General features: G+C 39.9%; 1 protein-coding gene across 2 annotated transcripts; it reads left to right on the top strand.

The window, feature by feature from the left end:
- Window positions 1-31,826: 31,826 nt before the first annotated feature.
- Window positions 31,827-230,091, top strand: ddx10 (DEAD (Asp-Glu-Ala-Asp) box polypeptide 10). 2 transcript variants are annotated; one of them, XM_072577456.1, is made up of 18 exons: window positions 31,827-32,021; window positions 41,312-41,372; window positions 43,790-43,920; window positions 45,763-45,921; window positions 53,054-53,174; window positions 57,061-57,250; window positions 60,630-60,756; window positions 61,780-61,942; window positions 65,060-65,144; window positions 76,218-76,319; window positions 78,103-78,190; window positions 78,868-78,956; window positions 82,835-83,264; window positions 141,251-141,382; window positions 144,952-145,110; window positions 164,115-164,165; window positions 208,139-208,281; window positions 228,030-230,091. In XM_072577456.1, the coding sequence occupies exons 1-18, from the start codon at window positions 31,827-31,829 to the stop codon at window positions 228,226-228,228; spliced, it is 2,625 nt and encodes an 874-aa protein (XP_072433557.1). In that variant the 3' UTR covers window positions 228,229-230,091. The 2 variants fall into 2 exon arrangements, with proteins under 2 accessions (XP_072433557.1, XP_072433558.1); XM_072577457.1 differs by lacking the exon at window positions 76,218-76,319.
- Window positions 230,092-272,110: the final 42,019 nt, after the last annotated feature.

Here is a 272,110-nt window from a genome sequence, read left to right as displayed (position 1 = left end):
AGGAAAAAATCCCAAGAAATTCTTCCTATAACATATCAGTTGCCTGATTTTCCACTGGCTTTTTAACTACAATAGATACTGCTCCCACCTGTTATCCAACTATATTATACCTGAGGATAAACTGTGTCTCTGGAACAGAGTATTTCTCTGTTATTCCTGGCACCATTGCACTCCTTTTCACTGGACTCTCCAACCTTAATTTATATAGTGGAAGTCTACTCTTCTCATGACGAATTCCACATATTACCATCTTTTCTGTTGATGCTCCTTCCAAAGTACACATCTCCTCATCTCTCACCATTAAGGATTGACTTGCTTCTGTATCTCTTAAAACTTTAATTTCTTTATCTACTTCACTTGGTACACACAAGTAAACCTTACCCACGCAGATAAAAACTTGACAGACTCTCCTATTAACCAATCCCTGACTAGGCTAGACTTTCTTTTTCAGTTTTGTTTTAGATTGCACTGTGATCTCCTTTACCACTTTAATAAGCTCCACTGGCTTATCTTGTTTTACCACATTCATTTCCCTGTGCTTTTTTTAAACTACCAACACTGCTATTTCAAGTGTCCTACTTTATTGCAGTGAAAACACCTGAGAGTTTTTACTTCTATTCCCCACCTCCCCCCCCCCCATGGGTTACTTATTAAACGTGGGATAAACTATCTTTGCAATCTTCAGTTAGATCTCCTTTCCCTTTACGATCTGAGGATTTCAATTTCTATCTCTCACAGATTGAAATTAATGTTGGAAACCAAACTTTAACTTATGAGGTAATCATAATCATCTGCCCTTTCTTTTGCTAATCTTGCAATTCTAAATCTTCCACATGAGTTCACACTACTCCAGGAAGTGAATTTTTAAACTCCTCCAAAATAACAGTCTCTCTAAGAGTTTCATATGTCAGATCTATTTTCAATGCCCTTATCCACCTATCAAAATTGTTTTACAGTCATAGAGATGTATAGCACAGAAACAGACCCTTCAGTCCAACTCACCCATGCCGACCAGATATCCCAACCTAATCTAGACCCACTTGCCAATACCCAGCCCATATCCCTCCAAACCCTTGATATTCATATACCAATCCAAATGCCTCTTAAATGTTGCAATTGTACCAGCCTCCACCACTTCCTCTGGCACCTCATTCCATAAACATATCACCCTCTGAGTGAAAAAGGTGCCCCTTAGGTCTCTTTTATACCTTCCCCCTCTCACCCTAAATCATTGTCCTCTAGTTCTGGACTCCCCCACCCCAGGGAAAAGACTTTGTCTATTTATCCTATCCATGCCCCTCATGATTTTATAAACTTCTATAAGGTCACCCCTCAGCCTCCGACGCTCCAGGGAAAACAGCCTTAGCCGATTCAACCTCTCCCTATAGCTCAAATCCTTCAACCCAGTAACATCCTTGTAAATCTTTTCTGAACCGTTTCAAGTTCTATAACATCCTTCTGATAGGAGGGAGACCAGAATTGCATGCAATATTCCAATGACCTTAAATTTACCTGGACCATTCTGACACCTCGCTCCCCTTCCTGGACCTCTCCATCTCCATTAGTGACGACCGACTTGACACTGACATTTTTTACAAACCCACCGACTCCCACAGCTACCTGGATTACACCTCTTCCCACCCTACCTCCTGCAAAAATGCCATCCCGTATTCCCAATTTCTCCGCCTCCGCCGTATCTGCTCCCAGGAGGACCAGTTCCACCATAGAACACACCAGATGGCCTCCTTCTTTAGAGACCGCAATTTCCCTTCCCACGTGGTTAAAGATGCCCTCCAACGCATCTCGTCCACATCCCGCACCTCTGCCCTCAGACCCCACCCCTCCAACCGTAACAAGGACAGAACGCCCCCTGGTGCTCACCTTCCATCCTACAAACCTTCGCATAAACCAAATCATCTGCCGACATTTCCGCCACCTCCAAAAAGACCCCACAACCGTGGATATATTTCCCTCCCCACCCCTTTCTGCCTTTAGCAAAGACCGCTCCCTCCGTGACTACCTGGTAAGGTCCACACCCCTCTACGACCCACCCTCCCATTCTGGCACTTTCCCCTGCCACCGCAGGAACTGTAAAACCTGTGCCTATACCTCCTCCCTCACCTCTATCCAAGGCCCTACATCCATCAAAGTTTCACCTGCACATCCACTAATATCAATTATTGTATCCGTTGCTCCCGATGTGGTCTCCTCTACATTGGGGAGACTGGGCGCCTCCTAGCAGAGCGCTTTAGGGAACATCTCAGAGACACTCGCACCAATCAACCAAACTGCCCCGTGGCCCAACATTTCAACTCCCCCTCCCACTCTACCGAGGACATGGAGGTCCTGGGCCTCCTTCACCGCCGCTCCCTCACCACCAGACGCCTGGAGGAAGAACACCTCATCTTCCGCCTCGGAACACTTCAACCCCAGGGCATCAATGTGGACTTCAACAGCTCCCTCATTTTCCCTTCCCCCACCTCATCCTAGTTTCAAACTTCCAGTTCAGCACTGTCTCCTTGACTTGTCCGAACTTGTCGACCTGCCTATCTCCTTTTCCACCTATTCACTCCACCCACTCCTCCTTGACCTATCACCTTCATCTCCTCCCCCACTCACCCATTGTACTCTATGCTACTCTCTCCCCACCCCCACCCTCCTCTAGCTCATCTCTCCACGCTTCAGGCTCACTGCCTTTATTCCTGATGAAGGGCTTTTGCCCGAAACGTCGATTTCGTTGCTCGTTGGATGCTGCCTGAACTGCTGTGCTCTTCCAGCACCACTAATCCAGTATTTGCTTTCCAGCATCTGCAGTCATTGTTTCTACCTACCTAACCAATGTCCCGTACAGCTGAAATATGACCTCCCAACTCCTGTACTCAAAACTCGGACCAAAAAAAGGAAAGCATACCAAACACCTTCTTTCGTACTCTATCCACCTGAGACTCTACCTTTAAGGAGCTATGAACCCGCACTTCAACTTTTGTTTGATCTTTTCAAATTCTATGTATGTTTGACCAGGTTCACTCCTTAGGTTCCTAAAATGTTGACTGTAGGCTTCTGGCACCAGTTCATATGCACTTAAGATGGCTTTTTACACCTCATTATACTCCCCAGATACCTCCTCTGCCTATCAACTTTGTTTGAATCTACAAAACCCACAAGGTGGATTAGTGGTGCTGGAAGAGCACAGCAGTTCAGGCAGCATCCAACGAGCAGCGAAATCAACGTTTCGGGCAAAAGCCCTTCATCAGGAATAAAGGCAGTGAGCCTGAAGCATGGAGAGATAAAACCCACAAGGTCACTAGCCATTTTATTTGTTTAGCCACTTTCTCAAATAAGATTAAAAAGGCTTCTCTGTCCTTCTCATCAAATGTTGGCAGCATTTGGACATATTTAAACAGATTCCCACCAGACCTTTGGCCTCGATGGGTTTACTCTTCATTACTGTCCCCATCACTGCTCCTACTTTTGACTTTCATCATTTTAAGTTGACCTTCCTTTCTCATTTCCAACTTCTGAAGGTCAAAATCTCTCTCTCTCCCTTTTTTTCTGCTAGGCCCCTTTCTTTTTTCTTTTTCAAAGCTTTTAATTGTTATTCAGGCTGTTTCATTTCCTTTTCATTTTCAAGTTGCTTCATTTGCAATTGAATTTTAGTATTTCCAATGATTCTGATGGCATTCTTGGCATTTGTAAATACAGAATTGTTGCTGCATGTATCTACCCTTTCTTCACAGAGACGGCAACACCAACTTCTACTTGGTTGCCAATTCTGAAAGTTTTGCCTTGCTCACTTTCTATAAAATTCTCTAGGTGACTCCTTCCACCACAAGGAATTCTTAGTGACTGGAAGAGCCACTACTACAGAAAGCACACTCTGTTTAAAACAACTGAATGCAGTTCCTGAGATTTTGATCCCAAAAACCCCCAATTCGTTACAGACCAGACCAAATCTCCTTCAAATATATCAAGGAAATAGCCTATACCCTAACCTTTTCTTATGTAAAGACAAGTGTAAGATGTGTTCCAGATGTAATTTGATTGGTTGCACTACATGGCTTTAAGCAAAGCACACTTTACCCTTACTCTATAGTTAAAATGTAACCAAAAGAAAGAAGAATTGATATAACTTTTTCGATTGGAAAACTTAACAGAATAATAGATTATTTAATCACTAAACTGTTTTAATATAGTAACATCCTATAAACACACCCTTAGCAAAGGCAAAGTGATTAAAATATATTGTCTCACATTTAAGAGTCTCCAGTCCAGGAGGAAAAAATATCCAGAGAAAATTCTGGCAGAGAGAGAGAAAACTCAAGCGTTTCACTGCAAGAGAGAGGGAGAGAGAGAGAGAGACAGAGAGACGCAGCTGCCTTAGCCAATTTCAAAAACCATCAGTAACTGCTGTTTCAATTGTTCCAACTTTAAAAAAAACTTAAGGCCTCACAAGCTGTTTACTTTATTTGCTTGGTAAAGGCCACTCATCACCTCTGTCTCAACCTCTCTTCATAAATAAAGGATAAAGTACACCTCTTAAAGCCATAGTATCATCATAGTTTCAACAAGGAGTGTAGAAGACTGTGCTCTGAACAGCACCAATTCAATCTAAAAACAGCTCATGATTTTGAGCTATGTTCATGCTGAACAACAAATAGAATAAGTAACAGACAACCCTACAATCAATAGATTAAGTCAAAGCTTTGCAATCTTGACACCTCCAGTTGTGAATGGTGGTAAACATTTGAGTAACATACGGTAGCCCAAATTGTAAGTAATAAAAAACAAGGTGAACCATTTTCAGCTGAAAATGCTGAGTGGATGTTGCTTCTTTAATTCACCCTGGACTCTCCACATTTATGCAGCTTTCAGCCAATGTAATTCACTATAAGTGATATTTCTTCCTGTCATGCGTTGAGGGCATCACTGGCAAGGCCAACGTTTATTGACCATTCCTGATTGCTCTTGAGAAGGTGATGGTGAGCCACAATCTTGAAGCATTACAAATTATGTGGTGTCGGCAGAGCCATAGTGCTGTTAGGAGAGGAGGGCCAGGATTTTGACCCAGAAACAGTGAAAGAATGATGAAGTAGTTCCAAGTCATGGTGTAACGACAAAATTGTAGGTGGTGGTATTCCCAGGCAACTGTTGCCCCCCCACTTCAAGGTGGTATAGCTCACATATTTATAGTGTTATCAAAGGATTTTAACAAGTTGCTGCATGTGCATAATTATGTATATCTCACACTGCTGACATTGTGCATCTATAAAGGAGGGAGAGAATGTTTTAGATGGTGGATGTGGTGCCAACCAAATGGGCTGCTTTGTTTTAATTTGTAGCAAGCTTCTAGAGTGTAGTTGAACTTGCACCCATCCAGACAAGTGAAGAGTATTCCATCATACACCTGACTTGTGTCTTGTAAATGACGGACAGGCATGTGAGGTGGAGGGAACAGGAAGTATGTTTTTCACTTGTTCAGTTAGTTTCTGGACAATGATAACCCCAGTGATGTTGATGATGGTTATTAGGTGATTCTAATGCTACTTGGCATAATCATTATTGGGTCTTTGTGTGATGTAAATGTTACTTATCAGCCCATACCTGGTTGTTCTCTAGGTCTTGCAGATTTTGAATGTATATTGCTGTAATATCTGAGGAGTTGTGAATGGTAGTGAACACTATGTAATCATTAGCAAACATCCCCATTTCTGACCTTATGATGGAGAAAAGGTCATTGATAAAGCTGTTGAAGATGACTGGACCCAGGTCACAATCTTGAGGAATTTCTGCAGAGATGTCATATTTTCTTGTGGCCAATGCTGGATCACTTCTTTACATTTAAGAAATTTACATTTTCTTCAAGCTAGTAAGTTGTGAACTATGTCTATCTTTCTGGATGGCAGCTTGAATGATTTAAAAAACTACATAGAATTAGAAAGGAAAGAAAATAACTTGTGTACGTATATGCATTTCCTTTCATCTCATTAGGACCATTTCAAAGTAAATCATACTGAAAACATTATTTTTGAAATATGGTCACAATTGACATAGAACATAATCGAGTGTGTTACTGGAAAAGCACAACAGGCCAGGCAGCATCTGAGAAGCAGGAAAATGGACGTTTCGGGCCAGAGCCCTTTATCAGGGATGAGGCTGGGAGCCTCGGGGGTGGAGAGATAAATGGGGAGAAGGTAGCTGAGAGTGCAAAAGGTGGATGGAGGTGGGGGTAAAGGTGATAGGTTGGATAGGTGGGAAGGAAGATTGACAGCTGGGTCAGATCATGAGGACAGCGCTGAGCTGCAAGTTTGGAACTGGAATAAGATGGGGGAGGGGAAATGAGGAAACTGGTAAAGTCCACACTGATGCCCTGGGGTTGAAGGGTCCCGAGGTGGAAGATAAAGCGTTCTTTCTCCAGGTGTCGGTTGGTGAGGTGGCAATGGACAAGGCCCTAGATCTGCATGTCCTCGGCAAAGTGGGGGTGGGGGGGAGTTAAAATGTTTGGACAAGGGGCGGTGGGGTTGGTTGGTACAGGTATCCTGGAGATGTTCTCTAAAGCAGTCCTCAAGAAGGCGTCAAGCCTCCCCAGTGTAGAGGATACCGCATTGGGAGCAACAGATACAATATAACAGAACAGTGTGAGATAAAGCACATGGGAGGGCTAACATAGCAAGTATTACACTATGAATGAAAAGACCCTGGAAAGTACTGAAGATCATCTTGGTGTGCATATCTACAGATCCCTGAAGGTAGATGGGCAGGTACAGGAGGATGTTAAGAATACACATAGGATACTTATCTTTATTAGCTGAGGTATAGAATACAAGAGCAAGGAGATTATGCTGGAACTGTGCAAAATGCTGGTAAATCCACAATTGGAATACTACACAAAGTTCTAATCACCAACGTACAGCAAGGAGGCACTACAGCAGGTGCAAAGGAGATTTGTAAGGTCTGACCTCTCAGGAAAGATTAATAGACTGGGCTTGTTTTCCTTGGTGCAACAAAGATTGAGAGGGGATCTGACAGAAGTGCATAAGATTATGAGGAGCATAAATAGGCTGCATAGGATTGCACCTTTTCCATTTGTAGAAAGGTCAATAACCAGAGCCATACATTTAAAATAGATAAAGAAGTCCAGGAGGAGAGATGAAGAAAACTTTTTCACTCAGGGTGTGGTGAGAGTCCAGAATGTACTGCCTGAAATGGTGGTTATGACAGAAACACTCACAGCATTTTTGTAATATTTAGATATTCACTTGCATTGCCTTAGCTTCCAGGGCTATGCCCAAATATAATGACTGTCATCATTTTTCAAAGCATAATTATTGACTGGCATGGACTTGATATGTTGAATGAACTCTTTCTGCACTAAATGTCTATGAATCCATGTAATAATGGGTAATTTGCACACAGAATGATCCTATAAACAACATTGGGACAACAAACTAGTTAATCCACTTTTTATTGTATTGCTTGAGGGTTAAACATAGGCAAGTAGACTGTAAAAATGCTTACTTTGCAATGAAATACTTTGTGTCCACTTGAACAGGCAGATGAAGATTTAGTTCATTTGAAAGGCTGAAACATAATAATTCCACAGTATTTAGATGTGTTAGAATTTCCATAATTGTGTTAGAAATAGTGATGTCCTGAATTTGAGGGGAAAAAAAACACATTTTTGGAACTTGGCAGCCTTTAGTCTATAGCAATGTAATAACATGGAATGCAAAATAGCAACATTTGGCTAGCCTCCAATAGATCAATATACCTCTTGTAAAACTCTGGTTACAGATCCTGGTTGTAAATTCGCATCTAAAATTTTAGTTGGTGAGCAATTTTACAACAGAATCAGTTATAAGTTGGTTCACTATGTTACCTTTCTCTGTGTTGTATGCAGAATGAAGTAATAGGTCTCTTGAAAGTAAATTTAAAATACTGTAAACAGAGCTTTCTGAAATTGAGGAGATAATCCTTTTAAAATCTCATTTAATTGAATTATTCCATAAATCAGAGAGTAGGAATTTAACATAAATTTGATAATCACTTTAAACTGCCTAGATTGTATGGAACCCTGGCAGCTTAATGACAGTGAGGTGACATTGAAGCGATTTTCTAGCTCTTTATTGAAGTTAATACCATTGTGTAGTATCAGGGAAAGAGATGTTGTTAAATGAGTGCCTATTTTGAAGTACATTTTATGTAACCAATGTCATTAAAACTTTGCAATTGACACTTCATAAAAAAGAATGTAGCTAGCATTTAACTCACTCACATTACAATTGTTTATTAATTTGAATACTAGATTTTTAAAACAGTTGATTTATGTTCCCAGATCACAAATGTTACATCAATTCCTCTTTGTGTTTTTCCTCCAGAAATTCATCTCAGACTGGAACAATCGAACATAGAAGAGTACAGCACAGGACAGGCCCTTTGGCCCACCTTGACTGTGCCGACCATGATGCTATTTGAAACTAATCCTTTCTGGCTGCATATGGTCTGTATCTTAAGAAGCATGCAGATAGACACATGAACAGGCAGAGAATAGACATTCTGTGCCTGTTCATGTGTCTGTCTAAATGCTTCTTAAGCATTGCAATTGTATCTGTTCTCTACCAACTCCATTGACAAAATATTCCAGGTGCCTACCACCCCCTGAGTAAAATACATGCCTCATACATCTCCTTTAAACTTTCCCATCTCACCTTAAACACATGTGACATTTCCACCCTGGAAAAAAGACTGATTATCCACCCTGTCCAGGTCTCTTACAATTTTACATACTTCTGTCAGGTCCCCCTCGGCCTCCGATTCTCTAGCAAAAACAATCCAAGTTTGTCTAACCTCTGCTTGTAGCTAATACAGTCCAATACAGGCAACATCCTGGTAAACCTCTTTGCACCTTCTCCAAAGACTTCATAGTATGGTGACCAGAGCTGCACACAATGCTCCAAATGTGGCCTAAATAAAGTTTTATATAGCTGCAACAACGTTTATACTCAGTACCTTGGCCAATGAAGGCAAGCATGCTGTACACTTTCTTTACCCCCTCACCCACTTATGTTGCCATTTTCAGGGAGCTGTGGACTCGCACCCCAAGATTCCTCTGCATGTCAATGCTCTTAAGGGTCCCTCTATTTACTATATACTTTCCTCTTGCATTTGACCTCCCTAAATGCTTCATCTCACTTGTCTAGATTAAACTCAATCTGCCATTTCTCCCAATAGCTTTCCAACTCCTCTATTTTCTGCTGACAAACGTCCTCATTATCCACAGCTCCAAGAATTTTCATGTCATCAGAACTTACTAATCAGACACCTACATTTTCATCCAAACAACAGCCTGGTCATCCCAGCACTGATCATTGAGGAACACCATTGTCCACATATCTCCAGTCAGAAAAACACCCCTTCACTACTACATTGTCTTCTATGACCAAACCAATTTTGTTTCCAACTGACCAATTCACTGTGGACCTCATGTTACTTATTCCTCTGGCCCAGGCTACCATGACAGACCTTTTCAACTGCTTTAGTCCACAAGGATAACATCTACTGCCATACCCTCATCAAACATCTTCATCACTTTCTCAATGACTCTATAAATTTGTGAGTCTAGGCCTCCCCTGCACAAATCCATGCTGACTAACCCTAATAAGTCCATTCTTTTCCAAATACGAGTAAATCGCATCCCTAAAAATCTTCTCCGGTAATTTCTTTACCACTAATGTAAGGTTCACCAACCTATAATTTCCTAGATTACTCTGACTGCCTATCATAAACAAAGGAACAACATTGGCTGTTCTCCAATCTTCTGGGACCTCACCTGTGGCTAAAGAGGATACAAAGATCTCTGTCCGTGTCCTAGCACTTTTCTGCCTTGCCTACTTGAGTATCATGGGATAGATCTCATCAGATCCTGAGGACATATCTCCCTTAACATTTTTCAAGACACCAAATGCCGCATCCTCCTTATGCCCCATGATTTCGACCCTTCCTTAATCCATCCATCATCTGTGTCATTCCACTTGGTGAATACCAATGTGAACTCATTAAGGACCTCACCTACCTCCTCTGGCTCTATGCATAAATTTCTTCTTTTATGCTTGAATGGACCTACCATTTCCCTAGCTACCCTAGACGGTAAAAAACAGAAGGGTTAAAACAGAAACCGAGAAATGGAAAGGGAGAAACAGATGGGAAAACAGAGATTGAGAATCATAGTCGGAGAAACAAAGACTGAGAAATAGAGGAGGTGAAACAGAGAGGAAGAAAGCAACACTGGGAAATAAAAGGGGGAGAATCAGAGGGAGCAGGAAATAGGTTGAGAAACAGAGGGGGAGAAACAGACACTGAGAAAAAGAGGTTGAGAAATAGAACCTGAGACTCAGCAGGGGAGGAAAAAAGCACTGACACACAAAGTCATAGTCAGAGTGATACAGTGCAGAAAAAACCCTTCAGCTCATTGAATCTGTATTGACATTAACTCCCACTAAAGGCACGCTGATCACAATTTCCCGCACTTGTTCTATCCCCTTCAATGTTAGGGTATTTAAAGTGCTCATTCAGCCTCCATTATCTTTCCAGGCAATGCATTCCACACTCCCACCTCCCTCTGAGTGAAAATGTTTTTTCTCAAATCCCCATTTAATCTTCTGTCCTTTCCTGTAAAACTATGTGCTCTCATGATTGGCCTCTCAACCAAGTTGATAGCTGCTCTCTACTTACCCTGCCATACCCTTCATAATTTTATACACATCAATTATATCTCCCCTCAGCCTTCTCTGCTCTAAAGAAAACAAACCAAACCTATTTAGTCTTTCCTTACAGTTCAATTTCTCCATTCCAAGCAACGTCCTAGTATACCCTCTCTGTACTCCCTCTAGTGCCATCATATCCTTCTTGGAGAGATACAACTAGGACTGCACACAATATTCCAGCAGTGGCCTAACCAAAGCTTTGTACAACTTCAATATTATCTCCTTGCTCTCATACTCAATGCCATGATTGATAAAAGCAGGTATCCATATGCTTTCTTAACTATCCTATTCATGTGCTCTGCCGACTTCAGAGATCTGTGAATAATTACCCCAAGATCCTCTGTTCCTCAGTGTCCTACCATTCATTAAATACCCCATTACCTTGTTTCTTCTTCCAAAGTGCATATTTTGCACTTAGGAGGCTTAAACAGCATCTGCCACTGCTTTGTCCATCTATAACTTTCTGTATCCTACAACCATCTTCTTTACTACTAACCACCCTACCAGCCTTGGTGTCATCTGCAAACTTGCTTAACATTCTCCTCGCATTTTCATTTATGCATTTTAAATATATATATATTACGTACTGACCCTTGCATCACTGGAAACTGGCCTCTGGTCACTTGAACAGCCTTCTACAACTATCCCTTGAGGCTCATTACCAAGCCAGTTTCTCATCCGTCTTGCTGAGGTTCCCTGAATTCTATGTGCTTTAACCTTCTCAATCAGTCTCCCATGTGGTATCTTGTCAAAACCTTTGCTAAAATCTATATAAACTACATCAACTGGAGTCCCTCATCCACACACAAAGTTCTAATAAATTTGTTAGGCATGACCTCCCACTGAAAAGGCTATGCTGACTATCCCTAATTAACCTATACTTTTCTAAGCAGATATTAATTCTCTCCTTCAGATGGTTCTCCAATAGTTTCCCTACCATTGATGTGAGACTTGTAGATCTGTAATTTCCTGGTTCATCCCTACCATCATGCTTGAAAAGTGGAGTCACATTAACTGTCCTCCAGTCCTCTGTCACAGGAAGAATTAAAAATTTGCATCAGGTCTCCTGCAATTTCCCGCCTCACCTCCCCAATCAGTGTGAGATGCAATTCATCTGGTGATGGGCAAGGTCAAGAATGTGAGATTTACGTGGTGCCCTCAACTAGTATGAGAATTGAATCTGTGCTGTTGATGTCATTCTGTATTCCAAACAAGACATTTAGCCCATTGAACTAACTGCCCCCCCAGAGGAATATAGCCAACTTAAGAAAATGGGCAAAAATATGGCAGATGAAGTATAATGTGGGGAAATGTGAGGCAATGCACTTTGGCAGCAAGATCAGAGGACATAAATATTATTTAAATGGAGAAGAACTGCAGAAAACTACAGGAGTATTTGGGAGTCATCGCCAATGAATCACAAAAAGCTACCATATGTGCTCAGAAGTAAATAGGACAGGCAAATTTAATGTTGCCCTTTATTTGCCACTACCCCTAAAGAAAGACCTATGGCCACCCTACCTCTGGCCTCAACAACTTGCTCACTGCCACCACTCACCTTCTCTATGTTGCTCCAATCACAAGCTGTATCTTTCCTGTGTTTGCTGATGACAGGTTTACTATTTTTAATAAATCCCCTTCCTGGTTTCTGCATTGGCTGACACTGTTCATAGTTCTCTCCCTTCTAGAGATAGAGGTACTGTACCTCTCTTTCAAATCTGCCATTATTATCCCATGCCTCAGCAAACCAACCCGTGACACCCATGATCCTAACAAATAACTGTCTCATCGCCAATCTGTCTTTTCACTCCTTCAATATGTCACCTTCCAAATCTGTGCCCATTTCTTCCTTGAAATCTCTTTGAAACTTTCAAATCAGTCTTTCGCCTCCCCACAATAAAAAATGGCTCTAAATCAAAGTCACAAAGACATCCTGTATGGCTGTGATAAAGACAAACTATCCTTCTTTGTTGTTATCAACCTAGTGCAGCCTTAGACATTTTAGACTAGATTCTCTACAATGTGGAAACAGGCCCTTCAGCCCAACAAGTCCACACCGCCCCTCCGAAGAGAAACCCACCCAAACCCATTCCCCTACCACTTTATTGACCTCCCCATCTCTGCCAACATTCAATTGCGAGTGTCAGTAGAACAGAGAGACGTAGAGGTTCAGGTACATAATTCTATGAAATTTGTGTCACAGATAGACAGGGCAATTAAGAAGGCATTTAGCATGTTTGCCTTCATTGCTGAGACCTTTGATTCTCCGAGGTGGGATGTTGCAATGTTGAAATTGTACAGGACATTGGTGAGGCTCCTTCTGGAATACTATGTGCAGTTCTGATCACTTTGTTAGAGGAAAGATAGGATTAAATTGGAGAGAGTTCAGAAAAGATTTACCAGGATATTGCCATAAATGGAAGGTTTGAGAAATAAAAATAAACTGGAAAGGCTGGGACATTTTCCACTGGCGCGTAGGAGGTGGAGGAGTGACCTTATTGAGTCATAGAGATGTACAGCACGGAAACAGACCCTTCGGTCCAACTCATCCATGTTAACCAGATATCCCAACCCAATTTCGTCCCATTTGCCAGTACTTCGCCCATTTCCCTTTAAACTCTTCCTATTTATATACCCATCCAGATGCATTTTAAATGTTGCAATTGTACCAGCCTCCAACACTTCCTCTGACAGCTCATTCCATACACGTACCATCCTCTGTGGGAAAATTTGCCCATTAAGTCCCTTTTATATCTTTCCCTTCCCATCCTAAACCTATGTCCTCTAGTTCTGGACTCCCCCACCCCAGGGAAAAGGCTTTATCTATTTATTGTAAAATCATGATAAGGTGAATAAGGGACATAGGTAAGTTGAATAGCAAGAGTCTTTTATCCAGGGTGGGGGAATTCAAACCAAGGGGGCATATTTTTAAGGTGAGAGGAGAAAGATTTGAAAAGAACATGATGGGCGACGATTTTGCACAGATAATGGCTCATGCATGGAATGAACTGTCAGAGAAAGTGGTGGATGCGGGTTCAGTTACAATGTTTAAAAAACATTTGCATAAATTCATGGATGGGAAAGGTTCGGAGGGAAATGGGTCAAGCACAGTCAGGTGGGACTAGTTCAGTTTGGGAACATAGTCGGCGTGGACTGAAGGGTCATGTTTCCAAGCTATCCGACTCGCTACCTGTTCCCATTCTCCTCTGTCTGATTGCAGTCAGGGAGTAATCTGCAATATCTTCTGTCCATAAATTCTGATGAATAAATCAGGTTGCTATGACAAGTTCCAGATAGCCCTTTGCTGCTGGTTGGAGCTGATGCTGCATGTCAGGTCACTGACGAGTTAAGAGCTACAATAAAGTATGCTGGGAATTTTGGTTAAGTTAGTTTAAACTCTGAAATTGGTTAAAACTGCATCCAGGATACTTTGTAACCTGTGACTTGCAGTTTCCTGTGTTGACCAAATGTCATGGTGGTTGGCTAGACAGACTGGCACCATATTACCTTGTATGGAGCATGGAATGTGGCTGTTTAATATTTGGGAGTAAAACTCCATTGGCTGGGATTAAACAGTGTGATGAGGGTCTGGTCAATTGGCTGAGTGCCAAAGGAGTTTCTGAGTAGTGAATCAGACTTTTTAGAGAAAGTTAGTAGAACAAAGGACTTAGCAGGAGAAGTTCACAAGACCAGCATTTGCAAAGCACATACGTGAAAGTTGGAATGCTATCGTGTTATTCCAGCCATTCGGTTTGTCTCCAGCACCACCTTATTTGTAATGTTTTATAATTATTTCTCTGCCCCAATTTATCGGATTATAGGTCTTCCCTTCACTTACTATTCAGCTGTTGACACTTTACTCACACCATCTGACACTTTTGATCACCTGCAGAGACTTATTATTCAATCTATCCTGTCTGCTTTTCTTCACTTCAACTGATGAAGGGACAACACTCTGAAAGCTTGTGATCTCAAATAAACCTGTTAGACTATAATCTGGTGTTGTGTGACTTCTGAACATTCGAGAAGACAAAGATCCATGAGGCAAGATCTACACTGAGATCAATGTCGGCCACATCACTTGAATTGGGGTAATACTTGTTTCAAACCAAACTTACAAAGTTAGAGTTAAATTTAAGTGAATTAAGTTGAAATAAAGTGAAATTAAATAAAGCGAGTTGAAGTTGGATGAAGTAAGTAATAAGTTGCAACAAATATGTGGTTTAAATTGAGTATGATAGGGTTTGCTTTGAGTATTAGTACCTAAAGTGTTAATAAAAGAAAGGTTTGCTGAATTAAATTTGGAGTCAGTTCCCTGCCTTTTGTCTGTCACACTAAGGAAGAGTACTTGGGTAAAAGGTCTGAGTACATCTTTTGGGCAACACAGGAAACTGCAAGTCAAGTCTTACGGAACAGGTCACAACATGTCCTAGCTGCAATTTTAACCAGAGTTTGAAGTAGCTTGACCAAAATTCCAAGCATACTCGATTGTAGCTCTTAACCAGCCCGTAGCCACCTCTGCTGCTAGCCACCTGACCACAATTTCCTGTGATTTTTGTGGAAGAAGTTGACAGCACTGGCTGTATACAGGCTGAGCATGGAGACTGTCCTGTCAGCTTACGTCAGTGATGTGCTCCTCAGAGTCATGAAATTTATTCTCCCACAGAGACCAGTTCGATATCACAGCAACCTATGCCAGGATCAACTGGGCAAAGTTGTCTGTTCTCCTAGTGGATCAGCCTTGGCTGGTTTCCCTGCCAGAGGAGCTCAGGTCTTTTTACTAGAGCATCACCATTACCTGGGAATCCATTTTAGGTCTGCCAAAGACACCTGGTCAATGTACTGGCAACCAAGGTTACCATTTAAGCCATGGTCCTGGACAAGACTGCTGACTGCTGTCTTTTAGAGGTCAAGGGCAAAAACCAACTGGCAACTGCTTGTGGAACCACTTGGTCAATTTCTTCACCATCAAACTACAGAAGGGGCTCATCGATTTCTTCTGAAATGAATGGATTCTCTTCGAAAGGCAGTCAATGTTTTCACACCAGGCAGTGACTTTCTGCTTTTGAGCCCTGTAAGGATACCTGTAAACTGAGCGTCCTCCTAAACAATGTTCTCTCTAAGCCCCACATGGACATGCAGCCTCTGGAAAGCTGTAAATGTGCTGATTTCGGTTTCAGAAGCTGTTGCCATTTATGTATATCAGACATTCATGCACTGGCAGGAATAAGGAGAGGAATATTGCTCCTAAATGGGGTGCATTGGTGAGGTAGTTCCTTCACCAACTGTACAACCTTTATTATGTCAAGAGGCTCCTGTTTATAAAATGGGGACTCCCAAGCCTTCTTGTGGCAGTGGCCACCTTTTAACAGGAACTGATCAGGGTTTGGAACATTGCCAAACCTCAGCTGCAAGTCTTCCCACTGGGAGTGGTGGCTATCCTCATGAGTTTGTATGGCTGAGGTGAGGACATAAACTGTCAAGATGACCAGAGTTGGGACCATGTTGGAAAACGGAGGCCTGAGTTGGATGTCTCTGGAGGAACAGACGCAATGTGCATCACTTCATTGTTTACGCCCAGAACAGCTGAGAATTGTAAAAACATAGAGTTTGTTCTTGACTACACTCATGGAGTTGGTTCAGGTGTGCAGAACTCTACCATTTAAATTTATGCCCATTCTGATGGAATTTCTCATTAGTGCCTGAATCCCTTCCTAATAATCTGAGATGTCTTTCAGAGATCACCTCTGTGCCATTCAGTTTACTGAGGAATCCTTCTATGGAGACTGTCCACTTACTGGTTTTGTGCACAACCCTGGCAAGCTGTGGTGTTCCATCATGCCATCTGGAAAAGGAGGGTTCCCTGCATGGACGCTGATGATGTGGGAGTCCTTCCTTTGTTATCAAGAATGTTGCAACGGCTGTTCTGTGCAACAGATTGTTTACCTAATTCATGGAATTCTAGCTTGCATGTAATTTGAGTAATCTGGTGGAGTTTGTCCTGTATCGCAAGTTGTGTGAGGCTGCAGTCCCTTTTTTATAATCTGAGGAAGTTGCTCCTCAATTTCTGGCTATCTTCTTTCCCACATTCCTAATCTTTGACCAGCTGGTGGGGAAGGCAGTGGGCAGATAGTGAGAACTTCCTGTGGGCAAACCTAAGGGGCAACTTTTTCATGCAGAGGGTGGTACGTATATGGAATGAGCTGCCAGAGGAAGTGGTGGAGGCTGGTACAATTGCAACATTTAAGAGGCATTTGGATGGGTATATGAATAGGGAGGGTTTGGAGGGATATGGGCTGGGTGCTGGCAGGTGGGACTAGATTGAGTTGGGATATCTGGTCGGCACGGATGGGTTGGACCAAAGGGTCTGTTTCGATGCTGTACATCTCTATGACTACTATATAGCTTGACTAATGAGGCCATTAAAAGCTTCAGGCAGTGTGTGGTCACATAGGGTCATAGAAATGTACAGCACGGAAATACACCCTTCGGACCAACTCATTAATGCAGATCAGATATCCTAACCTAAACTAATTCAATTTGCCAACACTTGGCCCATATCCCTCCAAACCTTTCCTATTCTTACACCCAACCAGCTGCCCTTTAAATGTTGTACCAGCCTCCACCACTTCCTCTGGCAGCTCATTCCATACACGCACCACCCTCTGTATGAAAAAGCTGCCCCTTAGGTCCCTTTTAAATTTTTCCCCTCTCACCCTAAACCTATGCCCTCTAGTTCTGGACTCCCGCACCCCAGGGAAAATACTTTGTCTACTTACCCTATCCATGCCCTTCATGATTTTATAAACCTCAATAAAGTCACCCCTCAGCCGGGAAAACAGCTCCAACCTATTCAGCCTTTCCCTGTAGCTCAAGTCCTCCAACCCTGGCAATATCCTTGTAAACCTTTTCTGAACTCTTTCAAGTTTCACAACATCGTTCTGATAGAAGGAGGACCAGAATTGCACACAATATTCCAACAGTGGCCTAACCAATGTCCTGTACAGCCACAACTTGACCTCCCAACTTCTGTACTCAATGCACTGACCAATAAAGGCAAGCATACCAAACGTCTTCTTCGCTACCTTATCTACCTGTGACTCCACTTTCAAGGAACCATGAACCTGCACTCCAAGGTCTCTTCGTTCAGCAGCACTCCCTGGGATCTTACCATTAAGTGTATAAGTCCTGGGGGAAATGTAGGGGAGGTTTCTCAGTCTCGTGTATTTACAGCTATTTCAAATGAAGGAGATTTGTGGCACATAAGCAGTTTCTCTACCTCGAAACCAGAAAGTCTTGACTCAAGTTCCAACTGGTGTAGGCATGTGTTGTAACATACCTGAACAGATCAACTAAATAAATAAAAACTGTAAAATTTATGAGGAGAGGAGCAAACATGAGTCTTTTCAAGGAGTATAGAGGAGAGCAGAACTATGCTGTTAAGAGATTTAGCCATGATCATATGGAATGGTGGAATAGGCTGTATGGGCTGAATGGTCTACTTTTGCTCCCATTTTCTGAGTATTCTGCCATTTGTTGACACCACTGAAGAGGGAGCATGCAATGTGTTTCGGAACATATAAGGCCTGCCTTGACACTTTAGGACATTACCTCATCGGTACTAGCACCTGAATTTGATGAGTTAAGCTTCCTATTAAAGATTCTTGTAACACTGTATTTGTAATGCCCCATTTTAATGAGTAATTAATTTTTTAATTGGCAACTTTTTAAAATTCTAATCTAAGAATAGCTGCATTTTGCAATGCATTGCCATTAGTTGTACAGAAAATGTGATTGTAACTGTGCAATCCAATCCTTTTATTATTTTATTCTTTAACAGTAGGTTTAATTTTAAGAATTGCCCATAACTACACCATGAAATATGATTTCTTGTTTTAATTGTCCAAGAGGAACTGGAGAAATCTGAGTTCATCCCTTGTGGTTGGAGGGTTCCCAGGCGGAAGATGAGGCGCTCTTCCTCCAACTGTCGTGTTGCCATGGTCTGGCGATGGAGGAGTCCAAGGACCTGCATGGACACACTTTCCTCATTCCTGAAGAAGGGCTGATGCCCGAAACGTCGATTCTTCTGTTCCTTGGATGCTGCCTGACCTGCTGCGCTTTTCCAGCAACACATTTTCAGATTGAGGTGAATAGTCAGGTTGGATTGGTGCTCAGTTGATTGTGAGGTATGGATTGGACTGGGGTGTTTGTCACATGGTCAGGGATGATTGAGTGGTCAGGGTAATAAGGTTTTCTGCCCAAAATGTTGATTTTCCTGCTCCTCCAATGCTACCTGACCTGCTTTGCTTTTCCAGCACCACTCTAATCTTGAATCTAATCTCAGCATCTGCAGTACCCACTTCTGCCAGGGTAATTAGGTCAAGCTGGGAATTGTTTTGGATGGTAAGGGGTGATTCATTTGGATTGGGGGTATCAAATAAGTGGTCAGGACTAGTCATAGAATTATTACAATACATGGGAAGGCCATTTGGGCCATTATGCCCATACTGGCCTTCCTGAGGAACAATTCATGTACAACCTCCTTCTTCAGATAATTGGAATGTTTAGAAGATTTAAATTAGGAATAAATATAAAATATGCAAAAAATTGGCTTTCACCAACTTACTCTATTTTCCATTTCCATAAAGATCATGTTGGAAGCAAATTATATTAAATATTACATTTGAACACTGTAAGAAATAGTTCCTTAAAATTGAATGATTCCATAGTTTGGAATGGTTTAAGCATAATACTTAGACCATACACTAGGGGTAATGTTCTGAATTAGTGTTGTTGGCAAGGAAACACTAAATTTTTGATGTGATGTGCTGACAAGCAGGATTCCAAACCAAACATATGAATATTGTCTCTCGGGACTATAGAGTTAAACCAAGTTACTTTTACACTGAAAGAAAAATACTTCAATAAAAATGAAAGGGGCAAATTTAAGCCCGATTTTGAAATGACAGCTAAGGATCTAGCCCTTTCTGAAGTGTATGAGCACAAGAAGAAAGGTTCACTTCTCTGAATTTTGAAAAATTAATTATTCCTCTTAATTTTATAGATTTCTTGCACATGGTCAGTAGCATATTTGTCTGAGAGATAGGAAACCCAAACAGGGATGTTTGCAGAATGCTTTCATTCATGATTAAGGGAAAGAGAAATGGGAAGGAATCATCCTTTTTAATAATTATTTTATAGAATTAGGTTTATAGAAGAGTCCCAGGGATGGGCTGCCAATTTATTATTTGTTCAAGGAACGTACCATTTTATCATCAAATTCCATATGACCTGGAAACAATAAGGGAGTGATAAATGAACAGAAACAAGCTTTTACTTGCATTATTTTACTTTTGCAACTCCCATTCCCATGGTAAAAATCAAAACTCTGACCAACAGCACCTCCTGAAGGAAAAATATGGAGTTAATTGTTTGCCTTTTCGCTCCAATTTATTTTATTGCAGGAAAACTTCTAATTGTCCAATTCATATGCCAGATTGGAGCCTGTCTACATATAGTAGACCCAATTCCCTGAAAGACTATGCATCATCCAATTCAATAATCTACTCTTCCCCCACCAAATGATTTTGCATTTGTCTTCCCTTCTGATTTATTTCCATCTGGTATTAATGCTTTCACCATGCTAATTTAATTTGGTGCATGCTCAGTGAAACCTCCATCACAACTTGCTTAGTTGAAGGTCAGAAATCACATGACACGAAGTCATAGTCCAAAAGATTTAGTTGAAATCACAATATTTTGGTGAGCTGCCCCTTTGTCAGGTAAAGTGAAGAGAAGCACTCAGGCACAGGATTTATAATCAGAGAGATCAAAGATCATACATATTTTGTGAGTGGAATGCTGACAGGCTGAATAATAAATCTTTGCAGGTGATCAAGACTGTCTGATGGTGGGAGTGAAGTGTCAACAGCTGAATAACAGGTGAAGGGACCACCTATAATTCGATTAATTGAGGCAGAGGGCTAATTATAAAAATTAAAAATAAGGTGGTGCTAGAGCCAAACCAAATGGCTGGAATAATATGGTAGGTATAGGAGTCACATTCTGAGGGTTTAACCAAAGTAACAGGTAATCCAGAACTGTACAAACTAATTAAGGTGGAAAGATCATAAGTTGTCAAAGTACAAGGTAGATTATGCAGGCAAGGATGCCCCAAAGCATGGTATATTGGTGAGACCATGCAGATACTCTGACATTAGATGAATGGACATCACGGAACAATCACCAGACAGGAGTGTTCACTCCCACTCGGGGTACACTTCAGCACCCAAGGACTTTCAGCCTTTGAGCTTCGGTAAGCTTCCTCCAAGGCAGCCTTTGAGATACACAACAATGCAGAATCACTGAGCAGAAACTGATGGCCAAGTCCTATATCCATGAAGACAGCCTCAACTGTGATCTTGGGTTCCTGCTGTGCTACATGTGACCCCACCACACTGTTCTATATCTGTAAAGTCTTCCTTTCCATCCTATTTTTTTAATAGATATTTTTATTGAAAATTTAACATGTCTTTACAAGTTTACAAAAGAAAACTAAAAAAAAACCAACTATAAACATTGATATACAGTTAAATCTTAAATAAATGATAACTAAAATCTATCAAACAAGAAAAATGAAATACAAAGAGAAAAAAAAGACAAAACTCAACTAATGACTCATCTATCCATCCTGTTTTGACACCATCACCTTGATTAATTGTTATGATCTCTCTACCTTAATTATTTTGTACAGTTTTAGATTACTTATTACTTTGGTTAGATCATGTTATTCGGTTTGTCTCCAGCACCACCTAATTTTTAACATTTTGTAATTGTCTCCCTGCCTCAATTAATCAGATAGGTTATCCTTTCACCTGCTGTTCAGCTATTGATACTTTACTCACACCGTCTGACACTCTTGATCATCTGAAGAGACTGATTATTTGGCCTGTCGACACTCCATTCACAAAATTTGTATGATCTTTTGCTCTCTCTCATTATAAATTCTGTGTCTGAGTGCTTCTCTTCACTTTACCTGACAAAGGGGCAGCACTCTGAAAGCTTGTGATTTTAAGTAAACTTTTTAGACTATAACCTGGTGTCGTGTGACTTCTGACCTTGTCCATTCCAGTCGAACACCAGCACCTCCACATCCTCAGTTCAAAGTGACACTCTGCCTTTACTTAATATTGACACTCACTTTAGCCATTCTCGTCAGATAACGTTAATGGTCTGACATTTCTGTCCTTGGCCTATTGCAATGTTCTAATGAAATATGTACACATCAACACACAAATCAAGAGCAGGAGTAGGTCACTTGAACCTTTAAGCATACTCTGCCATTCAAATAAGATCATGGCTGCTTTGATTTTAGAATCAACTCCCGATTCCTGCCTGCCCAGATAACCTTTCATCCCCATCAATTGACTTCTGTCTTCAAAGTTTTGCTCCACTGGTTTTGGAGGAAGAGCATTCCAAAGATGCATGACCATCTGAGAGAAAAAACAACTTTCATTTATCTTTGTCTTAAATGGGCACCCACCCCTAATTTTTAAAAAGTTCCTCAGTTCTAGATTCTGACAGTAGAGGAAGAATACTTTCCGCATGGACCCTGTCAAATCCCCTCAGGTTCTTGTTAGTTTAAAACAATTCACCTCTTACTCTTCTAAACTCTCATAAATACAAGCCCAATCCACCTATTAGTCTAGTAAACCTTCTTACAACTAAGCGTAGCACAAGCTTGAGCTTGTACTTCAGCTTCCAATGAGATGCATTACAGACTTTTGGTCTCAACAAGAAGTTCAATAATTTCAGATCATGAATTTTATCCACTATTTTGATTTTTTTTAATCAAGTGCCATTTGTATCTTTCATAATTTTTTCTTTAATTCAGAACTATTCATTATTCTGCCATCCATGTGTAGTCTGGACCAATGCTTTGGAATACAACAATCATCAGCCCCTTTGGAACCCTCTCCCATCTACTTCTGTCGTGTTTTTACTACCCTTTCCAACCTTTTGCTTTCTGATGCTGAATGTTCTGTACTCAGCAAAAGTCTTAATTTTATCCCCCTAGTGACCCCACGTCAATGAATTTCGGACATGACATGACGTTGAACTCTTCTTCTATCACCTTCGCTCCTTGCCTATTTCTTTGGACAAGGGTCCTCTCCCCTTCCCACATAAGCCTTCACATGCCTCCAAAACTCTCTCTCCACCTGGACCCCTCCCAATGGCCTTTTACCTGCACTCCACCTCTTCATCAGTACTGTCAACACGACATTGGTTGGAGATAATTCTCTGCGCCCCATTACCCATTCCAACCTATCTCCATCTGAACTGATGGCACTCAGATCCAACCCTGACTTTGTTATTAAGCCTGCTGACAAGGGTGGTTCTGTTGTTGTCTGGCGGATTGACCGCTACATTGCAGAGGCTGAGCTCCAGCTCTCAGATATCTCCTCCTATCTCCCCTCTGGATCATGACCCCACCATGGAACATCAAGCCAGTGTCCATAGTGGTCACTAACCTCATTTAATCTGGTGATCTGCTCCAATAAGAATAATAGGGTAGTTATGGTAGGGGATTTTAACTTTCCAAACATCGGTTGGGACTGCCATAGTGTTAAAGTTTTAGATGGAGAGGAATTTCTTAAGTGTGTACAAGACAATTTTCTGATTCAGTATGTGGATGTACCTACTAGAGAAGGTGCAAAACTTGACCTACTCTTGGGAAATCAGGCAGGGCAGGTGACTGAGGTGTCAGTGGGAGAGCACTTTGGGGCCAGCGACCATAATTCTATTCGTTTTAAAATAGTGATGGAAAAGGATAGACCAAATCTAAAAGTTGAAGTTCTAAATTGGAGAAAGGTCAATTTTGACGGTATTAGGCAAGAACTTTCGAAAGCTGATTGGAGGCAGATGTTCACAGGTAAAGGGACGGCTGGAAAATGGGAAGCCTTCAGAAATGAGATAACAAGAATCCAGAGAAAGTATATTCCTGTCAGGGTGAAAGGGAAGGCTGGTAGGTATAGGGAATGCTGGATGACTAAAGAAATTGGGGGTATGGTTAAGAAAAAGAAGGAAGCATATGTCAGGTATAGACAGGATAGATCGAGTGAATCCTTAAAAGAGTATAAAGAAAGTAGGAGTATATTAAAGAGGGAAATCAGGAGGGCAAAATGGGGACATGAGATAGCTTTAGCAAATAGAATTAAGGAGAATCCAAAGGGTTTTTACAAATATGTTAAGGACAAAAGGAACTAGGGAGAGAATATGGCCCCTCAAAGATCAGCAAGGCGGCCTTTGTGTGGAGCCACAGAAAATGGGGGAGATACTAAATGAATATATTGCATCAGTATTTAATGTGGAAAAGGATATGGAAGATATAGACTGTAGGGAAATAGATGGTGACATCTTGCAACATGTCCAGATTACAGAGGAGGAAGTGCTGGATGTCTTGAAATGGTTAAAGGTGGATAAATCCCCAGGACCTGATCAGGTGGACCTGAGAATTCTGTGGGAAGCTAGAGAAGTGATTGCTGGGCCTTTTGCTGAGATATTTGTATCATCGATAGCCACAGGTGAGGTGCCGGAAGACTGGAGGTTGGCAAACGTGGTGCCACTGTTTAAGAAGAGTGGTAAAGACAAGCCAGGGAACTATAGACCGGTGAGCCTGACCTCAGTGTTGGGCAAGTTGTTGGAGGGAATCCTGAGGGACAGGATGTACATGTATTTGGAAAGGCAGGGACTGATTCGGGATAGTCAACATGGCTTTGTGCGTGGGAAATCATGTCTCACAAACTTGATTGAGTTTTTTGAAGAAGTAACAAAGAAGATTGATGAGGGCAGAGCAGTGGATGTGATCTATATGGACTTCAGTAAGGCGTTTGACAAGGTTCCGCATGGGAGACTGATTAGCAAGGTTAGATCTCATGGAATACAGGGAGAACTAGCCATTTGGATACAGAACTGGCTCATAGTTAGAAGACAGAGGGTGGTGGTGAAGGGTTGTTTTTCAGACTGGAGGCCTGTGACCAGTGGAGTGCCACAAGGATCGGTGCTGGGCCTCTACGTTTTGTCATTTATAGAAATGATTTGGATGCAAGCAAAAGAGGTATAGTTAGTAAGTTTGCAGATGACACCAAAATTGGAGGTGTAGAGGACAGCGAAGAGGGTTACCTTAGATTACAACAGGATCTGGATCAGATGGACCAATGGGCTGAGAAGTGGCAGATGGAGTTTAATTCAGATAAATGTGAGGTGCTGCATTTTGGGAAAGCAAATCTTAGCAGGACTTATACACTTAATGGTAAGGTCCTAGGGAGTGTTGCTAAACAAAGTGACCTTGGAGTGCAGGTTCATAGCTCCTTGAAAGTGGAGTCACAGGTAGATAGGATAGTGAGGCGGCATTTGGTATGCTTTCCTTTATTGGGCAGAGTATTGAATACAGGAGTTGGGAGGTCACGTTGCGGCTGTACAGGACATTGGTTAGGCCACTGTTGAAATATTGCGTGCAATTCTGTCTCCTTATCAGAAAGATGTTGTGAAACGTGAAAGGGTTCAGAAAAGATTTACAAGGATGTTGCCTGGGTTGGAGGATCTGAGCTACAGGGAGAGACTGAACAGGCTAGGGCTATTTTCCCTGGAGTTTCGGAGGCTGAGGGGTGACCTTATAGAGGTTTACAAAATTATGAGGGGCATGGATAGGATAAATAGACAAAGTCTTTTCCCTGGGGTCGGGGAGTCCAGAACTAGAGGGCATTGGTTTAGGGTGAGAGGGGAAAGATATAAAAGAGACCTAAGGGGCAACTTTATCACGCAGAGGGTGGTACATGTATGGAATGAGCTGCCAGAGGAAGTGGTGGAGGCTGGTACAATTGCAACATTTAAGAGGCATTTGGATGGGTATATGAATAGGAAGGGTTTGGAGGGATATGGGCTGGGTGCTGGCAGGTGGGACTAGATTGGGTTGTGATATCTGGTTGGCATGGATGGGTTGGACCGAAGGGTCTGTTTCCATGCTGTACATCTCTATGACTCTATGACTCTAAATGCAACAAGCTCATAGTCTCCCAACACCACACAAACTTCTTCTACCACTTCCTAAAATCCACAAACAGGATTGCCAGTTTGTGGGCTCCAGTTACCTCCTTTCTCCCATGAGCATGCAATCCCTTTACACGTCCATCCCCTATCAGGATGATCTCAGGGGTCTCTATTTCTTCTTGAAGAAAAGGCCTTAACCATCCCTTCCACCACCACCTTGCTCTGCCTGGCCGAACTTATCCTTACTTTGAACAAGTCCTCTCACATTATTCAGGTTAAAAGGGGCAGCCATTGGTACCTGTATGGGCTTCGGGTATACATGTGGGGTACATGGAATATTCCTTATTCCAGTCCTTTTCCAGCTCCCAATCACAACTCTTTCTCTGGTAATTCAATGACATCATCAGTGCTGCTTCCCTCTCACATCCAGAATTGGCAAGGTTTACCTTCACCTGCTCTTACTTTCACCTGGTCTCTTTCTGACTCCTGACTCCCCTTCCTCAACATTTAGTTTCCATTTCTGAGGATAGACTGGCCACCAATGTCCACTACAAACCCAATGACTCCCAGTTACATGGACTATAAATCCTCACATCCTGCTTCCTGTAAAGAGTATATTGTATTTTCCCAGTTTCTCTTTCATCTGTCGCATCTGTTTAAATTATGCCAACTTTGACAAGGGAACCTCTAAAATGGCCACCTTTTTCCCCCAACCAAGGATTCCCCACCACCATGGTTGACAGGGCCCTCAGCAAGGTCAGACCCATCTCCTGCATTTCAGCCCTAAACCCATCCCTTCCCCCCCCCACAACAGTGGTCAGGTTCCCCTGCTCTTCACTTACCATCCCATCAGCATCCACATCCAAAGGATGATTAGCTGCCATTTCCACCACCTCCAATAGGATGCCACCACCAGACACATATTCCCTTCCAGTCTCTTGTCAGCCTTCTGTAGGGACGGTTCCCTCCAGGACACCTTGGTCCACTCCTCGTCTACCTCCACCATCTCCCCATGGCACATTCCAACACAATCCCAGAAGGTACAACTGCTGTCCTTTTATTTCGTCCCTCTTCAGTATCCAAGGTCCAAAACACACCTTCCAAGTGAAGCAGCAATTTATCTGTACTTCATCTAGTCTACTGCATTTACAGCTCACAATTTGGTCTGCTGCACAGAGACAAAATACAGACTGGACAACCACTGTCCAGAACCACTGTTCACCTACCTTGTCTATAAAAATGATCTTGAGCTTCTAGTTGCCTGCCACTTCAACACCCCACTGTATTCCCTGGCCAAAATCCCTGCTGCAGTGCTCCAGTGCAAGCTGGAAGAACAGTATCTCATTTTCTGTTTGGGGACCCGCCAGCCTTCAGGACTCTATTCAGTTCAATAATTTTAGGGCCTGAACACTTTCTTCCATGTCCTTACTTCAACCCCCACACACCAGGCCTTGTCATTACATAGGCTGCTAGCGCATAGAACACATTGTCAGCCACAAATGGTCCCCATTAGTAGCAATCGATTCTCCCAAGCTGACCTTTAATCTTTCCTTTGGCTGCCCGACCCTTGTCCCTACCTCTTTGGGCTCCACCTTTACCTACCATTTACTCCTTGCCCTGCATCCACTCAACCTTTGGCATCGATACCAACCTTTACCTAGCTACAATCAGATCCAAAGAAGGGTCACTAGATCCGAAATATTAACTTTGCTTTCCCTCCACAGATGCTGCCAGACCTGCTGAGTTTTTTTCCAATCAATTTGTTTTTGCTTCCAATACTTCGCTCCTTTACTCCAAACATTAATTCCCTTATCTTTTTCTAATGATATTTTATTTTTAATTTCCCCAGACCTCTGACCTATTCCAGACAATACTTATTTTTCCTTTCTCAACCATACCTTTCTACACATTAAACCTATTATGTTGCTCTCTCCCTTCAATCTAAAGAAGTCATGTCGGATTTGAAATCTTAATTCTTTCTTTCTCCACAGATTAGATTCCCTACAGTATGGAAACAGGCCATTTGGCCCAATAAATCCGACCTTCTGAAGAGTAAGTCACCCACACCCATTCCCCTGCCCTATAGTTATCCTTGACTAATGCACTTAACACTATGGGCAATTTAGCATGGCCAATTCACCTGACCTGCACATCTTTGGATTGTGGGAGGAAACCTACATAGACAAGGGGAGAATGTGCAAACTCACCTGAGGCTGGATTCGAAGCCAGGTCCATGGTGCTGTGAGGCAGCAGTGTTAACCACTGAGCCACCAATGCTGCCAGACTTTCCAGTAACTTCTACCTTTATACTTTCCTTCATGCTGGTATTTTGCTTTTACAATAAAGCTGACATGTACCTTCCTTTCCTATCCCAAGGTTCCACTCTAAACCTTTAACACTTTCCCATTTCCTCTAATCCATTTCTCTATTTTTGACATTATTACCTATTTCTTATTGCCCTTCATTGTCATTCATGTCTTGTTCTTTTAGTTAGACTCTGTAGCATTAATAATTTACTCTGGTATCTGTACAATGTTGAAGGACATTTCTGTTTTTGCAAGATATTTATAATATGTAGCGTAGTAATTTATTGTTACATGTATTTATGAAAAAAACCAGTAAAATGTATGTAAGTTGCCATAATTTGTGCCATTTTAATTACATAAATTATAAAAGGAAATAAATCATACCAAGTTAGGGCAAATTTCACTTTTAAAAATTCCATCCACGGTTTCTTGATTTCCTAAATGGCTACGGGACGCTGCCAAAGCTGCCCCTGAGGCTGCAACACCAAGGAGGAAGCACACTGAAGCAGTCCCCGCTGCTTCTGACTGGACCCAGAATGTCGTCTCTGACAAAGCTGCCTTATTGCTGCCACTATTCCAGCTGGCATCTTAGCTAGGAGACTGTCCCAATTCTCGAGGAGTGGGGCCCATCTCAACCTCCAAGAACAGACCGATCATCCAAATCAGCTCCTAAGAAGCAAGAGATCATTCACTCTGCCACCGTTGCAGTTGCCATGGTCACAAGAAACGGACTGGATCCACCACCCAGCAGCTCCCACAACCTCTCTTCACCACCGCAGCCACAGAATGAAGTTAGGCTACATTTGTTTTGTAAATATATTTATTAGCAAATTTTTTTAACTTTACAAACATATAAAATTATTGAAAAATACAATCAATAACAAATAACGGTATAATAAACACAAATTACAATACAACTGCTGTCTACGAACTACTAACATATCCTATAATACAAAACAAACCCTAACACTGTGCAAAGCAACACCAATAAATAAGTAAATAAAAAGATCAAAAAAAGAAAAAAAAAGTCAAAGAAAACAAAAAAAAGCACAAAATACAAAATAGCTATGCTGGGCATAAAACTCCCAAACAAAAGAACGGGAGCATTGTATACATACCCATATTAACTCAAGAGCTTCCCCCCCCCCCCTCCCTCCCTCCCTCCCCCTCCCTCCCCCTCCCCCTCCCAAGGCCTCGACAAACCTAACCATCCCGGTTAAACAAATACCGTAGTTAAGACAGCTGACAAATCTATATCCAAATAACTCAAGTAGGACTGCCATGCCTTATAAAAATGGTCTGTTGTGTGGTGCACCATGTTTGTAAAACAATCCAAGGGAATATGCTCCATAATTAATTTCTGCCATCCCAGCAAGCCTGGCGGGTTTTCAGACACCCAGTTCATCAGAATATTCTTCCGTGCACAGTATGCAAGAACATTAAATAGTTTCTTCCCATGCCTGTCTAAAGATGGTAAATTTGATAGACCTAAGAAGAGATATTGGGTCTACTTTAACTTCAAGACTTAATTTCATCAAAACTTTATGAATTCTCTAATTTAAATGGAGACTTTCAGAGGGTTCCACGCATAAGGAATTGTCCAGCGGAATCTCCACTTTTCCAGGCAGGTCCTTCAGTGTCTGCTACAATGAGGATTCCACGGTGCCCTGATGCCTAACCACCATCTACCCTAGAATAATGATGTCTGGCCATCGGAAAATCTGGGTCATTGTTTTCGCGATGATACAGCAGCAGAAGCACTGCTGTGAGCCACTCCCATTTCGAGCTCCTCTGGACCTGACTAACTGACTCTTACAAGATACACTTGAACAAGTTAGCATTGAGAGAGAGAGGAGGATTAGCAGACTTAGTAGATAAAATTCCAGGCCCAGTTGAGATGTATCCCAGATTGCTGTGGAAGGCAAGGCAGGAGAGTGCAGGGGCTCTAATATTAATTTTCAAATCCTCTCTGGCCACAGGAGGGATGCCAGAGGACTGAAGTTTAGCTAAAGAGGTACCTTTTTTTTTAAAAAGGGTGATAAGTATAAACCAGGAAAATTCAGGTCAGTGAGTCTATCATAAATGGTAGGGAAACTATTGGGAAAATGTTTGAGGGATATAATTAGTCAACTTAGAGGGGCAAGAATTAATTAATCAAGAAATTTGGTATGGCTTTGTAAGGGAGAGAACATGTCAAATAAGTTTGATTGAATCTTTCAAGGAGGTGGCTAGATGTGTAGATGGTAGTGGCAGTTGGTGTAGTCTACATGTATTTCAGTAAGGCTTTTTACAAGGCCTTGTATGGCAGACTGGTAAAGAAACTAAGAGCTGATGGGACCAATAGCAATTTTGGAAAATTGGATTGAAAACTGGCTTATCGGCAGCACGTAGACAGTAATGGTTGAATTTTTTTTTTGTGTGTCCAGTGGAATACCACAGGGTTCAGTGCTGAGTCCCTTGCTGTTTGTTGTGTACATTCAGCACCTGTAAACGAAAATAGGTCATGATCAGTAAGTTTACAGGTCTCATAAAAATTGGTGGGGTAATTTGTGAGGATGAGAATGCTACAGACAGGTTGGTCACTGGCAAATAGAATTTAATCCTAAAATGTCAGGTGATGTATTTTGGAAGGACTAACAATGAAGTATGCAAGGTAATAAGTGTTTAATGGGAGGACCGAAGAAGTACAGAGGATCAAAGAGACTTTAGTTTGCGTGTCTACAGACTGTTGAAGGTAACACGACAGATTGATAAGGTGGTTAAGAAGGCATATAGAATACTTGCTTTTATCTGTGACGGCAATGAATTCAAGACCAAGGAGGGTATGATGAAGCTGAATATAATGTTAGTTAGGTCACAGTTGGAGTACTGTATGCAGTTCTGGATGCCACACTTTCTAAAGAATGAGAGGTACCGAGGAGATTCATCAACATGTTCCCTGTACTGGACAAATTCATCTAGGTTGGGTTGTTTTCCTTGAGGGGAAGGTGGGGTGGGGAAGGCGGGGCGGGGGAGAAGAGATGTAACTGCAGTGTAGGAAATTCTGAGACAGAAACTTTTCCCCCTAGGAGAGGGGCCAATAATCACAGGACTCTGTTTTAAAGTAAGGAACACAAGTTAAGGAGAATTTTGAGGAATTTGCATTTCACCTAAAGGGTTGTGGATATCTGGAATTCACGATCTAAAAGGGTCATAGAAAAAGGAACTCTCAAAACATTTAAGTATTTAGATTAACATTAGAAATGCCATAGCACACAAAGTTGTGGCCTATTGCTGGAAAATGGGATTAGAAGGGATTTGATGATTAGCGGTAGACACAATGCACCAAAGGGCCTCTTTGTGTGCTATAAAATATGTGACTGTACAACATACCTTGGACAGTTATCTGAGTTATATTAATTCAACACTATCTGTAATTCTAAATCAATATTTTCCTATTCACATTTCCATAATCTTAAAAGCTATGTTTAGTTTTTTAATTTTCTCTCGACTTTCTCGACAGGTTAACGTTTTCAATGGTGTCAATCTAGTAATTTGTTATTGATTGTCACTGTCTCATTAACACAGCTATATTAAACACATTATTAATTATTCTTCATCTACTGGCTCACCTCCTGTGCCCTTGTCCTGGCCTTCTCCACAACGTCATCAGGACGCGCCCGCCGCGTGATGTCATTGCCGTGCGCCGGGCGTCTTCGTGCTGGCTCCCGGCATGGTGTTTACGGGAAAAGCGGGTGAGATGTCCGCCGCCTCCTCCGAAAGGAGCGAATTAATTAAAAACTATGAGAAGTGGAAACAGAAATATCAACGGAAGAAGACGAGGCTAAAGAAGGAGAGGAAGCTGCGGAAACCCGAATGGCAGGTGGAGAGGGAGGTGATCGCCAGGCTGGTGCAGCGCTATCCCGAGGTAGGAGCGGAGCCCCGGGGAGTCGGAAATGGGGGGAGGGGGTTGGATTGTAGTGGAACAGTGGGCTGTCGGTGTGAGGTGGAGTCGTAGCTAGGGATGGGAGAGAGTTATAAAGTGGGCGGGGGTGATATGGTGGGGAAGTCAGGGACGGCCAGACCCAGAGAGTCGAGATTCGATGCGCACACATGGTTAAGTAGATCATATAAATCTGGTGCTCATGGAAACTGGACTGCATAGCTTGTCAAAACCACCAGATCAATGATAGAAATAAAGTTGATAACATTGAGTGAATAAGATCATAAGATGTAGGAGCAGAGGTAGGCCATTCTGTCCGTTGAGTCTGTGCTATCATTCAACAAACTAATGGTGAGAGACTTAAACTGATCACAAGGGCATGTGCCTTTTGTAATAAGGCCTAAATGACATAATGGGCTACAAAATGAAGCAGAACAGAATAGTGGACAAAAATACATCCCTCCTGATGTGGTCAATGCATTTTACACACTGTTCAAACAGAAGTTTAGTGAAATGGTGTCACCTGCCCTGACAGCTTCAGTCGTACCTGTTTCGTCAGTCACTGCTGCATATGTCAGATTGACCTTCTTAAAAATGAACCCATGGAAAGTGACTGGCCCAGATGGAATCCCTGGCCGTGCAATCAGATTTTGTGCGGGCTAGTTGGCGGGAGTATTTGTTGACATCTTTCACTTCTTCTTGCTACGATCGAAACTCTCCACCTGCTTCAAGAAGTCTACCATCATCCTGATACCAAAGAAAACACATGCAATGTTCCCCAATGACTACTGCCCGATGGCTCCGATCTGCATAATCACGAAGTGTTTCGAGCGGTTAGTTGTGGCTCATATCAACTCCAGCCTCCCAGCCTGCCTTGATCCCTTGTGGTTTGTCTACTGGCACAACAGATCTATGACTGATGCCAACTTCCTAGCCCTGCACTCACCCTGGAACATCTGGATAATAAGGATACCTATGTCAGACTTCTAATTATTGATGACAGCGCCATCATCAGCATCGTAATTCCAACCAAAATAATCTCCAGACTCCTAGGTTGCTACTCTGCCCTCTGTAACTGGATCCTCAACTTTCTGACCCACAAATCACAATCACTGAAGATAGGTAACAGCATCTCTTCCATAACAATCCTCAACACCAGCGCCCTACAGTACTCCATGTACACTCATAACTGTGTGGCCAAATTTCATCCGAACTCCATCTACAAGTTCGCAGGTGACACCATAAAGTGCTTGGTGATGTGGTGCAACAATAACAATCTCTCCCTCAATGCCAACAAAACTAAAAAGCTGATTTTCGACGTCAGGAAGCAAGGAAGAGGGCACACCCCTAACTATATCATTGGAGTTAAGGTGGAGATGGTCGAGAGTTCCTCAGGAATGGTTTTGTATGTGGAAGTCTGTGTCCAAGTGGATCTTTGGGACAGGTGCTAGTTGAACTCAGGTCTCCTGGATCAAAGGTAGGGATTCGCTGCTTTGCCCGAAGTGCCTTCCCTGTTCACCATGTTTATTTAATGAAGGTGTAGGGCATAGCAAAACTATTCGTCTTTATAAAGTATATCCTGATAAAATCATTGTTGGTTGTTTATTGTGCAAATTTGTGGCTGGGCCAAAGACTGACATCTTTCATCCTCGAATGTACACAGCGTGGTCCAGATTACTCTGGAAGGTTTCTCAAACATAAGCTGTCGCATGCTGCTAGTTTTGCCTGTGCTCAGCCCACCTGTGTTTTTTCAAAATTCAGATCAAAATGTCCAACATTAAATGTGATTCTGCTGTTAGATAGAGTTAACAATTACTCCAGAAAACAGTTTACAACTATCAGTTAGGCTTGTAATTTGATTTTTGTTTGTGCAAGAAACTACATTTATTTTCTCGCGCAGCTCTATTCTGTGTAGGCAAAAAGCATAGTGTACTATTTTCACTGAGGAAAGGGCTATGAAGACCATTCACCCCTGCTGTTCCCCTGCAGAACCCTGAAGAACCAGAGCTGACTTGTCTGATTTGAACTCCGTCTTTTAGTTAAGACACTTTACAGTTACTACTTCACACCAATCATTGTTCAACAAATCAGTACTGTGTTCTCATACTGTGTAAATTTATTTCATTTCTAAGTTGATTTTCTTGCTCTTGAGACCTCATGAGCGTTAAATGAAAAGATTGACTTCCTGTCTCTTTTTAGCAATGTTTAAGTTCTTTATTGCCAAGAAATTATTAGTAAAACCTTATTTAATAATCAAAGTCATTAATAAATATTGTGAAAATCTGGCATTTGTGCAAACATTTGTGGTATATAGTATCTTGCCACCCGAGTAATTATTCTTTGTCCCAACTTTTGTCTCCTTTTGCAGAGCAGTTTCACCTTCCAGTTCCAGCCCTTTTGTTGCTTATAGCCCCTTGTGTCCAAGCTATGAATTGCGTTTGAAACTGTATGCAAATGTCATCCTTCACCTATGTAACAGTTAATTTAGGGGGCAATTTTTTTACCTGCCGATATCCTGACACTCCAGAAGTAATTAGTTAAGTGAAATATTTTAGGGGAGGTGGTGGAGCCATAATACTTTCACTGGACGAGCAATCTTGAACTCCAGGCTGTCACTGTGCGTTCGAATCCTACCATGCCAGATGGTGAAATTGGAATAAGATAAAAATCTGGAATTAAAAGCTGGCCCAATTATGACAGTAATGTTGATTGATATAAAAACCCATTTGTAATAATATTGCATAGGGAAGCAAATCTGCCATCTCTACCTGGCAAGCCTACAAGTGACAGTTGACCTATAGCAATATGCTCAACTTTTAGCTGACCTCTGACATACAAAACATTGTTAAGGATGGGACTGATTTCTTTTCCAAAAGGATAGTAACCAATTGGGTTTTTGTGACAAGCAAAGATTGCATGGCCTGCTCCTGCTTTTTGTGTTTCTATGTTAAAAGAAACAGAGGCAAAAACATTAGTATAATAGGAACCAGTATGGGAAATATTAAACTTTGACAATGGTATGTAACTGATAGGATTAGGTTGCTCTTTTCTTTTTGCCTCGATGTGGCCCAAGAGTAGTTTTGTGGTCGTTTTTTTTCACCAGTGGGAATTGAGATTATTGAATTCGCATTCTCAAGATTATCAGTCCATGTCACTGGATTAGTTGTTTTAACAAGTAAACTCTCAAAACAGCTGAATTGCAGCATATTAATGTTATTTAACATGAGCTGTGGTCAAGAAGTGCACAGATTTAAAAAACTGAATTGTGATTGGCAAGTCTCCTTTCGTTCTTGGTGTTTGGGATATAGTAGGAAGCAATTTAATTTTAAGTGAAGTAGAAGGGGAGACATTCGGAATTGGACCACATGGAATTAGGTTGCTCTCTCTTTACCTCTGAGTTATATAACATTGTCAAAGTTTGACATTTCCCATCCAGTTCCTGGTTATACTAATGTTTTTGCCTCTGTTTCCTTTAACATAGAAACACAAAAAGCAGGAAAAGGCTACACAACCTTTGCTTGTTCTACTATTCAATATGATCATTGGCTGATCATCTGACTCAGTCCGCTATTCCTGCTTTTTCTTCATATCCTTTTGATTCCTTTAGCGCTAAGAACTATATGTAACATCTCCTTGAAAACGTTCAATATTTTGGCTTGAGAATTCAACAGGCTCACCCCTCTGTGAAGAAATTCCTCATTGCTGACCAGGAACATCCTGCATTTACCACGTCTGGTCCTGTTACAATTTGGTAGGTTTCTGAGGTTGAGACACTCCTCCCCATCATTGTTATAATATCCAATGAATATAATTGATAATATATTCAGAATCTCTTCAATTTTTAATCCTGCCATCCTGGGAAACAGACTGTAAACCTATGTTGCACTCCCTCTACTTGCCAGACTTCCTTCCTCCGATAAGGAGACTAAAACTGCACACACTGCTCCAGGTATGATTTCACCAAGGTCCTGTATAATTGCAGCAAGACATTTACTGCTCCTGTACGCAAATCCTCTTCTTACGAAGGACAACACATCATTTGCCGTTATTGCTGCCTGCTACACCAGCATGTTTTCTTTCAGCAACCTGTGTGCAAGATTGATACATTTAGGTCTTATCTATGTTATGCTTCATCTGACATGCATTTTTCCAGTCATTAAATTTGTCCAAATCACTTGTCCAAATGAAGCAATTTTGCATTCTCCTCTCAGCTCACCCTCCAACCCAGCATTGTGTTGTTTTCAAACTGGAGATATTAATGTTTAGTTCCCTCATCTAAATCATTTAATATATATTGTGAATAGATGGATTCAAAGCCCTGATCCCTAAGGTAGGCCACTCTGTACCTGTTTATTCCTACTCTTTGTTTCCCATCTGCCAACGAGTTCTTTTTTCCATGTCAGTACTCTACTCCCATGCAAGTCTCTTAGAAGTTCTTATCAAAAGCCTTCTGAAAGTCCAAATAAATCACATTCACTTGCTCTTCAATATCAACTTTACTAGTGACATCCTGGAAAATAAACTTCAATAGATTCTTCAAGCATGATTTCCCGTTTGTAAATTCATGCTGGCTCTGATCCTGTTGCTGTTTTCCAGATGCTCTGCTGTTAAATCTTTTCTAATGGACTGTAGCATTTTCTCCATTAACAATGTCAGGCTAACTGGTCTATTATTTGCTGTATTCTCTCTACCCATTTAAAATAGTGTGACTACATAAGGTTCCCTCCAATCCGTAAGAACTGCTCCGGAGTCTCAAAGAATCTTGAAAAATGTCTACCAATTGTTATGAAGTGGAAGTCAAACCCCTCTGGTAATTAAAAACCAAACCTCCAGAAAAGCTTACCTCATCTCGTAATCTGTTAAACTGTGCGTGACTGAAAGAGAACTCTTAATTTCCTCTTAAAGAAAAATAATTTATTTTTCTAAATCTAATAATGAACACTAAACAAGACTATTAACAAACTGAACACTTTGTCTTAACTAATTACTATCTGACCCTAACCCTATAAAAATGCTGTGCCAATAAAAACGATTAAACATTACATTAACTTTAATCTCAAGTACACTCTGTCTTCTCCACTATCTTCAGTCTCCCATCTGCTGATCTCTCTGGTTCATTGTCTTCAGTGTTACTGTGAGTATTTTTACAGGAAAAGGTACCTTTTTGATGGAGAGTGCCTTCTTATGGCTTTGCGAATCAGATATTAGATGAGCAGTTAGCTCTACAGCAGTTGCTGTGATGAAATTTTCAAAATGTCCTGGTTTTATACCCCCCAACATTGTACCCTCTCATTGGTCTGATGTTGTCAGTATAGTGAATTCAAACTCAGTTGAGTTTTAGTATCCTGGGCAAAATTGAAATTAATTGGTTAAATTTGAATTGTTTTCAAAATAGCAACGAGAGTTCAGATTTCCATTTAATAGCCAATTGTTACATGTATCTATTTTGGAGCAGCCCGAGTCGTAGCTGTCCTGTGCGGCAGCTGTGGCTGTACCTGAAATTTACTTTTAAAAATTCAGAAAACACTTTCTATCTTAAAGTGAACATGCAACCTTTCGACATCATAACACAAATGCATTCACTATTTCTAGGATATTCCTTAGAGAAAATTGGATGTAGCTGTCAGGCCTTGAGGATTTATCAGCTTTTATCCCATTAATTCCCACACCACTATTTCCTTAGTAAACATTGATTTACTTCCCCCTCTTTCCCATACACCCTGTTTTCATTAGACCCGGTATATCTTTGGGATGTTGTATGTGCCCTCCTTTGTGAAAACAGAACCAAAGTATGTATTTAATTGGTCTGACATCTCTCTGACCCTCTTTATACTTCTCCTGTTTCTGACTGTAAAAGACCTAATTTTAGCTTCACTACTAGTTCTGTTCAGATACCTTTGGAATGTTTATAGTCAGTTTGTAAGTTCCCTGTAAGCTTACTCTTTTATTCTGTTTGCTGCTCTGAATCAATTCTTTTCCACCTTTGCTTGAAACTGAACTTCCGGTCTTAATGTCTGCTGCTTTTAGATCAATTTGTGTGCCCCTTCCTTGCATCTAATACTATCCCTAATTTCCCATGATAGCCATGGTCCTGATCCTTTCCTGTTTTACTTTGATCAGGAATGAAAAGATATTGATCAGTAACTGCTGAAGGTCAAGTGGATTACAGGGTTTGAACTAGATTTTATTCAGGTCAGTCAAAGGGATATTAAAGTTTTAAGGTAGAAATTGAACCTTGTGTCTAATTTACACCCCAAGAATGCTTTCAAATTCATGTAGCCGAATGTTGAATCGACCTGTTTTTCAGGTGTTTGGACTGTCTAATATAGTTGTGAGCACATATTATATCCCCTGAAGAATTTCAATTACCATGAGCAGAGCAGGAATCAGTTCTGTGCTCCATTCCTTTAAGGAAATTTTACACACATTTCCTGTAGCTAAATGGTGTGCTCTTCCTGACTTCTAGGCATGCTGGACATGTAGCACCCTCTTAACTGCAGCCCTTTGCCTTCCTCATTCAGAAATGATGCAGTGAAATAGGCTGGAGAAAAATGACTTGCTGAGGTGGTTTGAGAGGCAATGTTGGGACTATTTAGTATGCAATATGTATCCAAAATGAAACAAGTTGAAGAGCACTAATCTACCTTCTGGTTTCACTGACTCATAATACAAACTCTTCTGTGCATAATGTGAAATAAAGCACCCAGGAAAAGGAATATTAGTGCATTCTGTTGTTATCAAAATGTTCATGATACTCTGAAAAAACAATTTATATTCATGAATAGTTCACAGTTCATGAATTAAGCATTTGTGCATGTAGAATAAGCAAGGAGGAATTTCTCATTTTGATTAGATTATATTACATTAGATTTCATTACAGTGTGGAAACAGGCCCTTCGGCCCAACAAGTCCACACCGACCCGCCGAAGTGCAACCCACCATACCCCTACATTTACCCCTTACCTAACACTGCGGGCAATTTAGCATGGCCAATTCACCTGACCTGCACATCTTTGGACTGTGGGAGGAAACTGGAGCACCCGGAGGAAACCCACGCAGACACAGGGAGAACGTGCAAACTCCACACAGTCAGTCGCCTGAGGCGGGAATTGAACCCGAGTCTCAGGCACTGTGAGGCAGCAGTGCTAACCACTGTGCCACCATGCCGCTCAGCAGTAGCGTTAAATGAATGTCTAATGCATTGTTAAATTTTATTTAATTGTTGGCAATTCAGTTTGACATAGAGATTCTTTAAATGTGTGAATGAACCAGGATTATCTTTGGACATGCTGGTTTGATTGCACTTTGTTTTCATTGATTCCATAAGCCAGATACTTCTGCGTGAATCCTGCTCTTGGTGATGCAGACCTTCTTTCTGATATGGGTCTCTGTGAAAGTGGACTTGTTTATGACGCTGTAGTGGGAGACTTCTGTAGTTTTGCCGGAATCAGAATTCCGGCATTTCATACCTGTCCTTATGATGGGAAAAGAGATTCCTTTATGAATTTCCTGTTTTTGCCCTGATTTGGAGGAGCCTATTCATAAAATTTTTTGCTGACTAAAGAAATGCCATCTGAATGCAACTCATTGAGTTTTGTACCTTGTCAAGTACTGACAGTCGGTCTGTCCAGCATGATCTCCTTACTCATTTTGAGCCCTTCCAGTGGCTGAGTCACCATAGTCTGGATACTGTCCCCCTCTTTTGTAAATATAGATGGAAAATATTTAATAATTAATTCCTCAGCAGTGTCCTAAATACCCTTTTTTTTTGTCCCTTATTGGCCGATTCAGGCAGCGTATTTTTATAGTTATTTTTGTTTTAATTTTGGATGAGAATTGTCTGCCTTCCTTTGTTGAGAAGCCCAGTTCATATTAGTCTCAAGCCCCATAAATTGAAGGGTGTGAAACACCCATGTTGCATGAAATGTCTGTTAATGGCTTTGTCCTCGTTCCCTCTTTTAGTGGCACTGATGTGTACGTTCGTCACATATACAGGAAATCTAGTCTTTTTTAATTATTTCCTATTTTCTCCGATGAATTACATAAACTACATTGTCTTGTAATCTTTTGATTAATGAAGTTTTTCCTAATGTTAATATTTTTGTACAAGTTTTAAGATTTTTAAGTGTTCACATTTTCCAGATTGTTTGGCTCAACAATTTTTCTAGATTGTAGAATCTAGTTACTGAATTGTAACTTCGTTTGGTCCATTAGGCTGGAAAAATTATTAAATATATTTAACACAGCAACCTTATTTCTGTTTGATATATGTACACTCTTACTGCTTATTATAAAATGTATGGCTTTTAAGAGGTATGGTTAGTGAGTTAACCTCCTCTATAAAGTGTTATGCACTTTTTATTTAATGAAGTCCTTCTGTGCTACGGAATTTTAACTTGTGTCTCATTAAAACATATGTTCATGTGAGGAGGTGCAGTAGCTTGGAGAAAAATCACTGAAGTGTGTATTGTATGTGAATTTAAACCATCTGATGGTTAGCTTGTATTGTAGAAATGAAAGCTTGTTGCACAGTTAGATCTTTGTCATACTTGTCAGCACTCACTTTAAGCAAATATGTTGAGGGAAAAGAAACTTTCTAAATTAACCAAGCAACGCTGAACAGTTGAATGAACAATGATTTATTTGCATCAAAAACCATCTCGAGCCAATAAATGTTGGCAGTTTAGCGACTTTTTTTTATTAACACTAATGTGACAAATATTTTGACATTTCCATATTCTTAATTGGGCTTGGAAATAGACCATATTCTTCATCGACCTGTTGTTGCATTGCTTGATGGCAATCGTTTATATCTGGAAGGTGACAAGATGGGGCGGAATCCTTGATATATTCCTAAGCCTTGACTATATTTTGAATGAAAATCTCCTTTTCTGTTATATTCCTTGCCTTATTTGATTTTGTTTTTGTAAAACAGAAACCAAAGAAAAAAATAAACAACTCGTGACTATTTAAAAGTATCTTTTTTTTAGATTAGATTACTTACACTACATAATTTTCTCTCTTTGGTGTTCTGATTTATGGCATGTCTTCTATATTCAACAATTGAGTTTAGAAAACCCAGATAATCTTTTTATGACCAGGTTTGACGATGGAAGAGAATGTTTCCACTTCTGGGTCTGTTCAAAGTAAAGGCCCATAAATTTAAGATAGTTACTAATAAATCCTGTAAGGAATTCAGGTGGTTATTAGCCAGCAGAAAGAATGGTGAAGCAGTGTGAATCAGTTGTGTTTAAAATCTGTGTTTTGACTTTCAGATAAATGCCAACGAGGTAGTCAAATTTTCAGATCTTCCATTATCCAAAAAAACCGTTAAAGGTAAGTGGTATTCTACTTTTTCTCTATGCTTTCTTCATTTGGTCTGTCTATTTTTCTTCCTTTTTATATCCTTTTTTTTTGTACAAGACTTTTAAAACAAAACACTTTTTTTAACCATGTGGCCATAACAGTTCCCCAGGCACAAGTTGAAGAAATTCAGGGGCGTTGTCCAGGTGTTCAGGCCAATAATTATCTTTTAGTTAACATCACAAAAACCAATCATTTCATTACTATCACATTGCTCTTTTTTTGGAGTTGTCTGAGCTTAAATTGGCTGCCACATTACATCAATGATCCCATTTCCTAAGTACTTTGGATATAAAGTGTTTTGTTGATTGTCAAAGTAATGCCATTAAGTAATGCAGTGATTGCTGACACCAACAACTGTGGGCAACTATACATGTGTGCCCATTGAGGAATACACTGAGTTCCAGGCACTGACATCATTATGTGCACCTTTTGTGTGATGTCATGATTAGATGCATTATTATGCACGTGCAGGAAAATGCATGTGAATTTGACGTGGTCCTTTAGTGGTGGAGAACTCCTGAGAACCCATGATCACGAGGCACTGTCCTATTCTCACTCACTTCTGTGCTCCCCCAACTCCAAAAGACTACGTAACCAAGAATGTAACATTTACACAGTGTAAGAGTTATTGGCTTAATGAAGACCTGAAATATCATCATCCAACTTTCAGGAACATAATTCTGCATCCATTTACGTCTCTGGTGATGTAGTTAACAGAAGGAAGAGGAGAAAGAAATTGTGTTACAAATACAGCAAGCAATTGAGAAGGAAAATGGCATGTTGGTCTTCATTGCAAAAGGGTTGGGAGTGCAAGAATAAGGAATTCTTGCTATAATTATGCAGGGCTTTGGTGAGACCTGATCTGAAATACTGAATGAAATTTTGGTCTATGTATTTCAGGAAAGGTGTTCTTGTATTCGAGGTGGTACCTTGATGGTGCACTGGATTAATTGCATAAGGTTGTACAATGATGAGAGTCTGAATAAATTTTATATGTATTGCTGGAGTTTAGAAAAATGAGGCAGCAGCTCATTGAAACATTTCAAGATTTTGAAGAATCGTGAATAGGTTAGACGCTGAGGGATTGCTCTCCTACCAGAAGAATGCGGACATGGTCTTAGGATAATATCATTTACTTGGGAAACATTTTATTCACTTGTTGTAATGGACCATGGTTCTCTGAAATCTCTACCCAAAAGCCTGTGGATGCTGTATCATTGATCACATTTAAGGCAGAATGGATAGGGTTTTTTGTGCCTTAGACTTGAGGGATGTGGGGATTAAGCTGCAAAATGGAGCTCCGGCTAAATGTTCAGCAATGATGGAGTACAGTCTTCCCTCCTACTAGAACTGTGGGTTGCAGTGGTTCAAGAAGGCAGCTCACCAACATTTTTTCAGGGCAGTTAGAAATGAGAGGTAAATGCTGGCCTTGCCAGCAATGCCCGCATCTCAGATACATTTCGAAAAGATGTAGTAGAGCTGGCTTGAGAAGCTGTATGATCTACTCCTGCTACAAAATATCTATACGTTAAGTTCTTATGTATGCTAGTAACAGGCAATCTATCGAATTTTAAAGTCGTTCAGTTGGCATCCACTATAATATTAGTAGGGTCACGTTTATCACATGTCTTAGGTTTGTCGGATCAGTCTTCAAATGACTATATATTTCCTGAAAGCATTGTTAATATTCTGTATAGGCAGCTCATCAGTACATGTGTATTATGTGAGTAATTTACTTTGGAAACCTGTGATTACTAATGCATTCATGCATTCAGAGGAATTGGTAGATGCAGGTACAGGTACAACATTTAAAAGACATTTGGATAGGTACATGAATAGAAAAGGTTTAGAGGATATGGTCGAAATGAAAGTACATGGGATGAGTTTAGTTTAAACTCGGTTGTCATGGTTGAGTTGTACCGAAGGGTCTGTTTCTGTGCTGTATGACGATATGACTCTGAGCTGGTGACTTTCCCTCCAAGCCAAAGCAGCACCACCTCAGCTTTCAAGGCAGTGCAGTCATGCTAATACTGTGTTAGTATTTTCCATATGGTGTTTTGTGCATATACTCAAATGAGCATTGTTTTGGGTGAAGAATGTATTGCAGTGTTAACTTCTTTTCGGCCTACAGGATCATTTCAGCATGCATCTCATCTTGTGTGGAATATAGCTGTAGCGAAATACTAAAATATAAATATCCAAAAGTTGCTTGATACTCCATATTGCAAGATTTATGTTTTGTTAGCCTTTTACTTCTGTTCATTTCTGATTGAGTAGAATTATGGAGAGAAATAAAGCACCTGACAGTATAATCTGTGCTTAAATTAAACCAGCAGATTTGGCTTAATCTGTTCTGGAAATTTGTAAAAGTTGTATTTTATTTGTAGGTTTGTTGCAGGCTCAATATCGTATGCCCACAGAAATACAGAAGCAAACAATTGGACTAGCCTTACAAGGCAAAGATATTCTCGGTGCTGCAAAGACTGGATCTGGGAAGACGTTAGCATTTATTATTCCTGTAAGTGACTGGGATTAATGGGGCATAGTTTCTAATAATGAAAAACTGATTTGGCAGACTAAGCCAATATGAATGGCGTATGAAGTAACATGCAAGTTTGTTTGGCTCGAAGGGCAGAATGGCCTAATCCTGCACCTATTGTCTATTGTAATCAGAGTTTTTTAATTTTCTGTTCGTGCATTTTTGATGAGCAGTTGTAATGCAATTTAACAAGCTTGAATAAGCAGTTTCAGTTACAATTGTGGAAATGTACATTTTGTAGAAATATAAATGACTGTGCTTACATTCAATATGGGTGGAATGTTCTGTTTGAACATCTTTCTAATTTCCCTCTGCCCTCCAACCCATGTCACCTGAAGACAATGCTGTGCCTTGACTCCCTGTTGTGCTTTCTCACAGAGTATTGATTTTATAATTGGCTCTGAGTTAACATAGTGTCATAGAGATGTTAATGATAATAAGGACAGTGAAACTGTCAGAATTCACACCATTATTCCATTCAATTTGACATTTCTGACATCCATGCAACTGCAGAATAAGGGAGAATTGCAGCAGTTGTTATCAGTAATTCTGTGTTTTTCCAAAGGGTGTATTGTTCAGATCCCCCCAGAATGCAATTAGTGGAGGACCAATTGAATTGTCAAGAGTTCCACTCTTGGACCATTTCGCTGCTTTTTAAAAACAACTCTTGAAAATTACATCTTGTAGAATAAAATGTAAATAGTGCTTTTTTATTGTCATACTAACTTCATAATTATCAGTAAACACCTGAGCCTGAGATACTAATTTTACATTGATGGAATGTCAAATTTCTCCAAAATTTTGAAACATAAATCCACATTTAAAGTATTTATTTCAACACTTGTTTATTTTTCAATTAACACACAAGTTAAAATAATGTCTTTCATTGTCTGAAATTTAAAGTAAAATGATATCTGTTAAGAGCTCTTAGTTTCCTGATTTTCTCTATGAACATTTCCATGTGATTGACTGACTTGTTAAATGCTTGCTGATTTCATTGCTGCTATACAGGGAAAGATTCCCTCAGCCTGTCACCAAATTTAAACTGCCACTGGGAAAAGCGTAAAGTTAGTAAATAACAATAGAAATTGGTAGTTTTTTCTGGGGCTTTTCTTAAAGGTGAGCATCGTTGCTTTACTACTGACTATAAAATTTGGGTACTTGGTTTGTGTGAAAAATAAAACATTTTTTATTTCTTTACCCAGCCGTATATCTAGAAATCTGAGTTAAGGACAGCCACGTTGTCTATTCCCATTTTATGAATATATCTTTATTGATGATGTGTGATTGGGAACAGCCTGACACAGTATCATGTTCTTGTGAATTTGTACCCTTGTTACTGTAATGCAAGTTGGTAACCAAATGTAAGAGTTGGACATCCCTGAGTAATGAATAGCTGAGGCTTATGTTGAATACCAGTCTATTTATTCAATAATTGGATGGACCTGTGACAGGATTCTTGATTATTGGACTGTTATTGAGTCTGCTGTTCAGATACACTTTTTTTTCAGTGTTACATTTCTTTGGTTTATGGTACATTATATTTTATGGCATGTAAATCTGCTTATTTAATCTATACCATAGTTATGATGTGCATTACTTGTACAATAACTTGATATCCAGTTTTGTTTTGCTGGTTACGAAGAAATTATATATATATGGTGATTTCAGATGCCCAGCATTTGAGTTTAATATTTGGGTAATTTGCTTCAAAGGAAAGTTGCTTGTAAAAGATTAGCAATCTAAAAGGTTTGTACAGCTCATTAGACACGCTGATTTTGTTGACCTTAAGCTAATAGCAGTTTGTCTGCCACTCTATAGATATTGGAATGTCTTTATCGTCAACAATGGACATCAGAAGATGGATTGGGCATTCTTGTTATATCCCCTACAAGAGAACTCGCATATCAGACCTTTGAGGTCCTACGCAAAGTGGGGAAAAATCATGAATTTTCAGCTGGGCTAGTAATAGGAGGAAAGGTAGGCAATAAGAATGTACTTCTAGAACTATTTTGCTTGGAGTTAAAGTATAAGGCTACACAAAGGGTAAAATATTAAAATTACGTTGGTTGTGTGTATAGTTTAGTTATTTCCTCAATGTTCAGCTCTTGACTTGTCAAATAATCACCAATGTTGTCAGGGAACTGTATAATGTTCAGATTATTCCACAATGTTGTCATAAGTATTAAATATTACCTCATTTAGAATTTGCCTGATTATATGCAGAATTTGCATTTTTTTATCAGGCTATAGATTTTTCAAGTCTATTTAGAAACATCGAAAGGATTTCTTTTGCTATTAACAAATTCTATGTTTACAAATACTTTAAATTGTCATCTAATTAGATGTGTTAGTGCAGAATTGTTGTCAAAGCAATGAGAGTATAATGACAATGCCGTTACTTATGCGTAAATAGTACAACGACGACAGGCTATTGTGTGTTTGAATGGTAATACCTGAAATGCTGTGTCTTTTTTTTTGGGGGAAAATGGTACTTCATTTCTCATAGTTAATCTGAATGCATTGAGCGATGAGCAAGATAGAGTGCTTTAGGGCTAAACTAAATTTGTTTCCATTTATATTACCTTAAAATTCTTATGTTTGAATTGTACCTGTCATTTTTCTTACAAAGAAAGATGTCAGAATTTAAAAAACTTTCTATGGCTGAAGCCATAATTTGCTTTTGTTTTCTTCCTGTCAAAGTGGGTGGGTGACCTGTCATTTTCCCATCTTGTCTTCCATCTGCCAAATTTTTGCCCACTCACTTAACCTGTCCATGTCCATTTGTGGACCATTGTGTCTTCCTCACACTTGCTTGTCAATCTTTTTTTTATTGTTAGCAAATTTGGCTACAATAAACCTTGTCTCCTCTTCTAAGTCATCAACATAGATTGTAAACAGTTGAGACTCTGACTCTGTGTGACCTGCATTGAAGTTGCCAAATTTTTACTGAAGCATGTAATTGGTCAGCTATGTCTGTAATGATGTAAGAGATCACATAATGAAGAACCTCTAATGCCACGTGGTAGACAGACTCAGCAGACAGTGGAATTTGTTCACAGAATGTTGAATAAAGAGTAATCTTTAAAAGGCAATAGACTCCAATAACCTCTCTTCAGTAATGTAGAGAACTCAATGACTCTGTAACAAGATAACATATGAAATTGAGTGAAGGACCCAGCAACTGGACAGGGCAGTGGGAGGACTACAATCCAGCAGGAAGAACAGAGCACTGCAAAAATCAAGAGCAGCCCGGTGACTGAGAAGCAGATCTCAGCACAATAATTGTCAACAAAGCAAATGAAAAGTCATCTCCATTGAGAGGACTCTATGGAACAGTCTCTCAGCTATCAGAACCTTTCGACCATTAGCAAAGAAGGTAGTAAAAGAAGAAATCACCATTTACGATGAGATCATCAACGCTTTACATACCTATTTAGAGGCTACAACAAAATATGATTGCATAGGGAGAAAAATGTAATTATTGGAATCAAAAACCTGGAGAGAACATAGATTCATTTATCAATCACCTATATTTTTTCATAGGTAACTGAATATGGGACCTTTTAAAAGATGACTTGATTAGAGATTGAACTGTGGTCAAAGTTTTGTAAGAAACTCTAGCAAATGTCTTGCAGCTCAGGGAACATTTGATTTTAGAAAAAGTAGTGCAATTAGCAGGAAAATCTGAATTTTATTTTTATTTGAGGCAATGGAGAGGCTTCATAGAGAAAAGACATTCAAGGGAGTACATTGTGTTGGGCACAAGAGTGAAAATGCACCAAAGCTGAGGCCAGGAAAGTGTGTGTGGCTAAAGCCATTAGGCTGTTTTGTAGCTGTGTCTCGAAGACTATTAGAATGGAGATAGACCTGCAGAAAATATGGTGTACCCTTCTGACAAACTGACCATTTTAAAACAGTTTGTTGTAATAAATCTACTTTGATCCCAAAACAGAAGGAAAATCCCATAAGAATAAGTGATATTCAAAAAAGTGAAGTGTCAGACAGCAATGAAATAGCGCATATTCCGGAGACAGAAAAGAGAGGTGTTGAAGTGCTGGCATAAAGGCACATTGTCACAAAACAGATTTTAAACTTGACACTGGAGCAGGTTGTCAGTTCTCTTTGATGCAGTAGAATGGCTGAATCAAAAAAAGGAGTCCAGCCATCCACCATTCAATTCCCAGAAGTGGCAGGAATCCAATTAAAAGTAAAAGGACTGTTGTCTAGAAGACTACAGTATCAAAAGTGAGCAGTCAATAAGACTTTACAAGTGGTTCAAAATCACAATGTATCTAGGGCTGAATTCCCAAAGTTGTCCATTAACCTGGAGAAGTTAACTGCAACTCACAAAAAGCACTGGAAACAGAGACCAGGCTAATCTGCCTTTTTTCATCTAGAAAAGTGCTGTATCCACTTTTTTGAAAATTAAGGCAATGTTTTAGCAAGGAGCGATTTCACCAGTGGCCAAACAAACAAATTGGCATGGTATCAGATTAAAACTCACTAAGAATTTGTGTGGATCTTGGGCAATAAAATAAAGCGTAGAGAGAGATATGCACCCAATGGAATTAATTGGATACAAAGCTAGTGAAGGACACCATTTTCAGCAAACCTGAAGATAACAGTGGTTTCTGACAGCTTCCATGGCACCCAGAAACCTTCCTGCTTATGATATCCCTCTCACTATTTGGAAGATGTCAGTTTAATAGTTTGTCTTCCAGCTTTACTTCTACACCTGAGCTTATAAAGGACAATAATAGACATCTTGGAGGGATTCAATAAGGCTTTCTGCTATTCTAATGCATGTCTCAAGTATAACTGAACAACATGACAAAAAGCTAAGAAATGTACTGTAAACTTTTTTTTTGCCCCATTAATTTGAATGAAAACTGTGAATTCTCAGCCGTATTGGGACATGGTTGTAAGTTTGCTTACTGAACTGGAAGGTTTGTTTTCAGAAGTTTTGTCACCATGCTAGGTAACATCAGTGAGCTTCCAGTGAAGTGCTAGTGTTATGTCCTGCTTTCTATTTATGTTTCTTGGTCTCTTAAGATGGGTGACATCATTTCTGTTGCTTTTTCTCAGAGATTGACAAACTGGGTCCAAATCCATGTGTTTATTGATTTGAGTTCTAGTTTGAATGCCAGGCCTCTAGGAATTCCTTTGTGTATCTCTGTTTAGTCTGTCCAATGATGGATGTGTTGCCCAGTCAAAGTGGTGTCTGTCCTCGTCTATATGTAAGAATATTAGTGTTAGTGGGTTGCCTTTTGGTGTTCGTGTATCCTGGTGGCTAGTGTTCTGCCTGTCTGTCTGATGTGTTAGTTACAGTCCTTGCAGGTTATTTTGTAATTGACGTTTGTTTTGCTGGTTGTTGGTATAGGGTTCTTTTAGGTCCATCAGTAGCTGTTTCAGTGCATTGGTAGGTTTATGGGCTGTCATGATGTCAAAGGATCGGAGTAGTCTAGTAGTCATTTCAGATGTCTTTTGATGTATGGTACAGTGGCTAGAGTTTCTGGGCACGTTGTCTACTTGATTTGGATTTGTTATTTAGGAATTGGTGGACTGTGTTTATTGGTTATCCGTTCTTTTTGCAGTGTAGGTATGTTTCTTCTCTTGCTTGTAGTTCCTGGGTGCTGCTGTGTGTTGTGGTCCTTTTTAAATAATATCCTAATGCAGCTCCGTTTGTGGGTGTTGGGATGATTGCTTCTATAGTTAAGTGTGTGTGTGTGTGTGTGTGTGTGTGTGTGTGTGTGTGTGTGTGTGTGTTGGTTTCCTGTGGACACTGATCTGCAGTTCTGCATTAACTGTTGGTTCCACTGTGACAGCTAGGAAAGAGAATCTATTCTCTTTTGGGAATTTTTATGCCAGTAAGAATATTGTTGATGTTGTAGGTTTCCTCTAATTTGTTCCATTTTGCGGTGACAAAGATGTCACGCACATAGCAGACCCGAAGTTTGGGTTAGAATGTGGGGAAGGCTGTTCGTTCGAGTCTCTGCATTACTGGTTCTGCTAAGAAGCTGAATATTGGTGATCCCATCGGTGTTCTGTTAATTTTGTTTGTATGTCTTCTGGTACGTGAAGCTAGTAGTGAGGCACAGGTCTACTAGCTTGAGGATGTTGTCCTTGCTATTGAAGTTGGTGCTGTCTGGTGTTTGTCTAGTAGTGCGGTCAGTGTTGTTTTTGGCCAGGCTGATGTTAATTGATATGAATAGAGCTGTTGCGTCAAAGGAGACCATTATTTCATCCTCCTCTTCTATTTTGGTGTTCAGGAATTCATGGGTAGAGTGGATGGAGTGGCATGAATCTTCAAGGTATTTCAGTTTTCAGTGGAGTTCCTTTGCTAGTCTGAATGTCCAGTGTTCCAGGTAGTGAGGTTATGAGTCTGAGGGGGACCGCTGGTTTATGTACTTCAGGTAGTTTGTAGAATTGGGATGTATTGGACCATCAGGTTTTGTTTTTTTTTTTGGAGATCTGTCTTGTTAACTTGTTCTGATTTATGAAGATTTTTCAGTGTGGCTATGACACAGTTTTGTACTTGTGGAGTCAGGTCTATTGCCACCTGAACTGTATCTGTGAGTTTGTCTTTTCAATGTACTGTGTTCTGTTTAGGATGATGGTCATGCATCCTTTGTCTGCAAGTAGACAATAGAAAAGATAGAAACATTGTGAGTCCTTCTAGGGCTTTACTTTTCTGTGTGTTGAGGGTGTTCCCTTCTTTCTTCCTGCTTAGTGTTGGTGCACCTGTCTGTCCGATGGTCTGCTGGGTTTCTTCTGTGAATCTGTTGTCTTTCAGAGTTGATTCTAATGCTGCTAGTAAGTCCTTTTTTGTCCACATCTCTCTCTAATGATAGTTCATCCCTCTTACTACGTTGGCCTTTTCCATGTCTGTTAGTGGTTAGTCTGATAGGTTTTTAATCAAAGCCTCTGAGTTATCTGTGTTATTCTTTAGTGTGAGCTTGTCCAGTTTTTCCTGTCAGGATAGTTTTTTCATTTTTTTTACTGTTGTTTAGAGTCATAGAGATGTACAGCATCGAAACAACAGACTTTTTGGTCCAACCCGTCCATGCCGACCAAGTACCCCAATCCAATCTAGTCTCACCTGCCAGCACTCAGCCCATATCCCTCCAAACCCTTCCTATTCATGTACCCATCCAAATGCCTCTTAAATGTTGCAATTGTACCAGCCTCCACCACATCCTCTGGCAGCTCATTCCATACACGTACCACCCTCTGCGTGAAAAAGTTGCCCCTTTGGTCTCTTTTATATCTTTCCCCTCTCACCCTAAACCTATGCCCTCTAGTTCTGGCCTCCCCGACCCCAGGGAAAAGACTTTGCCTATTTATCCTATCCATGCCCCTCATAATTTTGTAAACCTCGAAACGGTCACCCCTCAGCGTATGTCTGTACATTCATGGTCTGTCGAGTTGGTGTATGAAGTTTTTTTGGCATGAAATCTCCTGATTGTATTTGTAGAGTCAGTCGTGGGCGTTGTTAATTGTTTCTTGCAACTTTCTGTAGCTGTTCTGTTCTGCTATTCTTTTGGCTTGTGGGGTGTAGAGCAGTGGTTTGTACTTGAGACATTTTGGTAGTACTGGTTTCCTGAGGCATTCATACAGGAAGTGGCACTCAGTGAGATGGCATTGGTTTCCCATCTTCAGGCTAATTTTTAACGTGTTTTGTCCATAGGTGTTTGCGATTTTTGAGAAGATTTTGTAGCTCAGGTTGAGGTTCAGCTTCAACCTGAGCTACAAATCTTCTCAAAATCGCATATTAGGACATGTTGTTCATGTAACAGACATTGTAGCAGATTTGCAAAAGACCAAGCCATCACCTAGAGACATCATGGAACTGTAGGCTTTCAAATGCGGTGTCAACAATGTGGTCAAATTTTGATTAAATCTTGTAACAATTGCTCAGATAGGATCAAGCATGGTGTTGAACAATCATCAGTGAAGGTCCTTTTGAAGAAGTAAAAGAAATGCTTATCTTGTCAGCTATTCCAGCTCCTTACAAGCCAGCTCTAGCGACAGTAGTAGCAGCAGATGCATCATCAGTTAGAATCCAAATCCAGAAAGAATGAAAACTGAAACCAGTCTGCTATGTCATTGTCAATATTGTAGCAAAGGTACACTCTGATTGATTTGATTGTGAGAGAAGTGCAGCTGGCTACAATAACTTATGGTCACTTCCAAAGGGCCTGTGAAGAAGATTGAAGAGATTTGTGAAATAGCCATAATGTTTATCTCTGAGGCAGAGATTTTGGGGGAAGATGTAATGTGATGCAGGTATTGTGTAAAGACAGTGACTAGGCTAGGTCAGGAGATGTAGACTAATGGGTTAATAGACAAATATGAAGGTTTATAGTGATGCCAGTAGCGATGTAGATCACATCACACAATGTAAAGCTACTACAGTCTAGGCCTTGTGTTAAGTTTCAATGGCAGAAATAGTTCATAGAACGTCAAATAAAAAATATTAAAACAAAACTAACTCACTCCTAGGTTTCATTCATGGGCTTCCTAATGTCCGCTGAAAATATAAGGAAGCTAATGGCTGACAGATCCTCTGGTTCGATGACCTGAATCTTGGGGTGTTTAAATATTGGCTGTAACAATATTGGATGCATCAGCTGCAATTTTCCAAAGTTTCCCTGATTCTGAAAAGTTCCAGGGGATTTGAACCACGAACTATTATACCATCTCTGGCATCTTCCTTTGCCCTCATTCTTTTTCACTTTGTGTTTATGGGAGAACTTAACATATTTCAGAACTGTTATTTGTCACATCTTTGTACTTCAGCATCAGTGTTTAGCCCTCATTACTTCTGTTGTTCCACATTTTTCCTTTGTTACCAGTCTTTCTCATTGGTAAGTACATTTTTCCTATCTGGTTTGAATTTTCAAAAACATCTTTTTAAACGTTAGCTTAGACTATGTGTATGATGTTGGATCTAGTGAACATGCAGAATCCTACTGCCGATTTTGAAAGGGCCTTTGTTAACAATTAGGGCATATTGTAGTCTTCTATTTTCTCATCTGTTTCTGTTGCCTAATACAATTTTTATTTTAAAATTTGAGATGTTAAATGCATACTCTTTTACTTACAATAGGATCTGAAAACAGAGGCAGAGAGGATCCATCGTACCAATATTGTCATCTGCACTCCTGGTCGTCTTCTGCAGCACATGGATGAAACTATGTACTTTCATGCTTCTGATCTACAAATGCTTGGTATGTGCGATTTGGAGATGCCGGTGTTGGACTGGGGTGTACAAAGTTAAAAATCACACAACACCAGGTTATAGTCCAACAGGTTTAATTGGAAGCACTAGCTTTTGGAGCGACGCTCCTTCATCAGGTGGTAGTGAAGGGCTCAATCCTAACACAGAATTTATAGCAAAAATTTAAAGTGTGATGTAACTGAAATTATACATTGCAAAATTGATTGTCTGTTAAGCCTTTCATCTATTAGAATACCATGATAGTTTCACTTCTTTCATGTGTAAATCACAAAATCTTTTTTTAAAAGTTGCATTCTCAGATTAGCTGTTAACAATGGTGATAGCTTGACAATATGTTGAAGGTGTTAGTCCCCTGTGTTCTCTGTGTATGCCATGATGTTTAGATTGATTCTAATCTAAAAAGTTAGATTATGGAGTTTTACATGAATGCATGCAGTTTTTGAGCAAAGTACAATGTAACCCTGAAAGTACAAATTCACCCCACAAAATATATTTGTGCGTGTGTGTGTGTCTGTCTGTCTGTGCAGAGTGTCTTAAGTCTGTGAGGGGATGCGTGTGTGTTTGTGTGTATGTATAGTGCAATGGTGGTCACCTGTAATGTGACAGTTGATGGTCACCCAAAAGTCTGACCTCGGACCTTTGGGTGACCATCCTCCAAGGCGGACTTCGGGACAGGCAGCAGAGGAAAGTGGCCGAGCAGAGGCTGATAGCTAAGTTCGGTACCCATAGGGAGGGCCTCAACCAGGACCTTGGGTTCATGTCACATTACAGGTGACCACCATTGCACTACACAGACACTCCTACACACACACACTCTCTCACACACACAGGCACTCCTATACACACGGACACACATATACACAGACGCACACGCAGACACCCACACACACCCTTAGAGACACCCACACTCTCACATGCACCCCCTCACAGACTTAAGACACTGCACTCACATATACGCTTTCTCACACTCTCAACCTCCAACCCAGATACACACACACCAACATGTGCACACATATTTTGTGGGCTGAATTTGTACTTGCAGGGTTACATTGTACTTTGCTCAAAAACTGCATGAATTCATGTAAAACTCCGTTATCTCATGTTTTGGATTCGAATCAATCTAAGCATCATGGCATAGACAGAGAACACAGGGGGCTAACACCTTCAACATATTGTCAAGCTATCACCATTGTTAACAGCTAACCGGAGAATGCAATATTTTAAAAAAAGGTTTTGTGATTTACACATGAAAGAAGTGAAACTATCACGGTATTCTAACAGATGAAAGGCTTAACAGACAATTAATTTTTCAATGTATAATTTCAGTTACATCACACTGTAAATTTTTGCTATAAATTCTGTGTTAGGATTGAGCCCTCCACTACCACCTGATGAAGGATTGACTCTCTGAAAGCTAGTGTGCTTCCAATTAAACCTGTTGGACTATAACCTGGTGATGTGAGTTCTAACTTTGGTATGTGCATTTGCTTTAAGGGAATTATATCAAGGGCAGTAATGTGTATTGAAAACTTTAATTGGCATTGTGTAAAAATGTTGATCTTAATACTAGTTTTTGTTTGGTAGCACACAACCTGAGTATTGCTGAACAAAATAAACATTTTGTTGAAGCTTTTCTTGCGCTCATCAGGATAATTCGCAAGAAAACTAATGTAAAGGGGAACAACATTTTTTTTACTGTTTAGGAAAACTATGTTGATTGGTTGACAAGTGGACTCTGAATTGATAGAGCATTGCAGTAAAGAATATACTAGTTTGATGGTTGACGGTTAACTGTTAAGCTTTATTTAGATTTAAACAAAGCAGTTTGATTCTTGTTGAGGTACCGCCCTGAAGAATAAACCATTAATAGCCAACAATGGTTTTCATTGAAGCAGGCAAGTGTGTGTGCATGTTCTTTTTTCCTGTGAAGAACAGAGCCTGTATATTCATATATGTAACTTTTAATAAATGTGCCACCCTGCAAACCCAAGTGACAAATTTAAATTGTTGTCAGTGTAATTCTTGACATACTTGGAATTATTTAGCAAATATTATCCAATTATCAAATGACCACTCTGGTGTAACTGAATCAGTCAAATACCACTTCAGGCCAGCTAACAACTTTTACCACCAAATTTCAATGGTGTTAGTAAATAGTAATCAGCTATAAATACTCAAGTTTTCTTCTGCTTGAAGTAAAAATTTTTTTCTTGGCCTGTTGCTTTCTGGGTTTTGTCTTTGTTGTATTTTAAATTGCCTTTTATTTGACTTCTAAAAAAATGTGTAAAATTGACTGGGTGATTTATTTTCTTCGACATTCTGCATTTGTGGCAAAATCCTTAGCTTTCTCTGTGTTTCCCACAATGCGCTTGATATTAAGAATTCATCATGTGGTAATTGAAGCCATTGAATGGCATCTCCACATTATTAGGCTGTAAATAATGATGCCCAGAAACATGGAGGTTAACATGATTTGGAATGAAGTTCTCTGACTTGTTCAAGAGTACACCAGAAACTGCAAACCTCAGAGGATGGTGCGGTTCTCTGCAGAGGGTGTGACGGTTATTGCCACTAGACTATTAATCCATTGACCTAGATAATAATCTGGGGAGCTAGGTTGGAATTCCACCATGGCACATGGAATTTGAATTCAATAAAATCTGTAATTAAGAGTCTAATGATGACCAGAAAATTGTTGCCAATTGTTGGAGAAAAACTCTTCTGGTTTATTAATAGCTTTATCCGGCCTGGCCTTTATGTAACTCCAGACCCACAGCAATGTAGTTGACTTTTAATCGCTGCCGGGCAATTAGGTATAAGCAGTGAATGCTGGCCTAGTCAATATCATCACATTCTGTGAATAATGTTTTTGAGAAAAAAGGTAAGCAAGGACCTCTACTGAAAAAAGGAAGACTCAATGAAAGGATTTCACAGGAGTATTCTTGTGTGAAGGAAAATAAGTTAAACAACAGATTTCATAATTGGTGTGAAGAAAAAGGTTCAAAGATGTTTTGAGTTTCTGTACCTGAAATGTTTAATACCTGCTGAAGACTCTGAAGGTGCTGAAGAAAAGTTGTTATAGCCTGAAGTATCTTGCCTGACCAGGGAAGTTGCTCAGATGAAGGACCTTCTCTACGAATTGTGACATGGAGTGTGCACAAAGTTAATACCATTTGACATTTCTGTACAGTATTGAAAACTGGTTCTTGTGTGAAGTGTGGAAATTGAGCTTTTTGATTTCACAGTGTGACGTGTTGGGGATTTTATCTGAAAGCATCAAGTGACCCAACACTGAATTAAAGTAAATTAGGTATCTGCATAACGCGCACATTGCTGTGGGATGATTGTACCAAAAACCTGTAGCCTGAGTAGGGTTTTGGAATAGCTTCAGTAGGGAGGCTAGAAGTGACACACCCAGAACCACAGTCTAATGATTGGAATAGCTGGTGAGGGAGATTGTGTATTTGCTAACGTTTGTAATGTATGTGGCCAATCTAGCCTTGACCTTTATTGTTATTGCTGTGTGTATATATAAAGTGTTGATGAACCCATTTACTCTGGCCTTATTACTCTCTGGAAGAAAGACACTTTGTTTTTTTTAATTTTCTGAGTCAATGCCACTGCAACTGTTAAAGGGAAAGTTGAACTTCATAAGTGGGGTCAATTGTATACAGGTTCCATTGTATAAATTGCTAGAAACCTTGTCTGTATTTGAATATGTTTGCTTGTATCTGTCAGTTGCTAGAGTACAATAGAATTTGTCATGATTGATGTAGTAATGTGTCAAGGTTTAGAGGTAAAAATGCACTGATTGGAGTAGTGTACTTAATTATTTGTCTTCATTGGAACATGGTTTTTGTTTTTTTTTGTTGCAGTCTTGGATGAAGCTGATAGAATTTTGGACATGGGGTTTTCCGAAACGATGAATGCCATTGTGGAAAACCTCCCGAAGAAACGTCAGACTTTGCTTTTTTCGGCAACTCAAACTAAATCTGTTAAGGACTTGGCACGACTGAGTCTGAAAGACCCAGAGTATGTATGGGTTCATGAAAATGCTAAATTCAGGTAGGTTCTTAATATTTTGCTTAATAATAACGCTGCAAACTTGTAACAGATCCTCCAGACATTTTTTTTTCCCATAAGAAATTTTGTCTTGTGCATGTTTATGTGGAGTGTCCTGTAAATATTCACAACTTGCCTCCTGCTTCAGGCATATGTTTTAATGCTGTATTGTTTGTTTGTGTTTTTTAAGTACGATGTAATTCCAATTTTAATGTAATTGAAGGTCATTTTATAGAAAAAAAATCCAGTACACTTATGTATCATCCCCTATCCTGTTTCTTAGGCTTTTATTTCTGCTCTTTGTCTTTTCCCCTTCTGTCTCATTTTGATTTTGTTCTTTCCCTTTCCCTTCGTATCTTTCTTGCTGTCTCTTTATGCAGATTTGGTGCTGTGTGTCACTGTGCGTATTGGTTTATTTTGTTTGCTGTTGAGTGAGTAGTGTTGAATCCAGTTGTGCTGGGGCAACAGAGTAGGTCAAATACATTTCTGAAATGGTGAAAGTCAATGTTGAATTCAACGAAATGTAGATTGCAGAAAACCATCAATTTCAATTACATTGAATTTGTTGTTACCTTTCTCGAGGTTAAAACTTGTTACAGGTACATTAATTATTCTGTAATTAGTTCATTCCTATTCAAAACAGCCTGTTTATTGCACACCCGCTCACCAACTGCTGAATCATAAAAGCATGCCATGAATGTGACACTCGGATCTCTGAATATGTCTGGTTGTTGTACAATATTTGCACATCAGTCATATTCTTCAGCTGGCCATTTCATTGTAGATGGAGTTAATACTATTTGAATGCCATATTCACTACTAACAAAAAAAGTCTTTTAGCCTTTCTGGCTTTGGCAATCATTTGTGAATTATTTTGGGGATTATTGAAGAGTAGTTGCTGAAGAGATCATTTTCTGTAAAAGCTAATGGTATCTCAAAGGATTGCTTTGCAATGTAAAGAATGTGAACCTTAATTGGGTTTATTTACCTTTTGCATGCTTGTTACATATTTCCTAAAGCAGTAAGTTCATGATTGTGTTGAGATTGCCACCTTTTCTCCCAAATGCTTTTAGTTTGGCCATGCCATGTTTAATTGTCTCACTCATGGTGGGGCTGTGTCACATGAGGCTCTGATCTATTAAACAGTTTGTCTAATGACAGCCTCATGATTTTTCCAGTTATTGATTTTAAGTGATAAACAAATGGCAGAGATTAACCTCTTCCCTCAGTAATCAGTTTCTGTTACCTTGCCCTCCATAACAAAATTCTGAAGTTGTATCTCAGTTTTATGATGACCCCTAATATAAAGGGAACAATGTTTTAATGGGTTGCTTTTTAAATTTGCAGACCTTCTTATGTTTTAATAGTTTGTTCTGCAAATATTTATTCAGGTTTATGATATGTGAAACTTAAGTATTAATCTTGGCTTAAAAGATATGAATTTCAAAACATACCTTTCTTTTGTATACCTGAATGGATGGTTGAGTGTGAAAACACATGAAAGTAAGTAAAAATGTGTTCTCATGCTGTGCAAGGTTGATGCTTAACATGATGAACAGACTTTTTTTATTCTTGCAATGGTTGTGAGCTAGCTGACAAGGCTAACATCTGTTGTTCATCTCTTAAGTGCCCTGGAGGAGGTGGTGGTGAGTTGTTGCCTTGAACTGCAGCAGTTCATCACGTAGATAAACCTACAATCTTTTGTCAAGACTGTTCTGCTAAGTGAGCTCAGACTAAAGATTAAGCAAACAAGGAGAATAGAGTTAAATTAGGTTCAAATAACAAATGTATATTGGGATTTTATTTAATAAAACAAAATACATCAAATGACTGATGCAAAGCAGATGATTATTTAGATAAATGATTTTGCAATGAAACTTGTGTGTCATAGATGTCATGTCATGTGTGCACCTTTTGCAAAATTATTAATTTCCTTTTAAGTGAGTCATCTGCTGGGCAAGATTATTGTTTAAATGCATGTAATGTTTTAAGCCAGATTGTTCGCTTACTCAATAATTGAATAATACACAGTTATAGATTTAGTCACAGAGTCATACAGAATGGAAACAGACCTTTTGGTCCAACTCATCTACACTGAATAGACATCCCAATCTAGTCCCATTTGCTAGCATTTGGCATGTATCTGTCTCAACCCTTATTCATATACCCATCCAGATGCTTTTTAAATGTTGTAATAATACTCACCACCACACTCTCTCTCTGGCAACTTGTTCCAGAAATGCACCACCATCTGCATGAAGAAGTTACCCCTCAGGTCCTTTTTAAAATTTCCACTCTCATCTTAAACCTATGTCCTCTGGTTTTGTACTCCCTCACCCAAGGAGAAAGACCTTGGCTATTCACCCTATCCATGCCCCTCATGATTTTATAAATCTCTATGAAGTCAGCCCTCAGTCTCTGCTCCAGGGAAAATAGCCCAGCTTAATCAGTCTTTTCTGCACCTTCTCAAGTTTAACAACATCCTTTCTATAGAAGGGTGACCAGAATTGAATGCAGTAATTCAAAAGTGGCCTCACCAATGTCTTGTACAGCGATAACATGAGCTCCCAATTCCTATACTTGTGATATAAGAAGGCAAGCATACCAAAAGCCGCCTTTACTACTCTGTCTACCTGTGACTCCACTTTTTCGGAACCACACACCTGCACCCCTGGCCTCTTTGTTCAGCAGCACTTCCCAGGGCTGTACCATTGACTGGATTAGTCCTTGCGGATTTGCTTTACCAAAATGCAACATTTTACATCTATCTAAATTAAACTCAATCTACCACTCCTCGGCCCATTGGTCCATCTGATCAAGATCAGGTTGTATTCTGACATAATCTTGACTGCCCCCAACACACCAATTTTGGTGTCATCTGCAAATTTACTAACTATACCTCCCTATATTCTCATCCAAATCATTTATATAAATGACAAAAAGCAGTGAACCCAGCACTGATCTTTGTGGCATGCCGCTGGTCACAGGCCTCTGGTTCAAAAAAAACCTCCACAGGCAACCTCTGTCTCCTACCTTCAAGCCAATTTTGGATCCAATTGGCTAGCTTCCCCTGAAACCCATGTGATTGAACCTTGCTAAACATTCTACCAATTGTGATGCTTTGCATCCATTTACAGTATCAGTAGACACAATGGAGTAAAAGATCGGAAATGAGCAAATTGTGACTTGGAATTGTATCTTGATTGAAAAAAAAATCTCAAACTGGGCAAAAGAGGGCATGTAGACTAAAAAGGAATAAAGGATGCCTTTTTTGCTCTGCTCTGACAGTCAATTTTTTTAATATAAAAGCTATTGACTGTTGAGTTCCTGCTTCATACTTTATTTTCTCTACAAAGCCTTTAAAAAGTATTTTCCTTTGCAGCACCCCTGGAACACTGGAACAGAATTATGTGGTCTGTGAGTTGCACCAGAAAATTAGCATGCTGTTCTCCTTTGTGAAGAGTCACCTGAATAAGAAGATAATTGTCTTTTTTTCAAGTTGTAAAGAGGTGGGTGCTGATATCAAAATACCAAATTATTTCTGAGTACCCATTTTCTGACTTCCCCATTACCCACAGTCACAGTGCAACAACGTAACTGAGAGATACTTTAGTATGGCAACCTCTTTGCAAGCAGTCCCTGATCCCTGAGCACACACTGGCAACAAATATCCTCTGCCAGTTTTTCAACATATCTACAATCTCCTATTTGCTGTTTGTGGAAAGACTGAAAGCCTGTATGGAGCTGTTGCACATGAGCTGAACTGGCTGGCAGCCTTGGCCAGAAAAAAAGTTGACCACAGGGAAAATGCAAGTAGTCTTGGTGTAGGTTTTCTAGGCCTCTGCGTGAACAATTGAAAAAGCTAGCTGACTGCTTCACAAATCACTGCATATCTGTGACTAGAGGACTTAGTTTTCACAGAAACCGAAACCAACTGAGGAATATAATTCCAAAATGCTGGTTTAAAATTCTGAAATTCCATGTAATTAAAAGAAATTTAATCTGTTATAAAATGTCTTCTAGAGGAAGTTGCCTTTGTCATGGACATTTAGTCAGGGTTCTTTTTACTTTTGTTTTTGACATTTTCTGTTTAAAGAGATTTTTGTAGTTCTGAATTTAAATGGGGTAAGAATTAGAGTTGGTTTCTTGTTTGAATAATGTGAAACTTGAAGCTGCATGTTTGCATAGTTTGACTTTTTAATTAAAATAGAGCACCAAACATTCATGTGTTAGAATTGTTAAAGATTGTGCAGTTTACTGCATTGAGTGATTGGTTTGAAGAAATGCCACACATTGCAAGCATGGATATAGTCATGTTTGGGGGTGAAGGATATATTTATTTAACTGTTGGCCTGAGTTATTTAAATGTTGTTTGATAGGAGCCCGCCTGCTATCCTTACATTGAAATTTTAAAAAATTTGTATTTTTCAGCTTTCAGTTCACAAAATGCAAATCAGAATTAACATTTTCTAACAGTAGTGCTTTGGGATTTGATAATTTATTGAGTCATCCACTTTTTTTCTATATATTAGGTCCAGTATCTATTCCATGTATTTTGTCGTCTACGTCCTGGTATTCCAATTCTTGCTCTTTACGGCAAGCAACAGCAGATGAAACGAGTTGAGGTCTACAATGACTTTTGCAGAAAAAAGGCTGCTATATTATTTGCAACAGATATTGCTGCTCGAGGACTGGGTATGAATAAAAGCATAAGACAATTTCAGTCTTTCATTGAAGTTTCTTTCTTAGCTGTTGGGCTTTTGAAAGGCTAGTTTTTATAATTCCCAATATTCTATTCTCAACACTGTTCACTCAAATTATTTTCTCCCTTGTGTTTGTTCATGCATGTATTCAATTTCTCTTCTACTTTAACCCCTCCAATAATCTCCTCCTTCCCAGTCCTCCTGTTCAGACCATGATAACCAAAATGGAACAGCTTTCATGCTTCTGCTTGTTATCTGTAAAACACTGATGTTTTCATCTGAGATTATTTTACCCCTAGTTGGCTAGATTATAGTGAATTTCCTATTATTGACATGTTTTGGTAATGCACTAAACTTTGTGACCCTGCTTTGAGTGTTGATTTAATTTATTTGATTACATAGGCAAGTACAGAACTGGAAAAGTTCACAGCAGAGTAAAAGTGTTTGAGAAACTTGATGGCCTAAATCTGACAAACCATCAGGTTTGATCCTAGAGATCTGATCCGTGAGTTCTAAAAGAAACAGCTGCAGAGACGGAGTTTCCTGGTCATGATTCCTCAATGACAGAGACTGCTGGGGTCTCAAGTATTTACCATCTACGTTAACAACTTGGACAATGAGACGGCAGTGCTCTTAAGGTTGTGAATAATATAGAGCTAGGTGAGAATGTAAGCTGAGAGGTCCACAAATAGACAGAAATAGATTAAATGAGTAGACCTGAAGGTGGTAGATGGATTATTTTCGAAGTACAGCTTAGGAATTCTTTATTCAAAAACTTTATGATGGACATTTAGAGGTAAAGGATATTTTTGTATTTTGAAATCACTTACCTTACCCTCTAAGACCTTTTTATTAATGACCTCTCAACCAAAAACAAAGTATTCATTTAACTCTTGAGTTTGTTGTACCCTCGTCGGTTTGAGACTGGATTCACATTATCTTTTTTGATTCCATCAGGTTTTTCATAAACATTTTTTTTCATTTTCTCTGCATTTACTATTCTTTGTGCAAGTTGTTACTACACTTATCACGTAGGTCTGTTCGGGTTTATTCGTGCCTTTTGGAAAAATACTTTGGCCGCAACAGGCCTAAAAGTGAAGTTTTCTTTACACATAACCCAAATGAACCTGAATAGACCTGTAGACATACTGAGTTCAGGCTTCTGGGGTTAAACTGCAAGCTTTTCGGGTCCACTTAGGCCTGGATGTAGGTTTGCTCGCTGAGCTGGAAGGTTCATTTCCAGATGTTTCGTCACCCAATTAGGTAACATCTTCAGTGGGCCTCCAGGTGAAGCACTGTACATGATTCCTGCTTTGTATTTATATGTTTGGGTTTATTTGGGTTGGTGATGTCATTTCCTGTGGTGATGTCATTTCCTGTTCTTTTTCTCAGGGGGGTGGTAGATGCAGTCTAAGTCTGTGTTTTTTTGATAGAGTTCCGGTTGGATTCTATCAACAAACACATCGAGTTAGACTGCATCTAACACCCTCCTGAGAAAAGAGAACAGGAACTGACATCACCACAATAAATGACATCAGCAACCCAAAGAAACCCAAACATATACAGTGGAAACTCGATTATCCGAATGTAATGGGCGGGCACTTTTTTGTTCGGATAATTGATTATTCGGAAAACCGATGAAATGTCTTTCCTTTTGGGGCTCGGAGTTCTAAAGACTGCTCCCTATTCAGGAGACTTCAGCAGCACAGCGCGCAAGGCCCCACCCAATATCCCCAACCTGGTCCAACCCTGCTTTTCACTCCCCCCCCCCCCCCCCCCCCCCCCACCACCAAGCTCGGTCCAACTCTGTGCCCCCCCCCCCCCCAACCACCATCCTGGTCCAACCCCAATCGCCGCCACCACCCCCGGCCCCTTTCCGGACCATCCGGATTTGACACCAACAACAAGGCTGCTGCTGCTGCTGCCTTTTGTGAGGTATGCCTCCAAATATTGCACAGACACAGCCACAGCCACGCACAACTTTTTACTGCAAATTCTTGCCTGGTTCCATGTTTGCCCTGCACAGGACAGTGTTGGAGAGATTATTCCTGGGAAGCAGGGAGGGGGGTGGTTAGGGTACACCCTTCTGTAGAACTCCAGGGAAAGTGTGGGGAGAGAGGGCAGGAGGTTAGTCATTTGGAGACTGTGTCTGTTTAATCACTGTAAACAAAAGACGCAATCACTGTTGAAAACACGTCTGATGTAATGTTTCTATCGGGACCTCTAGATCTCCTTCGGATAATCTGATTTTCGGATAATTGGTACTCGGATAATCGAGGTTCCCCTGTAAATAGAAAGCAAGAATTGTGTATAGTGCTTCGCCTGGAGGCCCACTGAAGAGGTTACATAGTAGGGTGACAAAACGTTTGGAAATGGACCTTCTAGCTCAGCGAGCAAACCCACATAGAGAACCTCAACTTGAGCTACAAATCTTCTCCAAACTCGCTAAGTCCACTTAGGCCTGTTCAGGTCCAAAATCAGCATGTCTACAGGTCTGCTCAGGTCCATTTCTGAAAAAACCTTCAGCTTTTCGGTTTTCAAAAATTTTCAGGTGCATGCATAAAGGATTCCTGACCTATGTATTGTCTCATATTCAGAATTTAATTTGTAAAAGTTTTTTGCAGATTTCCCAGCAGAAGCTTTTTGTTTTTTTTTTAGTTTCATTGTCTTTTTATCTCTGTCAATTCCTGCTTTCTTTATTTTTTTTTTCCCTTTTTTGCTTCTAATTTATATTTCTTCGTTTAGACTTGTATTTCTCTGTGAGGACGCTCAGCCTAAGTGTCCCACTCGCCCCACTCGCCCCACTCGCAAGTGTCCTGCAGAGGGTGCACTGCTGGATTAGATGCCTGATGACAGGAAGTCTATGCTTAAACGTCTGTGTAAATTCTCTGGATTGCTGACAGTTGAATGAAAAGCAAATGCAGTTCCTTCACTTGTGACTCAAAACTCTGGAACTGTATGCTTGTGATAAGAATGTAAAGAATGTTTTAAGTTTTCTAATAGTGGCTTCACTTTGCATAACTGTCTGGGTGGATTATTTGCAGTGATTGCATATATGTCTGGGTGGATTATTTATGAAGCTGTTTGAGTTGACTATTTTTCTTTCCAGATTTCCCTGCTGTGAATTGGGTTCTTCAGTTGGATTGTCCAGAGGATGCTAATACTTACATTCATAGAGTAGGGAGGACAGCCAGGTATTGTGATAATGTGCAACTATGCATATCAAAATATCTTATCATTCTCCGGTCAATTCTTATTGTATGGGTTGCTTGAGTGGACGTGATGAATGTTAACTGGAAAATTATGGATCAAAATGTCCAATTTATTTTTAAAGGATCCTACATTTTCTCTTTTCTAACTAGAAAAATTAATTTCTTTAGATGTAATGAATGTTTATTTACATTGCAAATTTGAATGGTTTTCGTATTTCCAGCTTTATGTATTACTATCTGGAAGTAGCAAAAGGAACCAAAATAGTGTGAATGAACAGAATACTTCCTGGTTATGAACTATGCAATGAAAGTAAGCCTGCTGAAAATTACCTTGTATTAATTAGAATGAGGATTTTAATATTTAAGGTTTTAGTATTTAGTTTAGACATTATTTCCAAAACTTAATTTAGTGTTTTAAAATTTATTGAACAGGTAAACTTTACTTAATTCCTTGATTACAATTTTATAATTTCAAACTTGAGACCAAATTGCATCTGCTCAGCCTGGTTCAATTAATTTCCATTCTATAACCCAATGAGGAGTTTTTATAGACTCTGAGGTCTTGTAATACAGAAGGAGGCCATTCAACCAATTGTTTCTGTGCTAGCGCTCTGCAAGGACAGTTCACCTCGTGTCACTCCCCTACATTTTCCATGCCTTACAGGTTTGATTAATTAAGGAAAGGCTGACCTGTTTCTTCTTCACTTAATTTAGCACATTAACTCTAACTCTAAAACATACATAAAATGTTTGATTCTATGGTAGACATAATGCGCACTAAAGTTGACAATGTAAGCGTTAAATTTGCATTGCTGAAGAAAATTGAAAATTGTAAGGTGTAACAGCCACATTTAATCTGAAAAATTGGACATGGTACAGGGAATTCCAAACACACTCATTTGATCCCTCTTGAATTGTCTTTTTAATGTGCATTTTCATTCAGACATTTCTTTTAAAAGTTCTTTTCATTTTAAATAGCTACCAAGTCAAACTGCACAGCATTCACAGTAACATCCGACACAGATAAGTAAATTTATTTGGCTGCAACTGATTTCTCTTCTTTGGAAACTGCTGGAGTAAATTCATTCAGTACTTTCTGAATTGAAAGATTAAAGGAGTCGACTGCCATCTCCACTAAACACTCAAATGTTGTTGAAAATACAGTTTAGTTTTGTTCTTTTAAGTTTCTAAGTTTCAGAACTTGGAAGTGAACCCAAAATCCTGTGATGAAAAGAAATGAGAGAATGTACTACTGCAAACACATTTTAATTAAGTGATCTAAAGAGTCAGTTAAAATCAAAGATCACACAATAGGAAAAGTTAAGTGCTTCGTGTGATCCTTGTTATTTTCTAAACTCTTTTCAGCTACCATAAGTACCTTTTTTTTAAAAAAACTGAAATGATGAACTGCCAGAACAGTGGTACTTAAAAATCCTGATTGGAACGAAAAGACAGTAACTGAGAAGCAAGAGCAGAAAGCTCATTCCTTTTTATTAAATAGCCAGCTCCATTCATATGCTTCAGCTCTTAAACTTGTCAAAACACTAAATAAATATTGCCAGAGCCACCAGGTTTAATGCAGCTAATCATTTGCTGTTTTATTTGCTGGCCTCAGGGAAATTTCCATAATTGTATCAAAGTGCTTGAAGATTAAATTTATTGCAAAAAGAAACCTGAATTTGATGTTAAATACTTAGAGGATTATGGAGGTTGGGTACGAGTAATAAGGTTATAATTTAATCATGCATTTGAGAGAATGTCAAGTATGACAGTAAAGCTTGAATTAAATAGTCACAGTACTTTAAAGCTGCACAAACCATTGTATCAAAGTGAAAACAATTACATGATGAATCATGAAATGACCACTTCAAACCACGGAAGAAGATCATTGTGATTCATCAGCGAGTAGTGGCTTAGTAATTTTATATCTTAAAAGCAAAATTGTTACTTTTAAGAATATAAAGAACTAAAGAAATAGAAAGAGTAGGCCACGTGGCTTGTTCAGCCTGTTCTGTCATTTATTACCATTGTGATTCTTGAGAGTCATAGATTCTTGAAATGTAGTTTAAATCATTAAACATATTTTTGAACCATTTTCAAGATGTTATACTTTGAATATACGTTAGAGAAAATAAAGTGAATTTTGATCACACTTAATTCACAAATTCCACTGTACACTTGTGTAATTTTGAAGACAAGCAGCAGACCTGCCATTTTAAATACAGTTTGAGTATCCAGCATGTAATAGTTCACAAATGTTTTGAACCCTGGGAGAATGTCATAATGGGAGTTGCAGAAGTTATTGTAGAGTCGTAGATCCATTGTCATTTGGAAGCCGTGTCACTGTTTATAAAGAGGTCCAGTTTACCTCATTTGTCAACTCCACCCCACTTTGGCCTGCAGGTTTATTTCTTTCAAGTGTAATCGTAATTTTGTTTTGAAATCATTGATCATTTTTTTGTCACCTCCACCATTTTAGTGATTTTTGGGTCATTTACCAATTACTGTATCAATATAGTCTTTGTCCCATTCCCCTGTTCTCTTGCCTTTAAAAGTGTGTTTCCATTCATTGCACAGTCAGCTTTCTCTGTGTACTGTGTGTGTCAAATGCTGAATACAAAATCCAGGCCCCCCATATTTGTGGGTGATACATTCAAAGGTCCACTGAGGATGCCCGAAACTGTAGATAGTAGTGAACCCTATCATTTAAATGGGAAAGTTACCTCCCTGACAGTCCTTGGAATTATTTTTGGAACATTCCACATAATGTTTTCCGGCTGCGGTAAACCGCAGGTAACTGAAACTGCAGAAACTGAATTTGCTGATACGGGAGGGGGGTTCTACTGTAATGAACAAATTACTGATTTGCATAAGTCATTGTCTATTCACCCAACTTGCTGTGTATGAAATAGCATACTTCTGCATGGTGAATAAGCACAAGTTTTATTTTAGTGATGCATGTCACTAAACTTTGATATTTCAGGATAGGAAGAGTACAGGTCCTTCTGCCATAACGTGTGTTTCATCAGCACGCATTGGCTGTAACATGCTTGACAAATTGTGGATATTGTTTGGATAAAGCAAATCTCCTACAAAACAGATATAGTGTTATTTTTATTTGCAATCTTCTACAGCGCGATTTTCTATAGCGTGAGATTGCAGAGGAACATGACTGTGCTGCTTTATAGCAGAGCGAACTGTAGCTGAAATCCTAACAAATCAACAGAGTAAGACATATCTCCATAGTATTTCAAGTTGTAATTTTTGAATGTGTTTGGTAACTAATCTGGGAGGAATTTCTTCCTTTATTGGAATACTGTTTTGACACTAGGCATAAAAATATTAGTTAGGTACAATATTGCAAAAATAAGAGTGTTGTACCTGAAAAAAAGATGTATCAGAAAGGAATGGTGTAGAAAAGTTTGCAAGAAGACCATTGTATCTAATAGTTGAAAATTTTCATGTAAAACTTGAATAGAATGCAAAACCGATCTAATTTTTTAACGTGAAAATGTGTGCTTCAAAGTTTAATTTCACAGATAAATATTTTCTAAATAAATTGTAGCAGATGATGGAATTTGAATTCAATAAAAACTTGGAATTAAAAGTTGAATGAAACCATTGTCGATTTTCAAGAAAACCTATCTGGTTCACTGATGCCCTTTTATGGAAGGAAACTCCTGTTCTTACCTGGTTTGGCCTACATGTGACTCCAGACCCACAGCAATGTGGTTGACTCTCTGAGCAACTTAGAGATGGGCAATGAATGTTGTCTTAGCCAGTGATGTCCACATCCTGCAAGTGAATTTTAATAAAAAAAATGTATTATTATTCCTTCATGGAAAGTGAGAGTAATTGACCAGCATTTGCTGCTGACTTCTAATTGCTATTGAACTGAATGGCGTCCTAGATCTTTTCAGTGAGCAGTTACCACATGGGTATTTTTTTCCATTTGTGGGATGTGGTCATTGCTGGATGGGCTAACATTTATTACCTGTCCTTCCTTACCCTTGAGAAGGTGATGGTGAACTGCCTTCTTGAATCACTGCAATCTATTTGGTGTCAGTGCAGTCAGGGAGGGAGTTCCAAGATTTTGACCCAATGACATTGAAGGAACAGCAAAATATTTCTAAGACAGGCTGATGAGTGGCTTGGCAGGAACCTGTAGGCGATTGTGTTCCCATGTACCTGCTGTTCTCGTCCTTCTAGATGTTAGTGGTCATGGATTTGGAAGATGCTGTCTCAGGTGCTTTGGTGAATGGCTGCAGTGCATCTTCAGTTGGTAAGCACTGCTGCTACAGTATGTCAGAGTTGGTGGGTATGATATTTGTCAATATGGTGCAAGTCAAGGAGGTCTCTTTCTCTGAGACAGGGCTACGTTGCTTGAGTATTGTCAGAGCTGCACTCACTCAGGCAAGTGAGGAGTGTTCTGTTATACTCCTGATTTGTGTCTGGTAGATGGTAGGCTGTCTTTGGGAAGTAAGGATATGAGTTACTCGCTGCAGGATTCCAAGTTTCTGACTTGCTGTTCTGGTCACAATATTTATATGGCTAATCCAAATATGTTTCTGATCAATGGTAATTCCCAAGATGTTGTTTGTATATAACAATGCATTTGAATGTCAACAGTTGATGGTTAAATTCTTCCTTGTTGAATGGAGATGGTCATTGCTTGGTGCTTGTTACTTGCTGTTGTCAGCCCAAGTCTGAATATAATTCAAATCCTGCTGCTTTTGGACGTGAACATTCCACAGTCAACACTAAGCATTCTCATTTCTTACCTTATGGCAGAGTTGCATGTAGGCCAGATCAGGTAAGGATAAAAGATTTCCTTCCCTGGAGGACATTAATGAGCTAGATGGGTGTTTTTGTATAATTTTGGTGCACCACTGTACAAACTATTTTATTTTCTTGTGATTATAAATGAACTAGTTGTAATTCACCTTAATTAACTACTTAATTTTAAAATTGACATGCTTCTAGTCTAATTTCCCCTGTTCTCCAAAATAATCTGTAACCTCCTCCACTCCTACCAGCATCTGAGATTTCTGACCACAACATTCTGGCTTCTTGTGCACTCCAATCTTTATTTCTCCACCATAAATTTTAAACCCTATCTCTTTGATAAGCTTTCAGTCACCTTTTCCAGTATTGCATGTGGCTTATCTAAATTTTGTTTGATCACCAGACTACAAAATGCCTTGCCAATATTTTACTGTATTGAAAGGAGTATATAAATGCATATTGTCATTGATCAGTGCTAAAGTGGAACTAGATAAATCTTATAAGTTTTGGGTTAAACAGCAATGAAAACATTTTGTAAAAAAGATGTTTTGTCCACTATCGAGCTAGATGAAGGAAATGGGGAAGCACAAGAGCTTCCTGATAATCTTGTATCAGATTATATTATATTAGATTATTCTAATCTAATACAATTCAAAATGATATAATTTTGGTTCAGCCTGTTTTCTTTCCCCCAAAATTTATTGAATGGAAGTGGTGCAGTGCTTGTCTTGATTGTGGGATAATCTAGGTGCTTTGTCCTAGAAACTGATCTCATCAATCCTTTGTCGCATATTTGATCTGCAGACAAGATGCATTAGCATATAGAATCATAGAATCCCTACAGTATGGAGACAGGCCCTTTGGCCTTGCAAGTCCACACCGACCCTCTGAAGAGTGTCCCACCCAGACCTATTCCCCTATTACTCTACATTTACCCCTGACTAATGCACCTTACCTGAGATGAATGTGAATATTAATTTATATAGCAAGTGAGAATAAATGCTTGACAATGAAGGCTGGAAATGGGAAGCCTTCAGAAATGAAATAACGAGAGTCCAGAAACAGTATATTCCTGTTAGAGTGAAACGGAAGGCTGGTTGGCACAGGGAGCGCTGGATGACTAAAGAAATTGAGGGTTTGGTTAAGACAGGTGCAGACAAGATAGGTTGAGTGAATCCTTAGAGTATAATGGCTGTAGGAGTATACTTATGAGGAAAATCAGGAGAGCAAAAAAGGGACATGAGATAGCTTTGGCAAATCGAATTAAGGAAAATCCAAAGGGTTTTTACAAATACATTAAGGACAAAGGGGTAACTAGGGAGAGAATAGGGCCCCTCAAAGATCAGCAAGGTGGTCTTTGTGTGGAGCCGCAGAAAATGGGGGAGATACTAAACGAGTATTTGTATCAGCATTCACTGTGGAGAAGGACATGGAAGATATAGACTGTAGGGAAATAGTTGGTGCAATCTTGAAAAACATCCATATTACAGAGGAGGAAATGCTGGGTGTCTTGAAACACATAAAGGTGGGAAAATCCCCAGGACCTGATCAGGTGTCGCCTAGAACTCTGTGGGAGGTTAGGGAAGTGATTGCTAGGCCTCTTAGTGAAATATTTGTATAATCAATAGTCTCAGATGAGGTGCTGGAAGACTGGAGGTTGGCTAACGTGGTGCCACTGTTTAAGAAAGGTGGTAAGGACAAGCCAGGGAACTTTGGTTAGTGAGCCTAATGTCATTGGTGGGCAAGTAGTTGGAGGGAATCCTGAGGAACAGGATATACATGTATTTGGAAAGGCAAGGACTGATTAGAGATAGTCAACATGCCTTTGTGCATGGGAAATCATGTCCCAAAAACTTGATTGAGTCTTTTGAATAAGTAACAGAAAGGATTGATGAGGGCAGAATGGTAGATGTGATTTATATGGACTTCAGTTAGGTGTTCAATAAGGTTCCCCATGGGAGACTGGTTAGCAAGGTTCAATCTCACAGAATGCAGGGAGAACTAGCCATTTGGATATAGAACTGGCTCAAAGGTCGAAGACAGAGGGTGGTGGTGGAGGGTTGTTTTTCAGACTGGAGGCCTGTGACCAGTGGAGTGCAACAAGGATTGGTGCTGAGTCCACTTCTTTTTGTCATTTACATAAATGATTTGAATATGAGCATAAGAGGTATAGTTAGTAAGTTTGCAGATGATACCAAAATTGGAGGTGTAGTGGACAGCGAAGAATGTTACCTCAGATTACAACAGGATCTTGATCAGATGGGCCATTGGGCTGAGAAGTGGCAGATGGAGTTTAAAGCAGATAAATGTAAGGTGCTGCATTTTGGGAAAGCAAATCTTAGCAGGACTTAATGGTAAGGTCTTAGGGAGTGTTGCTGAACAAAGAGACCTTGGAGTGCAGGTTCATAGCTCCTTGAAGTGGAGTTGCAGGTAGATAGGATAGTGAAGAAGGTGTTTGGTATGCTTTCCTTTATTGGAAAGAGTATTGAGTATAGGAGTTGGGAGGTCAAGTTGTGGCTGTACAGGACATTGGCTAGGCCACTTTTGGAATATTGTATGCAATTCTGGTCTCCTTCTTATTGGAAAGATGTTGTGAAACTTGAAAGGGTTCAGAAAAGATTTACAAGAATGTTGCCAGGGTTGGAGGATTTGAGCTATAGGGAGAGGCTGAACAGGCTAGGGCTGTTTTCCCTGGAGCATCGACAGCTGAGAGGTGACCTTATAGAGGTTTATAAAATCATGAGGGGCATGGATTGGATAAAAAGATAGTCTTTTCCCTGGGGTGGGGAAGTCCAGAACTCGAGGGCATAGGTTTAGGGTGAGAGGGGAGAGAGATGAGATTTGAGGGGCAACAGAGGGTGGTACGTGTATGGAATGAGCTGCCAGAGGAAGTGGTGGAGGCTAGTACAATTGCAACATTTTAAAAGGAATTTGGATGGGTATATGAGTAGGAAGGGTTTGAAGGGATATGGGCCAGGTGCTGGCAGGTGGGAGTAGATTTGGTTGGGATATCTGGTCAGCATGGACGAGTTGGGCCAAAAGGTCTGTTTCCTTGCTGTACATCTCTATGACAGTCCACAATTATCGATTACAATGTCTCTGAAGATGATTATTTGACTCATGAACTTTGCATTAGCTTTTTTTTTGAAGAACAATCCTGTTTGTCCTGATCTCCTTTTGAGTATTAAATATTTATTCAGTTTGCTTTTAAAGTTGATATTGAATCTATTTTCCACACTAGAAACAGGCAGTGTATTTTAAATTCTAACCACATATTTTGTAAACTAGTTCCTCCTTACGTTCACAAAAGAAAGTAGCTTCTTATGTTTGATCTGGTTCTTTTGCCCCTTCCTTCTATCTGTGATCCCTGGTGGTTGAGCTTTCAGCCATTGGAAACAGTTTCTCTTTATCCATTCTGGGGGGATCAGGTTAGCTCAGTTGATTGAACTTGTATCACAACCAGTAACTTTTGGCTGTGGTAGTTCATAGTTTGCTCTTTGGTTCATGTGGAGTGATGCTGTCAACAAAGGGAGAGATGACTTCTTGACTCCATATAGTGTGGAAACGGGCCCTTCAGCCCAACAAGTCCACACTGACCCTCTGAAGAGTACCCATTCCCCATTACTCTAATTTACCCCTGACTAATACACTTAATCTACACATCCCTGAACACTATGGGAAATTTAGCATGGCCAGTTCACTGAATCTGCACATCTTTAGATTGTGGGAAGAAACCAGAGCACCCAGAGGAAACCCACGCAGACACTGGGAGAATGTGTCAACTCTACACAGTCGCCCGAGACTGGAATTGAACCTGGGTCCGTGGTACTGTGAGGCAGCAGTGCTATCCACTGAGCCACTGTGCCAACTATAGCTAAATAAGTTGTCCTATTTTTTTTCCACAGACTCTGTTGCAACTTTAAACTCCTCTGTCTAGTTTCCTTTTAGTCGTCTTTGCCATGCAAAGACAAAAAGGGCTGTTTATGCAGTCTGTCTTGATAAATTTAATCCTTAAGCCCCAGAATCATTCCAGTAGATTTCTTCTCCAAAACCTTCAAGTCCGACTGTAGTGTGATGCCCAGAATTGGACACAATGCTCTAACTGGGACCTGCTAGTGTGTTAATAAAGATATATTATAATTTCATGGTTTCTGTACTCTTTGTCTTCATCATTATCGTCTTCTGTCTGCCTGATGGCTGATCCATGGCTTGTCTACCAATGCCTCATCTAGAACCCTTTTGTTGGTCATGATTTTTCTGCAGTGCTGATTTACCATGCTATTCTACACTGTCTCTATTTATAAAATCTCAGATCTGTATCTGTACTAATAGGTTTTTTAATCTGTACCACCACCTTCAAAGATCTGTACATAAATCTCCAATTCCAATATGTTGTTGCATCCCCTTTAATAATTTATTGCAAGCTTCAATTGATTCTTCCCATTCTTCTTTCTAAAGCTTATTACCCTCTGTTGTTTGCACTGACTTAAATTTGCCATGTGTTGGTGTGTACCACAACCTGTTCTCAATGTTTTAAATAAATTCCCGTGTCTTTGCTTTTCACCACATTCCTAAGTTTTGTTGTCTGGCAATCTTTTATTTCCGTATACGTATACTTGCTCCTTCCTTATTTTGTAGTAAAGTATTTTCATTCTAGATTGGTCTGTGTCCTTCATAACTAAATATTTTGATGCTATGGGCACTATTCCAAGAGAGCTCTGCTGTGACGACCTCATCATTTCATGTTTCCAAATGATTATTTGCCCTTATAGCTCATCATTTTCACAAATGCACTTCAAACTTGATTTGACAGATACTTTATTTACTGTTTCCACCTAATTGCATGCTGTTTCTTAGCATAAATCAGACAGCAATTCTATTTTATTCAGCATGTTTTTAGCCTCCTGCTGCATGAGCTTGGTTGACCTGCTTGCCAACATGTTTTGCGTTTTTCTTCGCACCAGTATAATTAATTAATGCAAATATAGCCTTTGTCAAAAGTCAGGAATTTTACTGGTCCAGCAAAGTATTGGACACAGTTTGGATCAATCATACATTTTGCATCAGGTTTAGTGAATGAAAGCTAAATTTGTAACATGAATGTACTGCAGGAGATCGATCTTGAATCCGGTATTTTCATTTTATTGTGTTAAATAATTTGTGGATACTTTCCTCAGTTAGGGGAAAAAAGAGAATTATTTCAAGATTTAAGTTTGTAACTTATTTTGAAAAGAAGTTGAGGAATAATTAAGGTAGCTACCAGGTATTTAGAACCTCTAGCAGTAAAGCTTCACTTAAGTTCTCTCGCCAACATTTGAAGAAATTTTGTCAGTTTTTATTTCCGCTAACAGGTATGGTTAATAACGTCAATGTTTTCTTTTTTGCAAATAAAGAGGATTCTTTGAACTGCTTTTCACAGATAAAATTGAGTTTTATTTTCCTGTTCTGTGATGGATATTGCTGTGATCATAGATGTGATTTGTTTTTGCATACTTATTTCATTATCAGTCACAATTTTATTCTGTGAAAATGTCTGCCTTTCTTTGAATATACTTTGTGACTTTTGTAATTGTCTGTTTGTGTACCTGAAAGTGTTGGTGTTTAAGATCATTTGACAAAACTGAGTGCCTGCAATGTTTCTCTTTGTAGTCTGAGACATTCTAGCATTTACCTGTTATCCTTCACTGAACCTCTAATATAGTGGCATTGTATAATAAATAGTTTACCTTTTACATGAACTCATGATCCTAAAGACAGATCATTCAGTCAGTCTTAAAGCTTTGATTCAGTGAGGAATAATTGAATTATATTAAACTGCAATATTATCTCCCAGACCACTGAAATGACTAAACTGTGGGCACTTCTGTTAGTTTAAAACTGTGGAATGCCCAAATAGCCATTATTCTATGAAACTTGGCATGAGCAGAGTTGATCCAACCCATTGGAAATATTTGCAGTTTTGTAGTAAGACTAATGTCAAAAATAATTTATGCCATTTAGCTGTGTTCTTTGCCTTTGGTTTTAATTATTTAATGGGCTGCTGATTAAATTGAAGAGCAGATAATAGTAGAAATGTTATTTTTGTAAAGTTCTTTGAGTGTCTTGGACCTGATAAGGTGCATTATAAATAAACACATTTTTTAACTTGTAAGAAGGGAGATGGAGAGGATAAACTTTTTTTAATTGTTGCTGTTTTGGTTTATGATATTCAGTTGATGTGAGTCTAAGTATAGATTATTATTTGAACACAATGTCTGCTTAATATTTTAGGTACAAGGAAGGTGGTGAAGCATTGTTAGTATTACTTCCATCTGAAGAGAAAGCCATGGTGAAACAGCTGGAGGAGAAAAAAATCCCCGTCAATAAAATAAAGTAATTTTTTTTAGTTTATTAAGGTCAAGAACTAAACTGTGGCTGTGATTCTACTTGGCTATTATAAGATGATATATAAATATTTGCACCACCTAAAATGGTGTTAAATTGATCTTTCTTTGAAATGTTTCAAAAATGGATGTTTGCTGACGTAGTTTTGATAATTCTGGTTTTGGGATTTATTTTTAAATTTTAGAGATTGATGTTTGCACATGGCGAGGAAGCAATTTGTTTTGTAAGAAAAAGGCTCGAGATGTTGATAAGTATGCTATTGTGAATATAGCATCTTCCAAGTGGGGTCACAAAAGCTGCATTATCATTCAAACGGAAATCTGAAATAAGTTTGGAATTCATCATCCTCATTGTTATGGATTCACACATGGAATGCTAAATAAAATATGCAGTTTAAAATTACCTCCAAGTTTAAATTCATGTAGTCTTGGTAGTACTCATTTGTTTCTTTCCAAATCTGAAGCATTACTTAGGTTTTCTGTAGTTGTTTCACCACGCTGAAGCAGATTTCATGAGATGGTGCTGAGCTGAGAGGTTCCTTGAGTCTGATTGTTTCAGTTTGATTGATACAAAAGATTTTAGCAGGTGGAGAGTGCAGAGAGATATTCCTAAAATAAGGCAGTACAGTCTAGTTGCACACCATTTGAGATGTTTGTCAAATTTCCTATTGTTTCCTTTGGCAGGAGCCCTCTTAGATTAGAGATTTTCCAAACTTTTTAGGTATAAAATCTGCTGGAGCGATAGCTTATAAATATTTGGTCTTGATCAATTGATGTGATGAGATCACTTTGAGTTATACAATATTATTTGTTTATTTTGCTATTAAATTTGCTGATTATGTAATTTATGCAGATGTGTGATTGATCCAAACTGAGCCCCTCCCATTTTACACCGAACTGAAAATCAAACACATTATCTCCTCTTTCATAAAGGTCAGCTACTTCTCCTTGTATGCATCTCTGCCCCGGTTGGGTTTTGTGCTTCAGTTATCTTTCTGTTCCAAATTTTCCAGTGTTCTTCCATAAGCTAAAATTTATCCAATGCTTTGTTACCCATTATGTAACAGTTGCCAAGTCTTGTTGCCCCAGCATCCCTTTGTTCATTGGCTTTTGATCCAACAGTGGATTCTCAATCCTTGTGTTTAAAAGAACTCCATAACCTTATTCCTCTTTGCCCTTGCTCAACAAACGTCTGAGATCTCTGTTCTTTAATTCTGGCCACTTACAACTTTGTACCTCTGGCTGTCCATACCTTGAGTTGTGAAATTCCCTCCCTAAAACATTGCCATTCCATTAATCTCTCAAATTGCATTCCTTAATCTTTAGCTCTTTACCCTGTGCTGACATCATAGATCATACATTTATTATCATGTGCTTGTGGATAATTGAACAATGAAAATAGATGTATGTTATCCAGGGTGAAGGATCAGGATAACCTTGAAAGAAAATGGTCTTTCTTCTCCTCTCTAAATCTATTCTCCTTTTGTGTTTCATCTCAACATGCTGAAAATTGAGATTTTTCATTTTCAGTGAAGCAGCACATACTTAGTGCTAAAACTGACCAAAATATATATTTTGTGCCCAGATCTTCTAAATTGCTGCTGTTATTGTCAGTCCTTATACTAATTGCAAAATTCAAAATTTAATTGGAATCTTCTCTTTGACTCTATTGATTTTGCATCTGCTAAGTTTATAGGCATCTAATATTTTTGTTGAAGATTTAGTGGGTTGTTAGCAAATTAAAAAATAATTTATTTAATCATTTTCAACAGAATAAATCCACGAAAATTAATAAATGTTCAGGCGAAGCTGGAAGCTTTTTTAGCCCAAGAGCTAGAGCTGAAAGAACGAGCACAACGAGTGAGTCTTTTGATTTCTGATCATTTCAACTATAAGTATACTGTTAACACTTTTCATTCGTCTGTGTAAACACATTAAGGGATACAGTCAATTGCCAGTTTTTTTTTCTCTTTTTCACTCACTTTCTCTCTTTCACGCTCTCTCTCGTGTCATTGGAATTATACTAATAATTAGCTTACTCTTTGATAATCGGATTTGTTGTGTCCTTGAACAACACACAAAGTTGCTTCATTAGCTTAAAACTGTGTCATTTTGTCATCAGCCTAATTTTCGTAAGCTTATGATCAAGGGGGGACAAAAACTATCCAGAAGACATCGAGCCTTAGTGTTTGTGGCCACTGCAGCATGCTCATACCATATCTCATACCATATCTTTGACAAAAGTATGCTTGAAAGGTGGGTTGATGGATGTTGTGGGCCTTGTTGTAGTGTTGTCATGATGATGTTCTGAGCCCAGAACTTTCCATCCTTTTCACACCTGGTCTTTAACGTAGGAGGGAAGGAATGAGAAGCTTTGTATTAAGGGGTTTTCCCATAATTCTGTTTGTCAAAGGGACTTCGGTTTTTATTTTTAATTCCTAAATCATCCTTTTAAGTCTATTGAAGTCTTAGTTGTTCTAATTATGTTGTTATTTTGTAATTTGTTTATAAAGTCTGAAATATTTGCTTTATTGCAGTGCTATGTGTCCTATATCCGTTCAGTTTACCTTATGAAGAACAAAGATGTCTTTGATGTTTTCTCAATGCCACTGAAGGAATATGCATTGTAAGTGATACTTTGAGTTTGTCTTGTGTTGCAGATAGGCAAAAAGTGGCCTGTATCATTATCTGGAACAAAATGTGACCAAATTCAGCTACAAATGACAACACCACATATTGAATGTCACCTAGAGGTGAACACAGTTAGGGTTAAGTGTTTCTTCTGCAGAAATTTAAATTTCACTTGCAGATTGATCTTGTACAGCTTAATGTTTTTTTTTTGTACAAGATTGAGGTTGAATCTTTATTAGTTAGTATGATTTGTGCTTCCATTTTAGTGTAGCAGTATTTTGAAACTATTTTTACCTATTTTCCTCCTTCATCTTCCTCTATGGCCTGCTACTTTTGTAATAAATCTGAAGCTTTCTGTTGGTTAAAAATAAGTTATGTTTTTAACAGACATCTATCATTCCAGTGAATGAATTAGGTGTACACTATAGAGGAATGGTTTATGTTGTGGGAACCAGTTGTCATGATTTTGGTGAGTGGGTAGGATGAGAGGTAAGGCCTTGCAGTTTATGATTGTGCTTTTTGTGTCAGAAAGTTTAGAAAGAGGTTGTAGTAATAGGAATGGTCATGGAAAAATATATTTTGATCCTAGCAATCACAATCTCCCAACCCTCCCTGTGATGTTAATCTTCAGTCTGTGTCCCCATTACCAATTTACCAACCAGCAGAAATAATATTTTATTTAAATTTACAAACTTTTTCACAATCTTGAAACCTTCTTACTTAACCCACTTTAATCATAAAGTGACTTTCTGTATAATTTCTTTTTCCTTTATAAATTGTAGTGAATCTCCATTATCATTTCCACAGCACTGACATCCTTCCCTATTTGAATGTCTAGGACATTTGTGGCTGAATCGATGTCTTGTAGAAATTTAACAAGACAGCTTTGCTTATATGCTAAATACACTGATGCATGAAATTCCAGAACTACATTTTCTTTTTATGTGTCCTTTTCCACCTAGGTCTTTCTGTTCCATTACTGCAATTGTAATATTATGTTGGGTATATTTTCTTTTGTTGTCTCCTGTTTCACTCCACTTACACATTCATGCATCTGTGTATTTTATACATTCTTAGAACATAAAACATTACAGCGCAGGACAGGCCCTTCGGCCCTCCATGTTGCACTGACCAGTGAAACCAATCTGAAGCCCATCTAACCTACACTATTCCACTATTGTCAGTATTGTTTGTAAATGCCCATAAAGTTGGCGAGTCTACTTCAGTTGCAGGCTGAGTGTTCCACATCCTTACTACTCTCTGAGCAAAGAACCTACGTCTGACATCTATCCTGTATCTATCACCCTTCAATTTAAAGCTATGTGTCCTCATGCTATCCATCCCCTTCTGAGGAAAAAGGCTCTCACTGTCCACACTATCTAATCCTCTGATCATCTTGTATGCTTTTATTAAGTCACTCCTCAATCTTTTCCCTCTCTCTAATGAAAACAGCCTCAAGTCTCTCAGCCTTCTTACATAAGACCTTCCCTCCATACCAGACAACATCCTGGTAAATCTCCTCTGCACCCTTTACAATGCTTCTTCATCCTTCCTATAATGCGCTGACCCAAACTGTACAGAATACTCCAAGTGCGGCTGCACTATAGTTTTGTACAGCTGCAACATGACCTCCATGGCCCTGAAACTCAATGCCTCTACCAATAAAAGCTGACACACCAAGCACCTTAAAAACCCTATCAACCTGGGTGGCAACTTGCAATGATCTACACACATGGACACTGAGATCTGTCTGCTCATCCACACTACCAAGAATCTTACCAACTGCCCAATTCTTTGTTGTTTGCTAGGATTCCATATTTGGTATCATCAGAAAGCTATTATTCTTTTGTTTGATCTGTAACTCATATAACTGATTGTTATATCTGCACTTGGTACACCAGTATGTGACTTAGGCCATTTTGAAAAACAGAAATTAGTTATTCCTCTTTCCCGTTTTACCAGCAGAAAAAATTGAAGTAGCAGTATGCTTACATGACACTATCAATGTAGAATGCATGAATAGTATTTACAACATTTTCTTTCGGTTTACTTTGCTGAGAGAATGTATTTATTTATCCATGTAGTTATTTATTGTTGAATTTGCTTCCCTGCCATTTTAGGTTCTGATGTTTGTGAGGAGAATTGAATGGTAGAAGATTGGTAAATTGATAGCATTCATTTTTGCTGGCATAGCCATAATTATCTTATGTATCTCTCAATAGCGAGACTTTAGCTGCAAGTTCAAACCTAGGAAAATTGGGCACCAGGCAATGTAAATGATTTGAGGTTATGAAGACATCAGCTAGGTGATAGTTCATATAGTAAAGCAAATTGGTAGTGGAAAGTTAAAGAATTGATGTTGCTATAAAACATTTTGTATACTTAAAATTCAGTACTTTTGATAAAATGTGTAACGTTTACAAATCCTGTGAGAATATGCTACAGGGAATAAGTAATCCATTTGTTCAGATTGATACATTGATTATAGTGTATTAAGCCGACTGTAAATTCTATTGTTCTTCCTTGTTTATGATATCCTCGGAAATGTTATAGTTATTGTTTAGTTCTGAGTGGATAAATGTTAGCTAAACATTTACCTGACCTACATTTTGGGAAAAATGGAAAGAAGTTGCAACCTCAACATTCTGAACAGCGGAGTATTTGAAGTCTAATTTCAAAGTAAATTGAAGGAACAAAGATTGTGAATATATTTGACCAGTCAGGTAGCATTTCTAGGTCTCTTACAAGTAAATGAGACAGGTCTTGGTTGAATGTCTCATCTGAAAACAGCTCCCACGTGTGTCTTCAATACTGTACTGGAGCGTCGGACGAGAATTTTATGCTGAGGAACTGAAAGGCTAGAAGCGGGTATTTGCAAAGATGTAGAGTTGATGGATGTGATGGATATTTTTATTTTATACAACTCTAAGTTTTGTTGAATTACTTATACATTTGATATTTTGTTCACATGCTTTAAGTACTGTGCAGTTCTGATTTCCATTGGGAAAGGGGTATAGAAACATAGAAGAAGTTGCAAAAAAGATTAGCTGGAATGCGACTACATAATAAGTTTATACCGATCCAGGAAAGGACAAATAGTCAGGTGCACTGTTTGACAGAAACAAGAAGGCTGAGAGAAAACCTGATCAAGGTCTTCAAAATTGAGAAACAGACAAAAATAAACAACAGACAGAAAGTGTATTTTTTGGTTTGGGAGGACAAATATCATCATAAAGGCTGTGGATGTAGGATAGCCTCCAAGAAACCAAATGGAAAGTTAGGATGAAATGCCTTTACCCAAAGAAAGTTGAGAATGTTGAAGTTGTCGCTGAAGAATGTGGCTGAAGTAAATAATATAAATTCATTTAAAAGGTGGTTGGATAAGTCCATGAGAAAGAAAGAATAGAGTATTATCCTGATACATTTTAATGAAGGAAGAAGCTAGAGTGGAGTATAAATGCCGGTATGGATGGATTTGTCTGGGTGCATTGTATATAGGTTAGATTCCCTACAGTGTGGAAACAGGCCCTTTTGGCCCAACAAGTCCACACCGATCCTCTGAAGAGTAACCCACCCAGACCTATTCCCCTACATTTACCCCTGACTAATGCATCTAACACTATGGGCAACTTAGCATGGCCAGTTCACCTGACACGCACATCTTTGGATTCTGGGAGGAAACCCGTGCAAACATGGGGAGAATGTGCAAACTCCACACAGACAGTCGCCCGAGGTTGGAATCAAACCCAGGTCCCTGGCGCCATGAGGCAGTAATGCTAACCACTGAACCACCGTGCCACCCCTGTATGTGCTATATATTTTATGTATTTCTATGTAAATTGTTTAAAAACGTAAAATCTATTTTCATTGCAGCTCCCTAGGCCTTGCGTTAGCTCCTCGAATTAGATTTCTTCAAAAAGCACTAAAAGGGAACCAGGTACCTTGCGCAGGAGTTGTAGCACAAAGTACCGATAATGTGGCTGGAAGTTTGCTGGAAGATGCTTCAGATACTGATGAGGAATTGGAAGATTTTAAGACTCGGTTTGGGGAGCACAAACCCTCTTCCCAAATGGAGACCAGTGAGAAAACTGAAGATGAAAAAGCTGTTGAGGGAAGTGTGTATGATAAAAACCAAGAAGCTAGTGAAGATGGAGATCCAAGAGACCAAAATGCTGGAGTTGAGAAGGATGAAGGAACAGTCACGCTTCAGTTTTTTGATGATGATGATGATGACAATGATGAACTTGACTTGCTTACAGTGAAACAGTGGAATGTTTTTGGCTTCGACACTGAAGAAATGACGGTAAGTACAATAAGGTTTTCCTTCATATTAAGGTAAAGGAATAAAATTAGATGTTTGTCTAACACATTTAGCATTTCCTGATTCCTGTTTTTTAACTGTACTTGAGTCATGTTTATGCTAGTATAACTTTTATGCAGATTTCTTGTAGTTGGTTAGTTGCTAGTTAATTTTACTAAGCAGCAGAGGAAGGGCTTTTGCCTGAAACGTCGATTACGAAGCTACTTGGATGCTGCCTGAACTGCTGTGCTCTTCCAGCACCGCTAATCCAGAATCTGGTTTCCAGCATCTGCAGTCATTGTTTTTACCTCTTTAGCAACATAAGTAAGTTAAGATTATAGCTACTATTCAAATAGCATTAAGAAACATTGTGAGAAAAATGACCACTTACACATTTTTAAGCATTTGTGAAAACAGAAAGTTTAAAAAAAAGGATTTTTCAGAATATCCCAAAACATGCTCTCCAACTGTCTTTGTTTCCTTCCTGACTGTTTATATTTTTGAAGGACTTAAAAAATATCAAATTTTAAAATAGTCACATTCCTCAACGACTTAGTTAAACTTGCGTGTCTTTTTTCTGTTTGAGGCATTCCCCTTTTTAAGAAGGCTGTGAACTAGCATTTGAGGTCGCATGTTTGTAGTATTTTTATCAAACCACTTGTGGACGTGAATGAATGCAATGTCACTATTTTATTCTGGGGTCAGATTTTTGCTTTATTTTTAACAGTTTCTGGGAGAGGTGTTGTTTCCTCTACATTGTATTATTTGTGTGAACTGATCTTCCAAGTAAGCCCATCTCTGTGACTTATTGCAATTTTTCTGTCTTAAGTTAATTTGGTGTTGACTTGTTTACAAAAACTTTAGGTGGGCTGGAAGTAATGTGTATGGTACTGGTCACTACTGGCAGAAGGCTGTTATTGAGTTGGAAGCAGTTCAGGCATTTACTAGACTAATACTTGTACTGAGCAAGTTGCCTTAATAACAATTATTACAGTGAAGGGGGCCACCATTTGGCACATTGTGTTGGCACTTTGTATATTACCTGCCTTTCTTCATACCCCTACTACTATCTAAAAGAAAATCCAATGCCCTCTTGAATTCCTCTGTTGAACCTGCCTCCACCACATTTCCAGGAATTCCATACCCTAACAACTCACTGTGAGACTAAATTTTTCTCCTTTTCTTTGTTTGCACACCACTTTAAATCCATGCTGGCTTATTCTTGTTTTTCTATTTTTGTTTTAGATTTCCAGCATTAGCTGTTCTTTCTTTTATTGCAGAGAATGTTTGAACATTTCTAAGACCGAGATGGATAGATACTTCAGTAAAACAAAAGAACTGCAGATGCCCAGAAATCTGAAACAAACAAAAACCGAAATTGCTAGGGAAACTTAGCAGGTTTGGCTGCATCTATGGAGAGAAAGCAGAGTTTATGTTTCCGGTTAAGTGACCTTTCTTTAGAACTGAAAGCTTGCAAAAGGTGGTTATTATTCTGATGATAGGAAGTGGGAATAGGGCAAAAGGATAAGTGGAGATGAAGCAAGTGAAAGAGGGAGGCATACAAAGGGATTATTGATGGTAACCCAGGAAAGAAGCAAAGATAAGATAGGTGATAGTGGGCATCTTGAGTAGTTGAAAATAGCTTAGCTGTGCTGAAAGCAAACCATTTTATGACAGGGCATCAGGTTGTGGGGTGTTGGTAATAGATGTGAGAAGGAGGTGTTCCTGCTCTGAAATGGTTAAATTTGATGTTGAGTGTGGAAGGCTGTGAGGTACATCATGCAAGCTGGAGGAGCAGCACTTTGTCTTCTGCTTAGGTACCTTAGCTTCAGGACTCAAGATCAAGCTTCTCTACAAATTTCTGGTTTGTTTGTTATGGATGGATACTTGTTAAGCAAGGGCATGAAACATCATTGGGGTGGACAGGACTGACGATTTGAGGTTACAGCCTGATCAGCTATGATTTTACGAATTGTGAAACCGGCATGAAAGGCTGAATGCCCTACTTCTGTGCCTTAATTGTATCTTTCTGTATATTCTAAATTGAGGAGGCAGCCTTGTGTGATATGATTGAGTCATAAAGTTAAACAGCACAGAAACGGACCCTTTCGTCTAAATTGTCCACACCAGCTAGATATCCTAAACTGATCTCGTCCCATTTACCTGCATTTGGCCCACATCCATCCAAATTCTTCCTGTTCATGTATCCATCTGGATGTATTTTAAATCTTGTCATTGTACCAGCCTCCACTTCTTCTGCAGCTCGTTGCATATATGCAGCACCTTCTGCATGAAAAGGTTACACTTCAGATTCCTTTCAAATCTTTCGTCTCTTACCTTATCCCTCATGATTTTTTTAAAGCCCCTATAAGGTCACCCCTCAGCCTCTGACCCTTCAGGGGAAAATATCCTAGCCTATTCAGTCTCTCTCTATAGCTCAAATCCTCTATCCCACAAACATCCTAGTAAGCCTTTTTTGAACCCGTTCAAATTTAACAACATATTCCAATAGCAGTGAATCAGAATTGAAAGTAGTATTCTAAAAGTGGCCTCACCAATGTCCTGTACAGCTGCAACATGTCATCTCAACTCTTTTATACTCACTGCACGGACCAATGAAGGCAAACATGCCAAAAGTCACCCTGTTGATCTGTGACTCTGTTTTTAAGGAACTGTGAGCCTGCACCCCTGGTTCTCTTTGTTTGACAAGATTTGAAAGGGATCTGAGGTGCAACTTTTTCATGCAGAAGGTGGTGCATGTATGGAATGAGCAACCAGATGAAATGGAAGCTGGTACAATTACAAGATTTAAAATGCATCTGGATGGATACATTAACAGGAAGGGTTTGGAGGGATATGGGCCAAATGCAGGCAAATGGGACTATCCCTGGAGCGTTGGAGGCTGAGGGGTGACCTTATAGAGGTTTACAAAATCATGAGGGGCATGGATAGGGTAAATAGACAAAGTCTTTTCCCTCGGGCGGGACTAGAGGGCATAGGTTTTCGGTGAGAGGGGAAAGATGTAAAAGAGACCTAAGGGACAACTTTTTCACACAGAGGGTATATGGAATGAGCTGCCAGAGGGAGTGGTGGGGGGGGGGGGGGGGGGATAATCCAATTGCAACATTTAAAAGGCATCTAGATGGATCTATAGGGATGTGGGCCAGGTGCTGGCTGGTGGGACTAGATTAGGTTGAGATATCATCTGGTTGGCATGGACGGGTTGGACCGAAGGGTCTGTTTCTGTGTTGTATATCTCTATGACACTATAACTTTAGATCAGTTTAGGATATCTAGTTGGTGCAGATGATTTGGACCCTTCGAAACAGAAGACTCCCACCATTAAGTGTATGGGTCCTGCCCTGGCTTTCCTTACCAAGGTGCAACATCTCTCATTTAAGCTGCTGAATTGGTAAGTGAAATCCAGTATTTCCACGGTGTTTGCAAATACTGCACTATATCCACTAATATCACAAACTGTAAGCATCAAGATGGAAGCTTTCGTGTCCTATTTCCATTACCAGTAATTGGAAGAGGAGAGGAAGCACTCAAATGCAGAGCTTGAAATCACAATTAATGCAGCCAAACGAGAAGTCTTGAAATTAATGCTTGTAATTTTACATAGAGAGAAGTAGTAGTTTAATAAGCGTGACCATATAATCTTCTCAAAGTTTCTTTCTCATTGTTGGGGGAAATTACTAGTCATAGTTCGGAGTCTTAATATTGAAAACTGGAAATCAAATTTAAAATGAATTTGTCAAGCAACTTATTTTTATTCCTGTTTTTACCCATATATTGGCAGTCACTCCAAAGCAAATCAATTTTGGTGAAGTGTTTTGTCATAATTGAGAGATATTAGCAGGCAGTATTTAAGAGGTGTGAGCAGACACTACATAAATTTCTATTCAAATCTGTAATCTTATGGCTTGTATTTCAAAGCTGAGCTACTACATTAAGCTGAATGCAAGCACAGGCATACTAGAAACATATATGGTGGAAATGGTATTAATTGCTGTAAATGTAAACAGAATGCAACACTATTTTGATAAGGAAATCACTACCAATGAAGCAGTTTTTTATTAGAGGGAACTATGTCAAAATGACTGAAATCTAATCCTAATTATATCAATCTGAAGCAAAAAAAATGTATATCATCCTGTTTCCCAAACAAAACTTCTGCCAACTTGTTCATAGTTTATCTTTTTTTTTCCCCAAATGTTTAAATTTAAGGTTAGTTGGATATAAAACGTATTCCATTCTTAATTTGCAAAGCTTATGTCAACAGTCCAAAGGGTTCCAGTCCAATATTTCCAGTGATCGTTTGGTCAATACTGTATTGTAACCAATAGCATCGCAAACCTTAAGCAGCAAGAATGAATTGGTTTGTGTTAGCTTTTTTCATTACTGACTACTATTCACTTTCTGATTTTAATGTAGTGCAGTTCTTTTCTTTATTCTTTTATAGGATGTGGACATTGCCAACATGGCCTGCATCTGTTCTCCATCTCCTGAATGAAATTACCCTTGAATTGATTGGCATGCTAGGTATTCTTAGAAGGCAGTTAAATGTCAGTAATATCGCAGTGAGACTGGAATTACATGAAGGCCAAACCAGGTTAGAGTCGTGGCTTTCCTTCCGTAAAGGATGGCAGTGAACCAGGAGGACTTCTGTGCATGCATTCAAGACCACCCCCTTCTTGAAGGGAATTCTCCCTCATCCCCCTGAATAGAAAAAAACTACAAGAAAATTACCATCAATGATGGTTGACATCAACGCCATCACTGAGTTTTAGATTTATATTCCAGATTTATTAACTGAATTTGGATTTCATCAGCTGCCATGATGGGAGTAGAACTGATGTCCCCAGAGCATTATCCTGGAATTCTGGATTACTCTACCATTATCACTAAGAACTGCAATAACATGTGATCAGCACCATATTGTCCTCCAAGTTGCATACCATTTTGAATTGAGAGTTACCTCCATTCCTTCATCACTGGATTAAATTGTGATATGATCCCAGCTGCTGGTACTACTGGCTAAGTCAGATCCTGGAATGAAACTTAGTTTAATTTTTTGCAGTTGGATAACATGGTGGTTCATCACTGAAGCACATTCACACACGAGGCTGCGGATATTCTTTCACAACAGGCTGTAAGTTTTACAAAATAGGTGAGGAAAAAAAAATGCTGTGTAGAAGACAGCTAAAAAGGTAAAAATATAATTTGAAACAAAAATCAAGTTTCTACCTGTTCCCCAATGCTACTCATTACAGGGGTTCAATTCCAGAGAAATATCACCTCTGTCTCAGCTTTTTAAATCTTTGCATAACTGACGTTTCCCAAATTCTTTTTCTTGGAGCATTGTCTTGTTTTTTTTTAAAAAAAGATCCTTTTCAGAGTTTGCTGGCAGGAACATCTCTCAATTCTGATGGCATATAATTTTTGACAGCGTAAAGTTCTGAAAACTTAACCTATGTTTAACTAAATGCTCTGGCTTGGAAGTTCCGCAGGCTAGAAGCCACTTCTGATGAGGCGACCAGTTTTGCTGAACTGACTTGAGAAACTGTTCTACCTTCTGAACAGAACTTAGCATCTTCTAAACTAAAGTTTTGAGACTTTGGTTCTCAACTCAAAATTACACTAATTACTTTTGAGTATACTCTTTGTCATAAACCAAACAGTACTGGTGTTTTATTTGCCTCAAGTTCTCCTGGACACTTCTTGCAGTCACGTGCTTTCTTTGGAATTAGTGTATTTAGGAGATTGTTCTGAATTGACTTTCTGATATTTTAAAACTAAACCTTCACTGAACTGACCCATAACCACCTGCCTCTATTTTTGAAATCCAATTCCAAAATATAGTGTGTACTGTACACATTTTTTGCAATTGACATCAACAATATTTAGACTAATATTTAATATATGCATCCTTGTCCTTGACTTGCCACTCAGCAGAAAAGATTTCTTTTTCGATACTGTGTATTGCTACGCACCCTCCAACATCTCTTTATACTTAAGGATGTTGTCCAAAGGTGCTCTCAGTACTCTCGTTGTGGCTTAGCTAGGATTTCGTATAGCTGAAGTAGAACTTGTATTTCCTTGTTCTTTAACCCTTTAGATATAAAGGCCAGAACTCCCATTATTCTTATTAATAATTTCTGCAATTGTTTATGACAATTTGAATATGTGAACTTCTGTCCCGTTATTTAAGAGTTATGGTGAATAGTTGGCCCTACACATACCCTTGCACTTATCTCTATTTCTGTCTTCTGCTCGGCCAGTTTCCCAATTGGGTCATTGCTTTCAGTTTTAACTAACTGTTTTTTATGGCAATGTGAAGAGATCAGCATTCTCCTATCTACTGCTTTAATCGCCATTTCAATAAATGCAATCAGATTTGTTATGTCTGACCTGCCTTTCTCAAATCCATGTTAGCAGACACTAATCAACTGAGAATTCTCATGGAGTTCACTTGCCCAATTTTTAATTATAAACTGGAGCAAATTGGCAACCAGAAATGTGAAATTAACTGCTCTATAATTCCCTGATTTCCATTTTTCATCTTTTAGTTGTTTTGGTAATACAGAACTTAATGGCTGAAAAAGACAAACATTTGAAAAATTTATTGGCTTGCATTTGTAAGGATGGTACGCAAAAATCTGAATTTAAAGGGATAACTAACATTTGTATAGTACAAGAGGAGAGTAATGATTGGTTGGCAAGTAGATTTTGGTAGTGACCACTATCATGAAAGTTGCACCAGTTATTGATTGACAGTTTACTACTAAGCTTTGTTTCAGTTTTAATCTGGCATTACCCTGAGAAGACTGGAGGTTAGCTAATGTGGTGCCACTATTTAAGAAAGGTGGTAAGGACAAGCCAGGGAACTATAGACCAGTGAGCCTGACTCCGGTGGTGGGCAAGTTGTTGGAGGGAATCCTAAGGGACAGGATGTACATGTATTTGGAAAGGCAAGGACTGATTAGGGATAGCCAGCGTGGCTTTGTGCATGGGAAATCATGTCTTAAAGGCTTGATTGAGTTTTTTGAGGAAGTAACAAAGAGGATTGATGAGGGCAGAGCAGTAGATGTGATCTATGTGGACTTCAGTAAGGTGTTTGACAAGGTTCCCCATGGGAGCCTGATTAGCAAAGTTAGGTCTCATTGAATACAGGGAGAACTAGCCATTTGGATACAGAACTGGCTCAAAGGTAGAAGACAGAGGGTGGGTGGAGGGTTGTTTTTCAGACTGGAGGCCTGTGACCAGTGGAGTGCCACAAGGATCGGTGCTGGTTCCTCTACTTTTTGTCATTTACATAAATGATTTGGATGTGAGCAGTTAGTAAGTTTGCAGATGACATCAAAATTGGAGGTGTAGTAGACAGCGAAGAGGGTTACCTCAGATTACAACAGGATCTTGACCAGATGGGCCAATGGGCTGAGAAGTGGCAGATGGAGTTTAATTCAGATAAATGTGAGGTACTGCATTTTGGGAAAGCAAGTCTTAGCAGGACTTATACACTTAATGGTAAGGTTCTAGACAGTGTTGCTGAACAAAGAGACCTTGGAGTGCAGGTTCATAGCTCCTTGAAAGTGGAGTTGCAGGTAGATAGGATAGTGAAGAAGGCATTTGGTATGCTTTCGTTTATTGGTCAGAGTATTGAGTACAAGAGTTGGGAGGTCATGTTGTAGCTGTACAGGACTTTGGTTTGGCCACTGTTAGAATATTGCGTGCAGTTCTGGTCTCCATCCTATCAGAAAGATGTTGTGAAACTTGAAAGGGTTCAGAAAAGATTTACAAGGATGTTGCCAAGAGTTGTAGAATCTAAGCTACAGGGAGAGGCTGAACAGGCTGGGGCTGTTTTCCCTGGAGCGTTGGAGGCTGAGGGGTGACCTTATAGAGGTTTACAAAATGATGAGGGGCATGGATAGGATAAATAGACAAAGTCTTTTCCCTGGGGTGGGGGAGTCCAGAAATAGAGGGCATAAGTTTAGGGTGGGACGGGGAAGATGTAAGAGAAACCCAAGAGGCAACATTTTCACGCAGAGGGTGGTATGTGTATGGAATGAGCTGCCAGAGGAAGTGGTGGAGGCTGGTACAATTGCAACATTTAAGAGGCATTTCAATGGGTATATGAATAGGAAGGGTTTGGAGGGATATGGGCCAGGTGCTGGCAGGTGGGAATAGATTGGTTTGGGATATCTGGTCGGCATGGACAGGTCGGACCGAAGGGTCTGTTTTCATGTTGTACAACTCTATGACTCTGTGAAGTGCATAAAGAGCAACTTCTGATTTGTTATTCTTGTAAGATTTTGGAGTGCCCTTTACCTTAATTGTAGAGCCCAAGTTAATTACAATTAGAGATTGGCTCTTTCAAACGCAGTCTTAAATTCTACTAGTCTTGTTTAGTTTTATGCTCATTCTAAGTACAAACACCTTTCCACAAGTTTTAGAAAAAATATTACATTTATCAGAACAAATACTAAAGAAATAAAATTTATTGGAATCAATGGTTTTTAGTCTATCCACTTGAGAATGTCAGTTTGCGACGCTGATTGGTTTGGACACAGATCTGCTCTTTCATTTTGCTGACTGAAGCTCACCTCATGTTCTCTGTCTTCCTTATTATGAATCAACTTATTAAAAACGAATCCTTATTATGCTCTGCTAGTTGCTGCTGCATGCATAGTTAGAGACATTTTCTGCTCTAATTGGCTTATTTGAACGTGAATAGTTTATGCTAAATCTTGGATTGTCTAAGCAAAAGGCACCATTTCTGCTTTTTGTTTTAAAAGTAATGTTCATATTAGTGATACCACTTTTTTTTTGATTCATTCTTTAAAATGACACTTTGTAAAATCAGCTCTTTTATGACAACTTAGCTTGTCAATTTCATAAATCTTTACCAAGATACGTGGCCCCTTTGGTTTTGGGTTATGTGTCAGTTTAGAATATACAATGTAAGCATTAACAGGCGATTAACAGTCACATCTAATATCTCAGCTGATACATCCTAAGAAGGCCAAAGCAAGTATAACTGAAACTCACGACAGAACTTCGTTTCAAAGTAATTGATATATTCGTATACACATATATCCATCGGCCTGTTTAGATATTTTGTTACAAATATCCATTTTAAAACATAGCCATACCTTTTTTAAAAAAAAATCAGTGTTTTACCCTGAAACAATTCTCACATGTAGCTAAAATTTACATTAGCTTGAGCCATGAAACAGTGATAAAGCCATAAACCTTCCTTGAGACCTGAGCTATATGGTTTTCTTCCATTCTGAAACTAACCACAATGGAATATAATTGGATTCCTCACTTGCTTACTCAACTTAAACTTATTAATTATTTTAAAATATCTCAATACTGCATGCTACATTGTTTCCTTTCATTTTCTGGCTATTTATACTAAGTTTTCCAACTGAGTCCTTCTCTTCATCCCTGCACTTATCAGTTGAAAGTTTATGATTGCATGTTTATCCTTTCCAGGCTGATCTTATTGAATGCAGCGCAGGCTTATGGGTTCAGTGACCAACGCCACCTAATTTGTATGTTTGTATTTGAGAACCTCAATCCCAGACTGGTTAAAGTAGAGCCTGTTACAATGGTCTTAGTATTAGTGCCGATGTCCCATGAAATGGAAGCTCTCTTTCCCCTACCAGTTATGTTTTCATCTTCCTGAAGAAGGGCTCATGCCCGAAACGTCGATTCTCATGCTCCTTGGATGCTGCTTGACCTGCTGCGCTTTTCCAGCAACACATTTTCAGCCATGTTTTCATCTTCCCAATTTTCTTATTCTATGCACACCTCTTTGAGCTGAAGATAATTTCCAGCAAGTATAACAAGATGATCAGAGCAGAAATTAGGCCATTCAGCCCATCGAGTCTGCTCTGCATTTGATCACGTCTGCTAGGTTTTTCAACCCCATTTTCTCCCTGTCACCTTTGATCCCCTTAAATATATTCAATGACTTGGCCTCCAGAGCCTGCTGTGGCAATGAATTCCACAGATTCACCACTCTCTGGCTAAAGAAGTTTCTCCTCATCTCCGTTCTAAAGGGCTCTATCTCCTCAACTCTTGGGCTGTGTTTCTTGAGGGCGGACGTTTCTGAAAATATCTGCATATTTGCCTTAAATATTGCAGAGTATAGGATTTAGTTTAATGTAGAGCTACGCAACTGACTGGGAATCATTTTTAGGCAGTTGAGCCAGTTCATAAAATATCTATGCCGCAATTAAATGTAGATAGAGTCGGGACACGCATAGTTGCCAAATAATGTGGTTTTACTGACTGTTCATTCACTTGCTGCATTTGTTTGAAGGATGGAGAGATTGTTCAGTATCAAGTCAGTAGCACAGTTTTTCAGGTTGTGTTTTGGGTAGTCATTTGTAGTTTAAATTTGAAAATTGATTGTAGAAGGAGCCCCTGAAGTTGTGCAGTTCCAGCTGAAGCTCAGCTGCAATATTAGGAAGTGGGCTGCTCTGGACTTCATGGCTTCTGACAGAATCTCAGTTGTTCATTTGCAAAATTGTATCCTTTATTGAAGTAGTTTTATGTTTGTGCTCAGTGTAGATCAATGAAAAATCTAAAAGTTTGATTCTTATTTGCTTTCTTCCACTGAAGGAGGTCATGTAGAAAACTCATGATAATATTTTATTCAAAAAACACTTCAAAGCCAAATGCCAGGGTATAGCATAATTTACAGCAAAAAAGACTTAACAGTCCAGATGGAAACATGAAAATATGTTCACAACCAGTAAGTAATGAAAGTAGACAAATAACTCAGCAGGTAACAAGGAAGTAGTGGATATGACTTTAAAAGGATAAAATGAAATTTAAAATATATTAAAATTACAATGTAATAAACCGTACCTACTTAAAGTGCACTTTCATATTTAAGTACCTCATTGAAAACTGAAACCATATTAAAAAATGAGGCAAAATTGGCACCTTTATGCCCTATATCACACAGGTGAATTTAGTCAAACTGTTAGCTATAACAGAGATCATAAGATACAAGAACAGAAATTAGACCATTTGGCCCATTGAGTCTGCTATGCCATTCAGTCTTGGTTGACAGGTTTCTCAACCCCATTCTCTTGCCTACTCCCTGCACCTTTGATTGCCTTAACAATCAAGAACCTATCTATCTCAGTCGTAAATATACTCAACAACCTGGTCTCTACAGCCTTCAGTGGCAATGAATTCCAAAGATTCACCAAAGTTTCAGTTAGATCCCCCCTCACCCTACTAAACTCCATTAAGTATAGATACATAGTCCTCATGTGTTCCTCATATGGTAATCTAGGGATCATTCTCCTCTGAATACGCTCCAGGCCAATGCATCCTTCCTGAGATATGGGGTCCAAAATTACACACACTGTTCTAAATATAGTCTGACCAGAGCCTTCTAAAGCCTCAGAAGTACACCCCTGCTTTTGCATTCTAGTCTCCATGAAATAAATGCCAGCGTTGTATTTGCATTCCTAACTACCTGCAAGTTCTGAATTTTCTCCCATTTTAGAAAATAGGCTCTGCCTCTATTCTTCCTAACAAAGTATATGATCTCCCACTTTCCTAGTTGTATTCCATCTGTCTCTTCTTTGTCCACTCTCTAAACGTGTTTAAATCCTCCTGCAGCTTCCCCACCTCCTCAGTACTACCTGTCCCACTGCCTATCTTTGTATCATCTGCAAACATAGCTAGTATGCCCTCAGTTCAATCATCTAGATTATTAATGCATAAAGTGAAAAGTTGTGGTCCCAACACTGAGCCTTGTGGAACATCACTGGTCATCAGCTTCCCTCCTGAGAAGAACGCTTTTGTCCCCACCGTCTGCTTTCTGCCAGACAGCCAAGCTTCAATCCATGTTAGTACCTTGCCCCTAACACTCTTATCTTACTCAGCAGGCCCCTGTGTGGCACCTTGTCAAAGGCCTTCTGGAAGTCCAAGTCAATAACATCCATTGCCTCTCCTTTGTCTGGGAAGAAGTCTGGGACATTTGTCAGGCATGACTCCCTCTTGATGAAACCGTGTTGACTTTGCCCTAGTTTACTATGCAGTTCAAAGTATTCAGAAATCTCATCCTTCACAATGGACTCCAAAATCTTACCAACGACTGAGGTCAGGCTTATCAGCCTGTACGTCCAGTCTTTTGCCTTACTCCCTTCTTAAATGGGGGGTTATATTTAATGATTTTCCAGTCCTCTGGGACCCTCGCTGACTTCAGTGAAACCTGAAAGATCATCACTAACACCTCCATGATCTCTTCAGCCAAGTCCTTCAGAACTCCGAGGTGTAATCAGTTTGGTTCAGGTGACTTATCCACCTTTTCATACCTTTCAGTTTTTCTAGCACCTTCTCCTTGGTGATGGCCACTATACTCACCTCTGCAGAGAGAGCTGTGCATCCAGCCTCACGACTCCAGCAACAGCAGAAAGCTCAAACTAAAAATCCTGGTTCTGTCGGAGCTTGACCCCACCCATTCAGGCTGTTTGTATTGTTCCAACTTTTAAAAAAATAACCCAGGGCCTCCCAACCTGTTAACTGTATTAGTTTTGAGCCTGCAATTTGGCACCGTTATATCAATCTTTCATCACTTTTTTAAAAAAAAAAGGACAAAGTACACCTCCTAAAGCCATAGTATTGTGGCAAAGGCTTCTGAAAGGTATTGTAGGTTTTGTTAAGGAGAAAAATGAAAATTTCATCTTCACAGTAAAATATACTTAACAAGAAAACTTAATAGTATAACAGTGAAATGTACTGTACTAATTAGGTAATGGTGTACGTAATGAACTCTTCATGCACTTGGAAAAATCTATCACAGGAGAATACTTGGCTCATTTTAGAAAGAAAAGCCACGTAATGGAAGGAAAGGCTCGGAAATGGATTAGGGAATGAGATGGGTAATGAAGCCCATCGTAGTCAATGGCAGTTTCTGATTAATCCGGATTAGTGACTGAGATCATGCTCCTTAATTTTTAATTACAAACTAGCTCTGGATGAGAAGTTGAAAGAAAAATAATTTTTGGCTTTTGCTGTTCTGTTCATATAAGCAGGCTTTATGAGAAATGTATAAATTAGTTTTCCCTAATTTTGCACTAAACTGTTTTAAATGTTTCAGCATTAAAGATATCGTGCAAATGCCATGGCCTACGTGCCCAACCATGCTGAGTGCAGCATGCTGATTCACATCTTCTCTGAGCACTGTTAAGTTTCTGTGTACTGGAAGTTTGTTCTGTCATCCTTATCTGCAAGTTGCTAAGATGCCTTACCCTCCCTCCTTTACTATTTCTCTATTTGTTTGCTTGGAATATCTTTTAAGCACCCTGCTCGCATACTATTCCATTAGCTTGGACTGGTTTTTTTGCACTCTTTACATAACAGCTCTACTTTATTCTCAATTTCCCTATTGTCAGAAGCCTTTTCTTTGACCATGCTTTTTTCCCTCCTGATCCTCTCCTGTTTCCTCAGCACAGCTCTTTCCACTTAAATCCCATTACAAAAATAAAAACCTGCGAATGTATATTTTAATGAGTGCAATCAAAATATAGATTACCATCATAAAATATTTGAATAGAACACATCTGAGTCTTTGACTGACTGTATTCTGTCTTGCTGCATGTTGTCCCCTTTGAAACTATTCAGTTCTGTTTTGCATGGGGGCTAAATTAGTGAAAAAACAATGTGTTGCTTCTGAACTGGAGCAGCTTGGAAAGCTTTTACATGGAATTGCTAAAATACCCACTGCAGCTGGGCTAGGGTTGATATTGCCATTTGTAATGACAAAGGTAAATTTTGTTTGTGATCATATCTCGGTGCTGGTTATACTTCGTAACAGTCTGGAGATTTTGGAAGGTTCAGATGAAATTAAGTCAGATAGTTACTGAGGAAATGTTGGGCTATTAAGTTCAGAGTCTTGCCTGCTGAGCAATTAGTAAACTGTCCCCCAACTACACCAACCCCACACCACTTTACACCAAGCCCCCAGTCCCTGATCCCTCCTCTGGAATGGACTGGAGATGACAAGGTTCTAGATTAGAGTGGTGCTGGAAAAGCACAGCAGTTCAGGCAGCATCCGAAAAGCAGGAAAATCGACGTTTTGGGCAAAAGCCCTTCATCAGGAATACATGCAGTGTGCCTGCAGGGTGGAGAGATAAATGAGAGGAGGGTGGGGGTCGGGAGAAAGTAGCATAGAGTACAATAGATGAATGGGGTTGGGGATGGAGGTGATAGGTCAGGGAGGAGGGTGGAGTGGATAGGTGGAAAGGACGATAGGCAGGTAGGACAGGTCATGGCGACAGTGCTGAGCTGGAAGTTTGGAACTGGGGTGAGGTGGGGGATGGGGAAACTGGTGAAGTCCACATTGATGCCCTGGGGTTGAAGACCCCATCCCTTTGCTGGTTTCCTCTTGACTGCTCCATCCTCCAGTGTACAGGAAATTACCCCATGTCTCCTGCTTGGACTACCAGTCCCGACCCAGTTCATCCCCCCCCCCATTCCCCACTCTAACCTATCCTAAGCACTTCTTTACTTACCTTTCTGCTTGGCATCCTAACACTTATTAGCCTACCCTTTCTTTATCTGATAATTTACCCCCAGCACCCTACATCTTACCTAGCTGGAACTACACTTAACTGCCCCCATCCCAGCTGACACCCAACTTATCTAGCACCGTATCCCCCTACCCAAAAGAAAATCCCCCTACCAACCTGCTGCACTACCATCCCAGCACCCTAACATCATACTTGCCTGTCCAAGAGGCTGTCAGAACCTTGAAATTTCAGATTATGACCACTGACTGCTGTGAAAAGAAGCATGAATGGTCTTCCCCCAAGAGTTCTGCGCAATCAACTAACTGTCAGAATGGAAGTATGGTTCCGCTTTTCTGAGGGAAATCAGAATTTCTTCTCAGAAATGTAAAGTTCCCTTATTTTGTTGAAAACCAAAGGACTGCAGTGTCGGTCTATATGAGAAATAGAAATTGCTGGAAAAGCTGAGCGGGCCTGGTAGCATCTGTGAAAATAAATCAGAGTTAACGTTTGGATCTGGTGACCTTTCCTCAGAACTGATGATAGCTAGGAAATGTCAGTTTTTGTGCAGAAGATAGACTTGGGGTGGGTGGTTGGGAGTAAGGAGTAAACAATAGGTGGGGATAGAGTCCAAAGAGAGAGAAGAAGTTGGACAGACAATGGAGTGGATAATGATCTCTCCAGGGGGGTGAATAGCTATTAATGGAGACCGTAAGTGGCTGACAATGGGTTGTGTGTAATAGCAGGCTATGTGATAACAAGGTGTATGGGGATTCGAGCTAGGACATTGGAGAGTTCAAGCCCTAAAGTTATTGACGTCGATAATGGGACCAGAAGGTTTCAGGGCCCCCAAGTGGAAAATGAGATGCTGTTCTTCCAGCATGCGCTGAGCTTCACTGGAGCATTGCAGCCAACCAGTGATAGATGTTGGCCAGGGAACAGGGTTGGGTGTTGAAGTGGCAGGCAACTGGGAGCTCTGGGTCATTTTTGGGGGCAAACCGCAAGTGTTCTGTGAAGCCGTCACTCAGTCTGTGCTTCATTTCCCCAATGTAGAGGAGACTACATTGTGAGCTGCAAATGCAGTAGACTAAATTGTGTGAAGTGCAGGTGAAGCACTGCATCACCTAGGAAGTATGTTTGGGCCCTTGGGTACTGAGGAGGGAGGAGGTAAATGGGCAAGTGTTATACTTTCGGCGATTACAGGGGAAGATGCTGTGCGGCTGTGGGGGATTTTGGGAGTGAAGGAAGAGTGGACCAGGGTGTCCTGGAGGGAACGGTCCCTGCGGAAGGCAGACAAGAGAGGAGAGGGGAGGGGAGGGGATGGGATGGGAATATGAGTTGGGTGGTGGCATCTCACTGGAAGTGGAGGAAATAGCAGCTAATGATTTTTTGGATGTGGTTGCTGGTAGAATGGTTGGTACGGGCAAGGGGAACCCTATTACTTTTGTAGGAAGGATGAGAGAGGGTGCGGACTGAAGTGTGGGAAATAGGTCGGACCCGGTCGAGGACCTGTCAACAATGGTGCTGGGGAATCCTTGGTTGAAGAAGAAGGTGGACATTTTGGAGGCCCCCGGTTGAAGTTGATCTCGTTGGAACATATGCAACAGAGACGGAGGAGCTTGGAGAATGGAATAGAATCTTTACAGGAAGAAGGGTGTGAAGATGTATAGGCCAGGTAGCTGTGGGAGTTGGTGGGTTTATAGTGGATGCGAGTAGCCAGTCTATCCCAAGAAATAAAACGGATGTCAAGGAAGGGAGGGGAGGAGTTAGAGATGGGCCAGATGAAAGTGGGGTTGGAAGGAAACGAGACAAAATTGATTTAAACCTTTCCAATTCCAGACAAGAGAGGGAAGCAGCACCAATGATACCATCAATATATCTGAGAGAGGGTTGTGGGTGGGGGCCGGAATACGACTGGAACAAGGAATGTTCCACACATCCCACAAAAGAGACAGGGATAACTGGGACCCAAGCGGTTACCCATGGCTGTTGATGTACTATCCAGAAAGCATTTGACAAGATGCCACTTAAAGGTTTATTGCTTAAATGGAAGAATGTGGTGTAGGTTTAGGGGCCAACATAAAAGCATGGATACAAAATTAGCTGGTAGTAAACTAAATATGAACTGGTGGTTTTTTTGATTCACGAGTGTGGCCTGCAGGGGTCTGTGCTGGGGCTTCAACCTTTTACAATGTTTATCAATGATTTTGAATGGAGTGAATATGTGGTAGCTAAATTTAGAGATGCCACAAAGACAGGTAAGAAATTATGACCTGAACAGAATTTAAGGAGGTTGAGTGGGTAAGAATTTCAGGAATGTGATGTGGAAAAATGTGCAATTATTTCTTTGGCAGGAAGAATTTTTTAAAAAGTTACCGAAGCAAAATTCTGAAGAGCAGAGACTTCTTGTCCATGATTCACAAAACGTTAACTTGCGACACCTGCAAACAATTAACAAGGCTTATGGAATACTGTTCTTTACCATGAGAGAAATTGAACATTAAAAGTAAGAACGTTGTAGTAAGGAGGAAGGAGGGAAGATGTGATGGGTAGGCTAAAGAATATTAAGGTGGACAAGTCCCCATGACCGGATGGGATCTATCCCAGGTTGCTGAGGGAGGCGAGAGAGGAAATAGCTGGGGCCCTGACCGATATCTTTGTAGCATCGTTAAACACAGGTGGGGTGCCGGAGGACTGGAGGGGTGCTCATGTTGTCCCCTGAATGAGAAGGGTACTAGGGATATTCTGGGTAACTATAGACGCGTGAGCCTGACATCAGTAATGTGAAAGTTGCTGGAGAAGATACTGAGGGACAAAATCTATGTTTGGAAAAGAATGGGCTTATCAGTGATAGGCAACATGGTTTTGTGCGGGGGAGATCGTGCCTTACCAACATAATAGTGTTCTTTGAGGAAGTGACCAAGTTGTTAGATGAAGGAATGGCTGTAGATGTCATATACATGGACTTTAGTAAGGTGTTTGATAAGGTTCCCCATGATGAACTAATGGAGAAAGTGAAGTCACATGGTGTGCAGGGTGTTCTAGCTGGGTGGATAAAGAACTGGTTGAGCAACAGGAGACAGCAAGTGGTAGTTGAAGGGAGTTTCTCGAAATGGAGAAAGGTGACCAGTGGTGTTCCACAGGGATCAGTGCTGGAGCCACTGTTGTTTGTGATATACATAAATGATCTAGAAGAGGGCACTGTTGGTCTGATCAGTAAGTTTGCAGATGACACGAAGATTGGTAAAGTAGCAGAAAGCATAGAGGACTGTCAAAGAATACGGGAGAACATAGACTGGAGAGTTGGGCTGAGAAGTGGCAGATTGAGTTCAGTCCAGGCAAATGTGAGGTGATGCATTTTGATAAGTCGAATCTAGAGTGAACGATACTGTAAATAGAAGAGCCTTGGGAAAAAGTTGATGAGCAGAGAGATCTGGGAGTTCAGGTCCATTGTATCCTGAAGGTGGCTGCACAGGTGGATAGAGTGGTCAAAAAGGCATATTGTATGCTTGCCTTCATCGGACGGGGTATTAAGTATAAGAGCTAGCAGGCCATGTTAAAATTGTTAAATTTGATTCGGCCACATTTAGAATATGGTGTACGGTTCTGATTGCCACATTACCAAAAGGATGTGGACGCTTTGAAGACAGTACAGAGAAGGTTTACGAGGATGTTGCCTGGTATGGAAGGTGTCAGCTATGAAGAGAGGTTGAGTAGGTTAAGCTCGTTTTCACTTGAAAAAAGGAGATTGCAGGGGGGGTTCTGATTGAAGTCTACAAAATCATGAAGGGTATAGACAGGGTGGATAGAGATAAGCTTTTTTCCAGGTGAGAGGTGAAAGGTTTAAGGGGATAAACGCGAAAAGTACTTCACACAGAGGGTAGTAGAAATGTGTTGACAGTAGAGGCAGGCATGGTAGATTCATTTAAGGTGTGTTTGGAAAGATGCATGAGTAGGTGGGTAGCAGAGGGATACAAATGCTTAGGAATTGGGCGATAGGTTCAGACAGTAGATTTGGATCAGCTCAGACTTGGAGGGTTGAAGGACCTGTTCCTGGGCTGTAAGTTTTCTTTGTTCTTTGTTATGCTTCAGTTGTACAGGTCATTGAATATTTTTGAAATGGATGTAACTGGATTCTTGCTGGGCAGGAGAATCAAAGGTTTTGGGGAGTAAATGGGAATGTGAAATTTGTATTACAAACAGATCAGCCGTGATCTCATTGAGTGGTGTAGCTGGTTCAAGAGGTTGAATAGCCTACCCTCTATTTCTCAATCATATGTCTGCCTGATCAAAATTTTTAAATATTGCTGTTTTTTTTGATGGTTCCTTAAAACTGTGTAAACCTTGAATGGTTTTGCTATTCCACATAGTTCAGAAAGCAGCAAGGTGTTCTTACATAATCCTTAGATTTTGTAATCTTTGTGGTCTAAAGCTGTTGTAGTGGCTCCAGTTGCTTCTGCTATTGGAGTGTTCATGTTTCATGTCTGTTGACGATTAGGAAGACATGTCTATTGCTCACCGCCTGTAACTTTTTGTATTCATTGCAAAGCTTTAATCAACGTTCTAACATGTTTCAGGGTGGTCAGTGAGCCAAGGTGATCGGCTGATTTCGGTATTTGAGATTTGCCTTGTTGTGTTGATGTTGGTTGGTTCAGTCTGTTTTCAGGCTAAATGTCAGTTTTTCCATGTGAAGAAACCTGTCAACCTGAATATTTTCAAACCTGTTATTGAAACATTTACCTTGGAGTAGCTGGAGTGCACAATGTATTTATTGTTTGTTGGCATTGGTGGTTTCACCAAAGGTTTCTTTGCTTGTGGCAAAGCATGATTTTTTTTTTAGACGTTTCCCCTTGATACAGGTATCGCCAGCTGATCAAGATGTCACATTACTTATTTTAAAAATTAAATAGTATGGTGCCGGTGTTGTTTTCACAAGATGCATTACTTTTAGGGTGAATGCTTTTCTCTCATTACACACTCCTGTGAATCTATTATTGAAAAATGGCATTGCAAGAGTCACAATATGGCCTCAAAGTTGGATAACTTGCTTTTTCTCAAGGTTTTTAAAATTAGACTTGTTAATGTCCTTTCAAGATTAATGTTTTTGGTCAATTGATTTAAAAGCTTTATTTCTTTTGCCATATTGACTACACTTACGAACCGTTTCATAGGACAGCTGGGTGTTCTGAATAATGAATTTGGTAACATGAAAAAGATACTAGAAATCGAGTAGTTTACTTGTGACCTTGAAGCCTTCCCTTGAAATGAGCAATAATTATTGATGCCCTTGCTTGTAATTATGTAGTGTTTACAGAAAGCACTTCTTGTATAATGAAAATGTAGATATTCAGAAAGGAGGCTTAACAATGGACAAACCATTGTCGATTGTCAAAACAAAACCCATTACGGCCACTAATGTCCTCGGAAGGAAACCTGCCATCCTCCATTGGCTTCAGGTTAAACTTGGAGAAGGCAATCTTCTTCTGATTAGCACATACCTCTTCCCTTGGCTGATGAATCAGTACTCATCCATGTTGAACAGCACTTGGAGGAAGTACTGAGGATGACAATGGCGCAAAATGTACTCTGGGTGGGGATTTCACTGTCCACTATCAAGCGTGGCTGGGAACAGCTTTTACTGAGAGAGCTGGTCGGGTCCTAAAGGAAATAGCTGCTAGACTGGGTCTGCGGCAGTTGGTGTGGGAGCCAGCAAAAGGGAAAATTTACTTGACCTCATCCTTACCAATGCACCCCTGATAGTATCGGGACAAGTGACCACCGCAACGTCCTCTGGAGATGAAGTCCCGTCTTCACATTAAGAATATGATCTATTATGTTTTGTGGCATTATCACTGTGCCTGGATGGAACAGACTTCGAACAGGTATGGGAATTTGACTGGGTGTCCATGGGGGACTGTAGGCCACCAAGAGCACAATCTGCAGCCTTCTGGGCTAGCATATGCCCCACTTGACCATTACCTTCAAGCTAGGGGATCAACACTGGTTGAATGGAGAGTGCAGGGGAGCCTGCCAGGAGCAGTACCAAGCATACCTAAAAATGAGGAATTAGCTTAGTGAAGCTACCAAAAAGGACTACTTATAACAGCTAAGTGATCCCATGACCAATGCATTAGATCTTAGCTTGGCAGTCCTTCTCCTTCCTTTCATGAATGATGGACAAATAAACAACTCACTGGTGCTAGAAGCTCTGCAAACATCCCTATCCTCAATGATGGAAGAGTCTGACACATCAGTGCAAAAGTTAAGACTAAAGTATTCGCAGCAATCTTCAGCTAGAAGTGCTGAGTGGATCATCCATCTCAGCCTCCTACAGTGGTTCCCAGCATCACAAACACCAGTCTTCAGCCAATTTGATTCACTCCACATGATATGAAGAAATGGTTGGAGTTGCTGCATGACCTATGATTGTGCTTTTAACTCTCTTTATTTAGCAGAAATTTATTTAACTCTATATGCATTCCAAAGGCTATGGCCCTGATAACATTCTGGCAACAGTACTGAAGACTTGTGCTCTGGAATTTGCTGCTCCCCTAGCCAAGCTCTTCTAGTGCAGTTACAACACTGGCACTTTCCTGACAATATGGAAAATTGCACAATTATGTCCTGTACACACACAGCAGGACAAGTCCAGCCCGCTCCACCAGTCTACACTTGATCATCAGCAATGTGAAGGAAATGTAATCAACAGTGCTATCAGTCTGCACCAGCTCAGCAATAATTCATTCGGTGATGCCCAGTTTGGTTACAGCCTTGGTTCAAACATGGACAAAAGAGCTGAATTTCAGGTGAGCTGACATTGATAGCCCTTGATATCAATACTACATCCAACCAGGTCTGGCATCAAGGAGCTCGAGCAAAACTGGAATCAATGAGTATCAGGGCAAACTCTCTGCTGATTAGCATCATTCTGGTACATGGGAAGATTATTGTGATTGTTGGAAGTCAGTCATCTCAGTTCCAGGATATCACTAAAGGAGTTCCTCAGTATAGTGTCCTTGGCTCAACCATCTTTAGCTCCTTCATCAATGGTCTTCCCTCCATTATAAGGTCAGATGTTTATGCAATCATCAACTATATCCAGCACTTTTCATGACTCCTCCAATACTGAAGCAGTCAACTGCAACAAGATCTGGACAATATCCAGGCTTGGGCCAACAAATGGCAAGTAATTTGTGCCAAGCAATGACCATCTCCTAATAAGAGATAATCTAACCACTGCCCCTTGACATTCCATGGTGTTACCATCACTGAATCCCCCACTATCAACGTACTTGGGGTTACTCTTGCCCTGAAACTCAGTTGGACTCACCACAAACACAATGGCTACAACAGCAGGTAAGAGATTAAGAGTAATGTGGTGGGTAACTCACCTCCTGACTCCCTGAAGCCTGTTCACCATCTACAAGGCACAAGTCAGGAGTGTGATGGAATACTCCGTACTTGCCTGGATGCATACAGTTCCAACAACACTTAAAAGGCTTGGTACCGTTCAGGACAAAGCCATCTGCTTGATTGGCCCCATATCCACTCCCTTCACTACTGACGCTCAATAATAACAGTGAATACCATCTACAAATTGCACTGCAGAAATTCACCAAAGATCCTTAGACAGCACCTTCCAAACTCATCACTACTTCCATCGAGAAGAACAAGGGCAACAGATACTGGGGAACACCACCACCTGCAAGTTCCCCTCCAAGCCACTCATCAACCTGACTTGGAAAATTTTTCATCATTCTTCACTATCACCGGGTCAAAATTCTGGAATTCCCTCCCTTATGGTATTGTAGGTTAACCTACAGAACATGGACTGCAACGGTTCATGAAGGCAGCTCACCACCATCTTCTCAAGGGCAACTAGGGATGGGCAATAAATACTGGCCATCATGTGATACTCACATCCCATGAGTGAGGGAGAAAAAGCAAACATCTCAAAAGATTAAAGGACATGCATTTGATTCTTGAGATCATACACCCTATAATTATGCTTACAACTGATTATTGAGCAGAAATTCATTTAACTGTATCTGCATTCCAAATTAGCTACAGGGAGCTGTACACTGCTATCTTGAATCAGATCTACATGGATCTACATTTTTGTTAATACAAAAGCAAAATGCTGCAATTGTGAGAACTCTGAAATGAAAAAAACCTGAAAATGCTGAAAATACTAAGGCTGTCTGGGCAGCTTTGTTGGTGAAATGTTAACTCAGAGAGGGGTTCAGGGCAATACCTATAGAAGAGGATTGTTAACAAAATAAGTTAAAATGGGACCCAGGATGTGACATTGACTGGTCAGCAATTTGTGGCAATAGACTTGAGGGATCAGGTGTTGTTCATAGACAATTTGAACATGCTGAGAAAGGGAGAGAATTTAGAGAAATAAGTAAGTTCATGGCTGTGGGTGGGTGTAGATTAAAAAAAGTTTTGATCCAATGAGAAATGTCCATTTTTCTCCTCATTCTTGTTTGAAGCGAGTGGAGGAGACAAGATAATGGGATTTCAGAAGATTGTTTACAGTAGGGAAATAAGCTAGGGATAAATTTTGAATTCCAGAATGATCCTGGAGCATTGAGCAGTTTTGGCAGATTAACAGCAGGATCTGATACTGGTTTATGCAGTCAAGCCAGATTTGGCAGTGAATGACTTAAATTAATTGTCTTGAATCTATTTGTTTGTGTGCTTTGTATTTAAGAAACCAGAGATGAAGGCCATATCAGTAGCCCAATAGGGTTTGACCAAACTAGGGGAAGTATTTATTGCATTTAAGGCCAACAGTGCCACCAGGTGGGGTAATTTGTGCACCTGCACAGAGCAGGTCTCTGTCATAACCAGGTGACAGCAGCAGCAGCTTCACAAATGAAATCCTTTTATAAAGTAGCATCGGTACTTTGTGATGTTTTTGAAGCATAATGTATGTAAGTTTTTCAAAATATTCAGAAATTAGAATTCTATTTACTCTCCTTTCCTGCACAGAACTTGGCAAACATTTTACAAATTCAGTATCTCTATTCCATGAAGGGGACTGAGTACTGGAGTAAGTATTCTTGTGTAGGTCACATTCCTCCTTGCCACGCCTATGAGCTTATTGTTCATGTGAAGACATTCACAAGCACTGCTGTGGGTAGATGCAGCATTCCAGTCTGCTACTGCTGACTTTTGAGTGGGGTAGTAGCAGCTGGGGGTTAGGGCGAAGGAGCCTATGTTACGCTGTAAAATTCAGAAACACTTTAAAAATGTTGTATGTTGCTGCTTTCACTCTCCAAGGCATCAGTGAATATTCCCTGAGTAGGTCGGTCTCACCCTGTTTAGTTCCACTCACCATCCTGACTTGGAAATGTATCATTGTTTCTTCACTATCACTGGTCAAAATTCTGGAATTCCCTCCCCAAGGGCATTGTGGGTCTACCTACAGCGTGTGGACTGCAGCGGTTCAAGAAGGCACCTCACCACCACCACCACCACCTCCGGGACAAGTCGGGATGGGCAATAAATGCTGGCCCAGCCAGCAACTCCCGATGACGGAATTAAATGAAAGTCACCCAGTTAGTTAGGCTTTCAATTTGAGGCAGGTGCACACTAGTGATGTTAGCATTGCCAGTTTCCTGTACTACTACTACTGTAGTAACAGAAAACCCCATTTTCAGGGAGAATTTTCTGTGATATTTAAAATCTCAGTGACTGCAATTACAAGAGAATGCACTTCCTAAATAACACATTGTGCGCATCACAGGCTATGGTGAGAATCTTCTTGTTTGTTGTTGAAATATCTGTCACAACATTGCTTATAGGGGTACCAGGTATTATACCAGTTTACATGGAGATTCTCAGAAATTGAATTAATATCTAGAGGAATTAGTTGCCTAATATAATAATAGTCTCAACATAATTAAAAGGCCATTTGTCCTGTATTTATTTTAGTGTTTCTTGTGGATTTGCAGTCTGTCTTTCTCCATCCACGCTCTTGCCAGTAGCATAATTTCATTTTAGGTTGATTTGTACTGTGGCGTTCCTGACTGAGAGGTTTGAACGGTAGCTCTTATTGTTCTGTAGCTTTTAAAAACGTCAGCATCAGTAAAGGTCAGAATGTCAAAATGCTGCATTGTGTACAATTGCAGCACAGGGTCATTTGAATGTTTCCTCCCTCTCTTCACTTAATTATTTATGCCATGTATGATTTGCTAATTTGTGGCTGTGGTGACTATGCAGTTTCTGATGCTTTTTTCACTATCTGCAATGGAAGAGTTGCCACTGCAGATAGTGAAATGTAGATAGCGAGTGTGCAGAAATGTTTTTGAGACGTATTTTCCTATTTTGGATTGAAGAACTGCTCATTTTATTTGATACTTCTGTAAAGTGAATGTTTTCTGACCCACTTGGCGAGTCACAACTCGTGTCTTTCTGATTGCTTGACAGCTGATGGATGTTGTTTGCCCTGAAGCAACTCCATTGATATGATAGTAACATTATCAGCATTGCTCAAAAGCTGCTGGGAAATCATCATCTAACACTTAATTCATTGCTAACTGGGTAGTTAATCACCTAGTGGACAGTAACATTGTTTTTTTTCTTGTCATCCTTAATGAAGTACAAAGGCACCATCTGACCTTTCACTGTTCTTTTGCAACATGTGACAACCATATACTGTACATGCCCTTTATCTTCTGTCACTGTGCAGAGAACATTCTGCCTTTCAAATTATGCCAGGGATCACTTATTCCACCTGGAATGGAAATCTTGGTTGTTGAAAACATTTTGATGACCTATTGCAGTTGCTAACTAGAAGGTAGCCAGATTTAACATGGTCTTGCATTTACTGAAGCAGTTAAAAGAAAATGTCCTTGCAGAATGTTGTACATCTTTGTCGGGTGCATTCCATTCCTCGACCTCTTGCAGCACTTAAGCTAATTGATCATTTTTGAAGAATGAGCATTGTTTTGCAGACAAATGTGGCTGTCACTCCTTTTATAAATTCAAATGCAGGCAGTTAATTTTTTTATTTGGTATTTTATCAAATTATTTTCATCTAATAATAAAGTTGATAATAGAGGTATTTCCATTATTGCTCTGGGATAAGACAAAAATATTAGAACTCTGATTTAGTGTTTACATTGTTCAAATCATGTAATTGAGCAATGTTTCATATCACAACTTGCTGTCTGCCTTCTGCATTTTGATCTCTTCTAAAATACTTGTTGTTGACTGATCACATCTAATTTGTGAATTGTTCTGATGTACTGAACATTTGTGAACTTTCTGAAAGTTTGCAGTTTGTGGTAATTATGGGAGGGAGCAGGTGTAGTTAAACATGTCTAAACAGATGCACAAAAAGGATGGACACCTATTGAAATTCTCAGTTAACCTGCATTGTGAAATAAAACTGCTCATCCTTAAACCATGGGCATTTACAAATTTGAGTTGCATACTACCTTCAAGACAATGTAAAGCAGGTACACAAAACACAATATAGTCCCACCTGCCAGCACTTGGCTCATATCTTTCTAAACACTTCCAACTCATATATTGCGGCATGGTGGCTCAGGGGTTAGCATTGCTGTCTCACAGCACCAGGGGCCCAGGTTCGATTCCAGCCTCTGGTGACTGTCTATGTGGAGTGCACATTCTCACCTTGTCTGCGTGGGTTTCCTTCGGGTGCTCCGGTTTCTTCCCACAGTCACAAAGATGTGCTGGTGAGAAGAATTGGCTATCCTAAATTGTCCATAGTGTTAGGTGTATTGGTCAGAGGGAAATTGGTCTGGGTGGGTTGCTCTTCGGAGGGTCCGTGTGGACTGGTTGGGTCGAAGACCTGTTTGCACACTGTAGGGAATCTAATCTAATCCTATCCATCCAAATGCCTTTTAAATGATGCAAACTGTACTAGCCTCCATTGGCAGCTCATTCCATACACATACCACCATCTGCATGAAAAAGTTGACCCATAGGTCTCTTTTATATCTTTCCCCTCTCACCCTAAACCTATGCCCTCTAGTTCTGGATTCCCCGACCTCAGGGAAAAGACTTTGCCTATTTATCCTATCCATGCCCCTCATAATTTTATAAACCTTTATAAGGTCACCCCCTCAGCCTCCGACGCTCAGGGAAAACAGCCCCAGCCTGTTCAGCTTCTCCCTATAGCTCAAATCCCCCCAACCCTGGCAATATCCTTGTAAATCTTTTCTGAACCCTTTCAAATTTCACAACATCTTTCCGACAGGAGACCAGAATTGTACGCAATATTCCAAAAGTGGTCTAAATGATTTCTTGGACAGCCACAACATGACCTCCCAACTCCTGTACTCAATACTCTGACCATTAAAGGAAAGCATACCAAATGCCTTCACTATCCTATCTACCTATGATTCTACTTTCAAGGAGCTATGAACCTGCACTCCAAGGTCTCTTTTTGTTCAGCAACACTCGCTAGGATCTTACCATTACGTGTATAAGTCCTGCTAACATTTGCTTTCCCAAAATGCATTTATCTAAATTAAACTCCATCTACCACTTCTCAGCCCATTGGCCCATCTGATCAAGATCCTGTTGTAATCTGAGGTAACCTTCTTGGCTGTCCACTACACCTCCAATTTTGGTGTCATCTGCAAACTTACTAACTATGCCTCTTATGCTCCCATCCAAATCATTTATATAAATCACGAAAAGTAGTGGACTCAGCACTGAACCTTATGGCACTCACTGGTCACAGGCCTCCTCCACCACCACCCTCTGTCTTCTATCTTTGAGCCGGTTCTATATCCAAATGGCTAGTTCTCCCTGTATTCCGTGTGATCTAACCTTGCTAATCAGTCTCCCATGGGGAGCCTTGTTAAACGCCTTACTGAAGTCTATATAGATCACATCTACCATTCAGCTCTCATCAATCCTCTTTGTTCCTCCTTCCAAAATCTTAATCAAGTTTGTGAGACATGATTTCCCATGCACCCACGATATTTGAGTGGCCCTATTCTCTCCCTCATTACCCTTTTGTCTGTAATGTATGTGTAAAAACCTTTGGATTCTCCTTAACTCTATTTGCCAATGCTATCTCATGTACCCTTTTTGCCCTCCTGATTTCCCTCTTAAGTGTACTCCTATTGCCTTTATACTCTAAGGATTCTCTCAATCTCTCCTGTGTGTACCTGACATATCCTTCCTTCTTTTTCTTAACCAAACCCTCAATTTCTTTAGTCATCCAGCATTCCCTATACCTACCAGCCTTTCCTTTCTCCCTAACAGGAATATACTGTCTCTTGTCTCTCGTTATCTCCTTTCTGACAGCTTCCTATTTTCTAGCCGTCCCTTTACCTGTGAACAGGTGCCCCCAGTCAGCTTTTGAAAGTTCTTGCCTAACACTGTCTAAATTAGCCTTCCTCCAATTTAGAACTTCAACTTTTGGATCTGGTCTATCCTTTTCCATCATTATTTTAAAATGAATAGAATTATGGTCACTATCTGCAAAGTGCTTTCCCACTGACACCTCAGTCACCTGCCCTGCCTTATTTCCCAAGAGTAGCTCAAGTTTTTCACCTTCTCTACCATAACCACCCTATTGTTCTTATAGATAACTGAGATCTCCTTACAGATTTGTTTCTCAATTTCCGTCTGACTATTAGGGAGTCGATAATACAATCCCAATAAGGTGATCATCCTTTTCTTATTTCTCAGTTCCACCCAAATAACTCCTCTGGATGTCTTTCTGGGAATATCCTCTCTCAGTACAGCTGTGATGCTATCCCTTGTCAAAAACACCACTCCCCCCTCCTCTTTTGCCTCCCTTTCTATCCTTCCTGTAGTATTTGTATCCTGGAATATTAAGCTGCCAATCCTGTCCATCCCGGAGTGGCGTTTCTGTAATTGCTCTGGTATCCCAGTCCCATGTTCCTAACCATACCCTGTATTCATCTGCCTTCCCCGTTAGGCATCTTGCATTGAAATAAATGCAGTTTAATTTGTCAGTACTATCTTGTTCTTTGCTTTGTCTCTGCCTGCCCTTACTGTTTGACTCACTTCTTTTCTCAACTGTACCAGTATCAGCTTGATCTCATTCCTCACTATCTCCCTGGCTCCTACCACCTCCTCTCTCCCCTCCCCTAAATCAATTGATCTCTTGGAATCTGACATACCCCTCAATGCATTAGAGCCAGTCTCTATACCAGAAACTTGGTTATTCATGCTACATTCCCCTGAGAATCCATTACCCCCTACATTTTCCAAATCAGCATACTTCTTTGGAAATGGGGATAGCTACAGAAGACTCCTGCACTACCTGCCTACCTCTCTTACCTTTCCTGGAGTTAACCCATCTATGTGACTGTATCTGCAACTTTTCTCTGTCCCTATAATTGCCATCCATTACATCCCCTTGCTCTTATTAGATTAGATTAGATTAGATTACTTTACAGTGTGGAAACAGGCCCTTCGGCCCAACAAGTCCACACCGACCCGCCGAAGCGCAACCCACCCATAACCCTACATTTACCCCTTACCTAACACTACGGACAATTTAAAATATAAGCCATAAGTAAGTCTGGAGCAGTGTTTCTGGGCCTGTAGATTGAAACAAGCAAAAATGGCCTTTAATAGAGTGATATGCTCTTCTTGTTGGATGTGGGAGGTTAGGGAGAGTTTACGTGCTACTGAGGATTATATCTGCAATAAGTGCCGTTAGATGCGAATCCTATCAGATTGAATGGATCTGTTGGAGAGACAGTTAGAGGAAATGAGGGCGGCACGGTGGCACAGTGGTTAGCACTGCTGCCTCACAGCGCCAGAGACCCGGGTTCATTTCCCGCCTCAGGTGACTGACTGTGTGGAGTTTGCACATTCTCCCCGTGTCTGCGTGGGTTTCCTCCGGGTGCTCCGGTTTCCTCCCACAGTCCAAAGATGTGCAGGTCAGGTGAATTGGCCATGCTAAATTGCCCGTAGTGTTAGGTAAGGGGTAGATGTAGGGGTATGGGTGGGTTGCGCTTCGGCGGGGCGGTGTGGACTTGTTGGGCCGAAGGGCCTGTTTCCACACTGTAAGTAATCTAATCTAATCTAATCTAATCTAAGGGACATTGGATAGGAAAGAAATCTAGTCCTAAAGGCTAGGCAATGCCATGAACAAGGTGTAGGTGACTAATAAGACAGTACAACACCACACTAGCAGCAAACAAAGTATGGAAAATGTGTTCAAATGCAAACACCAGTTCAGAGTCAGCCAAACAAATGGCTAATTTCAGGAGATGACCAAGCATTCAATATTGTTAACCTCCCTCACCATTACAGAAGGTGATTAGAAGATTTATAACCATATGTCCTGGAAAGACCAGAAGATACACACGTTAAAAGCTGCAGTTTACATGGGAGCTAGTACCTATGTAATGCCACAATGCTTCTTGCTTGAGTGCCACCAACTGAGCCATGGCTTACCTTGATCATACCCATGAACATAGATTGTAGAGGATTAAGTTTGTTTTTTGCTCCTGCCTAGAGGCACAGCCACATCTGGCTTCCTTTAAATCATCCACACACACATCCTGAAATCTGTCTTTAACAGTAACATTGCAACAGTAAGTTTCCCAACAATCTGAAATCAGACAAAGTGAGCACAATTCAGATTTCTCAATCTAAGTAGGAATATACTTGCATTAGAAGCATTTTAGAGTGATTTTTTTAGGTTGATTCCTGAGATGAAAGCGTGAGAGTTATAGAAACGTACAGCACAGAAACAGGCCCTTTGGTCCAACTCGTACTGACTAGAAATCCTAACCTAATCTAGTTCCATTTGCAGCACTTGCCCCATATTCTTCCAAACCTTTCCTATTCATGTACCCATCCAGATGCCTTTTAAATGCTGCTGTTGTACCAGTCTCCTCCACTTCCTCTGGTAACCCATTCCATACACGCACCACCCTCTGTGTGAAAACACTGCCCCTTAGGTCTCTTTTATATTTTTCCCCTCTCATCCTAAATCTATGTCCTCTATTTAGCCTTTCCATGTTAACCCATGATTTTATTAACCTCTATAACGTCACCCATCAGCCTTGCCTCAGGGAAAACCAGCCCCAGCCTATTAAACCTCTCCCTATAGCTCAAATCCTCCAAACCTGGCAGCATCCTTGTAAATCTTTTCTCAACCCTTTCAAGTTTCACAACATCTTTCCGATAGGAAGGAGACCAGAATTATACGCAGTATTCCAAAAGTGGCCAAACTAATGTCCTGTACAGCCGCAACATGACCTCCCAACTCCTGTACTCCATAGTCTCACCAACAAAGGAAAGCTTACCAAACGCCGCCTTCACTATCCTATCTACCTGCGACTCTACTTTCAAGAAGCTATGAACCTGCACTCCAAGGTCTCTTTATTCAGCAACACTCCCTAGGACCTTACCATTAAGTGTATCAGTCATGCTAAGATTTGCCTTTCCAAAATGCAGCACTTCGCATTTATCTGAATTGAACATCATCTGCCACTTCTCAGCCCATTGGCTCATCTGATCAAGATCCCGTTGTAATCTGAGGTAACCTTCTTTGCTGTCCACTACACCTCCAATTTTAGTGTCATCTGCAAACTTACTTACTATACCTCTATCTTCAATGTCCTCCTTCACAGGAAACACTGATGCAAAATACTCGTTTAGTATCTCCCCATCTCCTGAGGCTCCACACGTAGGGCCTCTCAAAGATCTGCAAGATTCCCTATATTCCCCCTAGTTACCCTTTTGTCCTTAATGTATTTATAAAAAACCTTTCGGTTCTCCTTAACCTATTTGCCAAAGCTATCTCATGTTCCCTTTTTGCCCTCCTGGTTTCCCTCTTAAGTATACTCCTGCTGCTTTTATACTCTCAGGATTCTCTCGACCTCTCAAGACCTGACACATGCTTACTTCTTTTTCTTGATCAAAACCTCAATTTCTCCAATCATCCAGCATCCCCTACACCTACTTGCCTTTCCTTTCACCCTTACAGACATACACTGTCTCCTGAGCAGCTCGAGCAAATCTCCCTGCCAGTATATTAGTCCACTTGCAAATCAGGTGCAATCTGTCCTCCTTGTACAGGTCACTTCTAACCCAAAAAAAGTTCCAAAGATTCAAACATGTGTATCCCTCTCCCATACACCAGCTCCTCAGCCATGTACTCATCTGCTCTATCCTCCTATTCCTACCCTCAGTAGCTCTCAGCACCAGGAGTAATCCAGATATTACTACCCTCAAGGACTTCCTTTTTAAATTCCTGCCTAACTGTCTATATTCTCCCTGCAGAATCTCATCCTTTTCCCTTCCTATGTCATTGGCTCCAATGTGTATAATGTCCTCCTGCTGGTCTCTCTCTCCTTTGGGAACATTCTGCACCCTTTCGGAGACCTCCTGGATCCTGGCACCAGGGAGGCAACACATCATTTTGATTTTTCACTGCTGGTTGCAAAAACGTCTGTGCCTCTAACTAGAGAGTCACCTATGACAGTCGGTTACTTGGAACCCGATGTAGCCCTCATTACATTTGAGCCTGTCTTGATACCTGAACCGTGGCTGTTTGTGCTACATTCCCCTAAGAGTTCATCACCTCCTACATTTTCCAAGTCAGCCTATTTGTTTGAAATGGGGATAGCCAAAGAAGACTCCTGCACTACCTGCCTACGTCTCTACTTTTCCTGGAGTTAACCCATTTATCTGACTGTGTATCTGGGGCTTTTCTCCCTTCCTACAACTGCCATCCATCAAATCCCCCTTCCTCTTGTAAATTCCTTTGTGCCTTTAAGTGTCGTTCGATCTGATAGGAATTGAAACCAAAGACATTTCCTGCATATATAATCCTCAGTAACATGTAAACTATCCATAAACTCTCCCTTCCTTCCTTTTTTTTCTTTCTCTTCCTTTTTTCTTCTTCCTTTTTTCCTCTTTTTCACCATCTGAGAAAGAAATGACTCCTCCTCAATCTTGAATGATAGAACTCTTGAATTTTAGCTAAGGTGAATAAGGATTTCTTCTCACAGTTGTGTCTTTGAAGTATTTTGCAGAGAGAGCACTAGAGGCTGGGTCATTGAATAAATTCAAGGCTGAGTTAAACAAACATTTGATCGTAAAACAATTTAGGGTAACGGAACAAGCAGGGAGCTGTTGTTAAGACCTCAATCAGATCAGCCATGATCTTGATGAATAGAACACACCAACTGTCCTACTTCTGATAACTTTAAGGCATCAGCTCTCATTTCAAGTTTTCTATGAACAATAAAATTAATTTTTCCTTTGCTTTTCAAAGTGTTGGGGAGAATACAATCAGTCATTAACAGCATCAATTAATATATCCATCATAGTCCCTCCTAGAGTTTGCTATCAATCCATTTAAGAGATGAACAATTGAAATTTTTCATAACATTAACCTGTTCTTGATTGAATTAAATTGATCATCTGCCTAAGTTTCTTACTTTCCTGAATGTAAAAGTGCCATAGATGAATTTTGGGCCAACCTTCTAGTGGAACACAACTTATTTCAGCAGCTCGCAGTTGCAACAAAGGAGTCCCCTTTGAACTGAACGTTTCACTTATTACAAATGGAGGGAATTGACCTTTTTTGATTTTGATCTGTGGATTCTAACTTGATAGTACAACTTGATTGTTTTCTTGCCTTGAACTGTTTTTGAACACAATGAATTTATGGATAAAGCAGAGAATGAGCTGTCTGACAGTGAGTTACCTCCATATTGAGCAATTATAACATTTTCTCATTAATTGTTCATGAGTACTTGGTGCTGTAGAATCATAGAGTATAGAGCAAGGAAACAGGCCTTTGGCTGAACTTGTCCATCCTGACCAGGTTTCCTAAACTGAACCCATCCCATATGCTTACATTTGGCCTGTATCCCTTTAAACTCTTCCTGTCCATATACCAAGTCCAAATATGTTTTAAATGTTGTAATTGTATCCATCTCTATCACTTCATTTGGAGCATGCCAGAGTGTTACCACTAACTATGTAAGTCTTGCCCAAGTTTCTCTTACCAAAAATGTGACACCTCACATTTATGTGTGTCAAATGCCATTCCCCTTAGCCCATTCCAAGTTGATCAACATCCTGTTGATCTCTTAAATGATCATCTTCACTACCCATTATACCACCACTTTTGGGATCATCTGTAAACTTAATCATACCTCTTTTATTCTCATCCAAATTGTTTATATAAATGACGAGTAGTAGTAGGCCCAGCACTGATCCTGGTGTCACATCATTGGTCACAAGCCTCCATTCTGAAAAATAACCCTCTACTTGCCACCCTCTGCCTCGGTCCAAGCCAATTTTTTATCCAATTGGCTGGCTGTGCCTGGAATCCATGGGATCTAACCTTGCTAATCAGTCTACTATTGTACCATTTTGCAGGCCTTGCTAAATTAACATAATTACCAATGCAAAAGCCCTTTCTTCTTTTAATGGATACGCAGCAAGTTTTCTATTAGGCATAATGGAACTTTGTGCTCTAAACGTTGGCAGAATAACAATTGTTGACACATCTGTCTTTCCAAAGTTGCACATTGTTTTCACCTCAGTTACAAAACCTTGTGGTAGTAGTCATGAAGACCAATTAATCTCTTCATGGAACACAGGCTGTTGGGATGCTGTGTGTTGACACTATATGGGAGCAGCCATATTAATTGATTACTTGTCATACTACTATCCGTCACCTTACAAATGATCAAGGAGTTTGTCAACTTACAAACAACAAAAATATAGTATGACCCCACAAAAGGAATTTCCACACAAATATACCAGTGCTGCCCATCTCCACGATGAAACCGATAATGATATATAAGAATAACCTCTACACATTCACCCCTGTACAAGAGCATTTGTTACTCTGTTAATTCATGGCGCCTGTACAATATTCTAACCTGAGCAAATGGGCTGTTTGAAGAAAGTGCAACAAAGATGATTGTGATTTCCCCCACTCCAAACACATCTGAGAATGAGCCTTGGACAGGGCACTGCCCAAAAATGCTTTTGAGGAGCAACATGAGTTGCCAATCCTGCTTTATGGATCTGCTTTAAATGTGGGATCGGCCCTTGTTTTAAAGAATTCTATTTTCTTCTTTCAATTCATTAACGGGATGTGAGCATTGCAAGCTGGCCAGCATTAATTGCCTGTTCCTTGTTAGTCTTGAAGGTGGTGGTGAGCTGATTCTCATACTGCTGCAATCTATATGGTGAAGGGACATTCATAATGCCATGAAGCAGATTTCGGTGATAGTCAAGTGGTACTGAAATAGTATGTAAAGAGTTAATATAAACAGAAAATACTGAAAATAAACAGCGGGTATGCTGCATCTATGGAGAAGAGTAAATGGTGTTAAGGTTCTAATTTAATGATCTTTCATCAGAACTGAAAATGTTCTGACATGTAGTAGAGGTAGAGATAAGTGGGGAGTGTGGAGATGGAGAAAGAAAGCACAAAAGGGGTAAGTCTGCACTATGGAAGGCAGAAGCAATTAAATGAAAAAAAAATGATGGTACAAGGAAAAAGAGAGTGGTAATACGTAAATAGTGAAAGAAGAAACCAATCTAGGAGAGGTGTGAATGGCAACAGACAAATTATTATCAATACCAGCTCTCTTTGGATAACAAATGGAGCAGTGGCTATTGTCTGAAATCGTTGAACATGATGTTGAGTCAGGATGATTGTAAAGTGCTTAACTTTAAGAGGTGTTGCTTCAGCTCTAGTTGAACTTTATTGAGTCTGTAGGAGATTGAAAGCAGACAGGTCAGAGGGTAATTGAGACTGAGAATTAAAATGGCAAGCAACCAGCAGCTCAGACTCATGCTGGCAGAATGAATGGAGACATTCAGCAAAGTGCATTAATGAAGTTGATTTTTTTTTTCTTATCCAAAGATGTTTTCTCAATATCAAATTAACTTATTTCAATATTGTAATGAAACCAGGGACACATCTGTGTTGCTGTCATTATGTAAATTTAAAAAAATTCTTTGATTAAGACTCTAGAGACTTCCAAATTGTGTAACAAATGAAAGCAGAATAAAACTAATCACTATTATTGGAGTCTGGTGAATAACTAAATGCATATTTTGCAAATTCCAGGAGATAATTATGCATCTATTGGGTGTTGTATTGTCCTAAGAAGTTACTGCTGTCAGCGATTATCTTGCTAATAAACTTAAACTGGGAAAGACTGTATCTGCTTTCATGTTATGCTGACCTATTACTGGAATAGAGATACATTTTAGTGCTTGAATGATTTTGGGTAGGATTGATTAGCGTGCATTTTTATTTTTGCTGAGACCAAAAAAAAATCTTCAGGCTGTTTAAATGCATCTCCTTAATTAAGTAGAATGTAGACTTGAACCCATTGCATTTCACTTATCTTTTGTCTCATGTTACTCAATATCTACGTATCAGTGGATATATGAATCCATCTCCACCTGGTCCCTCCAAACTGCTAATGCAAGGACTCTGTGGCAGTGGTCCAGGAAATTTGAGCTTTTGATAGAAAGGAATATCCTGGTCCAAGTGCTGGTTGTCTATTAAACTGACACCTAATCACTTGGAGTCATGCAGCATTGAAACTGATCCTTTGGTCCAACTAGTCCATGCAGACCATGTTCCCAAACTAGGCTAGTCCTATTTGCCTACATTTGGCCCATATCCCTCCAACCTTTCCTATTCATATACTTATCGAAATATCTTTTAAATGTTGTAACTATACCTGCGTACTTCCTCAGGCACTTCATTCCACACATGAGCCCTTCTGTGTAAAAAAAAATAGTTGCCCCTTGTGTCCTTTTTAAATCTTTCTCCTGTCATCTTAAAAATATGCTCCCTAGTTTTGAACTCCTCCATCTTAGGGAAAAGACGTTTGCTATTCACCTTATCTATGCCTGTCATGATTTTCAAAACCTCTAAGGGCATCCCACAATCTTCAGTGCTCTAGTTAAAAAAGTCCCAGCCTATCCAGATCATTTTTATAACTCAAACTCTCCATTCCCAGCAACATTCCGGTCAATCTTTTCTGAACCTTCTCCAATTTAATAATATCCTTCCTACGTGGGTATGTTGACCGAGCTGCAGACTTTTTGTCCCCTGTCTAGCTGACATCGTCAGTGCTTTGGAGCATCTGCGAGTACCAACTAGCCACAAAATGCCATGACTAGCTGTCCCTAGTAACCATGCACAGATGACAAGGACCACAAATTTGACTGGACCAACACAAGCCAACATAAGACAAGCCAAACAGAGGACAGCCAGAGAATTTGTAGAAGCATTGCATTCATCCAAGAACTCCATCAACAAGCACGTAGACCCAGACCCAATATACTGGCCACTACAAGGAACAACCGGAACTGGCAACCAGAAGCAGCAGGAGCAGAACCAAATAAATTCCAGAAGAGACAGTACAGCAGCGCTACACAGAATGCTCCAAAGCACTGAAAATGTCACCTAAACAGGGGAGGAAAAGTCTGCAAATCAACTTCCCAGCTAGGCGAACATACTTGCAACTACTACAACCGGCATCCAAGCTACAAATCTTTATGCAAACCTTGATTCTTCCTATAGCAGGGTGACCAGAACTGTACACGGTACTGCAGAACAGTCCTCCGGCACCTCATTCGTGGTTAGATGATTCAATTATCTCTGCTAGTGGCTGTGCAATTTCTTACCTAACTTCCCAGAATGTCCTGGGATCAGGTCCTGGAGATTTATCCACCTTTATGTTTTCTAAGATACTTCCTCTTCTGTAATGTGAACTGTTTTTAAAAATCAATATTTATGTCCTCGAGTTCTGTACCTTCCATTTCTTTCTCTACAGTAAAAACTGACGTGAAATATTTGTTTAGTATCTACCCACTTCCTGAGGTTCAACACATGGACAACCTTGTTGATCTTTAAGGGACCCTATTCTTCTTTCTTTTTTTTGCTATTTTGCTCTTAATGTACTTTGTCGAATCTTTTTGGATTAGCCTTAACCTTATCTGCCAAGGCTATCTTGTGATTTGCTGTCCTGAATTTCCTCTTTAGAAAGCCCCTACAATCTTTTTGTACTTTTGAAAAGATTCATTTGATTCAGGTTGTCTTTATCTAATATATGATTCATGCTTCTTCTTGACTAGAACCTCAATATTTTTATTCGTTAATTGTACCTTACTCTTACCAGCCTTGTGCTTCTCTGTAACAGAAAAATACTACCTCTGAACTGTTGTTAACATGCTTTTGAAAGTCTCCCACTTGTCAGTCATCTCTTTACCTGTGAACAGTCTATTCCAGTCAACTTTAAAAGTTCTTGTCTCATACCATTTAAAATTTGCCTTACTCCAATTAAGAATATTAACTTTTATAAAAGGCCTATCCTTTTCCATAATAATTTTAAAACTAACAGAGTTATGATCGCTGGTGCCAAGTGTTCCCCTACTAACACTTAAACTACTTGCTATGCCTTCATTTCTCGAGAGAATGTCAAGTTTGTCTCTTTCTGTAGTAAGTACAGCTACATATTGATCAAGAAAATTTTCTTGAACACGTTTAACAAATTCTTTGCTACCCAAGCCTTTAACACTCTGGCCGTCCCCATCAATGTTTGGAAAATTAAAATCCCTTACTACTCACCTCTATTATTCTTTCTTGTGTCTGAGAACTTGCTAAATATTTGAGATCTCTACATATTTGCTTCTCCGTTTTCCTCTTATTATTGGAGGGACTGTGGAATAATCACATCAATGTGATCATTTTTTTCTTATTTCTAATTTCTACCTGGATGATGCTCAGAAATATCCTAATCACAGTAGTTATGTTTTCCTTAATCAAAAATGTATTCCTCCTTTTTCTCTTGCCTCCCTTTGTGTCCTTCCTAAAGCATCTAAAACCCAAAACATTGACTGCCAGACCTATCCTTCCTTTAGCCAAGCTACTGTAATAACTATGACATCCCAGGCCCATGTTCCCACACATGCCCTGAGTTCATCAGCCTAACCTGTAAGACCTCTTGCATTGAAATAAATGCAGTTTAATTCTTCAGTTACTTTGTTCTGAGTTGCTCTTGTCTGCCTTTTTTAATTAACTTGCTCTTTTCTGATTCGGAATCTTCCTCATCTGTCTTTCAATTTTTTTTGCTACTTACGATGCCCTCCCTACTAGTTTAAAGGCTCCTGAATTAAAACCAGCAAATCTCCCTTCACTGAATTGCTTTAGAAAGATTTCCATGAAATGCCATTAATGTTTTTGATAAACACAATAATAAATATGTTTAGAACATTTATGAGAAAATCAGTGACTTACAAACTTTTTATTATGCATGTTTTGGTTCTACATTCTTGCTGCTGTGTTATGAAAAGGCTAGATTTTGTCATCTCTTAGTCTTTTACCTGTCTATTTTAAAGCTGGCAGGAAAAAGCATGATCATGTTCCCATTCCTTTCATTCACAACTGTAGCTCTGTTAGTAGAAAGCACCTCCAATTCAGAAGATTGTGGGTTGAAGTACCACTGCAAAGGCTTGAGCACAGAAATCTGGTACAATATCAAAAAAGTGTTTCTTTTTCTGTAAAGCTCTTTTGGAGTATCTCGAGATTGTGAAAGATGTCCTTTTAATTGCAGTTTTTTGTTTCTTTCTTGTTGGAATGTTCTCTTCAATGGTAGCACAGTTATGATAAGAATAATTCATGTTGATGCTTCAATGTGGTGTTTCAATTTTGCAAATTTAATTAAAAATAACCATGGTACTGATCTTCCATTATTATGACCTATTAGGAAACTTTTTATAGCTTTGATCGGAAAGTCTCTTACCAACTTTTCAGTTTTCTGCTTCCTTCCCCAGTCCTGTTTAGGTTTAAAAACACAAAGATATTTGTTTGCTTTTCAGAAATTGTGTCTTTTATTTTAGAAAATTCAGCCAGTGGGGTTATTTTTGTAGATACAGGCAGTTGTTTAAGTTTTTTAATCTCCTACCATTACTCATGTCTTATGCTTTGAATACTTTAGCCAACTTGCATTTATTTAGGTGGACTTTTTATTTCTAATGTATCAAAAGCTAATATTTTAAAACTATTTACAGGAATATTTTAAATGGAAAGTTTGTTTTGGTTGCTAACTGCATGATGAAACATAGGTTTTGTCTTTAAGCCCCACTATGGTGGGGAAAGGAGGAGGAGAAATCATTGCATCAAGTATTTTATGAATATGACATTAATGTTGTTTGATTTCTTGATTTGAGTAAACATAGGAAAGTTGGGTCAATTCATGGTTGTTAGTGGTTTAAACTTGAGATCTGCTGTGCTACTTAGGATTGTGACTTGGTAGATTTGATTGTAAATCTGAGGGGTTTTTTTCTGGTTAACTGAACAGAATGTTTTCTTTAAATGAGTTAGTCAGCATGGTGACCAAGATAAAGTTCTTCATGACTGGAGTCACTCCTATCCATCGATCTGAGAGACATGTTCCATTGCTGTTTATGAGCTAGAGCTTAGAGCATAAGTACTCCATTTTTCACTAAGTGGATTGTAATTTTGTTTTACGAGTAGTGTGAATTCATTTCAGTTATACTTGAAACAAATTGGAATATTGACTTTTCTTTGTGAGATATGTCAACTATAAACTAGTTCAGTTAAATGTATTGTACTATCTTCTGCGTGCAGAATTTAAATTATCAACGCTAGCAAGTATTAGAGCATAAATTAATAGATTAGATTAGATTACTTACAGTGTGGAAACAGGCCCTTCGGCCCAACAAGTCCACACCGCCCCACCGAAGCGCAACCCACCCATACCCCTACATCTACCCCAACCTAACACTATGGGCAATTTAGTATGGCCAATTCACCTGACCTGCACATCTTTGGACTGTGGGAGGAAACCAGAGCACCCGGAGGAAACCCACGCAAACACGGGGAGAACATGCAAACTCCACACAGTCAGTCGCCTGAGGCGGGAATTGAACCCGGGTCTCTGGCGCTGTGAGGCAGCAGTGCTAACCACTGTGCCACCGTGCCGCCGTGAAGATAGCACTTCAATGATTTTGATATTTTGGATTAGTGTCTAAAGTACGTGAAATAAAATATAAGTTGGGACTGTTGCATCTTGTCCAGATGTATTCCCTTCGAATTTCTATACATTAAAAACTCTCAGGTTGTTGTACTGATCTGATCAGCAGTTAACTAAGTAGTTTAAGGATTTTTTTTTCCAGAATCTCAGAATCCCTACAGTATGGAAGCAGGCCATTTGTCCCATCAAATCCACACTCACCCTCCAAAGAGCAGCCCACATATCCCTATGCTATCCTAGTAACCTTGCATTTCCCATGACTAATCCACCTAGTCTGTAAATCTTTGGAATGTGGGAGGAAACTGGAGCATCTGGAGGAAACCCATACCGACACTGGGAGAATGTACATACTCCACACAACTGCCTGAGGGTGAAATTGAACCTGGGTCTCTGGCGCTGTGAGGCAGCAGTGCTAACTACCAAGCCACTGTGCCACCCCAGATTGGTAATGTAGTTGATGAAAAGCTGGAGTCACAATGGCTAACTGCCATGCCTGAAATTAACTAGAAGCATCACAAAGTCAAAAGTGACAGCATGCAACGATAGGATTGTTATATAGACCTTTTAATATTACAGATTTGTTAAGATTTTACATGAGAGAAAACAAAATGGAGTAATAATAAAGAGAAAAGGGCTGAGTCTTTGAATGAGGAGACTGGGAGAGATAACAACAACCAGAACAGTTGATGGCTCTGTAGGTGGATCTTAGTCTTTCTTGGTCAGTGATTCCACTGTTATTGATAGCCTAGAGAAAAAGATCAGTTTTGAAGGATTTAAAAAAATTAGAGCCTGTGCTCACAACTCCCCCACCCCCCTCACCTCCATCCAAGGCCCTAAAGGATTATTTCAAATCCAATTTTCTTGCACATCCAACCACCTCATTTACTGCATCCATTGCTCTCAATGTGGTCTCCTCTACGTTGGGGAGACCGAGCACCAACTCAGAGCGGTTCAGGGAACAGCTGTGTTCTGCATGCACCAACCAACCCCACCGCCCTGTGGCTAACCACTTTAACTCCGCCTCCCATTTCCTCAAGGACATGCAAATCCTGGGCTGCCTCCATTGCCAAATCAAAGCCACCTGATAACTGGAGGAAGAACACCACCTCATCTTCCATGATCAACATTGACTTCACCAGTTTCTAAATCCTGTCTCTTTCCCCCACCCCCCCATCCCAGATCCAACCCTCCAACTCTGCACCAACCTCTTGACCTGTCTTACCTGTCCATCTTCCTTTCCACCTATCTGCTCCACCCTCCCCACTGACCTATCACAATCACCTCTGACTTGCACCTATCACTATCACACCAATTTCCCCCCAACCCACCCCCATTCCCCTATTTATCTCTCAGTCCCTTTTCCCCCTTCACGTTCCTGTTGAAGGGCATATACCTGAAATGTTGACTCTCTCCCTGTACTTTTTTCCAGCACCATACTTTTCGACTCTGATTCTGCAGCATCTGCAGTCCTCAGAGGCATGGTAAGGCAGCTGAAGGCTGTTGTGTATTTATGGGCAGTATGTGAAATAGAGATATACAGAGATAAGTTTAGGCCTTAGGAAATGTGTTTTGCAGTGTGTGGACCAATATAAACCAAAGAGGATGTAAGCTGATGAACGAGCAGTCCTTAATGGGGGATATAGACTCAACAGCTGTGTTTCCAGTAATTTGAATTTCGTAAGAGGATGGGAAGACATTAAAGACTTTGGAAAAACTCATTTCACGATCTCTGATAATAAGTTTGGAACTGAGCCACGAAATAGGTCTCCAGTTTTGGAAGTCAGTGTTCTAAACCAGCATCTGAGTCAGCAGTTGGTGTTACTTTTCCCACTGTAAATACAACTTGATTTGTGATACTTATTCAAGAATTAGCAATGAATCACTTCGGACTTAACATGGCTTGCATTGAACCTTTTTTCAACAAAATAAACACCAACTTTCCTGGGATCTAATTAAGAAGTATCTGTGTTTTCTAAACTATTCTTCTCTTTAGCTTGTATATTTGAAACTTGATTACTGAACAATGTTGAATTAAAACAATGTGTTAAAAGAGCCATTGTTCTCCCCATGCAATGCAGAATATTAGGCTGATGATTAATATTCTAGGAAGCTAAAACTTAGAACGGCAATAAATCCAAATGTTGCTGAACTACATAATAGATATACAGTTGTGAGTAAGTAGCACAATGTTATATAGTAATAAGCAATGAAGTAGTGAATCTGGACTTTTATACCGTGCTGTAAGTTATTTGATTTTAATTCTCACTAAAGTGTGCATGATAATATTAGCTACTTGGTGATTTTCTACTAATTGAAAATCTCTGAGACTCTGAACAATTTTTAGGGAAGTTCTTTGTAGTTCTCGGAGCTTTCAGATTTTTTTTTAGGTGATCACCGGTGCTTCATTTCAAGAATCTGAAATAGAATCCCCCTGGAAAGGATGCTCAACTCGTGCGAACATTCTTCTTGTATCCAAGCTTCTAATCATAAGAATTTTGTAAGTTTTGATGAGACCATCTCTCATTTTTCTGAACCCCAGAGAGTACAGCACACGCTCTCCTCATGTAGTCCAGCGATTAGTCATTTATGAATAGATTTGGTAAATCTAATCTGTACTAATGAGGTGGAGGAAAAATTCCTGTAATGTGTTAGAGATAGCTTCCTACAGTGCTATGCTCTGATTTTGTTTACTAATCTATTGTGTGGAACTTTATCAAAAGACCTCTGAAAATCTAAATGAATCACATGCACCAATACCCCCTTTTATTTAGTCTGCAAGTAACATCCTGAAAAAACATGATTTCTCTTTCATAAACCATGTGAATTTTTGGCAATCCGACCTTTATACTCTAAGTGTCCTGTTATTGCACCCCTTCAATAGATTCTAGTTTTCCCCAGACACACATACTAGGCTTCAAGCCTAGAGTTTCTAATTTCCTCTGTTGCTGCTGTCATAAATAGTGGGGTAGCATTTGCAGCCATTCAATCTGCAGGCACCATTCAAGACTCTAGAATTTTGAAAAATGATCACCGTTATTTCTACTATCTCTGCACCCACAGCATACAGCACTCTGGAGTATAGGTCATTGGCTCCCAAGAATTCATCAATATGGTGTCAACTCCATTAATTTTTGCAATACTATTGTTTTACTAATACTGTTACCTTTCAGTTCCTCAATCTTAATAATCCATTGAGCTTCTGTTATATCTCCAGAATTTCTTGTCATAAAAAGGTCTCAGTAACTATTTTGCTTTATTTTTGCAATTTACTACTTTTCATCACAAATTTTCCTGTCTCAGCCACAGTTCACCTTAGCCACCTCGACCATCATACATTCATAGTTTCATTTGTTTAGATTTTAAGACCTTTTTTTCAAATTGAAGCACATCATTTAAAACATGATCGTAATTTTTAATACTCATGTTCACTTGCTCCTAAATGTTCTTTTGCAACAAAATTATTAATTAGCCCTTTTTCATTGCATCATACAAAATTTAAAATAACCTGTTTACCAAGTCTCAGCATGGTACTGTAGGTGGCAAAAGTGAGGACTGCAGATGCTGGAAACCAGAGTTTTGATCAGAGTGGTGCTGGAAAAGCACAGCAGGTCAGGCAGCATCCAAGAAGCAGGAAAACCCTTTATGGTATTATAGGAAGCCATCTCTAACACATTCCATAAATTTGTCCTCCATAGCCTTGGTGCTCATTAGATTTGCCAAATCTATTTGTAAATTGCAGTCACCCATAATTATTGGATTATCCTTATTGCAACCACTTCTAATTCCCTAATTTATACCATGACCTTGACCTATGTTCCCACTTTTGTATGGAGGCCTTTAAACAGCAACTGGGGTGGCACAGTGGCTCAGAGGTTAGCATTGCTGCCTCACAGCGCCAGGGACCCGGGTTCGATTCCTGCCTCAGGCGACTGTCTGTCTGTGTGGAGTTTGCACATTCTCCCTTTGTCTGTGTGGGTTTCCTCCTGGGGCTCCGGTTTCCTCCCACAGTCTCAAGATGTGCCGGTCAGATGAATTGGCCATGCTAAATTGCCCATAGTGTCGGGTGCATTAGTTTGGGGTGAATAGAGGGTGGGGGAATGGTTCAGGGTGGGTTACTGATCGGAGGGTCAATGTGAACTTGTTGCGCTGAAGGGCCTGTTTCAATACTGTAGGGAATCTAATCAACTGCCAATGCTTATGGTCCCTTATTGTTTCTTTGCTGCACCCAAACTGATTCTACGTCTTGATCTTCTGATCCAAGTTTCCCTCCCACCAGTGTACTGAACTTGCACATTGTTGTCAATGATACTGCACCACATCCTTTTGTACCTCCCCTTCCTAACTGTCAAATACCCTTGAATGTTTAGTTCCCAGTTCGGTCATCCTGCAACCACGCCTTTGTTGCAACAATTATATTTTGTGTGGTTGCTTCCATTTGTGGCTCCCATCATTGTGTGTGTCTTGAACATGTAAAAAGTTTCATGAGCATTTAACTGCTATTTGAGTTTATAAGTAGGGATGGCTTATTGTGGTTATATGGGACCTTGGTAAGAGCATGCTTGGAGTATTGTGTAAAGGCCTCCCTACCTAAGAGAGGAAATAGTTGCCATAGAGGGAATGTAGGAAAAGTTCACGAGGCTATTATGAGGGATGGCAGGTGTGTTCTCTGTGGAGAGATCAGTACAATTGGGTCTGTATTCACTAGAGTTTAGAAGAATGAGAGGGGATTTGATGGAAACCTATAAAATTCTGGGGTCTTGACAGATGTTTGTCTTAATTGGGATGTCTCTGGATAAGAGGTAGACCAATAAGATGAAGAAACATTTCTTCACTCAAGATAGAGTTTGCTAAAACAGAATGTTGTGAAGGCTAGGTCACTGAGTATATTCAAGAAAGAGATTGATAATTTTTTAGATATTTGAGGGAGCAAAGGATATGGGGAGAAAGTGGGGAAAATCACATTGAGATAAGAGAACCAGCACATTGAATGTTGGCTGACCAAATGGCTTGTTGCTGCTCCTGGATTCTATGTTTCTATCCCACAGTTTTTACAGAAGTTTGATGAGACAGGCATAAGGATGATGAGCAAACAGATGATCAGCTGAAATCCAATTATCTGTCTTAAAAAACACTCAGTAAAAATATGTTGTCATCATTGATTTGACAGAAAATATCTGTGAAAACTCGTGCAGCTCTTGTAATGAAATAGGTGTGTTAACATCCAAAACAGATTACAAGTTAAAATGAAAGAAGTGAAGGACTCCACATAAATATTGGTAATATCCTGAAGAGCTGAGGCTACATATTTAAAAAATAGTGCTTCCCAAAGCATACAGAATTTGATCTGAGTGAAGAATGGTGCTTTTGTATACACAACTAAAATATCATTTTTAGGATGAGCGTTGCTAGCAAAGCTAACTTTTGTTGCCCACGTCCAATTGTCCTTAAGGTAGTGAGGTATCTTGGTGAATTGCTGTGATTCTTGTCAGTGTGTACTTACTCTCCTAATGTTGTTCAGCCTAAATGTTGAAGTTTCATACCTAATATCTTTGAAGGAAATGTGAGGTATGCCATGGCAAAGTTACAGCACAGAAAGAGGCCAATAAGTGACTTCATATCAATGCCAGCTGAATAAACTAGGTGCCTTTTCTAATCCCACTTACTTGCATCTGTTCTGTAGCCTTGCAACTTTCAGCACCTGAGGTGTAGATCCAGGTTCCTTTTACATGAGTTGAGGTATCCACCTCAGTGCCAATGTAGTGCAGTGCTTGGGCCCTAATCCTCAAATTGAAGGATGTGTTTTTTGTCATGTTGTACAAACATACTGATGACTGCTTTGCTGTGTTAACTACCAACAGTATCATTTCTGCCTGTGGCCTGTGCTCGAGAATGTTCTACCTGTGCCATCTGAAGAAAACTACCACAGACTATATTCTGCTTGAGGCACAGTGTAAATTATGCATTTAGTATAGCGTCATGGGTGTGGTTTCTTCGTGCAAGATAGAGATGGGTGAAATATAATGAATAAGCATTTTTTTTATTTTACAAAAGGGATGACATTTTAACAGACAGGAGCCAACATTTTTGGCAAGTACTTGGCTATGATTTGCCAGTTAAAAGTTGTGGGGTACTGCCTGACACTTCATCCATCAATGGAGTTAAATAAAACTGTGTACTTGCATTTACTATTTGAGCTATTCTTCTCTGCCACAACCTCTGAGGAGTATTTATACACCAAGACAGGTGGAAAGCTGTTGAACTGAAAAAAGATTACAAGCAAAGTTTACAACTAAATAAGCTATTGCTGTGAATGTTCAGCCTGTGACTGTTCATTTCTTTGTCCATTTATTATGCCCGGCTATCAGCAACTGCTCTGTGTCTGTAGCTCAGAATTACGACCCATCAATCAGTCTGAAGAAAATTGAAATTATGTTCCAGGTGGCACTTCATTTACACACCACTATTTCAGTTCATTGAACAGAAATGAATCCAGAGCAGTAATTTACTTACCTGGCAGCAACCCACCCATCTTAGTTATGTATGAGATTCATCAATTTAGGAATGCCTGCTTTGGTTTTACAGAAAACTATGTATTGATAAATATAAATGAGAACTTGAGACTAATTGTAAATTGAATGTTGCATTGTTCTTGTTTCTTCTATTTTTTGGGAATTGGACACTATATACCCACAAAACAACATGCAAATCTCAAATTCTACAGCCTTCATACCATGAGATGCCCCATAAGATTTCAAACACTCAGCTCCTAGTTTTGCCATGTTTTCAGGGAGTAAGATCAAAGATCAGTTAAGCTGGCTTGAATTTGACATGCCTCTACTCAATTGGAAACTGAAAGAAGGGAAGCATTCATAAAGGTTTAACATGGAATCCTGGGAAGTGCTCATTTCAAACAATAAGTTGACCGAATACCATTCACCAACGCCAACATCTGGCAAAATGTGGAAACTTCTTAGGCTGAACAAAGACCAGTTGACAAATAGAATCCTTGAATTTCTCTGCATTAAATTTTATTTCCAACTGGTAGGTCTTACTTGAGGTGATAGATATTAATCCCATCTTCAAGTCCATGGCCATGTCATGCCAGACAGTTAATTGCCATATTCTTTTCTGTTTGTAAGAAGCTTTGTACGTTTTAAAAAAAAAGGTTTCTTCCAGATAGCATGTGCTTTAGTGATCTCCAGCAGGTGAAAAAAAGATTTTATTTGAAACCTGAGCATTACGTATGTAGTTGAAGAATGTGGTGCTGGAAAAACACAGCAGGCCGGGCAGCATCTGAGGAGCAGGAGAATCGATGTTTCGGGCATAAGCCCTTCTTTCAGGAATTATGTATGTATGCAACATATCAATGTAATACATGTTATTATTTAGATTTAGAGGAGTCTGAACACCTTGCAGAAATGTCTGAATATTGCAAACATTATGGATTGAATTTATTAGTTATGTTTGGCACTGCCCTTCAGTGTAAAATACGAAGTTCACGACATGTTAAAATTATAAAAACAATGTTCTTTGCAAGACCATAATTGTCTCTCCCCTCTGTTTACTAATTAGCTAGGAATGCTATGGATTTCAGCTTTAGATGCTGAATCTTTATGATCTGCAAGTTATAAATATGTCCTTGGGTGACTTACATATCACTTGCTGGTTTATGATAATGAGGAAGGATGTTTTATCTGAAAGACTGTCTATTAATGAATAAAGTAACTTCTGACTTGCATTCAAGATTTCGAATAATAGATTTTCCAATGCAATTTATTTCGATCATTTAAAGCAATGACTCTTCTCTTGAATTTAAAACAACAATATGCATTACCTGGCATGTATCTATTTTAAATCCCAAAGAAGAGTATCTTTAGATTGAAATAGCAATCTTTAATGAGAGTTAAGTCGAGCTGAAACTGTTCATGCTCGGGCAAAATGTTTTAGTGTGAAGGCAAGGTGTGATTTTTAGTTCATTAGAACTCTTGAGTGATTTTGAATTTATTCGACTAAAGTGTCGAAGTTTTGTTTCTCTCCCAATAATTTGGGCTTTCCATCTGCCATTTGATGTCTTAAAAAGCAGGTAGACAAGTTATTGGACATCAGAACCTCTATATACTGTAATTTAGCAGAGAGTGGTATGTTGCCTTTTCTTGGCACGTTTTTATATGGTTTGAATATTGTGTTGTTGCAATTGCATTGAGTACTTTGTGAGTTTTTTGCTGATTACCAGTTTAGACTTGATAACCTTGTCAATGGAAAAATGGAAAGAATATTGTAATGTTAACATTCTGTCTTTTCAACTTGTGCTTCCTGTGAGTCCTATTTAACTTGCAATGTGTGGCACTTCTAGATATTTTTCAATCAATTCTGTTCATATGTTATGACATCTCTCTGACCTAGGTAGGACTTGAGCCCAGCCCTTCTGGTCCAGAGGTAGGAACTCCACCACTCTGCCTCAAGAGCCCTTTTCAAAAACTCTTGTCAGTGTTTTGAATCAACCTACTCAGACATGACATGACATATCTCCAACGCAGATGGATTCTAATCTACACCTTCCAGCCTTGAGGTGGGGACACTGCCAGTGTACCACAGAACACTTGGTAGATACTTTTAATCCACCTGTTGAGAGATACTATTGGAAAAGATGGGGCTTCCTGTCTCAGTGTTAGGGACACTACCACTGTGCCACAAGAGGCCCCCTCAAGTTCTCTGTATACCTTGTTTGTAAGTGAAGTACAGAGTTAAATAATGTCACATATGAATGTCATGCAGACCCCAAGTTCTGAACATTGTATTGAGTGGTGAAAGAATCACAGATATTCTGAAAATTTCTTCAAATCTGGTTGACAAGTACTCACAAAATTTGAAGTAATATAACAGTGACCCACATTTTTGTGTTTTAAATTACTAACCCAACAAACTGTTTATAAAGTAAGTACAAAGAAAAGGCTATTTTAACCTACATAAATAGTCAAAAGAAGCAAGCTCTACTTTTGCATCGCTCAGCACTAACATATTTCATGTTTATCATAGCTTCACTGCACAGATCACAACTAATTTTAAAGTTAGCTTTGTCTCAGTGAAATTAACAAAAAAGAATCAGTAAAAATAACTGTTGAACAAGTGGCATTTTGAAAATGATCAACATTATTTTTAAAATGCAAAAATAAAACTTGAGTACAAAGCAAAGCAATTTCATTAGAAATGACCAGGGGATTAGATTTACCATATTCGTTATGTCAAGAGGTTTGGTACTTCATGCTGTGAAACAAAGACCTTATGGTTTTAAATTCAAATTTGTAACAATGAATCTGCTTGATATATATCATCAGAAAGTGGTTTCTTTTACCAGATTCGTAAGCATTTGTATCCATAGGACAGTCATGGTTGAATAAATTTTACTCTAAGGCGCTAGTATTAAAGTAAATTAGTTAGCATGAGTAACCCACAAATTTTAAATGATTAGTTTTACTATGACACACAATTTATGAAGCATTCCACTTTTAAGTGAAGTGTTCACCTTGCATGAATACTTCTAAATACAACCACCCTTATTCATGTGTCCTTGGCCAGCTTGTAATGACAGTGCAGACTGAACACAGGGAAGCACTTACAGTACAAACAGGAGCTTAGCTGAAAGAGGTGATAAATTATCAAGGGCATCATGTGTCAAAACTGTTTTATAATGGATTGCGAAATCAACTGTGATACCATCCTTGAAGTAAACTTGGGTGCTCACAAAAAATTGCAGAGGAAAATAATAACGTACTGTACTGCTGTTTTAAATGAAACATCAAAACTCTTGTAGCACAAAACCCATGTGATGGTAACAGTTATTGATGATGTATTCTGAACAAAATTCAGAATTCAAGCCGATAATCTCAGCTCCAGATCACCACGTAAATTCTTCCAGATAGTACCTAATATACAACCATCTTCAGCTGCTTCATCACTTCTCTTTCCTCCATCTTAAGGTCAGAAATAGGGGTGTTCATTGATATTCGTTGGTGATAGCACACTGCTCAACATCATTTGCCCTTCAGCAAACGATGATTCCCCATCTTGCTGAAACAGTTGTGTCCATATGTAGCTAGATCTGGGCCATATTCAAGTTTGGGTAGCAAGTAATATTTGTGTCACTCAAGTATCAGAGAATAACTACCTTGTGCAAGGGTGAATCTAACTGTCACTCCCTTCACATTCAGTGGCATTACTGTCAGTCAGTCTCCTGCTATTAAAATTGTAAACCATAGACTTGTTCGCTCCACTGCCCAGAAACAAACTGAACAAGCTGAATCTTAACAACATCCAAGACAAAACAGTCTGCTTGATTGACATCCCATCCACCACCTTTAACATTCAGTTCCTTCACCAATGATAGGCATGGTAACAGTATTTACCAACAGCAAAACATACAGTAGCAACTCTCAAAGCTTCCATTGACAGAATCTTCCACACCTCCAAATTCTACCACCTAGAAGAACAAGGTCAGCAGATCTATAGAGACACCACCAACTGCAAATTCCACTTCAAGCCAGGTACCATCTTGACTGAGAAATATATCAATTGTTTCTTCACTGTCACTGAGTCAGAATCCTGCAGCTACCTGCCTAAGAGCACTGAGAGTGTACCTATGTCACATGGACTGCACCAGTTCAAGAGACAGTTCTCCACTATATTCTCCAGGGCAGCTAGAGTTGGATGACAACTGCTGGACAAGCCAGAATTGTTGTTCCCCCAGGAAAGAATAAAAAGCATATCATTCGAAGCATTGAGTAAATTAATTTGTTGTTACAAATCTAATTTTACTTCTCAGTTTTAAGGTTTCTAACATTTGAGGAGCTACTTATTTGGATATTAAAATGTGACCCCTAGATTTCTCAAAAATGGGAGATGCTGGAGAATCCTAATCTACTGCTAAGGTCTGATGGTCCTGTGATATTCTTGTAAAACAGTTATATATTTACCTGCTTAATTATTGCACTGAATATTTCATGAAACAAATCACAGACATGAGCTGTATAAAATATAATTTCAGTCTACACCGCTGAAGCCAGATGCCAACGTGAAGATACCTCCTCCTACCGCCCCCTTGACCATGACCCCACCCCCCCATCACCAAGCCATCATCTCCCAGACCATACAGAACCTACTCTCCTCAGGAGATCTCCCATCCACTGCCCGATTCTACATCCTTCCCAAGATCCACAAGCCTGACCGCCCCATTCGACCCATTGTCTCAGCTTGCTCCTGCCCCACCGACCTCATCTCTACCTACTTTGATACTGTCCTATCAGCGTTCCGGAAAGACCACTCCCTCCGAGACTCCCTCATCAGGTCCACACCTCCCATCAACCCAACCTCCACTCCCGGCACCTTCCCCTGCAACCGCAAGAAATGCAAAACTTGCACCCACACGTCCCCCCCTCACTTCCCTCCAAGGCCCCAAGGGATCCTTCCATATCCATCACAAATTCACCTGCACCTCCACGCACATCATTTACTGCATCCGCTGCACCCAATGTGGCCTCCTCTACATTGGGGAGACAGGCTGCCTACTTGTGGAATGTTTCAGAGAACACCTCTGGGACACCTACACCAACCAACCCAACTGCCCCCTGGCTGAACACTTTAACTCCCCCCCTCCCACTCTGCCAAGGACATGCAGGTCCTTGGCCTCCTCCATCGCCAGACCATGGCAACATGACACCTGGAGGAAGAGTGCCTCATCTTCCGCCTAGGAACCCTCCAACCTCAAGGGATGAATGCAGATTTTATCCAGCTTTCTCATTTCCCCTCTCCCCACCTTATCTCAGTCCCAACCCTCAGACTCAGCACCGCCTTTTTGACCTGCAATCTTCTTCTGGACCTCTCCGCCCCCACCCCCTCTCAGGCCTATCACCCTCACCTTAACCTCCTTCCACCTATCGCATTCCCAACACCCTTCCCTCAAGTCCCTCCTCCCTACCTTTTCTCTTCGCCTGCTTGGCACATCCTCCTCATTCCTGAAGAAGGGCTTATGCCTGAAACATCGATTCTTCTGCTCCTTGGATGTTGCCTGACCTGCTGCGCTTTTCCAGCAACACAATTTTCAGCTCTGATCTCCAGCATCTGCAGTCCTCACTTTCTCCTATTTCCTCCCCCCCCCCCAAGTCCAGGAACTCACCACGTATGTTCAAGACACAACCCATGCCCTCTACCTCCTCCAAGACTTCCGTTTCCCCAGCCCCCAGCACCTCATCTTCACCATGGACATCCAATCCCTCTACACCTCTATCTGCAGTCACCAGGGCCTCCAAGCCCTCCGTTTCTTCCTCTCCCAACGTTCCGAACAGTAACCTTCCACTGACGCTCTCATTCGGTTGGCTGAACAGGTCCTCCCCCTTAACAATTTCTCCTTCAAATCCTCCCACTCCCTCCAGACCAACAGGGTAGCCATTGGCCCCAATGATGCCTGTCTCTTTGTAGGCTACATAAAACAGTCCATCTTCCGTAGTTATACCGGCACCACTGCCCACCTCTTCCTCCGCTACATTGATGACTGCATCGGCGCCACCTCGTGCTCCCACAAGGAGGTTGAGCAGTTCATCAACTTCACCAACACATTCCACCCCGACCTTAAATTCACCTGGACCATCTCTGACACCTCCTTCCCCTTCCTGGACCTCTCCATCTCCATTAATGATGACCGACTTGACACTGACATTTTTACAAACCCACCGACTCCCACAGCTACCTGGATTACGCTTTCTTCCCACCCTACTTCCTGCAAAAATGCCATCCCGTTTTCCCAATTCCTCCGCCTCCGCCATACCTGTCCCAGAGGGACCTGTGCCACCACCAAACACATCAGATGGCCTCCTTCTTTAGAGACCGCAATTTCCCTTCCCACGTGGTTAAAGATGCCCTCCAACGCATCTCATCCACATCCCGCACCTCCGCACTCAAACCCCACCCTTCAAACTGTAACAAGGACAGAATCCCCCTTGTCATTTTCCACCCTACCAACCTTCGCATCAACCACATCATCTGCCGACATTTCCACCACCTCCAAACTGACCTCACTACCAGGGAAATATTTCCCTCCCCACCACTTTCCACAAAGACTGTTCCCTACGTGACTACCTGGTCAGGTCCACACCCCCCAACAACCCACCCTCCCCTCTTGGCACCTTTCCCTGCCACCGCAGAAATTGCAAAACCTGCACCCTCGCCACCATCCAAGGCCCCAAAGGAGCCTTCCACATCCATCAACGTTTCACCAGAACATCCACCAATGTCATTTATTGATGCAGTCTCCTCTACATTGGGGAGACTGGACGCCTCCTCACAGAGCACTTTAGGGAACATCCCCGCGACACCCGCACCAATCAACCCCACGGCCCCGTGGCCCAACGTTTCAATGCCCCCTTTCACTCTGCTGAGGACATGCTGACCCTGGGCCTCCTCAACTATCACTTCCTCACCACACGACACCTGGAGGAAGAACGCCTCATCTTCCGTCTCGGAACACTTCAACCCCAGGGCATTAATGTGGACTTCACTAGTTTCCTCATTTCCCCTCCCCTGACCTTAACCCAGTTTCATCCTTCCAGCTCAGCGCTGTCCTCATGACCTGTCCTAGCTGCCAATCTTTCTTCCCACCTATCCACTCCACCCTCCTCTCTGACCTATCACCTCCATTCCCACCCCCATTCACCTCTTGTACTCTTTGCTACCTTCACCCCAGCACCCCCCCCCGCCCCCAACTTATCTCTCTACCCTGGAGGCTCCCTGCCTGCATTCCTTTTTTGCCCAAAACATTGATTCCTTGGATGCTGCCTGACCTGCTGTGCTTTTCCAGCACCACTCTAATCTGAATTCTGGTTTCCAGCATCTGCACTAACAGGGTAGTGTTATGAGGAACTTTAACTTTTCAAATATTAACTGAAAATGCTATAGTTTGAATACTTTAGATGGGTCCTCACTTTTGCCTTATATTTTATGTAATCTGTTCTATGCAGATTGCATAACCATTATATTTCAGATATAGATTTTCTATTTTTTATTTTCTATTATTCCGTCTTCGCTTTAACTTTGAATTTTACTTTAAAAATAAAAGTGATGCTCTCAGGACTCTCAGTTGTTATGGTGGAAATAAGGAGGCACAGTTGCAGCCAAAACTGGATTTTGAGAAGCAGCTGCCCAATCCACCCCCCTACCCCCTCATTTTTCTAAATTGGCCAGGAGAAACCAGTAAAACACACAAGATTTTATGTTTTGTTGATTATTCCTAAGTTATCTTCAAATATGTTTTGACCGTGATCAACTTTGTCTCACCACCACCCTTCTGAACTTCAATGCTGTTAGTAAATTGTCAAATTGGTTGGTTGTCTGATGTCCACTGCTGGTGAATGCCTGAAAGCCCACAGGTTTTCTGCAGGTTATTGGAAGTGCATTGAACAGTGAACACAGTGCCTTTGCTGTTCAAAATCTGGGTGAATGCATTTCATATTTGCTTTAATGGAATCCTCTTGTTGAAGCTGTTTCTATAAGGTAATTGTAGAAGTTCGTAAAGAATCCTTCCTTATTTGAGGAAGGGGCGGGGAAGATTGGAAAATTTAAATGTATTCTTCCACTAAGTTATATGTGTTGTAATATTTTTACAGATGTGTTGCTTTCAAGCCTTTCTTTATGTCCACAATTTTATTTCAAGTTAGAAATTAAGTTTTATGAAGTTGTATACTGTTAAACTAATGATTTATAGAGTATCAGTCTTGGCTATTGCATCTTGCTGTTTGTTTTTACGAGAATCGGAGACAAGGGAAATATAGCTGTATCTCTCTCCAGCCAAGTATCATCTCTTGTATTCCTGCTTGATGATGTAACTGTAACCTGGATGTTTGACAGTTTTGTTTTCCTGCTCTTAAAGATTTTCCATCCATTTGTTTTGTTCTCTGAGATGGTTCAGAAGTTAAGAGCAGGTTTAAGCAACCTCTTATCCTTGTGACATTTTTGGCTCCATTTTTGGCCTTGTATTTCAGGCAATCCTGTAGCAAGTTTGATTATTTAAGATTTTAAGCCCTAGTTTTATTACCTTGGTAAACTACATCTCTGTCAAAGTAGTACGTCTGTGTCAACAACTGAAAATCCTTGACAATTGGTTATTTCCGGCCAATCTCCAGTCATAATCATGGTCATGTAGCATGGAAACAGACCCTTTTGGTCCTCCAATCCATGCCAAACATAATGCCAAACTAAACTAGTCCCACCTGCCTGCTGCTGACCCTTATCCTTCCAAACTTTTCCTATTCATCTATCTCTCCAAATGTCTTTTAAATATTATAATTGTACCCACATTCACCCAGTTTCTCAGGATGTTCATTCCACATGCGAACCAGCCTCCGTAAAAGATTCTGCTCATGTCTTTATAAAATCTCTTTTTTTTTCTCACCTTAAAAATGTAGCCCTTAGTTTTGAATCCCCCATCTTAGGGGGAAAAAAACTACCATTAATTCTTTCTATACCACTCATTATTTTATAAACTTCTACAATAAAATCAGATCTTGATTTTGTTGAGTTAATATATTTGGTTAATATTTTAGAGTGACTAACAAGAGATTTAACATGCATAATGCATAGGTAGCTGTTCTAACATACTTCCTCGCAGGAGAGAATGTTTGCTTGCAAACCAAGGTGTCTCCCTTGTGTTTCTGAATCATTGACTTGCTCAACAGTGGAATCCCCTTCCATAGTGATGGCTTGTGTTTTGCTTTGTGCCACAATTTTCTATTTGCTGTATCAACTTCACTTTGCCTCCAATTGACAGCACTTCCGACTTACTTATAGGTTTAGACATACTATCAGGGCATCAAGATCCTTTCATTGAGAGCTGTCAATGTTGAATGATGGCTTTTCCATGATTTTGCTCTCTATGTGGCCGAATCTCTGGTTGGCACAGTCATATGACAAGTATGCACGAGTTCTGCTATTCCAGCTTTAACAGTCTGGAACGTCAGCTTATCACTAGCATGGTCCTCTTACGTTTCCTGTTCTGCCAATAAGACTGCCAGGTCATTTGGATGAGAGTCTCAATTGTCCTCTTGTGAATGTAAAAGATCCAATAACACTAACTGAGCAGGAGCTGTTCTCAGTGTCCAGTCTGACATTTATTTCTCAATATCAATAAAGCAGATGATCTTATCATGTGTCGCATTTGTGGGACTTACTAAGTAGCCACCACATTTTTCTGTGTCACAAAAGTAGTCTGTTCTGATTTGATTAGATTGATTTATTATTGTCACATGTACTGAGAAACAGTGAAAAATATTGTTTTGTGTTCTAGCCAAACAAATCAGACATTACGTAAATATGTTAGGATGATAGAACAAAATGTAGAATATAGAGTCATACAGCATGGAAACCGACCCTTTGGTCCAACCCGTCCATGCCGACCAGATATCCCAAGCCAATCTAGTCCCACCTGTCAGCACCCAGCCCATATCCCTCCAAACCCTTCCTATTCATATACCCATCCAAATGCCTCTTAAATGTTGCAATTGTACCAGCTTCCACCACTTCCTCTGGCAGCTCATTCCATACACGTAAAGTTTGTGAAAGATGCTATATGACTGAAAATGGTAGATGAATGTCTTTTGGTAGATTTTGGTAGATTAATGTCTTTTTTTAAAAACCTGTTTTCTTTTTCACCTTTTCTGTTAACGTTGCTAACGTTTTGCTGGTAGGTGTTTTATAGAATTTTATCAAAATAGCTCTTGACACGGGGGCCTGAATAGTAACTGCAGGTTATCTTACATGAAGGGCACCACAACTGAGTCCAGCTCTGCACTTTATGATTCAAGTAACTGAATTAAAATTAGAACAGGCAAAATCATTTATTCTCTCTGCTTATGTACTCCCAGGCCTCTTGTAGACTACTTTTAACAATTTTTGCTTAGAGCTTATATTTCATCCAAAGATTTTCTGAATTGTTTAACTCCTTCCTCATAATGAAATGCTTTTAGTTGTATGTTATTTCAATACTAACTTGAAAACAGTAACAAAAAAAATGAGTGTTCTGACACCTCTACTGCTGGTTTTCCTAGGAATTGCTAACTTGAAAATAGTGAAAAAAATTGTACGTTTATGACTTGGTGAATGTTTTGCTTTTGTTTGCCTTGCACTTCTTTCTTTTCCTTCCACCGTCCCTCCCTCCCTTCCATTGTGTGCTGTTTTTGAGTAGGACAAACACAAGTGGTAATGAATTTTAAGAGAAGCATTTACAGATGTATCAGAGCTATAACATTCGTTGTAAATATTATAGATTTGTAAGCAAATATTCATTTGTCAAAATGTATGTGATTGCTGCAAGTTGTAGTGGTCCATTCAGAATTTTGTTTGTGGAGCCAATTTTTTTTTAATTTTGTAGAAACCTGAAGAAAAAGAACAAGACCAAATAAAGAAAACAGCAACAAAGAAGACAAAAGTCAAAGAGGCAAAGAAAGTCCTGAAGAAAAAATTTAAAGTGAATACAAAAATCACTTTCAATGAAGAGGGAGAGGTGAGTTTCAGGTAGAAACACAAAAAGTAGGTTATTTCTGTGACTTATTTTATTACACTAATTAAACTTACGTTCTACATAATATGTCAGACTAATTTTCACACCTTAAATAAGTTCTTAAAACATAAGTTCTTAAAAGTTTTTATTTCAGATTTCCAGCATTTATTGTATCTCACTTTTACTTTTAAAAAAGTGAAGTGCTTGTTAAACAAGATGAGAGACAGCAACTAGTCACAAATAAATGTTTTGAATCATGTGATACACATCAAGCAGTATGAATCTTTTCAGAAAGTCTTTGAATTTCCCTGTAGGCAATCTTTTCTCTGAAGCTGTTAGAAATCTTATCCAATTCTATGTCTTAACTCAACCCTCAACTGCCACTGGTCAATGATATGCCCTTTAATAATGTGCTTATGTTTTTAAAATTGTGAAGCACAGCCTGGCTACTTGTTAATATTCATGATCTTTATAGTTATCTTAAAATCATGGAAATTATGTCAACAGTTAGATTATAAGAAAAGGATTTCTTTCTTAAATCTACATTTAAAGCAATTGCATCATGGAGTATTTGTGAAAAATCTAAATGTTTGTCATTGTAATGAAATTATTTGTTCCAAAATATTTGTCATGCTTAACTAACTTGGGTCAATTTCATTTTAATATTGTATTGAATCATAACCATTCCATCGATAAATATTTGAATATGGTTAGTGAAACAGTCACAAAAATATAATTATATTATTTTAGGTGTGGTTAGCTGGTATAGTTACTATTAGTTTATTCATACCATGATTGAATCACATTACAGAACATGTTATTTTGGAAATGATGTTTTTTCTTTCGAGTTTTTATCTTGTCATCCAAGCTCCACATTTCTTTTTATATCTAAAAATGATATCGATTCTGGCCAGTTTTCCAATAATGCTGCAAATGTTGCTCTGTATCAACAATTGAGCCATGCCTTTTTTTTTTGGAGAATGATGTACGTCATTTCCTGCTTCCTGCAGCGTTCCCAATTCAATAATGTAACAATGAGCTGATAAATTTAGGAGGTGTTGTCTATCCTAAGCATAAAGCACTTCAACTTGTTGCTACTTAATTAATAGTTTAAATTGAAAGCCTAAGGTAGGATGCTACCAAGAGTTGGAAGGAGAGGTGAAAGACTCAAGGAAATCTTTGGGCAAGCTGCATCGAATGGAAGAGTTATTAAGTAAGATAATGAAGAGAGGAGTCCTGGCAGCTACCCTGGAAGTTTGCTGGCAAATCATTTGGTGGAAAGTTGTTTAGAAGTGCTTGTGGCCAAACTCTGAAAGTGGCTTTCAAGATGCATGAGGTAATAAAAGATTATTCACCGAGGTTCTTGAAAGAAAGAGAAAATAGGATTGCAGATGCTGGGGAGTCAGAGTCAAAAAGTGTGGTGCTGGAAAAGCACAGCAAGTCAGGCAGCATCGATGGAGTAGGAGAGTTAACATTTTGGGTATAAGCCCTTCATCAGAAATGTGAAGGGGAAGGGGACTGACAGATAAATTGGGGGATGGGATGGGGAAGGTAGGTAGGAAGGTGATTGATTGGATGTCAGTGGAGGGGAGATGGAGCGGATAAGTGGTAAGGAAGATGGACATGTAGGACAGATCAAGAGGGTGGAGCTGAGTGGGAGGGTTGGATCTGGGATGAGGTGGGGACAGGAGAGGTTTGGAAACTGGTGAGGCCAGTGTTGATGATGTGTGGCTGGTGGGTCCCATGCCACACGTCATCAGCATTGACTTCACCAGTTTCCAAATCTCCCCTTCCCCCACCTCATCCCAAAGCCAAACCACTGACTCAGCACCACCCTCTTGTCTTACCTGTCCATTTTCCTTCCTACCTTCCTGCTCCAACCTCCCCACCGACCTATTGCAGTTACTTCCCACCTGCATCCACTTATTGCCTTCTAACTTATCACCCACTCTCTCCCACCAATTTATCTCTCAGCCCCCTTCCTCCTCCACATTCCTAGTGAAGGGCTTCTGCCCGAATCTTCGACTCTTCTGCTTCTTGGATGCCGCCTGACCCGCTGTGTTTTTTCAGCCTACACTTGAAAGCAGAGTTTCAATATGCATAATAAAAGGAAAGTTAACACTAAGTGGCCATTTCAAAGACATTGCTCAACACTGTAAAGTGCACAAAGACTCTGAAGATGATGGCTAATCTGATAGTTAACAGTAGCTTTTAAGAAGTTTTAAAAAAAACTATCTGAATAGGTTTCTAGTAAAGCCAATAGGAATATCATCATCTTAGCAAAAGGAAGCTGCACTGACTAAAAGTTTGGGGGAAAAAAAATAGAAGTGGTGCCAAAAGGCACAGTAAGTTTAAGAGAAATGTATTCCAAGGATTGGGAAAGCCAGAGGTATGTTTGGACTCCAGCTACGAGAAGATCCAACAGCTCTGAATGGGAGTGAGAGGAGAAAAGTGAATCAAAATGTTGTCTTGCTCTTTAGGAGGTCTAAAAGGTTCAGGGTGGGTGGAAATTGGAATAGAGAATTTAAACATTCTGTGAAATACTATCTTTGGAAAGGAGCAGGGAATTAGAAGTACTTCTGTTGAAGAGGCAAGCAGACAGCAGTTAATATCTTTTATGATGTGGAGGTGCCAGTGTTGGGCTGGAGTGAATAACGTTGCAAGTCACACAGTGCCATGTTGTAGTCAAACAGGTTTATTTGAAATCACAAGCTTTTGGAGCGCTGCCCCTTTGTCACATGAAGTTATCTTCACTTCACCTGATGAAGGAGCAGCGCTCCGAAAGCTTGTGATTTCAAATAAAACTGTTGGACTATAAGCTGGTGTCGTGTGACTTGTGACAATATTTTTCACTGTAACTGTTTAGCATTTCACAGTGAATCAAAAGAATTTACAAGCAGATTGAGCTTTGGATATTCAAGGTGGGTTAAAATATCCGATTCAACATGAGACTGTAAAACAATAAGATGGTTCTCCAAATAAAAGAATCATTCCATTTTGTCATTTTACGCGATAGCCAATCTTTTATGACTGTGAATGTCTGTTGGAATTGGTTATTCAGGTTTTTTTTATTTTTAGGAAATTTTTTGAGTGCTGACGTGGGTTTGGAGGTTTGAACCTTGATCTTTTCTCCAGCATTAATGCTAAATGATAAATAAAAAGGCTATACCTGTCAGTGACAGTTATTTCTTAAACACTGAACATTGCTTCCATTTTGGTTTGTTGTTTCACAGGACTCTATTGTGTCCGATATCATGTCAAGTTCCTGCCACCCAAACACCGATTTTTAAAAAAGAAAATTCTGCATGTTCTGTTGAGCTCATTGTAGAAAGTATTTCATTTAAAGTTTGGACTAGAATTTGAATCTAGACCATGAATACTGTTCCAAAGATGAATTTAAGGTGTTGATGAGTCAGTATTTTTGTAGTGGAAGTTGCATGAAGAAAGTGCGTTCATTTTTGTGTTCAGGACAATAACTTTTATCAGCAAGTGGTCTGACAATTTGTTCGTTAAGAGTACAGTTGGATTAATACTAATTACCAATAACACCTCACACAATTTCTAATCTGAAGGTGATTCAACAATGGCCACTGATACAAAAGACCAAAGTAGATAATGACCAGGATGATGACAAGGGAGGAATAAATGTGGAGAAAGCAAAAGAAAGGCTACGAGAAGAGGATTTGTATGACAAAGAAGCATACAGAGTGAAGATCAAAGAAAAACATCGGGTAAGTGTCATCTGGTATTTTAAAAATGGGACTATAACAGGAATATTTAAAATTATTCATTTGAGAAAAGACCAGCTTTGAAGTTTATGTTGAAAGTAGAATGAATAATGGACTGAACTGGACTGCATTTCATCTCAGACGATTGAGAAATAAATTATCTGCTTTTCTGATTAATTACGTTTTCTAAATTTAACAAAAATTGTGCACGTAACTTTCAGTTTACCTAAGGGCAGCATCATTTTTTTATATTTTCCTGTTGTTATTTTTATCCCATCTAGCCGGCATTGCTTGGAAATCTGTATTTTATAGTTGCCTTTGAATCCTCACAGCTCCCTATATTCATGTGCAAAGCTGGCTAGGCTGTATTCTGAAGTGCAGTCTGCCAGAAATTTGAGAGAAACTGGTGTCTCAATAGATGCTCTGCATCTCCTTTCCCACTCTGCATGCCAGTTCCATTGTTCTCAACTTGCCCACTCCCAAACCTCCAGATTTGTAGTAGAATTTTCCCTTTTCTCACACAACAAACCTAACTTTAGATCAATACAGATTCCTTTATGCATTTTGTAAAGAAAAGGGTAGGATTTTTTTTCCATCTCTGAGCAGATAAAAGATTAAAGGATGAGGACTGTGAGCAATAATGAACACTTTTAGCTTTCTAGGCTTTAGCTTTGGAAAATGTACTCTCAAACTTTTGTTTTTTTTTTGCATTAGTTTCTTGTTTGCTGGCAAAGATTAGGGTTGATTAAATATCTCCTTGACTCCCTGTTGCTACAAGTCAGAAAGTATTCCTCTTCTGAGTGAAGAAAGGTTTTCAGTTACCAAGCTGCTGAGGTAATTCTCAGGCGAAGCTGAATCTAGGATCTGATTGAACTGTTACTTAAGTCTTAAAACATTGAATTGAAAGTTTGAAAATGACATTAAAAAAAATCCAAGAAATGCTCAGGTCTGGCAGCATCTGTAGAGGGAAATTCAGCATTTGTGTTGCAGACCTGTGGCCTTTTGTTAGAACAGTTTGTTATGAAGATGTGGGTGTACTGTACTTTTTAAGAGAATTAAAAGCTCACAGAACTACGTCACAGCACCAAGTGTTCTGAATAAGATACAATGTAATGTGTGGTCCAGCAGCTAGGGTAGCTGGTTGCCTGGAGACAAAAACAGATTTGAGTTAGGCCAATTAGTTTAAATTATACCCCCAAAAAAAGCAAACTCCAATCAAGTTTGAATTTAGTATATTGACAATATTAAAAGCCAATGACACAATCCGATGCTTTGAGGTATATAAGACTAGGAAAAATTGAACTGTTGAAGGAGAACTCCCAAAAGACCAACAGATGTAAGCTGCTAGTCAGAACTATCAGAGAAGGAGCTTGCACAGAGAAAAACATCAACACAGACTGAGAGAGCAAATCCACCAAGGAAAACATAAAGAGAAGATTCAACCGCTGGCTGGTTTTAAAATTTGAATTTTCCAGTAAATGTTGTTCGGGGGTTTTGCCAGGCTAGTAATATACAAGGGAAAGTAAAAGATAGGTTAGAGGAAGGAGTTGTAAATAGTTGTTAGTTAATTATTCTCTGTTATACTTGTAAAAATGAGCAACTTTATTTCTTATTTAAACTGTTAGCCTCTCAGAATTTCACTGATTACTGTATGGGATAAATCTTTTCTCTGCTGGTTTAAATTAAGCAGGAGGGTTTACCCAGTGACGTAACAAGTTCTCACGAAAAGTCTGGACCTGAAAGGAATCTCTGCCTCTCTTTCCATAGATTCTGTCAGATCTGAGTATTCCTAGTATTTTCTGTTTTCAGCATTGCCATATTTTGCATTGGTCCAGAAATCCAGAGTCTGCATGAATTCTTTTACAACTAAGTTACATTTACATTTCCTTCAAACACCTGATAAGCATTTCTTTGCCTCACGTACACCACAGACTCCCAAGTCACATTGAGAGGAAACTAATGGCAGCTCAGCAGCAATTTCTCCCCTTCCACAGGTCAAGGAAAATCCATTCATTGGACTTCTCCATTCTAATTAACGATAAAGCACAAAATATTGTTATTGTCAGAGGTTGTCTGCTGTTGAAAACTAGAGTATGATGCTGGAAAAGCACCGTAGGTCAGGCAGCATTCGAGGACCAGGAGAATTGACATTTCAGGAATGAGGCTTGTGGGCTCAGGGGGCTGAGAAAGAAATGGGAGTGGGGTGGGGGGGTAGCTGGGAATGCAATAGGTAGATGAAGGTGGGGGAGAGGTGATTTTGATCAAAGAGGAGGGTGGACCAAATAGATGGGAAAGACGATGAACAGGTCAGGAGGCTGGTGCCAAGTTGGAGAATTGGAACTGGGGTAAGGTGGGCGGGGAGGGGAAATGAGGAAACTGGTGAAATCATTATTAATCCCGTGTGGTTGCAAGGTCCCTAGGCGGAAAATGAGGTGTTCTTCCTGCAGGTGTTGGGTGCTTGGGGTTGGGGATGGAGGAGGCCCAGGACCTGCATGTCTTCGGTGGATGGGGACGGGGAGGGGGAGCGGAAGTGTTCAGCCATGGGGCGGGGGGTTGGTTGGTGTGGGTGTCCTAGAGATGTTCTCTAAAACAATCTTCAAGTTGGCGTCCTGTCTCTCCGATGTAAAGGAGACCACATCAGGTGAAGCGTGTATATTAGATGACATTTGTGGAAGTACAGGTAAATTTCTGTCAGATTTGGAAGGTTCCTTTGGGGCCTTCGACTGAGGTGTGGGCACAGATATTGCACTTTTGCGGTGGCAGGGGAAGGTGCCAGGAGTGGGGTGAGGGCTGGGGGGAGGCATGGATCTGACAAGGGAGTCGCGGAAGGAATGTCCTCTCCAGAACGCTGATCGGGATGGGGAGGGAAATATATCCCTAGTGGTGGTGTTTGTTTGTAGGTGGCGGAAAATGATGTGATGTTTGCAGAGGTTGGTAGGGTGGAAGGTGAGGACCGGGGGTTTCTGTCATTGTTGCATTGGGAGGGTTGGGTTTCAAGGGCAGGCGTGCGAGAAGTGGTGGAGATGTGCTGGAGGGCATTGTCAAACACGTGGGAGGGAAATTGCGGTCTTTGAAGAAGGAGGCCATCTGGGATTTTCTGTGGTGGAATTGTCACCCTGGGAACAGATGCGGCAGAGGCAGAGTTATTGGGAATAGGGGATGGCGTTCTTACAGGAGACAGGGTGGGAGGAGATGTCCTCCAGGTAGCTGTGAGAGTTGGTGGGTTTGTAGTAGATATCCGTGGTTAGTTGGAGCCCGGGGATGGAGATGGAGAGGTCCAGGAAGGGGAGGGATGTGTCAGAGATGATCCAGGTGAATTTGAGGTCGGGGTGAAAAGTGAAGTTGATGAACTGTTCAACCACCTCGTGGGAGCACGATGCACTGCCAATACAGTCAGTGATGTAGCAGAGGAAAAGGTGTGGTTGGTGCTGGTGTGGCTGCAGAAAATGGACTGTTCCACATGCCTGGCAAAGAGGCAGACATAGCTGGGGCCCATGTGGATGCCCATAGCTGCCCCTTGGACCATCACCTGGACCATCTCGCACACCTCCCTCCCCCTCCTGGACCTCTCCATCTTCATCTCTGGCAACTGACTGACCATAGACATTTACAAACCGATGGAATCCCAAAACTACCTGGACCATACCTCCCACCCTGCCTTCTATAAAAACGCCATCCCTTATTCCCAATTCCTCCGCAACTGTTCCCAGGATGACTGATACCACCATAGAAAATCCCAGATGGCAGCCTCCTTCAATGACCACAATTTTCCCTCTGATGTGGTTGATGATGCCCTCCAGCACATTTCCTCCACTTCCCGCACCTCCACCCTTGAACCCCACCCATCCCAATGCAACGAGGACAGAAACTCCCGATTCCATCATTCCTGATGAAGACTTTTGCCCGAAACATCGATTCTCCTGCTCCTCTGATGCTGCCTGATTCTCTGTGCTTTTCCAGCACCACCATCTCAACTCTGATCTCCAGCATCTACAGTCCTCACTTTCACCTGCTCTTGAAAACTGTTCAAATCCTAAGAAAGGTAAAGAGACAGAAAGTTGACGATATTTTAATTTGAACTGGCTATCTTAGCTTTCTTAATTTCCTTTTTATATGTGGTTTTTAATTCAATTTTTATACACCTTTAAGAAGCACTCTGTGGTATTGAGCCTTCAATAAGCTATTTTTTCTTAATCTTACCCATTAAGACTCTTGTCATTCAAGGGTTCTTTAACCTTGCTCCCACCTTTTTGCTTCAGAGGAACATACTTGCCTTGCACTACTTCTATTTTATCTTTGAATGTTTCCCACACATCTAACAGCTTTATCTACAAGTGGCTTTTCACCACACTGTATTTATTTAAATAGCCGTAGGTTTAGGAATCTGACTTTTTTTGTTCTGGGAGTACATTTGTTCTGAATCCCTTCTTTTATCTTCTTGAGTATTCTGCACTACTCTGACATTCGTTTACCTTCAGAAAGTTGTGCTCATTTCATTTTTGACAAATCACAATGGTCTTGCCTCAATTCAGTACCTTTAGTCTTAGTCTCATTTTGTCCTTTTCTAGCCTTACTAAAGCCAGTTGAATTATGATCACTGCTGCCATATTGTGATCACTACCCCTTCCACCTTTCTAGCTTGATTTCCTAAAGCTAAATCCAGCATTACCACTTCTTGTTTTGTGTGTGCTAAATATTGGCTGAACACAAACATTTTCCTTAATGTATTTGAAGATAATTGTATCCCAACAACCCCCAGTGAATCAAATTCTCCTAGTATTATTGCTAAATTGTTTCAACGCTGTCAGCCATTTACCTTTGTGTTTGCCATTCTCCTTGGATTAGCAATCTAAAGTATGTTCTTGGGTTTCAGCTAAGCGCCATTGTAGTACAACTTGGATAATATCTGTTCCAAATGTAGGCCGTGTTTACTGGAATCACTGATCATCTCCTATTCCTACGTATTCATCCCAAATCAGTCAACCCCATCTGAATGTATTGTAGCTGTCACAGTCACTTGTATACTTGCGGTTGTGCACCATCCATCTAATAAAAAAATTCTGTTAACAGCCCTGAGCGAATTATCTCCAGATCCGAGACAGAGTTCCCCAAGTTACCATGGTTCCAAGTGGCTCCCCCATATCATAAAGCTCCTGGGTGAAATGAATGTACGAGCTCTCCATTTTTATTCGCCTGCCCATTTGGGTCACAGCAAGGTTAATTTAAAATGGTTCCTTCCCTTATGGGTAGTTTTCTCCCAGACCAAATGAATTTATCTTTTCAAACAATAAGAAATGAGTACAAAAGAGAAGTTTAAAGATATACCAGTCAGTCTTTTTGGGTGGTTCATGAAGATTAGATAATGGAATATCGGTATTTGAATCGCTGATTTTGAGGCAGTCCCTCATTGTGTTTTTCTGTTGCACCTCTCTCTCTCTCTCTCTCTCTCTCTCTCTCTCTCTCTCTCTATTGGAAGATTCCCTGATGTTCTACAAGTTTAACCTTCTGTGGCTCCCAAACAGGCCTTTGCCAGACAGCAAATTTCTTTTGGCCTGTAGAAGTCTCCTTTTTTTTTCTTTTTAAAAAAAAATCACTGGAATTAAATGTTGAAAAATCTGAACGATACTTTGCTTCTGAAGCTTTGTCATGACAAGGATGACAGATAATAAAGCAAGTGACCAAACATGGCTTTTCTTCTGCAGAGGTACTTTTTCTAACTCCTCAGTGTTGCAGATAGCTAGCTAGTGAACTGATTTTAAATTTAGATGCAATGTACTTCTGTTGTATTTTAGCCCCTGGAGTCATCACTATATATTCTACAAGGTATATTTTACTTAATTTGTCTCTCTCTTTGTCCCAGCATGCATTTCAATCAGTTAATTTTCTGATTCTCAAAGGAATTTGCTAGTCATAGGTGGTTCTTCGTTGTGCTGATGATGGCACGTGAGGCATCCATTTTCTGGTGCAATCAGTTTCTGTTTCACAACAAAATATCAAGTTCCTGTTTAGTAACCTCTGCAGCTTCACTCACAATAGTCTGAATCTTCTAAAAACTGCTCTTAGTAATGTCTCTGAAACAGAGATCCAAGTCAGAATATATCAGTCTTCAAACCTGCTATAGAACTTGCTGAGCAATGAATGAAGTTAAGTGACAAGACATTATCAGGTTGGCAGGTGGAGTGACAAGTCTTAGGTTGAAAACAAAATTAGTCCGAGGCCTGGCAAAAGCAGGGATATGTGAAAAAAAATTGAGCTTCTAAATTTCCATGAAAGAATGCAAAATATAGGACAACCTCGATTATCCAAACGAGACGGGTGGGCAGTGTTTTGTTCAGATTACTGATTTGATCGTAAACAAAGGAGACATTTACGGGACCTTGCGATCTTATTCGGATAATCCGAAATTCAGATGATTGATCAGATAACCGAACACGCACATGCATGTAGAGCGCTTTATTTCAGTAAATGCGTGGGCTTCCTAATGTGCAAGTAGCTGAGATTTCATTGTTAATGAAAATAGAAAAGCTCATAAAGTCAGTGTCCCAGGAAATTCTATTTACTCTCCCCTTTGATATATGACAATCAAATTGTAATGTTTACAGAAGGAACAATGGATTGGGAGGAAAAAGGCAACAAATTTCATGATAAAACGTAAATAATTTAGCTGGAAATTATTTCCATAGATTATGAAGAGATCACTTGCAGAAACATAACAGGCCCTATAAAGTATCATAGATCAAGTAAATTGAGAAACTTAGAATTTGGACTGCACATGAACACCAGAAAAAATGGCAATCAGAAGATGTGGGTGACATGGTGGCTCAGTGGTTAGCACTGCTGCCTCACAGCATCAGGGGCCCGGCTTCAATTCCAGCCTCTGGTGACTGTGTGGAATTTGCACATTCTCCCCATGTTGCGTGGGTTTCCTCCCACAGTCCAAAGATGTGCAGGTCAGGTGAATTGGCCATGCTAAATTGAATCATAGTGTTAGGTGCATTAGTCAGAGGGAAATGGGTCTGGGTAGGTTACTCTTCAGAGAATTGGTGTGGAATATTTGGGCCACATGACCTATTTACACACTGTAGGGGATCTCATATAATCTATAATCTAATCTCGACTAGTGAAGATTAAAGTGGACGCAGTCAATTTGCCTGTAAAGCATGTAAGACACCACTTTTCGCTGTACCTTGGTACATTTGACAGTAATAAATCAAATCAAATCAAATCACACTGGAAGAAGTAGATGAATTTGACTACTTGGGACAAATGAAAACAGCAAAACGTAGATGCAGTGTCATAGTTAGAAGAGGTTTATAGATAACCATAAATAATTTTGTGAAAGAGAATGATATGTTGACAGCAGGAAAAGCGCCTACAAGATGATTCCTTCTACCAACTTTTCCATATGCCTGAGATAGCTGGACAAAAAAAATCTGAAGAAAAAGAATGAAGATCTTTGAAAAGTTGACACAAAGACAGATGCTTTACATTCTACATACAGGCCATAAAGCAAGTGAAGTGACACTTGAAATTGCAAGAACAAAAGTTTTTAAAAATGGCATCCAGGAAAGAAATCAATATTTTGACCAATTAATTAGAGCTGAAAAGGTTTTTAAAATTCTTTATGGGATGCAGATCCCTCTATCACAGTCAGCCAATGTTGCCCATTTCAAATTGCCCTTGAACTGAGTGTTTGCTATTTCAGATGGTCATTGGGAGTCACCAATGTTGTTACTGATCTAGAATCGCACATAGACCAGATAGGGCAAGAAGGGCAGATTTCCTTTCCTAAAAGACATTTAAAAACAGTTGGGTTTTTGAGAAAATAATTCATGGTCATCTGGATTGATACTATTTTTACATTCCAGATGTAATCAATTGAATTTTAATTCCACCAGTTGCTGGGCTGGGATTTGAACCCATTTTCCCAAAATATTTACCTGGCCCTCTGGGTTACTGGTTCGGAGATGTTACCCCAGTCCCACGATCTTTCTAGCCAGAGCCTGAATATACCAGATAACTAATGCCACATGTGCCATCATCAGCACAATGAAGCACACCTATGACTAGTAAATTCCCTACAGAAACTTAACATTTCTAAATGCATGCCAAGAGAAAAATAAAGACAAACCCAAGAAGAAATGCACCTTTAGAATTTATATTGATTGACTCTAGGGGAAAAATGCAAAATGATTGACAGCTGTGATATATTTAGAGGAGTTTGATTCATTTGCCAGGAATATATGTAGGGCTAAGGGTGGGCCACTGAGTAGCTTAAACCTTCCCTACCATTGAATGAGATTTTGTCTGATTTGTACTACAGTGACACTTGGCTGAAACCCAAGAATGTACTAGACCAGCCAGTCAGACAGAAGTAAAAGAGCAAACGTGGATAAATTGCTGAGAAATGCTGAAACAAAATGGGAATAATGATAAATGGCCCACCCAAAACAAGAATGCGTACTCATCGATTTAGCGTTAGGAATTGAAGATGGGCGTTTGAAGGCAGTGATTGTGACATGATTGTAATGTTTGTAATTCGATTAGATTTTGATCTGGAAAAGGACAAACCTAGATCAAAGAGTGAAGTTTTGAATTTGGAGAAAGCTAATTTTAATAAGCTGAGATGTGATTTGTTTACGAATTAACTGAAATCAGTTCTGAAATTAACTCCATATCAGAGCAGTGAAAGGTATTCAAGAAGCTGATAGAAAGTTTTCAGAACTCATGTACACCCAGAGGAAAGAAAAAATGGGCTTCCAAGTCTACAGCTGCCTAGATGTCAATGACCACTCAGTGGGGCAAGACAAAATGGGGAGCTTATGTCAGATATCAAAAGCTCAATATTACAGAAATCCTAGAGGTATCTAGAAAATGCAAACGTGAAATTAAAAGGAAATTAGGAAAGCTGAGGGTGGGTCTGAACAATCATTGCTCAGAAAAATCAAGAAAACCCCAAAACTATTTTATAAACATATAAAGCAAGTGGCTATTGAAAGAAAGAATGGGGCGAATAAGCGATGAAAACTGTTACAAATATATGGAAACAGGAGGCATTGCCATGGGTTCTTAACAAATACTTTGTCTGTTTTCACAATATGGAGGCATGATGCAGACATTGTAGTTGAGCAGGAGGAGGAGTGAGAGGTATTGGATGTAAGAGAGGAAGTATTGAGGGCGATAGCATCCTCCAAAAGCGGATAAGTGACCAGACGTGGATGATACCTATTGCAGGCTGCTCGAAGAAACAAGGGAGGAAGTAGCTGAGGTGCTGCCCATCATTTCTAAACATCTCCTGCTATACCCACAGCAGTTGGAAGACTGTAAGACTGCTATCGTTGTTCTGTCATTGTCAGCTTCATATTGTGCTGGCAAAGTATTGGAAAAAAGTTCTGAGGGACAGCAGAATTATATAGAGAAGTGCATATTAATCAAGCATAGTCAGTTTGAGTTTATGGTGCTATGATCATGAGTGTTAGGAGCAGGTTTTTGGACCATTTGGTTCCTTAAGCCTGATTGTTTGATAATATGACCAGGAGAGTTGGTGAGATGAGTAGTGCATTTGATGTAACCTCTGTGGATTTTAGCAAGGCTTTCATAAGGCCTTGTGAAAGTTGGATCCAAAATTCACTCTGCCGCACGAAACAGGGAAATGTTCAAGTATCTTTGTGTCCAGAAGGCTATTTCTAGTGGATTCCAGAGGGATCAGTACTGCTGTTGCTGAAATATCCTAATTATTTAGATTTAAATGTAGGGAATGTGATTAACATGATACAAAGAATGGTCAGTTGTGCAGAAAAAGTAACAAATGGAATTTAAATAATTTGTTCATAGGGTGTGGCATCTCTTGGGTTCGCTAGCTACCTATCACGAGTTGCCCTTGAGAAAGTGATGGTCAGCTGCCTTTTTGAATTGCCACAGTCTGTTAGGATTTTAGCCCAGTGATACTGTAGGATGGGTGATATATTTCCAAATCAGGATGATGAATAGCTTGGAGGGGAACTTGCAGGTGGTCCCATGTATCTGCTGCCCTTTTCTTTCTAGATCGTCGAAGTTGTGGGTTTGGAAGGTACTGTCTGAGCAGCCTTGGTGCCTGGCAGATGGAATTCAATGTAGACAACCGAGAGATGAAGAATTTAGGGAGAGCAACCAAGACAAAGGGCATATGCAACGAATGGTGGCATTCTGAGAAGTGTTGTCAATTCAAGGGATATTGGTTTGCATGTACAGAAACCAGGATGCTTGGATAAGGTGGTTAAAAAGACATACAAGAGACATTCCTTTATTAGCTAAGGTAAAGAATAAAAAGAGCATGGAGATACAAGATTCTAGCTACCAGATACTAGTCAGGCTACATATTGCACTTGGTTCCAGTCAGTGTGTTGTAGGACAGATGTGATTACACTTGAGGGTCTGGAGACGATTTATGAGGAGTTGCCAGAATTTTAACTTTGAGGAAAAATAGGTTATTTTCTGTAGAACAATGAAGGCTGAGGGTGAATTTAATTAAGGGTTAAACTGAGTCCAGATAGTATGCTTAAGAATGAAAGCGTCGATAACTAAGGGTCCACATTAAAATAATTTGCAGAATGTTTAGACATGTCATGAAAAATTGTTTTACCCTGAGGTCAGAGGAGATCTGGTACTCTTCCTGAAAAGGCAGCATTTAAAAATAGGAGACAGTAAGGACTGCAGATGCTCGAAGTCAGATGTGAAGCTGGAAGAGCGCAATAAGTCGGACAGTATCTGAGGAGCAGGAAAGTCAACATTTTGGGATGAAACCCTTCGTCATGACTGGGGGCGGGGGGTGATGGAAACCCAGAAGTAAACAGGTGAGGGGCTGGGGCTGGGGGAAGGGTAGGGGTGGGATGGTGATTGGGAAGGGTGGAACGTATAGGTGACTAGGAAGAGGGACAGGTTAGAATAGATCAGCGAGGCAGGGAGAAAGGGTTAGTCTAGACATGGGATAAGGCTGGAGCAGGAGGGACTTTGAAGGTGGTGAAGTCGATGTTGAGGTCATTGGGCTGGAAGCTATCCAGGCGATATATAAGGTGGTGTTCCTCCAGTTTCCATTTGGCCTCTGACAGTGGAAGGGGCCAAGGATGGTCATGTTGCCAGGGGAGTGGGAGCGGGAATTAAAGTTAGTGGCAACTGGAAAGTCAGGTTGGTTGGTGTGTGCAGAGCGCAGGTGTTCCACGAACTGGTCCCTGAGATGTATTTTGTCTCCCCAATACAGAGGAGACCACATTGGGAGCAATGGATGCAATAGATGAGGTTAGATGGTGTGCAGATGAATCTGTCAGATCTGGAAGGATTGTTTATGGCCTTGGACGGCGGTGTGGGAACAGGTGTTGCACCTCTTGTGGTTGCAGGGAAAGTGTCAGATAATTTAGCCCTATTAATCAGAGATCACAAACACAGATCTGACTGAGAACAGACAAGGATTTACTTAACAAACAGTGATATTGTGGAAGAGACTTGACTCCACTGAAACAGTCACTGACAGGCTGCTCAGAAGGAACCACAGCTTCTTCCTCGAACGGAGAATTCAGTGGAGTTTTATATCCTGACAACAATGAAGTGTGAGTTATGACAGAATGATGCGAGTTGTGCAACAAAGAGAAATAAAGTTCATTCATTGAAGAGATTATCCATGCACATGGATAGCAGTGAGCTGAGGGGTGCCTAGGTTAAGTTACGATATTTTACATTAGGATTAAATCTTGGCATAACATTCTGGGCCAAAGGGCCTGTTCTGTGCTGTACTTTTCTATGTTCTATTAAAGTTTCTGGTGTCTAACTGTTGAGTTTCTTAATTTATTCTGATCCTTGGCTGGAGTAGGTGTTAGTGGATTGCATCCGGGTATCAATGTGTTCATATTGTTGAGGGGCTAAACGAAATATCTTTGGTGCTTCCTTGTCTGGGTACTCTTTGTGAAAGCTTAACTCCTAGTGGGAGCCGCTGTGCCCTAAGGACATCAGAGGTGATGGGTTATTGTGAAGTGGGAGGAGCATTATCAGTTAATCTGAAGAAGTATATTCTCTTGGTCTGGGGCTGGATGAGTCATGTCCTGAGATTTGTGTGATGTCTGGGGTAGCTTGTTGACCAATGTGAGGCATTGTGGGTAGGCTTAGTGGCTAAGTGCAGACATTTTGTGTTGTCTGTTTTATGCCATGTCATGGAGAGGCCAGGACTCATATTTTCTCTCATAGAAAGGTACCAGGTGTGATGGAGAAGTTGCTGGGGAGTAGAATCAACCAGTAATGATTGAAAAATTATAGCAAGCAGGCAGTAAAGTGGATTTTGAGGTCAAGATGATATCAACCATGATCATATCAAATGGCGGAGCAGGCTCCTGGGACTGAATTGCCTAGTCCTATTCCTAATTCTAATATTCTCCTACTTGTGTACAAATAGACCACAATTTTTTAATAATGAATTATTATATTGCTTAAAAGTGTTCACGCTTGACCTGTTTCTCTATCGAATTGGCTAGAATAATTGATAGTCACGTTGCAAGCTTCATGGTTTAATCCATACACCATATTGTAAATCTGAAGTACTTAGAGAATGTATCATGTAGATTGCATGGCCTCCAGGTTTCAGATGAGTTCATCAAGGACTTATCCCTGAAATAAAGTCCGTATATGGAAATTTTGAATTAACATGGCCAGCAGTGCCATTTGATTAAAAATTCTGTAGTTGATTGTTGAACCTAACAGCTGAGCAGATTATTGAATGACATGTCCAACACTGAAAGTCGTCATATTTGTGTCCTGCTTTAATGTGTGAGAGCTGTATTGATTCCACTTTGCTGTAGGAATAGAAAGCTTAACGTGTGATTCATATCGCTGTCACATGGAATACACAAATCATATCTGACGTGACCAAAAAAATTGTAGGTTTTAAGAATGATTATTTATGGCCCTTTTAACTCTGGTCTCCTTATAAACCTTAGCTGTGACATTCAGTTACCAGTCTACAATTGATATTCATACAGATTACCTTTTTAAATTAGTCAGTTGAACCTTTATGCACATATCTACCATTGAACTTATATATGTATGCACCTCTCATATACAATACTTTGGTAATCCTAAAACATTACAATTTGAGTGGTAACTGCAAAACCAATTTTTTTTTACTACTTAACCTGTTCAGTCTTGGAAACATGAACTCATCTACTTTAGCACTGACCTCCCACTGAGCTCCTTGTGTCTGCACAAAGTCCATTAACATTTTATACATACAGTTTTAAGTGACAAGAAAAATTGTTCTAGAAAGAAACAACAAGATAATATGTAAGTAGCATTTTTCGCTACCTCAGGATGTCCCACTTACAAGAAGAATCTTTGAATTTTAGAGAAGCACAGTATTATTCTCTTTCACCATGTCGCCCCACGCGTCTCCCTCATTCCAGTGGGAATATCTACTCTTTCCGGTTTGGCAGTCAGACTCACCATTGTTCTGCTATTCCCGCATTCTGATCACTTAATATGCACTATCAGACCCTTTCTCCAAACCCCTCCACCCCCAGCTGTTGCATAAATGCTGCTTCCTCCTTACTTCACGTCAGCTCTGATGAAGGGCTTATGCTCAAACCGTTGATTCTCCTCCTCGGATGCTGCCTGACAAGCTGTACTTTTCCAGCACCACGCACTTCGGCTCTGATGGAGAATCATCTGCACTTGACATGTCAGTTTACTGTCTCTCCATTGGATGCTGCCTGATCTGTGATTTCCAGCATTTTTCAACGCAGATTTCAGCCTCTGCAGCAATATGTTCCCACAAACAACCATGTGTTAATGATCAGATAATGTGTTTTAGTGTTGCTGTTGAGGGGTAATGGCTAGTTCAGGGTGTGGAATTACCTTACTTTTTTTTTAAACAATGCTCTAAGATCTTCAAATTGCATAGGTAAGGTAGACTTGCCCAAATGACATTTTTCCTAGTGTTGCAATCTCTCAGTATGGCATAAAAGTCTTGGCCTAGGTTGCCCGCTCAAATATTTGAAGTGGGTCTTGAATATGCATTACGTTCTTTCACCAAGGCAGCAACATGTTCCTCTACATTATCAATTTAAAACACTTGAAAATTGCATTGTTAACACTTGGAATTGCAATGGATCTGTGCACCATTCAGAAAATCATTTGGGTAAATAGCATTGGCTATATAGCTCAGTTATACACATTTCCCATTTAGTGCTTCAACCTGTAGCTGAGTTACAAGATAAACATTCATGGGCAATTGCCAAAATCTTATGTATAGGTTGATGCTCAATAGTTTGCAGATTTTTTTATCATTTATTTTTAAATAAGAGATGTTTTAAGGCACAACCTTGCAGTTATACTTTCAAATTTACCTTAATGTCAACCTACAGTGATTCTAGGTAAATTTGGTTATTGATTCAAAGTATTTGTAAAACATCTGGAGCAGTAGACGTTTCTAATGAAGGGATTAGTTGGTTCAAAATTGCATTAATTTAATGAGGGCTATGATTTGCTGTGAAATTAGTTTAGAGGAGGATAAAGTGTTTGTAAAAATGCTAGAGATAAATATTGAAAGAATAGCAAATTTCTTTGAGCTTATGGCAGTTGAGCTGGAAACCAGATAATTCATTACAAGGGGTCTCAGGTGATTAACCAAGTTTAAGGACTTTGAGATGGCACAGTACACTGGCTAACCACTTTTTGAAACATATCAAGATTTTTACTACCAATTATGCTCAATAAGCTGATGAAATAATATTGTCATATTTCCCAAAATAAAATAAAATCAGAGGAGATAGCAGGAACAGCCTAAGTAAGAGAGAGTATGTTAAATAAAGCTAAACATAGATTTTTAAAGATAGTTGTCAACATTAATAAAAATTGCATCTTTCTGATTGCTATGTCTTCATTAAATAGCAAATGGTTCATATGAAGATGATTGCAAATAAAAGTTGTTTTTCATTATTTGGTCAACCTTTGCAAAAAAATGAACACTCCCTTCATCTAAAGGAGAAAATATCTGGGATTTATTCCCTTTCATGAATTGCATAATTCTGAAATTATCCATCAACTCCATTAACGTTACCAACTTGCTTTTGTATAGCACCTTCACATAGCAATGCTTTACCAGAGTTTACCAAGCAGACTTTACCATTACACCTTAGGAGGAAGTGTTGTTGCAGGCAACAATAGCTTTGTCAAAGAGGTGATTTTTAAAGATCAATTTAAAAGACAAGAGAAGTCGTGAGAAACAGAAGTTTAGGCAAAGAATTTCAAAACTCAGGGCTGAAGGTACAGCCATCAACTATGAAGAGATTAGAAGTGTTATTGTACGAAATGCTATAATTTTGAGAAGTGCAGAAATGTTGAAGTCATGTAGGGCTGGCGAAGGTTACAGGGGGGAGAGAGAGAGATGAGGCTTTGGCTGCGTTAAGCAAGGGTGAGAATTTTTAAAATAGAGGTGTTGTCTCACAAGAAGCCAATGTAGGTCAACCAGGTCTGGAATAATGTATACAGTTCTGGTCACCGCATTATAGGAAGAATGTGGAAGCTTTGAAAAGGGTGCAGAGCAGATTTATTAAGATGTTGCCTGGTATGAAGGGAAGGTCTTGCAAAGAAAGGCTGAGGGACTTGAGGCAATTTTCATTAGAAAGAAGATCATGGAGAGGTGACTTAATTGAGACATATAAAATAATCAGAGGGTTAGATAGGGTTTTTTTTCCTCTGGCGATGGCTAGCACGAGGGGACGTAGGTTTAAATTGAGGGGTGATAGATTTAGGACAGATGTCAGAGGTAGTTTCTTTACTCAAAGAGTAGTAGAGGCATGGTACTCACTGCTTGCAACAGTAGTACACTCGCCAACTTTAAGAACATATAAATGGTCATTGGATAGGCATATGGACAAAAATGGAATAGTATAGATTAGATGGGCTTCAGATTGGTTTCACAGATTCAACAGCAACATTGAGGGCTGAAGGGCCTGTACTGCAGTGTAATGTTTTTAAATAAGAGTTCGGTGCTGAAGGGTATTCAATAGAGTTAGGACACAGCAGCAATATTTTGAACTTCAGTTTGCAGTGGATGTAGATGAGTCAGCCAGGAGACCAGTAGACTAGTCAAGTACAAAGGTAACGTAAGCTTTGATAGTTTAATGATTCATCAGTAGATGAGCTGAGGCAGGTGGAAAACAATGCATTGATATATGGGACTCATTTTAGATCAAATTTTCACTTGTTGTTAGTAGCTGTCCATTCTCAGTGTGCACAGCAAGAAAACCTTCATTCCTTATTCATAATAATCATTTCTGTGACAAAATGCTTTCAGTTTACAATGCTACTCTTGGTTTATAGCTGCATTCCATTCTATTGCCAGTGTCTTTGAAATGGTTTCTTTCTTTTGTATATGCACTATTGGGCTACCCAAATCCACTGCCTCAGCTTTTATCATCAAAGTAGTTAGTTTCGGGCCCTTTATACATCTAGTTGATCACCTTAGGCAGTGAAACTTCTTGAAGAGACACACTTTTGTTCCTATTCCGAAACATAGATTGCAGGTGAAGTCAAGAAAAGTGTCATTAGCCTGTATGTCTGACACAGATATCTAAGGGCATAGTTAAGCCTTTCAATTCCAGTGCAAACAAATTGTGATCTTGGTTTGTTTGATTCCCTGCAAGCTGTAATCCATATTCTGTTTCATGTACATATCTATCGCACCCAAATATGTGCTTATATTTCCCATGATGACATGTTTGAACCATTCCAGTTTGAACTTCCCACAGTGCTGAACTGGCCAATATTCAGAATCGTCAGTGGAATCCTATCATAGTAAACTTGCTCCTCATTCTTCTGATTGTCTGTGGCTTTTTACATGGTTGGCCACTTCACTGTCCTCTATCATCCAGCAGGATGGCACTGATTTCTGTCCTTAGGAGTCAGTGTAACCACAGAATCATTTGTATTGGTTTCTCTTCTTTCTGTGCTGTTGTCATGTGTCCTTCAAGGATTCTACATTGGCTGCCTCCAATTTCTCAGCTCCATGATGCGTCATTCAAAAACACGCCAAGATACGCATGTATCCTGACGACACTCAGCTCTGCCTCACCACTGCCACCTTTTCTGATTTATCATACTGCTTGTCTGGCAACCAATCATGAAGGAGCAGCAATTTCTTCCAAATACTGCAAAAACCATGGCGTTGTCTCCAGTCCCTAGCCACAGACTCCATCCCTATTCTTGGTCACTGCCTGAGGCTGAACCAGACCATTTATAGCCTAAATTGATTCATATTCTGGGAATGACTCGATTGTTTTCAAATCCGTCTGTGGTCTTGTCCTTCCTATTTGTCTAATTTCCCTCAGCCCCACAATGTGCTGAGATCTCTGAGCTTCTCCTTTTCTTGTACAAACCTGATTTTAAATCACTTCACCATAGGCAGCTGTGATTTCAGAAATTGGCTGTATGACAGGAGGCAGAGAACAAAGATATTGTACCAGCGATTCTAGTTGGCAGGGTATGATTAGCAGTGTCTCACAGGATCTGTGATGGGCTCACAACGGTTCACACTAACTGTTAGTGACAGGATAGATAGTTACACATTCACATTTGCAGATGATACAACAATGGATGACATTGTCTGCAAAAGATGGAAACATAAAGTTAGAGAACAGTATTAATAGATTAGTAGGGCAAAATGTGGCAAATGGGTTTATTTAAATCCTGTTCAATATGATCCTACAAATGATTCAACAATAGATCAAATTTGGACCTTGAAAAGGTAGATTAGACTCCTGTCTGAATGGCATAAAACTAGTAACAGTGGAGGATCACAGAGTCTTGGTTGCCTGGTGGGATACGCTTGGAGAGTCAGTCTGGACTTTGGCCTGGTTCCACACTGTAAGAATTCTATGATACATGCGCACAGGTCATTAAAATGTTATGAATAATGCACAGAAAATCTCAGAAAGCTAACAAAGTGTTGACCCTTGTATCTAGAGGTCTAGAATACAAGAATTAAAGCCAATATGCAACTATGAAAAGCCCTGATTAGATCAGTAGTGGACTGTTATTTTTAATTCTGGCCATCTGTTTGGAGAGAGTTATTGTCTTTGTCTTTGGAGGCAACCTAGTTGTATTAGAATAATACTGAACTCCATGGGTTAAATTATGGGAGCAGATGCCATAAACTAGGATTGCAGTACCTGGAATTTAGAAGATACGGGAGTAATTTGCTCAAGGTTTTCAAGATACTAAGGAAAGCGGCACAGGAATCTCTGGTTTAGTAGCTCAAGAATTAAGCTAGAAAACAGTCTGTGCATAAATGTCCATCGAAGTTTGAAACTGTATTCTAGAATGCCAGTCGGTGTTGGATCAATTGTTTTCAAGTTTGAGTTTGATGGATTTCTCTTCACCAGAGTTATTAAAGAATGTAGAACAAAAGTAGGTAAATGGAGTTTGGACACCAATCAGCCTGGTTGCATTGAACAGGGTCGGAAAGCACGTGAGTGGCTAATGGCTTCTCTTGTTCATTTGTTCTTAAAAATTTGAAATAATTTGGGGAAAAATGGTCTTTAAATTAAGTCTGATCCCAGAGAACCATACTCTTTCGTAAGTATGGGACAAACGTTTATCTGCTTTCCTGGTTGTGTTACTGTAAATTGTATTTTGACTTCACTTTTTTTGCATTGTCCCCAAGCCCAGTAGAAACTGGGCTGAGACATCCAAGACTAATTTTACTTTGGAACTTTCAGCCATCAGACAAAAGGCACTTGTATTCTGTTAGTATGGGCTGAATTACCAGAGGTCTCAATGCTCGGTATCATTCAAATCTCAAGGAAACTTGTAAAATTGCAAAAAGCAAAACATAATAATGAACTGGCAGTTGCTACCTAGGGCAAAAAGGGAAGACCTTTTTTTTTGCTAAAAAATAAATTGAACATGAAGGATTGATTCACTATGCGTTTTGTGATTCTTGCTGTTCAAAACTTCTAATTGAATTCATTTTTTCCTTCTGTTTTTAGCTAAAAAGGCTTAAAAAGAAAGCAGAAAGGAAGGCAACCAGACCAAAAGATGTAAGTGTTTTACTTTTATAAAAAATTTGTATTCCTGTCAGGTAAAAGGATATTCTTCACATACGCTATACCGTAACAACACTAAAGTACCATTAAAAACACGCCTACTGATATCCAATACATATGGTTGAGCTCTACAAAATTGACATTCCAACTAGAAATGTCATGAAACTGAATTATCAACACTTTCTGCTGCCGTAGATGTGACTCCAGGCTGTTTGAAACATGGGATAATGATATTAACATTATCGTGACATGGTTGAGGGAGGGGCAAGACTGGCAGCTCCATATTCTGGGCTATAAAATCTTCAGACAGTGTAACAGAGGATGGTGTTGTGATATTGAATCAGTAGTCAATCATTGCAATAGGGAAGAATGTGATGTCTTAGAAGGCACCTCAAATGAGGCCAACGGTAGATCTTAGAAACAAAAAAGGGCAGTCGCATCATTGTGAGTTTACTATATCCCCAAATGTATGGGAGATATACAGGAATGGATTTGTAGGCACATATCAGTGAAGTGTAAAAATAAGAAGGTATTAATATTTGGGGATTTCGGCTTCTCCGCTATTAACTAGGATAGACAAAATGTGAAAGGCTTGGAGAAGGTGGAATCTTAAAATGTATACAGGAGAGGCTTTTAAGCTAGTCCATAGAACATCCTACAAGAGGTGAGGCAGTACTCAACCTAATTTTATGGAATGAAGCAAGACAAGTGGTAGAAGTGTCTGTGGATTTTGAGAGACATGGTGAGAGCAACCATTACTCAGCAATCTTTAAGTTAATCATGGAAAGGATAAAGCTTTTGAATTGGGGGAAGGCAAGTTTTAATATAAGACAGGACCTGGGCAAAGTGAACTGAGGACAGCTACTTGTAGGAAACTTTACATCAGAGCAACGGAGGCCAACATATTCCAATAAAGATGAAGAGTGGTACTTAAAATTCCAGAGACCCTTGGATGTTGAGGTCCAAGATAAAAAGCCCCATCCTATTCAGCCCCTCCCTTTAACTCAAACCCTCTGTCCCAACAACATCCTTGTAAATCTTTTCTGCACCCACTCAAGTTTAACAACATCTATGCTAGAGCAGGGAGACTAGAATTATGCAAAGTATTCTAAAAGTGGCCTCACCAATGTCCTGTAGAGCCACAACATGACATCTTAACTCCAGTACTCCATGTTCTGACCCATGAAGGTAAGTGTGCCAAACACCACCTTCACCACCCTGTCTGCCTGGACTCCACCTTCAAGGAACAGTGCACCTGCACCCCTAGGTCTCTATTCGGAAAGACTCCCTAAACCCCTACCATTAACTTATAAGACCTGCCCTGACTTACCTTACCTAAACTCAATACTTCACATTTATCGAAATTAAACTCCCATCTCCTATTTCTCAGCCCCTTGGCCTATCTGATCAAGGTCCCTTTTTACTCTGAAATTATCTGCTACACAGCCTGTTTTGGTGTCATCTGCAAACTTACTAGCTGTACCTCCTATATTCACATCCAAATCATTTATATAAGTGATGAAAAACAGTGGAACCAGCACTGATCCTTGTAGATACTGGGGGCTCGAGAAATCCTCGAGGTGTTTATGAAAGTGCAGGTGATTACTTAAAAAGTAAATTAGGAAAGCAAAGATGGGATGTGAAAAAACACACTGGTGGATAAAATAAAGGAAAATCCCAAGGTGTTTTTATGTGTGTGAGAGGAGCAGGAGGATAACTGGGAAAGAATGGAGCCTATTGGAAATCTAATTAGCAAACTGTGGATGGAGCTGAAAAATGTAAGTGAGGTTTTAAATGATAGGGAAAAATTATGTAGGTATAGAAATCGAAAAGAAGACTATTATACCTGAGGAAATTGCAATTAAGAGGCAGGAGGTATTTGTGGTTTTAGCTGGCTTAAATATGGAAGAATGTGACTGCACTAATGAGGATGCAGAGTAGATTTGCCAAACTGTTGCCTGAACTGGAGCGATGCAGCTATGAAGAAAAATTAGATAGGCTCAGGCTGTTTTCCTTTGAGCAGAGAAGGCAGAAGGGGGACCTGATTGCGGGGTACAAAATTATGACGACCGCAGGTTGGGTGTACAGGGAGAAATGTTCCTTTAGTGGACATATTAATAACTGGAGGAAACACATCTACGTTAAAGCATAGGAGATTAAGAGGATTTAAGGAAGAATTTTTTCACCTTGAATATTGTGGGTGCCTGGAACTTGCTGCCTGAAAGAGCCATGGGAAATATCACAATGTTTTGGTGTTTGACCATTTGAAGTATGCAAGCTATTAGCTGAGTTCTGGAAATTGGGATGAGATTGGATAGACACTTTATGACCAGGGTGAATATGATGGGCCAAAGAGCGTTTTTACCTATGCTGTAATTCTGTGACTCTATTGACTTACTGCTCGATTATAAGTATGTACAGTGGGCTGTTTTTAAAAAGAAATCCAACCTTAATTTTTTTTTTAATTTTGTAAGTGATGTCTCAAAAACAATTGACAGCTTTGACTTTCAGGTGTTGAAATTGTGAACCTCAGGCTTCCAGTGGTAACTTCAGCCATAAGAGCATGTTAGAGCTTTCGCTACCTTTATTAATGACAACCGCGTTAGAAAACAGCATATCGGGAATTTTTAATACGATTACAGCTTAGAATTAATTTAGTGTTTATCTCTGAACTATTCTGGCAGGTATTTTACTCTATGAATATATGTTGTTTTGCTTTTTTTCAACCCCTTGTTGAAATGAGGTTTGGTGCAAACAAGTAGTTGAGATGTGCATAGTTTACTTTTAGTGAGAATTGTAACTACCACATAGGAGTTGTTGGCAAACAACAAAATATTTTATGTGATTGAGAACAGTATTTGCATTCTCAAAGCTTTTTTCATTTTTACTGAATATGTGATGAAATGCTTGTGTATAGAAAGTAGCAGTGTTGAGGTCACAATATCAGCAAGTTTCCTTTCCCCTCACTTCACTGCAAAATGCTTTGGAGTGCTCCAACTTTCAAAGGTTTCTGAATCAGTTTAGGGTGGGTGGGAGGGGAGATGCCCAAGGGTGCACTATATTGGCAATGTGTGCTCACATCACATGACTTAGTGCTTGAGAGTTGAAATCTGAAGCTGTGTTTAGTACCTTCACTTACCTTGAATAGTTGAATAGATGTACCTTTGGCAGTTTGATAAGTTGGAGCAAGTTCATGTTGGTTACTTCTTCATGTTAGTCCCTTCTGCATTTGATGCCAGCCTGATAGTGTCCTTCAGGACTTGGCCAGCTTAATATTAATGCCAGACCACTCTTGGTGGATACTGCGTTGCTGACTCCACTCCAGCCTCTTTTCCCCATGCCGTGGGAATACTAATTTATGCTTTGGTGCAAGAGGCCAATTAGCATTTTGAGCCTGTCTGTCATTGAATGAAATTGTAGTATTTTTGTGTTTTGAATTCCACATTTTCCATCTACCCCTGATGACCTTTGATTCCCTAGCTTAAAAAGAATCCATCTACCTCTGCTGTAAAAAAATCTTCAATGGCCCTGTGTTTTGGGACTGAATTTCCACTTCTTAGAACACTGAGAGAAAAAAAATCTTTTCACCTCTTTCCTAAAAAGGCAATCCCAAATTTTAGAATCTCCCATTTCAGGAAAAATCCTCTACTCATCTTCATTAAACGACCAAAACTATTTTCAGTACTCTTGATGTGAGCTCACCAGTGCCATGAATAACTGGAATATAAAACCGCTATTTTTGTATTCAACTCCCCTCATGATGGATGATAACATTCAACTAGCTTTCCTATTTACTTGCTGCACTTGCATAGCAAGCTTCTGTGCATGGGATCACCCAGATCCCTATATTGCCCTTGTACCCACCATAAGGTTCATGGATTATCTTTAAGCAGTGCACATATATTTTCATGAGCACAGTCATCAGGGCAAGTAAAACATCAAATATATATTTGGCTGTACTTGAACGCAGAAATTGAAGTCTCAGTAGGATATAACATAAATATTTGAATTAATTTGTTTCTACTGTGTGCACTTAATGATTAGTGCAATCATAAAATGAAAAAAAATTATCAGACTAAAACAAAAATTAAAAATGACACATTGTACACTGGAGAATGAAAATCAAGCTTTGTATATTGTGTTGGAATATTGAAATGGGATAAATATGATGAACTTAAAAGAAGTGTACAAAAAGTGTAAAACTGCATGTGCTTTAGGAAGATTTGCAGCATATCAAGCAGGCTGTATGAAGAGAAAATATGAAGTAATAGTTAAGGTACAAACCCTTCAGAATTATAAATACATTTAATTGAGAAGCATCAAATAAATTCTATCTTCTGATCGTATCATAAATAATTTTCATATTGTTTGATACAATATGAACTTAATTTGAATAATTGAGGTGATTTAACCTTGGACTTTATTTAACCTCACAATAAGTACAAATTTTTTGAGGATTAATAAAGACCTAGCCAATTATCTTTTTTTTTGCCTCTATGGGAGATATTTGATGCTATTAGCTTTATTTCAGTAATTGATGACTGCATAATAAATGAATATGAAATTCATCAATGTACTCTTACAATCATGTGTTGACTTAAACTTTATCTAAAAATTGTATATCATTGATATCGACAAAGATATATATATATAATATGTATGAGCTGAAAAATGTGTTGCTGGAAAAGCGCAGCAGGTCAGGCAGCATCCAAAGAGCAGGAGAATCAGGGCTTATGCCCAAAACATCTCTTCTCCTGCTCCTTGGATGCTGCCTGACCTGCTGTGCTTTTCCAGCAACACATTTTTCAGCTCTGATCTCCAGCATCTGCAGTCCTCACTTTCTCCTCTATATATGATCTCCCCATTTATACACTGTGAATAGATCTCTTCTTTCTCCTTCCACCCTGACCTTTACCCCTATATATTTCAGCCCATTGCCAAAAATACCGTAATTAAGACCCTGTAATTTTCAAAGAAAATAATTTCTTATTGCTTAAATATATTTATCAAAGTATGGCATAATGCACACAAAGTATTCTATTTCACAGTAAAGTCAGCCATGGGCACAGAAAGAGATAATAGACAGCATAAATCTAAAAGAAGGGGCTTACAAAAATGCCAAAAAAAGCTGCCAAATTGGGAAGTACAAAGACCAGCAAAGGGACATAAAGGAGCTTATAAGAGCTACTAAGTGGGATTATGAAAAGAAACTTACGAGGGATACCAAAATCAATGAGACGTTTTATAGTTACGTAAAGGGAAAGTGGGTGATCAGGAACAATGTTGGCCCACTAAAGATTGAAGATGGGGATATTGTCAGTGACTGTGGGGATTTGGCAGGCATGTTGAATAATTACATTGCCTGAGGATTTACAGTAGAAAAACAGGATAGCTTGCTAGAAGCTCAGTGGAAATTAATAATGAATTGAGAACAAAGACTGAATAAAATTAATGTAAAACATCAGTAATGAGTAAATTAATGGAATTAAAGAGTGACAAATCCCCAGGACCTGGTGATTTCTATCTGAAGGTGTTAAATGAAGTGAGGGAGTGTATTGGAGATGCACTAACTATAATCTTTCAAAGTTCCCTCGATACAGGAATTGTCCCTCTGGATTGGAAAATTGCACATGTCACTTTTTGAAAAGGGTGATAGAGGAAAACCAGGGAATTACAGACATCTAACATCAGTGGGGAAAGTATTGGAATCTATAATCAAGGATAGGGTAACTGAACATGTTGAAAACTTTTAGTTAATCAGCTTCCAGACAGGCTCTGTGTCTCTCGCACTCTGACATTGTTTACTAATGACCTTATAGAGGTTTATGTATTATAACGTACATAGATAAGGTGAAGAACAAAGGTCTTTTCCTTAGAGTTGAGGAGTTCAAAACTAAAGGGCATAATTTTAAGATGAGAAGAGAACAATTTAAAAGGGACCTGAGGGGCAACATTTTCACAGAAAGGACGGTGCATATATGGAATGGAACTGCCAGATTAAGTGGTACATACAGGTAAAGTTACAACATTTTGGACAGCTACATGAATAGGAAAGGTTTAACAAAATATGGGCCAAATGCAGGCAAGTGGGACTTGTTTAGTTTGGGAAACTTTGTCGGTATAGATAAGTTGGTCGGAAGGGTCTGTTTCTGTGCTCTATAACTCTATGATACTGCAGTTTTGAAAAATGTTGATACTCTTTCTATCTATGATTCATACTTAAGACAGAAATGCACAAATTGGATTGTGCTTTCTCCAGAAAGACTTCTAAAAAGGGATCCAAATATGGAGTGCCAGTCTATCTTTAGCAAAGTGATTTTTCCCTTGGGCATTCAATTTACTGGTTAAGAACATTAAAGCCTGTTCTTTTATCATTCACTGGTAGTGATTCTTGTCTGGTAATACCACATTGAATTCCTCTTTGTTTTTATTACTTAGGAATGCAGGCTTTGCTGTTATTGATAGTCATTTTAGTTGCTGAGTAAATATCAACGTATCTGTACTGTAAATTTAAATCCAGGTGTTGTAGGTAAGAGGTTATCCAAACCTAAGCAAACATGCTCTTGTCGCACAGGGATGTAAGTTGAAACTATCCAAGCCAGGCAATGAAGCCTTTTCTCTCAAAACATTTATGTTACTATTTAAATTATCTTTGATATGGTGTCAACGCTGAAAAATCTGGGATGACAGTGCTATGAGTTTAAGTCATAATTCATGGCTGTGTAAATTTCTTAATTCAATTTCAGAAGTGTGCAGTATTTCTGGAAAGATTGTATGATATATTGTAACTTGAATATACAAACTAGCATTGTAAAGTTAACAAAAATATATTCTGGTTCTAAAATTATACAAGTAATTCCCTTGCAGTGTTGGACGTGACCAAATTGGAGAGAGCACCAAATACTGCAACCATTCTTTCTTGGAGGGGCTTCAAAGATTTAAGTAGTTTCTGCATCATATCACTTGAGCTTTTCCCACCAACTAACTTCCATTTCATCTTGTGCCCTTTTGGCTTCACATTTCCCCTCTAGTACTACTCCTCTCACTTACACTGTTACTCCTACATTTCCTCACAACCCCAACCTTCCTCCCTCTGAATTATGCACTCAATCCTGGATCCTCATCCTCCCTACATTTTGCCTATGACTTTGACCTTAACACCCATTCTCCCACCTTTCTAACCTGATGTTGAAGACCTTTCACTCTTAATGATTTTTGCCATGTGTTTCTGCTCAATCATCTCTTCAGCTTTTGAAATTTAATCAATTTTTAAAATAAACTGTAATCTGTTTAGGATGATGAAAGTGGCTAGAGTACAAGAGCAAGGATGTGATGCTGAGGCTGTATAAAGCTCTTGTCAGACTGCATTATAATGTGAGCAGTTTTGCGCCCTATTTCTAAGGAAGGATGTGCTGGCCTCCAGAGGAGATTTACAAAAATGATCCTGGGGATGAAGGGCTTGCCATGTGAAGAATGGTTGAGGACTCTGGGTCTGTATCTGCAGTTTAGAATGATGAGAGGGTTCTCATTAAAACTTCCACAATTTTACTGACAGGTTTGGATAGAACGTGGAGACGACAAATGATTTGGATGCGAGTATAAGAGGTACAGTTAGTAAGTTTGCAGATGACACCAAAATTGGAGGTGTAGTGGACAGCGAAGAGGTTTACCTCAGATTACAACAGGATCTGGACCAGATGGGCCAATGGACTGAAGTGGCAGATGGAGTTTAATTCAGATAAATGCGAGGTGCTGCATTTTGGGAAAGCAAATCTTAGCAGGACTTATACACTTAATGGTAAGGTCCTAGGGAGTGTTGCTGAACAAAGAGACCTTGGAGTGCAGGTTCGTAGCTGTTTGAAAGTGGAGTCGCAGGTAGATAGGATAGTGAAGAAGGCGTTTGGTATGCTTTCCTTTATTGGTCAGAGTATTGAGTACAGGACATTAGTTAGGCCACTGTTAGAATATTGCGTGCAATTCTGGTCTCCTTCCTATCGGAAAGATGTTGTGAAACTTGAAAGGGTTCAGAAAAGATTTACAAGGATGTTGCCAGAGTTGGAGGATCTGAGCTACGGGGAGAGGCTGAACAGTCTGGGGCTGTTTTTTTTTCCTGGAGCGTCGGAGGCTGAGGGGTGACCTTACAGAGGTTTGGATGGGTATATGAAAAGGAACGGTTTGGAGGATATGGGCTGGGTGCTGGCAGGTGGGACTAGATTGGTTTGGGATATCTGGTCGGCATGGACGGGTTGGACTGAAGGGTCTGTTTCCATGCTGTACATCTCTATGACTAGCAGGAGAGAGTAGGACCTGGGGACACATCCTCAGAATGAAAGGATAACCCTTCATAACTAAGATGAGGAGGACTTCGTTCAGCCAGAAGCTGGTGAATCTGTGGGACTCATTGCTGCAGAAGGCTATGGAGCCAAGTCATTCAGTGTCTTAAAGACAGAGATTCAGTAGATAGTTTCTTAATTAGTAAGAAGATTGACTGTCACAGGGAGAAGGCAGGAGAATGGGGTTGAGAAAAATGTCACTTATGATTGAATAGCAGAGCAGACTCTGGCTGATTGGCCTAATTCTGTTCCCATATCATGTGTTCTCGTAAGTTACCAAAGCTTATCACACCATTAGAGTTTTTGAAGGTTCTTTTATCATGAGGCAAAGAAAGGGCTTTTCGTCTCTGCTCTTCAAACTTATTTACAATGAGGGTTTCCAATGTTTTGCTCAGTTGGTGGTAACATCTTTAGCCTTATTATCTCCTTGTCTGGAATCTTCTGATACCTTTTAATTTGATACATTTCAAAGTTTCCTATAATCTGTCTGTTCTACCCCATCTGACACTACCTCACAAAACACACAGGAACAGAAATAGGCCATTGGCCCTTTGACCTGCTGCATTAGACGGGCTATATGGTTTTTCCTACATCTTAATTTTTGAAAAATAGATTTGAAGAAATTACTAAACTTGGCCATGTGAGGGAGCTAAATTAATATCAAGAGAAACCTACTTTTTCTAATCAACCTGTTCAGGGATTTGATCTCACACCTCTGGAAAGGGACTTGCACGCAGGCCTCCCAGTGCAGGGTACCTACTCTACACCTCAAGGGGACCCCTTAATATCAGTAGAAATAGCCATCAGTCTAATGTGCTATGGAAGTCTTGGTATTTTGTGCATATGTTAATGAGGTACCAGTTTCATCAACAAGCATTTAATCAGTAATTTATTACTTAACTAGGGAGAAGTTCCAGTAGTTGTAGTTCCTGTTTGTGTGACTTTTTTTTAAATGGATGGTGCAATGTGTGCTTCAGTTTGATTCACTTTTGCATGTGAAATTACTATTTTAATGAAGTATATGCCCTTGAATTGACTCCTTCATAGATTATTAGCAAAATTGGTAGTTAAAGGTCATTAGCAATCCCCAAGATATAAACAAAAAAGTAAGTTGTTTTAATCACTTGATTTTGAAAGAAAGACTCTTAACAAAACTCCCTGTCAAATTTTCTGCTGTTTTCATAAAATGTGGTGTTCTCTAATGGATATGTGGTGTTCTCTAATGGACATTTGTGTCGTTTTTGCAATGAGCATGGAGTCTGGAATATAAAAGCTTTGATTGTGGCATTGTTTTATTAATATTAACTCTACAACTGTGTTAAAACTGCTAAGATCAGGCATGCTACAATTTAGAGTCTATTGTCTTTGAAGACAAGAACCTGAAGTTATATAACACCTTTTAAAATCAGATATTCCACAATGCTTTACAGGAATGTAATCAGACAAAAACTGATGCTAGTCAAAAAATGGGAGGTTGTAAGGAACATTTTCAAATGAGACTGAGTTGGAGAAGTGCAGAAATTAAAAGAGAGGGTTTCAAAAATAAACACAAGATCACTATGGTGGGACAAACAAAATTAATGATGTACCAAAGATCACAATTAGGCAAATGCAGAGTTATTGGAGCATTCTCATATAAATACTGTTTGAAATATTTGAATACAATTTTTTACAGTGTAGAATAACAAAGACTAAGTATTTCATGTAAATAAATGTGGCGGCACGGTGGCACAGTGGTTAGCACTGCTGCCTCACAGTGCCAGAGACCCAGGTTCAATTCCCGCCTCAGGCAATTCCCACAGTCCAAAGATGTGCAGGTCAGGTGAATTGGCTATGCTAAATTGCCCGTAGTGTTAGGCAAGGGGTAGATGTAGGGGTATGGGTGGGTTGCGCTTCGGCGGGGCGGTGTGGACTTGTTGGGCCGAAGGGCCTGTTTCCACACTGTAAGTAATCTAATCTAATCATATTTTGTTGCACTTTTAGGATGAGGATGATTTTAATGTTGAATTAAGTTCTTTTATGTATAATTGATGGTGTTTTACTTTTGGAACCTGTCACTCTCTTTCAAGATCACATCTTTCCTGGCCACTGAATTTGTTCACTAGCATTTGATAGTGTATTTGGATGGAAATACTATCAAGCTGACATTTAGTGGAATCCACATCAAGCAAGGCTATGACCTGTCTTCCAGTTTGCAGTGTGTTTGGCTGTACAAGCAGAGCTCAATGGCTAGGTTAGAAAATCATTACAGTTTGTAATAACATATAATAGACTGAAATGAAAGGAAATGAAGATTATTTTATTAAAAATTGTCTGCGGACTACTCAGCAAGATGGTGGCGATTCTGTAGAACTGCGCTGCCTAACAGCCAAGGCATACTGGTGTTTTTTGCCATCCCTGGCCAACTTATTTGGTGGAATTATTAGTTTAAAACCTTACACAATACATATTTATTAATATTTGGGAGTGGGAAGGATGCCAAAGGGAAAAGGATTGAGCAAACAGCAGCAGGGAGGACACTCCCCTGCAGCACCAGGTATACCAGAAACAGCAGCCACAGCAGCCTCTCCTGAACCCCCCGGGGACCTGACTGACTCACAGGAATTGGCTGCGGCGATGGAGAGACTTACCTTGAAAGTTGGAGCTGCGATTGAGGAGATCCGTGGGGAGGTTCATGCCCAGGTCCAACCTACCGCATCCATACTGCAGAAGCATGAGCAGGAGATCCAGGGCCTCAGGTAGCAGCTGGAGGAGGTGGAGGGTCGAACTAAGGCCTCGGAAGCTGCGATGGAGGCCTCATACAGTCCGATCCAGGTGCTGGAGCGAGAGGTGCAGGCCTTGTGAGACCATATCGACGGCCTCGAAAATCGAGGTCGGAGGATAAATCTCCGAATTGTCGGGCTCCCTGAAGGTGAGCAGCCAGTCAGCTTCTTTGAAAGCTAAAAATCATACAACACCAGGTTAAAGTCCAACAGGTTTAATTGGAAGCACAGTAGCTTTCGGAGCGTCGCTCCTTCATTAGGCGGGGCGACGCTCCGATATCTATTGTGCTTCCAATTAAACCTGTTGGACTATAACCTGGAGTCGTGTGATTTTTAACTTTGTACACCCCAGTCCAACACTGGCATCTCCAAATCTTTGAAAGCCGGCTGCCGAAGTCTTTGGGCCTCCAGCAGGCTGCAGATTGAAAGGGCTTATCGGGTTACAGTGCACAGGTCAGGGCCGGTGCAGCACCCCTGCTTGGTCCTAGTGACCTTCCACAAGCAAAAAGTGATAGAAGCTTCTAGATTACTGGGAAATGATCCCCAGGCACTGCTGTACAAGGGGTCAAAAATCATGTTTTTCCAGGGTTTCTCTGTAGCTTTAATTCGAAAGAGGAAGTCCTTTGATGAAGTGAAAATGTGGCTGAGGAATCTGGGCATCCAGAACTCCATAAGATACCCCACAGTGCTCCATTTTAGCCATGAGGACTCGGTTTATACATTTGACTCAGTGCATAAAGTTAAAAACTTTGTAGACACTTTAAAATAGACAGATTGGTCTGAAGAAATTGGTTAATGTTTGTTCTCTTTTCCTTCTTTCCCCATGTTTTCCCTTTTTTTAAATTCCTTTGTTTCTCCCTAATAATTTCTATTTTGAAAAGGAGATAAAAAGCCTTGAAATCAGTTGTTCCTATTGTTTTTTAATAACTGGATTTTCTGATTGGAAATTTTGTGGATGTCCTTTGTTGTCTCCCCCTTTTATTTTCGTTTATTCTTTTTCTCTTTTAGTCAAAAGTAGGGGTGACGTGAAGCCAGGGATGGGTGGAGTGCTTATCCTGACTTTGTCTTTTTTCTGTTGACTTAAGGATCATCTCCTTGTTTTTTTTTCTGGCCTAAGGCTGGGGCACAGTCCGGGTTTGAAGGAGCTGTGAAGGAGGAGGTGGCTAGGGTGAGTGCCTCCTAAGAGCAGGGGGAAGAATCTTCCATTCAAAGTTTTATAGTTGGTTTTCTTTGTAGTTTTTTGGTAGTAATACTTGTTTATAGTTATGATAGAGTAGTTTTTGTATATATAGTTCTTTGACTCTTTGAGTCTTTATTTACTTGTGCTCGGCACTTTGTAAGCAGAGTTATTCCTCCGAGGGGTTCAAGGGTCTCTGAAAGGGGATATGCCTAAGCATCTTATTAAATGGTGCACCTGGTACGTTAAGGGAAGTCATTCGCCTGTTAAAAGGAAAAAAGTGCTTTCTAGAGGGAAAGGGTTGATATTGCTTTGTTGCAGGAAACCCATCTTTAATGATGGGGAACACTTGAAATTACAACTGGGGGGAGGGAGGGGTTGTGACCAGGTATTCTTTTCATCCTTTACTACTAAAAATAGGGGAGTGACGGTACTTATTCAGAAAGATCTTCCGTTCACATTATTAGAGCAGGTGAAAGATGAGCAGGGACAGTTTGTGATACTTAAAGCCCTGATACATGGGGAGGAATATAGCATTTTAAATGTCTACTGTTCTCTGGCGCATCCCCTCAAATTTTTGATTCGTGCTTTCTCTAAGTTGAGTGCTTTTGAAACACAGAACATTATGTGGGAGGGTTGGGGGGGGGGGGGGGGGGGGGTGTTAATTGTCTTTTGGATCCAACAGTGGACAGGATGCCTTGTGGGCCCCCAACAATTTCTTCATAGGCCAAGCAGGTGGTTGACTTACGCGAGGAATTGGGGCTGATGGATATTTGGAGATGTCTTTACCCTACCGGCGGGGACTTCACCTTTTATTTTTTCAAACCCACATAAATGTCACACGAGGATTGACCTCTTTCTGGATGTGATTATGGGTTGTAAAATTGAGAATATAGCTATCTCTGATCACGAGGTGTGATATTTGGAGGTTAAGGCCAAGAGTGAAGGGCTAGGTTTGCGGCACTGGCGTTTGGACCCTTTTCTCCTTAAGGATTCCAAATTTGTGGAGTGTTTTTTGAAGGAGTTTCAGGAATTCTTGACTATCGATTCAGGCACGGCTAGTAGTCCGTCTATGCTATGGTAGACTGCTAGCCGGAAACGACAGGAGGAGGTACAGCAGTGTCTACTTGAGACGTGGTTGAAAGCCGCCGAGGCAACACATTTTGTGCAGCCTTCAATGACTAAGCTACAGCGGATCACAGCCTTCTGGGCTGCCTTGAATTCAATACTGACGCAAAACGCAAAGAAAGAACTTGCTTTTGCTAGACAAAGGCTGTTCGAATATGGGGTAAGCCAGGGAAGTAATTAGCATACCTGACTCGGGAAAAGCGTGCTCCCCAATCCATTACTGCAATCAGAGACAGCACCGGGGTCTTTGCATATGATGCTAAAAAAGATTAACGAGGCTTTTCGGAGCTTTTGCTCTGAATTATATTTGTCTGAAGGTTGAGAGGACAGGAGGGCTAAAATGGAGACCTTTTTTAAGAACCTGGACCTCCCAGGGGTAACCTTGGAACAGGCCTGTCTTTCTTAATGCCCCCTTGACAGTTCAGGAAATATAGGAGGCAGCTAGGCAACATCAGAGTGAGAAAATGCCTGGCCTCGATGGTCTCCCGGGTGAGGTTTATAAGGAGTTTATAGGGATTCTGTCCGGGCCGATGTTGGAGATATACAATCACTCCTATATGCGTGAATTCCTACCACCATCTTTGAAAGGAGCTAATATTTCCTTAATTCTTATGAAGGGGAAGGTTCCTGAGGAATGTGCCTCATACAGGCCCATCTCTATTAAATTCAGATTTTAAGATTCTGACCAAGATCCTGGCACTGAGATTGGAAAAGGTATTGCCCCAAATTGTTAAAGGGGACCAGACAGGCTTTATAAGGGGCCATAGGTCCTCTAATAATATAAGAAGGTTGCTGAATATGGTCCAAATTTGTCAACAACGATCGATTCAGGGGTTGATGATTTCCTTAGAAAGCATTTGACTGGGTGGAATGACCATATCTTTTTTATATTTTAGAACAGTTTGGGTTTGGTGGAGGTTTTATATCACCACCCTCTGACCGTGGTCATCACCAACAAGGTGAAGTCTGGAAATGTTAGGATTGGTAGGGGTAGTCGGCAAGGCTGCCCCCTCTCACCGTTGTTGTTTATGTTGGTGATTAGAGCCGCTGGCAGAGGCCATTCGTCAGAGCATCCACAAAACTGCTCCAGAAGTGGGATCGAGGACACACAAGACTACACTGTATACGGATGATGTTCTCCTGTTTTTATTGAACCCAATGACCTCTGTACCCCATTTGATAAAATGTATCAGTTCATTTGGGGCTATTTCAGGATATAAGATTAACTTTGCAAAATCGGAGGCTATGCCTTTGGGGAACCTTAAGGATGTGCCAAAGGTTGAAGGTGGCCCTAAGTTCCCTTTTAAGAGGTCACAGGCAGGGTTCTGATACCTAGGCATTTTTATTACCTCCAAGTTTGATCTGTTATTTCGGACTAACTTTGCTCACTTGCTCGACAATATTAGGCGAGATCTCCAGAGATGGGAGGCTCTTCCAATTTCATGGCTGGGCCAAATATCTTTCATTTAAGATGAATGTTCTTTCTCATTTGCTTTATCCCATGTGTACCCTCCCTATAATGTTTCCCAGGTCAACGCTGCAGAAGCGTTATGGGGTGGATTGGTTCCTTTGTCTGGCATCATGGGCAGCCCCTCATCAAACTTACTAAATTGCAGTTGCCTCAAGGAGGGGGAGGAGTTGATCCAAGACTTCACCACTTACAGCTGTAGTTGGCATGCCAGGGTTCCAACCAGAGATGATGGACTCAGGGTTCAAACTATGGGCAGCGAAAGGAGTTTCTAGTTTAGGAGACTTATTTGAGGGGGAGGTTATGATGTCTTTTGAGCAACTGAGCTGCAAATACGGGTTGCCCAGAAGAGATCTTTTCCATTTTTTCAGGTTAGGGATTTCGTCCAGAATAAGACCACACTTCTCATTAAGGCCTATAAGCCCGATATAGAGAGGCTGTCGCTGCGTTCCACAAGCACCCTTTTGGTTGGTACCCTCTATTGCCTGCTGGGTGGCAGGGCCTGGCAGGATATTAACCAGTTATGTGAGGTCGGGGAGCAATAGCTAGCTGGTACAATTGCAACATTTTAAGAAGCATTTGGATAGGAATATGAATAGGAAGGGTTTGGAGGGATATGGGCCGGGTGCTGGCAGGTGGGACTAGATTGGGTTGGGATATCTGGTTGGCATGGATGGGTTGGACCGAAGGGTCTGTTTCCATGCTGTACATCTCTATGACTCTATATGGGAGAATGCTCAAAAGATCTCAATCTGTAATAGGACATGCACTACGCAGTTAAAAGTTCTGCACAGGGCTTATTTGGAACCAGACTGTCTGGCAAAGTTAAAAAAGGGGCATCTTCATTGTGCCCCAAATGTAAAATAAGTGAAGGTACTCTTACCCTTTGCTTTTGGACATGCCATAGGCTCCGTGGCGGAAGAGTAAGGGAGGGTATTGAGGACTGAAGTCAAAGTAGACCCGATATCTCTCCTCTTAGGTCTCCCAAATTTACCATCTTTAGACGGGCATGGGAAGAAACTATTTAATATTCTTGCATACTATGCACGGAAGAATATTCTGATGAATTGGATGTCTGAGCTGCCAGGCTTGCTGGGATGGCCGAAATTAGTTATGGAGCACATTCCCTTGGATTTTTTATTTACAAACATGGTGCACCACACAACGGACCATTTTTATAAGACATGGCAGCCCTACTTGAGTTATTTGGATATAGACTTGTCAGTTGTCTTAACTAGGGCGTTTGTTTAACCAGGATGGTTAGTTTGTCAAGTCCTGGGCCCTGGAGGGGGGGGGTCTCCTGAGTTAACACGGGTATGTATACAATGCTCCCATTCCTTTGTTTGGGAGATTTGCAACGAGCATAGCTGTTCTGTATGTTGTGTTTTTTTTTGCTTTTCTTTATTTTGATCTATTAGTTATTTACTTATTTATTGGTGTTGCTTTGCACAGTGTTAGGGTTTGTTTTTGTATTCTATGGTAGGTTAGTAGTTAATAGACAGTAGTTGTATTGTAATTTGTGTTTTTTTTCTTTTTATTATACTGACGTTTGTTATTGTATTTTTAAATAACTTTATATGTTTGTAAAGTTAAAAACATTTGCTAATGTTTTTTATAAAAAAGAAGTTGTCTGCACCATGGATGGTCTAACATTACAATAGATAATGAGGTCTAGGGATTTAAGCAGGATCTGTTTTTGTTGGAATATAGATTTGAGGTACAGCAGTTTAAACAGGATGGATTTGAGTTTTATCTGAAGGAAAAATGAAGACAAGCTGATTCACTCAGACACTATATAAATTGGCCTATAAACCTTTATTCAGAATTGCTGTTTCTATGTTCTCTGCTGTTTCCATTCTTGTGTTTTCTTTCTGTTCTGGTGACAGTAGGTTTTATCATAAATGATCTCCGTTTATCTTAAGTGCCATCATAGAATCCCTACAGTGTGGAAACAGGCATTTGGCCCAACAAGTCAACACCGACCCTCTGAAGAGTATCCCACCTAGACCCATTGCCCTAATACTGTACATTTCCCCAACTAATGCACTATATGTTTGTGTATAGACAGCAACATTGACTGAAAATGAAATAACCACAATCCATTGTAAACCACCACAAGATTGCATCAGCTAGTTGTTCACTGGAGTCTAGATGATGAAGGGTGATCCAATTGAGAGTTTGAAATGATTGATAGGATAGATAACAATGAACAATTTCCTCGAGTGCAGAACTAAGGGGCATAATCTGAAAATAAAGACCCAACCATGCAAGGATGATGTCAGGGAGCTCTTCTTCATGAAAAGGGTGTTGCAGGGTTTTGATTGATGCTGTGTGGATACAAGCTCCAATTATGTTATCTTCTGTTGTAACATCACCAAACAAGTGTTCAAACTACTTTGACATATTTCCTAACTGTGAACCTCTAAATGAGCACATTCAGATTTCAGCATCGCTGTTTTTACGAAACCAATTAACCATATTGAAATGTGCAACAAATAAACTTAACTGAGTTGAAGTCAATTTTTCAAGTTTAGCAAAGCTGTACTTTCATTAAATGACATTTCTCTGATCTGAATTAAAAATGTTGTTCAGCATATACAATGCTGTCTGCTCAGCCTGTATTTGTTGAATTACGCTAATCCAATGAAAGCCAAGTTAACTGAAATATTATTAATTACTATTTACTAATGATTCTTTTTGTTGATTATGGGCTAACACTTTTTCTAAAATTAGAATTAAGTAGGCCTTAGTAACCAATGTCTTCTGCAGCTAATCATAATTTGAAACTGCAATAATCCTTCCGATGTGGCACCGTTCTTCAGATGAAATGGAAAATAAGTCTCCCAAATAGAAGTAACAGATCTCATTGTGCTGCTTGAACATTAATGTGGAGGTGCTTCAGTAAGATTGTAGTTAATCAGATTGTGGATTTAACTCCACATTCCTGTTTACTCACCATGACAAACTATGACCCTTGATTCCCTATGCTTTTCCTGAGCCAGCCATCACTAAACAGGTTATCCAGGCATTCATCTTTTTAATCATTCATAAGATGCTGGACCAGTATTTACCACTTGCCCCTAGTTGCCCTTGTGAAGGTGATGATGAGCTGGTGTCTTGAATTGCTGCAATCCATGCGCTTTTTTTTTTACAATTTATTGAATGCAATGACCACATGAATGTGCAACTCCTTTGGGATTTCACAACAGTAATGAAATCTATGTTGAATTTACATGAACTAGCCAAAATTTTATGTACCAGTGCTCAGTGTTTTGTCATCTTTTGGATGATCAGATCTTTTTAAATCTGATTCACTATATAGACTTAATTTTATATCCAGCTGCGTTTGACCAGTTTGTATTCTGAGCAGCTTTTGTAATTTTTGTGACGTACCTGCCTGTTGAAATACCGTTGAGTTTCACCTCTCCTGAATATTGATTTCTAACATGTTAGTTTATATGCTAACATTTCATACCATTATCATAATTCCTTAGGACAACAGTGAATTTTAAAAAAATATAATTTAGATTAAAGCAGAATGTGCTGCAAAGTTTACATTTTAGATCAGTGCCTGTTGATCAGAACTGAAGATCTGAGGGAACAACAGCCTTTAAGCAAACAGAACCATGCAAAAGCGACCAGAAAAGAATAATTTAGGAAGATTTCTGGTATATTAACGGACAAGAGTGATTTCAGTGACAAAACTACAAGATGGATCTGAGGCAGTATAAATAGCCAGAGCAGAATAGGAGGAGAGAAAGATGGAAAATCTGATAAATTGGACAAAACTTCTGTGTCCAGAAATTTCACAGATGATTGGGTGGGTTAACCCAGAGGTATAAGCACTAGCCTGCTCCTATTTCAAATGGCACTTAGCCAGCATCCGCTGTCTGAGGAGTTGTTGAGGAGTTGTTGAAATGTACTGGAAGATTAAATATCAGTCTTTGAGCTTCTTTATAACAGTGTAGGAGGTCAAGTTAGAGTGGGATAGAGAACTAAAGAAACGAGCGATCAGAGGTTGTAGGGTCATGCTGTTTTAGATTAGATTACTTACAGTGTGGAAACAGGCCCTTTGGCCCAACAAGTCCACACTGACCCTCCGAAGAGCAACCCACCCAGACGCGTTCCCCTACATCTAACATTACAGGCAATTTAGCATGGCCAATTCACCTAACCTGCACATCTTTGGATGGTGGGAGGAAACCGGAGCACCTGGAGGAAACCCACGCAGACACGGGGAGAATGTGCAAACTCCACACAGACAGTTGCCTGAGGCAGGAATTGAACCCGGTCTCTGGCACTGTGAGGCAGCAGCGCTAACCACTGTTCCACCATGCTGCCCACTGTTTGCAAAAGAATTGGAGATACAAGCATAACTGACACAAACTGTTTGGAGTAATCATCTTATTTACAGTAAACAAGATATTGAAAGAACTGATGAGGTTATAAGAACTGAATTTCTACAAGAATATCTGTGTTGAAAGTCAGTTCATAAATTGTGTATCAAAAATTGTCTTAAGCTCTAGTTGCTTCACTTCTAGTCTTCCTGATCTTCATACAAAGTGTGCAATTTCATCCATCACTGTCAAATCTTTAAAAAACATAGATTGCTAATCATGATATGTTTATACAACTAAATGATGAAATCACCTAGTGAGTCAAGCCAGCTCTCAATAGCTCAATTTCTGGACAGTCATATACTTCTGTTCAGTTTACTGAAGAAAGCACAGATCAAATAGGTCAATCAGGTCGTCAGACAAAAAACAACAAATGAATGTTTCAAATTTATTATAAGGAATAAGTTTCCAAACTTCTAATATGCTTAAATGGTATTAACTGTATTATTATAACACTGATATTTGCAGTGATGGTTTGGGTTATTATTCTTCACGTTGGTTTTCTGCAGCTCGGTGATAAGGACTTTCATTTATGTTTCCTCTCATATCACCGTTTTTATCTCGTCAAAGAGTACTATTTTTACAGTTCTGAATTTCACAGATAAATTTTTCTTTGTCATTCAATTCCATTGTTTTCATTGTTAAGTTCTAAATAGTGTTGAGAGCCCAGTATAACTGAACATATCACACCTCAGAAAAGCTGCAGTAGCGATGCTCAATTGCTTATTTTGTCTGTGTCCTTAAAGATTAATAGCTGCTGGCAATAAATAGTTGCTTGTGACTTGAAAAAGATATCTGTCTGAAATTTGGTTGTAGAAAATTGTATATTATTGTTTGATGACAAATGGAATAATAATTTACCATTTCCCAGACAACATACTGTCAGTAGCTTTAAGTATTTTGGGAGTTCTTTTTCATGGAATGTTGGGAAATTACAATGTCACGTTGTTTACTGTCTTTACCAAAAAAAATCAGGACTTTTAGTTGTCATGCCATGCAAGAATTCAAAGCTGTAATACATTACAGATGTTTGGCCTTTCTGGAATTACAGAATGCTGTCTAACTTATAAATTATTGGACATTTTATAACAAACAGTGGCACTAGAAATAGAGCATTCATGACTAACTGGTACTATAAATACCAAAGAAAACTGCTAACCTGCAGTAAAGAAAGTTATGTTACTCCAAATATTCCAATCCGCCATGAGCTATTTCCAAAAACATCCCTTATGCCTCTTTGTCTGGAGTATACCTTTTCCAACTGATTTCTAGATTGCAAGATCCAGGGATCACTGCAAAGCATCCTCAGATTTAAAGCATCAGATGGAATGTGCTACATGCCACCACATGATTATCCTTTTTGAACAGCACATTAAACTTAAACACTGTCAGACAGTAAAACAGTCTCCAAACAACAGATGGCTTCTTTAATTAAAGCAAGCAAGTGAACAGTGTTATGTCTAAAATAGTGAGTCATACACTTCAGCATTCAGCTTTGATACATCAGTTTTAAAAAAAGCCTCACAAAGTTTCTATATTTAGATTTTAAACCAGAAGCTCACTCTTTGCATAGGGAAATGTGCTGCAGTATTAAATTGAACTGGCTTTTTTGTTGCTGCATCCTTAAACCCAGAACTTTGTTGCTTGCTACAAAGCTGTGTCGTCCCTAACTCCTATGACTAAGAGACTGTCCCTTAAGTATTCAGATTGCCAAAACAATGCAATTCATGAGACTTTGAAGTTGAAAGAAAAATAAATTCAAATTCAGAAGGTTATTTTTTCATTATCAATATTAAATGTATGATCAAATTTTGACAGCAGCATATGGCGCTTGCCATGCAATGTGAAATATGCAGTTCTTTATCTTGGCATTTTAGACTTCCTATTATGTTTTTCCTAACACTGACAATTAATTAGTTTTCTATGTAACAAAATAGCAAATAATTTACTGGGAGAAAATTATATAAAAATATTTAGTCATGGATTATGTCCTGGTGTTGTAGGCCATAGAGTCCCATCAGTTGGGAAAAGTTTAGAATTATTGTACTATATCAAATGCAGTCTCTGTCTAGAAAAATTATGCATTTCTACAAGAGGAAACCTCCGTAGAATAAAAATGTTGTCATATGTGATTAACTTGCAGCACCCTTGTGATCTTGACCCCATTTTAAAAATTTTAAAAATCTGATTTTTGGCTTTTCAGATAAAATTCATTTTCTAATCCTTTTTTAAATTAATGTTCCCATCCTTCCTTCCTCCCAATGAAGCTGTTGCACCCAACTGCTGTTTCTATCTTTCCTCCTCCCTTTGCAGTTCCAATACTGTGGGTGGCCCTAATCACAAGCTCCAGGAAATAAAAGGTTTAAAATGACAGATCTTCTACAGGCCAAACGTACTGTAAAAGATTGACTGTCTATACCATTCCAAAGACTACTTTATTAATAGCCAGGATACCCACGAATGTACTGTGAAATTGAACAAGGGTGCAGAAGTGCAACTAATATGGAGTTCTTTTACTTATCAACTTCCAGGGTATTGTTTCTTCTAGTTGCAAGCAGTCTCTACCTCACTAGGTTAAGTGTCTCTTGACAGGAATAGTAAAGACACTGGTGCAAATGGAATACCTGGTAACTGAGAGAAATTTCGGTTAAATTGTTGTCAAGATTCAACCTTCCAAAATGTATGATTTAGTATCCGATGCAGTACAATTCGTTTTGCTCTAGACAATTGGAATGCACCACTATCTAAGCAGGATTCAAGATATTGACACTGTATTGCTCCGAACATGGCAGTAATGATGAATGCCAAATTCTTATACGATATGAGATCTTTTATCTGATGCACATTTTCCTTTATTCTTCAAGTTGTCTTTGCCCCAGGTGCTATCTGAGAGCCTCAGTGGTTTTTGGGATTTGCATTTTCTGATTGAAACATCTAAATCTTCTCTCACCATTGCCTAAGGACACTACCCTGCTGTGCAGGGGCTCCCTTCCTGTGTCCTTCCTCACAAACTGACACTTGTGCAGATACACTTCAAAAATGATTTGACAAGTTAATGGATTTCATACCCATTTCTAGAAAACACACAAAATTGACCCAGGTTATATTTTTTTAAAAAACCCCTTGGTGCCTTATTTGACCAGAAACTAAGTTCAAATTTTACATCCTATCCATTACCGAGGTTAGTTACTTACTCTGCTACCTCATCCATCTCTGCTATCATGTCCTCTTCCTTTCATCCCTCTTCTTTTCTATTGCTGTTTCTGACTTCTCCTTCTGTCTGTCTTGCTGTTACTAGTGGATGAGGCGTGTATAAATCAGTTAATCTCCCTTTCTTTTACTGATATGTCTAATTTTATATGTGGTTGTTGTTGACTCACAGGCAAGTGCAGATCATTTCTTGTTCCTCTTCAGACCTCTTAATTAACATTCAAAATGTTAATCATATCTTAATCACCTGATTGTTAGCAGAGGATGGTTTTAATATAGTCAGTGTTGAGCCCACGCTGCGAAAAGAAAAGGTCCATCAGTCTTGTTGAACAGGGACAAAGTGGGCATTTGCACATGAAAGCAGAGGAGGTGGTGGAGATATTACAAGATGATGATACCCAGGCCATGACAAATGAAGAAGTAATTGAGATAGGCGTTTGAAATTGATGAGGTTATTAGAATAGATTGTTGATGTTTCAACTGGATAAGCCACCAGGACTGGGTGATGTACATCCAAGGATGCTATAGGAAGTGAGAGTGAAAATTGCAGAGGCACTGGCCATAACTTTTCAGCTTCGTTTGACTCAGATGTTGTGTTGTAGGACTGCAGAATTTCAAATATTACATCTTTGTTCAAAACAGGGTAAAGATAAGACCACTAATCCAGAATCTGGTTTCCAGCATCTGCAGTCATTGTTTTTACCAAGTTGATTTTAACCCTACTGCGAATCCTCTTGCAAGGATGCCTGCCTTGAAGAAGTTTTCCTCCTCTCTCTACAAGAATCTCAGGGAGTCCTCTCCCATTGCAACTCCCAGGTCATTTCCTCTGCCCTGAAGCTCTTCAACCATGTCGTGAAACTTCCAGCTCAGTAACTGTCCCCATGACTTGTCTGGACTTGTCCTACCTGCCTATCTTCTTTTCCACCTATCCACTCCACCCTCTCCTCCTTGACCTATCACCTTCATATTCTCCCCCACTCACCCATTATACACTATGCTACTTTCTCCCCACCCCCACCCTCCTCTAGCTTATCTCTCCACGCATCAGGCTCACTGCCTTTATTCCTGATGAAGGGCTTTTGCCCAAAACGTCGATTTCAAAGCTACTTGGATGCTGCCTGACCTGCTGTGCTCTTCCAGCACCACTAATCCAGAATCTGGTTTCCAGCACCTGCAGTCGTTGTTTTTACCGTAAAGATAAGACCAGCATATACAGGACAGTCAGTTTAACTTCTGTGGTTAGGAAGCTTCTGAACATGATAATTTTAGATGAAATTAATATTAATTTGGGCAAATGTGGATTAATTTAGAAAGTCAACATGGATTTCTTAATTGTGCTAGAAAAGAGTTGTATTGGACTCAGCGTTATTTCTGTTTCTCCCCCCATAGATGCAGTCAGGTTTAATTGTCTTTTTGCTGCGTGAATTTCTGAGGCTTCCAGAACTGGAACCCATTGATCACTATGGTTGGAATGACCGACCTGCTAAGGTTCTCCAACACTTCCTGTTTTTATTTAAGATTTCCCGCATCTTCAGTATTTCACTTTTCTTCACACCCACAAGCTGTTGAGATACCTCGAGCAAATCACACTATTGTTGGCAGGCAGAAGCCTTTGTCATTTACAGCAAATCACCATTCTCCAGACCAGTCAGCTACTTATTACTGGCCAAATCTCCATCTGTACACACTCCTTGGCTCCAGCTCATCTGTAGGAACTACTTGAAGAAACCGCAGTGCAAATCGTACTTACAATGAATGTCAGGTAACTTGTTTTTAAAAATTACAGTAACCCTTTTGACCATCCTTAGTTTTTAAAGCACTCATTTTTCCATTTTGCTCCACAATTAAAAATACATAAAAATATTAAGATATCATCTTTACAGGTAAAAGAAACAAAAGTGACATGAGTGAAACCTCGTGAGCAAGTGTTAAACTATTTTGTGAAATGGCCAGTTATTTTAATTGAAGCAGCTAGACTGTTAGTGTGGCGAGTAATTCAATCCATGTGACATAGACTGAAAAACAAAGCTAGCTTGGAATAGATGTTTGTAATGACATATCTTTGAGGAAGTCCATGGTCAGTGACAAGCTTGATCGACAGCTTTGTGGTTGTACTTTCCTGGTACGGACTCATTAAGGAACATCATTGCCCAGGTCAATAGTCAGTCTGAAGCTGGCAGTCAGACTGTTATATCAATAATTTGTTATTAAGCATTCATCATGAAAGAAGTGAGAAGGATCTGGGTGATGTATTTAGAGATAGCTAAAGAGAAAGTACAAAACTAAAAGAACTCTGGATGCTGCAATCAAAAACAAAAAGAGAAATTGCTGGAAGAGCTCATACTGGTTAAAATGAGACAGTGCACTCATGTGGGAGATCTTTTGCCAAATCCAAAAACATAAAGCTTATCTAAGCAGTTACCCTTCATAGTCTAGCTTTCTTAAGGAGGGGACTTTATTTGGCAGAATGCTCCATTAATAAGTGAAAACCTGGCCTAAAGAGTAAATGGTTCCAGGGAAGGAAATCTGATCTACACTAATCTGTTGCTCAGTACCACAGAGGAAGGTGTAGCTTTGCTGTAAAACATCGTATTGTCAAAAATAATTTGCAGGATTACTTGTGTTAAGTAATTGGCAGGAAAATAAGTCTGGTAAATGTACTTCACTTGGATATTTAGAATGTCAGGATTATTGGCCCATTACAAAGGCTGTGTCGGTCATTTGCTCATGGGTTACGCGCCACAGGTCATAACAAATGTGGCAGCCATTGTGTTTCCTTCTCATTTTACATTGGTCAAAATTAGAATGACCAGTGAAGTGGTACTGAGCAAGCTGATGTAACTGTAGGCTCACAGATCTCTGGGTCCTGATGGGCTGCTTCATTAAGAAATGCTCGGAAGATAGTTGACATATTGGTTATAATTTTACAAAATTTCCTAGATTTAGGGAAGGTTCTATTAGATTGGAAGATAGTGAATGTAACTCCTTTATTCAAAAAGGGAGACAGAAAGTAGGAAACTGCAGGTCAGTTAGCTTAGCACAGGGAAAATGTTAGAATCTATGATTAAAGATGTTACAGCAAGGCACTTAAGAAATTCAAAGTAATCAGAGTCAAGGTGGTTTGTGAAAGGAAGATCATGTTTAACCTATTGGACTTCTTTGAGGAAGTACTATATGTTATAGATAAAGGGTAACCAGTGATGTAGTTTTCTTAGATTTCCATAAGGTATTTGATAAGTTGCCATTAACAGTAATTATTATGGAAAGTACAGTTCATGGTACAATGGATCATATTGACATGTTCAAAAAATTGGTTGGCTTATAAGCAACCGAGATTATGCATATATAAGTCATCTTTCAGTTAGCAAAATGGTGTGCTACAGGGATCATTGATGGAAACTTTTTTTCTTTTAAAGGTTTGAGTAGTTGTTTGGTTGGGCAGACTTTGAGCATTGCTGAAGAAAGATGTATTTTGTTTTTTGCTCCAGTTAGTACTGGCTGACAGTTAACTTCTTGACTCAGATTGATCAAGACAATGACCTGAGAAGTGAACTTGTCTCCCATTTTGTCATATTAAAGTAGATGCAATGTGTACAATTATATAAATTACTTGGATGAAGGTGCCAAAGGCATGGTTGGTAAATTTGCTGATAACACAAAGAAAGGTAGGAAAGTTAGTTGTGAAGAACGCGTTAAGGAGGCTGAAAAGGAATATAGATAAGTGAAGCGAGTGAGCAAAGACCTGGCAAATGAAATATAATGTTGGTAAATGTGAAATTGACCATTTTGGCAGGAAGAATATAAAGCAGATTTGCTAAGATCTGAAATACAGAGGGATTTGGCTGTCTTAATACTGCACAAATTTCAAAAGGTTAGTATGCAGGTACAGCAAGTTAGATTAGAAAAGCTAAGAGAATGTTATTTTTTGCAAGGGAAATTGAATATAAAGTATTTATATAAAGTATAAAGCTTTGCTCCAGTTATAAAAGGCAGTAGTGTGACCACATATGTAATTGCTTTTTATTCATTCAGCGTTTACTCCATGTCTGTAGTTGCCCTTGAAAGGTGTTAGTGAGCTGAGTTTGAGTCATTGAAGTCCATTTAGTGTAATACAACTGTTAGGGAGCATTGGAGGGAGTGGAATTGGTTAGTGCTAGAGAAAGTTCCAGGATTTTGACCCAGTGACACTGAAGTGATATTTTCTATGTCACAATGGTGAGTGGCTTGGAGGGAAACTTGCAGATAATGGTGTTCCTATTAATCTGCAGACCTTGTGTTGCCAGATAGTAGTGGTTCCATATTTGGAAAGTGCTTTCTTGGGAATCTTGGTGAGTTTCTGTAGTGCTTCTTGTAGATATTGCATACTGCTGCTAATGAGTCAGAGTGGAAGGAGTGATTGTTTGTGGATGTGGTGTCAATCAAGTGGATTACTTCCTACTGGATGGTATCAATTTTCTTGGATGTTTTTGGAGCTGCACTCACACAAAATTTGTCTCTTTATTTAAGGAGGAAGTCAATGCATTGGAGGTTGAAAAGAATGTATGTGGAGAAGGTATTTCCTCTTATGTGAGAATCAGTTGCCCATTTAAGACAGATCTAGATGAACTTTCTGAGGGTTGCAAGTATTTGCAACACTTTTCAAAAGATGGTGGAAGCAGATTCTTTGAAAATGTTTAAGGCAAAAGTGGATGTATTTTTAGTAAGCAGTTAGATGAAAGGTTATCGGGATGGTGGGAATGTGGACTTGCGGTTACAATCAGGTCAGCAGTCTCAAGGGGCCAAATGGGCTACCTCTGTTCCTGATTTGTACGTTCTTGTAGAAAATGCTGTCCAGAGTTTTGTGATTAGCATGATTGTGGCAAGGAAATCAAGAGGTTGTGTATAAAACTTTGCACTTCCTGTAGAGCCACAACTTAGTGGTATGTATTTCTATGTCATGGTTAGGAGCTTGTCCAAATATCATGTCATATTTTAATGGTGACTTATATTGCTTACACAGACTACCGTCTGCTTGATTGTTGTTCAGAGTTTCTTTAATTATCATCTAGTGATACCTGCTTTGGATTCAGAGGGGGAGGGAAGAGAGGGTCTCTTTTAGAGTAAAGTTGACTCCAAAACGACATGTTTAAAGATGGAAGATTGGCTGTTACTTCGCTCTCCTGGCACTCTTGGTGATTATGTACCTGAATCTGACACATCTTTAATGTTCCATGCGGCTTGGCTCTTTAGGATCTGGAGATGTAGACCTGTCATAGAATGCTGGATGTGTTCTTTTTGAACTTTCTGTAGAAAAGCACTGCAAATCAGGCTGCTGCTCCAAGTTTCCATTTTCTGGGTTAGGTGTCTGCCCTGTTGTACCACACTTGGTACAGCATACCACCATACCAGAAGTCATAGCAGGAGTACAGAAGTTCAGCCCTGCCTGAGTTTCAATGACTTGAAGAAATCACTGGATTTTTTACTCTAAATGTTTTTTCTACTAATAGTGTTGCCTTTCAGTTGTTTTTAGTATTCAGTAGAGATATGTGCTGTGGAAATTTTCCAAGGCCAGACAGATCTTTGGCCACTCCCTGGATGGTGTAAACGTTGCAGTCAGCTGAAATGAAAGGATTGGCTCTGGTACACAGTTTATTGGATAATCAGTTTATTGGATTGGCTTTGGAACGACTGAGATTAAAATGACAGGTCTTATTTCAATTTTTTTTTCATACTGCTGTATATCTATTTCTTTCTTATAGTTTAATTGAGAATTTTGAACAGGAAATACTTCACATATCTTGGTTTTTTTTATTAAATAGGAACCCCATTGGATAAATCTTCTATGAACTTTCTTTTAAACAAAAATACCTGTCATTAGTTCTTTTTCATTACATTGTGTTACATAGGGGAGTATTTTGAGTAAACATAATTGCAAAAATGGTTTTTGTCAGGATGACGCCCTTGCTCAGTGTAGAAAAGTTATCATGAAGAGTTATGATTTATAAAACTGTGAATTAATAAAGCTGAGGAAATGCAGATTCTTTTTTGTCATGTACTAAAAGCTGTGATTCAGCACATGTGGTGTAATGCTCCTGAAGTGAATTTGCTCCACATAAAATTTTCACTTACATTGCTTGCTTAACACATTATTGGAGTACTTTCAAGATTAACTATCTTGATAGTATGGCCAATCATGTCAGGAGCTTTAATACTGCTCCAGGTTATTCCCCTGTTGAAATGTGAACCTTTAATTAATCAGCAGCTTTCCATTAGTGGATTGTCAAGGCAAAGTAAAATCATATTTCACTAGTGCTTGGTATTTGTCTTAAAATGCCTATATTGTCGCCAGTATAACACTGTGAACCGCAATAGATGTGAGGTATGTACCACATTTATAAATGAGATAATGAGGCTCTCAACTGAAATGCTTATTCATTGCATTTCATGGGAAAAAAAAAGCAAATTCCAGGCCCTTAATTTGGAGGAGTGAAGGACTGTTGCAGCTATTCAGAATTTGCAATGTCAGTGAATCTTGATAGCAGTGATTTACTACTAGTTAGTAATTGCCCATCTGGACATTAATCTTTCAGAATGCAAGAGATGTTTAGTCAGTAAAATGATAAATATTAATTTGGAATCCTGGTAAAAAATAAAAGCCAATATTATTGCATAGCTGCTTTCTACAAATGACATAAAACAAACACAATGGTATTGCACCACTCAATATAACCAGTTTTAAATTAACCATTTTTCACTTCAATTGATTGTAATGTAAAATTTCCCACTTAAAAGTAAAAAAAAATTACAATGGCACATTTTCCCTCTGAAATGTGAACTGTCACAACTGAGAGGTCTTGCTGCCAGGAATATGTTTTGATATGATGGGGCATGTGGTGAACTGAGATGTTAATGGTTGGAGCTGTTGCTATAGTCACAAAACATTTTCACTGTCTGAGATTTTGGAAGAAAAGGCAGAGCTGGTTATTAACAGCTCGAGGTGCAAGTTATTTTTAAATGTGTTTTGGATATGAATAGTAAGTCAGATTTGAAAGGTTAGAGTTTAAGTATTTAGAACTAAATTAAACAATGAACTTATTAGAGTCTTTGCTGCTTTTTCATTATTTTTATTGTATTCTTTTTATCAATTTTGGTTTGGAACTGGGAATTGGTAGCTAAAGATGACTTTTGGTCTGTGTGACAGCTTGTGTTAAAAGGAAAATGGACCAAAGAGGCTTTTGTGTATTCACAAAGCCAGGACTGGAAATTATTTGCAGTTCTTTCCTAATCAACAAGTAATGGAATGGATACAAAGATGCATAACTGCTTTAGTTCCTATCGTTATATGGTTGTAGTGGATCTTCTGGGTAAAAGGCAGAGGATAATCGGGCTGGATAGATTATACACCCATAACAGTCCATTCTATTTTCATGAAATAACTTGGTCACTGTGGGAGAACGTTATGTTTAAATGGATTGCAGAAGTTGGCTATTAATGAAGTCAGTACCTGAAAATTGGTTCCAGCAAGTCTGGAAAATACCCTATGCTCAAGCAGATTGCATATGTTGAATAGTAACTAGGACCCCTGCAGAGGAGGCAGTCGGCCTGTCTGGGAGTGGCCAGAGTTTGAATTGGGTTTGGATGTGTTTCCTGTGAGGTGGAATCTGGCTGTTGATGTGACAGCATGGAGGGTTTGAAAGCTCCTTATCTAACCTCCTTTATCAGGTGTGGGAAGCTCAGAGAATAGAAAACTGAGTTATAAGTATTGCTGCCTTTATCTGAATGAGCTGTAAAGTGACCCTTTTTCTACTTCAGAGGTAGAAACGTTGATTATAAATTTCCTATTTACAGAGGAACCTCAATTATCCAAAGGACACTGGCAGGGAGAATTTTGTTCAGTTAATCGAATGCTGATAACATAGTTAGCCAAGCATCAGGACCTTGCGATCTTGTTCGGATAATCCGAAATTTGGTTAATCAAATGCCAGATAATCGAGGTTCCTCTGTATTAGGTTTGAGAACCTAGCTGTCGTTGCACAACTAATTTTATTCCTGAATATTATGAAATAGAAAAATGCCAAATTTGTTACTCTCTGCATCAAGCTACAGGTAAACCTTGTGTGAGTAATGGTTAAAACTACACTTGCTTCGTTGTTTACTGCATATTATCAAGATGCTAAAATGTCAAGACTTACTGTCCAAGTAAATTACCTTGAAATCTAACTAGCACAGGCACGATCTGCCACCAGTTAAGTGAACACTGTGTTGCTCTTCACTAATCCACATTAATTCAGAGAGATGTCTCACAATGTGCTGATCTTCAGAACAGCAATTACTTTAAACAGCTATCTGAAGGATGATTTAAGACAGTTATGTGGCGCTATTCATGTACATTTACTAAAGGTAGGTGCCAGTAATTTCTAAGACAATTTATCTGTTCTTTCACCCTTTTTCAAAAAAGGTTACAAGGATAAGTCCAACAATTACAGACCAGTCAGTTTAACTTGAGTGGTGGGGACAGCTTTGAGAAACAATTATTCAAAATAAAGTTACCAGTCACATGGAAAATGTTGGGTTGATTAGGAAGAGCCAGCATGGCTTTCTAAAGAGAACATTATGTTTAATTAACATGCTGGAATATTTTGAAGAGATAAAAGTCGATGAGGGTAATGCTGTTAATGCAGAGTGCAAAGACTTCTAAAATGCTTTTGATGTAATGCCACATGACATACTTGAGAGTTATGTCTCATGGAATGAATAGAACAGTCACACCATGGCGACAACTTTGGTTGAATGATAGGAAATTAGTAGTAGCTAATAGATATTTTTACCAATGGAGGCAGGTTTGGAATGGATTTCCTTAGCAATTGGTTTTGGGACCCTTGCTTCTCCTGATTTTTATTAATCTTGGTGTGCAAAGGAAGTTTCCAAGTTTGTGCATGGTATAGAACTTGGGAGCATTGTAAACTTTGGGGAAGATAACATAGAAAAATTAATGACTTTGACAAGTTGTTGGAGTGGGCAGACAGGTGGGAAATGAAAATCACTGGGAAGAAGTGTGAGGCAATTCATTTTGGAAGAAGGAGCATGGTGATACAGTATAGAGAGTTACTGTTAAGGGTATGCACGAACAGAGAAACCTGGATACATGGGAGAGGCAGTGGTCCAGTGGGAATACCACAAGGTTAATAACCACGAGCTCCAGATAAATGCTGCAGGAACATGAGTTTAAATCCCACCATGGTAAATGGTAAAAATTAAATTCAATATAAGAACCCAGAACAAAACGCTAGACTAAAGGTGACCACTATTGATTGTTTTAAAATACCCATCTGGTTCATTAATGTCCTTCAGGGAAGAACATGTGACATCATTACCTATTGTGGTCTGCATATGACTCCAGACTTGCAACAATGTGGTTGACTCTAGACAAATAGGGATGAGCAATAGATGGTGGCTTGGTTAGATGCCCACATCTTATGAATGAAAAGAAAAAATATGCGTAAGTCAGTGAAGGTAGCAAGATGGGTGGAGTGAGAAATTAATAGTGCATACAGTATCCTAGGCTTCATGAATAGTGCCAAAAAGTACAGGGAGAAAGTGAGGACTGCAGATGCTGGAGATCAGAGTCAAAACATGTATCGCTGGAAAAGCACAGTAGTCTGGCAGCATCAGAGGAGCTGGAGAATCAACATTTCATAATAAGCCCTACATCATGGGGAAGGGGAGCTGAGAGATAAATAGGATGGTGGTGTGGGGGTGGGGTACCTGGGAAGGTGATAGGTAGATGCAGGTGGGGGTTGATGGTGATAGGTCCCGGGGAGGAGAGGGTGGAATGGATAGGTGGGAAGGAAGGTGGGCAGTTCAAGAGGGCTATGCGGAATTGGACGTTGGATCTGGGATGAGGTGTGGGAGGGGAGATGAGGACATTGGTGAAGTCAATGTTGATGCCGTGTGATTAGAGAGTCCCAAGGCTGAAGATGAGGCTTTCTTCCTCCAGATGTCTGGTGGCTTGGATTTGATGATGGGGGAGGCCCAGGACTTGCATGTCCTTGGCAGACCAGGAGGGCAAACTGAAGTGGTTCGCCACAGGCCCATGGGGCTGCTTGGTGCGTGTGTCCCAGAGATGTTCCCTGAAACGCTTTGCGAGTTGGAGTCTGTCTCCCCGATGTAGAGGAGACCACATCGAGAGCAACGAACGCAGTAGATGAGGCATTTGGATGTGCAGGAAAACCTCTGTCTGCTATGGAAGGATCCTTTGAGGCTTGGGACGGAAGTGAGGAGGGAGGTGTAGGTGCAGGTTTTTGCATCTCTTGTGGCGGCAAGGGAAGGTGCTGGGAGTAGAGGGTGGGTCGGTGGGTGCGTGGATCTAATGAGGGAGTCCTGCAGGCATGAGGGAGTCTTTGCAGAATGCCGGTAAAAGTGGTGAGGGAAATATATCTCTGGTGGTGGGGTCTAATTGTAAGTAGCGGAAATGGCGGAGGGTGATGCGTTGTATAAAAGTATAGGAGCATGCAGGTAATGATGAACTGCTATACTTTTCTGGATACTGAAGAAGGATACAAACCCATTGGAGAGCATACAGAAAGGGTTTGTGAGGGGTGAGAAACTCCACTTTTGAAGATCGATTTGATAAGTAGGGACTGTTTCCAATGGAGAATAAGGAGAAGATCTGATAGTAGTGTTCAAAAGCATTTGGGATCTGGGCAGGCGGGGAGAGGCTGCTGCTTTCATAAATAGGATTGAGGACGAGGGAGCATAGATATAGGGCAATTTCTGGAAGAAATAAATGTGAAATAAGAAAACAACAGTTTCTGAGCAAGGAATTATGGCCTAGAATGTACTGCCTGGAAGTGTGGTGGAGGAAAGTTTAATTGACGCATTCAAAAGTGCATTAAATAATTATTTAAATATAATGAGTTTTCAGAGCTATAGGTCAAAGGCTGGAAAATGTCACTAAGTCATAATGTTCATCTGAAGAACTGATGCAATCATGATCCAAATGGCTTCCTTCTGTATCATAATTTTTGCTCACCAAGGTTCTCCTATGTTCTCCCTTCTATTGTGCATCGAACCCTTACTACTCACTAGCTCCTGTGCATGATCAAACACATCCCAGACTCTAATGGGCTTATTAATGTATGAACAATTCATGTTCAATATTGGCTTGATGCGATATTCTGTCCAATTCCTGATTGGTTCCACTAAAAGTAATGGTCGTCTTAAACACACCACTCCCTATTGTCTTCTCATTCATTCTTTCTTACACATGTCAATTACTTTTTAAAACCATCCCTTTTAAGACAATTCATAGATCCTTATCAAGATTATAAGACACCAGTAAGGCCATTAATATATCTAAGAAGCCTCTAATTCTACAATTATCCTTTTTCTACAAGAATTGTGTATGACACTGCAATAAATGTTGGTATCTAAAGCAAAATAAATCATACAAACCACACATGAAAGCCTGGTCAAAATTAAGTTATCATTTTAAGACTTAGCTTTGAGTAAATGCTGTGTCCACCTCAAATCATTCTCACATATTTAGTCTAAATGTACATTAGTTTGAGCCAAAACGAGGCAACAAGACCATAACCTTACTTTTGACCTAATCATATCGATTTCCTACCTATAGAAATAGTTTAATGACTAGCCGCAGTTAAATAAAATAACATTTAATTCCTCCTTTTACTTCAAATTGATTAATTAATGAAAAATAACTCAATCCTACCACTCCTCTTTTCCCTTTCTTAACAACAATGACCCCTCAATACCATTAGATAAGCCAACAAAAAATGTTTTTCCTTACTCATACTATGCAAATCCTATATACTTTTTAAAACTACTTTTTTTAAAAAAAGAACTGTTCTTAACCTTGTTTGTCTCAGTGAAAGTAATTTCAATTAGACTTCAAAAGTACTTTCTTTCCCTTCTGTTGTCCTAGTGAACCTACACTGTCATTGCAGTTATTCCTCAGTTCGAGGATGTTGTCTATTCAAGGTTGAGTGTTGTTGCTGATGCCCCTCATGACTGAGCAGGCCAGTGTTTGACTTGCTGGTCTTTGGTCGCATGGGACATCCAATCTGGGAAAGGAAGTGCTATTCCCAGTAAAGTACCATTGAAGTTACACAATATTAAATATTTTCAAGATTATTAACATCTATTTTCAAAACTACTGCTTCAGCACAAGTTATCTGAAGTCAGGGAATTGTGAATGAAACCCTTGCAAGAATTTAAATGTATAACATGGTGTTGCTTCATCAAAACCTTTCTATAATGTATCAAGCTGTACAAAACTGAGATCCTCTCTCCTGTCGAATTGGATATAAAACCGTCTCATGGCAGAAATCAAAAATTTGAGTTCATCTGATCCTCTAATCGACTTACCTCCAGAGCAGAATTGAAAGGGTGTGAATACATAGTTGGAAGGCTGATGTAGGAGGGTGGGCAGCAGATTTTCTGGACCGTTGGGACTGGCTTTGGCAATGTGGGAACTTTGCAAGCTCAATGTTCTCCATATGAACAAGACCAGGATCAATTTTTTTTCAGGGAGATTTGTTAGCGCAGATGGGGCGAATTTAAACTAGATCAACAGGGGTATGGGAACTTGTGGGCATTCTCAGAGCAGGGAACAGAAGGTAGAAACATAGCAAGCGACTTTGAAAGACTAGGGAGGCAGAATTTTAAAATATACAACTCAGAAAATTAATAGTATTTAATGTAGTAAAGGAATGTATGTAAACACAAGAAATTTCGTGAATAAAGATGATGAGCTGAGGGAACAGATGGGCACATGGTAGCAAGATGTAATTGCTATATCAGAAATTTAGTTTAGAAAGAGATAAGAATGGCAGCTCAGCATCCCTGAATATAGAATTCTTCAGCAGGATAGTGATGGATTAAAAAGGTGGGTGTGTAACATTATGGCTCAAAGGATCAATCACAGCTGTGGGCAATGACGATATACTTAATGAAGTAACAAATGAGGCCATATAGTTTGAACTTAACTACAAAAAGCACGCTGTTAAGAATATACTACAGACATCCAAATAGTGTGAAAGTTTAGAGGAGCAAATATGCAGACTAATTTGAATGAACATTAGGGCAATAGTGGAAGGATGCTTCCGCTCTTTGGAGTATTGTGTACAGTTTTGCGCCCCATATCTCAGGAAGGATGTATTGGCCCTGGACCGTGTTCAGAGGAGGTTCATAAGAATGGTCCCAGGAATGAAAAGCTTAACATATGAGGAATATTTGAGGCATCTGGGTTTATATTCATTGGAGTCTAGAAGGATGAGGAGGGATCAGATTGAAACTTAGAGAATAGTGAATGCCTCGGACAGAGTAGCGGTTGGGAAGAAGTTCCATTGGTAGGAGAGAGTAGGTCATAGTCGTAGAGTAAAGGGAAGACTGTTTAGAACGGAGATAAGGAGAAACTTCTTCAGAGAGAGTGGTGAATCTGTGGAATTCATTGCCACAGGAGGCTGTGGAAGCCAGGTCATTGAAGATATTTAAGACTGATATAGTTGGGTTCTTATGTATCAAGGGGATCAACAGTTACGGAGAGAAAATGGGAGAATGGGATTAAGAAACTTATTAGCTATGATTGAATTACAGAGCAGACTCGATGGGCTAAATGGCCTAATTTCTACTCCTGTGTCTTATGTTCTATCTAAATATCATCTGGGATACAAATGGCATGAAAGGGATTGTGGGCACAAAATTCTTCAACTGTATTTGATAGAATGTTTATAACCAGCATATAACAAGCCCAATGAGAGAGTGCACAATTCTAGATTAAGTCTCAGAAAACATGGGCTTGAAACCAAAATAGAGCTGAAGATGGTGACCATAATGCAATTAGATTTAGCATCATTTTGGAAAAGAGAAAATAACAGATGTGAAACATCTAAATCAAGAAAGGTAAACTTCACAAAGCTGGGGAAGTTGGACTGCTTACAGTTGGACTACTTGAAGGAATGTTAGTGTTAAATCAGATGGAGAAACACAAGTGTAACTTATTGTAGAGATGTTCCCACAAAGCGTAATGGATGGTATTGCTAAATCTAGAGCCCCTGATTAAGCAGAAGGGTACAGAGTAAAATAACATAGAAAAAATGGGGCTTAAGCTAATCTCCAAAGAAGTAATTCTTTAGGAAACTTAGTAAAGTACAGGGATGGAATGAGGAACAAAATTAAGAAAGTAAAAAGAGGGTAGAAATTTTCCATTAAAATTACAGAAAAATCCAAAGGTTTTTTTTAAACAGTGCATAAAGAGCAATAGGATAACAAGAACAAAACAGATTTCCAGCATGCACAGTATTTTGATTTTATTTGACTAAGGAAAGGTTTGGACCACTTAAGATTACGTGGCAACTTGTGTGTCGATGCCGATGATGTGGACAGGATTCTTGATGAGTACTTTGTCCATCTTCTCAAAGGAGAGAGATGATGTAGATATTCTAGTTACAGAAGAGTGAAAGGTAAAATAAGCATCATGAAAAGGGAAGTACTGAAGAGATACTGACCTCTTTAAAGGTGTATAAATAACTAGGGCAAGATGAATTATATCATACACTTCAGTAAGGTATTTGACAATATGATGAGAAAAGTTGAAGTCTGTAGGATACAGGGTTAGATCCCAAATTGACATGGTAAGAGGAATCAAAGGGTAATGGTCAATTGCTGTGTTTGCCTGTGGAAAGCTTTTTCAAGTGGTGTTTTGTAGAGCTCATTGTTGGGTCCCTTACTATTTTGGTATATATTAGTGATTTAGACTTGAATTTGAGAGGCATGATCGAGAAATTTGCAGATTACATCAGTGTGTGGTTAGGCTTTGGTGGGCATGGTGGATGCAGAAAAAGCCAGGAAATACAAAATAAACAGAATGATCTGTGATTAGTTTTTAAATGCTCAATTATGTGTAAAATTTGCACTTGTACAGAAGAAATAAAGCATATAGGTAAAAGTGAAGTTATTTGCACAAGTCATAAAAATTCAAGTACACCTCTTCAGATGCAAAGGAACTACAGCTTGCCTGGATCTGTCAAAATAGTACAGTAAGTTTACATTTCTACAAAGTTGTGCAGTAAGGTTAGATGTTAGCTTTGGAATTTAGACCTAATGGTATGAAAGGATTGTGTGTTAGCCCAAGAGATTTGTGATCTTCTGAAGGGGAGAGCAGCACAATTAGGATACAGAAAAGCGTATTTAAAAATGGCATGCTGCAATCCCTGAGTTTCTCACCCTGAAAAAATGTTGACCAGTTGTGCTGTAAAATGACTAATACAAAAATATTTTATTAAAAATTATAAAATGTTCCTGAATTAAACTCAGTGGCACAACTTATAATAATTTTCACTCAAATACTGAGTGCTTTTACTAAGAATGCATTCTGCTTTGGACCTAAATGTGCCTCCTGAAGAAATGTATTAAATATGGTTAATGAAGTGTAACATAAATTAAGCACAAATTGCACTTTTGGAATGAGCTATGCACTGTTTTTGTAAATTATTGTAATTACTGCTGGTTTTCAGAGAAAACCTGAAAGGTCACTTTGCGTGCCTGTTACAGTGAATGGACAGGTTAAATTAATTGACTAAAGCATCTCGACATTGCTGCCAACAAAACTGCATTTTATGTAAGGTGCAAAGCATAAATTCACATCTTGTGGTTAAGAGTGTTCTGTAAAGCTATAAATGTAAAATTCTACTACAGTAACCTGCAGGGCAAGAAAGCTTTGACAACAAATTTGTTTGACCAGCTTTGGTCTATTGATATTAGTTTCTAGATCGTGCTATTTAAGAGTTACATTCTGAGTTCAAGACTCCATATCATTGAACTCCCCCCTCCCTTTTAAATACAGTCCCAAATAAAATGTGTGACATAACTAACAAAAGGAAAGAGTTGCATTCATACAATGACCTTTACAACTCCAGGACATCCAAAATAACTTTTCAACCAATTAAGTACTTTAGAAATGTTGACACTGTTGTAACATAGGAAATAATCCGAGAAGCAGTGAGGTGCTGATAACAAATATTGGTTTAGCTACCATGTATAGTTCCTTTACTTCAAAATAGTAATGCCCCCCATCTGGAGAGGACAGATAGGCATAACGATAATAACTGGAGAAAAATGGCAGTGCTGCCCTCCCTTCCATTACAACACTGAAGATTATTTTCCTCCTTCCAAAATTAGGTTTATAACTATTCAGACTGGGAGATGTATTTAGGAGGATCCCAGTGATTTACAAATATCCACTTTCACAAATGGTAGACTGGCCTCTGCCAAATCAGATTTTCTTCATCCATTATAAACGAGTAAAATTAGGTTCCCAATCTATTTGGTGTTTCATTCCCTGAATGATATAGAAATCAACCACACATATGAGAATCATGTACATTTTGGTCTTTTTTGTAACAAAGCCTCTTGAAAAGTATCTGGGATTTTGGAGTTCAAAATTCTAAGTCATTGTAAATTGCAAGGTCAACAACTTATTTTAAAATATAACATTGCTCACAGTCTTTTCAAGAGATTTTGTTACTATCTTGTCAGGCTTATTTATACTTGAGGATTGAATTTACTACTGAAGTATGTGCTTGCCTACAGATTAGAAAGCACTACCATTCACTTTTTTTAACTAGACCTCTCAGAAATATTAGATTCAGGTGAAAGTATTTTGGACAAGTAATTGTTCCTACATACAAGGCCATACATTTCATGTATGTGGAAATTTCAAAATATGTCCATAACCTGTATAACTTGTCATACATTGGGATGGATTTTATGGTCTGTTGTGAATATCTGTTATGGTTCATATGTTTTAGTATATAACCTTTAATTATAGGCATTAAAGTTTATTAGTAGAAAATGGGATAAATGCAATTAAAGCACCTTGTAGAGTGGTGCACTTAAAGGTGGAGGCAAAGTGTTAGGAAGGTAGGGTAAATAAACTTTATTTATTTCCAGAGCTCCTACAACAAATGGTATGTCAAAAAGTTACTCTTTTTAGTAGAACCAGAATGGAAGAAATGGAGCTCTAAATGGCTTATTTAGCTACAGGCATGGTGTCTATGCTGCTGACAGTACTGAAAGCACAGAAGAGTTTGTTTTTTTCGTAGTAAACGCTAAATTAGCGCACTATGACTTCTGAAAGGCTGTAAAAAAATCTATTAGCTCAGGGCAGGTCATGATATCATGAAAATAGGTGAAGGTTAAGAAGGTTCGCTGGTTTTAGCTTATCTGAATATCTGCCTCAAATTGGTTGCAGTTGCAATTTGAAGCTGGTAGATTGTTGAAGCAGAAGTGCTGAGCAGCACAAGTGTTTACTGTTGAGACTTGGGTTTCAGTGCTGTCGGGGGAAAAAAGTGAGGACTAAGAAATAGTCCTGAGAGTCATTGATAGTTCAGAGTAGCTGAGAGTGTGAATGAAAGAAGCTCATCAGCAATATGTACTGAGAGCAGCGGAGAAATTCTGGAACTCCGAGTGTTAACTCAGTGAAGCTCGCTGTCTATGGAAGTGCTGGGATTGTGCCTCCGAGCAGACTTGTTAGAGTGCAGTCACAGTGGAAGACACTAAATTACATGGACATGAGAAGTCTTTGAGGCAGTCTATGATGGAGTGGCTTATCAGAGAACTTTAAAGTTAAACCTTGAAGGGTGAAGAATTGGAAGTTTGCCTGCCATTTTGAAATTGCTAATTAATGAGCTGAAGAAACAATTGAATGTAATTTCTCATTGCCCAGTCCCATTTCTCATGCATTGAATGGGAAGACGTTTGGAAGTGCTGCATGCCAGGTACGTGACTGAGGTACAAAAGTGGAAGAAAGGGCCTTCCAAAAGGTTATTGTTACACATGGCAGCAGATTCTGCTGGTGGAGGTGGAAGTGTTTGCAAGGTTTTTACTTTATTCATTGTTGTGAGGTTGCCACACTAAATAAGAGGAGATTGGCCTGCTCTGAAGAAGGGTCACTGGACTTGAAATGTTAACTCTGCCTTCTCTCCTTATATGCTGCCAGACCTGCTGAGTTTCATATGAAATTTCTATTTTTGGTTATAAAAGAGTAAGACTTTCTGTTTTGCTCTTGCAAAGAAGCAAATGGACACAATGGCCCAGTTAGCCACCACCTGTATTGTAACTAATCCATGACTCCATGTACTTAATCATTTTGTTTCTCCGCAAAGTGGCGAAAATCCTTACAAGACAAAAAGTGAATAGGCAAGCAAAATAGGCTATTAGGAAAGCGTGTGAGATCTTGATCTTCATACAACATTGGGAGTTCAGGCAAATTATTGAAAAGTTGTTAAAGTAGAAAAAAAATTATTGTGTATACTGATTTGGGCTCCATATTCTAAGAGGAACTCAATAATACTGAGAAAACTTATCTGGGTTACAACAAAAGTTGACCAAAATCAAGAAAGTAATGAATTAAGAAGAATAATGAGAGATTTGATAAAGATGTCCAAAGTTGTGAAGTGCACAAAAATGGTAAGCAGGTAAATCTTTCATTTTGGAGGTAAATCAAAGACAGCCAGGAATGAATTTTAAAAAAAGACATCAGATGTAGAAGGGTGGGAAGAGATCAGAACAAACTTTTACATGCACAAATAGTTTGTTGTAAGTAATGACCATTATTATATCAATTTCAGTACTCAAAAAGGTCTGGATAATTACTTAATGAATATAAAAAGAATGAAGAGTCATCATGAAAATACGATTAATCCAATTCGTAATCAGGAAATGGAACTTGTTTATAACCAGGATCTAAGCTGGGCCTGAATTCAGAATATATGAAGAGGAGCTAACCAGATCTCCTTCCATGAAAAATGGTTATGTTTGTATAATTTCATAAGATTTAGATAATGTTGAAGTACATTATCTGTCTCAATAGTCTTTTTAAGCATTCAAAAAGCTTTCCATGCATTGAGTAAATTTGCATATTTATTAGCATAAAGACAATGAATATTTAAATTAATCTCTAATTGCCATGAAGGAGATGATAGAGAGCCTTGCTTTTTGATCCACTGCAGTCCATTTACTTCGAGTATAACTGAGTGGCTTGCTAGCTCATTTCAAAGGACAGTTCAGATGGGTCTGGAGTCGTGTGAGCAAAGCCAAGTAAAGATGACACAGATTTCCTCCTTAAAGGGCATTAGTTAACCAGGTGGACTTTTACAACAACAAGTAGTAGTCATCTACACTGCAACTGGTTTTCAATTTTCAATTTATTAGTTGATAGAATTTCATGAAATTAAATAGTAAATTCTATCAGCTGCTGTGGCGGTGTTTGAACCTGTACTGCATGTAGGTTCCTTCCTCTCCTCGTGAATCTGTCAGTTATAACCAACAGGGTGTGTAGAGAGATTGTACTTTTGCCATTTTGTGCATACACCTCCATCAGCGGCCTATAACACTTAGTAATGTTAGACACTTCTACTTCACTGTAGAGCAGAACTAACTTTTAATTCATTGTAAGTAATTGATTTTATACTCCTTTATGTAGCATAGTACATGTTAGAATATTCAACTATGTGGCGATGGATATAAATTGTTCATCCAATTCAAGGCATCCTCTGAACTGTGACCTAAGCTGGTAAGACAGTAAATTGGAAGGATATGGATACCACTATTTTTGGCTATACTTTTAACCTGGCTCAGACTCTGGAGAGCAGGCAAATTTGAAATCTAGACTTAAAGGTATAATGTTATTGTCTGAATTAGTTTGCTTTTATCTTGTAAAGAAGGTGCTTCCACTGTAATGATCTGTTTAAGTTCCATTTGCAGCATGAAATATAAGCTAATTGCCCCAAACTGTCAAATTCCTTTGAACCATGGGCATGTTTAAAGCTGCTGTTTCAAATCACATCAAGTATTGGCAAACTTCAGTCCTAGTCAGTGAGTTTGCTTTCTTGTCTGCTTTTCCATTATGATCCATTATTGAACTGATTGTTTAAATTCACCTACCAGCATTGAATCTAAACATAAAATGTAGTCCACAGATGAGTGCAGATTTGTTTTAAATTTTATGCAGCAGATCCACGACTCCTCTGGTATAAAGGAGTTAAAGTGCATGAAGTGTTAGTAGCAGCAGCTCTCAAAATGCACTGTTTTTCTACTTTATCTGGTTGATGAAATTTATTAACAGATATTGGTTGAGGCATTGCTTGCTTTATTTGCAGCATCAGCAGCTGTTTGAGTGAAGAGTTTTAAGGACATGGACCTTCCCTATTTACACCCACATCTACCCTTAACCTGTGCCACATTATATTGGGGAAAAAGGATCCCTCAGAATATTCTGATGGCAGGACTCATGAGTAGTGGTTTTTAATCACATCAGGAGACCTCTTAAGAATAGTGTGTAATTTTATGGATGTAAAGGTGTGCAAGTTTATTATAAAATTATACAGCAAAGAAACAGATTCTTCGGTCCAACTCATCCTCACCAACTAGACATCCCAGTCTGACCTAGTCCCATTTGCCAGCAATTGGCCCATATCTCTCTCAATCCTTCCTGTTTATATATCCTTCAGATGTCTTTTAAATGCTGTAATTGTACCTGCCTCCACCACCATCTCTGGCAGCTTGTTCCTTACACACACCATCCTGTACGAGAAAAAGTTACCACTTAGTTCCTTTTTAAATTTTTCCCTTCTCACCTTACACCTATGCCTTCTAGTTTTGGACTCCCCCACACTAGAAGAAAACCCTTGGCTATTCACCTATTTATGCCCCTCATTGTTTTATAAACCTCTGTAAGGTCACCCCTCAATCTCCAAAACTCCAGGGGAGAAAAAGCCCCAGCTTATTTAGCCTTTCCCTATATTTCAAACATTTCCATCCTGCCAACATCCCTGTGAATCTTTTCTGCATCCTTTCAAGTTTAACAACATCCTTCCTATAGGAGGACAATCAGGATTTTAAAGGTATCCTGTATAACTGCAACATGACATTACATCTCCTATTGTGGTGACAAACTGACATATGTTGCCAGGGTTGGAGGATCTGAGCTGCAGGGAGAGGCTGAACAGGCTGAGGCTGTTTTCCCTGGAGCATCGGAGGCTGAAGGGTGACCTTATAGGCGTTTACAAAATTATGAGGGGCATGGATAGGATAAATAGACAAAGTCTTTTCCCTGGGGTCGGGGAGTCCAGAACTAGAGGGCATAGGTTTAGGGTGAGAAGGGAAAGATATAAAAGAGACCTAAGGGGCAACGTTTTCACGCAGAGGGTGGTACGTGTATGGAATGAGCTGCCAGAGGAAGTGGTGGAGGCTGGTACAATTGCAACATTTTAAGAGGCATTTGGATGGATATATGAATAGGAAGGGTTTGGAGGGATATGGGCCGGGTGCTGGCAGGTGGGACTAGATTGGGTTGGGATATCTGGTCGGCATGAACGGGTTGGACTGAAGGGTCTGTTTCTATGCTGTACATCTCTATGGCTCTTTTGAATGATGAACTTTGTTGAAGTTTCTTTAATCAAATAATTATAAGACTATTTTTTGGTATTTTAGCAACCTGAAGAGGAAGCCATTGCTTACCTTGATCAGAGTGATGGTGAAGCTGAATTTGACCTTGCTGACCTTCCTGATCCCGATAAGTATATAGATTCTGAGGAAGATGATGACCGTACTTCTGAAGTTACTGAACATCTCAGGTTAGTTCACTTTTATTCAGCAGCATCTTGGCTTTTCTTTTTAAACAAGGTATGATGTCCTGACATAAAGGTAAGGAGTCTGACTTCCCGAATGCCTGGAATGTATCGGGATTAATGTGTTGAAAATGACAAGACTCAACTTATTCATACTTTGTCAGCTATGGTTGGTATTAACGCTATCATTTTTAGATATCTTTATGGTGAAACAAAAGAAGACAATTGGAAAGAAACCCGTGCAAAGTTGAAAACCTCACTTGTATGAATATAAGTGTTGCAATGTTCTGAAAAATATATCTGTGGCTGTGACGTACTTTGGAAATTGCAGGAATCATTGTAATCGCAACAGAGATCAGCATAATAAAATAACTTCATTGTTACGATCAAGTTATGAGGTCGTAGATTTAAATTTTTAACGGAATTTTCTAACAAATTGAATCAGAAGAATGTATTTTTTGGTAAGGTGTTCTTCAGTTTTAACTACACTGAAAACTACATTTTCTTGATACAAAAGACAAATACTTTATATTTATCGTTTTGATTGGTTTCCTGGTTTCTTTGATTTATCACTGTCTCTGAAAAATGCTTGTGTTTTGCTGGTGTAATCAAGCTTGTAGGTATTAGCTACAGGGTAGCTTTGCCTTTCATTTTGGTTTGCTCTCATTATAACATGCCAGAGTTTGTTCTTGTGATTGTCAAAATGGATTGCTAAATCCAAGTCTGGCTGCTGGATATCAATGCAGAACCGTATATTGTCTGTGATGTATAAAGCTTCAACATAAAGAATCAGTGGTTCTAGATAAAGTTTTATAGAATAGCTACCTACCTGCACCTATGCTGATTGTCTCTGTTCTTTTAAGGGTATACGTAGTCAGATTATAAAAGCCACCTTGATGGACATGCAAGTAGACATGCAGTCATATCTAGCATTAATTACAGTTTGATAATTGAAAAGTACTTTACATCACAGCCTTTGGGCTGAATTTCTGATTTAATAATGGAATGCATTTTCCTTGAGTGCTGTGAAAGCATTTTTTTAATGCATCTTATTAAATGAGATGCATTATTGATACATACGCACTATATATTCTTTATCTAGATTGATTAGACAGTAAGCTGTGCTTGGAACTGTAACATTTAAAATGAAAACAGGAAACTGCTGTTTGGTGGTGACACACCACTAGAAAATAATCTGAAGACTCCGATGTCTATTTCATTTAGAATTATTGAACCTTGCAGTGTAAATCAGATACATATAACTTTTATTACTTTGAGAATCTCAAAGAAAATGTTTAAAGCAAAGCAAACAATGAATTAATAGTACTTATTGGCTGATTTATTTTTCTTTTCCTTTGTGTTTCATTCTGTCCTCTGATGCTGTCCACATCCTTTCCACCTCATTTGCTCCCCTATCCAGGATGGTTGGAGGGAACTAGACAACCATTTGTTTCACAGAACTACCAAAGCCACAAACATGTTATCCTCTGCGGGATGGGGTCTGTACCCTCTGGCTTTTAACATTATGACTGCATGTGCATTTGATTGGACAAGAGCTAGCCAAATTCATCCATTGAGGAACCTGACTAAATGATCATCAAAAAATAAAATTAAAACTTGATGTCTTTATTGGTTTCATTAGAAGACAGTGACCCCCAAAATGCATATTTTTAAGGTGTGTACAAATATATCAATCTGATATACATAAAATAAATCTTTTTAGTTTCAAAATTTTTTTAAAATTACACATGTCGCATATGGTGCGTAATTCCTATCCACTATTATTTCTTCCTGCAACATGCATTCTATCAATATTTATGGTGTAAGTATTTTCTGCTCAAAATCTTATATAAATACTTCATATCTACATTGTTGATGAATCATTTGAATCAGTTAACAAGCTTTTTGTAATGAAGGCTAACTTTCTGATGTTTTTGTTCCTTTGGTAACTCGTGTTTATAATGTCCATAGTAAAGCTTTAATTTTGGTCTGACCAACCAATAAAGCTGCAGCACTCAGTGACCTGCATGCTCAGCATAAAGCCCAATATGCTGTAGACAGTTTCATATGGGGTCTCAATTTATCATTCAGGCAAAATCCCACCAAATGAAAATTTGATAAATGATCAGATGGGAGATCACTGAAATATTTTTATCATGAAGCCAAAGGCCAGCAGGCAAGTATAAGAAACCAAACTGAGTGCCCACTAGTGTGTTGTTCATGTGGGAATTCTAAGATGTCCTGAATAATCATTTGTACAGGAAATGTCATGGGCAGGAGCAGATTAAAGTTCATGTTTTGGAGCTTGAGCAGCATTTAGTATTGGTGAACTCAAGAGCCTCATGGATAGCATTAAGAAATTTGAGTCAACCTTGAGCTGTACAGGGGGAGCAAATGGGTGACACCATGACTGTGTTGTTAAGATGTATGCAGGTAGTGTAGGAGTCCCCTGAGTGCACCTCTCTCAAATGAATTTTCAAATCAGTATACTAATAGAGGTAATGGTTCATTTTGAAAGTGCAGCCAGAGTCAGCTCCATGACATTGTGGTTATAGCAGGGCAAGAAAAACACTGGAAGAGTAATGACAATGGATGATTCAGTAGTTTGGGGAGTGAAGAGACTTTTCTGTAGCTGCAGACATGAGTTCAAGATGGTGTGTTGTGCCCTGATTACAGATACTGAACATCCTGATGGGGGATGTTGAACAGCTAGCAATTGTGATCCATGTTGGTATCAGTAATATAGGTAGAAAGAAACATATTTCTTGTCATATTTTAGGGAGCTCGATAGGAAATTAGCAAGGAGGACTTTAAAAATACTAATCATTGAATACTTATGCTACCATGCACAATTGAGTGGAGAAATAGGACAAGAAAGCTGAAGAATGCATAGTTGGAAGGATGATTCAGGAGGGAAGGCCTTTAGTTTCCTGGGACATTGGTGCTGGCTCTGGGGTAAATGGAACCTACCGAGAACACGTGTAAACAAAGTCAGGACTACCTTGCTGGGTGATTTGCTGGGGCTGTTGCGGGAGTTTACATTAATTTGGCAGTGATGTGGGAATATTGGAGTGGAATATGAAGTGCACAGAACACTGAGAGGGACAGTTAGCACTAGAGCAGGAAATAATAAAATTAAGTGAATTCAGAGTAAGGGAGAAAATAAAACAGGATTATGGTGCATGCATGCTAAAACACAAAATGTGGTAAATAAGATGCATGAGTTACAGGCATCGATTGCCATGTGGAAATATAATGTTATGGCTATACTAGAGACCTGGTTCAAACAAGGACAGAACAAGAGCAGAGAAAAGTAGCCTCTCATAGACTGTGTACAGGAGAATTCTTTAAATCCGTATGCTTCCAGTTCAAAGAGAAAAGATCATAGGAACAGGAGTAGGCCATTCAGCCTGTCGAGGCTGCTGCACCATAAAATATAATCATTTCTGATTGAACATCTCAATGCCTTTTACCTACACTATCCCTATAATCCTTTATCCTAGTAGTGATCAGGAATCAATCAACCTCTGTCTTAAGCAGACTTAAAATCTGCTCTGAAGAAAAAAAAATCCTCCTCTTTTCAGATGTAAACAGCATTCCACTTATTTTTAAGTTGTGCCCCTGATTTAGGATTGCCCAAGCAGGAAAACATCTTACCTGCATCTGCATCATTGGGGCAGCATGAAGGCCCAGTAGTTAGCACTGCTGCCTCCCAGCGCCAGGGACCCAGGTTTGATTTCAGCCTCGGGTGACTGTGTAGAGTTTGCACGTTCACACAGTGTCTGCATGGGTTTCCTCTGGGTGTTCCAGTTTCCTGCCATGGTCCAAAGATGTACAGGTTAGGTAGATTAGCCATGGGAAATGCAGGTTTATAGGGGTCTGGGTCTGGATGGATGTTCTTTGGAAGGTTGATCTGAACCTGATGGGCTGAATGGCCTACTTCCAAACTGGACGGATTCTATGATTCTACCTTGTCTATACCTTTAAGTATTTTGCAGGTTTCAATGCGATCACCTCTTGTTCTTCAAAGCTCTGGAGGTCAGAAGCCCAGTTGTCTTCATAGGACAATCCCACCACCCTGGGAACAAGTCTGCTGAACCTTCATTACACTTGTGTTTATGACAATGACATTTTTCCTGAGCTAAGGAAACCAAAACCACCCTAAGTACTCCAGATGCAATCTAAACAAGATTCTACACAATTCTACACTGCTGTACTCAAATCTTCCTATGAAGGCTAATGTTGCTTTGGCCTTCCCAATAACTTGCTGCATCTGCTTATTAGTTTTCAGTACCTTTTTGTAAGGTTGGCTAGGTCACTTTGTACAACTACTCCTTCCAACCCTTTACCATTTAAGAAAAATCTGCATACCTGTTTTTAGATTAGATTAGATTAGATTAGATTACTTAGATTAGATTAGATTACTTACAGTGTGGAAACAGGCCCTTCGGCCCAACAAGTCCACACCGCCCCGCCGAAGCGTAACCCACCCATACCCCTACATCTACATTTACCCCTTACCTAACACTGTGGGCAATTTAGCATGGCCAATTCACCTGGCCTGCACATCTTTGGACTGTGGGAGGAAACCGGAGCACCCGGAGGAAACCCACGCAGACACGGGGAGAACGTGCAAACTCCACACAGTCAGTCGTCTGAGGCGGGAATTGAACCCGGGTCTCAGGCGCTGTGAGGCAGCAGTGCTAACCACTGCTTACTGAAGTTTCTCTTACTAAAGTTGATAACTTCATGTTTTATTCCATCTACCATGTTCTTGCCTGTCCAAATCCTACTGAAGTTGCTTTGCATCTTCCTCACAACATACATTCCCACTTAACTTTATATCATCCAAAAATTGGGAAATACTACATTTGGTACTCAACTCCAAATCATTGGTATATTGTGAATAGCTGGCACCCAAGTACAGATCCATATGGTACCCCACTAATTGACTATACCCAAACCGATCCATGTTTCTATTTATCAATCCTTTACAATCGTGTCTAGCATTTTCACTGCGGCTGATGTAAAGCTAAGGTCTACCATTCCCTGTTTTTCTCTCGCTCCCTCCTTAAAGGATATTATCTCAGAATGACTGTAGTACAAAAGGAGCACATTTCATTGCTATTGACTATCATAGATGCAATTCACCCAATACCACTTCTCCAGCACCCCAGTCGTACCTCACATTCTATTCCAGAGGGGATGTAGATATTTTCAAGCTGTATTGTATAATCTTGAAAGTGATGGTGTACTTGTACCTGCAATATAATATTTCTTCTCAGTTGTGACAGGTAGATCGTAATTTACATGTGGCTTTAGCAAGAAAATGCCACACAATTGAACAAACAATAGTTTTTCTGCAACCTTGATTTCAGTCCAAAAAATAAAAAAAAGACCATATGCTATGATTTAAGATATTTTATCAACTGACTGCTGGTCATGTAAGTGCCATACCTAAGACTGCCTTTTCCCACCACCTTAATGTTTCTCTGTCTTCACCCTGCTTCAGTTGAACTACGGCTGAAACCCTTGTCTGTGACTCTGCTACCTCTAGACTTAACTATTATAATGCCAATCCAGCTGAACCCCAACCCCACCAGCCGCCAACATTCGGTAAAACTGAGACCTTCAAAACCTTTACTGACGATATCCTGATTTACAACCTGTGCTCACTAATCCATATTAGCTACCATTTAAATATTATCTTCATTTTCAAATTGTCATCTTTTATTTCAAATCCCTCCATTGTCTCGTGCTCCCTAACTTCGTAATTGCCACTGGCTCTGAGGTGCGTGTTCCTGTTATTATGACCTCTTGAACATCTCAGATTTTAATTGCTGTGCCATTCGTAGTTGTGCTTTCAACTGTTTAGGCCCCAAACTGAGGAATTCCCTCCCAAAACTCCTCCATCTTTTTTTTTAAACCATGCCTCCTATCCTTAAAGATGCTTCTTAACTCCTACTTCTTTGTCCAAACTTTGATTATTTGTCCTGGTATCTCCTTTTGCAGCTTGATGTCATATTTATTTTGTAATATTCTGTGAAATACCTTTGAATATTTTACATTTTTACAGCAAGTTTAACAATATAAGTTATTGGTTTTTTCAAATGTGTATTTTCTAGGTTGCCACTCTTACAACCTTAATTACATTATGATTGAAAGTTTTACTTGTCAGTTATGTGGCTTGCATCGCTCAGTGGATGTGGGAAATTATCAGAGGATTGCAAATATATTTGAAAAGAGTGGGATCTATTCTACAAACATGGTATAAGTTAAATGTGCCCTAAAAAAATCAGAGCATGCAGATGAGCATGAGATTGATACTGATCTAGCCTGATTTTTGATTTCATGTAGGTTATTGTGACTCAGTCCCCAGTAGCTCCACGTCTGTTTTTGCACAGTTATCTTTAAAATGCATTTCACTTTACCACACAAATTGCTGTCATGGGATTACCTCCCACTCATCCTTTCTGAACACATAACTATGGCAGCAAAGCTGAAAGTAACAGTACATTGTGAAGCCATTCATGTCGTTTATACTTAAATTGGTTAGTGTAAGTGACAGGCAAATAAAGAATGTATTTTTAAAAGGCTGGGTTTTTGAAACACATATTTGCACTCAAAATGTACATGAAATCAACATTTTAAATTACTCAAAATTTTTGTTGCATATCACCTTTGTGCAGCAAGGTTTATTGTTGTACCAAGCATCCTACTGTTTCTCATGGAAGGGAAATTAGCTCATCGTGCATCACACTTTTGTTCCACGTTGAGTGAATTTCACCCTCTTGTTGTCTATCCAAGTTTAATTTCTGCTCAGAACAATCTTAACCAACAATTGATAAGTTATTTTTCAGATTTAATTTTAGATATTTTATAATCAATCTGTTCATGTTATTACACATCTCTGGAATAGGTGGGACTTAAACACAGACTTCTTGGGTCAGACATTGGGACAAGGAGCCCCTCTTGGTTTTAGTTTTAGTTTTAAAATACATGGATTGTTTTATTAATTGCCACTGTCCTGGCTAACATTGTTGTGGTACTGAGGATTTTTAAAGGGCTGAAAAATTTCCATAGCAGCTGTTGGAAAAGGTGTTGGATAATTGTACTATTTTTAAATGAGTTAACACTTCATTAAAATTTGTATAACTGCCACTTTGAGCTATTTTGCTCGTGCAGAATTTGAGTATTGCTGCAAAACTATTTTCAAAGCTTTTCACCTTGCTGATCAAGATAATTTTAAGAAAAAATGGGTTCAACCAATATTTATACTGCATGAGAGGAGAACTGCTTGGTTGGCTGGTGGACTCTCATTGTTGCCATGGTGAATGTATTTGTTAATGTTGATTGATAGTTAACAGCTAGGCTTTGTTTGAATTTCTTGTGAAATGTTCTGTTGAGTACAAGGTGAGCTTTCAACAAGCTGTCTTTTTTTCAGCACTACTCACTTTTAAAAGCATTACGTCTAGATGGAGTGGCCTCTTTTTGTAAAAGGGGGATAGATTTTAATGTCCTTTGAGCAATTGATTAGGATTATAAATCTATATCTTTCTTTACCATTGACAAGATTGTACTCAATCAAATACCAGCTGAAATAGTTCACTGCTTTCCCTTTTAAACCACTCTTTTAAATCCCTGAATTCCATTTCTGCCATCAGATATTTTATTCTTTTCGTGGCATTAGCTGCATTGTGCCCTGGGTTCAAAAATTCATTTCAATTCAAAGTTTTTAACATGGTTTTATTTTTACTGACTTAAAATCATCAGCCATGCATTTGTGCAGTGGAAATTTGTCTGCTTCAACAAAATAAATTCTTCTTTCGTGATTGACTTACAAGAAATATTCCAAGTTTGCCCTTGAACAAAAAGATGACCAGAGTCCATTGGGAAGGGGTAACATTGGTTTTGTCATTAGATAAAATCCTGAATTACGGCCAAGTTGACATTATTAAGTCCATAATTTATAAGAAGGGAGCTTTGTATACACTATGGTGAGGTATTTTAAACTAGTCTGTTCTTTCTTGGGCAAGTAGTGTTTTGGCATGAGCCTCTTTCTGTGACTTATTATTTTGCAAATAAGTTAACTAGGGGTGACTAGGATCATAGGAAAGTTGAGGAAGCTTCGGAAAGTGGGAAGAAAGCAGAAAGCTTTTAAGAAAGAACTTAAGTGCTGCAACATTTTGACTGAAAATGTTATCTGAGGTATTGGAGAGAAAGGGGGAAATAACCCTGCAAATCTTGGGAGAATGAAATTTTGGAACATCTATTGCCTGGTTGTGGAGAGGCATTATGGGGTGTTTAGTTTTCAAACCTTTGCCCTTGAACAGAGGGTACTGAGTTGCTGACTTGCCAACTGTCAAACCTGGCTGGACCATTTACCACATTTATTTCTTCATAACCAATCTTACTCCTCCAAGATGATCACAGAAGCCGAGATTTACTTGTAATTTACTTGTAATTGATCAGAAGGGCCAATGCGCTGAGGAGTGGCAGATGAAGTTCAATTCCGATAAATGCAATGTGCTGCATTTAGGAAAAGCAAATCTTAGCAAAACGTATGTACTTAATGGTAAGGTCCTAGGGAGTATTGCTGAATAAAGAGACCTTGGAGTGCAGCTTCTTAGCTCCTTGAAAGTGGAGTTGCAGGTAGATAGGATAGTGAAGAAGGCGTTTGGTATGCGTTCCTTTATTGGTCAAGAGTATTAAGTACAGGAGTTGGGAGATCATGTTGCGGCTGTAGAGGACATTGGTTAGACCACTTTTTGAATATTTTGTGCAAATCTGGTCTCCTTCCTATCAAAAGGGTGTTGTGAAACTTGAAAGCGTTCAGAAGGATGTTGCCACATTGGAGGATTTGAGCTATAGGGAGAGTTTGAGTAGGCTGGGGCTATTTTCCCTGGAGCTTTTACAGAGGTTTATAAAATCATGAGGGGCATGGATAGGATAAATTGACAGTGTTTTTCCTGTGTTGGGGGAGTCCAGAACTAGAGGGCATAGGTTTAAGGTGAGAGGGGAAAAATATAAGAGAAACCTAAGGGTCGAATCTTTCGCACTGAGGGTGGTAAGTGTATGGAATGAGCTGCCAGAGGAAGTGGTGGAAGTGGTACAATTGCAACATTTAAGAGGCATTTGGATGGGTATATGATTAGGAAGGGTTTGGAAGAATATGGGTCGGGTGCTGGCAAGTGGGACAAGATTGGGTTGTGATATCTGGTTGGCATGGATGAGTTGAGCCAAAGAGTCTGTTTCCGTGCTGCACATCTTTGTGGATAGGCCAAAATTTCCAGAGCATCAAATAGACCAAAACTCATTCCAGTTTAAATGCAAGGTTTGCAGTAGGTTTATCTAGCTATTGCCAAAGCCCTCTCATGAAAAGCCGCACATTTGCTTTAAACACATGTCATCAATAACTAATATCTGTCAGTGAAATAATAACTATATAATGCATAGCTAAAGTTTTCTAGCTATAATAATATCAGAAACATTATTATATTAGTCAATTAAGATTAAGTTCACTGACCTTTAGTCCTTCATAATATGCATTAGATATGAGCAATGATTCAATGCTGTTCCCTTAAAATTGTATTTGTGTTGTTAGGCATTTAAATGCAGACTAGCCTGCAGTTCTAAATGGCCCTAGTGGTCTTGTGCCACAACTTCCTGTCTGCATGCTTAGCTCATGTTGCAAAATGGATTGTTCTAGTTCAAACTATCCATTGTAAATACAAAAACAGCTAACACGAATAGCAAATGCATTAAAAATTCAATGTTTACTAAGTAGTACTCCAAAACCGAAGCTGTTGACTAAACATAAATTATTTTCTGAGGTTGGAAAATTTACAATAAGTTGATCATATTTTGATAAAATGTGCAGATTAATTGACTGGTACTGTTTTTGTGTTCCTTTTGTTTTAAATTTCAGCTTAAACAATGGAAGTCAGTTTTATTGAAAACTTGAAGCATTATGTGTGCGCTAACATGCTGGTTGTACATGTAATCCTTCAGTCATCCAGGCAATGGTGTACAGTACTGGTCTTGTTGCTAGGCCAGTTATCTGGAGGCCAAGCCTAATGTTCTGGGATAGGGATTTAAATACTTCTGCAGCAGCTAGTGGAATTTAAATTCAGTTAATCCCTAGCAGTTTTTCTCTCCTTGTGTGGTTGCACAGTAACACATTTATGTGAACCTTTCCATGCAGGGCTGACCGCAAAGCCTGATCCTGTCCTTTCCAACATTCATGCACCTATATTTATAAAATATGGGACACATGGGCAAGTGCTATTTAGACTGCTAATCTTCTGAACTGGGGTTGCTGACTACTTGCAATGCCTTTGCTGTTACCCTCTGCAAAGGTGGGTTAACTCAGCAAAAACCATAATGAACCTGTTATCTTGAGATGTTATCTGTGTCGAAATCCTCACTAGATTAACTACCGGTCATTTGATAAATTGGTGTAGAATGATTAATGATGCTGACTTTTAACTTGTTAAAGCAGCTCAGTGCAGATGACATGAAAAGCCTTATTCAATAGACTGTAATTATTAGTCTTTAACAGCTTAGTCAAATCCAGTAGGTTATATTTGAAAATGAGATATCAAAGCTTTGAGAACATAACAATTAGCATCAGTGTTGCAAGAGACAAAGAACTAAATCATTGTGTGATGGTGAGAAACCCTTGCATTATACAGAATTCCCTCGGTAGAAAGGGCTCTCATTAGCTGTTCTTTTTTTGATTATGGAGCTCCCACTTTAAAGTGTAGCCGCATTGAAATACTGGTGATGTAGCTTAATGAGACAACTGATTTCATTCAGTGACTGTAATGCTGCATATTGTGGACTGTCTTTTAAATGAATATGGCTGGTTTTATTGATTTTAACTTAGTTACACAAGGCCATTATGCAAACAATGATTAAACACAACCATGAAGTATTTAAGATTCAGTGGAAAATTATTATTAAAAATAATTATAATACTGAATTAAATACAAGATGAACAGTCTTGAGAAGGAATATAACTTTGTCACATAGATGCATTTATGAACCTTATGCCAACTGTGTGCCTTGCCTCCTTAGTGTACCCTCCATTGCCATGTCTCATTTATTTTGCTCCCTCTTGCCTTAATTCTCTGCCTTCCATAAGAGGTTAAGAACAGGAGACTCTCAGTTAGACGAAGGAAAGACAAGCAGCAAGTGGGATCAGAATGGAGAACAATGTCAAAGGGCTGGAAGAAAACAGTTCTGAACAGAAGATGTCATAACAAACACGAAATATTAGCTGTGTTTCTCTCACAATAGATACTGGCCGTCCTGAGTTTCTCTAGCATTTTCAATTTTTAATTCAAATTCACAGTGTCTGCAGTATTTTTATTTTAAGATTATAAAAGGGACCTCTTGACAAATTTATTGGAGTTTTTTGTGGATTTTTTTATTTTGTAGCATAGGTAAAGGAAAATAAATTAATGTCGTTTGTACGGATTTTCAAAAGGCCTTTGATAAGGTCCCATATGGGATGTTAGAAAATAAAATTAGAATACATGCGTTAGTGGATAGTGTACTAGTCGAGATTGAGAATTGATTAACAGACAGAAAGCAGAGAAAATAAAAACAGATCAATCTCTGGCAGACTCTTACTAATGGCTACCACAAAGATTAGTGCTAAGTCTGGAGCTGTTCACAATCTTTATAAATGATTTGGTCATGTGGCCTGTTTGTAATATTTCTAAATTTACTGACAGCATCGAACTAGAGAGTGTACATTGTGAGGAGGATGTAAGGCGGCTTCAAGGAAGCTTGGACAGGCTAAGTGAATGCAGGTAGAATATAATGGGAATGTGTAAAATTATTTACTTTAGTGGAGAAAAACAAAATAAAGCAAAATCTTTCTTAAATGCTGAGAAATTGGGCAATATTGGTGTCCAAAGTGACCTGGGTATTCACAAGTCCCTAAGGCTGGCATGCAACTGTAACAAATAATAAGGAAAGCAAATGTATGTTAACTTTCATAGTAAGGGGATTTGTATACAGGAGTATAGATGTCTTGCTACAATTGTATAGATCCTTGGTCAGACCTCAGTTGGAGTAGTGTATATAATTTTGGTCTCCTTACGTGGGGAAGCATCTAGGATCGGGCTCATCAGCCCACAAAATCCATGACTAGTGACATGGAATTTCCTAAATGGACAACCATACTCATTAGTGAGTGATTGCCAACGAGAATAATCTGGGGGAGGACACACCATTCATTGGACTAATCCCTGGATGGTGGGATTGTCTGAAGAGGAGAAATTGATGAAGTGGGATCTGCATTCTGTATCTTTTGAAGAATATGGGGTGACTTTTTAAAAAAAGTACAGAATGCTTCAAAGGTATAACAAGGTGGATGTAGATGTTTTCCTTGGCTGGGTGGGTCTATAACCAGGGGACATATCTTAAGATAAGTGGATGAGCTGTTTAAAACTGAGCCATAAAGGAACTTTTTCAGAGTTTTATTTCTGATTCTTTGGAATTCTCTACCCAATGGACTGAGAGCTCACCCATGTTCAAGATGAAAATCAATAGATTTATAGAGACTAATTACATTACGGAGAATGGAGGTGATGTGTGAAAGTGGCATTGAACATAGATGATATCCATGATTGAACTGAATAGCTGAGCAGGCATGACAGGTTGATTGGCCTACTCTTGTTCCTTTTGTGATTGTTCTATACCTCAGTTTAATTTATTCACCTTTGATCCATATTCCTTCATGCTCTTATTCACAAACTTTAACAGTTTCAGTCGTGACTTTTAATAGATGTACCACTCACAAGCTTTTAAAGAGGCATTTGGGGGCAGGCACATCCTGGACCTCAAGTGGACCTACTGAGTCACCAACAATGAGGTCCTGGCCCGCGCCCAGATACCCATCCTCTTCCCCCTGCTCCAACAACGCTGGAATTATGCAGAGGTCTAAAAAGAGGAGAAGAGAAACAAGAGGATTGCTGCTGAAGAAAAGTGCACCCACCAAGAAAACAGCACCAAGACAACACCGGAGGAGAGCACCTTCAAGTGCAGTTGCTGCAGCCGAGACTGCCACTGCCACTGCCACCTGGGGCTCTATAGCCATGACAGACGCTGCTGTACCAAAAAACATTGAAGCAAAGCTTCCCAGACGCAGATACATGGTCTCACAAGACTAATGGATCCCACCACACTACCACAATTATCCTATTGAATAGCTATTATTTTAAAGACCTTGACTAGGGCGGCAAGGTAGCTCAGTGGTTAGCACTGCTTCAAGTGGGGTTTCCCAATGAAGGGCTTTTGCCTGAAATGTCGATTTTCCTGCTCCTCGGATGCTGCCTGACCTCCTGAGATTTTCCAGCACCACTCTAATCTCCAGCATCTGCAGTACCCACTTCTGCCTAGTGGTTAGCACTGCTGTTTCATAGTGCCTGGGTTCGATTTCAGCCTAGGCCAACTCTCTGTGTGGAGTTTGCACGTTATCCCCGTGTCTGTGTGGGTTTCTCCAGGTGCTCTGGTTTCCTCCCACAGTCTGAAGATGTGCAGGTTAGGTGGATTGGCAGTGCTAAATTGCTCATAGTGTCCAGGGATGTGCAGGCCATGGGGATTAGTCATCAGAAATAGAGTTACAGCGATGGTTGGGTCAGGTTGGGATGCTGTTTGGAAGTTCACTGTGGACTCAATGGGCTGAATGGCCTGCTTCCACATTGTAGAGATTCTATGATTCTGTATCAATGCTTAACCTAAACTATCATGAATGTAAACTAATTTTATGTAACCTGTTCTCTAAATTCAACCCATTAAAGCAATCATTTTCAACCAGGGTTCCACAGACATCTCTAGAGATTCCATGTAATTTTAAATTTATCTGAAAACTTTATCAATTTTTTTCATGATATATTATTCTTACATACAACAAAAAACAATGATTACAGATGCATGCATTTTCAGTCAAACAGTAGTGTTGAGATTCATTATCGTTTTTATTTTATGACTTATAAATAAATAGTTGGAAGGTGGGGATTGGATTTGTCCAGGATTTTGCAATATATTACAGTGTTCCTCAACCAAAAAAGTTTGTAAACCACTGCTTTAAGCCCTCTTTAGTATGTAGCTTTCCTCATGTTGTATCCCTGAAACTGAACGCAGTGCTTCAAGTGGGGTTTGATCAAGTTTTGCACATAATCATCACTTTTATGTTCCATTCCTTTTGAGATAAAGTGGAATGCCTTATTAGTCTTTTAGAGTTGTTTCTCTCCAAGCATTAACTTTAACAATCAGCATGCATGGATACTTCTTTCTACAGCTTTTTCATATCTCAGAAATCTTCTATTTAGAAATTAGTCATTCTCAGATCTAAAGTGAATAATTTCACACCACCTAATTTTGAATACCATCTAACATTGCTTTATCCAAATCCTTAATCTGCCTGCTTCCAATTGTAGGATTTTCATTCAATTTAGTGCCTTCTGCATACGTGGATACACTAGTCACTATTTTATTTAATATATATGGAACACCGCTTGTCACATTCTGCCATTTTTGAAAAATGTTCCCTTTATCTCAACTCACTCCATTCTACTCTTTCCACCCACATCTGTTTTCAATTCTTTGACACAAATTTCAGTTTCCAACTTGCTCATAAGCTATTATCTGCGGAGGGTACTGAATTGTTCTTTCAATCATATAAACTTGAATGCAAGCAGAAACTATGCAATAGACCTTTGCTAGCTGTCAGCAACCTTTCTTTGTAGTCTCTCTATTTGTGAAGATATTGTTTCATTACTTCTGTGATACATCGGTGGATTCTGTAATTTTGTCCATGAGTGCTTTGTGATTTTATTTGCAGTTAAATTACCTTGATAATGTTACTAAGCAATACTGTAGTATTCTTGATTCAGGCTAATTTCTTTACTTCCATAGCTGAATTAGAAACTGTAAAACTAAAGTTACATGCCAAGGGGTAGAACAAAGGTAAACAAGGTGTTGCAGTTCTAAAGGAAGAAATTAGATTCAAGAGTGAACTTAATGAAGCTGGATCAGGACAACTTAAAAGATCAGTCATAGCCCCTGTACCAACCAGAAAGGAAGGGTATTGAACAACCGGCAGTGGCCTTCAATTATCATATAGTCAAAAAGAGCATTTCTTCTTTTAAGTGAGCACCTTTTTCCACAAAGCTTACCTTTTCTTTTGTATGCTGTAATGGGGTCTTTATGGATTATTGATTAAGTTGCATGTCAACAAGGTAAAAGGTTTCCTGGATGATATCACTGAGAGGCAGCAAGGAGTTGATAAAAATGAGGCCGAGGTCAGGCCTTTGTGTTGGACATCCGAGGTAACAATGTGGGAATGGGAAACAAAGCCAGTAGCAGGTACTTAGCTGGTTGCGATTGGATGCATAAGAATGAATCAGGTGAATACATTGTCACTTAGTAGTCGGGAGTCAGTGGAGAGGTATTACCTGGTGATAGTACATGCCAAAGGCTGCAGACAAGTTGAGATGGCAGAAGAGCAATAGTTTAATTTGCCACAGTCACAAGAGATGCCTTTTGTGACTTTGGTAAAGTGTCATTTGATAACTTGGCATGGGTGAAAAAGTGGTTGGAGGTTCAAAGATCTGTTGGGTATCCCCTGAGGAGGCGTAACCAATATGTTGATGTGAGATATGTTACCTGAATTTTCTCACTGAAGAATTTGGCCCTTCAAATTGGACCTGTAGAAATGGGGGCATTAATATAGTCCACCTCATTTGCCAATGTACATACACATGGAGTGAGAATATTTTATTTTTGATTTGTGTAATTTTATCAAATTCTTTTAACCTGCTTAAAGAAAAGTAGCGAGTGAGCACTCGAATGAAGTGTGAAGATTTTTAACTAATTAACTTGTGATTGTAGAAAATGAATAATTTCTTGCATCTTGGAAAATAGGTCAAATGGTGTTACTGAATAAATTATTTTCATATTGGTATTGTTTAAAAAGTTTTTTTTTACATATTACACAGAAATAAACTCTATTTAAAAAGTGACAGTTACAGTTTAACGCAAACAGCAAAATAAGTTCTCAGTTGTTCCTCAACATTATCCTTTTATAGAATCTCAGTTCCAGAGAAATTTCACTCCTGTCTCAACTCTAAGTTTTTACTTAACCAACTCTCCCCATTTTCTTCTCCTTGGATGGTAAAGATAGTTTTATGGTCCCTTTCCAACACTTGCTATATTTGCTGGCATGAATGTTTCACAAATCTGATGGCCTAAACTTTTCCCCTTCTAATAATTTGAAGATTTCTATCTATACTGTGGTAGCTTGGAAACTGCTTGAGCTGCAGCAATGGCTGGCATAGTGAAATCCTCTGAACTAAAACTCGACTCTAAAACTGTTCTAACTTCTGAACTGAACTCCTGATTCTTCTGAACTGAGACCTTGAACTTTCTGTTCTGAAGTCAACACTAACCTCACAGCGTTCTGACATTCGGATTTGTTCTGAACTCACCTGCATAAACATTCCATCAATTAAGACTACAAAGGTTTTCTCAGTCTCTTTACTGAATTCATATGCTTTCTTGGAATTGATGCCTTTCGGTCACTTCCAAATGACTTTTTTGTTTACTTTTCTTAAAAAGTTACCTTCACAAAGCTAACTCACATCTATCTTCCTCTGTTTCAAAATCTGAATCCTTAAATATTTCATCAAACTTTAAAGTACAGAAAATATATAAGGTATACTCAACTAATCCGAAAGTGTTCTGTATCAGTATCAGTATTAGAATTAAAAGATCAAACTAAGGCAGTAGACAGGAAAACCCTGTGACAGAGAAATAACTCATTTCTATTGCATTGCTTAAATGAGTCCAGAAATAGTTTAACATTGCAAATGTTAAGAAGCCAAATAAATAATTGTAAAGTCAGTCGATGTTTACTCATGGATCTGCTTATTTAATAATTGATTTTTAAACCTAATTTGTTCATTATTTGATATGAATCATTTTGAAGACTCCTTTGAGTTATAATTTCCTCGTTGTCAATTCTAGTGCAGCTTGAGCACTGTTTTTCTGGGAAGGAGAGGAGTTCTTGTATTTAAAGCCACCTTCTTGTCCCTGTGTTAAGACCCAGCCTGTTCCTTCCAGAGCTAAAATTGACGTTTCTGGCAGGAGTCCGTCATCAGGATGGGGTGATGAAGGGCTCCACATTCCTGATGAAGGGCTTCTGCCTGAAATGTTGATTTTCCTGCTCCTTGGATGCTGCCTGACCTGCTGTGCTTCTCCACCACCACTCTAACCTTGATTCTGATCTCCAGCATCTGCAGTCCTCACTTTCGCCTTTTCCTTCCAGACTCCAGTAGTTTCTATGAATTTGATCATTTTGACCGTAGTAAATCCTGAGGGTTGGACAGTGGGGGAGAATCCACCACTGGGAGGTCATGAGTAGGGAAGAAATCATGACCTGAAGGCTGAAGGAAGCCTCACCTTGGAGGTTGGTAAGCCACCAGTCAAGGAACAGGTGAGGCGCCAATCCGGTTGCCCATAAAACTACATTAAATTGAGTTGTACAGCGCTCAGGAAAATTATATTAACTTCTCAATACTAAAGCAAAACAACATTAAACATGGCAATTTTAAATACGGATTCCAATGTTGTATATTTGAGTCGGCTGTAGTGAAAAATTCATCTAAGATCTTGAATTCTCTTTTAGCCACTTGTCCAACAGCAACTGATCACTTCTGCCTTTCCATTTTTGTACGTCTCAATGTACTGAAACTGTGTTTTATACTTGCAACACAACAACTGGCATAGGTATCTGGAGTCATCAGCTTCTGCGTCTGGAATGAAGCAAAGAGTTGTCCATCCTGGTGTTCTTGGTCACAGAAATGAACAAATGGAATTTCCAGCCTCAACAGCCAACCCATTCTCCAGTTGCCCCTCAAATCCAAAAGTTTCAGGGCATTGTTTTTAATATTTCAACAGCAGCTTGTGCCTTTACTGTGGTAAAACCTCCCCGGTTGCATCAAAAAGATATTGCCAAACTAAATTATGGGTGGCACGGTGGCACAGTGGTTAGCACTACTGCCTCACAGCGCCTGAGACCCGGGTTCAATTCCCACCTCAGGCGACTGACTGTGTGGAGTTTGCACGTTCTCCCCGTGTCTGCGTGGGTTTCCTCCGGGTGCTCCGGTTTCTTCCCACAGTCCAAAGATGTGCAGGCCAGGTGAATTGGCCATGCTAAATTGCCCGTAGTGTTAGGTAAGGGGTAAATGTAGATGTAGGGGTATGGGTGGGTTCCGCTTCGGCGGGGCAGTGTGGACTTGTTGGGCCGAAGGGCCTGTTTCCACACTGTAAGTAATCTAATCTAATCTAATCTAAATTTGACATTAAGCCACCAGAGATATTGAGATAGGGACCAAAAGCTTGGTTAAAGAGGTATGTTTAAGTGACATTTCAGGAAAACATTTTCAGAGCTTAAGGCCTGACATTACAAATGGTGGGGTGATGTAAATCATTGTACATAGGACAAAATTGGAGGAAAGCAGATACTTTGAAGTGTCATAGGTCTGGAGTAAGTTGCAGATATGGGGAGAGTTTTAAGATCGACGCAGTTGCGTAGTGGGTGCCAGTGTAGGTGAGTGAATTCAGGTCAACAGGACTCAGCATGAAACAGAATAGGGACAGCAAGAGTGTTGGATGAGCTGAGATTGGTGCAGGTTTTGGAGAGTGGGATCAGGAAAACAATGGACTGTTTGAATCTGCAGGATGAGGAGCTGAGACGATGTTATTACAGAATTACTGGAACAGTGAGAGTATAGCAGAAATCAGATTTTTTGAAGTTGTCTTTGTCCTCAACCTTATCTTGCCGTGTGCTAATTCTTTATTGACTTTTCTTACTTTTGTTATATTTGTGGTATGTAAGATCTTTCAAGTTTAGAATTTTGAAATCTGAAGATTGACGCTATAGCATAATGCATTTAAGGGCAACCTAGATAAATAGGTGAAGGGAAAGGAATAGAAGTTTGTGCTGATCAGGTTAGCTGAAGATGAATGGAAGGAGATTCATGTCAACCACTACTTCTGGCACAGACCTACTGTGTTGTGTCATCTTTCTATGCTGTAGGTAGACGATTAACCACAATCCACAAAGAAATGAAGCCATCTCTTTCCATTAGAAACAATTGGTTATACTGTACATAATTCAAGAGACACCACTACATGTCAAGTGTGTAGTAGGGTGAATCTCCATGAACAATCACAGCTAGTGCAGGGATTGAACCTTATGATTTTGGTATCATTCTCGTCACCTAGTAAACTAAGGTAACCAACCCACTGTGCTGTAGATGTTATGGGCTGATTTAATTCAGCCAGAATATCTATTTTGTGGTAAGTTACTTTATTAACTGCCAATGAGTCCTGATTGCATGTGCATTTGTTTTTGAAAGTATAATAAATCTGTTTTTGTAAATGCATTAGTATGATAATTTATGTGGTACTGTATGAATTGAAAGAAATATTTAATAATCAGTCACCCTGTAATAAAGGTAGGAATGTCATTGCAGCTTAATTAAGCTTCGCAGAAAAGGCAGTGATTGAGTCCTGATATTGATTATTTTCTTTGTATCACTCATGGATTACCTTCCTTTTTAGTATGCTGAAATTCACCCTTCAAATTAAATAATTGATTCACATTGTAATATAGATAATGTATTGCTACGCTTTAAAGGCTGTTATTGATATTTTTCATCTTTTTTTTAATGCAGCAGACCAGCTGAAGGGAAATTCAAAAGGAAGAGAAATGATAGCCATAGTAGCAATGACAAATGTGAGATGATGGCAACTCAAAAGGGAAAGAGGAGAATGAAGTCTGAAAGTGACTCTGATGAGTACAGCCCACTGGACACTGGTCTCTCTCTGGCTGAAGATGAGGAGCTGGTGCTTCAGCTGTTGAACAGAAATTAATTGCAATCCCGAGGCAGTTTTCTGGGTCAGTCCTTTTACTGTGCTGGCCACGTTCATCCTATTGCAATCAAACCAGAGCAGGTGGTCGCTGTCTGACAGTGATGAATGCTTTCTGAACAAGTTGCTGCAGATCTGTAGATGACTGCCAAGACATTGTCTGTTTTACAGCAGGACGGAAAAAATCTGTAACCCTTCAGTAGGCGATGAGACTTGAATTTTCTGACATATTTGCTTAAATCGGTTTAATTTCAAGCAAAATATAATGGTTTAGGTATGAACAATACAAATAGATTCCTCTGTGCACACATTGGATGTTTCAATCTTACGCCATCATTTTCTCTACAATAAAGCAATATACATACACAGTCATTAGCTTATACCTGGACAAGAGCAATTTGCTAATTCATTTGCTTATTGAAATAAAAGTAATTAGTTTTCTAGACTCTTTGTTAAGATAAAAATATGTAAGAAGTAAAAGGTTTTATTTGTGCAATTGTGTCATATATTCCTAATGCAGTTGGTCTGTTCCATTCACACACAGCCTTGATTAGGATTTAGATGTTATATTGGATTTTGTCTCTGTTTCTTCACTTCCTGTTCCCTTTTCTTGAAAATTGTTATTAACACTTGTTTATGTAGGTGATTATTTTTGTGATATGACTTCACACTTTCCTTATAATAATCCTGTCAGTTAATTGGTTTATAAAGGTGCATATGCAGCAGATCAACACATTAACTGCTACTTCCTGTCTGCTGCTAATATTTTTGCATTTGCAATCGTAACAACATTTTCCCCTGCATACAGAAGGTACAGTGGAAAAATCCCACTGGATGTTGAGCAGAAAGGAATTTGAAGACAAGATGATAATGGTCAGAGTTTTAGTGTAGCAGCAGTTTTGTATACAGTACAGGGCACTGATGAGACCACATCTGAATATTGTGTACAATATTGGTTACCTTATTTCATGAAGGATTTAACTGCGTTGGAAGCAGTTCGGTAAAGTTTTTCAAACTAATGGTGGGAATGAGTGGGTTAATTAATGAGGAAAAGTTGTACAGCTTGAGGCTTGTATCTGCTGGAATTTGGAAGAGTAATTGAAATAGGTAGGATCCTGAGGAAGTTGTGACCGGTGGATGAGGAAAGGATCTTTCCTGTTATGGGAGAATTTACAGCTACAAGCCATTAAAAATCAATGGCCACCCATTTAAAACCGAGCTTAGCTAAATTCTTTTCTGAGTGTCTTTGGAACTCTCATCCTGAAAAGCTGGCGGAAGCAGAATGCTTGAATGTTTTAACAACAGAGGTAGGGAGATTCTTGTCAGCCAAGGAGGTGAAATACTAACTGGGTAGGTGGGAATGCAGATTTGAGGTGACAATCAGATCAGCAACAAATGCTGGAGCAAGCTGAAGGGACTGAATTACCTAGTTCTGCTACTTCAGGATGTACACAGCTTGGGTAAATTGGGCAAGGCAGTGAGATTTGAAAACCAATGTGAAAATCTTTCTCAGTTCTCAGGGAATGAGGATCCAATAGAGCTTGATAACAAGGGGTATGGCAGTTTGGGATTCTATGCACTAGGGGGTTGTGAGCTAATAGCCATTTGTCACCAATTCACCAACCAGACTGGATAAGTTATCATCTTTAAAGGACAGACGTCAACTCGGGGACTGAGTCCAGGGTGGTTGGAGAGGGGGAGCTAAGTCTGAAAATGAACAGGAGAAAGATAGATTTGTGATTCGGCAAATGTGAGAAAGAAGCTGAATTTGGGTTTGAGGACCATGAAGTTTGAAATCCACAAACTTTGAATATATTTTCTTTCCTTCATTGTTACTTCAATAAAGATCATTAAATATTAAATTTATCAGATGGGGAGCTTGAATTTTAACAAATCCATTGAAGTTTTTAATTACTTGTATTTTTGAATGATTATTAAAATTGTCCTGTATTATAATTACATTCTGTAATGTTTGACTGTAACAAGGTTAATACTTCCTTGTTCCATCCCTTTCTCCTTATTTGAAGAGGTGTTATATTGGCATTCTATTTGTTCAACTCCTTGTATGAATAACGATAGTCTCCCTAAAATCTTCAAAGGAAAAGTGGGAACATGATTGTGAATGTAAAATCATTTTTTAAATTCTCATGATTATGAAATTATTAATTACTCTTGATATGCCCTTACTCCAAAATTGTCTGTATGCTGTTGTCCTTGTCACAGGCATTGTCTACTTTGTTCTTGAGAGATCCATCTACTCCCTTTACTCCCTAGACATTGACTTCTCCTCTTCACTAATACCTGAAGGACTGCCATATTGCAGGAATTCTTCATCCTAACAATAATAAACCAGAAATGTTTAAGTTGAAGCAGGCTCAGTTGGAGAGATTGCTTCACGATGTGATTATATCGAATGAGCAAAGTGCCCATGTCCTTCTACACTGTGCAGGTGCTGTACATCAAAGGCTCCAGCTGTCTCTTCCCAATACAAAGCCACACCATTTTATCTTATCTATTCACCTCCACTAATAGTCTATCTAGTTGTTAGCCATATAACATTTCCTTGATATCAGCAGCACATACACAGTGGTATCTATCCATGTTCTTATAAATCAATCCTGTAACTAGCCAGATATTCAGCTGACTTTGAAAGAGTTACTTGTTTTGTTTGGAATCTGCTGTTCACATCCACTGCACATTATCGAGTGGTTTGTGCAATCTGGACAGACTTTGTATTTTGAAACATCCTCCAGGCTGCCTGATAGAAGCACCGTATGGTTATCTCCTCTCTAAGGGGGATGTGGGCCTTGCTGGATCTGGTTCTGGGGAGCAAGTGGATCAAGCCATAGCAGGGAACACTTAGGAACCAGTGGTCATAGTATTATAAGGTTCAAGTCAGCTATTGAAAAGGATGAGAAGTCTAGAGTTAAAATTATATACAAGGGGGATGGTGAATTTCAGTATGTTTTTCTTTTTTAAAAAAAGGACTAGCCTAGATAAATTGGAATCAAAGAATGTCAGGCAAAAGCATAACAGGATATTGGGTTGCCTTTAAAGAGGTGATAATTTGGCTCCAAAATCAAAGTACAGTTTACAGTTTAATGAAGACAAGAGGAGAGGTGGATCAGCAAAGCCAGAACTCCCCAGATGATAGAAATACAGAGCAAAATAAAGTAGAAAAGGGTGTGAATAATAGATATAAAATGTTTGGGCTGGAGAAGCATAGCAGGTCTTAGAGGTGTACAGTGCAGAAAAAGCACCTTTGACCCATCAAGTCTGCACTGGTTAAAAAGCAAGCAAGCATCCAACCATTCTAATCCCCTTTCCAGCACTGACTCATACTGCTTAATCCTATTTATGAGGGTTTCTGCATGCACCACACGGGCAAAGGGTTTCAGATTCCTACTACAGTTTGGGTTGAAAATAACACCATCTCCCACCTCGTCAACTTCCTGCCCCTTAACTTAAATCTGTGCCCCAAGTTATTGATCCCTCCACCAAGGGGAAAAATTCCTTCCTGTCTATCCTAATTCTGTCCCTCATAATTTTAGACATCTTTTAGATGTCCATCCTCTGTGGCCTCTGCTCCCAGGTAAACAATCCCAGTCTCCAATCTCTCTTCGTTACTCAAACCCTTTAACCCATGCACATCCTGTTAAACCTCCTCTGTACTTGCACTTGCCCCAGTGCTATCACGTCCCTTCTATCGTGTGGATTCCAGAACTGCAGACATTTCTCTAGATGTGGCCTAAACATGGTTTTATACCATTCCAACATACTGTCCTTGCTCGTAAAATCTAGGCCTCAGCAAGAATCCCATATGCTGCCTTAACCACTTTATTTGTCTGCTCAGCTATCTCGGGAGCCTGGTGTACATGCACAGCAAGGTCCCTCTGATCCTCAATGCTTCGCAGTATCCTACTGTTCATTATGTTTTCTCTTTGCTTTGTTTGTCTTTCCCAAGTGCATCACTTACCAGCCCATCTATATCCTCCTGTAGTCTAAAACTATTCTCATCATTTATCACCTTACTGATTTTCACATCATCTGAGAACTTGCTGATCAACCCTTCTCTGTTGAAGTCTTAATGATATATAATCACATGGAGCAAGGACACCAACATTGATTGCTGCAGAGCCCAATGAACACATACTTCCAGTCACGAAAACACCATTAGACCATCACCCTCTGCTTCCTGCCACTCTGCCAATTCCAAAACCAAATTTCCTCAGATCCCATGGGCTCTTTCCCATCACTCTGACCGTGTTAGTCAGGAAGCATCTGTGGAGAGAGATACAGTGTTAATATTTTGAGATCAACTCCTCTGGAATTGAAGGGAGCTGGAAAATTGTGTTTCTTTATGGTGCAGACAGGGAGGGGGTGGAGAGGAAAGTGGAACAGATGGTAAGAGTACCCAGAGAAAATGGCAAAAGGAGTAGTAATGATGGTAGAAGAAACAGTATTAATGCTAGGTATTAATATTGGCGAATGGGTTAGCATTGCAGTGAGCAAATCCAAACAGGAGACTGCAGATGGATCAAGTTGGGGTGGGGTTTGTAGACGGATCAAATTGGAGGATAGTGTTCACACAATGAGGATGTTGAATTGAATATTGAGTTATGAAGGCTATAAAGGGATTAAGTGGAAAATGAGATGTTGTTCTCCAGCATTTGTTTAGCTTCACTAGAGCACTGCAGGAGGCTTAGGTCAAATGCTAAAATGAGAGCAGTGCAGTGTATTGAGACGGCAAGTAACTAGAAGGTTGAGTCATTGAGTCATAGAGATGTACAACATGAAAACAGACCCCTTGGTCCAACCTGTCCATGCTGACCAGCCATCCCAACGTAATCTAGTCGCACCTGGCCCATATCCCTCCAAACCCTTCCGGGGTGGGGTGGGGAGTGCGGTCAGTAGGGCACGGGTTGGGGGTAGATGGGTTTTGAGGGCAGGCATGGAGTTGGGTGGGGCAGGGGCTCACGCATGGTGTGCTGCTAGTATCCTGAATGGGAAGCAGACTTCACAGAAAACTCCAAGCCCCAGAGGAAATCAATTAAACGAATAATCAATTATCCGAACAAAATTGTGCCTGCCCATCTCGTTCAAATAACCGAGGTTCCTCGTATTTCATGTTTCTAATTACTCTGTTATTACATGCTTAATAATTTCTTCCTAATAATAGATGTTAAAGAACAAAGAACATTTGCAGCCCAGGAAGAGGCCCTCCAGCCTCCAAGCCTGAGCCGATCCAAATCCACTGTCTAAACCTATCGCCCAATTCCTAAGCATCTGTATCCCTCTGCTCCCCACCTACTCATACATCTGTCCAGATGCATCTTAAATGAATCTACCACGGCTGCCACTACTACCTCTTCTGGCAGCGCGTTCCAGATACCTACCACCCTCTGTGTAAAGTACTTGCTGCGTGTAGCCCCCTTAAACTTTTCACCTCTCACCCTGAAAGCATGACCACTCATTATTGAATCCTTCACCGTGGGAAAAAGCTTACCTCTATCCACCCTGTCTATACCCTTCATGATTTTGTAGACTTCAATCAGGTCCCCCCCCTCAATCTCCTTTTTTCTAGTCAAAATAAACCTAACCTACTCAACCTGTCTTCATAGCTAGCACCTTCCATACCAGGCAACATCCTCATAAACCTTCTCTGCCCCCTTTCCAAAGCGTTCACATCGTTTTGGTAATGTGGTGACCAGAACTGTACACAATATTCTAAATGCGGCCAAACCAATGTCTTGTACAATTTTAACATGACCTGCCAGCTCTTATACTCAACACCCCGTCCAATGAAGGCAAGCATACCATATGCCTTCTTGACCACTCTATGCACTTGTGCAGCCATCTTCAGGGTACAATAGACCTGTACTCCCAGATCTCTTTGCTCATCAACATTTCCCAAGGGTCTTCCATTGACTGTATAATTCACTCTAGAATTAGACTTACCAAAATGTATCACTTCACATTTGCCTGGATTGAACTCCATCTACCACTTCTCCTTCAACTGTCCAGTCTATCTATATTCTTCTGTATTCTTTGACAGTCCTCTATGCTTTTTGCTACTTTACCAATCTTCGTGTCATCTGCAAACTTACTGATCAGACCAACAACGCCCTCTTCCAGATCATTTATGTATATCACAAACAACAGTGGCCCTAGCACTGACCCCTGTGGAACACCACTGGTCAAACCTTCTCTATTTTGAGAAACTCCCTTCATCTACTACTCCTTGTCTCCTGTTGCTCAACCAGTTCTTTATCCACCCAGCTAGAATACCCTGCACACCATGTGACTTCACTTTCTCCATTAGTTCATCATGGGGAACCTTATCAACCCCCTTACTAAAGTCCATGTATATGACACCTATAGCCATTCCTTGATCTATCAACTTGGTCACTTCCTCAAAGAACACTATTATGTTGGTAAGGCACGATCTTTCCCACACAAAACCATGTTGCCTATCACTGATAAGCCCATTCTTTTCCAAACAAATAGATTTTATCCTTCAGTACCTTCTCCAGCAACTTTTCCCATTACTGATGTCAGGCTCACTCGTCTATAGTTACCCGGAATATCCCTAGTACCCTTCTCATTCGGGGACAACATGAGCACCCCTCCAGTCCTCCGGCACCCCACCTGTGTTTAACGATGCTACAAAGATATCTGTCAGGGCCCCAGCTATTTCCTCTCTCGCCTCCCTCAGCAACCTGGGATAGATCCCATCTGTGCTGTGGATTTGTCTACCTTAATAACCTCTAGCCCACCCAACACATCTTCCCTACTTCTGTCAACATGATCCAGATTATTCAAACTTCTATCTCAAATCTCAACATTCATCATGTCTCTCTCCTCAGTGAACACTGATGCAGAGTAATCATTCAGAATCTCACCCACTCTCTCTGGTTCGACACACAGCCTTCCTTCATTATCCTTTTATGAACCAATCCTTTCTATAGTGACCTGCTTGCTTCTTATAGAAGAATAAAAGGCTTTGGGATTCTCCTTAATTCTGCTCACGAAAGCTCTGTCATGATCCCTTTTAGCCCGCTTGATTCCTTGTTTAAGACTGGTCCAACTCTCCCGATATTCCTCCAGGGCCCGTTCTGTTCTTAGCTGCCTGGACCTTATGTACGCTTCCCTTTTCCTCTTGCCTAGTACGATTTCTCCTGTCATTGACGGTTCATGAATCTTGTCTTTCCTATCCTTTGTTTTCAACGGGACATGCCAATGCTGCACTATCTTTAACCTATCTTTGAAAGCCTCCTACATAGCTGTTTGAAGGGAAGTCCACTTTTGATGTGTCTCATCCACATATCCCAGTTCCTGCCTAATTTTGATATAATTTGCCTTGGCCCAGTTTAGTACTCTTCCCTTAGGACCACTTTCAACTTTGTCTACGAGTATTCTAAAACTTACAGAAATCCTCCACCACAACTTCTACCACCCGGCCTGGCTTATTCCCCAACACCAGGCCCCTTCCCTCGTTGGACCTTTGACATACTGCTCTAGAAAACTCTCCTGGGTGCTTCTTACAAATTCTGCCCCATCCAGACCTCTGACACTAAGTGTATCCCAGTCAATATTGGGAAAATTAAAATCTCCCATCACCACTACCCTGTTGCCTTAATCTTTCCATAATCTGTTTACCCAGTTGTTCTTCTACCTCACACTCACTGTTGGGAGGCCTGTAATAGCCCCAGGGAGAAAGTGAGGACTACAGATGCTGGAGATCAGAGCTGAAAATGTGTTGCTGGAAAAGCGCAGCAGGTCAGGCAGCATCCAAGGAACAGGAGAATCGACGTTTCGGGCATCAGCCCTTCTTCAGGAATGAGGAAAGTGTGTCCAGCAGGCTAAGATAAAAAGTAGGGAGGAGGGACTTGGGGGAGGGGCGTTGGGAATGCGATAGGTGGAGGGAGGTCAAGGTGAGAGTGATAGGCTGGAGTGAGGTGGGGGCGGAGAGGTCAGGAAGAAGATTGCAGGTTAGGAAGGCGGTGCTGAGTTCGAGGGATTTGACTGAGACAAGGTGGGGGGGTGGGGTGGAAATGAGGAAACTGGAGAAATCTGAGTTCAAGTAGGTTAAAATCTTCGAGGAGATTTCTCCAGTTTCCTTATTTCCCCTCCCCCCTCCTTGTCTCAGTCAAATCCCTCGAACTCAGCACCGCCTTCCTAACCTGCAATCTTCTTCCTGACCTCTCCGACCCCACCCCACTCCGGCCTATCACCCTCTCCTTGACCTCCCTCCACCTATAGCATTCCCAACGCCCCTCCCCCAAGTCCCTCCTCCCTACCTTTTATCTTAGCCTGCTGGACACACTTTCCTCATTCCTGAAGAAGGGCTGATGCCTGAAACGTCGATTCTCCTGTTCCTTGGATGCTGTGCTTTTCCAGCAACACATTTTCAGCTCTGTAATAGCCCCACCAATGTAACTGCACCCTTCTTATTTCTCAGCTCCACTCAATGCCTCACTACTCAAGCGCTCCAATGTGTCCTCCTTTAGCACAGCTGTGATATCATCCCTGACCAGCAATGCAACTCCTCCCACCTCCTTTTACTTCCCTACCTGTCCTGTCTGAAGCATCCATATCCTAGAACATTTCGTTGCCAATCATGCCCTTACTTCAACCAAGTCTCTGTGATGGCAATAATGTCATATTCCCAGGCACCAATCCAAGCCCCAAGTTCATCTGCCTTACCCACTATACACCTAGTATTGAAGTATATGCACTTTAGACCACCAGTTCTTTTGCATTTACCTGCCCTCTGCCTACTCTTCCCTTTATTAATGCTATCTTCATGATTCTTACAGTCTCCAGTTTTCACCTTGCTGCCTACTTGTCTTCTATTCTGGTTCCCAGTCCCCTGTCATTAGTTTAAAACCTCCCCAACAGCAGTAGCAAAAACTCCCCCAAGGACCTTAGTTCCAGAGGGTTCAGATCTAGACCGTCTAATTTGAAATAGTCCCACCTTCTCCAGCACCGATCCCAATGTCCCACAGATCTGAAGCCTTCCCTCCTATGCCATCCCTCAAACCACGTGTTCTTCCTGCCTATTCTTTTAATTTCTACGCTGACTAGCACATGGCACTGGTAGCAATCCTGAGATCACTACCTTTTGAGGTCCTCCTTTTTAACTTCTCTCCTAGCTCCCTGAATTCTACTTTCAGGACCTCATCTCATTTTTTACTTATATCATTGGTGCTTATATGCACCAAGACAACTGGCTGTTCACCCTCCCCTTTAGAATGTTCTGCAGCCTTCTACAGACTGAAAAAAAAATCAACAAGACTTCTTGAAAGCCATGGCTTATAAATAACCTAATAGAATTATTCAAAGCAGCAACAGAAATATTCTTTAAGTGGTACGGCACAAAATGGATTTTCAAAAGGAATGTGATAATGCTATGACTGGACCCGAAGAGAGAGGTTCTCTAGTGTATTATGGTTCCAGGTGGAATCTCCAAGTTATTAAACTCCTGGCTGAGGAGGGATGAACTGGCATCCATTCTTTTATTTTTGACGACTCCTGTTTTTTTTTCTTTTAACCCCCACATATTTGTGGGTGGCACGGTGACACAGTGGTTAGCACTGCTGCCTCACAGCACCAGAGACCCGGGTTCAATTCCCGCCTCAGGCGACTGGCTGTGTGGAGCTTGCACACCCGTGTCTGCGTGGGTTTCCTCCGGGTGCTCCGGTTTCCTCCCACAGTCCAAAAATGTGCAGGTTAGGTGAATTGGCCATGCTAAATTGCCCGTGATGTTAAGTGAAGGGATAAATGTAGGGGAATGGGTCTGGGTCGGTTGCGCTTCGGCGGGTCGGTGTGGACTTGTTCGGCCGAAGGGCCTGTTTCCACACTGTAAGTAATCTAATCTAATCTAAAAGGCTGTTTGCAGTGAGTAGATAGTGGAATGTTAATAGTTAAACATAATTAAAATTCTTGGCTTTGCAAATCATTTTTTTTCCCTGTTTCCTTTGGTATTGGCTTGCTGCTCTTGTGGTGTAGTGGTAGTGTCCCTATCTCAAGACCAGAAGACCTGGATTCAAGTCCCACTTGCTCTAGAGGTGTGTAATAGCATCTTTGAACAAATTGATTGGAAACTGTCTTGGAACTGGCTTGATAACTAACCCCCAGCACTGAGTGAGAGTTTTTACCTGCATTGCAGATGTGACTAGTGGATGGCTCTGTGACTTTCACAGCACACCCACATTTAAACCCAGGCTAGAAAATATGAATCCCTCATTCATAGAAATTATGGGTGAAACATTGGAGAAAATATGTTATTTCAAGTACAAGCAATGTGGTGAGTGGAGGAAATGGAAGAATGAAAGTGAAAATTAAACAATAGATTAGGCCTGGTTAGAATTATTGGAAGAAGTGCAAATGAGTGTCGTGATTAAAAACTATCCAGAACTGAAAAAGAATCTGCAAGGCCATTGTGAGATTGGCCTTGGTATAAAGTGTAAAAACCTGGGCAACATCAAGAAGTGTGAGAGAGAGAAACAACAACTGTATACTAATGAGATATGGATGTTAAGATGAACGTGGGAAGTGAGAGGAAATGGCGATATTCGGAACCAGCATTTCAGGGAAGATTGGGGAGCATTGAAGAAAGTCACTGAGAAGAGGTTGAAATGATATGGTCATCTGATGGAGAGAATGAGAAAATGGGAGAAAGTGAGTGATGAATATGGGACTTCCAAAACAACAGCAATATATGAACGCCCAAGACCAGATAGAAGCTGTGGTGGTGAGGCATGATTGGAACAGGAATGGATGACTAATAGGAGACGGTAGAGAAGGGGCTTGTCCAACATTGTGGTAACTTGATATAAAATGGCAAAAATCAAAAGAAGAAGAGCAAGGAACTAAATATCAAAAGCTACAGAATCCCACTAGGGTTTCTGGGATGGGGTGGAAGGTTGGCATGGCGGTGCATGTATAGCTAACATTAAGGAAGACTCCAGATAATGCCAGAAGACATTAAAAAACATACACATCAAACAATCAAGTGAGCTTAACATAGATAAATATGAAGTGATGCCTTTTGATCAGAAAAACAAATATTATTTGGTCTTAGACAAGAAGAAACTGGGGGAGATGTACAAAGAAATATGGAAGCTAAAAATGCTATGTTTATGACCTGCAATGCAGCTTTCAATGAGAAGCTCTAACAAAACGCTTGGATTTATTTCTAGGTGTACGTAATAAACTTATTTTCAGACCTTGGTTATAGAATCACAGAGTTTTAGAGTCATACAACACAGATACAGACCCGTAGTCCAACTTGTCCATGCCAACCATGTTCCCAAACTAACCAAGTCCCATTTGTCTACATTTGGTCCATATCCCTCTAAGACTTTTCTATTTATATAGCTGAGTAGATAGAGTGTGGTGCTGGAAAAAGCACAGCAGGCAGCATCTGACGAGCAGGAGAGTCAATGTTTTGGGCAGGACCCTTCTTGAACCTGTCCAAACATCATTTAAATCTGACTGTACCTGCACCCACCATTTCTGGCAGTTGATTCCACATACGAACCGCCCTCTGTGTGAAAAAGTTAGCCCTCGGGTCCTTTGTAAATACATTTCCTCTAGCCTTAATAGTATATCCCCAGTTTTGAATTCCCACACCCTAGAGAAAAGACCTTTGCTATTCATGTTATTTATGCCCCTAATGATTTTAAAAACCTATAAAATCACCCCTCAACCTCCTATAGGCTCCAGTGGAAGAAAGTCCTAGCTTATACAACCTCTCCTTATGACTCAAACTCTCTAATCCTGGCAACATCCTCGGAAATCATTTCTGAACCCTTTCCAATTTCATAATATCCTTCCTATGGCAGGGCAACCAGACTGCACACAGTACTCACCAACATCCTGTACAACCTCAACATGACATCCCAACTCCTATAATCAATGGTCTGAGCAATGAAGGAAAGTGTGCTAAGCACTTTCTTCATCACCCTGTCTACCTGCGATGCAGCTTTCAAAGAATTATGTGTCTGAACCCCTACATCTCTGGCAGCATCATGCAGAGCCTTACTTTTAATTATATAAATCCTGTTTTTGTTTTACCAAAATGCAATACCTCACATTAATGCAAATTAAACTCCATCTGCCACTCCTTAGTCCATTGGTCCAATTGATCAAGATCCCTTTGTGATCTAGGTAACCTTCTTCACTGTTGACTATACTACCAATTTTAGTATCATCGTCATGCTTCCAAAATTCTAATCAACATTGATTATATAAATGAAAAACACAAGTTGACCGAGCAGTGATCCCTGTGGAAAACTGCTGGTCACAAGCATCCAGTCTGCAATATAGCCCTCCACCCATCTCCTTGTCTCCAGCCATGTAGCCAATTTTGTATCCAATTAACAAGCTCACTCTTAATCCCTTGTGATCTAACTTTACTAATTAGTCTACCATGTAGAACCTTGTCAAAGATTTTACTAAAGTCCATGTTCTGGTCTGCTATCATCAATCTATTTGGTTACATCCTCAAAAAATTAAATTAATTTTGTGAGATACAATTTCCCTCACAGAAAACCATGCTGACTATCCCTAATCAGTCCTTGCCTCTCCAAATGCACATAAATCTTATCTCTCATAATCCTCTCCAACAACTAACCCACCACTGATGTCAGACTCACCGAACTATAGTTCCCAGGTTTCTCCTCAGCCTTCCTTAAATAAAGACACAACACTAGCCACCCTCCAATCCTCTAGCTCATCACCCGTGGCTGTAGATGATACAAACGTCTCTGCTAGGGGTTCTGCAATTTCCTCCCTAGCTTCCCACAACATCCTGGGATATACTTGATCAGGTCCTGGAGATTTCTCCACCTTTATGTTTTCTAAGACCTCCAGCATGTCCTCTTCTGTAATGTGAACTGTTTTCAAAACATCAATGTTTATTTCTCAAAGTTTCCTAGCCTCCATATTTTTACCACAATAAATACTGATGCAAAATATTTGTTTAGTGTCTCTCCCATCTCTTGTGGTTCCACACATAGATGACCTTGTTGATCTTTAAGAGGAGCTATTCTCTCCCTACTTGCTCTTCTGTTCCTGATGTACTTGTAGAATCTCTTTGGATTATCTTTAGCCTTATCAACCAAGGCTATCTCATATTCTCTTCTAGCCCTCCTGATTTCCCTCTTAAGGATGCCCTGATACCCCTTATACTCTTCAAGAGATTCACTTGATCCCAGTTGTGTAACCTCACATATGCTTCCTTTTTGATAGAGCCTCAATATCTTTATTCATCCACTCCTATCCACCTTACCTTTTGCTCTAACAGGAACATCTGCTCTAAACTCTTGTTGCCTCGCTTTTTAAAGCCTCCCACTTGTCAGTCATCCCTTTACCGTGAACAGTCAACTCCAATCAACTTTTGAAAGTTTCTGTCTCATAATGTCAAAATTTCACTTACTACAATTAAGAACATTAACTTTACAAGGCCAATCCTTTTCCATAACTATTTTAAAACTAATAGACTTATGATCATTGGTCCCAAAGTGCTCTATCCCTATCATTTCAGTCACTTGCCTTGCCTTATTTCCCAAGAGAAGGACAGGTTCTGCTCCTTCTGTAGTAGGCACATCTACATATTGATAAAGAAAATTTTCTTCAACACATTTAACAAATTCCTCACCATGCAAGCCCTTAATATTAAGGCAACCCCAGCCAATTGGAAAGTTAAAATCTCCTATTACAGTCGTATTATTCTTACATATATCTGAGATCTCGCTGCATATTTGCTCCTCAAATTTCCTCTGACTATTGGGGGGAGACCCTATAGTACAATGCCATCAAAGTGACCATCCCCTTCTTATTTCTGAGTTCCACCCATATAGCTTCACTGGATGATCCCTCTGAAATATCCTCTCTAAGTACAGCAGTAATGTTTTCTTTAATCAAAAACGCAACTGCCCCTCCTCTTTTGCCTCTCCTTCTATCCTTCCTATAGCATCTAAACCCTGGAACATTGAGCTGCCAGTCCTGTTGTTCCCTCGGCTATGCTTCTATCATAGCCATGATGTCCCAGTTTCATGTTCTTTTATATGCCCTGAGTTTATCCACCTTACATGTTTGACCTTTGGCATTGAAATAAGTGCAGTTTAATTCTTCAAAGTTACTTAGTTCTCCGATGTGCTCTTGTCTATCTTGTCTAATTAACTTGTTCTCTTTAACTTTTGAACCATCCTCACTTGTCTCTCTCTACTTTCACTACTACTTAGGACCTCCTGGACCTCCTCCATACTAATTTAAGAGTTCTCAAATAGGACAAGTAAATCCGCTTGCCAGGATATTGCTTATATTGCTTCCTTTCCAGTTCAGGTGCAACCCATCCCTTTTGAACACAACCATCTGCCCCAGAAGAAATCCCAATGGTCCAAAAATCTGAATACCTGTCCCCTGCACCATCTCCTCAGTCACTAATTTATCTGTCTTACCCTCCTATTCCTACTTTCACTAGCATGTGGCATCAGGAGTAATCTAGAGATCACTACCCTTGAGGTTCTGCTTTCTAAGCTCCTACCTAACCTCCTGTATTCACTCTGCAAGGCCTCAACCTTTTCCCTAACTATGTCATTCCTACCAATGTGTACAACAACTTCTGGCTTTTCATTCTCTCCGTTGACAATATGCTGCAACTTCTTTGAGATGTCCTTGACCCTGGCGCCAAGAAGGCAACATACCAACCTGAATTCTCGCTCATGGTCACAGAATCTCCCATCTGTGCCCTTGATAGGAGAGTCTCCTGTAATTTTTTGAACCTTGTTGAAAATCACATGACACTAGGTTATAGTTCAGTTGACAAACCCTGTTTAACAGAAGATGCATTCTTGGTAGCCAAGATCTGATTGCCACTTCTACTATACGCTGACAGACTATCCCCCAAACACTACCCAAAATGGTATTTTTTTTTGGAGATAGGAATAGGCAACTTGGTACCAATCCTGACAGGCACCCATCTATCTGACTGCCTGCCGTAGTAACACCTCTCTAAATCTACCAACCATCATACTGTGTGTCCCCTGCCTGCTCTTCTGTGACTCTAACTGCCTCTCTAGCCAATTCAAATGGTCTGTTATGAGATGGATCCAAACACCCCTCTTGCAGACATACCTTCCGGGAGAATTCCCTGATCTCTCACGTCTGACGGGAGGAGCATGCCACTCCATTGTCTGCCACTGATGCTCCTTAAGAATTTGCTAATATAAACTTGCCGACAAAGACCCACACTTTTCTCAAATGCAGTGTTGTTCACAGATTGCTGTTGACATGTTATGCTGGGGGAACTTAAAGCCTCCATTCTGTATATACTTGATATACTCCACAGGGATTGCTGGTTAGATATCACTCAGAATAATGCCAACTGTGTGGGACTGAGGTCTGAATTATGCTTGAGATTTACGTTTTCCTCCTGCCCACAGTAAAATCTCGGCATAACCTGTGGTTTGGCAATTCTCAATTGATTGAGGCTTCTAACTGGTTGGCATGGTGGCTCAGTGGTTAGCACTGCAACTTCACAGCATTAGTGACCCAGGTTCGATTCCAGCCTCGGGTGACTGTGTGGAGTTTGCACATTCTCCCCGTGTCTGCGCAGGTTTCCTCCAGGTGCTCCGGTTTCCTCCCACAGTCCAAACATTTGCAGGTTAGGTGAATTGGGCCATGCTAAATTGCTCATAGTATTAGGTGCATTAGTCAGAGGGAAATGGTACTGGGTAGGTTACTCAGAATGTCAGTGTGGACTTGTGAGGCTGAAGGGCTTTTTTCCACACCATAGGGAATCTAAAAAAAAACTGGAGAAGAGGAGGAGTACTCCCCGTCATCTGGTATGTATGATTAAAAAATCAAGGTGGAGGTTGAAAGCTGATATCAATTGAGAGATGCCACCTATCAGAAAAGGCTTCCTGTGGCTTGCCACTTCAACACACACTCCTGCTCCCAGGCCTACATGTCGGTCCTTGGCCTGCTGCAATGTTCCAGTGAAGCTCAACGCAAACTGGAGGAACAGCATCTCATCTTCGACTAGGCAAGTTACAGCCTGCCGGTCTCAACATTGAATTCAACAACTTCAGATAATTTTATTTCATTTATTTTTTTTTATATAAATTTTTTTCACTGTTCTGTACCTCTTATTTCTTGATTGTCTCTCTTTCTCTCGCTCCCCACTCTCTCATCACTTTCTTCCTCTCCTCTTTCCCCTTTGCTATCCTTCTTCCCTGTTTTCCATTTTGCCTCTGCTTCATCCCTCCCCCACATATTTTGTCACATAGCACTGGCTTCAGCCTTGATCATTCACAGCTCCTAATCTCCCTATTATCTCTCAATGCACTGTCATTATCACCTCTTCATTGTTACCTTTGCTTCTGGAGCCATGACTCCCCTTCTCTCAGCTTCGTATAAATACCTCCCTATTTCTCCCCTTTTTATAGCTTTGATAAAGGGTCAGTTAGACTCGAAACATCAGCTCTTTTCTCTCCTTACAGATGCTGCCAGACGTGCTGAGACTTCCCAGCATTTTCTCTTTTGGTTTCAGATTCTAGCATCCGCAGTAATTTGCTTTTATTTTGCTAAGTAAATTAGATTTATCTTTCTGTTCAAAGAGTACGCGTTAGAGTATCTCATAGATACTTTTAAGATGATACATAGGTTGCACAGGCAGAGGTGGGAGAATCCAAGTCTAGGGGCCAAAGTAATTACAAATAGACCCCATGATAAGAAGGTTTGCACAGAGAAGGGCCAGATGGGTTAATTCTGTCCTTATATCTATGGGCTAAAACAGAACACTATACATTGACTGGATGAATAGGCAGTTTCTGTGTTGTACGTGCCATGTTAGCTATTGACCTGATTTTGGTCATTGCAATTTGAATTCTAGACAGTCAGATCTCTGTTTAAATTACCTGGGTGCCGTTTGGCTGGACTTTTAACTGTTCCGTTTAAGAGAACATTTGGGACATGAATGTGGGTAGCCATCTCCTATAGTTTTAAAAATTAACTGACATTGAGGAGACTCTGCAATTCCTAGATAATTTAAATTAAGTCAACTTTGACAGTGATTTTGATTTCCACTCACATGTAATGTTAAATTGAAGTGCTGTGAGGATAACACTTCCAGGGAATGTCACTGCTCTGTCTTAGAGACAGCTCAGACTCTAAATCCACTTTGATTTCAGTATTGTGAAGTAGAAATTGCCAATAGCGCTGTCAATGTAACTTTAGATACTGTGCTTTTTTAAGCAGATAATGCTGGTGTAATGTATCAAATTAACCCATTCCTAGGGCGAAAAGCCAACCTTGGCGAAAGGCCAGTTCAGGACTGGAGTTCTGCTGATTCTAACTAGAATTATCTTTCAGATCAGTGGAGGGCGAAGTCTGGAATTCGATCAAGAGATAGTTGGACATTTAGAATTGATGTTGCCCATTCTTCAATCAAAGAAAAAATGAGATGGATGGTCTGAGTTGCATCCTTCATCTGTACAGATCCTCCCACCAGTTTCTGGAATTGGATTGAAACTGTCTAAAAGAGAGATCTTCCACTAAAATAGAGTCAAAAGCAACATGTACACAGATGTGTAGCAAATTAGAATCATAGAGACATCGCGATGTACAGCACGGAAACAGACCCTTTGGTCCAACTTATCCATGCTGACCTGATATCCCAGATATTCCAAAGCCAGGTAGCCTATCTGGGATACTGTACATTAAGACTGAAACAAGATTTGCCAACAAATACTTGAAATAAAGAGAGAAAGTAAGAAAGGAAGACATATTTGTACAGCACCTTCTCTGACCTTGCACACGCCAAAGTGCTTTTAAGGTAGTGTAGATAATGTGGCAACCAATTTGTGAACAGCAAGTTCCCAGAAACATGATACTGACTAGGTATTCCTCATTTTAATTGTGGGATGAATATTAAACAAGAATCACTCTCATGCTATTCTTTGAAATAGTACTATTTGACATTGATATTCCATTGAGAGGGTAGTATTATCACACTCAAAGCCAATGGGGCTATGCCCCTTCATTAATATAAATATATGTAAATACACACTAATGCTGTATTAAAAATGAATATCAGACTCTTCTTCAAATTTAGCTTGTGCCACTGTTTCTCCCTGGATGACAAAAAGAGTAAGAAAAAGAATGTACATGTCAGGTGTCAGGTTGAAAAGGTATGGACAAGGTTGAACATAGAAAGTTCAGAGTGGAACTAAAAAAGTGAATTGTTGCAACAAATAGATGGTGTGTGAAAAGAGACTGGCAGCTCAAACAAAGAGAAATCCAAAAGTCTCCTATAATCATAAAAAGGTTGTAAAAGCAGGAGCTGGATAGATTCTGAATCGTAAAGAGCAATCATGCATGGAAATAGAGAGCACAGCTGAGGTACCATATAGTACTTGGCGTGTCTTTAACAAAGCTGTCAAGGTCATCATGAAATGGGAGGTAGCTGAGTCATTGATGGTCTAAAAATTCACTAAGAGGAGGTATTGGATGTGCTGGCTGTATATTTGGTCAAAGAGTTTGTTGCTGGAAAAGCATAGCCGGCCAGGCAGCATCCAAGGAGCAGGAGAATCGACATTTCAAGCATAAGCCCTTCATCAGGAGCTCGAAACGTTGATTCTTCTGTTCCTTGGTTGCTGCCTGACTGGCTGTGCTTCTCCAGCAACACACACTATTCGACTCTGATCTCCAGTGTCTGCAGTCCTCACTTTCTCTCTGTAGGTACAGTCGGTAAGTTACCAAGTTCAGAAAGACTGGACCTTTAAGAAGACTGTGCCTTTATCCAATATTGATGGAGGTAAGGGGTAGAAGTTGTGGAGCCACTGACCATGATCTTCTAATCCTCCTTAGATACCAGAGAACTAGAGAATTGTAAATATCACACCCTGTTACATTATTTGAAACGTATAGGATTATGAAAGGATTGGACACTCTGGCAGGAGGAAACATATTTCCGCTGATGGGGGAGTGCCGAACCAGAGGACACAACTTAAAAATACGGGGTAGACCATTTAGGACAGAGATGAGGAGAAACTACTTCACCCAGAGAGTGGTGGCTGTGTGGAATGCTCTGCCCCAGAGGGCAGTGGAGGCCCAGTCTCTGGATTCATTTAAGAAAGAATTGGATAGAGCTCTTAAAGATAGTGGAGTCAAGGGTTATGGAGATAAGGCTGGAACAGGATACTGATTGGGAATGATCAGCCATGATCATATTGAATGGCGGTGCAGGCTCGAAGGGCAGAATGGCCTAATCCTGCATCTATTGTCTATTGTCTATTGTCTATTATTGACCTGTCAGTAAAGCTAAAGCCCATGAAATAAAAGGAAAAGAGGCTGCAAGAATACAGAATTGGCTGCATGACAGTAAACAAGTGATTCAAGTTCTTTGATCTGGAAGCAGGCACATAGAAGTGGTGGTATAGCTCAGTTAGCTAGTACAGCTGGTTTGTGACAAAGATTGATTCTGACAGCATGGGTTCAATTCCTGCATTGTCTGAGGTGAACATGAAGAACTCTCCTTGCCTGAGCAATGGTAACCTTCAGGTTAAACCATTGCCATTTGGGTCTCTCAAATGAGACTGCAGGGCTATGCTCTGAAAGGCACCATTATGGGGTCTGCAAACCATATTAATGATCTGGAATTGGGTGTAGTAAGAGATTTCGAGACCAGACAATAAATTTCAGACAAGGAGACGAGTGATGCAGCAATAATAGGGCAACGTATTAAGCAACAACGTTATACTTCACAAAAGAAGGTAGTTCCTCCCTTCTTACTGACTGCAGCAACAATGGACAACTCATGAATTTTATTTTTCTTTCTCTCCCGAGTCATTTTCAAATCTACACAATGCATCTGTTCAAATGAGTTGTTTTCCTTCTATTTTCTGACATTGCTTCTGCAGCTATGGTCACAACCTTCACAGGATGTTCTTCATGCCTAAACAGCCCAACACTACTTTATTTCCAATATCATTAATTTCCCAACTTAATAACCGGTATCCTTATTTGGTTATAGCTCTACAGGCCACTAATCTAAGCATTTCAAGCTACATCTTTTCATCACAACTGGGAACAAAGTTTGGACATCTGTCCTTATTTCCATTTTGCTAATCACATTATCAATTCACACCATCTACTCCCGTTACGATGTGATTTAACTCAAATCCTGCAGGTCTTCTGGTCTTAGTATAAATTTAGAATTAACATTTCATCTACTAAGAGCTCATTTAAAATACACAAATATAATTTGTAGTACATATTTCCTATAATGTATGGAACACAATGCAACATCTGGAGTTATTGTGAATGGTGGGGAGGTTAATGATAGATTTTATAATAGGAATTAGACAGACAGATTGACTGAGCAGACGTGTGACAGATGAAATTGAATGCAGTGAAGCATGCAATAATCCACAGTTAGGGAGAATGGGGAAAGGCAATATATAACAAAAGATATGACTCCAAAGGGAGTGCCAAAACAGAGGCACCCAAGGACATAACAGGCACAAATCATTGGAGGTGGCAGGAAGGTTAAGCTCTTTGGAAGGTCAGATGAACTGAACTATGGCAATTGGAATGTAATTCTGGATTAGTGGTGCTGGAAGAGCACAGCAGTTCAGGCAGCATCCAAGTAGCTTCGAAATCGACGTTTCGGGCAAAAGCCCTTCATCAGGAATAAGGGCTTTTGCCCGAAACGCCGATTTCGAAGCTACTTGGATGCTGCCTGAACTGCTGTGCTCTTCCAGCACCACTAATCCAGAATCTGGTTTCCAGCATCTGCAGTCATTGTTTTTACCCAATTGGAATGTAATCCTGGCAAGTGTGAGGTGAGGTATTTTGAGAGGACTAATCAGGCAAGGGAGTACATGCTGAATAGTAAGACCCTAAGAAGTTCAGTGGGACTTTGGTGTGCATGTCCATGCCTTTGTAGGCAAAAGGACAGGTGAATGAGAAGGCATATCGGAGACCTGTTTTTTAGGGTGTAGGTTTGCTCACTGAGGTGTAGGTTTGATATCCAGATATTTCATTACCTGGCTAGGTAACATCATCAGTGGTGACCTCCAGGTGAAGCGAAGCTGTTGTCTCCTGCTTTCTATTTATACTTTTGTCCTGGATGGGGTTCCTGGGGTTTGTGGTGATGTCATTTCCTGTTCATTTTCTGAGGGGTTGATAGATGGTATCTAGATTTATGTGTTTGTTTGTGGTTGGAGTGCCCGGCCTCTAGGAATTCTCTGGCATGTCTTTGCTTAGCCTGTCCCAGTCGAAATGGTGGCTTTTTTCTTCCGTGTGTAGGGCTACGAGGGAGAGAGGGTCGTGTCTTTTTGTGGCTAGCTGGTGTTCATGTATCCTGGTGGCTAACTTTCTTCCTGTTTGTCCTACGTAGTGTTTGTGGCAGACCTTGCATGGAATTTTTTTTATAGATGACGTCAGTTTTGTCCATGGGTTGTACTGAGTCTTTTAAGTTTGTTAGTTTTTGTTTGAGGGTGTTGGTGGGTTTGTGTGTTACTAGGATTCCGAGGGGTCTTAGTAGCCTGGCTGTCATTTCTGAAACTTCTTTGATGTATGGTAAGGTGGTTAGGGTTTCTGGCTGTGTTTGGTCTGCTTGTCGTGGTTTGATCTTGAGGAATCTGCGGACTGTATTTTTTGAGTATCCGTTCATCTTGAATACGTTGTATAGGTGGTTCTCCTCTGTTTTCCGAAGTTCGTCTGTGCTGTAGAGTGTGGTGGCTTGTTGGAATAGTGTTCTGATACAGCTTTGATTGTGTGTGTTGGGATGGTTGCTGGTATAGTTGAGTATTTGGTCAATGTTTGTCGGTTTTCTGTATACGTAGGTTTGTAATTCTCCCTGTCCTTTCTTTCGACTGTGACGTCCAGGAATGCGAGTTTGTTGTCGGTTTCTTCCTCCTTGGTGAACTTTATGCCTGTGAGGGTGTTGTTGATGATGTTAAATGTCTCTTCTATCTTGTTTCGTTTTGTGATGACAAAGGTGTCATCTACATAGCGGACCCAGGTTTTTGGTTTGATGGTTGTTAGGGCTGTTTGTTCTAGTCTTTGCATTACCGCTTCTGCTATGAATCCTGACAGCGGAGATCCCATGGGTGTGCCATTGGTTTGTTTGTAGACTATGTTGTTGAAGGTGAAGTGGGTGGTGAGGCACAGGTCCCCTAGCTTCATGATGTTTTTGTTGGTAATGTGATTGATGGTGGTTGGTGTGTGTGTGATGGACTCTTCTAAAAGTGTGGTAAGTGTATCCTTTGCCAGGTCGATGTTGATGGAGGTGAACAGTGCTGTTATGTCGAATGAGATCATTGTTTCGTCTTCCTCTATTTTGGTGTTTTTGATGATTTTTAGGAATTCCTGAGTGGAGCGGATGGAGTGCTGTGACTCTTCTACTAGGTATTCCAGTCTTGCGTGTAGTTCTTTGGCCAGTCTGTAAGTTGGTGTTCCGGGTAGTGAGACTATCAATCCAGGACAAACATATAAATAGAAAGCAGGAGACAACAGCTTCACTTCACTTGGAGGTCGCCACTGATAATGTTACCTAGGCCAGGTAATGAAATGTCTGGATATCAAACCTACATCTCAGTGAGCAAACCTACACCCTAAACCTCAACCTGAGCTACAAACCTTCACAAACCTTGCAAAAACCTGTTTTTATTAGTCAAATTATTGAATGATCAAGGAGGTGATGATGGAGCTGCATATAACATTAATTAGGCCATAGATGAAGTACTGTGTGCAATTCTGGTCGCCACACTTTAGGAAGATTGTGATTTCACTAGAGAAGGTGCAGAGGAGATTCACTAGGACATGGCCTGGGCTGGATCATTTCAACTGTGAAGAGAGTCTAGATAGGCTGGGGCTATTTTCCTTAGAACAGAAAACATTGAGGAGGAACATGATTGAGTTTTATCAGGTTACAAAGAGTATAATATGGGTGAAAGTTGTCCTTCTTGTGGAGGGATCAATAACCATAGGCAGAGTTTTAAGCCAGGGTTAGAGGGAACTTAAGGAAAATGTGCTCATCGAGCAACCTGTGGGTTCCTGGAACTCACTGCCTAAAAAGGTGGTACACGTGGGAACCTGCAAGAAACTTAAGAAGTATTTGGATTAGCAGCTCAAATACCATAAATAAGGCTATGAGCCAAATGCTCAGAAATAGGATTATAACAGATAAATTCTTGATTACTAGTCTGGGCACAATCGCCTGAAGGGCCTTTCTTTGGACTGTCAAAACTCTATGATACTATGGAAGGATATGAAGACATGAGACAGGATGCAGAAAGGATTAAGAAGAATGGTTCAATGGTTGAGGGATTTCACGGATTGTTTAGGTAATCCTTAGAGAAGAGGAGATCGAGAGAAGGTAGGGGTCTCAACGGACTAGATCGGGAAAATCTGTTCCATTGGCAGATAGATCATGGACAGTAGGCTAGCAACTAAGAGAAATGGCAAAAGAACCAAAGGTGAACTGGGGTAAACCTTTTTTATGACTTGAGTGGTTAGGATCTGGAATGGACTGCCTGACAGCTGTGGAGTTAGATTCAATCATGTCTTTCAAAAGAGAATTTGATCATTATCTGAAGTGAAACAAATTACAATGTTAAATGGAAAAACATAGGTGCGTTGGACTGTGTGATTTGCAGAGAGCTGTAAATGATATTTTTCTCTGCTGTAAGAGCTCTTTGATTCTATGAATTACTTGTTGCCTTTTGTCTTAAAATAACTCCTCTATATCATGATTACAGATTGTTAGGTGCTTTAAAACCTGAGTTGTGGGTATGCTTGCTTCTTTTTTTCTGAAGATGTTGAGAGTTTCCTCCTTCTCAACTGTGTTTCTATCCTTCCTTGGCTATCTTTCTCTTATGGTCAACGTTATGGGCAGAACCTTCCCAACCTCTGAACAATATGGGCATTGGTAAGGAAGTTGGGAGAATTGAGTGGATTGTATTATCAACATCGAGAGCAAAACAACCCATTTTCCAAAATGGCTTTGAACACAAAGACAGCATTTTTGGCAGTGAGTGGCCAGAAGCTATTTAATCCTCTCATTCCTACTTCATCTCACCTCATTAATGCAGTTTCCCATTGTCCCACCCTGCTTGAGAGACACTGGATGCTAAGAGATGAAAGTGGGTTACTTAGCAACTCTAGCTCACTGTTTGCTCCTCCGGGCCTCCATGTTGGATACCCAACCCCAGTATTTCAGGGAACCTTACACACAGACACAGCCCACTCACCCCCCATGACCTTGGTATCTGACACATAGCAGCCTCACAGTTTTATCATATCACATCACTGATCCACTTACAATCCAGTTCTGCGCATCAATGCTGCAGTTTGGAGGACAACTGCACCTCTCAATGGATTGCTGCTGCCAGGTCAGTCTGCACAGGGTTAGACACTCATTGCATGGACTGGGCCAGGGTGTAACTTCCCTTATTCTCTTGGCCTTCATTCACTTTGAGCTTGTTTGGATGCTCAGCACATCTCTGTCTTGCCTTGCCTTCCCTTTTTTTTGTGCTTTTCCCTCTCACTCAGAACGTAAAGGCTCACAGTATTTCTGAGTTTCCTTGCAGTTTAGCACAAGTACAAAGCCAGGCAGCTTGTCATGGTTCTCAACAGTCAGCTGTTACCAGTCAGGTGGGTGGCCATATTGCTATATGGCAGTGTGCTGATCAATGTCACACCTACACTGCGTGCCAGCTCATACATACCAAGCACACTGCAGGTGTTTCAACCAAATAACTATGTCTCAGAGTCTATGGGGAGTAGTGCTCAGTCAGATCAAGGGAGACATCCTTTGCGTGGGGTGGGGGTGGAGACCCTTGGCACAGAAGGAAGTCAACTGCAGCATCTGATTTCAGTTCGGGGAGTTGGACTCATTCAGTTGGCCACTCAGGATGTCCTCCTTGTAGGGGGTGAGGAGCCAAATGCTGGGCAACCAAAAACCTATCTTGGCTGTTCCTACTCTACTGTCAACCTTTTTTTTCCTGGAATGAGACAAAGGGAGGGATTGAGTGAGATGGCAGCGGCTTGTGTAGCTGTTAGGTTGTCACATGGGGAAAAGGTGAGGTGACCCAAGTGAATGAGAAGGAAGGGCAGAGGACATGCAGGGATAGGCACATGGGGTGTTGGATTAGTGGTGCTGGAAGAGGACAGCAGTTCAGGCAGCATCCAACGAGCAGCGAAATCGACGTTTCGGCAAAAGTCCCTGGGCTGGAGAGAATGAGGGTGGGGAGATGTTACAAGTGATGTGAGTGGTAGAACATGAACAACTGTTGAGAGGTGGATGAAGCAACAGAGATAGAGTGAGTGTGAGATATCATGGTGGAGTGGAGTAGGCCACTGATCTTCTCCCTACGCTGTTGGATGATTGAGACCACACTGACCTGCTTGGTAACCTCAAACCCCCAGCCTGGCAGGGCCTGGTGTCATGAACTCCTCTACCAGTCCAGGGTCCTTTGCCCCATCACATCACCAGGATTAAATCTCCAATCTCTCCTTATCCACCACGCCTGGGGCAAAGGCACAAACCATTCATAGCAGCTCCGGACTGCACAATTATCCTGTAAATATGGCACTGACACCAGGAATCCTGAGGTATCCTAGCAATGGTGATTACTCCCATTTGCAGAATCAGGCTGGCATCAGATCAATGGGTACCCATTGACTGTGGTACATAGTTAACAATGCGAGTTTGGGATAACAGTGCAAATAAATGCACTAGGCCTCACATAGAAAAACCCCTTCATGAAACTCAAGAAGAATGGTTCTTAGCTGATTTCTGGTAAGATTCAGTTGAATGATCACACTATTCCACATGGACATTGTTGCTTTATAAAAGACTGGCTTTCTCATTGTCGAGTTGGTATGCTGTGGATTGACCTATATATCTCTTTTTAGAAATGGACTTCTCATTGCAACCCTGTTTCCAGTTTTACATCTATATCATTTCCTGGCATTTTATTCAATATTCTATCCTTCTGTTTAATATTGTTTGTAGTTTTTATTACTATTGTACATTATCTTGCATTTCAAAATGAAATTCCTTGATTTTGTAATTGTTTATCGCTTGACTCAGACAGGGACCACAGAAATGTATACATGCTTTTTAATACCTTAGTCCAGTTTTCCTTAACCAAATGTTGTAAACAAGAATAGAGTCATGGAGTTTTACATCCTTTGATCCAATTTGTCCATGCCAACCAAATTTCCCAAACTAAACCATTCCCACTTGTCTGCATTTATCGTATATCCCTCCAAATGTTTCTTAATCTTGTCCAAGTGACTTTTAAATGTTGTAATTGTACCTGCATCTACATTTCCTCTGGCAGTTTATTCCACATATGAACCATCCTCTGTGAGAAAATGTTGCCCCCTCGGGTCCCTGTTAAATCTTTCTCCTCTCACCTTCGAAACATGCTCCCTAGTTTTGAACTGCCCCACCCCAGGGAAAGACCTTTGCTATCATCTTATCTATGCCTCTTGTAATTGTAGAAACCTCTGCAAGGTCATCCCTCAACCTCCTGTGCTTCATTGAAATAAGTCCCATCCAATCCAGCCTCTCCTTATAACTCAAACCCTTTAGTCCTGATAACATCTTAGTCAATCTTTTTTTGAACCTCCTCCAATTTAATAATATTCACCCTATAGTAGGGCGACCAGAACTATACACAGTTCTCCAAAATGGCCTCACCAATGTCCTGTGCAACTTCAACATGACGTCCCAACTCCTTATGTCAATACTCTGAGTAATGAAGGTAAACATGCTAAATACCTTCTTCGCCACCCTGTCTACCTATGACACAACTTTCAAAGAACAATGTACCTGAACCCATAGGTCTCTCTGTTCAATAACAAATAGCCCCAGTCTTATCCATGCTGCATCTTGCTTATCGCATGCCAAATTAGAATGACCCTGGATTACAACCTTCTGTATAGGATGGGCTGAAGTGCTAACATTGTTAATGATATACAACAGCTGCGTGACCTTGAAATGAACCCTATGAATATTCTTGCATGTGCTGCAGAGGGTACAATCAAAACTTGCTTTCTGTACATGCAAGCAGCTTGTTTTCTGGATCTGCTTTTCTGTGCTGGCTCAGTATATAAGAGAGAGAGTTTCGTTCTGAGTTTACAGACGTCACCTCACACCAGGATCGCAAATGGGAGCAGGAATGAACCTAAGCCTCCAGACCAGCCATCGACCAAGGGGTCCCCAATAGGCAGAAGGTCGTGAGAGTTATTGTTTGTATTCCTCTCTTTTCCATTTTAAAAAGTTATTATCATTATTATTACTTAATAAACATCCATCTTTAAGCAAATTGCTGTTGTTGAATTTTCCCTTAGCTACATTTAACCGAATCCAAAGCACCCCTTGGATATACTTTGTGATCCAAAACACCTCCAGACGCCAATATTACAAACGCATCACCTTCAGATCAGCATGTTCTAGGATTGTCATTTTGATTTATGAGCTACTATTGAAGCGTCTGATTTTAAAATTAGAATTGATTAAATTAATCTTGATTTGGATAGTTTACCATATTGCACCGCATTGCACATCGAATGGGAAGTGTTATTGTGCTGCTGGGATGGTAGTGAGAGGTATTAACACCTGGAGCTTTAATGACCTCTCTCAAAATCTCCTCAGGAAATGGGCAGTCTATAGACAACTTGAAAGAAGTTTGAAGTTCAGGTAAAACCTGGATGAGGCTAAGTTATTCAAATAATTTCCCCAGATCAGAGGAAGCTTTGTTGGCATCTGGGGAAAAGAAGGTTTCAAAATGTCCATTTACTTTTCAGATCAAAGGACGATCCGAAGGTTAAAAATAAATAATTTGTATTTTTATTTGGGAACAGCAATGTTTGTTATACTATGGAAAATAGTTGTGAGGATTCAGAACATTTTGTCTTTTAGTATATTTCAGCAATATTTTCAGTCTGTGCCCAGAATAATTTGGACAAGGCAGAGAGAGAGAGAGAGAGTCTGCTAATAACAAGGACAGTGAGCAGAGCAACATCAAAAGACAGGGGTGGTTTTGGCTTGGAGCAATAATGTGAGTGAGGCCCAAGCTTAAGTTGGGGAAATCCAAATTCATGAGGCATTGCTGTATATGTGAGGAATTGCCTGGCTGTTTGCGAGTGGGAGAAACCCACATAGATAATTAGAAAGTTAAAGAGAAACACTGAATTCCTGTGAGCTGTGACACATCTTGGCTTGGTTCCTGAAGAATTAAATAATCTCAAATGAGTATAATGCAGGAAAAAAATGATTCAGTTCAAATTAAAATTAGAATAGGAAAAATTATGCTTAGAATTTCATTTAAAGCATAAATGCTTTTGAGATTATAATATTAAGTTTTCTCTTGTCAGTGAAAGTTCTTTCCTTTACTACCAGAAATGCTATTGCATGGTATTTCAGTTAATAAATAGGAATAAGAACTTGTTTTGAAAAGCTGTTAGTGTTGTGATCATAACTCCTATTTTTCCAACATATATCTAATAAGATCAGCTATGTTCAATAGTAACAGTCACAAACATAGGGTGTTGGAGAACCTCAGCAGATCTGGCAGCATCTGTGGAGAGGAAACAGTTCATGTTTTGAATTTGATATGGCTCTTCAGCAGAGCTATGAAGGAGTTATACTAGAATGTAAATGTTTGCTGGATTTCTCTCCACAGATACTGATGGATTGTGGAATGTTCAGCATTCTCTGTATTTGTTTCAGATTTCCAGCATCCATAGTGTTTTGCTTTTATTCAACAGGAGCAGTTCCAGCTGACTTAGAAAATCATGAATTTGAACTTTTTTTCAGGCACTTGGGCATGCTATCTAGGTTTACTATCATATAAAGTGACAACAAATTGAAAATAATTAGTTGGCTGAGAAGCACTTTGAATCATCCCTAATAAATAAAAAACAATGTATAAATGCAAGTTCATTCATCGTTTTTCACACTACTCAAACAGTGCTACTCTTAAGAACTTTGTCAATCATAGAATCCCTACTGTGTGGGAACAGGCCAATCAGTCCATCAAGTCCACACTGACCCTCTGAAGAGCAGACCACTCACTTACCCTATCCCTGAAATCCCACATTTCCCATGGGTAATCCACCTAGCTCTGGACATCTTTGGACTGTGGGAGAAAACCAGAGCACAGAGGAAACCCACGCAGACACGGGGATATTGTGCAAACTCCACACAGACAGTTGCTCGAAGTCCCTGGTGCTGTGAAGCAGCAGTGCTAACCACTGAACCACCATGCTGCACCAACTAAATCACTTCAACTAAAGTTGAAGATGCTAACATTCAATTCCTCAAGAAATTCGACTGAGTGGATTTGTAAAATGTACCTTTAATACTGTCCTGGCATCTGTATTGTTTCATGTTGTATTATTGTTTTATAGTTCTCGACAGGTATTTCCTACTTGGTTAGTTTTGTTTAACTGGCATATAACTTCCTTTGAGTCAGAACATTGTAGGTTGAAACACACTCCAGAAATTTGAGCATATATACTAAACATATCTATGAGGGGCTTTTGTAGTATTATATCCATAATACAGAAATGCTGTATTATGGATATAATATTAAATCAATGCCTAATCTGTCCTTTCAGGTGGACGTAAAAGATCTTCTGCCATTGTTCAAGGTAGAGCGGGGAATTCTGCTCATGCGGTTTGTGATTAAACAACAGTATTATTCATCTCTTTGCTGTTTGTATCTCATTGCTATGTGCAAATTGACAGCTGCATTTTTATAATGTTACAAAAATAACATTTGAAAGTACTTTATTAGTTGAGAGAACTTTGGGAGATCCTACAATTCAACAACACATTATAATTATTTTCCTACAATAACAGACCATTGTTTATTCCATAAAGGTCATACCTTTATAATCCAGCTACAGGTGAAGTCGTGTTAGATTGAGACTCCTAAGTGCATTTCATTTGGAATTGCTTAAAACCTGACAACTTAACACCACCTCAGTACATTAATCTATCTCAGTTTGCCAGCCCGGCTGAGTTTAGATTTTAAGAATTACAAAATTGCCTTACATCCCCTCTTGCATTCTTTGGATATTGACTAACTTATCAAAGGAAATAATTCTTACTTTGTTGTCCTATTAAATCCCTTCCTGATTTTGAATTGAGCTTACCCTCACATCTATGGAATAAGCAATGGTCTGTTATTGTAGAAAAATAAGCTCTGATCAGAATTTAGACAAAAAGTAGAAAATAATTATAATGTGTTTTTGAATCATAAGACGTCCCAAAGTTCTCTGAACTAATAAAGTACATTTAAATGTTACTTTTGTAACATTATTGTAAAAACTCTAAGAGGCATTACATTACACCCAATATCCTCCAGGATCTCCTTCAATTGGTCAGTGTTGATGTGTAATCCAGATTGAGGGAATCAGCAGAATATTGTATCAAGGTAGTTATCATGGTTGGGCCTTATCCTTTCCTCACTTGACAAATGTATAAAGACACAAGTACTCTTCCAATTTGGGTCACCTTGATCAGCCTTGAGAGTTATGCTAGTGTAGCATTTCTTATTTTCACTCGGCCTATGCTTATGTGACATTTTTGAACAAGATTTCTATTGTTAGCAAAGTATTATAGGTTTGACTTTATCCCCTGATCTAAGAAGGCATATTAGATTGAGACTTATAAGGGCATTTCATTTGGAATTGCTTAAAACCTGACAACATAACACCACCTCAGTACATTAATCTATCTCAGTTTGCCAGCCTGTCTGAGTGTTAAATCTTAGATCTTAAGAATTGCAATAATGCCTTACATCCCCTCTAGCATTCTTTGGATATTGACTAACTTACCAAAGGAAATAATTCTTACTTTGTTGTCCTATCAAATCCCTTCCTGATTTTGAAATGAGCTTACCCTCAGCAATCTTTATTTTCAGAAGAACAATCCCAGTTTCTCCAATTATTTCTAGATAACCAAAATTCTTCATTCCTGGAATCATTCTTCAATCTCAACTGTGTCGTCTCTAAAGTCTTGACATTAAGCTGGCCAGAATTGTACATAATATTCCAATTGAGGTCTAACCAGTTTTGCAAAGGATTCGGACTTACAGAGCATTCTGGTATAACGTGACAGTTGCGTCCTCTGCAACCTCGCGCTATAGTGAATCGCTATACCTGTTCAATAGAAAGTTCACATTATCCAAACAGCGTCCATAACTGGTCAATTATAACCAAATTGCATTGATGAAACGCCCATTATGCCAGAACAACATACAGCTGGTTTTATATTCAACGTCCCTATTCACAAGATTAAATATCTTAACTGCCTTATCAACTCACTCTGCCACCTTCAAGGGTTTGTGAATTATTTCCCCGGGTTCCTTTGCTCTTGCACCCCCTTAATGTATTCAGATTGTGCTATCTCTGTTTCAAGATCCTCTCAAAGTACATTACTCCATGTTTATTTGAATTAAATCATATTTGCAATTTGTCCATTTCACCAGGGTATGTCCTCCTGAGATTTGTTATTATGTAACTTCTTTTTACTACACATTATGACAAGTTTTATATTATCTGCAGTCTTTAAAGTTTTACACACTGTATCCAAGTTCTGATCATTTTTATATCACTAGAAACATAATCGTAACCATTAGAAGACTCCATTGCATAGCTCCATCCAATCAGAAAACACCTATTCACCACTCCCTCCAGTTCATCTCCCTTAGCTAATTAACTTCCCAAGTCCTTTTAATATCATATATTTCTACATTCGAACAAACCTATTATGTTATTTGAATGTCAATATATGTCTATTTTCTCTTCGTGAACCCTCTCAGTTACGTCAAAAATGTCAATCAAGTTTGTCATAAACAGTTTACCTTTAACTAACACCTACTGAATGTCCTTTATTAATCCATGCTTCTACTTTCCACTGGTATCTGGTCATGTTCACATCTGTAGTTACCAGATTTATCCCTCTTTTTTTTAACCAGGGTGTAACATTTGCGATCCTCTAGTCCTTTGCCATCATTCCTAGTTGTAAGAAGTTTCGAAAAGTTGTGGTCAGAGTTTCTTCTGCCTTCACCTGGTGAGAACTGGATGACTTCTTAAGTTTTGAGTGATGTTGTTATGTTTGGATCATGTCACTGTTTATCTCAATTACCAAATTTATCTCAGAGAAATTCAAATAAAATTCTAGTTATAAATTCAAATACACCCCCTACAAAACTCTTAACACTTGTTTTGAAGAATCCCCAGGTCTTCCAGAACATTCCCTGTTTATTCAGCCACTTGACTCTCTAGTTCCATCCACAGGCCATAAAGCAATCAAACATAATTACAAAGATCTGTGAACATAATTCAAATATAGACTAGTTATCATTAAATACCTTAGACAGAGGCATGGAGCTGTACAGGATGGAAACAGACAGATACCAACCAGCTAAGTATTTCATTTTTATTCATTCTTATCCCATTAGATATTTCTCCTCCCTGTCTCTAATGCAACATTTGTTTTGCCCTTTTTTTTTGGTTGGTGAGGTTAAAGTACCCATTCAGTATCTCAGTTACACCCTTTACTCCAGGGGTTGGTTTGCTCAATTGGCTGGGCAGTTAGTTTGTGATGCTAACAGTGTAGGTTCAATTCCCACACCAGCTGAGGCTTGGTGACCCTCAGGATAAGCCACTACCAGTCTCTCTCCATTGAAAGATAACCCTATAGTGCAATAGAATTAAGAAAAAATTACCTTTATCATACTCTCTGCAGGGAAAATTCCATCTCTATTCTTAATCAAAGCTACCATTTGTTTAACTATCTTTTTATTTTCTTTTTGTAAAAAATTTTATATTAGTGTTAAGCTTTTCTCACATCCATTCTTTGCCTTTATAGTCTTTTTGGAGAAATTAGCCCAATAAAGCAGAGATCGCAAAACACAGATTGAAGTGAAATTAACAGTTTATTAACACAGTGATATTGTGGAAGAGAAATTGACAAAGCTGAAACAGCACAGACAGTCTGTCCAGGTATCTGAAACTCTCTTCCCGAGCTGAGAATCAGGCCAGGTTTTATAGGAATCTTGTACAATAATGTTAATTAAAAATAGGGAAAATACAATGTATTTGATAATTAAGTAATCCAGTTACGATGGTGATAACTGCAAAGCAGATGTTATCAGAGGAATGTTCTCATTGTGGTTACTATGTAGCATCCTGGCAGCATCAATCAGTCTTTAATGGGATCAGGAGATTCCAGCTCTCTTCGAGGGTAGGTGAGAATGTCCCTTTCATTAGCAGTAAGATGTTTCCATTGTTTCTCTCCTGTGAGCGAGGAATTCTGGTGCCTCTCTGTCTGCCTTGTCCTTTGTGTGGCTTTGGTATCACTGGGGTACAAGACTGACTGCCCTTAGGGCTTTGGGAAAGTTGTGTTGATCGGATCCAGGAAGCTTATTGTTAGCTTGTCTTAGGAATTGTCTTCCCGGGTCTGCGAGTGACTATGGTCATGTCTGGTTTCTCTTGTCAGCTGTTTGGTCGATGCTGAGGCATTCTGGGTGTTTCTTGTATGGTTTGGACAGGCTTGATTTCCTCTGTTCCCTGTGGCCATGCTGTGGATAGGCAGGGTGGTAGATCTTTTCCCACAAATCTTGATTAAATTTTACCCTGCACTCTATGAGGTTTTTTGGATACCTGGAATTCATAACAAATCTCTCTTTCCTTCATTTTCTTTTGTCATCCAGGGAGTCTAGAAATGGATATCCCGTATTTCCTTCTTAGAGGAATATGTACCTGAACTACTGATAGTTAACCCTGAGCTGTGGGGGCAGGGCGAGTGATAATGACAGGAAATCCAAAGTAAGGCCTTTATTTAACTTCAATGTGATTCTCGGATGTTACATTGTCACCCTGGTGCCTGGGTTCATAATGCTGCTGAGCAGCTTCAGATCAATGAGTGAGAGGGGTAAACAGCAAGAGGCTTTGGTTCATCTCCATGTCAACAACACAGGTAGAAAGAGGAAAGAAGGACATCAAAGATAAAAATCTCTGGATCACTGTCATGCAGTAGTGAGTAGAGAAATAAAAGGACAGAGCAAATGAAAATATAGCCCGAGAGATAATAGACAATAGACAATAGATGCAGGAGTAGGCCATTCTGCCCTTCGAGCCTGCACCGCCATTCAATATGATCATGGCTGATCATTCCTAATCAGTATCCTGTTCCAGCCTTATCTCCATACCCCTTGACTCCACTATCTTTAGTGAATGAATCCAGAGACTGGGCCTCCACTGCCCTCTGGGGCAGAGCATTCCACACAGCCACCACTCTCTGGGTGAAGTAGTTTCTCCTCATCTCTGTCCTAAATGGTCTACCCCGTATTTTTAAGTTGTGTCCTCTGGTTCGGCACTCCCCCATCAACGGAAATCTGTTCCCTCCTGCCAGAGTGTCCAGTCCTTTCATAATCCTATACGTTTCAATCAGATCCCCTCTCAGTCTTCTAAACTCAAGGGTATACAAGCCCAGTCGCTTCAGTCTTTCCGTGTAAGGCAATCCTGCCATTCCAGGAATTGACCTCGTGAACCTACGCTGCACTCCCTCAATAGCCAGAATGTCTTTCCTCAAATTTGGAGACCAGAACTGTACACAGTACTCCAGGTGTGGTCTCACCAGGGCCCTGTACAGCTGCAGAAGCACCTCTTTGCTTCTATACTCAATCCCTCTTGTTATGAAGGCCAGCATGCTATTAGCCTTCTTCACGACCTGCTGTACCTGCATGCTTGCCTTCATTGACTGGTGGACAAGAACACCCAGAGCTCTCTGAACAGCCCCTTTACCTAATTTGATACCATTGAGGTAGTAATCTGCCTTCCTGTTCTTGCCACCAAAGTGGATAACCAGACATTTATCCACATTAAACTGCATCTGCCATGCATCTGCCCACTCACCTAACTTGTCCAGGTCACCCTGTAATCCCCTAACATCCTCATCACATTTCACCCTACCACCTAGCTTTGTGTCATCAGCAAATTTGCTAATGTTATTGCTGATACCATCTTCTATATCATTTACATATATTGTAAAAAGCTGCGGTCCCAGCACGGATCCCTGCGGTACCCCATTGGTCACTGCCTGCCATTTCGAAATGGAGCCGTTAATCACTACCCTTTGTTTCCTATTAGCCAACCAATTCTCTATCCAATCTAGTACTTTGCCCCCAATCCCGTGCGCCCTAATTTTACTCACTAACCTCTTGTGTGGTTAGATGATTCAGGATGTAGAATTTTAGATTCCTAGGTCATTGGGACCACCTCTGGAGGATGTAAAACTCATACAGGCCACTTGTGATGCAACCCAACATAGCTAGGACCATAGTCTGAGGGGGCAGATATGAGTCAGGGAAGGGTTTAAACTAATTTAGCAAGAAGTTGGAAATCAACTAATAGTAAATAAGGCTTGTGTGCTGTAGACACAGGTAACAACATGGAGATATGATGCTGTATTGATAATGGAAATATTGTTTCCGACAACCACATCCACAACCTGAGCTACAAATCTTTGCAAGAACCTTAATGGAAGGATTGCTCACAAAAGGAAAGAACCTGGGACTAAATATTACTGGAAACAGGATATTTGAGAAAAAAATTGGAGAAGAAAGAGAGGAGGAAAGCTGGCAGTATTGATTAAGAAGAATATTACAGTGTTAGAGAGAGACAGTGTCTTTGAGGGAGCAAATAAAGAATTGATTTGGCAAGAGTAAGAGACAATAGATGTACCAGTAGATTGTTAGATGCATTCTACATCCAACAAGCTAGTGAGATTTAGGGAAATGAATTTTCAAGGAAATTACAGTGAAGTGCAAAACCAGGGTGATTTTAACTGCCTAAAAGAGACTGGATAATAACCTAACAAGAAAGGTGGCTTTCCTGGATCCCATTCTGGGAAAATCATGGATCAAGTGTCAGTTAGGGAACATCGCCTTAGTTTGACTGTATAAAAATGCAAGATGCAATTTAGACTAAATATATTTAGTTGGAAGAAACCCAGTTTCTGGGCATTGAGAACACATCTGTTGTAAATAAATTTGAAACAAAATTTATCAGGAAGAGAATGCTACCAAAGTCATATTGAAAGAAGAGACAGTTGAGAAAATAAATGGTGACCTGTACAAGAAGGATGGATTGCACCTAAATTGGAAGGGCACTCATATACTGGTCGGAGATTTGCTAGAGCTGCTCTGGAGGATTTAAACTAGTAAGGTGGGGGTGTGGAAACAGGGAGATAGTGAGGAAAGAGATCAATCGGAGACTGGTACAGTTGAGAACAAATGCGAGTCGAACAGTCAGGGCAGGCAGGGACAAAGCAGAGAACAAGGCAGGACTAATAAATTAAACTGGATTTATTTCAATGCAAGAGGCCTAACAGGGAAGGCAGATGAACTCAGGGTATGGTTAGGAACATGGGACTGGGATATCATAGCAATTACAGAAATGTGGCTCAGGGATGGATGAGACTGGCAGCTTAATTCCAGGATACAAATGCTACAGGAAGGATAGAAAGGGAGGCAAAAGAGGAGGGGGAGTAGCATTTTTGATAAGGGATAGCATTTTTGATGACAGCTGTACTGATAAAGGATATTCCCGGAAATACATCGAGGGAGGTTATTTGGGTGGAACTGAGAAATAAGAAAGGGATAATCACCTTACTGGGATTGTATTATCGACCCCCTGGTAGTCAGAGAGAAATTGAGAAACAAATTTTAAAGGGGATCTCAGTTACCTCTAAAAATAATAGGGTGGTTATTGTAGGGGATTTTAACTTTCCAAACATAGACTGGGACTACCATAGTGTTAAGGATTTAGATGGAGAGGAATTTGTTAAGTATGTACCAGAAAATTTTCTGGTTCAGGATACGTGGATGTACTTACTAGAGAAGGTGCAAAACTTGACCTACTCTTGTTAAATAAGGTAGGGCAGGTGACTGAGGTGTCAGTGGGGGAGCACTTTGGGGCCAGCAACCATAATTCTATTAGATTGAAAATAGTGATTGAAATGGATAGATCGAATCAAAAAGTTGAAGATCTAAATTGGAGAAAGGCCAATTATGATGGTATTAGTCAAGAGCTTTCAAAAGCTGACTGGGGCAGATTTTCACAGGTAAAAGGATGGCTGGAGAATGGGAAGCCTTCAGAAATGAGATAATGAGAATCCAGAGACAGTATATGCCTTTAGGGTGAAAGGAAAGGCTGGTAGGTATAGGGAATGCTGGATGACTGGAGAAATTAAGGTTTTGATTAAGAAAAAGAAGGAAGCATATGTCAGATATAGACAGGAGAGACCAATAGAATCCTTAGAAGAATATAAAGGCAGTTGGAGTATACTTAAGAGTGGATTCTATAATTAGGGGGACAGTTAGTATCCTATGCAAGCCGGATCGGAAGTCTCGCATGGTGTGTTGCCTGCCCGGTGCCAGGGTGCGGGACATCTCTGACCGGCTTGAAAGGATATTGGAGCGGGAGGGGGAGGATCCAATTGTTGTGGTCCATGTTGGGATTAACAACATAGGCAAGACTAGGGCGGAGGACCTGTTTGGGGATTATCAAGCACTAGGAAGGAAATTGAAGCACAGGTCCTCAAGGGTCATAATCTTCGGATTACTGTCCGAGCCACGTGCCAATTGGCATAGGGATAAGAAAATTAGGGAAGTAAACACGTGGCTGAGGGATTGGTGTGGGAAAGAGGGATTCCACTTCATGGGGCATTGGCATCAGCTTTGGAACTGGGGGGATCTGTACCGTTGGGACGGTCTCCCCTGAACCGATCTGGTACCAATGTTCTAGCGAAGAGGATAAATAGGGTGGTCAGTAGGACTTTAAACTTCTGAGTTGGGGGGAAGGGAAAGTGAAAGCGACAGGGAGTATGGAGTTAAATGGAAAGATAAGCAGGAGGATAACATGTATGTAGGTAGATTTAATCTTGAGGCAGATTAGGAACGCAACAAAAAGGAAGGATAACTTAGGGCATCTTATGACTTCTAATATCTCTAATGATAAGAAAGTTAGCATTAAGGTACTTTACCTGAATGCTCGTAGCGTTCATAACAAAGTAGATGAACTAACGGCACAGATCATCGTGAATGATTATGATGTGGTAGGCATCACAGAGACATGGCTTCAGGGGGTTCAGGACTGGCAATTAAACACCAAGGATTTACAACTTATCGAAAATACAGGGAGGTGGGCAGAGGGGGTGGGGTGGCCTTGTTAGTTAAGAACAAAATTAAATCTATGGCACTGAATGACATAGGGTCATATGATGTGAAGTCTGTGTGGGTGGAATTGAGGAACCACAAAGGCAAAAAAACCATAATGGGAGTTATGTACAGACCTCCTAACAGTGGTCAGGACCAGAGGCGCAACATGTACCGGGAAATAGAAAAGGCATGTCAGAAAGGCAAGGTCACGGTGATCATGGGGGACTTCAATATGCAGGTGGACTGGGTAAATAATGTAGCCAGTGGATCCAAAGAAAGGGAATTCTTGGAATGCATTCAGGATGGCTTTTTGGAACAGCTTGTCATGGAGCCCACAAGGGAGCAGGCTATTCTGGACCTAGTGCTATGTAATGAACCAGACTTTATAAAAGATCTTAAAGTAAGGGAACCCTTAGGAAGCAGCGATCATAATATGGTAGAGTTCAGTCTGCAGTTTGAAAGAGAGAAGGCAAAATCGGATGTAATGGTGTTACAGTTAAACAAAGGTAATTATGAGGGCATGAGAGAGGAACTGACGAAAATCGACTGGAAACAGAGCCTAGCAGGGAAGACAGTAGAGCAAAAATGGCAGGAGTTTGTAGGTATAATTGAGGACACAGTACAGAGGTTCATCCCCAAGAAAAGCAAGATTATCCGGGGATGGATTAGACAGCCATGGCTGACAAAGGAAGTCAGGAAATGTATCAAAGAGAAAGAGAGATCCTATAAAGTGGCCAAGAGCACTGGGAAATCAGAAGATTGGGAAGGCTACAAAAACAAACAGAGGATAACAAAGAGAGAAATAAGGAAGGAGAGGGTCAAATATGAAGGTAGGCTAGCCAGTAATACTAGAAATGATAGTAAAAGTTTCTTTCAATACAGAAGAAACAAACGACAGGCAAAAGTAGACATTGGGCCACTTCAAACTGATGCTGGAAGGTTAGTGGTGGGAGATAAGAAATGGCAGGAGAACTTAACAAGTACTTTGCGTCAGTCTTTACAGTGGAAGACATGAGTAATAACCCAACAATTAAAGGGAATCAGGGGGCTGAGTTGAGTATGGTTGCCATTACAAAAGAGATAGTGCTAGAAGAGTTAAAAGGTCTTAAAATTGACAAATCTCCTGGCCCCAATGGGCTACATCCTAGAGTTCTGAGGAAGCTGGTTGAGGAAATAGCGGAGGCGTTGGTTGAGATCTTTCAAAAGTCACTGGAGTCAGGGAAAGTCCCGGATGATTGGAAGATTGCTGTTGTAACCCCATTGTTCAAGAAAGGATCAAGACAAAAGATGGAAAATTATAGGCCAATTAGCCTAACCTCGGTTGTTGGTAAAATTCTAGAATCCATCGTTAAGAATGAGGTTTCTAAAATTCTTGGAAGAGCAGGGTCAGATTCGAACAAGTCAACGTGGATTTAGTAAGGGGAGGTCGTGCCTGACAAGCCTGTTAGAATTCTTTGAAGAGGTAACAAGTAGGTTAGACCAAGGAAACCCAGTGGATGTTATCTATCTAGACTTCCAAAAGGCCTTTGATAAGGTGCCACAACGGGAGGCTGCTGAGTAATGTGAGGGCCCATGGTGTTCGAGGTGAGCTACTGGCATGGATTGAGGATTGGCTGTCTGACAGAAGGCAGAGAGTTGGGATAAGAGGTTCTTTTTCGGAATGGCAGCCGTTGACAAGCGGTGTCCCGCAGGGTTCAGTGTTGGGGCTGCAGCTGTTCACGCTATATATTAATGATCTGGATGAAGGGACTGGGGGCATTCTAGTGAAGTTTGCCGATGATACGAAGATAGGTGGACAGGCAGGTAGTACTGAGGAAGTGGTGAGGCTGCAGAAGGATCTAGACAGTTTGGGAGAGTGGTCCAGGAAATGGCTGATGAAGTTCAATGTGAGCAAATGCGAGGTCTTGCATTTTGGGAAAAAGGATACAAGTATGGACTACTTTCTAAACAGTGAGAAAATTCATAAAGCCAAAATACAAAGGTATCTGGGAGTGCTAGTCGAGGATTCTCTAAAGGTAAACATGCAGGTTGAATCCGTGATTAAGAAAGCAAATGCAATGTTGTCATTTATCTCAAGAGGGTTGGAATGTAAAAGCAGCGATGTGCTACTGAGAATTTACAAAGCTCTGGTTAGGCCCCATTTGGAGTACTGTGTCCAGTTTTGGGCCCCACACCTCAGGAAGGACATACTGGCACTGGAACGTGTCCAGCGGAGATTCACACGGATGATCCCTGGAATGGCAGGTCTAACATACGAGGAACGGCCGAGGATCCTGGGATTGTACTCATTGGAGTTTAGAAGGTTAAGGGGAGATCTAATAGAAATTTACAAGATAATACATGGCTTGGAAAGGGTGGATGCTAAGAAATCGTTTCCGTTAAGCGAGGAGACTAGGACCCGTGGGCACAGCCTTAGAATTAGAGGGGGTCAATTCAGAACAGAAATGTGGAGACATTTCTTCAGCCAGAGAGTGGTGGGCCTGTGGAATTCATTGCTGTGGAGTGCAGTGGAGGCCAGGACGCTAAATGTCTTCAAGGCAGAGATTGATAAATTTTTGATGTCACAAGGAATTAAGGGATACGGGGAGAGTGCGAGTAAATGGAGTTGAAATGCCCATCGGCCATGATTAAATGGCGGAGTGGACTCGATGGGCCGAATGGCCTTACTTCCACTCCTATGTCTTATGGTCTTAAGAGGGAAATCAGGAGGGCAAAAAGGAGACTTGCAATAGCTTTGGCAAATAGGGTTAAGGAGAATCCAAAGGGTTTTTATAAATACATTAAGGACAAAAGGGTAAGTAGGGAGAGAATAAGGTCCCTCAAAAGTCAGCAAGGTGGCCTGTGTGTGGAGCTGCAGGAGAAGGGGAGATACTAAACGAGTATTTTGCATCAGTGTTTACTGTGGAGATGGATATGGAAAATATAGCATGTGGGGAAATAGATGGTGACATCTTGAAAAATGTCCATATGACAGAGGTGGTGGTGCTGGATGTCTTGAAACACATAAAAGTGGATAAATCCCCAGGACCTGATCAGGTGTACCCTAGTATGCTGTGGGAAGTTAGGGAAGTGATTGCTGGGCCTCTTACTGAGATATTTGTATCATCGATAGTCACAGGTGAAGTGCTGGAAGACTGGAGGTTGGGTAACGTGGTGCCACTGTTTAAGAAGGGTGTAGGAACAAGCCAGGGAACTATGGACAAGTGAGCCTGATGTCGGTGGTGGACAAGTTGTTGGAGTGAATCCTGAAGGACAGAATGTACATGTATTTGGAAAGACAAGGACTGATTAGGGATAGTCAACATGGCTTTGTGCGTGGGAAATCATGTCTCACAAACTTGATTGAGTTTTTTGAAAAAGTAACAAAGAGGATTGATGAGGGCGGAGCGGTAGATGTGATCTACATAGACCTCAGTGAGGCATTCAACAAGGTTTCCACATGGGAGACTGAATAGCAAGGTTAGATCTCATGGAATACAGGGAGAACCAGCCATTTGGATACAGAACTGGCTCAAAGATAGAAGACAGAGGGTGGTGGTGGAGGGTTGTTTTTCAGTTTGGAGGCCTGTGACCAGTGGAGTGCCCCAAGGATCAGTGCAGGGTCCACTACTTTTCATCATTTATAGAAATGATTTGAATGTGAGCATAAGAGGTATTGTTAGTAAGTTTGCAGGTGACACCAAAATTGGAGGAGTAATGGAGAGCGAAGAAGGTTACCTCAGATTACAGATGGGCCAATGGGCTGAGAAGTGGCAGATGGAGTTTAATTTAGATAAATGTGAGGTGCTGCATTTTGGGAAAGTAAATCTTAGCAGGATTTGTATACTTAATGGTAAAGTCCTAGGGTGTGTTGCTGAACAAAGAGACCTTGGAGTGCAAGTTCATAGCTCCTTGAAAGTGGAGTCACAGGTAGATAGGATAGTGAAGAAGGTGTTTGGTATGCTTTCCTTTATTGGTTAGAGTATTGAGAACAGGAGTTGGGAGGTCATGTTGCGGCTGTACAGGACATTGGTTAGGCCACTGTTGGAATATTATCTGCACTTCTGGTCTCCTTCCTATTGGAAAAATGTTGTGAAACTTGAAAGGGTTCAAAAAAGATTTACAAGGATGTTGTTAGGGTTGGAGGATTTGAGCTATAGGGAGAGGCTGAACAGGCTGGGGCTGTTTTCCCTGGAGCGTCGGAGGCTGAGGGGTGCCCTTATAGAGGTTTATAAAATCATGAGGGCATGGATAGGAAAAAATAGACAAAGTCTTTTCCCTGGGATCGGGGAGTCCAGAACTAGAGGGTATACGTTTAGAGTGAGAGGGGAAAGATATAAAAGAGACCTAAGGGGCAACTTTTTTATGCACAGGGTGGTATATGTATGGAATGAGCTGCTAGAGGATGTGGTGGAGGTTAGTACAATTGCAATGTTTAAAAGGCAACTGGATGGGTATATGAATAGAAAGGGTTTGGAGGGATATGGGCCGGGTGCTGGCAGGTGGGACTAGATTGGGTTGGGATATCTGGTCAGCATGGACGGGTTGGACCAAAGGGTCTGTTTCCGTGCTGTACACCTCTATGACTCTATGAGTCCATGGTCAAAATTTGATAAAATGGAAGTACTAGAGAGGCTTAATTCACTTCAAGTTGATAAGTTATTAGAACTGGATGAGATACATCCAAAGATAGCAAAGGAAAAAAAGTGAGGAAATTCTAGAGGTATTTGCCATAATCTTCCAATTTTAATCAGAATGGGGAGGTGGTTTCACAGAGCTGGAGGATTTAAAACTTCACAGCATTGTTCCAAAAGGTCTGTAAGGATTAATCTAGCAACGATCAACCTTGATGGTAGTAAAGCTTCTAGAATCTAGAAACTAGGAATAGTCACACGACTTGAACTGGGATGCATTAATCAAGGCAAATCATGACTTGCTAACTTGATTGAATTTTTTGCCAAATTGTTAGATAATGGCAAACAAACACATAAATTGTTGGAGAAACTTTGCAAGTCCGACAGCATTTGTGAAGAGAGAAATCCGAATCCAGTATGTCAGTCATGTCAACATGGGTAGGTGGGATTATGCAGGAATGAGCTTGGCTATGATGTTAATAAATGGTGGAGCAGGCCGAAGGGACTTACTGGACTATTCCTTCTAATTTGCATCTTCTTATGTCTGTTCATATGTAGATATGTTTGTGGGTTGAGTCCTTTTACAACTCTCATTGCCGTCTACACAAAAATCTGATCTATATAATATGAAACCAGGCAGTTATGATAAACCTAAAGCAACATTTTCTTAAGCTCAAGAGAGGTAGTGTGCCATTTCTGGGATGGCACTTTAGAGGAGATTTGAAGTCACTCCAGAAGGTGTGGACAATATTTATAAAACAGTTCCAGGACTGGGGAGCTTCTGTTACATTGATAAATTGGAAATCCTGAAGCTGTGAGAAGAGTGTGATTAAGGTGTTCAGAAACATGTAGGGTCTAGACAGTGTAGGGTTTGATAAATTGTTCCCATTGACGAAAGGGTGAATAAGCAAAGGACATCGAGTTAAAGCGATTGCTGAAATAACCAAAGGTGACAGAGCAAAAGATTAAATGGTTATGACCGACAATGAACTATCTGAAAGTATA

Source organism: Chiloscyllium punctatum, chromosome 9 (genome assembly GCF_047496795.1).
Source record: "Chiloscyllium punctatum isolate Juve2018m chromosome 9, sChiPun1.3, whole genome shotgun sequence".
NCBI classification, from domain to species: domain Eukaryota; kingdom Metazoa; phylum Chordata; class Chondrichthyes; order Orectolobiformes; family Hemiscylliidae; genus Chiloscyllium; species Chiloscyllium punctatum.
This window is presented reverse-complemented; position numbering and strand designations above follow the sequence as displayed.

What these genes read in the sequence shown, in the direction of transcription:
- ddx10 (XM_072577456.1), top strand. Translation starts at nt 31,827, where the DNA reads ATGGTGTTTACGGGAAAAGCGGGTGAGATGTCCGCCGCCTCCTCCGAA. An exon ending in ATCCAAAAAAACCGTTAAAG is followed by an intron (nt 41,373 to 43,789) that starts GTAAGTGGTATT and finishes TTTTATTTGTAG; the next exon opens with GTTTGTTGCAGGCTCAATAT. An exon ending in CATGAAAATGCTAAATTCAG is followed by an intron (nt 57,251 to 60,629) that starts GTAGGTTCTTAA and finishes TTTCCTTTGCAG; the next exon opens with CACCCCTGGAACACTGGAAC.